At 43.4% G+C, this 288358-nt stretch overlaps 1 protein-coding gene and 2 pseudogenes across 1 annotated transcript; 2 read left to right on the forward strand and 1 right to left on the reverse strand.

The window, feature by feature from the left end:
- Nucleotides 1-8887: 8887 nt before the first annotated feature.
- LOC137217831 (anosmin-1) lies at nucleotides 8888-199329 on the reverse strand. The gene is made up of 14 exons (XM_067724790.1): nucleotides 199039-199329; nucleotides 162196-162243; nucleotides 88757-88819; nucleotides 64549-64771; nucleotides 55364-55548; nucleotides 52744-52873; nucleotides 40505-40710; nucleotides 38326-38470; nucleotides 29102-29248; nucleotides 17805-17899; nucleotides 16381-16552; nucleotides 15419-15639; nucleotides 14194-14335; nucleotides 8888-13051 (listed from the first exon to the last, which is right to left on the reverse strand). Exons 1-14 carry the CDS (start codon nucleotides 199234-199236, stop codon nucleotides 12993-12995), a joined length of 2034 nt encoding a protein of 677 aa, XP_067580891.1. The 5' UTR covers nucleotides 199237-199329; the 3' UTR covers nucleotides 8888-12992.
- Nucleotides 23439-23529, forward strand: LOC137217926 (U5 spliceosomal RNA; annotated as a pseudogene).
- Nucleotides 174382-183732, forward strand: LOC137217878 (histone deacetylase complex subunit SAP25 pseudogene; annotated as a pseudogene).
- Nucleotides 199330-288358: the final 89029 nt, after the last annotated feature.

Below are 288358 nucleotides of genomic sequence, written 5' to 3' on the forward strand. Positions count from 1 at the left end.
ATTGGGGGAAACCGGATGAAATTCTAGGGTAATCATTTCCCTTTACTTCTTTTTTGTTGTTGTTGAAGTATAGTTGATTTGCAATATTGTGTTAGTTTCAGGTGTACATCAAAATGCGTCAGTTATATATTTATATATAGTTTTTCAGGTTAATTTTCATTGCAGTTATTACAGGAAATGAAATACAGTTCCCTGTGCTATACAGTAAATCTGTGCTACTTATCTATTTTATGTATAGTAGTGTGTATCTGTTAATCCCATACTCCTAATTTATCCCCCTGTTCCCTTCCCCCTTTAGTAACCATAAGTTTATTTTCTGTGTCTGTGAGTCTGTTTCTGTTTTGTATATAGATTCATTTGTATTACTTTTTGGATTTCACATGTAAATGATATGATATAACATGTCTTTCTCTGTCTGACTGACTTCACTTAGTATGATAATCTCTAGGTCCATCCATGTTGCTGTAAGTGGCAATATTTCATTCTTGTTTACAGCTGAGTAATATCCCTCTGTGTGCATGTGTGCCCGCGTGCACGTGTGTGTGTATGACACATTTTCTTAAATCTGTTGTCTGCTGATGGGCACTTGGGTTTTTCCATGTCTTGGCTGTTGTAAATAGTGCTGCTATGAACATTGGGGTACATGTATCTTTTTGCACTTGATCTTAGCCAAAAGGCCGAGAAGCGATACATGTATCTTTTTGAAGTAGAGATTTTATTTTTTCCAGATAAATGCCCAGGAGTGGGATTGCTGGATCATATGGTAGCTCTATTTTTAGTTTTTTAAGGAACTCGATACTTTTCTCCATAGTGGCAGCACCAATTTACATTGCCACCAGCAGTGTAGAAGGGTTCCCTTTTTTCTACAACCTCTCCAGCGATTATTAACTGTAGACCTTTTGATGATGGCCATTCTGACGTGTATGAGGTGATACCTCATTGTAGCTTTTATTTGCGTTTCTCTAATAATTAACTATGCTGAGTGTCTTTTCTTGTGCCTGTTGATTATCTGTATGTCTTCTTTGGAGAAATGTCTATTTAGGTCCTCCGCCCATTTTTTTTTTTTAATTATAAATAATTTTATGCCATGTTCCTTTTTTAACTGAAATTTAAGAGGCAAATGTTAACAACAAGCTTGATATTTTGGATTTCTAGGTTTTTTGTTTTTTTAATTAGTTAAAAAATTTTTGGCTGTGTTGGGTCTTCGTTTCTGTGCAAGGGCTTTCTCTAGTTGGTGGCAAGTGGGGTCACTCTTCATCGCAGTGCACGGGCCTCTCACTGTCGCGGCCTCTATTGCTGCGGAGCACAAGCTCCAGACGCGCAGGCTCAGTAGTTGTGGCACATGGGCCTAGTTGCTCCGTGGCATGTGGGATCTTCCCAGACCAGGACTTGAACCCATGTCCCCTGCCTTGGCAGGCAGATTCTCAACCACTGTGCCACCAGGGAAGCCCCCTCTGCCCATTTTTTGATTGGGTTTTTTGGGTTTTTTGTCATTGAGTTGTATAAGCTGTTTGTATATTTTGGCTATTAATCCCTTGTCAGTCACGTTATTTGCAAATATTTTCTCCCATTCATTAAGTTGTCTTTTCATTTTGTTGATAGTTTCCTTTGCTGTTAAAAGCTTTTAAGTTTGATTAGGTCCCATTTGTTTATTTTACTTTTATTTGTTTTGCCTTGGGAGACAGATCTAAGAAAATATTGCTATGATTTATGTCTGAGAATGTTTTGCCTATGTTGTCTTCTAGGAGTTTTATGGTGTCGTGTCTTACATTTAGGTTTTTAAGCCATTTTGAGTTTATTTTCGTGTATGGTGTGAGGGAGTATTCTAACTTCATTGATTTACATGCTGCTGTCCAACTTTCCCAACGCCACTCGCTCAAGAGATTGTCTTTTCTCCATTATATATTCTTGCCTCCTTTGTTGTAGGTTAATTTACTATAGGTGTGTGGGTTAATTTCTGGGCTCTCTATTCTGTTCCATTGATCTATATGTCTGGGTTTTTTTTGTTGTTGTTTTTTGCTAGTACCATACTGTTTTGATTATTGTAGCTTTGTAGGATAGTCTGAAGTCTGCAAGGGTTATGCCTCCAGCTTTGTTCTCTTTCCTCAGGATTGCTTTGGCAATTCTGGGTCTTTGGTGGTTCCATACAAATTTTAGGATTATTCTAGTTCTGTGAAAAAAATATGGGTATTTTAATAGGGATCACATTAAATCTATAGATTCCTTCGAGTAGTATGGCCATTTTGACAATATTAATTCTTCCAATCCAAGAGCATGGGATATCTTTCCATTTCTTTGAATCATCTTCATTTTCCTTTATCAGTGTTTTATAGTTCTCAGCGTATAGGTCTTTCACCTCTTTGATTAACTTTATTCCTAGGTATTTTTTTTAATGAAATTTTAGACAGGATTGGCTTGTTGATTTTTTTTTTTTTGATATTTCATTGTTAGTGTAAAGATATACAACAGATTTCTATATGTTGATTTTCTATCTTACTACCTTGCTGACTTCATTTATTGGTTCTAATAGTTTTTGTATGGAGTCTTTGGGGTTCTCTATATAGATTATCATGTCATCTGCAAATAGTGACCATTTTACCTCTTTCTTTCCAATTTGGATACCTTTTATTTCTTTTTCTTGTCTGCTGTGACTAAGATTTCCAATACTGTGTTCAGTAGAAGTGGCAAGAGTGGGTATCCTTGTCTTGTTCCTGAATTTAGTGGGATGCCTTTCAGCTTTTCATTGTTGAGAATTATGTTGGCTGTGGGTTTATCATAAATAGCTTTTATTATATTAAGATATGTTCCCTCTATACCCACTTTGGTGAGAGGTTTTTTTTTTTATCATGAACAGACAATGAATTTTATCAAATGATTTTCTGTTGAAATATCATGTGGTTTTTGTCTTTTCTTTTGTTAATGTGGTGTATCACATTGATTGATATGTGTATATTGAACCATCCTTGTGAACCTGGAATTAATCCAACTTGATCATGGTGTATGGTCCTTTTGATGTATTGTTGGATTTGGTTTGCTAATATTTTGTTAAGGATTTTTGCATCTATATTTATCAGAGATATTGGCCTGTACTTTTACTTTCTTGTAGTGTCTTTGTCTGGTTTTAGTATCAGGGTGATGGTGGCTTCATAGAATTTGGGTGTGTTCCCTCCTCTTCAATCTTTTGGAATAGTTTGAGAACAATAGGTATAAGTTTTTCTTTGTATGTTTGGTATAATTACCCAGTGAAGATGTCCAGTCCTGCACTTTTGTTTGCTGGGAGGTTTTTTGTTTTGTTTTGTTTTTGTTTTTGTTTTATAGATTCTATTTCACTTCTTGCGATCAGTCTATTACAGTTATGTATTTCTTCTTGACTCAGTTTTGGCAGGCTGTGTGTTTCCAGAAACTTGCCCATTTCTTCTAGGCTGTCCAGTTTGTTGGCATGTAACTATTGGCACGTAACTAACTACAGAAAACTATAGTTTTCTCTTATGATTTTTTGTATTTCTGCAGTACCAGTTGTTATTTCTCCTCTTTCATTTCTTATTTTGTTTATTTGGGTCCTCTCTCCTTTATTCTTCATGAGCCTGTCTAGAGTTTTGTCAGTTTTGTTTATCTTTTCAAAAAACCAGTTCTTGGTTTTATTGATCTTTTTGGTTTTGTGATCTCTGTTTATTTCCTGTCTGATTTTTATTATTTCCTTCCTTCTTCTGACTTTGGGTTTTGTTTGTTCTTTCTCTAATTCTTTGAAGTGGTAGGTTAGGTTGTTTGAGATTTTTCTTGTTTCTTGAGGAAGGCAGGTATTGCTAAGAACTTCCCTCTTAAAACTGCTTTTGCTGCATCCCATAGATTTTTGTAAAGTTGTATTTTCATTGTCATTTGTCTCAAGGTATTTTCTGATTTCCTCTTAAACTTGACCATTGACCCATTTTTTTCAGGTTGCAGGAAAATATCTTTATTTTTTAACTTACGATCTTTATTTTTAATTAAAATTTTTATATAATTTTTAAAGATTACACTCCATTTTCTGTCATTACGAAATATTGGCTATATTCTCCGTGTTGTACAATACATCCTTGTCTTACACCCAATAATTTGTATATCCCAGTCTCCAACCCCTATATTGTCCTTCCACACACCCACTGGTAACCAGTAGTTTGTTCTCTATATCTGTGAGTCTGCTTCTTTTTTGTTATATTCACTGGGTTGTCTTATTTTTTAGATTCCACACATAAGTTTTGCCATACAGTATTTGTCTTTCTCTATCGGACGTATTTCACTTAGTATAATGCCCTCCAAGTCATCCATGTTGCTGCAAATGGCATAATTTCATTTTTTATGGCTGAGTAGTATTCCTCTGTGTGTGTGTGTGTGTGTGTGTGTGTGTGTGTGTGTGTGTGTACACATCTTCTTTATCCATTCCTCTGTTGATGGACACTTAGGTTGCGTCCATATATTGGCAGTTGTAAATAATGCTGCTGTGAACATTGGGGTACATGTATCTTTTTGAATTCGTGGTTTTTTTTTTTTTTGGATATATACACAGGAGTGGAATTGCTGGGTCATATGGTAGTTCTATTTTTGGTTTTTTGAGAAACCTCCATATGGTTTTCCACAGTGGCTGCACCAATTTACAGTCCCACCAACAGTGCACAGGGGTTCCCTTTTCTCCACATCCTCACCAACATTTGTTATTTGTGTTCTTTTTGATGATAGCCATTCTGATAGGTATTCCATCCCCTCACTTTCAGTCTGTATATGTCTTTCACCCTAAAGTGTGTCTCTTGTAGGCAGCATATTGTAGGTTCTTGTTTTATTATCCAGTCTTCCACTCTGTGTCCTTTGATTGGAGCATTTTGTCCATTGATATTTAGAGTAATTATTGATAGGTGTGTCCTTATTGCCATTTTAAACTTGGTTTCGCAGTTTGTTTTGTAGTTCTTCTCTGTTCATTTCTTCTTTTTTGTTTTTCCTTTAGTGATGTGATGGGGTTTTTTTTATAATGTGCTTGAGTTTCTTTCTTTTTGGCTTTTGTGAATCTCTTCTATGTTTTTGATTTGTGGTTACCCTGGGTATGTTAACCCATAACTACACCTACGTGCTTTTGACTGATAGTAATATAAGTTCAAACACATTCTAAAAGATCTACATTTTTTTACTTCCCTCTCCTACATTTTGTGATTTTAATGTCCTATTTTACATCTTAATGTTGTTTATCCTTTTGCTGTTAATTGTAGTTATAATCACTTATACAGAATTGTTTTGATTCTTTTTTAATCTGTGTACCGGCTTACTTAGATGATCTTCAATCCTTTTAGGTATGTGCTTTTCCTATTGTGATTTTCCCTTTCCTATAGATCCTTGCTTCTTTTCTATGTAGAGAAAGCCTTTCCATTTGTCTTTTAGGATAGATTTAGTATTGCTGTATTCTTTCAGTTTTTGCTTCACTGAGAAATTCTTTCTCTCCTTCTGTTCTAAATGATAATCTTGCTGGGTGCAGTATCCTAGGTTGCAGGTTTTTCCCTTTCAGGACTTTGACTATATCTTGCCACTGCATTCTGGCCTGCAACGTTTCTGCAGAGAAATCAGCTGGTAGCCTTGTCGGGGTTCACTTGTAATTGACTATTTTTCTCTTGCTGCTTTTAGAATCCTCTCATTAAGTTTTGCCATTTTAATTATGGTATGTCTTGGTGTGGGTCTGTTTGGTTCATCTTGTTTGGGACCCTCTGTGCTTCCTGTACCTGGATATCTGTTTCCTTCTTTAGGTTTGGGATGTTTTCAGCCAGAATTTCTTGACATACATTTTCGATCCTCTTTTCTCTTCCTTCTCCCTCTGAGATCCCTGTTATGTGTAGGTTGGCATGCTTTATATTATCCAATAGATCTCGTTATGCTGCCTTCACTTTTTTCATTTGTCTTCTGTCTGCTGTTCTGCCCTTGTTCTTTTAATTGGGTGTGTTTGTCTGCTTTTTCATTTTACTTTCTTTGTCTCTGTGAATTTAGGAGAAACAGTTATCTCCTGTGGTCCGAAGGGGTATTTGTATGTGGGAGTGTTTCCATGTAAACCGTGAGTCCAGTATTTTGGGCGTGAGAACTTTTTTTGGTCTGGATGCCAGCCACATCTTTCTTCGGTGTGCTGGCCGTTATCCCCTTGACAGGGGGTGCAGTGGGCATTGTGACCAGAGCCTGCACTGGATATTGGGCGGGGCCTCCTCTTTGCTCCACGGCTGTCACAGCCCTATCAGGGGGCAGGGTCTGCTCCCTAGGCGTTGGAGTAGAAGCCTTGAAGGTCAGGTTTGATAAGGCTCCATTGCCCGTAAGTGTGTGCTCCGGCCCCAGGGAGGTAAGGGGTGGGGCAATGAGGCCCGCGTAGTCACAGCACCCTACCCACTGCCTGTGCAGGCATCCGCGGTCCTGCCCCGAGGCAGGCCAAGGTCACGTCCCCTTGTCCGTTGTGTTTGTTGCAGACCTAGTGCGTGGCTGCAGTGTGGAGTTGGCTGGCGCTGGGGCGCAGTGGCTGCAGGAGTTGAATTGTTGGTGCTGTCGCCCAGGGCCTGGGTCTCCCGGGACCTGTCGGCCCCCGATCTGGCTGCAAACTGCAGTGGTGGTGGTCGGGGGGTAGAACGGTACCATCACACTCCATGTGTCATAGCACAAGAGGGGGCCCAGTTCCTACTCTTTTAAAAATTCTCCCTGTCACCCACAGCTACCTCGCTGAGCATGACATTTTCCGTAAGCGGCTGTTGTATGTAGACATGTTCTCCGATTTATAACAAAGTCACGTTCCTGAGACACACCTGCATGAAAGCCTCTCCCCAAAGGAAACCATACTGAAAACGTTCATTGGTTTCGAGTCTCTGCCACGGCCCTCCACCAGCCCTCCACTGCTGTGGGCCCCATAGTCTAGCTCAGGGGGTCAAGAATGTGTGCAAGTCGAGTTTCTCTTGTAAGTCGCAAGCCTGGGCTCTGGGCCGGGAGCCCACAGTCCTTCCGCTCTTGGCAGGGGTGGCTGGAAGCAGGGAGGGTGGACACCAGTCGGAGGGGCAACGGCCCTGCAGCTGCGGGGAGGTGACGCCTCAGACCCCGCCTTGGACAAGGGCAGCATCCCAGGTGGGAGGACACTGGGGGGACGGGGTCGGTGGGACCTCGGTGCTGAAGCCTCGGTGGTGACGGGGGCTCAGCCAGCTGGCACTGGGGCTCAGCAGCAGGAGGGGCACCACCTCCGACAGGATGCCCGGGAGGAGTGGGACTGAAACCCAGACACTCCCTAGTCAAGATCAAGACCAGGAACGTTCCGTCTGTGGCGTCACTTCTGCTTGCTTTTCATTTGAAAATCAGAGGGATAAGTTATCCTGCAAATAGGTTTCACTTACTACTGAAACTGAATATGATATATACGTGTGTTTGTGTTCGGAAATTAGGTGGTATTGCCAGTATTTGTTTCTATTGAAGTTAAGACTCGCATGACATAAACTGGGCCAGTTTAAGTGTATAATTCAGTGGCCTTTAGTTCACGTTCGAAGTGCGCAGCCATCCCCTCTATCCAGTTCCAAAACAGTCTCACTAACTCCAAAAGCAAATCCCGTCCCCCATGAAGTAGTCACTTCCCATCCCGTCCCCCCAGCCCCAGGCAACTGCCCATCTGTTTTCTGCCTCCATGGACTTTCCTGTTCTAGAAAGTTCACAAAAATGCAGTCACGCCATAGGGGACCGTTTGTGTCCAGATTCTTAGGTGTTGCTAATAATGTTTACAAAGTATCTATCACCATTGTTCGTTCTGGTGAGCGCCCAGTAATTTTCAGTCTCTGTGCATGTAACGGCTTCTGATTACAAAGAAAGAAAACAAACGATGACGTGATTTTTGTCAGGCAAATCCCATCACTTTGAAGTAGCGACGAGGAAAGACCAAAGGAAGGACAAGCGACTCAAAGACCCTCAGCAGTGACCCTAGACGCACAGCTGAGAGGCTCGCGCCCCAGGGCCGTGCCCCCGTCTCAGTGTGGGTCCCCCCCCGCCCGGCTTCTTCCCATCCCTTGGGGCTTAGCTGAACTGTGAGCCCACAGTGCGTCCTGCCTGAAACTCCATCCTCAGCGCCCCACGGCCGCTCCCTAACCCGGCGCTGCGCGTCCTTTCCAGCCCCTGGCTGTTCACACGTACGACGCCCTTACTTATCGCCAGTCTCTTTCTCCTAGAGGAAGACCCCTGAAAACCTGGCACTTGCCATGCTTAGTCAGTATCCCACCTGGAGGGCAGGACCAGGCAACGGCAGAGACTAAGGACATTTCTGCTGAGTGAGTGTCTAATAAATAAACGAATAGGTGATTTTATGGAGAGAAAAATAATCCCAGCTTCCCTACGTTAACACCTTCCTAGTCGTGTTTTATGGGACAGCGCTCTTCTGAGTCCCCCGTGGAGATGCTGTGGGCAGAGCACCTGCCAGCGTGGCGGCCCCAGGAACCTCTCTAGACGCTGCATGGGGAGTGGAGACCGCAGCCGTCAGTGGCCTTTGGTGTTGAAAACACCGGAGTGTGGGTGAAAGCTTATCTGCACTGCACATACCTAGCCTTTCATGGGTGCATCCTGGGGGCGGGGAGCGATGTAAACTTGTAGACTATTGATAGGAAGTATCACCAATCCAACAGGAGTCAGGGTTGTAAACGTGGTGAAAGAACTCTGAAGCCTGACCGTCCAAGGCCAGGACGCCTTCTTCAGGATGACGTGCTGCCCTGTTGCACTTACCGGACCTCCAATTCCCTCCATGCTGACAGGAGAGTGAGGCTTTCTGAATCTCTCTGGGGTCGTAGGAAACTTGTTAATTTTTCTTTCTAAATGGAAAGAGAATGTGTGTGCGTGTGCGTGTGTGTTCAGGAAAGGAGTCTAGTCCACTGCGCGGGTTTAAAAATCCTTTATTATGGAATCAGTATGTACAAACTCTAACATGAAAATCATGAGTCACGGGGTATCAGCCTATTTACAGTGCTTTTTTGTTTTTTACAAGTTTTTTTTTTACAAGATTACTTCTCCCTAAATAACATAATAGACACACACAGAAATCAAACATTTTTTATTACATACATAAATAAATATTGACTTTAAATGACCTCTCTAAGGGACATGATTTCTACAGGCCATTTGGATGAGAAGGTAGCCGTTGTGTTATCTGCACACTATAATTAAGTCGAGAAAAAGTCGTAACAGCTTTACATACAGACCTCTGTTGATCACCCTGTGAATGGTATAACTTGCTAAAATGTTCAGTAGAGGTAAGCAGCTCAGTCTGGCCATGCAAAACCGTAGATAAGAGTCGCCATCTTTATGCATTTATATTTTAAATGAATCTTAAAGTACATGCAACAGATGTTTAGCCTTTGTGTTCTGGTCACGAGTCAAAGTTTGCGTAACAAGATTGAGATATTTGCAATCGTAGGAATGAGTAAGCTTGAGGAACTCCACAGCACACGGTGTAAGAAAGGGCATTAAGTAGATAAGCCGTTATCACAAATGACACTGACCGATTCGTAGGACAAAATGAATATTTGTACTCACGTGATACAGACACAAGTCCGAATTCAGCCTTTTAATCGGATTTTTCAGTGTTGATAAAAGATACAATCAAGGGCTTTGTAGTCCAGTGTAATCACTTCTCAGCCATTCCTACCCCTGCGAATTACTGGGTTCCTCATACAGAGCAAATTCTCATCTGTTCAGTAAACATTACGAAGCAGTGATTCTCAGCTGGGGGTGACCTTACCCCCCAGAGGGCGCGGGCCATGACTAGAGAGCTTGTGGCTGTCACCCCCTGGGGGAGGTGCTCGTGACAACTGCTGGGTGGAGACCTGCGTTGAGCGCCCAGGGGGTGGCCCCTCGAACAGGGAAACGTGCAGCCCCAAATCTCAACAGCGCTGCGGTGGAGAAACCCTGCTCTATAGATGGGGTATAGGTTCTTTCAGCTTTCTAGGACATAGATCTGTTTTTCAACTTTGAATTTTGTTTAGTAAACATTTCAGAAAATTACCTGTCATAAATATATCATATTAAAACACTAGATGACGTGAAGGGCACACATTCGTTTATAAAAATTGCTCCATAGAGGCCACTTAGAATAAGGGGTAGCACAGATAAATCCATGACTGAGGACTGAATGTTCTAAGTAAAAAGAGCGCGTGTAGCCTCGATATACATGGAATTAGCCACCTGTCTTTGATGACATCATGTTTGACGAGCTCAGTTTTTTAAAGAGTAAATACTATCAGTTAATATACTTTTTCTCACGTGAGAGAAATGCATCTAATTTCCATAAAACGTATCAGCGAGTCAGCCACTAAAACTGTGTTTTAAAATAAGAAACAGATCTTTTTAGCCCTTTATTAGGGCACTCAAATGTTAAAAATTCAGAAAGTAGTAATTATATTTTTGTTCATTTGACTATTATTGAAGATTACTGAAATTCGTAAAAGAAACTCAGGTTTCTCTCATTGCCTAATTAATAGAATTTTCTTCCAATAACACTAATAAAATTTAAATTATTGAATATTATAGCAGAATGAAATGCTCGTAAGAGCTGCTTCAGATTATTTTAAGCGAGGTGTAAGCTACAGAACCTTTATCTGAACTGAAAATATATTTGCTCAATGTCTCTTACCCAGACAAAAGAAACATAATTAAATTTTATAAAATTAAGCTTATTTAATAATTTAATAATATCGTGTATCTATGTATATACGCCTGCATTTTAAACTATACAACAGTACAGAAACTTGCTGGCACGAATACTTGGTGGATTTCTTCATGACAAATTAAGGTAAAAGATAACCTTGTAGCCAATCACATGAAGTTTTCATTTTTGAAGTTTTAAGAATTTGAAATTCAGAGGCTGGGAATGGCACTAGAATAGATCATAGTTTCGGAGAAGGTCTCTGTGTGTGCTCAAGCTCAAGGGCGTTTGAAAGGAAGGCTGTTCCTGTTCTCTCCATTCAAAATTTGGAACTCTTGGAACCAGGTGACTTCAGGACAGCCTGTGGTAAAGTCCATCCCAGGCCACGTTAGGAGCTGCAGAAAAACAGCCGGAAGCGCCGTGAACTTCCGTTCTGAGATTTCCCACGGAGCCGCGTGTCCAAAGTTGCAGAACACTGTCTGCCTTATCGACTTTTAAACAATTTTAATGCACGGGAAGCAGTTTTCAGTATCCTCTTTCAGGGATCCATGCCTACAGACTGTGTTCCCTAAGGCTAGGCATCGATTTGGTAACAGAGTCTGTCTGCGTTCTGCATGGCTTCCGCTCTTAGAGTGGGAAGCCTCACAAAAGCCAACACGTTCTCTCTCCTCTTCACCCCACCAGGAGCAGTCAGGGCGCCCGCAGGCTCTCAGGAAATGTAACAAAACGACCAGTTCCAAGTCCCACCGTGTAAACCCAAGGAAAGTGTACTGAAAATTTCCTTGTTTTACTTGTGTAGGTCATGAAACGAGGAGGCCTAGCCTTTAAAATGTTCAGTTTTTTAAGTTGCTCTTTTCTCATAGTGTCAATACTGACGGGGAAAATAGATGACCCTAATGATCTGTAGGAGAACTGTGTCTTTATCCACCATTGCTGAGCTGGAAAAACAGTTTCTTCAGAGATGCGTCCTCAAGGTGTACGTGTGTGTACGTGTGAGTCTATGAGTGTGTGTATGTGTGCTTGCGCCTATGTGTATATGTATACACACGGAAGCACACAGATGCACATACATACGTGCCTGTTTCAAAACGTACATATGGGTATTCCCTCGAGGAAAAAACTATATTAAACTAAACATTTCTGGTTTAAGGCTGCCGCGACATACCCTGCATACTGTATACTGACAACGTGTTTGACTTGCGTTCATGCTCTGAGGGCTTAGCGTGGAACCTGGGAAATTTTTCAAATAAGGTATAATAATACATCTGTAGGAGTAAAGGAAGGTTAGTCAAAGGCAAGTAGCTGTCCTTCTCCACCAACCAAAGCCCTTCCGCCTTTTCTACATTACGGACAGTATTCTACCACGTCAAGAGCTTGCTTTCGTTAAGAAAAGGCAAATCTCAGTGAAGATTTGAAAATATTCAATCGTTGGGATTCTTTCATTTCAAGCAAGAGGTTTTGCAAAGTCTTAGGTACATGAAAGCTGCAAAGCAAAGCACGTCAGCAGCCGTTTCCCACATTAAGGAAAAGCATAAATAGCGTATCAGGGAAATCTCTCACAGTACAGGATGAAATGTTAAAAAGCATCCCCAGAAAAGACTTTTAGTTTCTCCAAGGCAGACTCTGGATAGCAGCGTAAGGCACTGACTCCTTTCTGCTGTGGATGTCTTCCCTAAACCCTCATTGACAGGCTGCGCTCTTCTTTGCCTTTGTAGGAAATGAAGCTTAGGTGCTGGAAGTGGGAACATTTTAAGTCTAAATTAATTGGCATATTTCAGGTCACAAGTTTTCAGCTAAAAAATCACGTGATTGATAAAAAATCATCTTAAGAAGTATTTGAATAAATAGGGCCAAAAAACCGTATAGTCTTCAGTCGATTTTGCAAACCAAACCAATAATTTAATTTTAAAATGTTTATTGAGTACCGTGACGCTTACTATGTGTACGCTTAGCATGCTTATTACGTGTATAAACTGTGTATTTGTTACGCCGGTGTCTCTTGAGAATTTGCCGCTCTAAATTCAGGGAAGTCTCAGGTCTGCAGTAATTCACTTGAGATCATAGCTAAACCATGTATGGAAACAGATTTTGCAGTGAAACAGGCCTGGCCTTCGTGTTCTCTCCATGCTCACAGGAAACTGTGTCCACGTCCACCGTCTCACCACTTGTCCCTGGTGTCCAGGCGCGTCCGAGACAGACAGAAGCGTTTAGTGCAGTAAAGTTAGATGGGGCGGGAGGTCCTATGGGAAAGGCCTGGTGCCCCCGTAAGCGGGCGCGGCCGGTCCTCGAAGCTCTGCGAGCTTACACGCTCGCTCGGGGTTCAGACATCTCCGGGAACAGGTCAGTATCTTTCTGGAGGAGGCCTGTAATGGTGTGAGTGACGGTGTTTCAGGTGGGGTCCTAGGGAGACAGAACAGACACATCAGTCGGTCGTGGTGCTTTCCCCGGCTGGCTGAACGGACAGTAGGAACGCGCTGACTGCGGTGAACGCCTTGGCCCCGGGCCCGCGCTCCCTCCCGTCCAGGTCCCTCCTCTCCCGGCTCTGAACGTGCAGAGAGACAGACATTCACTCTCCCTCTCTTCTCTCTGCCTTCCCCCCGCGCTTTGGTTCCCTCCCTAACGCTAAACAATCACCAGAGAAAGAAGACAAGCCCCTTTCTTTAGGCTCACAATTATATAAGCCAGAATCCTTCGCATTTCCTCAAGAAAGTTGAAAACTTAACCCCTGCTCTCACTACACAGAATGTCAGTGGAGGCACATGGGGACCACATTCACCCTCATAAGCGTAAGGGGCCATCGAGCTCTTCCACGTGATGGTTTTTTCCTTTAAATTCCAAGTGCAGAAAGCTATTGGGGGGCAAATTTGATCCATCATTTTTTAAAAAACAAGTAAAACTAGAACGACTTCTCAGTTTTCTTAACACATAAACTTAAAAAGCCATGTCAAAGGTTTAAGCTAGAAAAGCAAGGTGCGTAATTTAAAAACCAACAAGAGGCTCACTGTTTTGAAACAATACATGACAATTATTTTTAACGTAGCAGTAAGTCAAGTAGATTGATTTGGGTCATGTTATGAAGAAAATTCATGTAATAGATTATAGTAACAACATACGTAATAAGAAAAGCTCCGTAGCCAAATACTATTTGCTATTTTGTCATATTTGAACATCTTAGTTTAAAAAACAAAAATTCAGATTGATATGAGATGATAGATTTTTTTCCCTCCCATGTGTATCTTGGTTAAAAGACAAGGAGAAAGCACGCATCATGTAGGGAAAAAAATGGAAGTATGGAAAAGGAAGTAACAGAAAGGAAGGCAGGGAGGGAGGGGGGAGGAAGGAGGGAGCAGGGCCAGGAAACGTGTAAGGTGGGCTGCGGGCAGCAGGCGTGGCCGCCAGGAAAAGCACATACAAAGGCCTGGAAGAAGTTCAGGTTCAGAGAATTCCCTATCCGTAGGAATCTGCAGTGATCTGTTGATTTTCGTTTTTTCAGCAAGACTTTCTCTGTGTCCCCAAAGCTGGCGGGGGCCCCCGGCACTCACTGTGCACAGCCGAGGGTGGGAGGTCGGGGGTCCGGAAGGTCCTGATGGTGGCGGGTCCCTCCCCGCCCGCGGTCAGCACCTGCACCTCCAGACGGTAGAGGGTGGCCGGCCGCAGACCTGGCACCGTGAGCACGGAGCGATCCTGAGGGGGGACAGGAGAGGACGCGCCCGTTAGGCACCTCTTGACCACAAAGCCACACGACGGACTCTCATTCTCTGCCCATTTCCTCCCGCCCGCACGCCCGCGATCACCGTGTAAACGCAGGTGCAGTTGCTTTGACACCCCAGTGTGGTCGGTCGAACGTCTGTCCCTGTTTGCTAGAGTCCTGCCCTGCCGGGCAGCCTCGGCAGTGAGAGCCCAGCTCTTGGCAGCCGGGGCCAGTCTCAGGGCTCACCCCTGGGACCGCATTTTGTATTCCTCAACCCAAGACTTTCCCATGGTTTAAAGTTTTCATCTGCACATCTTGTGGTGGGAATTCTTCATAATCCACATTTCCGTAAGCGAGCCAACTGTGTTCCTTAAGATGCAGTATCTATCTATCTATCTGTCAATGCCCATAGCCAACAGTGTTTATTTTTATGCCAACACATTTTTCTCAAAACTCAATAAAACCTAATATATGCACACATAGAAAAATTACTTTCCAATTCCATGGAATTTTTCCTTCCAGGATTTCAGGGTTTTTTTGTTTGCTTTTTCTTTTTCTTTTTGGAGCAGGAGTTGGATATTCTAAGGGCATTTTTAGAGCTGGTAGAAGCCTGTACATGGGTTTTTTTTTCAAGCCAAGGAATTAGTGGCCTGGAAGACAGGCCAACTCATTACGGGCTCTGGCCAGATTTGAAGTGGGGAAACCGAGAGAAAGAAGAAGGTTCTCTTAGCCATTTTTCCCCAAATTTAACCCTTCAAATAGGGCTTGTCCACTTGGGCCAGAAGGACACAGGCTTCACAAAGGAGAATAAAGTGGTTACACCGCGGGCATCCCGTGTCGACAGGAGACGTGGGTTGAAGAGGGGCTCCAGTAATCACAGTTCATCTAGACGACTGTTCACGGCAACAGTTGTGTGGTGTCTTTCAGTACCTGCGAAATAATACGCTCGGGAGAAGACAACGCACACACGCAGCTCAACAACTGGCCCCAGCGTGATGGGACGTGGGCGCCGACAGTGAGTAAGCCCCCTGCGGGGCGGGTACCGGCCCGAGGGCCCGGGAGGGAGGGGCACCCACCGCCGGGAGGATCTGGGACTGCAGGATGAGGCTGTTGGGAAGGCCATTCTGCCTGCTCTCGGTCGTGACCTCGGCCCACGTCACATGGAAGCCAGTCACGGGCCGCTGGACGGTGGCCTTGCTCAGCTGCCAGGAGAAGCGCCCCGTGACGTTCGTGTCCTGGACCACAAAGGAGGCCGACAGGTTCTCGGGTTTGGCTTGCACTTTGGAATGAACGTGACCTGGAGCAGCGGGAAGAGGAAGGCCGGGTCAAGGGAGGGAGAGCGCGAGAGGGGCCCTAGGCGGCAGGTACGTCCCGTGGGGTTCGGCCGGCCGCCTCGGGAGCGCGGGGTCAGAGAGTCGCCCCGGCGAGCTGTGCAGAGGCAGCCTCAGCCCTGCCCCTTCGTGCCACGTGCTTCTGCTCCCTTGGGCACTACGTGGAGAGTCCTGCTTTGGGGGTGGAAGACAGAGGAAGAATGTTGGGATCTGGCGGGACCTGGCCACTTAGAGAACAGGAGAGACTGCAGTGAGACGGGTGAATATTCAAGGTACTACAAGAGTCGTCGGAAGTTACTAGAAGGCGCCCAGGGGTCTGCGTCTGAGAATAGCTGCCCCCGTTTTAGGAGAGGCTTGGGAAGGTAAAGACGGGGCGTTGGGAAAGCGTGTCGAGGTGACGCCCACGGCAGAGGGCCGGGGTAAAAGTGAGATCATTTCCATAAAGTGCGCCAAAGCAGAAGCAGTACACAGACCCTCGGCTTCACTTCTAAAGGGCTGACACGCCGGCAAAGGCTGTCCGCCAGAGCTGCTGCAATGAGGATGTAATGCGTGCCTTCACACGTATGTCACCTCCCAACCGGGCCGGCACGCTGCCTTTTAGAAAGGGGGTACTTTGGGTTTGTACGCTCTTGTGAAATGCGGTCTGGAAATGTGTACAGAGTTGCCGACATCACAGCCGCAACCTTGGACGTTCGCGTGAACCGTACCTGCGTCGCGGGGGCAGCTGACGTGCTTGTGGCTTTTGCCCTTCAGAGCAGAGCACGGTGGGGTCGTAAAGAAAACGGTTTCTGCTTTCAGGCGGCCCTTTGGCCGTGTGGGTTGGACGGTCACCTTGTATTTGCAGGAAAATGCCAGATCTTGAAGAATCATGTAATTTTCCTAGAGAGAGAGAGAGAATACGCTAACGGTAAATCTCACGAGGGTACGAAATGGGCAGGAGAGGAAATCCTGCCTCCACCAAGGCTGTCTCCCTACATATGGGACGTGTGCACCACGGCTTCCATAAAAATTGCAAAGGAGACAGGGGCCCTGCTTTCATTTATTACAACTGTGAGAGGCTCCCATGGGGTGGGACACAGGCTCCAGAACCCGACAGGACGGCAGCGCTTCCACGTCAAAGCAGCCGGCTTGCAGCCCTCACGAGCAGCCTTGGGGAGCTGGCAGCAGCGGGGCGAGGTGGGAGGCCGCGCGGTGGGTAACGCTGTAGACAGACACCTAAGTTGTCAATACAAAAAAAGCCAACTCGGGCTTCTCTGAGACATAGGCGTGCTTTAGCTGCGAGTGCTTCCTTACGGAAAGGAAGACATTCTCGAGCTGTGTATTGCCTCCCCTGCTGGGAGGGCTGTGATTGCCGCCGGCCGGAACTTTGCGATGAAACAGGATTACGAAAACCAGACTCAGCTGCGGGCGGAGAGGCTGAGGGTATAACCTTACGCTATCGGGAGAGCTGACACTGACGGGCCTAACGAGCTTGTGCGAGGATTCTTCGCCTTTGGGTGTTGGGTGTGCGTGCCCATTCTAGGGTGTGCGTGCCCTTTGGGTGTTGGGTGTGCGTGCCCATTCTAGGGTATAGTTGTCAGGGCTTCGTGTACATGCACGAGAGCTGCAGCAGGAGCATCTCTGGGACCCTTAAAGGCAGAACATCACAGGACGGGCCGTATCCTTCATTACCTGGACGAGTTGGTGGAAGTTAGGGATGCAGCAAAGGAGATGCTGAATGATAGTGTCGTATAGAAATTCCCTGGGGGAAATGAGGCCTTTTAGGTCATTGTGCCCAGTCAAAATCCAGAAAACAATTCAGAGCTTTCGTGCCATTAAGATGAGACGCCCAGAGGCTGGCAGCGTTTCCCCTGTGTCCTGGGAGCTCCCCGCAAGCTGTGTCCTGAATGTCTGCATCTCAGGGCCCGCCCTGTGCTGACCGATGACGTGTGAGGTGGTGAAGGGCCGAGAGATGAGTGAACAGGTGACCCTGTGTCTCCCGCTCCCACCTGGTCATGGGTCCCTTAGGGAGCCCCGTGAGGATGAGTTACCCACTGGACACACGGCCTGCACCTCTCTCTGTCCAGCTTTGTCCCCCGATCAGGTGAGTCTAGAAGCCGTTCAGAATCCGGCATTTCGGCCACCTCCTCACCTGGGTCACGCCCGAGGATGCCTCCGCCCCGGCGGATTCGTTGTGGGCACAGACTTCCGGAAACCACTGCACATGATACCGAGTGACTCCGGGATCTGTAAGGTCAACACCAATCAGCAAAAGAGAACAGTCTGCAAGTCACAGTGCACGCAGCCCCAAGTCCTGAAAGCACGACAGACCAGGAAGGAAGGACAGAGTCCTGCAGGTGATCCAGAATTGCGTACACCAGCCAGAGGAGGTGGGTCTCCCAAAATTCTGACTAGAGTCAGGGGGAAAAGGTAATAAGCCATCAAAGGAAAAGGGAATTGCAATACGAGAACCACACAGAAAAAAATAATTAGAAAAGTCATAGCAAAACGACTCCACAGAGGTCTTGAGAATAACCTCGCCACGGTGTCCACAGTCATAAATCCCCCAACGAAGGGTAGCACTCAGCAGCCGTTCTCCTATTTCCTAGGCTCTAAGAGAGACTCGTCTCAAGTCTCTGAATCCTACATTTTTCTGACGAGGCTGATGGAGAGGCTGTCAAGCCCAGGCAGGAACAAAAGCCTTTCCCTCAACTCGAAGACCTGGCCCTTCAGAGGTGCTCCATCTCGAGCCTTGCTGTGACAGGGCCCCCTCATCAGAGGATACAGGGTGAACAGCCTCCCGGTGCCTTAACAGTAAGTGCATCCTTGCAGTGAGTGTGTGCGATCGCTACGGAAACGAGGCCTGCTCTCAAAGCCAGCCCAGCATACGGGCTCCTTAATCGTTTCCACTTCCAGCTGGAGCAGCGCGTTTTCTGCACGTGTCTTTACTTTGGCCGACCGAGTGGAAAAAAAGACACCGTGATGAGAAGCCGGTCACTGAGTGTGGGAAAGGAGGTCCGGGCCATCCTGGGCTTAATAATCACCCCAGTGTGTCCCCGGGTGTGAAAGGCACCGCTTCCCTGGGTGATTAGCATCTCGTCCGAATGCTCACGCCAAGTGTTTGATGGAGGTTTTCCGAGGGGAAAACTCTTGGATGAAATCGGGTGGTTCTGGTGGGAACTTGCTCTGAGCACTTTGGAACGAGAAAAGAACTTTCAATCTGAGAAAATAAACAGCAAGTGGGCACCAATGGTGTTTAGCTAAAAGGGGAACCCTCTGACTAGAGGTTTTTAACTCTTTACATGGCAGACATCAGGGGCTTTTTTTTTTTTTTTTTTTTTTTTTTTTGCTGTACGCGGGCCTCTCACTATTGTGGCCTCTCCCGTCGCGGAGCACAGGCTCCAGAAGCGCAGGCTCAGGGGCCATGGCTCACGGGCCCAGCCGCTCCGCGGCACGTGGGATCTTCCCGGACCGGGGCACGAACCCGTGTCCCCTGCATCGGCAGGCGGACTCTCAACCACTGCGCCACCAGGGAAGCCCAGGGGCTTTTTTTTAAGAAAAGAATTGCACGTTATACATTAAGGCTGAAGTCAGTCATTGAGTGAATTCAAATCCTTTCTTTCAACAAGTGGTGCTGCTCTAGGCATCGCAGTGAAATAACATCCCAGGAGCAGCTGCTCTCACGCCTCTTAACTCCTAAGGGGGCTGGACAAGTAATAAAGTACATGAGTCAGGTCTCAGGTCGGAGGGAGATGAGCCTACAGCTGAACACGGAGGGCGAGAGAGGTACAGCGTCCCGACGGAGGGTTGCGACTGTCACTGAAACGCTGGCGCAGCTCACAGAGGAGCTGACCTCGCAGGGGAACCTGGAAGGAGGTTGGCACTGGGCCTGCTCGGTGTGGATAACGGGGCAGGGCACCGTCCCACACAACTGTCTGCCACAACGAAAGCTTCTGTATGTGGTGACCCCTCGTCACCACATTGCTGCTGCAGCTGAGGAATCAAATTCTTAAGTCACTGAAATCAATTTAAAATTCAGCGGCTCCACGGGGCTCGTGGCTCCCACATCGGACGGAGTAGCAAGTTCCAAAGTCGGGCACACGGCAGGGCTGACATTCCCTGGTCCGGAGCAGCCGGGGCTGGACTCCAGTTTGCTGCACTCCAGTGCTAGGACGTGTGATTGATACCCGTGGCTCCAGGTCTCCTAAGAACCCCACACACATCTGACAGCATAACTGTGTTTCCATAAGAGGACGCGCCGAGCGACACGTCGGAGCCCTCAGCTCTCAGCTCCGCCCTGCCCGAGTCCACGCCTACTCTGGATCTGCCACCTCCGTGAAGAATTTCACCCAAGCCCAAGGCTTTCCAAGACGGCTCTGCGTTTCTACCGCCACCTGAGCTGTTCCCTGGAGGAGCTGGTGTTCCCAGCTTCCTGTCCCATGTAGATGCTTTTCAAACTCAGCGCTTCTAAAACCACACCCTTGATCCCTGCCCTCAATTGCCCTTGCGTTCAGCTTGCCTCTTATTTAATCACGCCTTTTTGTTTTCTGGATCTGTGACATCTTGCAGCCTTGCAGACCCTGCCGGGACCGCCCTCGCAGGGTGGCCGCTGCCCCGTGCAGACCAGCTGACCCAGAGCCCCTCCCCAGCACCTCCTCTGTGGGGCCCTCACACTCTGGGCCACCACCCTCGTCACCCCAGGGTCAGGTAGGTGGGGACAGCCCCTGAGCCAGAGCCAATCCTGACTAGCCAATCCTGAGACCATCTTGCCTTTCCTACTCGCCAGAGGAAAGGCTTCTGAGCACAGTTTCCTGCTTCCTGACCGACCCTGGTGCCTCCCCACGTGGCCCGAGTGGTGGGAGGGTCCACCTCCTGGGAGCCGTGAGTAACAAACTACCTTCTCAGTGGCCGTTGTCTCTGTTGCCTTCACCAGACCCGAATAAAACCCACTCCTTTAAGACATGATTAAAATGAACAGGCTGTCTTTTAAGCAGTCCTTCATGGCACTTTTTCAGACACATACACAGCAGTCCACACTCTTCCAAGCTTAATCAAAAACTGGCATGCGTTTCTCATGCAGGTCTACACAATCGGTTCTCGTTATTCACACAAGTGAGGGTTTAGAAAATCACTGTGAATGCAGAATTAGCAAAGCCGGGATGGCTGTTTCTTGGAGAAATACAGTGTTAGTTTCCCCGTGAGCTTCTGGTCACCACATTTTTGCCAGCCAGTCAATACATAATCTTATTTTATGTGTGTTTTTCTTTTTTAAAAACTTATTTAATAAAGTCATAATTAACTGTAATATTTCTTTACTTAAAAAACTCTAGTTGAAATTATTTTCATGATCCTGGGTAGCAGGACAGTAAACTTCTTTTGCTTTCAGCCTCACAATAACGCCTCCACTGTACTTTTTTTTTAATCCATCACCATCTCAAAAACGACAAATTTAGACACTTCTTTTACCTTTTCGGAACTTCATCACACACTACCAAGGTGACTAGCACCTCCCAGGCAGCCTCATGCATCAATCAGCAAAGGCAGCACTCCACCACTATGCTCGGCGCCACTTTAACCAGGACAAATCTCCAACAAAAAGCAAGGAAATGCAACACAACAGACCAGAAACCCACGGCGCTAGACAGACCGGGCAGAGGATGTGTCGCCAGCGTGAGAGTGGAAACGAGAGGGCGGCGTCCCCTCAGCTTCAGGTGGGAACGTGTACGTGGGACGACTCAAGCCCATAGCCACTCCCTGCACGAGCACCCCCACAAAGGACCACACAAGCGCCCCCCGGGACTGGTTAGGGGTTACAAATAAACCTTAGTGACCACACGAGTCTTCAAATACACACTCTGTGAGCATCCACTGTGTCTCCTTTCATTTTAAAATCAGTAGCATAAGGTAGCGTTTTTTTTTTTTTTTTTTGCGGTACGCGGGCCTCTCACTGTTGGGGCCCCTCCCGTTGCGGAGCACAGGCTCCGGACGCGCAGGCTCAGCGGCCATGGCTCACGGGCCCAGCCGCTCCGCGGCATGTGGGATCTTCCCGGACCGGGGCACGAACCCGCGTCCCCTGCATCGGCAGGCGGACTCTCAACCACTGCGCCACCAGGGAAGCCCCCTCCCTCTTCCTAAACCCCTTGCCCGCCTCGGCTTCTGTCTCAAATCTCCCCGTGTTCTCCAGCTCCTCTGGGCACTCACTTGCACCGTCCTCTGCTGCATCGCCCCTCTTTGTGCTGAAACTGGAGTTCCTTCACGCCGCCCCTGGTCCCGCTTCTCTCTAGGGGACCCCACCCTCCTTTAAGGACTTGTTCTGAAAGTCTGCGTCATTCTGGTCCAAGTGCTACGTTACAACTGTACGGTGTTTTACCATAATAGTTGCTTCCAGACACCTGCTTGCAGTGACTTTGCTTAGTTGTAAGCAATACTGTTAGCTTGTTTCCATATACATATTCCGGCGAATTACTAGTAAATAAGCAAGCAAGTAACAAAGAAGCCAGGGAGAAAAGTGCTTCTGACTCATCCTTATTGTGAATAAACAGAGACTAAAAAAATAATAGAAAAGATCAAAGAAACTAAAAAGCTGGTTCTTTGAAAAGATAAACAAAGTTGATAAACCTTTAGCCAGGCTCATCAAGAAGAAAAAGGGAGAAGGCTCAAATCAATAAAATTAGAAATGAAAAAGGAGAAGTTATAACCAACACCAGAGAAATAGAATCCTAAGAGACTACTACAAGCAACTATCTGCCAATAAAACAGACAACCTAGAAGAAATGGACAAACTCTTAGAGAGGTACAATCTCCCGAGACTGAACCAGGAAGAAATAGGAAATATGAACAGACCAATTACCAGTACTGAAATTGAAACTGTGATTAAAAAACTCCCAACGACCAGAGTCCAGGACCAGATGGCTTCACAGGCAAATTCTGTCAAACATTTAGAGAAGAGTTAATACCTGTGCTTCTGAAACCGTTCCAAAAAACTACAGAGGAAGGAACAGATCCGAATTAATTCTGTGAGGCCACCATCACCCTGATACCAAAACCGGCCAAAGATACCACAAAAAAAGAAAATTATAGGCCAGTACCTTTGATGAACATAGATGCAAAAATCCTCAACAAAATACGAGCGAACCAAATCCAACAGTATATTAAATGGATCATACACCATGATCAAGTGGGATTTATCCCAGGGATGCAAGGATTTTTCAATATCCTCAAATCAATCAGTGTGATACACCATATTAACAAACTGAAGAGTAAAAACCATATGATCATCTCAATAGATGCAGAAAAAGCTTTTGATAAAATTCAACATCAATTCCTGATGAAAACTCTCCAGAAAGTGGGCATAGAGGGAACCTACCTCAACATAATGAAGACCATATATGACAAAACCACAGCTAACATCATACTCAACGGTGAAAAGCTGAAAGCATTTCCTCCAAGGTCAGGAACAGGACAAGGATGGCCACTCTTGCCACTTTTATTCAACATAGTTTTGGAAGTCCTAGCAACGACAATCAGAGAAGAAAGGGAATCCAGATTGGAAAGGAAGATGTAAAACTGTCACTGCTTGCATATGACATGATACCATACATAAAAAAAGCCCTTAAGATACTACCAGAATACTACTAGAGCTCATCGGTGAGTTCAGTAAAGTTGCAGGATACAAACAATATACAGAAATCTGTTGCATTTCTACACACTACAACAAACTATCAGAAAGAGAAATTAAGGAAACAATCCCATTTACCACTGCATCAAAAAGAATAAAATACCATTCATACTCTGGTTTCTCTTCAGATCATATAAATCTTTTGCCTTTTACTAAAGATTTCTTGGAGAGGGGGAAAGAAAAATAAGAATAAGATACCTAGGAATAAACCTACCTGAAGAGGCAAAAGACCTGTACTCCAAAAGCTATAGGATGCTGATGAAAGAAACTGAAGCTGACAGAGATGGACAGTTATATCATATTGTTGGACTGGAATAATCAATATTGTTATAATAACCATACTACCCAAGGCAATCTACAGATTCAATGCAATCCCTATCAAATTACCAATGGAATTTTTCAAAGAACTAGACCAAAACATTTTAAAATGTCTGTGAAACACAAAAGACCTCAAAATAGCCACAACAATCTTGAGAAAGAAGAACAGAGCTGGAGAAGTCACAGCTCCCTGACTTCAGATTATACTACAAAGCTACAGTAAATACTAAGGTACTGGCAGAAAAACAGAAATATAGATCAATGGAACAGGATAGAAAGTCCAGAAATAAACCCACACGCTTATGGTCAATTAATCTATGACAAAGGAGGCAAGAATATACACTGGAGAAAAGACAGCCTCTTCAATAAGTGGTGCTGGGAAAACTGAGCGGCTACATGTAAAAGAAGGAAATTAGAACATTCTCTAACACGATACACAAAAATAAACTCAAAATGGCTTAAAGACTAAAATATAAGTCATGACACCATAAAACTCCTAGGATAGAGTATTGGCAAAATATTCCCTTACATAAATCGTACAAACGTTTTCTTACGTCAGTCTCCCAAGGCAATAGAAATAAAAGCAAAAATAAACAAATGGGACCTATTCAAAATTACAAGCTTTTGCACAGAAAGGAAACCATAAACAAAATAAAAAGATACCCTATGCAATGGGAGAAAATATTTGCAAATGATGCAATCAACAAGGTTTTAATTTCCAAAATATACAAACAGCTCGTAGAGTTTAATAACAAGAAAACAATCCAATCCAAAAATGGGCAGAAGACCTAAATAGACATTTCTCCAAAGAAGACATACAGATGGTCAATAGGCACATGAAAAGATGCTCATTATCGCTAATTATTAGAGAAACGCAAATCAAAACTACAGTGACGTACCACCTCACACCAGTCAGAATGGCGATCATTAAAAAGTCTACAAATAATAAATGCTGGAGAGGATGTGAAGAAAAGTGAATCCTCCTACACTGTTGGTGGGAATGTAAACTGGTGCAGCCACTATGGAGAACAGTATGGAGTTTCCTCAAAAAACTAAAAATAGCACTACCATATGATCCAGCAATCCCAGTCCTGGGCATATATCCAGACAAAACTATAATTTAAAAAGATACATGCACCCCTGTGTTCGTAGCAGCACTACTTACACTAGCCAAGACATGACAGCAACCTAAGTGTCCATCAACAGATGAATGGATAAAGAAGATGTGGTACAAATAAACAATGGAATATTACTCAGCCATAAAAAAGAATGAAGTAATGCCATTTGCAGCAACATGGATGGACCTAGAGATTGTCATACTAAGTGAAGTAGGTCAGACAGAGAAAGACAAATATCATGATGTCACTTATATGTGAATGTAAAAAAAATTATAAAAATAAAATTACTTACAAAAAGAAACAGACTCCCAGACTTAGAAAAGAAACTTATGATTACCAGAGGGCAAAGGGGGTGGGGGAGGGATAAATTAGGAGTTTGGGATTAGCAGATACAAATGACTATATATAAAGTAGATAAACAACAACGTCCTACTGTATGGCACAGGGAACTATATTCAATATATTCTAATAACCTATAATGGAAAAGGATGTGAAAAAGAATAGACATACATATATGTAATACTGAATCACTTTGCTGTATACCTGAAACTAACACAACATTGTAAATCAACTAATACTTCAATAAAAAGTTCTTTTTTTGGGGGGAAAAAAGAGGGAAAGAAAAATGAAAGGACATTGATGCCCTACACTAGCTGCTTACAACAATAACCAAATCTGGGTAAAAGGTAGAGAAAGATGAAACAGTATAACTCCTAGGAGATAAGGAGAGTATCTTTGTGACCCTGGCATAAGCAAAGATTTCTTAAACAAAGAGCGGTAAGCCTCAAGGAAACAAAATGATGAACTGATAATCTCTAAAAGTAAGAACTATTAAGAATGTGAAAAAAATAAAAGTAGAAAATACTAAGATGAAACCAGCAGATGACTCATATACTCCACCTATAAAGGACTCTTGCAGGACAGGCTGGCTAAACAGTTGAAAAGTGCTTTGAAAAACAGGAGCTCCATTGCCAGTTAACTTATGAAAAGGTGTTCAACGCCTGGATGACCAGAAGAATGCACATTCAAACGGCACTGAGCCATCACGTCACACGTACCAGAAAGGCTCAACTGAGAAAGACAGAACATGCCTCATGGGGGAAAGCATGTGGGGCAGTGGGGACCATCTTACCCTCCTGGTGGGAATGTGCATTGGTCCAGCCACTTTGGAAATTCTCAGCATCTTCTAAATGTCATCATCCTTATGACCTAAGAATCCCACCCTCTGTGGGGGAATAGGTACACATGTACATCAACAGACATGTATTCATAGGCTCTTCACAGCAGGGCCATTCTGAATAGCCCATCCCTGGAACAAACCAAATCTCCATCAACTGCTGTACCAGGGATGACTATGCAGTGATATAAATGGATGAATCACGGCTTCCTGCAACAGGATGGACGGGTTTCCCACATGCAGTGTTCACTGTGAGAAGACTGATGCAAACTGTATGATTCCATCTGTATACATTCAAATACACGTAAAACAAATCTTCAATTTTAGAAGTCAGGAAATGGTGGTTACTATTCTGTGCTTAAGCTGTTTGCACCTCCCGTGTGTGTACATTTTCATTTCCTTACATGAGATGTGTACATTTTCAGTATTACATTAATATGTTGTTTTATTAATACGTCACATGGACATACAATTCTAATTTGAAATTGATAAATACAGTCATCCTTTGGTACCCACTGGAAAGTGGGGATTGGATCCACACCCTGGATACCAAATTCCAGGCTGCTCGAGTCCCACAGTTAGCCCTTCGTATCTGGGGGTTCTGCACACTTGGATTCAACCAACTGCCAATCTTAAACATTGCACAAAATCCACAGTTGGTTGAATTCGCAGATACAGAACCCACTGATGTGGAGGGCGTGACTGTACAACAGATCAAATAACCCACTGATGTGGAGGGCTTGACTGTACAATAGATCAAATAAATTTTATAATTTAATATTAACTTAAAACTATCATTAAATGTCATAATATGGATATATTAGCATATAATTTTATAATTAATATTCAATAAATAAAATTTAAATTAACATATGATAGTAATAAAACATTAACATGATTGGTAATGTTATTTTAGCTAGAGAATGAATTTCAGCAGCTTGGAAGAAAATTCTGGAACAAGAAGAGCTCCAACACCAATATCCCCAATGGCTCGTGAGCCGATACTCTGAGTAAAATAGCATTTCAGAAAAATAAGAATTTTAAAAACTGAATTCTTGAAACAATCTATTGTTTTTTGCTTAAAATAGAGTTTATGTCTTAAAATGCACAGAAGTGATAAATATAAAAACGTATGTCAAGTAACTCTAAAAATACTATTCTAAGAGTACAGAAAACAAGGAAACCAAAGGAATTTATCCCAAAGATAAAGAGAAAAAAGAATCTATTCTAAGGGTGACTGTTCATTGCAGTATTGACTATAAGACGGAAATTCTGAAGGCAGCTAAATGTGTGGCGATAGTGGAACCATTATGGCACAATATCTATCAAGGCAGCCATTTAAAAATGTTATTAAAAACACCAGCAATACAGGATGCAAATTAGTATTTTATGAAAATGTGCTTTACAAACACACACATGTACATATAAAACAACTGAGTGAGAAACAGGTATAGGAGACTGCTGAAAGAAAATCCAGTAAAATGCTATTTCTATGAAATGATACTGAGAAGAGAATCGGCTCTTTTATTCTATTTTCCAAATTATTTGCATTATAGGTCTTCTAATTTAGAACAAGAATTTACACTGCAAGATAATGACTGCCTCAAGTGTTTGGGACACAAGATCAACCTTCTTAGGAAAGACATGAAGACAGGTTAATATCCCTGAAATGATCAAATGTAAGCAGCAGATTTCAGTATGGGATACAGATTCCTGGGAATCAGAGGCAACCCGTTCAGACTTCAGAAGAGCAAGGCATTTAATAATAATTTTTTAAAAAGCATGTGTTTTGTTCAGCTACCGTTTCCTTAATATCAATAGTGTGGCTCGACGGTGACGTTTGCACAAGCACCCTTACATCACAGCGCTCTTCAATGCAAACAACAAATATAAAACTCTTAGAGGAAAACATAGGCAGAACACTCTCTGACATAAATCCCAGCAAAATCATTTTGATCCACCTCCTAGATTAATGAAAATAAAAACAAAAATAAACAAATGGGACCTAATGAAACTTAAAAGATTTTGCACAGTAAAGGAAACCATAAACAAAACGAAAAGACAACCTACGGAATGGAAGAAAATATTTGCAAACGATGTGACTGACAAGGCATTAATCTCTAAAATATACAGACAATTCACACAGCTCAATATCATGAAAACAAACAACCCAGTGAAAAAAATGGGCAGAAAACCTAAATAGACAGTTCTCCAAAGACATACAGATGGCCAAGAGGCACATGAAAAGATGCTCAACATTGCTAATTATCAGAGAAATGCAAATCAAAACTACAATGAGGTATCACCGCACCCCAGTCAGAATGGCCATCATCAAAAAGTCTACAAACAATAAATGCTGGAGAGGATGTGGAGAAAAGGGAACCCTCTTGCACTGCTGGTGGGAATGTAAATTGATACAGCCACTATGGAGAACAGTGTGGAGGTTCCTTAAAAAACTAAAAATAGAACTACCATACGACCCAGCAATCCCACTCCTGGGCATATACCCTGAGAAAACCATAATTCAAAAAGAGTCATGTACCACAATGTTCACTGCAGCTCTATTTACAATAGCCAGAACATGGAAGCAACCTAACTGTCCACCAACAGATGAATGGCTATAGAAGATGTGGTACATATATACAATGGAATATTACTCAGTGATAAAAAAGAATGAAATAATGCCATTTGCAGCAACGTGAATGGACCTGGAGATGATCATACTAAGTGAAGTCAGACAGAGAAAGACAAATATCATATGACGTCACTTATGTGCAGAATCTTAAAAAAAATGACACAAATGAACTTATTTACAAGGCAAAAACAGACTCACAGACTCAGAAAACAAACTTATGGTTACCAAAGGGGAAGGGTGGCCGGGAGGGATACATTGGGAGATTGGGATTGACATATACACACTACTGTATATAAAATCGATAACTAATAAGGACCTACTGTGTAGCACAGGGAACTCTGCTCAGTATTCTGTAATAACCTAAATGGGAAAAGAACTTGAAAAAGAATACACGAGTGTATGTGTAAAACTGAATCACTTTGCTGTACACCTGAAACTAACAGAACACTGTTAATCAACTCGACTCCAATAGAAACTAAAACTTAGCAAGAACAACAACAAGTAAACAGAAGCATCTGCCCACCTTCGGTCTTCTTCCAGTACACCTTCACTTGCAGCTGGCTGTCTTGATAGAACGGAGCTCCGATTTCCAGGAGGCGAGTGGGCCGTCGTCTTTGAAACGGAGGCTGTATTTGCATCACACTTTTCCTAGTTTTCCCAAGTTGTTCTTCTACAACAAAGCACAACATTCTGATTTACTTGTTAAAAATAAATCTGTAACCTGATAGTAATCCCAGTGTATTTCATTTCACTCTGCTAGTCATCCATATTTATTGCCTGATTTCTAAAGGAAGATGTAACGTGACTACACGTTCCTTCCAGCTCAAGTTGACGACACCTCCCCCTTCATCACACGCTGGAATGCATACCTAAAAGGAGACTGTGTACATTACACGGGATCCCCCGAACTTAAATTGGGAATCAACATACATTCACCAGCCCGGAAAGATGCTCTGATGTCAGTAACAGGTGGAAGTAGTATTTCTCACAATAGATAGACTTTTGTGCGGTTATGAAGTAAATGAAGTCGTATTAAAATACCATTTCATGAAAACAGTATAGGTAGCTTTTCACAGAAGTACCAGCATGTCATGTTCCTCCATCTTTAGAGAGCCAGGTGAGAATTTATACGGCTTAGCAGGACGTATACCAAAAATCCCTGCCCTCAGATCTCTCCTTTACCAGTTCACTGATTTCAGAAGTTGTACGTTTAGAAATGCCGTCCTTGGAGGCAAGACTTTTCTGCTTTCAGAATTCCAAGCAGCCCTTTGAGAGAGAACAGCTTAAGCTGTATTGATTATAAAGCAGTCAGAAATGTGTTATCAAAACTTTTCCAATAGAGCTGTGAGGTCTGCATTCTTGAGAAGGTGGGAGGAAGAGGGAGAGATGAGGATGAATGCAGAGAAATGCTGACCTGCGGTGAATCAGGAGAAGGAAAGGAAAACTGAGGACCCAGAAGAAAAAGTACATCGACTGTGTACTTCTCCTTACCGGGGTGTGCCTGTCAAACCATCCATGCAATGGATCTGATTAAAAGGAATGGGATAGTTACATTAGTTGGTACTTACATTTTAGTTTAAATAATTCAAATGAATGTTTGGATAACTCTGACATTTATTAGGTTAAGGATTCTGCACCCAATAGCACTGTGTGTATGAGGGGTTCCCCAAACCACCGATTCTCAGACCCCAGCGGGGTGTCCTACAGTTCAACTCAGTTGTGACAGTTTCTACCTGCAGACAGCATCAGATCCCACAGGGTAAGGGCTCAGTGCTGCAAGACTGCGCCCCCCGCCCGCTTCAGATGCGAGTCACGAGTCCAGGTTGGCAGCAGTGCTTCTGATGACCTGCTGTAGATGGGGGGGTTCCAGAGACCCCTTCCTCAGATTCAAATAACTTGCAAGAGCAATTCACAGAACTCAGAAAAAAATTTTACTTGATAGATTACCCGTTTATAATAAAAGGATATAACTCAGCAACCTAAGTGTCCGTCGACAGAGGAATGGATAAAGATGCAGTACATATATACAGTGGAATACTACTCAGCCATCAAAAAGAATGAAATAATGCCATTTACAGCCACATGGATGCCCCTAGAGATGATCATACTGAGTGAAGTAAGTCAGACGGAGAAAGATAAATATCATATGGTATCACTTAGATGTGGCATCTAAAATACGACAGAAATGAACTTATCTACAAAACAGAAACATACTCACAGACATAGAGAACAAACTTATGGTTACCACAGGGGAAAGGGGGGAAGCAGAAGGATAAATTAGGAGTTTGAGATTAAAATATACACACTACTCTATATAGAAGAGATAACCAACAAGCACCTGCTGTATAGCAGAGGGAAATATACTCAATATTTTGTAATAACCTATAATGGAAAATAATCTGAACAAGAATAGGTGCATGTGTATAACTGAATCCCTGTGCTGTATACCTGAAACTAACACAACACTGTAAATCAACTATACTTTAATTTAAAAAAAGAAACAACACAAAACCACAGACAACAGTAACAAAAAAGACTGTTCTAGGGATGAGGATCTATAACGTAGAAAAACTTGTATAGAAATGTTCACATCAGTATTGCTTGTCATGTAAGCCCATATTTAGCTCACGTAAACAAGAACATCTGTCTTCAAAGTTTATCATGCCTAAGCATAAAATTTGATTTGGATATATGAAAAGTGAGTGGGAAAAGAAGGATCTAAGTCAGGAGGAGGCAGATGGAAGCGATGCACACGGCAGGGTGTGGGGAAAGGGGGCGGAGCTTCCACGTCTGAGGGTCTAAGGGAGCCCCTCCCCCAGCATGCGTTCACCACCGCGGAAGCTCTCTGAACCCCGTCTTTCTGGATTTTTACAGAGGCGTCATCACACAGGCGTGCTGATTAAATTACTAGCCGCTGATGGCAAACCTCCGTCCTCAGCTCGCAGGTGGAGGTGGGCGTTCTGGGGGCCAGGAATGTGCCGAGACCGGATAGCAGGAGGCGCTGCTTCCCAGCCTGCAGACGCCAGCGCAGCGAGCCTGGAGCCCAGAGGAGGGCCTGGGACGCGGAGCCCTCAGAAGGCTCCGCCCCCAAACGCATCCCTTTCTTGACACCACCCGGCGGTTAAAGAATCCTGCTGCTTACACCTAAAGCATGTTTCTTTTAAAGAATTAAAGGCTTCAGATTTTCACAAGCCCGTTTATGCTTCTAATTCCTTGAAGAACCTGTGATGGGAAGAAGTCGCCAGCAGACTACCAAGACAGTTTAGAAAACCGTGTTTAATCTCTCTGTAAATTGTCTTCCTGCTGTCTTTTATATGCCATGGAAACATTCATTTCTCATTACAGACGTAAGGACGTGTGAATATATATATATATATATATATATATATATACACACACACACACACACACACACACACACATATATGTATATATCTCAAGATTGAATCTTTCCTGCTTTATTGAATATTTCCAGCACAGACACGCATGGACATGCCCCATCCCCCATGTAGGGACAGACGTGACAGTTCAGTCCTGGGAGGACGTCCTTGACTCGGAGTGTGTCCTCCACTTTCAGCAGGAAACAAAAATGGAATAAAATTCATTCCTTCACATTCTGAAGAGGTATGAGGTCTGATTTATTTATACTCTTTAATACTCCTGAAAGTTAAAAGAATTGAGTGACTATGCTATTTCTCCAGATGTCAAAACTCTGATTACCTTTTCAGATTGAGAGATTCAGAGTATTTTCTCTCCACTCCATTTTTATTTTGGAGAGCTGGAAGCATATTCCAGTTGCATGAGGCAACTATAAAAAACATTTGGAATCTGTCAACCCTGGAAATACTCCTCCTACCTCCAAAAAAGCAAGTTACATTTCCATTAAAGATAGTATTATGTCTTTCCTCCTTCAAGGGACCCTTTTATAAAACTATGAACATTCAGGCTTTGCTTGCATCGAAATATTTATCATTAATACACCTGGCACCCCGCAGACCTGGAAAAATATAATTCAAAAAATAATTTATATGCTGACATTTACTACACTCATTCCTATAAAATATAATTTCCCTTGTTTATACTATAAAGTTGTAGTTATTCCTTACTTCTAGTTGCTTCATGATGAAATATAGTGTTCTTGTAAAAGTCATATACTAGTGTTTACGAGATTATAGATCAACATTGGGTTATAAAGAACATCCTGACACGTATTCAGCTATATCCTGCCTCATCCTTTGTAAAACAGTCTCTTCTGTCGGCTACGCTGACACCCAAATAACATGTATCATGACAGGTACTTTGCACTATCACTTCTTATTTTATTTTTCTGAATCCGCAGGACAGGCATCAGTTAATCCTAGCATAAAGTGGCCTTTGGTAGGTTAACTGTCACGTCTCTTTATTGGTCAGGTAAAACGTTACCTCATTGTACAAGATGATTAGAAAGTGACCGTAACACTCGGCACCAGCGTCTTGCGGGAACAGGAGTTGGTTGCGTGCGCAGGTAAGAGCGGGAACAACTGACTGGTTTGCTTTCACAGGAGTTCCTGAAGCAGTGCTACAGGCCACGCCTAGGCTTCTGGAGCACTTGGGCTCTGACGGCTGCCGTGGGCACACAGGCGGACAGTCCCTGTTCTCTGACCTAGATGAGACCTTAGTTGAGCGGATGTACTTTCCAAGGGATAGGTCTAGACCCCACAGACTGGAATCTGTCGTGTGCAAAAGGAAGGACGCTTCCACCGGAGATTCCAGAGGACAGGGGAAGACACTCAGGGGTGAAGGACAGATGTGTTTGTATCTGGGGGGATCTGAGTGGCTCACTGAGAGGGAAGAATTCAGTCTATGTGATGCCTAATGGCTTAAAGTGAGAGAGAAGGGTTTGTAATCATACCCGAGAGGAAGGGAGAGGGAGCTAATTAAAGAGGATCTCACCAGGTGTGTGTGGGGAGATGCCCCAGGAAGAAGGAGAAAGCCCTAGATGTGCTCTGGAGACCCAGAGTCTGTAACAGTTGTGTCTGTGGGCTGGACCATGAAGAGATTCTCGATGACATGACTTCAACAATGGCAAGCCAAGGCTGGGTTTTCCTCTCCTTGTTCTTGGTTGTGGGCAGAAACACATATTAAATTATGGGAGTTTGCAATCCCATACCAGTCTCCAATGGGGAAGGAATGTTGTTTACTGGAAAAGCCAGGAGACTAAAAGGCAAACTTATTTTACACAGTAGAGGAAATCCCCACCACCAATAGAAAAAAAAAAAAAATGGGTCTTAGGAGAAGCAGAGGTTTAAAGGGTTTTGGTTTGAGAAGACATTTGGGGAGGAAAACATGGGAAAGCAATAAAGGATGAGATCTGTGGAGACTTGCAAAGAGAAGATGTAGGTGACAGTCTTGAGAGTGGAACTCAGGAGAGTAACCTGTGATATGGTTAATATTTTCTAAAGAATATTTTGCCAGCTGTCTACAAAATGGATATTTAAGAAAGAGTGGAGACAAATATTAATTAGGAGATTACTTTATAAGAAAGGTGACAATGGGCTGAACAAGGGCAAGACTTGGACAGATCCCACACAGAATCTGAAATTAGAGTCAAAAGGACTTTCTAATGAACTGGATTTCTGAAGAGAAAGCAAAGCGAAGCATGACGAATGACCTCTATGGATGGCTTGAACAAAAGGGGGAACGGTGGGAACTTTGGGGGCAGGAGAGCCTGGGAGAGGAACGGGTGTGAGAGGGAAGTGAAGAGCTTGGTTTGGGGGTGTTGCATTCGAAGTACCTGTTGGCCATCCCAGGGGAGGTGCTGAGCACATACCTCTGCTTTCAGGGAGCATCAGCTGGGAGACACAGGGTGGCCTTCGCACGTGGACGGTTATGACACCCACGGGAGTCACTGACGTCTCCCAGGGAGGGAACTGACCCCCCCTCCACTCCCCACCCCCAAGCTGATTCTCTGCACAAATGATGCTCTCTTCCAACTCTGCGCTTGTGTGGGGTGACACGCTGTGTCCCACGGAGCACCCATTCTTCAGGACCCAGGAGGAGCGCTGTGCTCTTGGTTCCCACCGCCATGTCTGTCCGTCTGCGCCATGCTTCCCTGCAGCTGTGTGTGCAACAGACTGGTCTCTGTGTAATCATGTTGACATGTTTCTCTCCCAAATTCAACAGTAGGCGCTTTGAAGGCAGAGATGGAAATGTGTCCAGTGCTGCAGTAATGTGTGTATGAGTGTGTCTGCACATGTATATGTACGCATGTGCGTATACACAGAACATATATACACATATAAATACATGGTACACGTACACTATATAACGTACAGTCTATGTAGTATATCTCCTACAGTGTACGTATCTTTATACTATAATACAGTGTACAGTGATATAAGGTAGTAATTATCCCCATCATTAGACACAGTTTGCTGAATGAACGGAGGACTGCATTAAAGAAATCAATGAATGGTGCAAATGTAAGTTGCAGCCACTATGGAAAACAGTATGGAGGTTCCTCGGGAAACTAAAACTAGAGTTGCCATGTTATCCAGCAATCCCACTCCTGGGCATATATCCGGACAGAACTGTAATTCAAAAAGATACCTGCACCCCTATATTCACAGCAGCACTATTTACAATAGATAAGACATGGAAGCAACCTAAGTGTCCATCAACAGATGAATGGATAAAGAAGATGTGGTGCATATATACAGTGGAATACTACTCAGCCATAAAAAGGAATGAAATAATGCTACTTGCAGCAACATGGAGGGACCTAGAGATGATCATACTAAGTGAAGTCAGAAAGAGAAATACCAAGTGATATCACCTGTATGCAGAATCTAAAATATGACTCACATGAACCTATCTAGGAAACAAAAACAGACTCGCAGACATAGAGAATAGACTTGCGGTGGCCAAGGGGGAGCAGAGGTGGGGGAGGGGTGGATTGGGAGTTTGGGATTAGCAGATGCAACCTATTATATATAGGATGGATAGAAAACAAGGTCCTACCCTATAGTACAGGGAACTATATTCAATATCCTGTGATAAACCATAATGGGAAAGGACATGAAAAAATAGATATGTATAACTGAGTCACTCTGCTGTGCACCAGAAATGAAACACAATATTGTAACCCAACTATACTTCAGTAGAATTAAAAAAGAAAGAAAAGAAAAGAAAAAGAAATTGAGAGGCATCTTCCCCCAACCCTCCCACCACCATTGAATTATAATCTCTGGGCATGGTGCCCTACCACTACCATTTTTACAGACAACTCTCTAGTTGACCATAATGTGCAGCCAGGCTAAAGAAAAAATGACTTCGAGCAACTAAGCTATTGAGACCCTACACGTGTGGTATACATTGTCCAGTGAACATAAGGATTTTCTGGCCCTGTTTCGTCACACCTATAACACTAGTATTGACTTACGCCTCATTCTTCCTCTCAGCTGGAAGCTGTCTCTAACGCATGACATCTTGCCTTTAACATGTCACGTGCTCCATAAGTGCTGTCACAGATATTACTAAATCTGACTCTAAAATTACTCTTGAAACCGATTCATAATCATATAACGGACATATTGGGCCTCTTTACAAAGTGTAAGATTGGACCTCCCTAAGAACAGTCAGGCTGAAATTAGGCACACAAATTAATGCTGTTAAAACTGAATTGTGTAACGCTGGTTTTAACCAACAAGGACCTACTGTATAGTGCAGGGAACTCTGCTCAGTAGTCTGTAATAACCTAAATGGGAAAAGAATTTGAAAAAGAATAGATACGGGTATATATATATATATAACTAAATCACTTTGCTGTACACCTGAAACTAACACAACATTGTTAATCAACTATACTCCAATATAAAATAAAAATTTTAAAGATCAAAAAAAGGGCTTCCCTGGTGGCACAGTGGTTGAGAGTCCACCTCCCAATGCAGGGGACACAGGTTCGTGCCCCGGTCCGGGAAGATCCCACATGGCACGGAGCGGCTGGGCCCGTGAGCCATGGCCGCTGAGCCTGCACGTCCGGAGCCTGTGCTCTGCAACGGGAGAGGCCACGACAGTGAGAGGCCCGCGTACCGCAAAAAAAAAAAAAAAAAAAAGATCCAAAAAAGATACATGCGCCCCTATGTTCATAGCAGCACAGTCACAGCACAGCACAGCCAAGACATGGAAACAACCTAAATGCCCATCGACGGAGGAATGGATAAAAAGAAGACGTGGTACATATGTACAATGGAATGCTACTCAGCCATCAAAAAGAATGAAATCATGCCGTTTGCAGCAACATGGATGGACCTAGAGAGGATCATACTAAGCGAAGTCAGTCAGAAAGAGAAAGACAAATATCTTATGATATCACTTACATGTGGAACCTAAAATATGACACAGATGAACCTATCTATGAAACAGAAACAGACTCACGGACATAGAGAACACAGTTGTGGTTGCCAAGGGGGAGGGCATTGGGGGAGGGATGGAGTGGGAGTCTGGGGTTAGTAGATGCAAACTATTACATAGAGAATGGATAAACAACAAGGTCCTCCTGCAGAGCACAGGGCACTATATTCAATCTCCTGGGATAAACCATAATGGAAAAGAATATATATATATATATATATGTGTGTGTGTGTGTGTGTGTATATGTGTGTGTGCATAACTGAGTCACTTTGCTGTACAGCAGAAATTAACACTAAATCAACTCTGCTTCAATAAAAAATATTGATAAAAAAATCAGTGAAGTTACTAAACACATAGAAATGTTTCCATGAGAATTTTTATGTAAAAGTTGTACTGTATGCAAACTTATACATAGAAACAGTAGACTTTTCAAATCCATTTCATCTCCAAGAGGACTACTTCTCAAATAGGTAGGAAGCTCTGTTTCTAGAACTATTTTGAAAGCATCATTTCAAATGGACCTGCTCGTTTGGATCCTATTGTTTCCCAGGTGGTAGAAGATAATTATGGGCAATCCCTGCGTCTGACAGTGCAGAGCCAGCCTTGCCTTTCCTAAATTCAACAAGCTTGTCACACCTTCCGTGTCTGACCAGGCCCCGTCCCGGGATGAAAGGCAGATCCCACGGGACCCTGCGAGCCTGGGGAAGCAGGACCCGCGGAGACCCCTGGCGGCCTCTCTTGGGCTCGCCTTCTATCTGCCCGTCCCCAGATCCCTGGCCAGGAGCTTCCCCACAGCTCTTCTCACCAGTCCCCACCTCTGAGCAAAGCCGGAAACTCCACGTAAGGCATTTTCCAGCTCAGAGGTGAGTGTCTCATAAGACTCTCCCCTTGCTTTGCTCAGTTCATGGCAAACGGACTAGTTTAGAACCACTGGCAACAAGGAAGCGGGTATGGGAATGATTTAGTCACTGCCCCCAGTGGAGAAGTAGGTAGCCTTTTGCAGTAATTGTGACCACTGTGTAAAACCAGGAGAAAAGAAAAAAGGGCATGTCGCATTTTTAGGAGGGAAGCAACAGTTTCTAACAGTTAACTGTGCGGACCCTCCTTAAAAACAAGTATGCATACGCACAAGGACCCCAAATCATGGAAGTATAAACATTTGTTCGAGTGAGACACCCTTTCTTCTTAAACTTCCATTATAACGCCAAAATACTGCACATAAAACTTAGGATAAAAATCCTAAGAAAAACTCAAAGGTAAAATTTGTACACATCCTAGTTCAAAGGACATATTTACATGTATGAAGACTCTCCATGTAAAGACTGCAAATAGGAAAAAGGAACTCGAAGCACTTACTGCTGTGGACGGCGTGTGCGGACGTGAACTGGAGGGAGACCTTGGCGCTCTTGAGGCGCGTCTGGCCCCAGTAGGTGACAGCCTGCAGCTCTACTGTGTAGTCGCAGTCGGGCTGCAGTGGCTCCAGGGTCACAGAATTCTGAGACTGCAGGTGGAGGGAACACACACAGATTCTGTTACAAGCCGCCCTGCCTCTGAGCTTCCCTGCACAGCTGCTGTGTCCTTGTGAAGCACACCAGCTCCTCTCTGATGTCTGCCCGGACTATCTGAGATCACAGATCGTTCTACATCTTTAGCATATGAAAATCCGCTTTTACCGTGGATCAAAATCAATGTCATACAAAAAGCACAAACACGTTGTTTTTGAAATTGTATTCCTAATCCCATTATTGGATGCTTTCCGGTAGCAGGAAAATGAATAATTCTGTCCCCTCACTCCTTACTAGATACCACCTTACAGAGAGAAGAAAGCTATAAAGATGAAGAATTCGCATTCCCTGTATTTCTCTGATTTTATCCTAAATCTTCTATGAGTAAATTTCCACCAAAAGTTGTAAGGAAAAATCAACCTGACAAAATGCTTAAAGCACTTTTTTATGGCTTGTAGGTATAATAATAAAGCCCCTTACAAGTGCTTGGAATTAAGAGAAATAAGGTTGTTGTCTTAGAATTCAAACATTCATCAAAATATAGTACCTGTGATATCACATGGCCCTACATGGTCTAACTGGTGGTATTAACATCTATGAAGGGAAGAATGTGTCCATCACTAATGCGGCACCAGACGTCAGGCAGTCAGTAAGTAGCACGTGCCTTCCCACAGAGAGTAGGCCAGTTGCATGCGTGCATCGGGCTACAGGAAGGTATCGTCATCTGAAATTGTCAAATACGGAATCACATAGGCCCGTCCCTTGTTTAAATACCTCAATGACCTGTCGGAATTCTCCGCGCCATTTTGGGTCACGTGAGATCTCTTTTCAGGGAGAGAACACGATTTCCATGGGCGTTTCTGAACCATGAGCACAACGCTCCCTGTAAATTCATAGTTTGGCACCTTTACATGATTCAGGCTTTTGAGGGGTCAGTTATCAGAGCTCGGCCACCTTCCAGCAGGATGGCTCTGGACGGCTGAAAGGACTGCGCTTCCAGAAGTGGGGGCCGAGAGGCAGGCTCTGGGCCGTGGTCCCTGTTCCCAGGTGAGGCTGGGCCGCCTCTCAGCCACACCCACCGTGGTACTAACCGTGCCTCTTCGTGCCCTTTCTGCCTTTTACCTACAGGATGTCTATGAACTACCAACTCCCAATTCTTTTTAGTTAGGGTTTCTTGTTATGTTCTGTGTCACTCTTCCTAAACTATTATCTTCAAACAAGGAAAACAGAATTCACTTTTGAAAGAGCATTTCCTTGAAAATCCCCACTCCTCTTAGTTTTCACGGATATTAGGATGGACTCTTAGGAAATGAAAAGACATTGATCCCCAAGAAGAAAATTTCACAATTTCTCATGTTTTTCAACATGTTTCCAGTTCCTGATCGTAATTCTCAGTTGGTCAAATTTTAATACTGAGAACTTTAATGAGTCCCAAGCTTGCCTCTTGTGGATCCAGAAAAACACGTCACTCGTAAGATAGTGACCTATGACTAAGGCTCTCTAGGCCTGTTCACAATTATAATTAAATTCACAGTTCATTTTTTTTTTTTTTTTTTGCGGTGTGCGGGCTTTTCACTGTTGTGGCCTCTCCAGTTGCAGAGCACAGGCTCTGGACGCGCAGGCTCAGCGGCCACGGCTCACGGGCCCAGCCGCTCCACGGCATGTGGGATCTTCCCGGACTGGGGCACGAACCCGCGTCCCCTGCACCGGCAGGCGGACTCTCAACCACTGCGCCACCAGGGAAGCCCAAGATGGAGACATTTTTGTTCCTCTGATTTCCGGTGTGGTACCAGCCATTTGGATCTGAGTAAGTCAACAGACTGAACTCAACTGTTGTCACCTAAAGTGTGCACGGCTGAACGGCTGGCCTGGTCCTCTGTTTTCTGAACTTCCTCGTTCAAAGGGGAGGGATGGGAACCTGTCCCTCATCCGTCCCTCTTGTGGCTCAGCAGAGGCCACTCTCAGACCAGGTGCCTGAGTTCAAACACCACTGCGAGGAGATGGGCCTCTTCCCCCTGGTTCTCACTCACCCCACCCGTGGTCTTTCTCCTCTTCTTCTTCGTTGGCACAAGTGACTTGCCGCTGACCGTCCAGCTCCAGAAGACTTTGTAGTGATGCACTGGGATGTCTGGTTCCTCGGGGAGATCCCAAACGATCGTCACAGTCACGCTTCCGTCACTGTTGATGGTGGAGTTTGCAAGCCGGAGGTTGGCTGGGGCCGGTGGTGCAGATGGATCTGAAATCCCAGGAGAAAGACACAAGGGCCCAGGATGACCACAAAAGCATCGCCTCTGTACATGTAATGACTACAGGGTCGATGCAGGAAGACTGCCCTTGATGTGGAGAATAGCTGAAGATAAGCACTAAGGAAGATCCCCTTCTTAAGCCTCAAACTGAAAAACAACCTATAGAACAGTAAGAGCAATGTGTTTGGGCCATATTTGTAATCTAGGCATTTCCATACCGCTACAACACAGCCAAATTTTCACTGTACCGAAATGGATAGAGTTCTGTAAAACATGGTCAAATTCCATGTCGGTTGGTTGGCATTAAATAGGTCAGCAAGGTTGAAATGCCTTTGAAAATTCTGAAAAGAAAAGGCAGAAATCTAGGACCAGCTCATTCGAATAACTGTTTTCACCCGAGCGGTCCTGGAGCTTTAGATCCTTCAATCAAAAGTTAAGGGTGACGTGAAAACATCAGCAAAAACAAACCATTCATTTTTTCGCCACATTACAAAGTGGATGACAGACGGGTAACATTTTTATAGTTTCACCATTTCTAGTTTGTCGCATAAGCTAAAACCGTCTCAGCTGTCAGGAGAGAGATTAGGTTCTGGAATGATTTCTCTACAAACCTCCATTTGAAATCTATATACGAAGATGACTAAGTACGTGTAAAGCTGAGGGTCTTTCCTTCATTTTTTTGCCACAAATGGAGCCAGCCGCTCACCACAAATGATTTACAGATGGTTTTGTTTTAAGACGCCTGCCAGGAAAAATGCTGTCAATAATTCTAATTCTAATACCATCTGCATCAGTGGGGCAAAGAAGCGCTATCTAACTCCATATAAACAAAGAAGACTGGCGGAAAATAGCCATGGTTTTACCCTTGGGATGGTTTGTGTTTCAGGGATGATGGAAGCATGAATTATTTTTTAAAACTCTGTTGCTCTTCTGTAAGATAGATAAGTTTTGGAGGTGTGGTGGGCTGTGTCATTTTTTAAAGCTTTGTAGTTGCTTTCCTAGGCTAATGGCTCATCCAATGCACATTACCTGACATGCCTGACCAAAGTGGTTCTCAAATGGTCACCGTGAGGAACCTTCTGGGAGCGCCCAAGACTTATACTGAGGTATGCTGATTCAGCGAGTGCAGGTGTGGCCCATGGATATATCCACGTTCAATATATGTTCATGTTTTATGTAAAATACACACTTGTATGTAACGCACACACGCGACTCTGAAGTAGATCAGAAGCTGGACAGTCCTGCACCTGGTGGCGGCCAGGCAAAGGTGTAAACAGCCCCTGGCTCCCGCGAGGAGGGAAGTGCTGGGTCCTGTTATCACGGGCTCAGGAAGCACGGCCCTCCTCGCTCTGCTGGTTCTGCGGAGCCCCTGGGAGCCCCACTCTGGTCATCCCCACGGAGGCGCGACACGCCTCACTGCTTTCACCCTGCATCGTGGTCTCCGCCTGCCTCCGCTCCCCACTGGCTGTCCCTCTGGTCCCTTGACCCTCCTCAGCCTCCCCCCTCCTGGCCTCCCCATCCCACCGCCGCTAAGCGGGGGAGCATCTGGCCTCTGAACTCGGGGGCCTCTTGGCATCTGTACCCAATCTCTAGAGATCTCACCAGTCACAGCTTTAAAACCCCTGAACTTCAAGTACTCAAGGGTCTTTGCATCAGCTACACCTGGAGGTCTCAGAGGCGGCTTGAAAGGAATGTGCCCAAGACCGAAGTCCCCGTCCCTCCCAGCCCCTGCTGCCCCCCACAGACGCCCCCTCTCAGGAAACACGAATCCCTCCTTCCCGCTGCTCCCGCGCCAAACCTCGAGGTCGTATGCCTCTTCTGCTTTCATTCCTTGGGCTAGCAGTGCCTTCAGAAATCTATCTGGGATCTTACTGTTTCCACCAGCATAACACCGTGTGCCAAGCCTTTGCCTTTGCTCCCTGATGACGGCAAAGGCCTCCGGGCCGTTCTCAGTGCGGCAGCTGGTGGTTTTTACGACACAAGCTGAGGCTCTTCAGCTTGGAAGCTCTCGATGGCCTCCAGTCTCACTTAGAGTCAACGTGCTGGCAGCCTCCCCAAAGTCCTGTGCATTCTCACCACACATAACCTCCCAAACCTCCTTTCCTGTCCCCACCTGAGCCTGCTGCTCTGACCACACTGGTTCCCATCTGATTACGTGGAGATGAAAACCAAGAGCTACTGAAGCTTTTCCACCGGTTTAGCCTAAACGCCTCCCTCCCTCCCTGCCCCCGCCACCGAGAGGCTGTACCTACTGTAGGTTGACCAGATGTCACCCTACTCAAAACAGTTACATGTGCTTTCCTCCGCGCACCAGCAGAATTTCACCGTGATTTTCTCCTACTTTGGTATTCTCCAAGGCCCTTAAGATCAACCTCTGCGGCATGAGTCAGTCCTTAACCTATGACAGGTTACTGCAGACCTTTCTTACAGAAGGCTGGCTGGCAAGCTCAGCATGACTTCAGAGCAAGAGAAAAATTACAACGTGTAAAGGTGATTACAGCCATTCACGTTTTCAGTGATGCACCTGGATGTCTATATGCTGGAAATAAGTAGTTATGTGAATCTTCCAGAGAGTCTAGGTTCGCAGGACAAGCTCAAAGTCACCTCCTTTTCTAAAGAAATTCCAGGTTTAAGGAAGGCAACTGGTATTCAGTATTTCATCATTTCCCTAATCTACTTCATTCATGATATCATTTCTTACTGCCCTGGAAAAATTCCTCATACCTTAGATGTGATCATAATTCAGAAAAACATCATCTAGTTTATGAAACATGATAAAATATGAAACAACGTAATTTATGACAATGGCATTAGGAAGTAGTACTTTCAAATAAATGAATTAGTAATATTTGCTTCACATTTTCTTAAAAGTAAGGCCCATTTGAGTACTCACAATACCCAGGTGGCGTACTTCCATTACCAACGTGAGACACCCCCAATCTCTTTCTCCCCCCAAATAACTACTTTTTAAAATTTTAAAGTCAAAGGGGAATAGCAGAGGTTATCGCCCCAATTATCCTCTGTAAACGAGCTACTCATTTATCTGTCTAGTCACTGAAGACTTCAGATGAGAGAGTCTGTCCTGTTTGTCTCATCTGAAGGATTTCATTCAGTCCCAACAAATTCCCAGATTGCTGTCATTCACTGCCTTGTGAAATGGTTCCCTGCAGTGTGAAATCAAGTATATTCACTTTGTTGAAATATACAAAATCTTTTCTTTCAGTTTACATAATGTTTTAATTCTGTTAAAACATTGAAATGCAGTTGGAAGCTTGTGGAAAAAATTATATGCATATAGAAACTCCACATTATGATAAAGCTCTAAGGGATTTTATAATTTATTTATGAACTTTAAAAAAAAAAAAAACTGGTAAGGATCTTAAGGGTTGGATAGGTAGAGTGACCTGCCCGAGGTCATTCACATAACTGGTGGCAGAGCCAGGTGTGAGAATGACAATGAGGGGAGAAAGAGGGGTTTCAGGCCACATCTCTACATCTGTTATCAACATCAACATCATCATCATCATCACGATGGGCCACTGTCTCTACAGAAAGTCAACATGTGAAGCCCTTTGCTGGGGAAAGTGCCCATTACAGTCTGGCACAGGGATTGAAAGCCTTTTTCTGTAAAGGGGCAGACAGTGAATATCAAGGCTTTGCAGACCAGACAGTCTCTGTTGCAACTAATCCACTCTGCTGTCGTAGCTTGAAAGGAGCTGCAGATAATATGGAAACAAATGAGCACGGCTCTGTGCTAGTGAAACGCTATCTGTAGAAACAGGCGGCAGGCCAAATATGGACCACAGGCCATGGACTGTCAACCCCGGAGCTAGAGTCTTTCCAAAGCAATGACACCATTTAGTCTCTTGGAACTGGACATAAGCACAGCTTATTTCCAATTTTATATGCATATGGTTGTGCTTTGTTTTTTTAATGTTGGCCTTTTGTTCCCATTTTGCAGATGAGGAAACTGAGGATCAGAGAGTTTAATTCACTAGTTCAAGAGTGTAGGGGGAGAAGGTCAGAGGCACATCACAAGACCAGAGCTCCCCTGACCCCTCCCTCTGAAGCTTAAGTGAGAGCATTTCTCTCCCATCTCACTTCTCTTTCTGCTTCATCCACTCCCTCTTTGCAACCTTCCCAATTATCTGCAGAAACACAACTCACAAAGCAGGCAGCAAGTACACTTTCAAAGATAAATGTAATAGGAAGCCCGTATTAGCTCCTTTTACAGTTTGCATGATTTCCAGGGCAAAGGTATCTTCGATGTTTAGCAGGAATAACCAACTTCAGCCTTGGAGAAAAAATAGTTCCTTTTATTAACGATCCTATGTAGTGCTTTTGGCAAAGGAAGATGGAAGCTTTGGGTTTCAGCGGATAGATTTACGGTTGCATCTCTGACCCTTTTGTGACAAAGTAACACGCACGGTAGAACAGCTTTACGCCCTACGATGGGTAAAGCGCCAAATGAAATCACTTGTCACCCCTGCAGAAAGGCAGGCTATTATCACACTGATGTGAACTCTCATGGGAAAGGAGCCCTTCCTGCCGTCCCAGGAGAAAGCCCATCACTTATTGTGAGGCAGGCGCGCCTCCACGTGTCCAGACGATCCTGTTGGTTAAACACGGAGACCCAGCCGCGCGTTAGTGCAACAGCAGAGTGGGGTGCAAACGGCAGTAAAGAGAGAGACCTTTAGATGGTCGTACTCAGTGAAGGAAGTCAGACAGAGGAAGGCAAGCATCATAGGATACCACTTGCACGTGGAATCGAAAATGTGGCACAAATGAGTCCATCGACAAAACAGAGGCAGACTCACAGACAGAAAACAAACTTACGGGTACCAAAGGGGAAAGGCGGGGAGGGGTCAATCAGGAGTTAGGGACTGGCAGATACACATACTATATATAAAATAAACAGCAGGACCTACTGTGCAGCACGGGGAGCTAAACTCAGTATCTTGTAATGACCTACAAGAGACAATAATCTGAAAACATATATACTTATAACTGAATCACTTTGCTCTACCCCTGAAACTAACACAATATTGTAAATCAACTCTACTTCCGTAAAAAAAGAGAGACCTTTATAAATACACAATCATGAAGAAATGTACATATACAGAGACACAGAGAGAGGAACGAGATATGCTTTAAGAGCATGAATGTTAATTTTATTACTTATGTGAGTTCCTCAAACGATGTCCAGGGAACAGACTTCCCATTTGAAATGCATCAGAGCACTGCCTCTTAGGTGTGGGGCGGTGATCAAGGGCAGTTAGAGTTTTAAAGCAATGATATAACCAGTCACACGTTCTCCAGCTAATTCGTAGGTTAGTTCTGATATTTAAACTGGTTTTTCTTTCCAGACACAGCGGCTGGAATAATTTTACTTCCCTCATTAACAAAAAAAAAGAAAAAGAAAAGAAAGACAGAAAGACAGGAAAGAAAGGAAGGAAGAAAGAAAGAGAAGGGAAGGGAAGGGAAGGAGGAAGGGAAGGGAAGGGAAGGGAAGGGAAGGGAAGGGAAGGGGGGAAGGGAGGGGAGGGGAGGGGAGGGGAGGGAAGGGGAGGGGAGGGAAAGGGAAAGGGGAAGGGAAGAGAAGGGAAGGGAAGGGAAGGGAAGGAGAAGAAAGAAATCCCCCTGCAGTATCTAGACACACAACAACTTAGGGGAGCTGCAGAAGCTGCACGGCAGGCAAATTTCCAGCTATTACATAGTTTCAGGACATGTGCTCAGCACAGTGTCGTCCAGTGGAAATGGCACACAGAGCAGCTGCATAGCAAGTCATGGGTCCCCGTGGAGCGACAGGGACCTTTATGACCACAGTGGAGTCTGTTCCCGCTTTCCAACACTCCGTAATGTATGCGTGGAATAACATCCCGTGTGATGCTCGTATGCTGTGAAAACAACGTCTGCTTTTCTTCTGCTTTTTAATGTATCCTGTACACATGGGGAAATAAGGGGGGAAAGATGGATGGAAAACTCTGAACTTGGAAGGAGGTGAATATAATAACTGTATTATGTACATTAGAAGACGTATTAGGTTAATGACAACGGAAGGTGGATTTTTTAATTTGTCTTCGTAAGATCTCCTAAAAGCACATTATTCAGTGTTACATGGATACGGACTAGCCTCAAACATCCAGACCAACGTCTGTGTGCTTTTGGCAACACGCAAGAAAATGAAGCTGGGCTTTGCTTACCATAATGCACAAAACCGTCCGTCTTCCTGCTTCCACTGCTGATGTCGACACACAGAAGTCTCTGTAGCCCTTTATTTCCCCAATTCAGTCAACTTGTAAGCAGTCACTTGCAACAGGAAGTGATACTAGTAACGTATATTTGCAATACCAAGCATGCAGTATGTGCACATTTTTTGCCCTGTCCGTAAATATCAACATGATCGAGAGAATGTTCAAGACCAGTGTATACCAAAGTATGTTATCTGCTGGCAAGAGCGTCACTCTAAATTGATGCCCGCCACTTTGGGGCGCTCTGTGGGTCAGCAGTCAGGGGCTGCTTCGCCAAAGAAGCGGACGACAGTGTGAAACGGATCTGATGTTGGGAAGGGCGATGGCAGATTCGGGAGGGAAGAAAGCAAGCCTGGAAAGGCCTGTCTGTCTCCACTTACTATTACGTCTGTCCCACATTCGGGAACACGGGGGCTCCTTTCATGATCTCGCCAAATTGCGTCCATCAAACTATTCATATCTTTGTTTTAAACCATAATTCAAAACACATTAGACACGTCTGTAACGGGAATCTTGTAGATATTGAGTAAACCAAGAGGTAGACAGCAGACGCTCTCGGGGTGCCACCCCTGTCCCCTGTCCTGTGCTATTTCAGGGCACGTCCGCTCAGCTTGTAAACGACCACACCTCTGTCTGCACCCAGAGCAGGCTCTGTGCGTGTGCAGGACACAGACGCCCAGAAGCAGCCCGCCTGCAACGCCCCAGTTCCCCAGAGGGCGAAGGGCTGCCCACAGTGGCAACTAGCGTGAGAACGCGCCTTTGTGTTCCGCCTTCCCTTCCCAGTCACCTTCCCCTCTCACCCCCGCCCCTGCCCACCCGGTGTCCTGGATCCTTGCCTCTGTAAACTGCTTCCATGTGGAGCCTTAACTTGCATGGGCGTCTGGGGATCACGTCCCTGGCAGGTCATCTCCCGCATCAGGAGTCCCACGTGCAAACGCCCCTGTGATTCCACACATATCTACACCTGTCTCCCATTGCTTCCTAGGGTTCACTCCCCACGCCACGGGATGGAAAAGTTTCCAAGACCCTAGGGTCTGGCAGGCTTGGTGCCCAGAAAAGCGAGCGCTTCATCCTAGGAGTAGCCTAGGAAGGCAATTCACCATGTGGAAGGGTTACCGTTTCCATTTTCTCCATTAAGAGACAAAAAGTAGAAAGGGACATTATACATTAGTCTATTAAATTATCTGTAATTTTAGTTTTTAAGGTTGTAGCCAACTTTCCTTCTCAAGTACCAGGGAGAAAGACAGTATAGAGCATTTAAATAAGTAAATACAGAAAAATCACCTCAACCTTGGGGAGGGGCGTTGGCAGGGGTTAGCAATAAAAATATCCAGAAACGGTATTCACCTGGAAAGAAAAAGCCTGAAACTGACTTACCAATCTATGAACAACTCAGAATTTTCGTATAGAAAATAGGTATTCTAAGGGGTTAGGATTAAGTTATAGGGAGATATAAGAGTTAAAGGGAGGGCTTCCCTGGTGGCGCAGTGGTTGAGAGTCCGCCTGCCGATGCAGGGGACACGGGTTCATGACCCGGTCCGGGAAGGTCCCACATGCCGCGGAGCGGCTGGGCCCGTGAGCCATGGCCGCTGCGCCTGCGCGTCCGGAGCCTGTGCTCCGCAACGGGAGAGGCCACGGTGGTGAGAGGCCCGCGTACCGCAAAAAAAAAAAAAAAAAAAAAAAGAGTTACAGGGAAATTAACTGAGTAACCAATCTATTCGGGCAAACCACAGACTAGTAATTTTGTATTTGAAAGTAACCCTAAAGAAGAGAAAGACAGGAATTTTGGCTTTTCTGTGAGAATCAGGATGAATACCAGGCAGCAGGCCTAACTAAACTAAATGACGCCCACTTTACCAAGTTTTTTTATCGTCCTATTTAATTTTGCTTTTATTTTCAGAGGTGTTCGTGGAAGATGGAAAAGATCCTTGCCCCTTCCCTTGAGCCAGCCTTAAATGATCAAGTCTGGTCCCATATGCAAGTTCAAATGCACTAGAAAATGGCCTACCCTTTGCACAGACAACTATTTTGGAAGCACTATTTCTTTCTTAAAGTAATTTTAAACCACTAGAAGACGTACAACTGGTACAGTGCCAGTTGGTTCTGGAGCAGGGCGGGCATAAGTGGGCTTTTAATTAAATGAAAATGCACCGCTTTTGGAAGCGCTGCAGTGACCGTTAAAATGTGGTGCTATTTGCTTTTACAAACCACACCGCACATGCATCCTTCCATACGTCTCAAGGCAAGGCGCATTCCGGACTTCAGTCCCTGTGCTCTGCAAACCAAACGCGTGTGTGCGCTGGTCATCACAGATCCTCTGGTGGTCTCCGGGAAGCTGCATCACAGAACGGGGCTGGGGGCGAGGGGATGACAGGCCTGCCTGACGGCTGAAGACATTGCCAGAACGGTCCACCTCGTCTCTCCCCATCTTACTCCACTGCATTTACAAATATACAAAAGTGCTTGCTAGGGGAAGAAAATGTAACAGTCTTACTGAACTAGAATTTATATCCCATACAGTTCACTCAAGCGTGCAAGCAGTGATTTCTAGTGTTTCCTACGGGTGTGACCACCACCACTACCCATGTTAGAAGGATTCCTCTACCCCGTTAAGATCCTCCGTGCCCTGTCGGGAAAATTTTAAGGTAGAAACAAAGTTATTTTTGTGTCTTCAGCTGCTCCTTTGATTACTCGTGTTTCCATCACGTCCAGGGTCCTTCACCGGGGTACGTCCACCCCTCAGAAAAGCCCCGTGTGCAGGAAAGGCCCTAAAACACAGCAGTCGTACTGGCTGGGCAACGATTACTCTTCTGGAAATATGTGCCTCCCCAAAGGAAGAAAAGAGTCTTCCCCTGAAACACCCTCTTGTCTCAGTCATCTCTGTTTTAGTCACACCAATCGCCCAGCAGTTCCTGACCAAAGACCCTGGAGTCATTTCCTACAGGCCACGGGTAAGTCCCCAAAGCCTGTCAGAGTCACCTTTCCACATGAGCTCCCCGGACAGCTGACTTCTGCCTCTGTCCACGTTACTGTCGCCTTTCATTACTGCTGCTGCGTCACTGGTTTGCTGTGCTTTTTAGATCCACATATAAACGGCAACGTAGAGCGCTCGTCTTCCTCTGTCGGGCTCTCCTCACTCAGCGCAGGGCCCTCTGAGCGGGAACACTGCACTGGCGCTCCGTGCCGTGACCCTGGACACCCAGCGCGCCCAGCCCCTCCTTCCTTCCAGTCTGCACCCTTCTCTGCTCCACCCTCAGGCTCCACCCCCTGGAACCGGAAGGCTCTTCCTTCGGACGGTGCAAGGCCAGCCCTTCACTCCTTTATACAGCATCTCTTCTGTGGCCGCCCTCCCTGAAATAGGAAAAAACAAAAGCACCCCCTTCCCCACAGCTCCCGTGTCTGTTCTTTATTTTTCGCACTGTCAGTTATCACTCTCTACCCTAGTATACGAGAGTGTTTTATGTATTAATCTTGTTTACTGTTTCCTCTCACCCCCAATGAGAGTGAATCCGTGTGTGTGTGTGTGTGTGTGTTTTCCACAACGGCAGACATTTTTGTCTTTTACTTGTTACCTCAGTGCCTAGCACAGTGCCTGACACAGAGCAGGTGCTCAACAGACATGTGTTGAATAAAAAAAGGGAATGAAACGTGAGTGATAGAACAAGACCCCAAAACACTTTATTTCTACCCTAAAATTCTCCCAGTAAGCCAGGGAGGCTCCTGGAGGATTCTAAAACTGTATAAAGGACACTTGCACGACTTTATGGTAAATACTAAAAATCACTGGCTAACACACTTAAGATGAGTGAATTTTATGGTATGTAAATTATATTTCAATAAGGCTGTTAAAAATTATTTTCCCAGTAAGACACAGTTCTACGCTTCGTGAGAACTGACTAAGGTGAGGGAAGACAGGGTACCACCTTGTAAACGGTGATGTATCCTTAGCCACATCCTGCAGAAAATGCTTTCAACTGTTTCGTGGGTCTATTATATTCCCATCATTCTGTGGCGCATCTCCAGTGGAAACAGTAGAATCTTCCATAAATTCTAGGCATAATAGTTTTGGTTTCAGAAGTGCAAGAGCTGAAGTCTGGAATGCTGAATGTTGGGCATATTTGTAAAACCAAGAAATAGAACAATTTAATGGTGACTGCAAGGTTTCCCCCAAATGGTGCACTTCCCTTCAACAAAAGCCTGTTTAAATGTGAGGGATGCTGCTCTAATTCTAGACATACACGGTCCTCAGACATGTAGGAAGGGCTGGGACAGCACGGCCTTGTTCCTTCCCCAGAACGGTTGGCAGCCACCGGGCCGGCCCCGGGGACTGTCACAGGGCCTCTGCCCAGACCCCGTCTGACTCTGAAAGGGATTCCACCCCTGTCTGCAGAGGCTGGGAGCTGCTCTGCCTCATGTCTGGACATGCAGCCACGATCTGAGAGCGCCAGACCCCAATCCTGCCGGCAAGGGAGGAGATGGGAACGCACTGTGACCGCAGCACGCCTGGACCGCATGTGAACTGCCAAGGTCAACGTGAACGCTTCTCGAGCCCTGTACCGAGCCCTGCCTCTGAACCCACTGTTAATTATTTATTCCCACGGCCTCTCTCAGTCCTCGGACCACTTGGACACAGTCCTCAGACAAGGAAGGTCTGACGTCTGTATTTCTTATTTCATTTTTGGACCTGCTCAGTGTATCTGCCTCGGGGTTGGCGGGGGTGTGTGCGCTGCACCTTTTTTTTCTTAAAAGGACTTTTTAAAAGAAAGACTTAAAAATCTACAACGTACGCCGTAACAGAATTCAAATACTAAGTTGGTCTGCTTGCAGGGTCCCCACTTGAGACCTATGATTGTGCAGAGAAAGGTGTGGCAATACTATCTGGTGAGAAACGGACAGACTGACGGAAGCATACATTTTACCCAAAAGGGGCGGAAGCTGCAATTTACAGCAGCCGGTTCGGACCTTCCCGTTTTGAAAGACATGACTGATGTTACCAGTCTCACATTCTTCATTAATATCATAATGTATTCTTAAAATAAACTTAAACGAGCTCCCTAAGAGGATAACTGCTGGTTAGTAAGGGAATCAGTGGACGAACCTCTATCCATGAAGCTGGCCCTCGCTATGAGCCAGGCAGATGTATCATTAATTCAGAGCGCACACAGCCATCTCAACACAACTGGAGAAATAAACACGGAGCTATTATTAATACCCAGTCAAATGATGTCCTCCCACTATCACAGACTAAACTAACCACACATGTAATATAGTTAGTATTCAGCGGATCCCACAGAGGTTTTAAAATAGCACTGAAGTAGGAACTGAACAAAACGATAGCCATGATAAAGTGACTCGGGAGGGATTTAAATTCTGCCTCTTATGAAACAAAAGAGATTAATTCACACTCAGTATAGCAACGGTTTCAAGAAACCTGCATAGTCTGATGTAGCAGAAAGTAAACCTTTCTCTCCAAAAACTAATTGAATGGTGCTTGACTCAGAATATATTGAGAGAGCCAACGGAAGTTGATCATGGAAAACCATGACTTCAGAGTTGAGAAAACCCCATCACATTATCTTCTGCAGTCTCTCAGAGGTAAAAGCCCAGGGATGGTCCTAATCACAAATTCGCCGGCACCTTCAGACCCATCTGGTCCCGTTTGCTAAGCACAGCACAGCCACCTGTTGGCCAACCACACGTAAGAACCTGGAGATGAGGTGGATGCGCCCCCATGGCGAGTTGGACATAGAGGGACAGGCAAGCGATACTGACCTTTGGAGGAGCGGAAGTGTTTGCTGGGGGCGGTGAAGCCTCGGGTCCCGTGCACGTTCACGGCTGCCACGCGGAACTGGTACCACCTGCTGGGCCGTATGTCGGTCAGTTGGACCCGCTCATCCGTGGTCTGAGGGGAAAGTCACAGAGCACAGAGATCCCCTTTATCCTGACGTGCCCGTCAGGTCTGTTTTAGAAACACACGCACTTATCAGCCCATGCAACACAGCCTCGCCGTGCCCTGCCCTCCTGGATGAGAGCAACCCGTCCTGCTCCGGTAGGGGAGGGGCTGTCGGGGACCAAGGAATTCCTAGGGAAGGTTCCAACTGCTTGATTCCATTCATAGGTATTTCACCTCGAAGAGTCAAAGCTCTCTGGAAGTCAAAATCTCGTGACAAATGCTTGGGCTGTTTTAAAATCTGGTGACTAAATACAGCATTGGAGAGATTTCATCAATAAATTATACTTACGAATGAATAAATACATGAAGGAATCATTACAGTATAGAGAAAATGAAATCGACTTTAGTTTATAGAAGGGAAATGCCTCCTACTTGCTCGCCAAATATAATTTTGGAAGTATGGACGTGAACCCACACGCTTAAATTCTGGAAGTACATTGCAACCCAAGACTTTTTTGTTTAATTTGAGTAAATCATGTAAGATCTGCAAAGAGTCGTGTTCCTGAAGGGTGAGGGATGTTTCGTCCAAGAAAAGGGTGAGGGATGTTCCTGAAGGGTGAGGGATGTTTCGTCCAAGAAAAAGATCTGCAAAGAGTCGTGTTCCTGAAGGGTGAGGGATGTTTCGTCCAAGAGAAGAAAACTGGACAATGGGACAGCTCCACAGGTCTTGCTGTCCCTACAGCTACGTCCCAAGATATCAAACAACTTGAGCATCTCCCCACTGCCCTCCCCTTCATCAAACTCAGGGCAATAGGCCTGCTTCCAGCAACGTCCTAGGGTAGACGTGAAACCTTGGCCTTGACTCCGAGGGATAGACGCCCGAGTTCTACGCCTCACGTGTGCCAAGTGCTGAGCTCAGCTTGGCGCTCGGTGGATAAAACTGGAAAACAGAACTGAACTGAAACCCTCCTAAAGCTGAGTTTATAATAACTTACTGAAAAGGATCGTCATGTGTATTTTAACATTCAAAAGAAGGTAAGCATTTCCGAGATGAAAGGAAGAAGATGACTTCAAGTGTGGCTTTCTACCTCGTTTGGCAGAATTTGAGATAACATTTTCACTGACTTGTTTGTCTAGTTTTAGCTTTCAATTTAAGGAACTAAAGCCAGCATGCTAGCCACAGCATTCAGCAGACAGAGAAAGGAAGCATTACATGTGGTATTAACTAGTGAAAATAGTAATAATAACAGAAATGATAGTGCAAGGTCTTTCCTCTCTCCGAATAAGAGGATATGAAAGAGAAGGGCTTATCATCAGTTACTTTCATAAATCTTCAAATTTATAATTTGGAAATATTTGGAAATTGCATAATTTGGAAAAGTTACAAATGATACTGTAGCAATTGTTTAAGGGAGAATGCCGTGTAAACCAAATATAATTTCAGGCTGTATTCTGAACATCTTTATGTTTTGTTAAAACACAATTTTTTAACAAAATAGGTGTGGAATAGACTTGCTAAATTTATCTGACCATTTTTCGTCCCCCCTAATTTAAGATGTTTCTCTTAACATCACATTTCTCATTGATTTGGGTGGTATTTAAATTATTTTAGTGTCTATCCTTTCTGAGATGCTACTGTTGCGAAAGGGACCAAATTCTTCTCCTAAACACCTGAACGCTGACATTTATTTTATATTTACTGAAAAAAAATCATGGGAATCTTGTCCTTGGAGGAAAAAATGACCTGATCAACTTCAGGACAGAATTTCCCCCTATAGACCTACATGTAGAGAAGGCATTTCAGTTGCTGAAAAGCATGAAGCAGTTGTGTATTGAGAATTTATTCTTTCCTCCATCCGTGGAGTCTGCCTGCAGCTGGTAGTCCATTTAACAGCTCTTAAAAAGAAAGAAAATATTTTGCTTTTCACATTCACAAGACAGAGGAGGTAAAGCACTGGGAAGATAAACTCCATCCAGGTGGCCTCCCAGTTGGTAAGCTGACCGAGAAGAAGAAAGCACTAAGGGGAGATTGATGAGCTGCTGGCCGCTTCCCACTAAGTAGTTGTGTGATATGAATCTTCCTCCCGCCACGAGAGTCCCATGCGGAATAAAGGCTTAAATGTAGGAGAAATAGAGGAGAAGGCGTTGAGATGATCAACTAGCACATTGGCGAGTCCTACGGGTGTTGCATTTCCCTCACTCTAGTCGGTTTTAAGTTTATCTCAAGGAAGCGTACTTCTCGGAATAAATGTGAACACTCATTAGAAAACCGTCTCCCTTCCACGTGCGCTGTGAACACATGAAGCCAAGTTTCTCGTGGTACCCGGTTACGCCTACAGAGCCCATCCCGTCTTCCGCCCACACGCAGGGCACGTCCACCTTGCGTTACGTGATTTCGGCGCTCGGGTTGTTCTGACCGCGGCACAGCAAGCTCAGTTTCTCTCTGTAGGCGAAGGAGACACCGCCTCAAGGGGAAAGCAATGCCTATGAAGCACTAACCTGGGCTACCGTCTGCCAATGCGTGGAGTCGTCTTCACTGGGATGGATTCCATAATTCCATCTTCTCTGTACCACGTAGATCACAGGCTCAATTGAAATGTTGAATTTTGAGGACCACTTAATCTCCAGCTGCCCGGACTGCAGTTCTGTGAATCGTAACTCCTTCCTGGGCTTCAGGGGGACACCTGAAACAGAACCGCGCCAGTTAAAACAGCCCGTGTGTGACTCGGAGCGCGGCGAAAGTTGAGAAAGAAAATCTACGGAAGAGACAAATCTCATCTCGTGACAACGGATCCTCTATTTCCTTTCTTAAAGGCAGCTCCTCCCTATCAGGGGTTCACATTTGAAATCTCCTGACACGAAGTTCAGTTTCGCTCTCCCAGTTTTTTAGAGGGTCTAAACGGAGTCCTGATTCTGAAAAAGGTCACCTCTAGAGCAATGCCTTTATGCGTGTTCTTCCAAGTAAATCCTGTTACCAAGCTGCACCACTGGAGGCTAACCCGGAATCCACACGGGGCGACAGTCAGGAGGAGGCTTGAGCCCTCTTTCCCACGTAACACGCTCCGTCTCTGCCGACAGATCCCAGGGTCCCTAAAGCACGGTTCTCAAGTTTGCTCTCCTCTCTATCTGAGCGAGTTTTCCTCTTAAGGAAAACATCATAAAGCCCAATCGTCTCACGTGGTCCAATCTTACAAGAATGGTTTCCGAAGCATGAGTCTTGTGGATTCCCCAACTGACTGCTGGACCTCTGCCCTACTGACTTACCGTCTAAAATTGGAAAAAGGTGAATTGCTAATGTTTGGTTTGGGCATGAGTGAGTGCCTGGCTTCAGAAGTCCCTCGCAGGTGCCTCACTGGGAAGTAGTTCATCATTTTGATCCCTTTTTCCCCCTACAGTGCATGCAAGTTGCCTGGTAACTGAAAGATTTAAGAACCACGGTTCGAAATAGCAGCCGTCATGGAAAGGGAGTTTTAAAACCAATTTATAATACTAACAGGACATATGAAACTAACTGAATTAGGTCGAGTCTATGGCATCACGATTTTCAATGCCATCCAAACCCAGAACACCAGCTGCATTAAAATCATTCTCTGCTGAGAACGAGTATTTGCCTAAAGCACTGACAGCTGAGCATTGGAAATGGTTAGCTCAGAACGCTGCATTCATTTTTCCGTTTCTTGAGTTTAAACTGAGAAAACTAGAAAATGCGCAAATACAAAACATAAGCTCTGATGCATGTTAGTGATGCGGCTGAATTCAACTCATTTCATTCTGATCTTGATCCAAGACAAATCTTGTGCTGGGAACTTTTAAAGGCATTGAACACTGAGGTGGACAGAGGTGGATAATTTTAAAATGGCATATGTATATCTGCTCAAAAGCTCACTGACTCTTAAAAACTATTTTCTAGGGCTTCCCTGGTGGTGCAGAGGTTAAGAATCCGCCTGCCAATGCAGGGGACATGGGTTCGAGCCCTGGTCCGGGAAGATCCCACATGCCACAGAGCAACTAAGCCCGTGCGCCACAACTACTGAGCCTGCGCTCTAGAGCCCGCGAGCCACAACTACTGAGCCCACGAGCCACAACTACTGAAGCCTGCGCGCCTAGAGCCCGTGCTCCACAACAAGAGAAGCCAGTGCAATGAGAAGCTTGCGCACCGCAACGAAGAGTAGCCCCCGCTCGCCGCAACTAGAGAAAGCCCGCGTGCAGCGACGAAGACCCAATTCAGCCAAAAATAAATAAAATAAAAATAAAATAAATACAATTTTAAAAAACCCAAAAAACTATTTTCTAAACAACCACAGTCACCGCCCCTATTGCATTCTCCATGTTGATGTGCCGGCGGGTTGTATCTGTACGTTGCCCTTCACTTTACCATAAAGTTGTCTCATGTGATCCTTGCTGTGACCTCATCAACTGGGTGAAGGGTGAAGTAGCTATATTCTGAGCCCCAGGGAATTGAGTCTGAGGAAGATTAAATAAATCGCCTGGAGCCATGACCCATCTCCGGTTTCTCCCTGAATTTTCTGCCACATTTTGGATTAGGAAAAGCCACTTAGAAAGGTAGAGAAACAAAGGCGTTTCCGTAGCTCTGCAAGTCCCCTGGACATTCTGATTCTAACGTCCTTGAAGTTCCTGGTTGCTGTGGGACTCTTCCGTCCTAGTCTTTGCTCCTGCTGTGCCCCCGCAAGAGCCTTTTTCAAGCTCATCTCAGAAACTTCCCGGTGCATAACGTTACACTGACGCTTCCATGCCCAGAATGCTTCTGCAGAGCGAGTGATTCTCACATCTACCCCCAGTCCCTCTCTGGGCTGCAGGACCTCATCCACCTGCATAAGTCCCCTCTCAAATGCCTGTCCCCAGATACGCCCCTCCTCCTGAGACGTAGGTCTTCCTGACATCTCTAGGCTGTTGGACATCGAAGGGTTCCCAGAACCTTCTGTCTTGTGCTTGCACCTACCAACATCCTCTGGTTTTACTGCAGAGTATAACTTCAGGAACCCCTCAGTCATCCTGTCTCCATGGTGACCACCTCTTTTAGGCACTTTCCTCTCCTGTCTGGACCGTCACCATAGCCTCTAACCCATCTCCCTGCAAGCCAATCTCTTTCCTCTAATTCCCTCTTCACCGTATTTGTGGTTATTTTCTTCAAGTGGAGGAGAGAGGCTCTCCTTCTCCTTCTCAGAATGTTCGAGCGCATCTGTTTGCTACAGAAGGGAGGGAAACGTCTCTGCATCTCACTCGAGGCATCCACCTTCACCACCACCTACCAGTTATCTTTCAGTTGATCTCGTGGTACATTTTACGTGTCTGTCGCACACCTGCCTTTACACCCACAAACACACTGCCAGGCACTCCCTACTACCACGGCCTGTTCATGGTGTCTTCTTCACTCTGAAATCTCTTTCCTTCTATTTTCGGACCACAGACCCTGGAATACTTCCAGGCTCAGTCCAAATGCCACCCTTCGGAGCCACTTTCCCTAAGGCTCCCAATTGGAAAGAAAGGCTCCATTCTTCTGCTAGCTCTTCAGCATTTAACCTGTCAGTGTCGAAATGCAGTTAACTGCCTCCCTCCACAGCCAGCTTGTGTAATGATGTCTGCCTTCGCCACAAAGCTAAAACCCCAGAGGTCAAGAACCACATCTCCTCAATTTCCACGTCACCATGTCCTCGTAGAGGGCGCTCTGCAAGAACGAATGGCCCGGAACTGTTCGTTGAAGAAACAGCCCAACCCGCTCTTATTCTTCTCTCAAGAATACACCTGGGGACGTAAGAGGACTCGGAACATTTACACACATCTCTGGGACAACGGTAAACCCCTCTCTGCTTGAGAGTCACGGAGGGGAAGGAGAAGACTTATCGCAGGCGTTCGGTGCCACCTTCTCTGGCGTGTGTATCCTTTCAAGGAGCTCACATCTCCTCTTCTGTCAAGGTCCTATGGCTCAAACATTCCTTTACTTACTATTTAAAGAGACGATGGCTGGCTAGTTCCTGAACCTCACAGAGCACTTTCTCTGAGAGCACTTTCTTGGCTCTCCATGTATAATCCTCTAGCGTAAACGCAGCTACAGTAAATCCTCGAGTCGCTGAAGCACCCTGAACTCGTCGGCAGCAGAGCTGCCGCTGCTGAGTTGCATCTACACCCCCGTGCTCTGAGGCTTCAGTCTTGAATATCATTCAACTACCAGGAGCCTTCATGGCGCACGATGACTGTCAGGGCACTGTCAGTTCAAATTCCTTCATCTGAGAATCTCTTTAATTATGATGTGCAATGGTCTTGCAATTTGCATTTTAAGAAACGGTCCATCTGGTTTGCATTAGGGTCAGCTGGCTCCCCTGATTGGGAGTCACTGCATAATTGTGTGCAGATGGGGCTCAGGCCTGGACCCTCAGCCCTCACGTCAGTCCTTTCATAGTCCTTGCGAGCTCACCCAGCATCCCGGCTGCATAACCAGATGCAGAGGATGGATCTGTCCTCAGTGTGGTTTTTATTATGTAAATGACTCGGATCTTTCTTTTTTAGTATTTTTGAACGTATTAGTCATCTGAAATCTAAACTATTCTGTTAAAAACTTCAAAAATGCTATCATATAACATCCCACAATATATGACAATACCGGTGCATTTTTTTTTCTTCAAAACATAACAAGTATTTTGGTGAAATCAAAGGAACAGAAACCCAGTGCTTCAAAAAATGTTGAAACTATGCTGACAGAAAACTCAATAAAGACAGACCATCAGCAGTTGCAAATCATCACAAGATCTGACTGTTCATATAAATATACCTGTCACAAGTCTAGGTACGAAAATGCAGCAAGATATTGTGTTCCGGGCTTTCCTGGTGGCACGGTGATTAAGAATCCGACTGCCAATGCAAGGGACACGGGTGCAAGCCCTGGTCCGGGAACATCCCACATGCCGCGGAGCAGCTAAGCCCGTGAGCCGCGACTACTGAAGTCCAAGCACCACAACCACTGAAGCCCGCATGCCTAGAGCCTGTGCTCCGCAACGAGAAGCCACCGCAATGAGAAGCCCATGCACTGCAACGAAGAGTAGCCCCCACTCGCCACAACTAGAGAAAGCCCACGCACAGCAACAAAGGCCCAACGCAGCCAAAAATAAATTAAATTAAATTAAATTAAAATTAAAAAGATATTGTGGGGCTGCTTTCCTGGGGGCGCAGTGGTTAAGAATCCACCTGCCAATGCAGGGGACATGGGTTCGAGCCCTGGTCTAGGAAGATCCCACATGCCGCGGAGCAACTAAGCCCGTGCGCCACAACTACTGAGTCTGTGCTCCAGAGCCTGTGAGCCACAACTACTGAGCCCGCTTGCCACAACTACTGAAGCCCGCACGCACTGGAGCCCGTGCTCCGCAACAAGAGAAGCCACCGCAATGAGAAGCCCGTGCACCGCAACGAAGACTAGCCCCTGCTCGCCACAACTAGAGAAAGCCCGCGCACAGCAATAAAGACCCAACGCAGCCAAAAATAAATAAAATAAATTTTTTTAAAAAAAGATATTGTGTTCCAGGGATAATATCTCTCCTAAGGACAACTGTACTCAAGGAATTTGTGCTTACATCACATTAAGGCACTCAGTCACTATATTCAAAGTGTGAAAAGTTAATTTGTGAAAAGCGGCCCATCTCCAAAATCCTGAGGTTGATGTATTTCAAATACTAAGAGATTCATGGAAATAGTAAGTCAACTCCATCATCACATCAGATCTTTCTGGGAAGAAGCAAACTGATACAGGATTAATTCCTGGTTAGCACCTGGTAAAGAAAAATGACTGCTGTCTCACGGCCACCTGCCTAACTGAAGGCCACAAACTACTCTGAACGTTTACATTTGGAAAAGAAGTTCAGCTCCTCTCTTTCCCTCCCCAAACCAAATGTCCCAGTTGGGAGTGAGGAGAGGCAGTAAGATACTAAAGCATCGCCTCTAGACAGAGGACAGTCCAACTAGGCTGTGAACCAGACCTAAAATAGGGGAGGATCAAAGGAAAACCAGTGCCCCAACGAACCGGAGCTTGTGTTTCACCCATAGAAGACCAGCTTGGGAATTTCCCACAGTCTCACGAAGGTGTGCGTGTCAGAGACTAGCACCTTCGGGCCTGGTTTACCCACGGTAACATGGTCAAGTCTTCCAGGGGGCTGCTTCTAATAGTTTTACTTGAAGGGTGAAGGAAAAGCTCTCTTTTGTTTTCCTTTGTTTCAAACCCTAACACCAGTCTGTAAAGTTAACTCAGGCATCAGGCAAGGACACTTCTCACAGCATAATCCAAATTAGATGCACAAATGTAACACGGGACATTCTGTTATCATTTTTTCAAAACACACAGTGTTTTGAAAAACTCAAGTTTCCAGCATATATAAAGCCTCCTAAGGTACGAAATCAGCCTACACCCCATCTTCCTTTCTACAAAAGTGGACCAGACAGAAAGGATATATGTGTTTCCATGTATTTAAAAAATTTTTCATTAACTCAATAAGCGATAAAAGGAAAAACAGGACAGCGGATGGCACATAGCAATTTATGGCAAAAGTTAAGAAAGTGATTGGTCCACTTCAGTGAGTGTGTGCGTATGACCACCTTGACGAGGAACTGCCGGGCCGGGTGGAGGTTGGTGTCCTTTGATTTTGCACTCCGGTGCTCACCCAGTACAGGTCGTAAGCAACGTCAGGCACTGCCCATAACTCCTAACACATAGTCAGTAATTACTAACTGAGCTGAAATGTGTCAGTACTTGGAGATCCAGGTGACATCAGTCCCTTTTAAACTCAAAATGGGGAAGACATTAAGAAAATGCCCTCTGGGATTTCCTATGAGAGGACACTTCAACAAGTAAATAATGAATGAATGAAACGGACGTGAGGAACTTACAGGTTTGCCCAACAGAATTTGGTTCTTCACGAGGTATACTTTGTATCTAATTTAAATATTACAACTCCACAAACTAGTTGGAAATAAAGTTCAAAGAAAAAAAGCTCCATGTTATTTATGAGCCTAAAAACTACTGACAAATCACTGGTTGTATTAGATTTAATCTATTTGATCTTGATCTGTCTTTTACTTGAGCTATAATATAATAATACAGGGGTGCCCAAAGAGGGCTTGAAGTTTAGGGTCCTATTACAGTAGCTGGAGAGAGTCAAAATAAAAATGACAGGAGAGCTGGCCCAGGTGGGAACAGGCATTAGATGCATCGCTGCTGCCAACCCCTGGATCCCCTCGGAGGCGGCGTGCGACCTCAGCCTCAGCACTTGTGAACTGACAGCGGGACTGGTCCAGCTCAACCAGCGGTGGAGCTCCCCCTTCCTAAGGAAAACGCCTGCACAGACCTGGCACGAGCAGAGACAGGCAGGCAAGCTCGTTTCCTACCGGCTGTTTTGGGGCAGTAAGGGTGCACTTATGAAGGTGAGAAGGACAGTGACAGCTGGGCCTCCAAAGGTTGTCAGGCTGATTTGCATGCATGTCGACGGCCGGATACATGTTTTTCTCCTCACAAAGCCAAGCGCTGGGTCAGGAAGGACCCTTTCTCAGAGAGGCTGGGACCACCAGCACCAGAAGCCTCTTTTTTTCTTTTTTGCGGTACGCGGGCCTCTCACTGTTGTGGCCTCTCCCGTTGCGGAGCACAGGCTCCGGACGCGCAGGCTCAGCGGCCATGGCTCATGGGCCCAGCCACTCCGCGGCATGTGGGATCTTCCCGGTCGCGTCCCCTGCATCGGCAGGCGGACTCTCAACCACTGCGCCACCAGGGAAGCCCAGAACCCTCTTTTGATGACTGTCAGATGCTCCCAGGACATGGAAGCCAGCCTTCATTCAGAGAGCAAGGAAAAAATCTCTATGTAGTGTGTGTGTATATATATATTTTTTTTTTTTTCAAAATAATACTATTTTATCCTTGTGCTCATTATGCAAAAGTCACTGTCAGGTCAACAGAGTCTTTTTATTCTATATGCGGTTAGCCCTCCATGAATTGCCTCTGTCCACAAACACCCAGGTCAAGTCTTACTTGTAGTAGAAAGGCGACTTCGGCACTTGAGAAAAGCCCACCGTATTACGTTTAAATTGCAGCTATCTTTTAATCATTAATCATTTATGCTGGCCCTTTATAGACTATTTCCCTTATTCTCGGTGAACCAGGCATACTTGAAATTCACACTGACTCTTCACTGCTTTCACGTGAAAAGCACATTTTAATTTATATTGAGTCCTTCAACCGCCTCACTTTTAAAACAAAAAGGGTTTTACAAATGGGTTTTCAACAATCACTCTAAAAGCATCCTATTTTTATGGTAAATGCTGATAAATAGCAAATGTTCTATAATAGAACAGGTTTCATAATAGTAGACTTTTAAAAAATTAAATGGTGTTAGATTGGGCAGAAGTGATTTTATGTAGTTTATAACAAAAGGCATGGAAACAATAAAACTTTAAATCCATTAAGGAAACGTCAGTCTCTTAAGAAAGGGAAAGCAGCAATTATTTTGAATCTGAGACAGTATTTGTGCCAGGTTTCCAAGGATCTTAGGGGAAAAAAAAATGGAAAACTGCATGGATTCCACAGATTTCGGGTAAGAGTATTTCCGAGTGGCAGCTGGAGGAAGATGGCGCAGGTATGTGTCTTCTGGGAGACCTGAATTGTGATAAGCCTAAGAACGGACTTCTGAAAATAGTCAACAAGCCCATAATGCAGAACCGGCATTGCAACAACATACACTTGATGCGTGAGAGGGAAAGTGCGAGAGAGCAAGAGAGATCTCTTTCTACTTATAATGAATAATGCCTAGTGACCGATTCTCTTTTTCTCTTCAAATGAGACCCAAAAAAGTAACGAACTGTTATGTCTCCCATAGTATGCTTTCTGGCATGCCAAACTATACATGATACAACAGCATGGGTTTAACATACAAGAACCTTGTCACACTCACAGAAAGAGGCATGCAACAGCAGAAAGGAGTTAAGTGCTCTAGCAGCTGCCTGTGGATGTAAACCGTTACATCGGCTAAATTGTTTGGTAACTTGCATCCCTATCTTTTGGAAGAGGGCAATTCCTCCATCTGGGAACTGAAGATACCAATCAAAATATTGAAAGTTCCCTGCAAGCACACTTCTGTTCTTGGATCGTGCCAACAGAAACCCACAACACTCATGCGTCTATTATGCGTTTTTCAGCTGGGCCCCATCGCCAGCCTGTTTTCCAAGGATGTGAATACGGTTACTCCAAGGTAGCGAGCGGAGCTCTGTTCATTTACTCATGTTGGAGAAAAACACACAAAAAGTTCCTGAGTTGATGGTGGCCTTCCTACATGTTAACTTCTGAACGAACTCATATGATATAGCTATTATTTTGTAATAAGTTTAAATGGAGTGTAATCTATAAAAATACGGAGCCACGATATTGTACACCTGAAACTAATACTGTAAGTCAACCATACTTCAATAAAAAAATACGAAGAATTCCCATGAAGGATTTACTCCACCCCAATAGGAGTTCACTGGGGCTGATTTCTATGGTCCAGTAAGTATTTTCAGATGTTTGTATGTGGCACAAGGTACATTTCCTTACAGTTCTCGCTTTCCTTCCAAGTCACATCTTTGACATCTTTCCTCACACGCACACAACCCCCCCGTGACCCTGGAGGTCCCCTCGCCTACTCCGCTCTGCTCCTTACCTTTGTACAGAGTCTTGGGCACCTGGCAGGTGTGTCCACATCCATTGGAACAACACTTCTTAACCCCAGAGCATTCACTGTCCACTTCACAGCTTTCGACACAGGCGGCGGCAAAGCCACTGGCCTTCTCGGGAGCTGGGCAATCCCCCTGCTTTACCGACAGGATGTACTTGAGGAACTCACAGCTGGTCAGGCATTCATAGTTCTTCTTGGGGAACAGAGGCTGGGAGAGAATAGAAAAAAAAATTCTCCCATTAAAGACACATGGAGTCTGATTTCCAAGGCGTCAGAAAGGCAGGTCAAAATTCTTACTCCATCAAAGTCTCCCCTGAATTGTTCACAAAGTAAATGTACTTGCTTTCTTTCCCCCTAAAGAAGTGATCTTTTATGCTAATTTTTTAAAGGACTACGACCCATGACTTAGAACTTTATTTTACATGCAACAGATACACGTCAATTACACATACGCGCATTCACAGATTATTGTTACATTCTAAGTTCTGATATTGTAAATTTAATGTACATCGAGACATCAATACTCTGACAATTAAATACCAGGGAAAAATTTCACACTCTTAATTACCAAAGGTGGAAAACTAGAAACACTAGCTAGGAAAAGTATCATTTCAAGGTTTGAATTAGAATTGTAGAAGAGAATAAAATTGATTGTTAATAATCATATATAGGGCTTCCCTGGTGGTGCAGTGGTTAGGAATCCGCCTGTCAGTGCGGGGGACATGGGTTCGAGCCCTGGTCCGGGAAGATCCCACATGCCGCGGAGCACCTAAACCTCTGCACCACTACTGAGCCTGCGCTCTAGAGCCCACAAGCCACAACTGCTGAGGCCCACGTGCCACAACTACTAAAGCCCGTGCGCCTAGAGCCCGTGCTCCACAACAAGAGAAGCCACGGCAACAAAAAGCCTGCACACCGCGACGAAGACCCAACACAGCCAAAAAAAATTAATTCATTTTTTTTAAAAAAACAAAGTTAAAAAGAATTTTTTTTAATTAATGATACATAAAATTTGAAAATAACATGAATTGACTGGATCAAAACTGTGTCTCAATTCAAGAACTTTCCAGGTAAAACAGAAGAAAGGTCATGCTTTCAATACTGAAGTACCACAAGTCTGTAGCTAGTTAATTTAAATTAAAAAAAAAACTTTATAAACATTTAAAGCATCATCAGTTCTTAAGGCTCTTCTGTCTTATGCACTTTCACAGCTCATTTTTCTGTTAGCTACTAGATGTTTTACTTCATTAGTTTTTTTTTTTTTTTTAAGGATACTGAGTTGGTATGGTGTGGGGTTTTTTAATATAAATTTATTTATTTTATTTATTTTTGGCTGTTCATTGCTGCGTGTGGGCTTTCTCTAGTTGTGGGAGAGCGGGGGCTACTCTTCGTTGCAGTGCGTGGGCTTCTCGTTGTAGTGGCTTCTCTCGTTGTGGAGCACGGGCTGTAGGCACGTGGACTTCCATAGTTGTAGCACATGGGCTCAGTAGTTGTGGCTCACGGGCTTAGTTGCTCCATGGCATGTGGGATCTTCCCAGACCAGGGCTCGAACAAGTGTCCCCTGCATTGGCAGGCGGATTCTCAACCACTGCGCCACCAAGGAAGCCCTTCATTGGTTTTTGAAGTTCTCAATTCAGGTCCAAATCTAAGTTAGGAATCAAAGAAGCATGTGAAAGGATCTGGAACAATTATAGAGCTTTGGCCAGCTTTCCTCTTTCAACAAAACGTATACATTACATGCACTGACGAAAATAGTTAAGTTACTAAAGTCATTGGCCTCTGCCACACCGGCTGAGATTTGCAAGTAGACATAATTTTATTAAATCTGGCAAGCGTTTACTGCTTGCTAAGTTAGCAATCACAGGGACTTAGTTTGCACTATGTATATCAAATCAACTCACGGCAAACATCTTCACACATGAAAACGGAGTATAACTTGGGAGTCAGATAACGAAGTAAGGGCTGTCTGTTCATATGACTCTAATCATCTTCATGCCAACTGCCACGCCCTTGAACTGGGAGGGACAGGAAAGCAGGAGCTGCTATCTCCTCCCCTTACTGATTTACGCACCGAGCTAATTACTCACCGGACCAGAATTAAAAACAAATAAAAAAAAAAACACTGGTGGAGACAGATCTGCAGCATTTGTTCCCACTGAGCGTAAAAGAAGAATGATCACAATTAGCACAATCCTTTGGATCTTCCAGTTGACGTAGGGTTGTTCTGTACAATTCTTTTCCTTTTTGCTATGGATTCAAAACTGTGATTTTTGTTGTTGTGGGGGGGTGGGTATTTTGAGGTCCATGGAAACAAATCAGGAATCAAAGGAAGTTCCTCTCTGCACTGGAGCTTTCTAGACGGGTCCCCGAGCTTGCAGTGTTCCAGATGCCATAATGAATATTCTATTAGATTGTGTACACGGAGAACTAGGCAGGGCTGTACCGAGTTAGCTCCCAACAGCTACTCAGCAGGACTGGACCCACGGAGGCATCTTTCCTTTTCCCACCGCCACACATTTCCTGTGTAACATTTCCAAGTTCTTCTGTTATTCTGATCATAACGTTACAAGAGCCAAAGACAGAGAGGCGGCTTTGCTTCTCCGACAGCGTGACCATCCACAGGTCTCCAATATGCCCCCACCAGGCCCAGCACTGAAATCTGCAGGGAGGGAAATGGGCCCCCTTGGAATTTATAAGAAAGAAATAGTCTTCAGTCCTTGAACTTAAATGAAGATCATCTGACAAATACGTGAATTGGTACAGTAATCTCACAGAGGCGTTCTACTTCACTCTTCTATTTGTTCAGCTCTACTGAAGGCAAATTTTGATGTTCTCTATCAATTACCTTAGATAATCCTCTTGGATTAGGTTGAAAAATATTAATGGTCTGAATATAAATTAGAGAACATATGGTATCTGTACACAAGGTCTCTCCCCATGTCTTTAATCATTGCTTAATGAGAATTTACCACTGAATGGAATAAGGACAAAAATGCTCATAGGTGATAGAAAACGATGTGTGAACATTAGGACTCTAGATGTAAAGAAATGTGTAAATTGGTCCCCTGATCACCAGTTGGAAATCCTGAGAGCAAAAGATCATTTGGGTGCAGGAAAAGAAACTTCTGACCTTTAAGCGTGTCATATTTCTTGTGCCATTACAACTTAATCACTCGTAGACTCGTCAGGAGGGATGTGAACATTTTAGCAAAGGTGCGGGTTACCCAAATCACAAGGAGTGTCATGCCCCTCAACTTCACAGAAATGAAAACACGCATGGCAACAACAGATGCACCTACTGAATGCTGCATTTCTTGTTTATACAACTGCATCCAGTCTGTTAAGGCAAATTATGAATTGTAAAACTATGTAACTACAATTCCTTTATAAAACTACCCATATGAATAATCTCACACAAATAACCATTTCGCCAGGTCACTGGCTCGAGTTTAAAATTTGGAGAAAACGTAGTTACTATGCTGATTAATTTTTGTTTGTTTTTTGTTTTTTTCTGCCCTGTCCATATACAAAAATAAGAGCGGAATAGTCTTCAAAGAGCATGTATTTTTCTCGAGTAGTTAGGGCCTAAAGGATGTCATTATGCATCCAAAGACGGGCTCAAAAAAGCAAAGAGGTGAAGGAAAATGCCCTTGGGTGCACTGCATTAAGGGGAAACTCCCCCGTATTTTAATTAACATTCTACACAATACTAATAAATTCTTATAAATCTGCTACATCCCATCTCTTACCCCAAAACTCAAATGTGTTTTCAGTGCCTCACCTAGGCAACACACGACGCTCACCTTTCTTGTGGCAAATCAAAATGAAATACTAACCATAGTAACTAACTGTTCTTGGATGCTCTTAAAAGATACTCTTATCTTCATTTTGTTTGGTGTAAACTGCAAGGTACTTCACAATAAAATAATTTGTGCGGCAACCATGGGATGATGAACACAAACGCATCAAATTCAGTAACATATACTAATACGTTAGAAATCCTATCAATAGGAAGCCTCAGGTATGGAGAAAACTCTGCATTTGGTGTCTGGTTCAATTCACCAGAACTGCACATGTGCCCAATCTCAGTACAGAGCCTTGGCAAAGAGCCAGGGCCTGGGGGCTCTCTCCTGGCTCCAGCCAACACACAGGCATGCAGCCTTCAGTGTGGACCCCTGAAATGAGCTCTCCACCATCATCACCACCATCCCCGCCACGCTCACCAGTGACGACCCGAGGAACCAGCCGTGGTAGGTCATCGCTAACAGCTGCTGACGGTCTCCCACCCCGTCACCTCTACCAGCTGCTTCCCTAGCTCACCCCACGTACTCCTCCCCAGGCCCTACAGCCAGGATTACTTCCATTTCACAAATGAGCAGACAGAAGCTCAGGGAGGTCGTAATTTATCCAAAACCACAAACAAGTAAGAGTGTGGGCCAATGTTTATCTAAGGGCTGCCCTGTATCTCAGGGTAGAATTAGAAGACGGCTAAGCCAATGGCTCTCAACTTGCTTCCCTACTAGGATAACCTGGGGACTTCCAGCACTCCGGAAATATCCAGGACTAGAGCAGAGGGGAAAAATGCACGCGGGTGCACAAACACACACACTTATATACCTGTATATATGTAAATCATATATATATATAAATCAAAAGGGCAGTTATACTCCACGAATACTGATAAGAATGGGCAACGCTGAGATATAGCTTGCACTACTGAACTCCGAGGATAAAGATATAATTTTTCAGGCATTCAGGTAGAAAAGGCAAGTTCATTATGATGGAGAAAATAAGGTTTCTCCCAGGTTAATTTGTCTCCATAAAATTTAATGTGTGACGGCAATACAGCAATGGCTATATAATACTAAAGAATATATATATATAAAATCAGCTAAGTTGTTATTCAAATAAACATGTGACAGAAATATTCTCAAAGACATAAAGACTCAGAGAATAAAACACTCATGAGCCTTTCTTGCAAAACTATGCAATGGTAAAATTCAGCTGTTCCACAAGTTCACAGAAATAAAGAGTAGATGGGCTAGCACAGCACCCCCTGAAAAAAATATAAAGTGTATACTTATACATTATGTGAGAAAAAAAGTGTGTGCAAACCCATTTGGACATCAGGTATAACAGTAGGCAGAGGCTGTCGTGAATAATCTCAAAGAAAATGGTATCTTTTAAAAGACATTGAGACATGATCTAATTTAGAAAGCCAAAAATAAAGAAATTAGCATAAAAGAATTACTAATCATTTTGTCATCCACATAAATATAAAACTAAAATTGAAAAAAGTAGGAGTTACAATTTAAAAAGATAATATGATATAATAAAATTAAAAGAATATGTCTTAAAAAACCGGTAGGTTAGAAGGAATGGAGCAAGAAATCCTGAACTTAATTTTAGGATATCCGTATTCAGGGCTATGATGTACTGCATGCAGCAAAACGAGCAGAAGGGAAAGGCCTATGGGGAGAAGTCCAGAGGAAACCAGGTGCAAACTTTCCCAGTGGAGTCACACAGGATGCCTTAAATTCCTCCAGCCATGAGTTGTAACAACACGTGTGAAATGCTGTCAACCAGAGAAGTCCAGGGGAGACATGAAGCCCAGAGCTTTTATGGGGGGCTGGTCACATAGGCACCTCCTGCGTAGCATGTACCAAAACCCAGACTCCCAGAAGGAAACAGGTGTCAACAGTTTAGGAACAGTGCTATGGGTCTGTACTTTTCTTTTTGTGTGACATCCTTGTCTGGTTTTGGTATCAGGGTGATGGTGGCCTTGCAGAATGAGTTTGGGAGTGTTCCTCCCACTGCTATATTTTGGAAGAGTTTGAGAAGGATGGGTGTTAGCTCTTCTCTAAATGTTTGATGGAATCTGCCTGTGAAGCCATCTGGTCCTGGGCTTTTGTTTGTTGGAAGATTTTTAATCACAGTTTCCATTTCAGTGCTTGTGATTCACCTGTTTATATTTTCTATTTCTTCCTGGTTCAGTCTCGGGAGGTTGTGCTTTTCTAAGAATTTGTCCATTTCTTCCAGGTTGTCCATTTTATTGGCATAGAGCTGCCTGTAGTAATCTGTCATGATCCTTTGTATTTCTGCAGCATCAGTTGTTCCTTCTCCTTCTTCATTTCTAATTCTACTGATTTAAGTCTTCTCCCTTTTTTTCTTGACACAGACCAATATCACTGATGAACACAGATGCAAAAATCCTCAACAAAATACTAGTAAACAGAATCCAAGAACACATTAAAAGGATCATACACATACACATACACATAATCAAGTGGGGTTTATCCCAGGAATGCAAGGCTTCTTCAATATATGCAAATCAACCAATGTGATAAACCATATGAACAAATTGAAGGAGAAAAACCATATGATCATCTCAATAGATGCAAAGAAAGCTTTTGACAGAATTCAACACCCATTTATGATAAAAACCCTGCAGAAAGTAGGCATAGAGGGAACTTTCCTCAACATAATAAAGGCCATATATGACAAACCGACAGCCAACATCATCCTCAATGGTGAAAAACTGAAACCATTTCCACTAAAATCAGGAACAAGACAAGGTCGCCCACTCTCACCACTCTTATTCAACATAGTTTTGGAAGTTTTAGCCACAGCAATCAGAGAAGAAAAGGAAATAAAAGGAATCCAAATCAGAAAAGAAGAAGTAAAACTGTCACCGTTTGCAGATGACATGATGCTATACACAGGGAATCCTAAAGATGCCACCAGAAAACTACTAGAGCAATCAATGAATTTGGTACAGTAGCAGGATACAAAATTAATGCACAGAAATCTCTGGCATTACTATACACTAATGATGAAAAGTCTGAAAGAAAAATTAAGGAAACACTCCCATTTACCACTACAAAAAAAAAGAATAAAATACCTAGGAATAAACCTACCTACGGAGACAAAAGACCTGTATGCAGAAAACTATAAGACACTGATGAAAGAAATTAAACATGATACAAACAGATGGAGAGATATACCATGTTCTTGGATCAGACGAATCAACATTGTGAAAATGGCTATACTACCCAATGCAATCTACAGATTCAATGCAATCCCTAGCAAATGGCACTTTTCACAGAACTAGAACAAAAAATTTCACAATTTGTATGGAAACACAAAAGACCTCGAATAGCCAAAGGAATCTTGAGAAAGAAAAACAGAGCTGGAGGAATCAGGCTCCCGGACTTCAGACTATACTACAAAGCTACAGTAATCAAGACAGTATAGTACTGGCACAAAAACAGAAGTATACATCAATGCAACAGGATAGAAAGCCAAGAGATAAACCCACACACTTATGGTCACCTTATCTTTGATAAAGGAGGCAAGAATATACAATGGACAAAAGACAGCCTCTTCAATAAGTGGTGCTGGGAAAACTGGACAGCTACATGTAAAAGAATGAAATTAGAACACTCCCTAACACCATACACAAAAATAAACTCAAAATGGATTAAAGACCTAAATGTAAGGCCAGACACTATACAACTCTTAGAGGGAAACATAGGCAGAACACTCTATGACATAAATCACAGCAAGATCCTTTTTGACCCACCTCCTAGAGTAATGGAAATAAAAACAAAAATAAACAAATGGGACCTAATGAAACTTCAAAGCTTTTGCACAGCAAAGGAAACCATAAACGAGACGAAAAGACAACCCTCAGAATGGGAGAAAATATTTGCAAATGAAGCAACTGACAAAGGATTAATCTCCAAAATATACAGGCAGCTCATGCAGCTCAATATCAAAAAAAAGAAAACAACCCAATCCAAAAATGGGCAGAAAGGACCTAAGTAAACATTTCTCCAAAGCAGACATACAGATTGACAACAAACACATGAAAGGATGCTCAACATCATTAAACATTAGAGAAATGCAAATCAAAACTACAATGAGGTGTCACCTCACACCGGTCAGAATGGCCATCATCAAAAAATCTACAGACCAGAAATGCTGGAGAGGGTGTGGAGAAAAGGGAACCCTCTTGCACTGTTTGTGGGAATGTAAATTGATACAGCCACTATGGAGAACAGTATGGAGGTTCCTTAAAAAACTACAAATAGAACTACCATATGACCCAGCAATCCCACTACTGGGCATATACCCTGAGAAAACCATAATTCAGAAAGAGTCATGTACCAAAATGTTCATTGCAGCACTATTTACAATAGCCAGGACATGGAAGCAACCTAAGTGTCCATCGACAGATGAATGGATAAAGAAGATGTGGCACATATATACAATGGAATATTACTCAGCCATAAAAAGAAACGAAACTGAGGTATTTGTAGTGAGGTGGATGGACCTAGAGACTGTCATACAGAGTGAAATAAGTCAGAAAGAGAAAAACAAATACTGTATGCTAACACATATATATGGAATATAAAAAAAAAATGGTTCTGAAGAACCTAGGGGCAGGACAGGAATAAAGATGCAGACGTAGAGAATGGACTTGAGGATATGGGGAGGGGGAAGGGTAAGCTGTGACAAAGTGGCATGGACACATATACACTACCAAATGTAAAATGGACAGCTAGTGGGAAGCAGCCGCATAGCACAGGGAGATCAGCTCGGTGCTTTGTGACCACCTAGAGGGGTGGGAGAGGGAGGGTGGGAGGGAGGGAGACACAAGAGGGAGGGGATATGGAGATATATATATATATGTATAGCTGATTCACTTTGTTATACAGCAGAAACTAACACACCATTGTAAAGCAACTATATTCCGATAAAGATGTTAAAAGATAAATAAATAAAATACAGGGAAGAGAAAAAAATAGTTTAGAACAGTGAGCCCCCTCCTCTCAGTTAGGGATTGGTGGGAAAATCTCCCCCAGCCCAAGTTTCCAGAAGCCAGCCAAGGGCCAACCTTTTAGGCAGGAATTTCTAAGGAGAGGTTTGCTATGATAACTCCTCTGCACAGGTAACCATGGCTATTTCCAGATGGTAGACTTTGGAGTAAAGGTTAAGTTTTAGTCTCCTGTGCAGCTTGTTATATCAATGTTTCAATGGGCATATATAATTTCTATAAAAAATAAAGACATTATACTGTTTAAAAAAACAACCCAAACTACCAGATGTATCTTTCAAGGAAGGCATCTAAATGCTAAGTATGCATGAAATAGGAAAAAGCATCCTCAGTTCAAATGTTTCTAATTTATGCTTGGAAATGAAATTATAATTTGCTTGGAAACTCAGTTACACATCCTAATTTATTAAATGTGATTACAGTTAATTTGGTTCCCAGGCAAACTGTAGACCTTGGCCATGAATACTGTAAAATTAGGAGAAAATCAGAAACATGTATTCAAAAATAGTCACTTTCCTATGAGTACACGTCCCTTTTGCTAAATTAGAGTCATCTTTACATACGTTTATCTCGGCTTCCTCCTCCTTGGCTTTTCTATTTATTTTGAAGGCAAATGTGACACACGGTATGAGGTTATCAAAGGTCAAATTCTCCACTGGGAGCGTCACTCCAGAATCATGCTGGAAGATCTCTGGAAGATCGCCAGGCACAAAAATAATTCCAAAACTTCAAAATTTTCTGGAGAATCAGGGACAGTTAGGACACTTGGTAGACCACCATTTCCCTCTCTCCCCCTCGTCCTGCGTTTTGTTACTAGGAGCTACCAGGCATGTCTGTGAAGCCCCGTGAAGCCTTTATATACTGACTCAGAAGCCAAACTGGCATTCCAGGTACTAGGAAGCTACTGATGAACAGAAGAAGAGCAGGACAGTTACGCCGCACCATGCTTCCAGTTTATGTCTCTACTAACAAACAGGTGACATCGTTAAGCAGTTTCCTTTGTATTCAAACAGAGGTAGACACAGGAGGTAATGCAGGTACACACACGTGAGGTCAAAAGAGGATGAGACAAGGAGAAAGCTTTTAAGATAGGCCGTCAACACTTAGCATGAGTTGACTGGGTAAGCGTGGTGTGGAAGGGCAGAGGGCTATTCTAGAAGGAAAGAATGACAAACACGAGGGCAGAAGCAAATACAGGGTACTCCATTCACGGCACGGCAAATACATCAGTAAGGCAGGAGCTGCACGCTGTGGTGACAACATCAGTGCCGCAAGTCTTGGTTTCTCCAAATGTACAAGGGGAATAACGATAATACTTCCTGTGTACTATTACCCTAAGCGTTGACGTATGTTGAACACTTGGCACAGGTTCTGCCACATAATCATGCTGAAATTAGTGCTAGCCCCGAAAAGAAGTATTACAGTTTTAAAACATCATTCTAGAAATTCTACAAAAACGAAAAAAAATGAGAAACACAAGAGGTTAATTACAGATTACCTAAAATACTCGTATGAAAAATTTCTTTTGAGGAGGAATAAATTGTCAAGTTGTTAAATGTACATATTTACTCTGATTTTTTCTAACGTTTCCATCTCAGAGAATTTTGCAAATCCTGTCCCATCCAAGTTACAAGCAAAATCATACTTCAGAAAAGAGATACACTTTCACAGTCCTAGAAATTATAAAAGGTCTGTACCCCCAATTCCAACGTCATTGGGGGGGGCATTCCCCGCACAAACACCAAGCAATTCTCAGACCCTCGCGGGGTGTTTACACAACTCAACTCAATCGTGACACTATCTTCCTGGAGACGGCATCAGACCCCACAGGTCGCGGGCTCAGTCCTACAGGACGACATCCCCTACTGCCTCTGCACAGGCCAGTTCCAAGTTCAGGCTGTCGCCTGTGCTTCTGACCAAAGGGCTACAGATTGGAGGTTCCGACAAGCCCCATTCAGGTTCAATTAGTTTGCCAGAGTGCCTCAGAGAAATCAGAGAAACATCTCACCTACTGTATTACCAGTTTCTTACAAAAGGATGTAAGGCGGGAACGGCCAAACGGAAGCCGTGCACAGGGCACGGTACGGGGAAAGGACACCAGATACTCTTCCCAAATCTCCGCATGTTCACCAACCAGGAAGCTCTCTGAACCCGGTCCTCCGGGGGTTTGATGGAGGCCTCATTACTCGGGCATGACTGATCAGCTCATGGGCCGCTGAGGACTGAAGTCAATCTCCGGCTCTTCCCCCCTTCCCTTAAGTCAGAGGGTGGGAGGAAAGTTCCAACCCCTAACTACAGGGTTGCTCCCCTGGCAACCAGCCCCCTGTGAGCAGGGGCTTTGCCAAGGTCACCTCATTAAAGTAACAAAAGACACCTGGTGAGAGCTCTCACCACTTAGGACATTCCCGAGGACCTCTGTGCCAAGAAGGGGGTCGAAGACCAAATGCATATATTTCTTCTTATAAATCGCAGGACCCCAGAAATCTTCCTTGAAATTTCTCTTCCTTTGTTTATACACTACTATATGGATAGCACACTTTTAGACTGATGGTACCATCGCAAAGTGAACTAGAAATGAATGTGAATAGAATGTTATTTCCTCATTATAATGTACAAGGGAAAGTACAAATACCATAGGTTAGCAAAAGGGTTCTCGGCAGAAGTGACTTTTGCCCCACAGAGAGTATGATAAGGCAAGGCCTGGAGACATCTTTTGGTCCTTACAACTGGGAGGGGAGTGCTCCTGGCATCTAGTGAGTGGGCAGAGCTCAGGGATGCCGCTACAGACCCCACAGTGCACAGGACAGCCTCATGGCAAAGAAGTATTGAACCAAAAATGTCAAGAGTGTCGGACTTCAAAGACTCTGGATGAGAGCAATATACTGATTCATTAGCCAGAAAAGCACAAATGTGAAAGGGAGATAAGCTTCCATCACTCTCTGGAGAAGTCCAGAATCCTCTGTAGGAGACAGACATTGAAACAACAAAACCACGATGTCATAAGCACTGTCACAGACATGTACAAACCCCGCGAGAACAACGGGTAGCGCATATTCAAAACACGTCTCGACAGTGTCCAGCAGTGTGTCATATGACAGGGACAAGGAGAAGGCAGTCACGGCTCTGCTGCCACTCTGCCCGCCTTTCAGGAGCGCTAAAACGTAAATAACCGTATCAGTTACTAAACACAGGAGAGACACGAGCTCACGTGAAGTTGTCAAAGGAGGCGCTCAGAAGATGTGACAGCTGTCTTAAATGAAGAAAGGCAGGAGTGCAGAGGACCGTCTGAATGTCAGTGTCTTTTCAGCCATAAAGAACCAACTGTGCAAAACCAGAGTCGTCAGGGCACAGGCTGGAGAGCCTCAATTCATTTGGTTTATTTGCCCAAAACCCTCTACGTATGCCTGTTGAGGAACGCGGGGACTGACCTTCTGGAAACAACCATAAAACTGGACAGAATACATGGAACAGCAGACAACGGCCGACAGCTAGCACGGCGCTGTACGCCCTGAGAGAGCACACAAATGAGGTGAGCCCGGAGACGGCCGACGATGCATGGCTGCGGGTAGGTTCAAGTCCACAGCGTGAGGAGGGGTGACCCAAAGGTCGTCCTGCAGCTTTTCTGAGTCGAGGAGAAAGAGATCAAAGTTTGAGGAGGCTGAAACGAGTAGGTCTTGTGGGCAGAAAACCAGGAAGGATGGAACTAGGCAAAGAGAAACCCAGAGAGCTGTGAGGGACCCCTCAAGTTTTGGGCTGAATACTGCTTTCTTTTAACATTCTTTTTTTTTTTTTTTCATTTTCTTTTCCATTATGGTTTATCCCAGGACGCTGAACAGAGTTCCCTGTGCTCTACAGTAGGACCTTGTTGTTTATCCATCCTACATGTAAGAGCTCACATCTGCTAACCCCAAACTCCCACTCCACCCCTCTCCCAACCCCCTCCCCCTTGGCAGCCACAAGTCTGTTCTCCATGCCCATTAAGTCTGTTTCTTGAACATGCATGAGGTGAAAGCACACGAGACCGTGGAAGGAACAGACAGAAAGCACTAGAGCAAGCAATTCCTGGAGTTCTAAGCAGGCTACTACCTCACATTCTAACCGTCAGAGCAGAAAGGATACACAATACACAGGGCATCGGATAGAGTCCTCAGAAAAATATCACTATAGTAATGGGGACAAATTAGCCCTAGACTAAAGTCTGCTCTGAATCTGCCCTCAGAAAGTTTAAACGCAAGTCTCTACAAAAGCAAACTGATCGCAAGTAACTACATGCCAGAACGATCGAATGCTTTTTACAAAATACAGCAAAATTCAGAACACGAAAATCTGACATCCAATCAGATATCATCAGGCATGCTGGACTTCCCTGGTGGCTCCGTGGTTAAGAATCCGCCTGCCAAGGCAGGGGACATGGATTCGAGCCCTGGTCCGGGAAGATCCCACATGCCGCGGAGCAACTAAGCCCATGCACCACGACCACTGAAACCGCGTGCCACAATTACTGAAGCCCACATGGCGAGAGCCCGTGGTCCGCAATAAGAGAAGCCACGGCAATGAGAAGCCCGCGCACAGCAACGAAGAGTAGCCCCTGCTCGCCGCAACTACAGAAAGCTTGTGCGCAGCAATGAAGACCCAAGGCAGCCAAAAATTAATTATTTTTTAAAAAGTACTTAAAAAAAAATCATCAGGCATGCAGAGAAGCAGGAAACTATGACGCACAACCAAAAGGGAAATAGAGAATCTAAAGAAACAGAGCCAGAAACAACACAGGTGATGTAACTAGCAGGAAAGGACAGTTATCGATGAAAGGTTACTATAAATATGCCCAGGAATGTAGAAGAAAACATGGACACAGAGAGGAGAGGAACAGAAGATGCAGGAAAGACCTGCACGGAACTTCCAGAAGTAAAAATGAAGGAACAGAAACATGACGAGAGGACTGAAAAAGTGTCAGACACTGTAGAAGAAAACATGGACACAGAGAGGAGAGGAACAGAAGATGCAGGAAAGACCTGCACGGAACTTCCAGAAGTAAAAATGAAGGAACAGAAACATGACGAGAGGACTGAAAAAGTGTCAGACACTGTAGAAGAAAAGACCACTTGTTGGGAACCTGAAGACACAATGACAAACACGATCAAAATGAAGCAGACATTGGGGGAAAAATGCGCAAAAAACATGATCAGAGACTGACTGACCCAGGAGACCATATAAAGTCTGTCATGTATATTTAGGGCCCCAGAAGACAGGACACAGAGGATGGGGCAGAAAAAAAATTGGCCCATGTGTTTAAAATTTGATTAAAATTATAAGCCCACAATTAGAAGAAACTTAGTGACCCCCAACAGAAGACACATAAAGGCCACCCCATCAAGGTAGCCATAATCATATTAAAACTGGACACAGAAAGAAACACTTAAAAGCAGACAGAGATATAAACAGATTCTTTATAAACAGCTGGAAAAAAAAGAATGTCGGAGATTTTTCAGAAAATATACAAGACCAAAGAAAATGAAAAGATTTTTAAACAACTCATTTTTTAAAAATTGCTAACTGGAAATTCTGTACCCAGTGAAATACCTTCCGTCTGGGGACAGAGACAAACCGACAATTATAATTCTGCGTTTTGAATGATAAAAGTGTGAGGGTTTGATTTCTTTATTTATGTGTGTATGTATGTATGGCTGCGTTGGGTCTTCGTTGCTGCGTGCGGGCTCTCTCTAGTTGCAGCGAGCGGGGGCTACTCTCCGTTGCGGTGCGTGGGCTTCTCACTGCCATGGCTTCTCTTGTTGCGGAGCATGGGCTCCAGGCACGTGGACTCAGTAGTTGTGGCACATGGACTCAGTAGCTGTGGCTCGTGGGCTTAGTTGCTCCACGGCATGTGGGATCTGCCTAAGCACTGCACCACCAGGGAAGCCCTTCCACTTTTAAAAAACCATTTTCATCTGTTTATTTTCCATCATGATCAGCCCTTGCACATTTTCTCTCTATAGAACAGCACAGAAGAAATCACAAGACTTCATCAGTAGGCACCTCAAAGTGAAAGCTTATAGGGAACCCCAGTATCAAAGAAGGGGAATCCACACACTTACTAGTCCTTCACCCAGCAGCATCTGCACTGCTGGGGAAACGGAGACTCTCGTGCCGAGAGCCCATGCCCGTTAAGACAGAATCTGCACTTCAGCAAGATTCCAGGTGATGTGTGTGAAGGACCAAGCCTGGGAAGCGCTGCTCTGGCCCCGGGGAGCTGCAGCTGGCATCTGCAGAAGCTGAGTCTCTCCATCGCTGCACTGAAACTTGATTCAAGCCTAGTTTCTGACTCCAGAAATCTGGGCTATTCTCCCAACGAATCTCTCACTTTACACTCCCGATGACGGTCATTTCCCCTCGGCTTATAAACGTATTCAAAGTCTTCTCAAGGTAAAGACACAAAAACCATTTCCCCAAAATCAAAGCCCCTGACCCAGCCACTTGTCTCTCCTCTTTCCCACCCAGGTGGTCTTAGGAAGGAACTTCAACTTGTGGACAGAGCTGTGTGCATCTGTTGTACATTTCCTCCTGTACATTTACTATTCGAGTGGGACCTTTTAAGGCTGTCTTCTACTGACCCGTCGTAGAATTCCAAAGTGGCGACCTGGCCCTCCGCCATCATAATAAAAAGAGCTACTATTTATCCAATGTCTGTTATGTTCAGACACTGTTTAAGTGCTTTACATGCATCTTTGATTTTTTTACTTAAATTAGATGCTTTTGTAATTTCTATGATATTCCCCTAACTCCTTGTGTAGCTACCTGGCTAGTCCCTCTTTTGAGACAGGATAGGTCTTTAAATCATTCAAAATAGCCTCCGGTCTCAGCCTCTTATAAATTTTCAAAACTCATCAATTCTCCTCAATAGAGTCTCATGGTATACTCCCCAGCAACACATAAAAATTCAATGAAAATTGAGCCTCACTGTTTAAAAAAATGAGAAGAAAAAAAAGGCTGCATTCCATGGAGAACACGTTCCACCCAATGAATAAGTTACTGAACGACCATAAAACGTCATTCAATATTCTTGATATGCTCATTTTCCAGGACTGTGAAATTTGATTTAATGAGGACAGCTTCCTTTATGAGATGATGGTAAAGGGAATCTCATAACGATTATAAAAATCTTCAGCATTCCTTGAAACGTTTCGATCCCATTACTCCCACCCTCACTAAGTGGAAAAGAAAACTTGGACCAAATCTGCACCTTGACCAAGGACCACAACCCAGACTATATCATTAATACTTTTCTTTACTATAAAAATATAAAAGGTAAATGTTTATCATTTGTAAAAAATAAAAGTTTACTCATTACAGTGATAAAAGCTAACGCTTTCGGGAAAATGTGCTACGTGCTGGTCACCCCAGGCTCCATCACTCTCAGCAAACCAGCCCATTTCACGGAGAAAAGTGAAGCATTGAGAGGGACACTTCCACGAATCCCCTTTCACACCCGCCTATACACCGGAAGCCGGCCCGTGTGTTCTCATTTGCTACCTCGTCCTGCGACAAGGAGGCACGGTCCTTTACTGCCACGTCAAACCTTCCTCACATGGTGCAGTGGACGCCACTGCTGTTTCAGGTCACGTGCTTCTGCTGGTCTCCTCTCTCCTCCAGCATCACACACCCTCTCTCTTCAGGACAGTTCCCATCTGCTTAGACTACGGGATGATTTCTTCACCCCAAACGTGATGTAATGTGGGGTTACCCTGCTCAGCCCTTCACCCACAACCTTCCACAGCGATCCGTGCTCTCTGAAATGTTCTCATACCCCCTCCTCTCTCCGTCTCTCCCTACCACTCCTCTGGAACACATCAATCAGGCTTTCTCTGCAGCCACCCGCTAACTCTGCTCCTGTTAAGGTCGACCGTGACCTGTGCATCACGGTATCCAGTGACCAATTTTCAGACCTCCACCGTCCTGCAGATGCAACTGATCACCTCTTCCTTCTTGAGAAGCTGTTGCCATGTGTCCTTTAGAACTCCACCCTCGCGTGGACCTTCTCCCATCTTAACAGCCCCCGCTTAGTCCACCAGCAGGACTGATTTAGGACGTAACCCATGAAGCTCTTGTCCCTCTACCACTTCATCCAGCTTCATGACTTTAAATACCATCTATCCACCATGACATTTGTATGTCCAGCCTGACCTCTCAACTCCAGACTCATGTATCTATGTACCCATGACACATCTCGAGAGGAGGTCTAATTTACGTCTCAGACACAGCATGCTCGACACCAAGCCTCTGGTCATCCTTTCTCCACCCCCTCCCCCGCCCACAAAACCTGTGCCTCTCACACACCCCACTTGTCAGTATCCGCTCAAGGTCATGCCAGCTCCCTCCCCCAGCTGTTCATGACAAAGACCCCGCCATCACCATCAACGCTTCATTCCCCCGATTCGTCTCATGCAACGTGTCATCAGATTCTGTCGGCTCTGCCTTCAGAATATGTGCTGCCCACTTCTGCCCACCTCCACCACTGCCACCCTGGACTAACCCACCAACATCTCTCTTCTGCTCAAGCACTCATCCTGTACAAGTAAGAAGAACCTGTGCTTCTTACCCACCAGTCATACACCTCAAGAGCCATCCTGGTGCCGCCCCCCTCAAATATGAACAACTCCCCTAAAGGGAGGACTCAGGAGCCGTACTATAACTTTCTCAGGGAAGATATTCCAACAGAGCAAACCTTTTTAATAAAAATTGAGTCCCTCTTGTACACTGGACCTTAATTTAATGGACTCTGAACGATTCACTAGTTGACTCTTCAAAAGACTAGAGGTGACTGTATCATGAACCCCATGGTGTGGCACCCAAAGCCAGCTTTATTCTATTACGTTCTGGTATATCCCCACCCCCCAGGAAAGAAAAGACATGACTACATTCAAAAAACAGCACCAAGGTCCATCTCCACTTGTCCCTTGACAAGGATACTGTCATCAGGTCAGCTGTCGTTCTGGGACACTGAAGCAAAAGATGGTATTAAATTCTACGTGCTTGTCCTTCCCCCGGCATGCAAACGTCGGGGCAGGTTACATCCTTTTCCTGTTTAGCTCTCATCAGCTTCTTTCAGTACCTTTAACTCTGGCAGAGACATTCCCAGACAGGTGGCGGCTCTGCCCGAGCTCCTGAAGCGATGCGTTCACTTAATACCTGAGATTTGAAGACGTGACACTGGGTTGTGGAGCGGCGGAGGCAGGACAAGTTTTGACAGCAAGAAGAGCAGTGTGATACATCTGACGCCTTCGTTTCGAGGTGTCTTTCCAGTCACGTTGGAACATCCCACGGCCAAAGAGACCCTGTAGTAAGTAGTAAGGAGCCGTGTTCTTCCTTCAACTCCTTGAAGTACCTTTAACTAACTATGATTCTGCCTCATCAAAGCTTCCTTCTCATTTGAGAGTAAGCCTGTTCACACACAAATGGTTGGACCAACAATTTTACAAAAGAGATAGGCTCATTCATGGAGCAGGGGTAGACAGAGGTGTCTGGGATGGAGGACAGTGGGAAAGAAACGTTAACTAGAAGGCACACCCGCTCGATTTTAGATCTTACTCCTCTGCCTCTGAACCATGTCGTCTTGGGCCAATAAAACATTTTCTGCTTGTGTGCTGATTTCACTGCCCATAAAGTTCGCCTAGTAAAATTCAGACCTAACTTCTAAGAATTGCTATGAAATCAAATGGAGTCATATGGGAAAATATTTTGAAAAGCAAAAAGCACAAAGAAATGGATCAATAATGCCATCTGTGGCAGAGTGAAAACCTCTTTTTTATTCCTAATTTCACCCTGACCAGGACTGGATCGATGAGAATCCAGGCTGATCGAATGACAAGCTCAGTATCAACAATGGATGCTTCCCTCACTGACTGACCCCTGACGCACGTGAGGTCTCAGCTTTCCATGACCCTTAGTGCACATTTCATACGGCCAAGGTTGACATCTCAGCTGACATCCTACTAGGGTGGGGATATTATGAAGTCAAACACATCAGAATTAAAGATGGGAGGTGTTTCATCAGCAAGAAGGCCATTCCTAAACGAAGATGTATCAGGTGTCATCAAAACTAAGACAACAGGAGCCTTCTCTGATGGCACAGTGGTTAAGAATCCGCCTGCCAGTGCAGGGGACACAGGTTCGAGCCCTGGTCCGGGAAGATTCCACCTGCCGCGGAGCAACTAAGCCCGTGCGCCACAACTACTGAGCCTGTGCTCTAGAGCTCGTGAGCCACAACTACTGAGCCTACGTTCTAGAGCCTGTGAGCCACAATTACTGAAGCCCGCGCGCCTAGAGCCTGTGCTCCACAACAAGAGAAGCCACCGCAATGAGAAGCCCGCGCACCGCAACAAACAGTAGCCCCCACTCGCTGCAACTAGAGAAAGCCCACGCACAGCAACGAAGACCCAACACAGACAAAAATAAATAAATAAATTTATCTTTTAAAAAAAGAACGAAACTAAGACAACAACAGCTGTAACACACGTGACTATTTTATATACCGTTAACAAGGAGAAAGGACATGTTCGTTTATAATTCAAGATTACATCAGTTGTAAGAAAAACACATTTAAACATGGGAAAACATGCATTTTATGATTAGTACGAAAAACTGTAATAGTTTATCATGTTTCTTAAGGTTTTATAAAAGTAAGAGGAAGGGGCTAATGGCTAGTTAATAAACTAAAGCAATGAAGCGCAATCTATCTATGTCTCTATCACGGAAAATAACACGTTTCGTAAAAGGCCACATGAGAAATCATCCCTTGTGAATCAGAGAAATCATCCCTTATGATTCAGATCTAGGCTTGAGAGACACCCATAACCTTGGGCTGTCATTTATCCCAAACATGAAAAGGTGAACAGAGTGTCCTGATACTCTGTGTACCAGAACTGCCTCTTTTTTCTGTAAGCTACATCAGGATCCCAGAGGGTTCTTGAGACAAGATGTTTATCTTAATTTGCCCCCAAAGATTCATACTGGAGACTTTCCCAATGAATGCTGATGGTGACTTTTGTCAGAGTTCATACGTTATCCGAAGGCAGAAAACATATTCTGGAGTGAACCCCTATGACGAGTTAATAAATGTGAAAAATTAAAAGAAAAAGATTCCTGTTCTAATATACTTAACTATGTCATTAAAAAAAATAACACTGTTAACTCTGCCATCAGCCTGAAAAAGTAGCAAAAGTAGAACTGTATAGATAGTCATATGAGAAGTTAAAGAGATCAATACATGAGGAGGCCATGAATGGATTCTAGGTATGTTATGATTAACATGCCCCTGAAAATCTTTTCCACATAGCAGAACTTCATGACTAAAATTACCTAGAAAATACTTTCTGTCTAGAAATTGGTGCTGGTAATACAGACTAAGGAATCATGACAGTCTGAATGGTTAGGTAGGTTGTGTGATATCATTATGACTGTGGTTCTTCTTAGAGCAGGAGTTGGAACACGCTTTCTGTAAAGGGCCAGACTTCCTGTAAAGTTTCCACTTTGTGGACCATATGATATATCACAACTACCCAACTCCGCTGTTGTAACACAAAAGCAGCCGTACATGATATATAAAAAAAAAACTGGTTTGGCCAAGTTCCAATAAAACTTTACTTACAAAAACAAGAGGCGGACCAGGTTTGCTGTGTGGGGTGTTGTTTGCAAGCTCATGCCTTAGAAGATAAAGCTCAGACCATCTTGCAAATATACACATGGGGCCAAAGATATCTAACAGTCTAGTTGTTTCTGTTGGAGCAGAATAAAACCTGGAGTCCTTCTGGGTCCGAACTCTTACCAAGGGAAAGCTTAGGTTCCTGACAATGTGAAACTTGTATGCATTCTTAATACATAATGTGGTAACCAGGGGCATGGACGGGTCTGTCTCAATGAATGACTAGCCTGAAAAATACTGAAACAGGGATGAGTCCTTTCAGGATTCAGTCTGTTTAAGCATAATAATCAGACATTTACTGCAAAATAAAACAGAAGCAAAAAAATGTAGAGCGAGATAAGAACACTCGAAGCAGCTAAAATTGCACATTAAGGCTTTGAGTTATTGGACCAGCGGGCTGAGGTCTCTCCACAAAGTCCCTCACATTAACTGGCCTCTGTTTTCCCCACCTTTCAAGTTCCAATTAACCTTTCTGCCAACAGCAGATCACAATTTGTACACACGAGTCCCATTTTAATAAACCGATGTGGTTCAGATGTCCTCACGGTTATTTCAGAGAGAACGGCAATTACAGAAGCCCACTATCACATCTGGAATTTCAGGGAGAAACGTTTCAATTATATCTCCCTTCTCAGGGGTCAGATGTAAAACTATCAACACAGAGTCAGTGATATTAAGGGATAATGTGTTTACCAAGCGAACAGCAGGGCACATCTTGTTCCTCTAGATCCTACAGCAGCATATATATGTACAGTTTGTGTACAGAACAGAATACAAAATAAAGTAGGAGTGCACTTTATAGAATGCAGGAGACACAGGGATGGCCTTATTGCCCTTGCCTTTGCACAGATTCATCAGTTTTGTTTATTGCTTGTTTGTTTCCATTTCTGATCAAACTTCTCTGTTCTATCTCTCAAGGGACCTGAATCCCTCCACAGCCTAGAATGAGCCCCACCGAGTCATGACCTGCGCTGGTGTAATCACCTCCGTGTGTGTGTGTGTGTGTGTGTGTGTGTGTGTGTCTGCTTCTAACCAATAGAATATGGCCAAGGTGAAGAACTGTCACTCCTGAGATTACGCTGTGTTATATAAAATTCCGTCTCAGCAGACTGGAAATCAGGATTCTGGCCTTAAAGAAGTACATAGCTGTTCTGTGACCTGCCAATGAAGGGGGCCACATGGGGAGGGACCACAGCAACTTCTAGGAGCTAAGAGTGTACTCCAGCCAAGAGTCATCAAGGAAACAGGACCGCAGTCCTACAACTGCAAGGAAGTGAATTCTGCTGACAATTGCAATGAGCTTACAAGCAGATTCTCCTACAGTCGAGCCCCCAGATGAGAATGCAGCCCGGCCAACACCTTGATTACAGACTTGACAGATGCTGGGCAGAGAATGCAGTTAAGCTGTGCCCAAACTCCTGACCCAAAGAAACTGTGTGCTGTGTTCAGCCACTAAGTTTGGGGGTCATTTTTTATGCAGGAAGAGGTAAGTAATATAAAGAAACATTCATGTGAATGGCAGGTAAGCATGTTTCCTGGGAAAGTTTGGATTGGATCCCTAAAGAAGCCTGAAGATGTTCTGGAAAACCTGAAGTGTAATAGGTCAGCTCCCTTGAGGGAGGGCAGAAGCCATGATTTATGCTCCTCTGCATCATCTCCAACGTCCAGAAAAGGGCAAGATACAAAAAGACATAGGAGAGCTCTTCTATCTGATTTGACACTAAGTCATTAGCTTAGCTGTGCGTGTCAGTAGCAGAGCAATTGGCTATGTAACTTCAAATACCTGCCAGTCCTACGTATTATCGCATTTTGAAGTTCACGACTACAAAGTGCTTCCAAAGACTTCCCTTATGGTAAAATCCTCAGCCCCCAGGTACTTCTGGCAACAGATGTCATTATGTAAGAGTCTGCAAATCACCCATATTCCAGCCAGTCACAAAATGCTGAGTAGAATCTTTTGGAGCAAATTAAAACTGAGATTAGGAAGATCACGTATTGATTACGTTAGCAGTTGAGAAACACTTCCATTCTAGCTTTCCAAAACAACACTAAACACTTTTCTAAAATAACCCTGTAACACAGTGAGCCCCTGTAACCGTCCAAGGGGAATCCAGCCACAGCAGCACATGGACATGGGGAGAGGGGTCAGAGATGGAGCTGAGAGGCAGTCTTGCCACCTGCAGTGGGTGAGCCATGTGACTTGATAATTTCCAGCTTCCCAGGCTTCCACGCTTCCACACACAGCTCTGTGGACTTACAGTGTGCCCTGCTTATCTCCATGCTTGTCGGGAAGGTCAGACGGTATCAGGACTGAGGATGTATTTCACACACCTTAAAAATGATGGAGCTGGGGCTTCCTTGGTGGCTCAGTGGTTAAGAATCTGCCTGCCAATGCAGGGGACACAGGTTCGATCCCTGGTCCAGGAGGATCCCACATGCTGTGGAGCAACTAAGCCTGTGCGCCACAACTACTGAGCCCACGAGCCACAACTACTGAGCCCATGTGCCACAACTACTGAAGCCCACGCACCTAGAGCCCGTGCTTCACCACAAGAGGAGCCACGGCAGTGAGAAGCCCACACACCGCAACGAAGAGCAGCCCCCGCTCGCCGCAACTAGAGAAAGCCCGCGCACAGCAACAAAGACCCAACACGGCCAAAAATAAATTAATTAATTAAAAACAAACAAACAAACAAAAAAACTGATGGCGCTGTTATGACCCCAGGCCCACAGGCATGTTTGCAGAATGGAATCTGTGTGCCCTCCAAGGTGAAACGCAGGCAACAGGACCCCCTTGGCAACTCCCGCACGGGGGTGGGACCAGACCACTGTGTCTGTTTGGAGAAGCTCGGTAGTGCCCTACCAGCCCCCCATTCCACTCACAGAAGCCCTGCAGCGTCGTTTCCCTCTGATGCCGCACGGGCATGTCTGCTGGCGTTCCCTCGCCACCACCCTCCACGGTGTGGCTTTGGTCCCCAGAGTGGACTCTTCCAACTCTTGTGCTCACGGCCCTTGCGGGCTTTCCGACCACTCTTACTCTGAGCGGCCACCGTGCCGTCAGCCTGGCTGCTTCACGGCAGGTCCCTGGGTCCCTGGTTTGCCCTGGAAGAGACAGTGCAGCAAAGCAGCCCTCCCCCTCTTCAGCACAACTGATGATTTTAGACAGTGGTGGTCTGGGACAGCAACGCTCTATCATCTACCCGAGAGCACGGGGAAAGTACGGTGCCTTCCATACGGGAAAACGTGGGCAAGCCTCAGCCCAGAGTATGGGCTGCCCAGAGGGTGAACAGCCAGGGGAAAATCTCTGAGAAACCCCACCACTAATAAGAGGGCGGCTTCCTCCAAAAGCATGAGAATCATCATGCCGAGAATCGCCCACAGAAGAGCCATAATGTGAGGTGGGAGGAGGGCAACGGCTGGAACCCTTCTTCACTGGTGATTAGCTAATAATGGAAGCAGCGGGTGGCTAGGTTTTAAGAAGTCTCGAGAATTTTTTTAATGTGAATTTACACACACATGCACACACACACACACACCTGAAGGAAAGTGAACTTCCCCAGCCCCAGAACATGATGCCCTCCCATGCCAAGGACCCACTGGCACGTGGTCAGCCTGCAATTGCGTCCCGAGTGTCCGTGGCTGTGTACGGGGCCTCTTACCTCACAGAAGCTCTGGCACTGCTGCTTCCGCAGGTCCCAGGACACCTTGCAGGGCTCCAGGCACTAGGAGAGATGAACAGTGAAAACCAATCAGTAAACACGGGAAAAAAACAAAGCCCAAAAGGAAAGAACCCGCCTGTGCACACTCCTGACTTCTCAGGGCCTACTTTTCCTAGTGACTTTAGGAAATCCAATTAATCAGCAGCTCATCGTAACTGTGTGTATCCTAGGAATCCGAGACAAGAGCATCATGACCGAGCAGGGACAGAAAGACATACGTTTCCACACAATCGAAAAAGGAAAGCTGCAGAGTCTGGAGGCGACATGCAGGAGAAGCAGGTGTATTCCCTGTCAGGCACAGCAGTTTGGATATTTAGTTTTATTCAGTAAAAAATAGTTTCTAAAGGTGGTTGTTACAGATGAATTTTTTCCTCATCAACCTTAACGATAACTTGCTTTTAAATTGACAACATAGGGTTTTTTTGAATATTCTTCTGTAAGTGACTGAAGTATTGCATTAAATATATGTATATGCATATATATATATATATATATATATATCACACCCATTATTGTTAACTTATGTGTTTATCTCAGTGAATCCAGCGGCTTTCACATTTACCCAGTTTAATTACTCTATTAAAATGTATGGAGTAGCCTGAATATGAGACTCTCCCATAAGAGCTTCAGAATACAGTTTGAATACATATATGTAATTTACATATAGGATTTAATAAATCAAAGGTAATAGCCAGGATCCACTGTTCAGTAACAACTGTAATAATAAATAATATATTATTGAATGAACAAAGTATATATACGTGTAAATGTAGGTTTTATATACATACTACTATATATAACGTATAATTATAACACTTAAGATATAGTACTATATATACTATCTATATAATATATTGTAATAAATAAGAGATAACAGCCAGGCCTCATGATTGAAATTAAAATCTTACATTCATATGAATGGATATTTGATTCTCCAAATTATATTTTAATGCAAATTTTAATTAGTACAAATTAATCATCTCGTAGAGTTAAATGACAGTTATCTAAATACTGGCATACCCTGGTTCCCATAAGCTCATGATTATTCTATGTATCTGACTTTCATTATTGATAAATTTTCCAGTTGATATCAAAATTCTCAGTTAAATTTCAGACATATATAATGTAGAATTCAGAACATACACCTGTACTATATTTTCACTTTACTTTCTAGCAACATCCCTGTTGTAAAATAAAGATACAGTTTAAAGATGAACTGGAAGACTCTATGGTGAAATTTACTTTGCAAATGTCCACTGCTATTTTTTTCAATCAAAAATGCATATATGAAAACAAACTACTGACTGTATCAACTGTCAGTCTGTCACAGCACTGCTCTCAAAGTGTGATAAATGACCAGTAATATGAGCATCACCTTGGAGTTCACGGGAAAGGCACTAGGTGTACAGAGTCTAGCAAGTTCTCCTGAAAATCTTGGTGCTTTTACGCTAAACTTTAAAAAGAACTGCCTTACTGTGGTAAACATTTCCCAATATATGTGTGTATCAAACCATCAGACTGTACACTTTAAACTTACACAACGTTACATATGTCACTTATATCTCAATAAAGCTGGGGGAGAAAAAGAACTGCTATAGAATTTGATGAAAACAGGGTCTGTAATGGCTCTTTCTTGGTTCATGTAAGTATCATTTAAGAATCAGTCTACTGCTTGTGAGAATATTCTAGATTTTATATGCTTTAATGTTGCATATGAACAATTCATTTTTAGTTATTTTAATTAAAAAAACTTGAGCTCGTCAATGATGCTTTTCCAAGACCTATATAAGCTTGTCCCAAGTCTATTAGTGTTCACCTCTTCCAAGCATGTTCTAAAACAAATGTACAAATTTTCACCAATATAACGATTCTAAAAGAATACCATTTTTCTAATAGCAATGGAACAGTTTAAAACTTGTCTACCTTACATAGTTCATGAGCTCCCTAAAGAGTGAGTTTTGTTCCCTAAAGGTACATCCAATGCCTTACCCCACAGAGTTACCCTTATTTGTTGCAAGACATTGGCTCCCAGCCTAAAAACTTTACTGGTCATTTAATAAATACGCTTAGACCTAACTCCTTCTCAAGACTACTTGAAATGAATAAGTGGCACTCTTTAAAATACTTTGCAATTTTTTCATTTGAAGAAGTGGCCTACAACGGAGCAGGACCGCACCACAAGACCTGGGGAGTTTTCACGGACAGAGGCTCAGCTACTTACAAGTTAAGTATCTGTCATTTCACTCGGGAAACATCCAACAAGCATTTATTCCATATAAAAACTGTTCAGTGCCATGTGGCTAAAAATGTCTCAGAATAATTATGTGATTCTTGCTTTCTGTCGTTGCTGAAAATGTAAACTATGAAAGCAAGATATTACATGTATACAGTTGCATTTTCATAACTAGAGACACGCATGAGTGCATTAAAAAAGTCAGTCCTCTGTGATGTCCATGATTCCAAATAACCATATTCCTGACAACTTGTGGAATAAATGCCTTATAAAAACTAGGTACCATTTACAAAAGTGGGCATATTTCTGAAATGCTAACAGCAGCAATACGTAATGCACTTGTCTTCTTGTTAATCCAGAATCGCCATCTGTCAAGTCTAGCATTGGTATATACAATTCATTTAAAGTTCTATTTTAATTGCACGCTTGCCTCATTTCTAGTCACCACTAATCAGTAGCAGCTGAAGATACATCTCAAAATGCTACTAATGACAGCCAACATTTTCTTTTAGTAATCCTCGGTGAAAACTACCTGACAAGAGCAGCCTAGATGTAAACATTTATGTAAATCTCGGCACGATAAATTTTCCAAAGCTTTATTTCTTTACGGTGCTACTGGCCAGGTAAAATGATTTCAACAAAAGCCAAAGAGGAAAAAAATGACAGCCATTTCTCTCACACTTTGAACAGGAAGAAAACACTTTCTATTTCTCCAAGTAATAATAATAATAAAGTACTGCCAAAAAAAGGTAGTCGTAAAACTCGCTTCCATGTGTGAAGGGAGTAGAAGAGAAGTAATACTACAAGCAACAACTGCAACTCTAAGGGCCGTGATCACACACTGCGTCAAACTACAAAAACAAACAGACAAAAACAGTAATCAAAGTTAGTATTTTAGCAAGTGCTTTAGCCTTTCAAGTTTTAGGCTGATCAACTGTTTGAAATCATTTCCTCCTAGGCTACTGCTTCAAGCCCAATGAAGAAAAACTTCACATTTCAGAGAAACTTAAAAAAAAAAAAAAAAAAAAAAGGTTGAGCTATCAATTTTTCTTTACTTAATCTAGAAAGATACATTCACAATATCACTTGCTCAGATGATAATTGTATATTAAATTTATATTTTTTAAATGTTCAGTAATAGAGATTGGTTCAAGATGGTGGAGTAAAAGGACAAGTACTCCCTCCCTCTTGCAAGAGCAACAGAAACACAACTAACTGCTGAATAATCATCGACAGGAAGACACTAGAACTCACCAAAAAAGATACCCCACATCCAAACACACAGGAGAAGCTGCAGTGAAACAGTAGAAGGGGCGCAATCACAATAAAATCAAATCCCGTAACCGCTGGGTGGGTGATTCACAGACTGGAGAATAATTATACCACAGAAGTCCACCACCAGAGGGAAGTTCTAAGCTACATGTCAGGCTTCCCAACCTGGGGGTCAGGAAATGGGAGGAGGACTTCCCAGAGAATCAGACTTTGAAGGCTACTGGGATCTGACTGCAGGACTTTAAAGGTCTGGGGGAAACGGAGACACTCTTGCAGGTCACACACAAAGTAGTGTGCACATCGGGACCCAGGGGAAGGAGCAGTGACCCCACAGGAGACTGAACCAGACCTACCTGCTAGTGTTGCAGTGTCTGCTGCAGAGGCAGGGGGTGGCTGTGTCTCATCATGAGGACAAGGACACTGGCAGCAGAAGTTCTGGGAAGTACTCCTTGGTGTGAGCCCTCCTAGAGTCCTCCATTAGCCCCACCAAAGAGCCCAGGTAGGCTCCAGTGTTGGGTCACCTCAGGCCAAACCCAGCCCCACCCATCAGCAGACAAGTGGATTAAAGTGTTACTGAGTTCTGCCCACCAGAGCAACAGCCAGCTCTACCCACCATTAGGGACTGGCTCTACCCACCACCAGTCCCTCCCATCCGGAAACTTCCACAAGCCTCTTAGGTAGCCTCATCCACCAGAGGGCAGACAGCAGAAGCAAGAAGAACTACAATCCTGCAGCCTGTGGAACGAAAACCACATCCACAGAAGGATAGACAGGCTGAAAAGGCAGAGGGCGGCTCTGTACCAGATGAAGGAACAAGATAAAACCCCAGAAAAACAACTAAATGAAGTGGAGATAGGCAACCTTCCAGAAAAAGAATTCAGAATAATGACAGTGAAGATGATCCAGGACCTCGGAAAAACAATGGAGGCAAAGATCAAGACGATGCAAGAAATGTTTCACAAAGACCTAGAAGAATTAAAGAACAAACACCTAGAAGAATTAAAGAACAAACACCTAAAAGAATTAAAGAACAAACAAACAGAGATGAACAATACAATAACTGAAATGAAAAACACACTAGAAGGAATCAATAGCAGAATAACTTAGGCAGAAGAACGGATAAGTGACCTGGAAGACAGGATGGTGAAATTCACTGCCATGGAACAGAATAAAGAAAAAAGAATGGAAAGAAATGAAGAGAGGCTAAAAGACCTCTGGGACAACATTAAACACACCAACATTCACATTAAAGGGGTCCCAGAAGGAGAAGAGAGAGAGAAAGGACCCGAGAAAATATTTGAAGAGATTATAATCAAAAACTTCCCTAACATGGGAAATGAAATAGCCACCCAAGTCCAGGAAGTGCAGACAGTCCCAGGCAGGATAAACCCAAGGAGAAACATGCCGAGACACATAGTAATCAAATTGACAGAAATTAAAGACAAAGAAAAATTATTAAAAGCAACAAGGGAAAAACAACAAATAACATACAAGGGAACTCCCATAAGGTTAACAGCTGATTTCTCAGCAGAAACTCTACAAGCCAGAAGGGAGTGGCATGATATATTTAAAGTGATGAAAGGGAAGAACCTACAACCAAGATTACTCTACCAGGCAAGGATCTCATTCAGATTCAATGGAGAAATCAAGAACTCTACACACAAGGAAAAGCTAAGAGAATTCAGCACCACCAAACAAGCTCTACAACAAATGCTACAGAAACTCCTCTAAGTAGGAAACACAAGACAAGAAAAGGACCTACAAAAACAAGCCCAAAACAATTAACAAAATGGTAATAGGAGGATACATATGGACAATTACCTTAAATGTGAATGGTTTAAATGCTCCAACCAAAAGACACAGGCTCACTGAATGGATACAAAAACAAGACCCATATATATGCTGTCTACAAGAGACCCACTTCAGACCTAGGGACACATACAGACTGAAAGTGAGGGGACGGAAAAAGATATTCCATGCAAATGGAAATCAAAAGAAACCTGGAGTAGCAATACTCACATCAGATAAAATAAACTTTAAAATAAAGAATGTTATAAGAGACAAGAAAGGATACTACATAATGATCAAGGGATCAATCCAAGAAGAAGATATAACAATTACAAATATATATGCACCCAACATAGCAGCACCTCAATACATAAGGCAAATGCTAACAGCTATAAAAGAGGAAACTGACAGGAACACAATAATAGTGGAGGACTTTAACACCTCACTTGTTAAATGGACAGGTCATACAGACAGAAAATTCATAAGGAGACACAAGCTTTAAATGACACAATAGACGAGATAGATTTAATTGATATTTATAGGACATTCCATCCAAAAACAGCAGATTACACTTTTGTGTCAAGTGAACACGGAACATTCTCCAGGATAGATCACATCTTTGGTCACTAATCAAGCCTTGGTAAATTTAAGAAAACTGAAATTGTATCAAGCATCTTTTCCTACCACAATGCTGTGAGATTAGAAATAAATTACATGGGAAAGAATGTAAAAAACACAAACACAAACACATGGAGGCTAAACAATACATTACTAAATAACCAAGAGATCAATGAAGAAATCAAAGAGGAAATCAAAAAATACCTAGAGACAAATGACAATGAAAACGCAATGATCCAAAACCTATGGGATGCAGCAAAAGCAATTCTAAGAGGGAAGTTTATAGCAATACAATCCTACCTCAAAAAACAACAAAACTCTCAAACAATCTAACTTTACCCCTAAGGGAGCTACAGGAAGAAGAACAAACAAAACCCAAAGTTAACAGAAGGGAAGGAATCATAAAGTTCAGAGCAGAAGTAAATGAAATAGAAACAAAGAAAACAATAGCAAAGGTCAATAAAACTAAAAGCTGGTTCTTTGAGAAGATAAACAAAATTGATAAACCTTTAGCCAGACTCATCAGAAAAAGAGGGAGAAGACTCAAATAAAATTAGAAGTGAAAAAGGAGAAGTTACAACAGACACCGCGGAAATACAAAGCATCACAGTAGACTAACAAAAGCAACTCTGCTAATAAAATGGACAACCTGGAAAAAATGGACAAATTTTTAGAAAGGTATAACCTTTGAAGGCTGTACCAGGAAGAAAAAGAAAACATGAACAGACAAATCACAAGTAAAGAAACTGAAACTGTGATTAAAAATCTTCCAACAAACAAAAGTCCAGGACCAGATGCCTTCACAGGTGAATTCTATCAAACATTTAGAGAAGACCTAACACTTCTCAAACTCTTCCAAAAATTTGCAGAGGAAGGAACACTCCCATACTCATTCTATGAGACCACCATCACCCTGATACCAAAACCAGACAAAGAAACTGCAAAAAAAGAAAATTACAGACTAATATCACTGATGAATATAGATGCAAAAATCCTCAACAAAATACTACCAAACAGAATCCAGCAACACATTAAAAGGATCATACACCATGATCAAGTGGGATTTATCCCAGGGATGCAAGGATTCTTCAGTATATGCAAATCAATCAATGTGATACACCATATTAACAAATTGAAGAATAAAAACCATATGATCATCTCAATAGATGCAGAAAAAGCTTTTCACAAAATTCAACACCCATTTATGATAAAAACTCTCCAGAAAGTGGGCATAGAGGGAACCTACCTCAACATAATACAGGCCTATATATGACAAACCCACAGCAAACATCATTCTCAATGGTGAAAAACTGAAAGCATTTCCTCTAAGATCAGGAACAAGACAAGGATGTCTACTCTCACCACTCTTACTCAACATAGTTTTGGAAGGCCTAGCCACGGCAATCAGAGAAGAAAAAGAAATAAAAGGAATACAAATAAGAAAATAAGAAGTAAAACGGCCACTGTTTGCAGATGACATGATACTATACATAGAGAATCCTAAAGATGCCACCAGAAAACTATTAGAGCTAATCAATGAATTTGGTAAAGCTGCAGGATACAAAATTAATGCACAGTAATCTCTTGCATTCCTGTACACTAACAGCAAAAGATAAGAAAGAGAAATTAAGGAAACAATCCCATTCACCATTGCAAAAAAAGAATAAAATACCTAGGAATAAACCTACCTAAGGAGGTAAAAGACCTGTACTCAGAAAACTTTAAGACACTGATGAAAGAAATCAAAGGTGACACAAACAGATGGAGAGATATACCATGTTTTCGGATTGGAAGAATCAATGTTGTGAAAATGACTATACTACCGAAAGCAATCTAGAGATTCAGGGCAATCCCTATAAAATTACCAGTGGCGTTTTTTACAGAACTAGAACAAAAAATCTTAAAATCTGTATGGAGACACAAAAGACCCGAATAACCAAAGCAATCTTGAGGGAAAATAATGGAGCTGGAGGAAGCAGACTCCCTGACTTCAGAATATACTACAAAGCTACAGTAATCAAGAGAGTATGGTACTGGCACAAAAACAGAAATATAGATCAATGGAACAGGATAGAAAGCCCAGAGATAAACCCATGCACTTACAGTCAACTAATCTATGACAAAGGAGGCAAGGCTACACAATGGAGAAAAGGCAGCCTCTTCAATAAGCGGTGCTGGGAAAACTGGACAGTTAACATCTAAAAGAAAGAAATTAGAACACTCCCTAACACCATACACAAAAGTAAACTCACAATGGACTAAAGACCTAAATGTAAGACCGGACACTATAAAACTCTTAGAGGAAAACACAGGAAGAACACTCTTTGACATAACTCACAGCAAGATCTTTTTTGACCCACCTCCTAAAGTAATGGAAATAAAAACAGTGGGACCTAATGAAATTTCAAAGCTTTTGCACAGCAAAGGAAACTATAAACAAGACGAAAAGTCATCCCTCAGAATGGGAGAAAATATTTGCAAACAAATCAACGGAGAAAGGATTAATCTCCAAAATATATATAAACAACTCATGCAGCTCAATATTAAAAAAACAAACAACCCAATCCAAAAATGGGTAGAAGACCTAAACAGACATTTCTCCAAAGAAGACATACAGATGGCCAAGAAACACATGAAAAGCTGCTCAACATCACTAATTATTAGAGAAACGCAAATCAAAAGTACAATCAGGAATCACCTCACACCGGTTAGAATGGGCATCATCAGAAAAGCTACGAACAACAAATGCTGGAGTGGGTGTGGAGAAAAGGGAACCCTCTTGCACTGTTGGTGGGAATGTAAATTGATACAGCCACTGTGGAGAACAGTATGGAGGTTCCTTAAACAACTAAAATAGAATTACCATATAACCCAGCAATCCCACTACTGGGTATATACCCAGAGAAAACCATAATTCAAAAAGACACATGCGCCCCAATGTTCATTGCAGCACTATTTACAATAGCCAGGTCGTGGAAGCAACCTAAATGCCCATCAACAGACGAATGGATAAAGAAGATGTGGTACATATACACAATGGAATATTACTCAGCCATAAAAAGGAACGAAATTGGGTCATTTGTAGAGACGTGGTTGGACCTAGAGACTGTCATACAGAGTGAAGTAAGTCAGAAAGAGAAGAACAAATAACATATATTAATGTATATATGTGGAATCTAGAAAAATGGTACATATGAACCCGTTTGCAAGGCAGAAATAGAGACACAGATGTAGAGAACAAATGTATGGACACCAAGGGAGGCAAGATGGGGGTGGGTGGTGGTGCTGGGATGAATTGGGAGATTGGGATTGACATGTATACACTAATACATATAAAATAGATAACTAATAAGAACCAGCTGTATAAGAAAAATAAATAAATTCCAAAAAAATTCAAAATAAATTCAAAAAAAATAAATACAAAAAAAATCAAAATAAATCTGATTAAAAAATGTCCAGACCTATATGCTGAAAACCCAAAATACTTCTAGGTGAACTTAAAAAAGAAATAAAGTGAGAGATATGTTGTGTTTAAAATAAATAAATAAAAAATAAAATGTACCGTAATATAAAACATGTTCCTACAGCATTCCACTCGTGGCATAGTGAGCGATGAGACTTTGTGACATTTACTATGTTGACTACAATATTCTTATCATTCGTTTGCAGCTCAATAAACACCTGCTGAATAAATTTATTGATAAATTGAAATGTTTTCCTAACCAGTACTTAGGACTGGGATACCTAAGTACTTCCAGAGACGAAGCAAATAATGAGGAAGAGTGAAGGGGGTAAATTTTGGATAACTGGGGTGACCAAAAGAATGGGAAACTGGAGAGGTCAGCCAATATCCAGGGAACAACTGCTCTTTACTGCCTTCTGGTTGTCTTCCAGAATTGCCCAACACTCAAACTTTACAGAGAAGCCAATGATGCAGAATTTATATAAACCCTTCCAACTTTTAAATATATTGTACAACACTGTACAGGTCTTTTTTTATTGTAATTAATTTATATCATGATATACTAGAGGGAATCCCCTGGTGGTCCTGTGGTTAGGACTCCACGCCTCCACTGCAGGGAGCCCAGGCTTGATCCTGTAAGCTGCGTGGCGTGGCTAAAAAAAAAAGACAGTAGGTAAATTTTTTAAATTGCTCTACGTAAGTGGTTCCGAAATGGGAGTGATTTTGTATTCCCAGGGGACATCTGGCAATGTGTGGAATCATTTTGTTGTGATTAAGGGGAGAGGTACTGGCTTCTTGGGGGTGAGGCCAGGGCTGCTGCTTAAACATCCTCCAGAGAGCACTCACATGATAAAAAATGATCTGACTCCAGATGTTAACAGTGCCAAGGTTGAGAATTTTTGAACAACATGCAAAGGAACCACAGTAACAGAGCTGGTCCTGAGAAACAACTTCCCCAGGATGGAGGAGTAAATGCTACTCAGGACGATGACCTGCAATCATGGAACAATGCTATAGATTTTGGCCACATTCATCCTTCTAAAACACGGTTTTGAAGATGTGAGGTCACTGATACAATTAGTCAATAATTATCGAATTTAACCTAAAGTACATGGTTTTATATTCGAAACGTCTGGTCAACCAGCAAATCCTGTCCAACCAGCTCCTTCAACCTCCTGTGAATTGCTTCCAGCGAAGCTGGTTGCTTTTCTGTTCCCCCAAAACAAGATCCTTTCTAATTCCACTCCGTTATGATATGTCTTCCTTACAGACAAGCTATTCCGTCCTTCTCCACTCAGATCAGTAGCTGCTTGAAAGCATCTATTTTTGGCCATTGCTGTCCCCACAGCGCACACTGATCTGCCCTCCCTCCAACCATGTAGCATTTAGAGTTCCCCCCAAGAATTCTCACATTTTTGACTGATTTGTGGAGCCTATGACTTGTATTAAAGTTACACTACCTCCAGATCCTCCTGAGGAGGGAATATGTCTGCTAACCCTTTTATAATCCCTCACAAGGCATATGGAACTGAGCCTGCAAACAAGAGAACAGATTATAAAAAACAAGCCATGTGCACCATGGAATGGAAAGCCTTGGTTTCAGCCCTAACTTGGCCATGTGTCTAAATCTACAAGTGAGAAAATCACACTAACTATCTAGCCTCAGCTCGATCGTTCAAATATGAGAACGCAGTCATTCATGTTAACTTATTAAACTATTACTGAATGTGAGAGAATCTTTACACATTTATGGAGCACGTTTAAAATGATTTGTTCCCTGAAGCCTCACAACAACAAAACTACGGAAGTGTGTAAAATTAGGTACTATTATTCTCACATTTTAGAGAGAGGAAATTGCAGTTTAGAGAGGCTGAGGAAACAAAGCAAGCGACTGTCGGGGAGGCTATGGGAATCGGAATTTGGAGCCATGCGTTGGCACACTCCAAGGAATGTTATTTCCATTATAAAGCACTGCCCCATTTACGCCACATGCTACAAGAGCTTACAGAGATGAGATATGTGACAGGAATTTGGAACCTGAAGAGCGGTTTGCAAATCTATGAGATTACTAAATTACTATGACCCCAAGGAGGATTCAGCTCCAGAAGGCCCTAGGTGCTACAAATGCCAAGGTATTTATGTATCCCACAGACAAAGAGATCGCGCTCTTCCGAGCCAAAGTACCGACAAAGAGGAAAATTACTGATATTGCTTTGGTGAACTACCATCTGGACAGTTCAGCACAAAGTTCCACACCTTACACTTAACCCAAAACTTTCACGCCAAAGTACAGAAAAGGAAATTATATTACCTAAGTGGCGATCGTAAAAAATTCCGAGGCAAAGAAGTTTCCTATAAAATTCAAATGTTCACACATGCCCAATCCTCACGGAAACAGAACCCGTAATTACATTATGCTAAATAGACAGAAGCCACGTTAAAACACAGCAGCCAGCGTGCCATACTTTCCAACCTGTTCAAATGAACTTCTGCTAAATCAATGAGTGTGGATTCGTATTTCCTATGTGCTAAGCACTCGTCGACTCACCAAGGTGGGGGAAATCTGGTCGAAATTTGTTCCGCCTTGAGGTTGTCTATAATCTCCATGGGAGAAAAGCAGGCAAATAAATCAGTCTACAGCAACAAAGTATAAAATAAGTGACAGAAGAATAAAGTCCTATAAGAAAGCGAAGAAGTGGTATGTTGTTCCACGTGGGATAACCGGAGAGGGTCTCACAGAACTGAGGGCTCATGGATTAGCTTAGAAGAATGAAGAGGACCTGATCAATGGTAAATAGACTTGGGGCCTGGACAATGTCGTAGATATGTGGAGTGTGAGAGCTAAACAAGAAGACGCAATAAAACACAAGGCTGGGAAGATGGCCCTTGGAATTCAATGAGAGCCACTGACAGTCTTAGAAAGGAGTTGCTCGCCCCATCTGTGCTTAAAATGACTTGAGTGTTAGAATAGGAGATGGATCACGGAGGCAAAACACGCAGCAAATGAAACCAGAGCAAAAGCTTTTACAATTTCTTCCAAACCTTCTCTCCAGCACTTCTAGCGCCAATACGCCATTTGGATGGAAGAGGACATTGGGTGAAAGGAAAAGAAAAATCAACAACCTATGAAAGGCAATGTGGGAGAAGTGAGAATGGGAAAGGCACCCAACTTTCTAAGCCCAATCGGAAAGGAGCCGACTGTGTCAGTATGACGGAGGGTGCAGGCGAAACAAACACGGGGCAAGAGGAGGAATTAAGCGTTTAACATGATGAGTTTGAGCTGTCAAGTGGATATACAGGGAAGGATGCCCACCAAGCTATTGGAATTATGGACACACAGTTCTGGAGAAAGGGTGAAGCTAATCACGAGCATTTACAGGTTTCTTTTCTCTTTCTTTCTACATCATTCATTCCTTTCTTTCATAAACATGTGCTGAACTCCATCACCACAGCGTCATGCTAAGTGATGGGTCTGTTAAACTTATGAATTACACACACACACACACACACACCTGCCTTCAAGTTCTTCACAGTCTAGAAAGGTAAACAAGGCATGTTCACTTTTAAGCGAAAGTCCAAGATACATGTCAAGAGGAAGCAGAGAAAATATGAAGTTGGCATGTGAAGTATTTGGGGAGCTGGGATATATGAGAGCTAGAATGGCAACACTGAGGCAATCTCACAGTTCAGCAAAATGTTTTTGTGTGACCTATCTTGCCCCCTCTTCTGTATTTGTGCCCGGGGAGACTGAAAAAGAAGGGAATGGAACATATTGGTAGGCAGAAAAAAAGGATCAGGTGGAGGGGGTCTGACTGAAGACGTAGGAGAAATGGGAAATAATCAATAGATCCAGGTCCCAGAGGATGTGCCGGGGTTACAACATGGAAACACAGAATTTTAGAAAGGCAAGCATCTTTGATGGCATCTAACCCTACATCTTCCAGATTTGGGAACTAAAACATCTTTACAGGAGCAATGGCTGGGTAGCAGGATTCAAGTCCAGGGCTCCATTTGTGATTGGACACAGACCATTCAATTCACTGTTGAGCTTAGAGGATGTAAGAATCTGGAGGCAGAGACACACAACAATGGTCATGAGAAGCACATTCTGTCCATAGTTTTCCAGTGTGGTGAGAAAGTGCTGATGGCTAGATGTGTGTGCCCTTCTAGGGGCAATTCTGGTGACTGAACCTGAGAGGTCCTGAGTTGATAGACAACACAGGTGAGGGACACAGAAACTGACGATTCCAGCCAGGTCTGAGGTTTCTGATAGATGAAAGAGTAACATTTGCCCAAGAGGATTCTTGCAGAATAAAAACTTTAATGACCACATTTTTAAATGCCCGTATGTAGTAGGTACTCAGTGAATGAGATTCCCTTCCATTTCTAGAAGACCAATAAGGAGAATTAATTTTAGTTCTTTCATATTTCCCTGATATCTACCTTTGTTTCTTTTAATTAAAGAAGGAAATAAATCTTCTTTTAATTCTAGTCTCTCAAGCATGTTCCAATAATTGTTTCAAAAGTGCCAGTTTTTTGCCCAAATTCCAACAGCTATGGATGGGTGGGGTGGCATGTTCTTGCGTATGTGGCCGGAAGGTGGAATCAGAAGGAAAATTCTGAGACTAGAGCACCGTATGTTTTATAGGACATACGGTATGCTCTCACACAAAAAAATTTTCTGTTGACTAAAAAAAAGTTAAATAGTGATTTATATATATTTTTTGCATGACGTGGGCCTCTCACTGTTGCGGCCTCTCCCGTTGCGGAGCACAGGCTCCGGAAGTGCAGGCCCAGCGGCCATGGCTCACGGGCCCAGCCGCTCCGCGGCATGTGGGATCTTCCCGGACAGGGGCACGCACCCGCGTCCCCTGCATCGGCAGGCGGACCCCCAACCACTGCGCCACCAGGGAACCCCAGTGATTTATATTTAATTTTTGTCTAGATGGTTGCCTGGACGTAAAGAATAAATTTGGGGTTCCGCAAAAAAAAAAAAAAAATCCACTTTTCATTTCATACAGGTATACACTCATAGCATATAATAATGCCAGCAACAGAAGTTTCCAAAGACCTCTTCTGTTTTCTGAATTAATGGCAGCAAGTTTCTCTAGGAAACTGTAGATCTGTTTTTTAGATGGAAGTGGTTTTTCCCCCAATATATTTCCTGAAATATGTGCAAATATGTGTCAAAAAGTGTACCGTGTCTTGCCAAAATAATGAAATCTTTTGGCAGTCAGCCCACGGAAGTACAGCTGAACGATAAGCAGAGCCTACACCCGAGAGGAATCGGCGTGCCAGCCCAGCACAGGGATGTCACACCTCAGACATCTCACATCACAAGTCGACTTTCTCTGAAACACTCAAAGGGTATTTACTCTCCTGCCACGATGCTTATCAAGGAATCTGGGCCTCATTTTTATCACAACTACTGTTCACAATAAAGGGAATTCTAACATCAAGAGCTCTTTTAATTTCAGCGAAAGTATGTAGAAACAAACAAACAAAGAACAATTAAAATGGAAAAAAGAAACGAATCGAGGTAGTAGTTATCAGAAAATCATCCTGTCACTGTCATTCTTTCTCATACCGTTATGCCCATCATTCAGTCTCCTGAAATAGATCCGTCAGGGGATTCTGTTTCATTAAAGACCAAACAGACTTTCTTAGCAACCAGATTTTCCACCTGATCATCTGCTATGGCATTTTGGCATAGTACTGAAGTTCCAAATAATAGCCCACGGTTACTTCTCAAATGAAAAAGATACTATGTATACCTGTATACATGCCTGTAACTTATATAATATTGTGCATCAAATATAGTTCCATTAAAACTTTTTGTAATAAAAAGCTTTTAAAAATGAAGGTAAAAAATATTAATAATGAAGAGAAAGTGACAACTTTACCGTGGAGAAACCTGGAGATAATACCTTAACTAAGTGATGAAGGATACATCTCCAGGAACAGCGAAACCCGCCTGGTGTGCCCCTGATGTGATACACTAGTAAGAACAAAGCACCACCATCACGGAGGCAGTGTCCTGCCCAAAGGGCACAACCTGAATTGAACCGTGAGGACGTATCGGACAAATCCAGAATGAGGCACCTTGTATGAAGCAACAAGCCTCTAGTCTTAAAAAATACCAACATCGGGAACTTGTTGGCGAGACGACGGAATAGAAGGACGCGAGCTCACCCCTTCTTAGGAAAACACCAAAATCAGAAAAACAAAAACAAACAAACAAAACCACTGGAACCTACCAAAAAAGACCTACATCCAAAGACAGAGAAGCCACGACGAGACGATTCCTTTCTAAGAACTGGTCTCTCATCTTCGTATCTGTGTGGTCAGTATTGGCAGGACTTCGAATTTACCCACATTAAAATGCATATTATTAGTTTCAAAAAAAAAAATACCCATATCATGAGAGGCAAAGAAGGGCTGAGGACTGCTTCCAGATGAAAGGAGAGTAAAGACACGTGACAATTAAACGCAAAGCATGCTGATGGGCTAGATGCTGAATCTGAGAAAACAACGCCAGACAGGACAGTATTCACACAATTAGTGAAATTGAAAATTCAGACCAAAGGTGAGACCTTAAGATTACATCAATGTGAAATTCTCTGAATTTGATTATTCCACGGCAGTTATGCAAGAGATGCACGCTGAAACATTTAGGCGTAAAGAGTCATGATGTCTGCAACTTACTTTTAAACGGTTGGGAAAAAAAATAACAATGGTAAATGCACACCTACACCTATATCGATCCATCTAGAGAGAGAGAACGTGATAAAGCAAATAAAACTTAACTGGTCAATCTAGATTGGGGTCAGAAACTAGAAACCAGGGACCAAATCTGACCCACCATCTGTTTTTGTAAATAAAATTTATTGGAACACAGACACACCCATTCATTTATGTATTGTCACTGGTTGCTTTTGTGCTACAATAGCCGAGGTGAATAGTTGCAACAGTTTGTATGGCCAAGAAAGGCAAAAATATTTATGTCTTTGTCAGAATGTTTGCTGTACCCTGATCTAGATGAAAGATATATGGAAGTTCTCTGTCGTATTCTCGTAACTTTTCTGAAGTGTTCTAAATGAAGTTAAAAATGAATAGATCAAAACAACAAGGTCCTACTGTACAGCACAGGGAACTATATTCAATATCCTGAGATAAACCACAATGGAAAAGAATATAAAAAAGAATGTATATATGTGTATAACTGAGTCACTTTGCTGTAGAGCAGAAATTAACACAACGTTGTAAATCAACTATACTTCAAATTTTAAAAAGTGAACACATCAAGTAATCTTAAAATTACTCAAAATCACAAATTTTCTTCAGCAGGCATCACTGAAATCTATTATGGACATAGACCTATGGGCAAAAGGTGATTTTAAAATTAGTAAAGCAGTTATAAACAAGTTGTGGGAAGAAATGGAGACTTGGAGACAAAGGCTTGAGACCCAAAACCTCATAGTGACTGAGGGGCACATCTTCCCACAGAACGGTTAACAAAAACCGACTAGGCTCTGCAAAGTTGTATCTAACAGGTTCTATAAACAGGTGGTTTAAGGACAGCCTCAGGAACCCTGATGGCGCTGAGACTGGAGCAGCCCCGTCATCCTGGAGTCCCAAGGTAATTCCACGGGGGGGGGGGGGGGGGGGGTGCGACGACCCCAATCATCCCAACCCCTTGTCTCGGTTTCTGATTATAAACACAGGAAATGAGTTCACTCAGCCCTGCGGTCCAATTTGCCTCTGAAAATGTCCCTCCCTCCTTTGTACTAAAGGAACCATTCTTACAACATCAAAGCAAAACGTTTCTCACAATGCAAGTAGGAAATGAGTATAACCTACTTATTTTGCCGTTGCAAACCATTCAATGAGACGTCCTGCATAATTATCAGCTTCCAGTAGTGTTTGCACATGCTGCCTAAATTCATACCTAAATTCTAAAATCAGCAGAATCGGCCCACCCCTATTACACATCTAACGAGGAAAAACCGACCCTGGTGTTTGGCCAAGGCAGGGATGTAACAGAAGGGTGTGTTCCATTTCCTCATCCTAACTTGAACATTTCCCTAAAGACACTTGAGAATGGGCCCTCAGGGGATATGGACTGCAGAAGCAGACAGCCCAACCAAATGAGGTACACGACAAGACAGCCTTTCCTCTGGGAAAATTAAAAATGTATATTTCATCAGGGCGCTCAGCAAATCAACAATGGCTGGAGAATATTATCTCTACGTCATTTCAAAGCCAGATATCTCCCTCTCTCTCTCTCACGCATGCACGCACACGCACGTGCGCGCACACACACACACACACACACACACACACCCCGTTTTTTATTATAGTTTGATTACAGGCATCTGTGTCCTTTGCAAGCTATCAAATCAACGACTCATCTTTCTCCAATACTGACCCCCAGGTAATCAGAATAAGTTGGGAAGCCTGTCTCCACCATAAGTCAGACTTTAGAGACTGAATTAAGAACCGTCTTGCGCTTTCATTCGGTCAGATGCTGCACAGCTCAAGAGGAGTCCCTGGTCAGAGCGTCCTGCGGGTTTAACCAGCCAGGTCCCGCTCCCTCGTGAAAGCCAGAATGTAATCTGCACAGCATGCTTCTGCCAGCATGAGGCCCGGGTTAAGGAACCGCTCCCGACATGCCACACAGTGAATGGAGATTACGAACTCCCTGCCTTCATGCTACATTGAAAAGCTTAGGCAAGTCTAGCGTTGATCCTCATCTCTGTATATATTTTCTTCTCCACATCTTCTTAACAATACACAATTCCTAAGAAATCATGTAATCGGTGGTGTCAGAGAACCGTGTCAATCGTATCCCCAAGCTGGGTGGCCTGCTGTCCTTTTGCCCTGAGCTACCGGCCTTATGAAATCTCGCCTACGTCACAGGAGTAATTGAGTTTTCAATTTGGCCCCATATTAAAGCTCACGGAGGTACTTTTGAACTTGTTTATAATACGTGCTCTGGGTTAATAAGATTATTTGTATCAGCAATATATAAGAATGGCTTAGGCAGATGTACACCGTGGCTAATTATTTCCAAGAAGTCGAGTCTATTTGTCTGAGAGGTGAGTGATTGTAGCAGCTACTCAGCAAGGACCCAGGGATGAAGCAAGTCCTTTACAGTTAGACAAATCATCAGGAGTGTCAACGCTAATCCTTTTCAGATAGAAGCAGCTTGTTAAACTGACAGCTTAATATGTATCTGTGTGGTTCGGCTGTCTGACACGTCAAGCTCCAGGAAGGCACGGCGTGCTCCTGAAAGGATGGGGGGGGGGGGCGCTGAATCTCATAAGGACTTTCATGCTTCCTGTCTCCCGAGCCAGATCAAATCAGCCCGGCTTTGTTGACAGTAAAGGGCCTCTAGCACATTAGGGCATCCCTGAACAAACCCATTCAAGTGGGCCTTATGCGGTAGGTCTGCTCAAAATTAACAAGTGAGTCGTAATATTCGTAACTTTCCGGAAGCTGAAAACACTGGGAGGAGGATATACGTTAGTTATGGGTGGGAGACCCTATTTCTATAGACCCTGTTTGCCCTTTAAACCAAACTCGGAACTTGCACAGTCTCACGTGGATATTTAATTTTGTTCTCCCTTTAAAGAGTGACCTTGAGGTTCTTGTGTCCAGTGGAATCCATTATAAAGTAGCAATTAAACCTACTGGTGAGCCCAGTCAAAACCAGCAGCAAGAGCAAACTTAGTAACTCTGGACCAGAATGAAGATTTGTTTAATGATTCAGATTTTGCACAAGGTCTAGAATGGACTTCTTTACACTGTGGGCAACGCAGATGTGGGTTTCTTTGCTAATTTCCCCGTGTACCTCTTTTGACCTGAAACACACAATGAAGGACCCAACCAAAGAAGTCCCCTCTTGCTGTTTTGCATGTCCCAACTCAGCTAATTCAATCCCGTTCGATGAACTCTATGCTGACGCTCTCGACCACCTTACCCGCGCATTCATCAGTGGCTCTGCTGGACCAAAAAGGGCAGAAAAAGAAGGCATTTGCAGCATCCTGACCAGGGCTACCCAACGTAAGACCACAGTGGGAATGCTCTATGTATGCATGGTCCAATATGGGGGCCATCAGCCACAGGAGGCAATTGAGAGCCTGAAATGTGGCCAGTGTAAATGAAAAAGTAAACACTTAATTTTAAATCATTTAAATTTGCAGAGCCATATGTGGCTAGTGGCAACCACCCTGGAGAGTGTTAAAAGAAAGTACAAGGGCGCACATTCAATACCCACTATACATACTCCTTCTAGTGGGAAAGCAAATAAAAACTACATTTCCCAGATGACGCTATCACTAAGATTCAGAATGCAATTTGGCCATGGTAATGAATGCTCCAGGGCAAACTTTGAAGGTGAAAGCGAAGCAGAAGGTATTTTCTTGCTCGTCCCCTCTTCACTCGTTCAGAACACTGTGGATGTGTGCAGGTTTTCTTCTGTCTGAAGAGACTTCCCTGGGGGAGACTCCTAGCCCTGAGGTCACTGTCCTAGAGAGACCTCAGCACGAGCAAGGGGGTCGGCTCTGTACCGTTCTGGAGTCACCTCTGGAGGGTTAGTGCAGAGCCCGTTCCCTCAACACTTCCAAATCATTTTAGAAGCATTTAGTTCCCTGTATTCAATTCCTTCTAGTTTATGTACCTAGAGTGGTTTGTTTTCTTCACTGACACTGGCTGACGCAAGCAACTAGGAAGACAGATGTGCATTCACATTTAACCCCTATGCCACCAAAAACGCAAAGAATGTACCCATGGCTTCTCCCATTGTCTACTGTGTCACCCACGTTAGTTTATAAACTCTGCCTTCACTTTGTTACCTCCCTACCCCCTGCAAACGTATCTGCTGGGCCACATCTGCGGGTCCGACACCCTGAGAGACACGGGAAGTTCGTGGGCACATAAGACAGACGGTCTGCCTGCTTCAATCTTAAGTGGGATGGAGGGCAAAATTAATCAAGCCGGTGCAACACGTGGGATCAATACCATGGAAGAGGGATGGAGGGAAGCACAGGCGGGGACAACCTAACCCTAGCACAGAGCTGACCAGAGCTCTCTGCAGGAAGGGATGTCTAGGCTGTAAAAAGAATAATGAGTAGGAAGAATGCATAGCAAAAGCCAGTGGGATCTTCTTGTCAAATTTGACCTTCAGAAGCATGAAACTAAAACTGTAAATTTCAGCGATGGAGATCCACTCCAACAGTTTCTGCCGGGTTGTGAGATGGGAAACATACATGATTTATAGCACCCAGGCTACTCAGAGTAAACTTTAGCTGCTGGGCAAATGGAAGCTGAGATCTCAGCAGTCCTTAGAGTAATTGCTGAATGTGTTTCCAAAAGCATAGCAGACATGATGTCAAAGTGTAGGACAGAGGAAAGAAAATGACTCTTATTAAAGAAATTTATGTTCTCTTTATCAGAGACAAATGATCTAGCTTCCGTTTCTCCAAATATCCAGCACCGTTTATAGAACCAATTCTTCAATTACCTAATAAATACAGCATGGAGAGAGCTGCCTTATGAAATGGTAAAATTCCTAAGTAAGATTCCATGCACTTGAAAACAGCGTATATTAGGACACTCCTATATTACAACAGACACATGGTATTTATGACATAGCTGGTATACTAAGACGGCTTTCTTCCATTTTAGGGGAGCTTAAAAATAGTCTCACCCACACAGGAGATTGTTTTGGAAATTTTAGATAAGGTGTACAAACGCCATAAATCTGAGTTGGCATCTCAGTATAACTGAGGGCCACTAAATTTGGTAGGTTAACTGGCCAAGGACACGCAAGAGGAAAAGTAAAGGGTATTTCTTCCACAGGTTCTATTATTTTCTGCCCAGTTCATTCGGTGTGTTGTGCACTTGTTACTTCCTGAGAGGGACCTAAAGCACCTTGAATCTGCAGAGTAGAGTAGAAGTGCAGTGAGCCAAGACACTGCTAACTGGTGGTGATGCAGCCACGTCACGGACGGCCAGCCGCTCCGCTTTACTCCTTGCGGCACCTAACGCACCTTTACACCGAGGAATGCTTTTCTCCCACTTCTTTAACACGCTCGCAACGTCTCTATGTGTTGATACAAAACATTAGAAACGTGTACCCCGTTATTAACTTGAAGTAGGAAATGCGACTGACTCGTACACAGACTTCATTGCAAAGAGCGTTCCAGCGCCTGCAGGAAATAAGAGTTTGCTAAACACTTTGCGAGACTCCAGGCTTGTCCGATAAGGTAGGTCCTTCCCATGAAGTGAGGAGTTTCTCCCTCTTCTAGCTTTCAGTTTTTGGACACGAAGCTGCCCTTGCTGTTTGTTAAGGAGGAGAAGCCAGGGGCCTTCCTGTGCAGAGAAGACTCCAGTCTTCCTCTCCAGCCCTCTCCCGCCCCCGCCCCCCCCCCCCTGCCCAGAGTGACCCAGTGACAACAAAATGCTCTTGGGCCGGGTGGATGGCTCCTCAGGAGTCTCACAGACCACCTAGCAATCAAAGAAGGGGGGGCAGAGGCCGCCTTTGTGCGGGGGTATTTTGTCCATCCCCCCCCCCCCCCTCCCGGACACCCTCACCACTGCCCCGCATGGCTAGGCAACCAGAGGCAAGGGCTTTTCACTCCGAATTTCACGGCCTGATAAAATGCAGGGGCTGTTTCCCGGGGGACCTGAAAGCCCTCCTTTGTGCGCCGTGGAGGGTCAGGTTAAGTCCCGCGTTTTGGCATCAGGCATCCGTTTGTCTTCAGCGAGGTCTCCTAATGGGAGGAGGGGGGAGGGAGGGGGGAAGGGAACCCGCTGCAGAAAGGGGGTTTCGTCTTCGCAGGGGCAAATCCCCGCCTGCCACTCGACAGAAATCAGGCACATGTAAATCGGCCGCCCACCGCACTGAGAGCCCTACCGAATCAATGCGATTAAGCCGTGAGACACGGAGCCTTCTCTGTCTTGCAGACTCGGCTCTCACGTGTTGCTCTAAAGAGGAAAAAAAAGCAAAGCATAGCCTTTTGCTCACACTTTTTTAATTAGCAAAAAAAGAACCTGCAAAAAATAGTACTGGAAATATTGAAGATCTGTTTCTTGGGCTATTTTTTCTTCTGCTTGCAGTAACATCATACGTAGGACTTTGAAATTAATTCTTCTCCATTCAGGAACCCTGTTGGACTGTTAAGAGATATTTGCTCTTCGAGGCTAATAAAGAGCTCATTCTATCTAAAGAACAGCCTCTATGAGAAGCGCTTTACAGGACACGATTCATATCGATTATTTCTATAAGTTACAGCTACAATTTCCACTCCGGAAAGAAACCAATGGGTAGAGATGGCCCCATCACTGACCATGACCCAAGTCAGTAGTTAAAAAACAGAGTTTTCTAATGTCGTTATAATCAACAGAGCAATGCTTTCTCACTGTAACAGGACTATACTTCCTTCTCCGATGTTCTTTAAGACTATACTTCAATAGCTCAGCTTATATGAAGAAAAATAAACATTTTTAAAGTATGAGGAAACTATCGGAAATAAGTGGGTCAGTCAGACATATGGAAGGCCCAAAGAGTAAGGCATTTTATAGGGGCGAAAGCAATAAAATCTATTTTATGACTCTGAAGAGTCATAAACATAACCAGGCACACACACACACACACACAGAGCAAAGAAATGAAAGCGACACATTGCCAACTATCTAATTCATCGTTGCTAAACGAGAGAATACTCAGATGTGTGCAAAGAGAAAAAGAGAGGCTTCAGGACAGTGGTCAGTGAAATAAACTAGTGATCCTTATATGTAACTTCTCATTAAACTATTACTTCTTGTGATCCTTTTTCCCCACTGTCACTTAGGCAGATGCAATTATTCCCACCAATCTTCTTAAAAGAAAGACAGTATCACTGGAAAATCAATCCATCTCCTTAACAACTCTCATCCTTCTTTGATCCATTAGAATATTATAAAGAGAAAGTACAAGACCTGAAAATCAGAAGACTGAAAAGCAAATAACACACACAGGCATACACACACCAATACACATGCTATTTTATTGGAAGTCATCATGGATTTCTTAAAGCCCACAAGATATCACCTCAAATACCAAGTGTAGACCCGTTACGCCCGTGTGCTCGAGGGAATGTCACTCCGAGGGAATGTGGGTGTGTGCACGCACCCTCCTTGTCTTTTCTCAACAGTACTAAGCAAATTTCCCCACAAGCTGATTTAAGGTTAGTGTTTAGAGTTCCAGAAAGGCATCCACTCTGGTTTTGTTTTGTGTTGTTATTGTTTTAATGTCAGGCGTGAGTTTTATTATGTCAGGAACTTACAGTGGGGACAAACAATGAAAAGAGTTTATCTTAATATTGAAACAGACAACTCTAGAATAAAGTTAATCCAAAAATTTCAGGATAAAATATGTCCAATAGGTTTAATAATTCCATCCGTGCCACCCCAAATTTGTACACAAATGTTCCTAACAGCACTCCTCCTGACAGTCCAAAAGTGGAAACAACCCTAATGTACATTAACTGATGAATGAATAAACAAAATGAAAATGTACAATGGAATATTATGTGGCAATGAAAAGGAATGAAACACTGATGTGATACATGCTACAGCATAAATGAACCTTAAAAACATGATACTTGGTGAGAGAAGCCAGATAGAGAAAACTAGGTAGCATACGATTCCATTTATATGAAATGACCAGAAGGACCCAATCTACACAGGGACAGAAAATAGATGAGTGGTTCTCTGGGACTGGGGAAATGAGAGGGAAATGTGAGTGACTGCTAATGCCTACGGTGTTTGCTGAGGATGGTGTTGAACATATCCTGTAATGGTGCTGACGGCTGCACAACTCTGTGAGTACACGAAAAACCAATGCGTTATTTAAATAGGTAAATTGTATGGCGTGTGAATTATATCTCAATAATGTTACTATTTTTTAGAATTATGTTTATAAATCCACCGATATATAATTTTATTGAACGGTAATTGAAAATGAAAGTCATGTGGGTTAAAAATTTAGTGATCTCTGTCCCATTTTGAATAGATTCATGTTGTCCGACGCATCCATCCCATTCAGTGGGCGGAGCACACAGATCAGAGTGTGAGCTTGGCCCCCTCCCCAGCACCTCACCACGACTGGGATTCGGTCTGAAGGAGCACCCAGGAAGATGTGTCCACAGGGGCTCCAGGCGATGCTCACGCAGGCTGAACTGGAGGACCACCATCCAAATGGCAGCAATTACTTCAAATCACTCTGAGACCGGAAGAAGACCTGGCCACATTGAAGAACAGGACTCTTCCTGAAGAACTTTAAATGTTTCTACTTGCATGTTAATTTTGGAATAATTATTTTCCACACAACATATTTAACCACCCACACGCAATAAATCTAGAAGATGCTAGAAAACAATGACATTATCTTAAGTTTTATAGGGCAGTCAAAACACTTTTTTTCTATGTGTCTGTCACCTGGGGAAAAAAAAGGCCTCTTGAAAATGAAATGACCTCTTGAAAAATAAATTCTAGACATACCAGTGCAAGAACTGGCACTCCTTTATGGATTCCTGACATTGCATACGTTATCCAGCAAAGGTCTTTATAATGAAAAAAACTAGGAGGTGTGTTTGCAACTTGTAATCATTGGACTCTCTTCCAATCAATGTAGCAAAATGACGTGTCATCCTGAGATACTGGCGACTACAATTCTAAGCTAAAATCCCTCCACTGCACTCACGAACCCTCAGTTATATTAGTGTTCTGTTCTGCTTCTTTTGAAGATCTAGGGTGAAAGGAATGGCTGATGTGGTGTGCCTTTTGGCCTCAACACGGTACTGGATGGGCTTCCCGTATGTAATTTTGAAGTGACATGCTTTTACCATAGAAGCACCCAATTTCAAATGCACGCTCCTCAACATGCAATTCAAGGCTCCTTGGGGGAGAAGTGCAATGAGGCAGAGGTACCCTGGCGCTGTGTGCAACCTCCCATCGACGGAGGGAGGTCAACGTGTCCAGCTATCCAGCAGGAGAAGAAACGTCCACGCCCGCCAGACCCAGAAGGGTGACCCAAAGGGCTCTCTGCAGACGCTGGCAAAGCACGAACTGACTGAGATTTCCACCTGCTGGCCTCCCCGAAGGAAGACTTCTTGTGCGGACCCTCAGATTCTACATTCAATAACCCTGCCGACCTAATGCAGCGGTAGACGTAGACCAGTGCACTTTGTGTTTCTACTATTGCTTCCTCTTATTACATCTCTCCACTCACCTTTAATGTGCTATCGTTACGCTCTTTTGTTTTTTTCAAGTTATTTTGGAATTCATCCTATCTTTCTCTCCTCAGAGAAGAAACATGAACTCAAACATTGCCTGGAAGTTGGGTCTGCCTGACGTAGTTTCGTATGTCTTTTCTTCTTACACAAAAAGATCTGGGGAGGGAGGGTGGCTATATACAGATTCCCTCTGATTCTGGAAAAAGCCTGTTTTAAAATTCCCCATAATTTACTTTTTCAAAAGAGGCAAGAATATCCTTAGCTGTATCTAGGCATTTAGCCTTATGGGAGTCTTTACCTGGGGGAGAAGAGCCGTAGCATGAAGTATGTCTATCATAGACTCTACTCTTCAAAATGGTAACAAAGAGCAAAGGAAAAGCTGCACAGTTCAAGAACAAGAGTAATAAATGCGGGACCATCAAGGAAGACGTGTTCAGGCAGGTGAAGTTCGAATTCTGTGGGCCTAATGATTTTGGAAACTGCCACCAGGATACTGAAGGGCTTTAAGAGTGGCTACAATGAAATGACATCATATGTCTCCGCACGAACATAAATGTACAACATAACACCCATCTTGCATCCTTACTTGCCTATGATAACAGCTTTATATCTGTTGTAGATTGCAAATATTAGTAAAGGCTATCCCTCCTCACCGCCCCCCCACCACAAAAAGGGAAAGTCGTGAAGACAGAACCCTATTTTAAGAGAATACGTCAAGCGGCATTTGCGGCTACTAATGAAACCGAGGTTGAGGGCTTGACCCCCAAGTGGCACAATTTGTCACATGCAAAGCAAACTCTCTTCTACCTTCTGAGCAGGCGTCTGCTAAGTAATGTACTGTTCACCCTGTGGAAACAGGCAGGGCTTCTCATCCTTAGCACGCTGGACACTTGGGACCTTATATCCTTGCCGGGGACCGCTGAGCCATGTGCATTGTAGGATGTTAGCAACATCCTTGACCTCTACCCACTAAAGGCCGGCAGCACCTCCAGCCCCACGTAGGAAAACCCAAAATACTCAAAATACTGCCGAGTCTCCAACAGAGAACCAATGGGATGCGGTAAGAGCATATGAATAAATAAGAGCCATCAGCACCAAGGGAAAAACCATTCAGAGCACGCCCTACTGATTCTGAACAGGAACGCTCACCTCCACAACAGGGCTTTCTCAGCAATATAATCCAGATCGTTAAAGCCAGTGGGTTAGAATAGAAGTAATTCACTGTAACAACTCAAAGGGTGAAAGAAAAGAACAAGGAAAATGAAGAACAATTATAACTAACACTTGAAAATAACTTCAGAGTTTAAAAGTATTTCCGCAGATCAACATTGTTTTGAATAATATTTCTGGGGTACTTTGGACTATTTATGTAAAGAAGTCAAGTCTGTTAGCTTTTCAGTGAACAGAATGTTTCTTGCTAGAGGCTCTTTTCGAGATATTTTCCCTCTTAGCTGTAAGCAGTAAGCAAAGAGAGTTACTATGTTCAACCCTGAGAATAGACCTAAGATTTCCAGGAAGATGAGGGACAGAGAGAAAAAGTGAATCGTTACATTATTGAACTTCCCTCATTATACTCTCTTCAGCCAAACCAGCACCTTAAACTCACACATTTTAGTTGTACCTCATTTAGTCGCTCTGCTCTGTTCCACTCAGCCGCCTACTTGAGGCCAACAAACATCAGCAAAACCTCCCATTTCCACTAAGCATTCAAGACCTGGCGAAGTTAATTAAACTGTAATCATGTTATAAACTGTTAGATGAGCCAATTAAAATCATGCTTCTCTTGGGCTTCCCCGGTGGCACAGTACTTGAGAGTCCGCCTGCCGATGCAGGGGACACGGGTTCGTGCCCCGGTCCGGGAAGATCCCACATGCCGCGGAGCGGCTGGGCCCGTGAGCCATGGCCGCTGAGGCTGCGCGTCCGGAGCCTGTGCTCCCCAACGGGAGAGGCCACAACAGTGAGAGGCCCGCGTACCGCAAAAAAAAAAAAATAATAATAATAATAATAATGCTTCTCGCGTTAATCTTCATAGTATAAAATAATTTATATGTTTCTTATAAAGTGGACCAATACGATATATTAAAACCGAATAATTATATAAAGATAATTTCATTGCAAAGGGAACAAATTTAATGAGGTCAAGTAAATGCTAAAAGAAAGCACCAATAAGCATTCACACTCAGCTACTATTGGCCATAATTCTGGAGCCTAAAAGAAGCAAAGTGATTCAAAAGGGGGCCCATGTTTTCTCATTTTGTTATACCTAATCCAGGTTGAAGAACAACAATTCTTTAACACATGTTAACTTTATATCCTTTATACTTTCAGTATATATTGTCACTTCATAAAATTAAAGAAGCATAGAAATTTGTGACTCATATTAAGCAACAATACTGTATTTAAAATGCTCCTAGGAATCTCTAAGAGAACCAGTTACTAAACTGTCAGTTTTAACACACATGCTTATTTACTTATTAATTTACTTTCCAGATGTGTTACTAAATAGCCAATGTTAACACATACGCTCATTTAATTAAATTTTTAAAAATTAATAGCCCGTTTTAATATATACTTATAGGCATATGGACATATGGTATTCTAAAGGACGCTACACAGAACCAGGTGCACTCTAGATGTTTAATGAATAAACACTGAACCCATGACTGAACATTGCCTTAAATCTCCTTTCTTTAATATAAAGAACCAAGCAGGGAATGGCAGTGTGCCAAGCCAGCAATTCCTTTCTCACCAGACCGTCCATTAAAGTGGTTCCAATAGAGAAAGGTTTAAGGATGTGAAAAATCCACTAGAAAAACGCTACACTGCTCTAGCCTAGGTCTCTCCCAGGAATGACACCTGAATTCCCTGAGTACCCCAGGTATCTGTAAAGGGGTTCATCCTTAACTCCAAGACACCTCATGAAATGCAAAATCAAAACGATCCCAACATCTCTGATGGTAAGAGGTATACAGGGATGGAATTGTTGAGACCAGACGTGAGATGGAGAAAACAAAATGTAAGACTCCACAAATCCTGAGACTGATCCAGAAGCGGCTAAAGGGAGTGCCACTCTTCTGCTGAGAACGTTATGGCCCAGGGAGTTGACATATGTGACTAACATCGTCTCAGGACAAAACCACGACTTGAAGACCCATCTCCTCACCTCCCCGCCAGCCCCCCATCATGCCCCCGGCACTCACTCACCCAGTGGTCACAGCATCTTCCTGAGCCACGGAGAATGGCTACCACCACATCCTTCACTATATTTTCTGCCATAGCCCCATCACCATCTTTTCTTATGCTCACGAGGATGAGATTTTTGTCTCTGTCCTCAGGGATACTCTGCATGGGCAGGAGGTACACTCCACGAATGAAGACAGCAATCAAATTCCAGCGCCCCCAATCTCCACAGGACCAAGTCCTATAATTTAAAATTTCTCACGAACAGGAACTGTCATCTCACGTTTCACCAGCACCAAGTGGAGCTCCCACGAGTACCAGCTACTTCCGAGGTACACCTTCCGGGGGCAGCAGGTGGCCGAGCCCTCCCTGCCTGGGTGCTGAAGTGAATTTCACAGGATGTTCCCCAAGTTGAAAGCTCATGGTTCCTCACTCCATATGAGCCCCCTCCAAGGCGCTGGAAGAAGTCTTTGCTATGTGTCCACATATAAAATCTGCAAAATTAACATATCTTCATTCGTTTTTCTTAACTATGTAAGCTTCCATTCCACACACCTCCACTGTGTGATGGGGACATGCTTCATTTTTGGCAAAGGGTTGGCTGGTATTAGTTTGATCTGCTGCCCGTGATAGCTGCCTGGGGGACCTGCCACCATGCCCTTGTGGGGACTGCAGTGTTTTCCAGAGTTCTCCAGGGTCTCTCCTGGGTGTGAAATTGTTGCCTCAGAATATGCCTATGACCCTGTCTGCTGATGCACTTTCCATCTGCCCTTTGCGAGAACATCCCCAAGGGTTCCTGGACCATCAGGAAAAGGCATGTGGGAATCAGAGTGTCAAGTCAGTGCTACTTGTAAAAAGAGAAGAGCACTGTTACAATTCAGAGAGAACCAGAAGATGGGGTAAACAGAACGACTGTGGGAATTACCAAAAAGGAGACAGCCAACAAGAGAGGATGGAAGATACCCTCCTATGAGATACAGTCTGAAAAAGAGGTGCAGGCTGATGATGAAGACTGTCACCCTCACAGGAGGCTGTCCTTTTAACCACACTGCCGAATCCAAGTAACAGGAGAGGTGTAGACGGGGGGGGGGGGGGGGGGGGGGGGGGGGGGAATCCAATCTGTAGTCACAGAGGGAGGACTGAGTGGAAACTATGTGAAAAGGAGTCAAGGCTTAACAGAACTAGTTTATCAATGAGAGACATTTCAAAGCCTTAAAAGGAAAATTACTAATGACCATTGCTAATTAACCATTCCACAGATTCTCATGCAAATGTCCTCTGGGTGGCTTTGATCCACACTGACACCTGAAAGAAAGCACACAGCGTCTCCAGACTGGACAGATGATTGGGAAGAAATGGCCTGGCCCGGACACAGAGCCCTGTGCCGCGTACCCTGGAAACGCCGGGGCTGCTGGCTCGGGGCGGCCAGGCACGCAGGTCCCTCCCAGCCTACCGGAGGGACTCAGAGATGCTCCAAGGTGGCCCGCCACCTCTCAAACCGCAAAACACGCGGCCTGCTCAAAAGCAGGTGGCCTTCTCATGCCCTCTGTCTTCAAGCCAATGCAAATCGCCTCCCAGAGCCCTCCAATACTACCCTTTGCGTGAAAAGGAGCACAGAATACGTTAAGGCCTTGAACAACAGGGGAGAAAATGTTAAATAAAATTAGCCAGAGATTAGCAAAGTCACGGAACTGTAGGGGGAAGAGAAGATGACTCGGGAGGGATTAAAGAGAAAACCTTTCTCAGAACGATATTCTCATCTAATAGGTGACCAAGTGTCATCACTTTTATGTGATTTAGAACAGGAGTGTCTGAGGGACGGGCCTCTGATTTGTGGAATACTAAAGCGGGTGCACTAGAAACGATTTAAAATGATGTTAAATCAAGAAACAATTTCCCCAATTGAGATTTCTGCACTGGCTTCCACAAGGTCACACGATAAAACACTTCAGAGTGGAAAACGGCACATACAAAACGCGACAGATTGCTGCCACGTTTTTACCTATGTGAAATCAACTCCTGTCAAACCAGTAGTTTAGCTGAAATTGCATTTACGGTCCTAAAGCTCCCATCGTAATTAGTGAGCAAAGGGATCAGAGGTCCTGGGTCAGGTTGAAACTTCCCCGGGGGACACTTCAGACAGCAGCCACAGAGAATGCGGAGGTCACCAGCAACGACTAGGGGTACATTGAGGCCTTGGGTTTTGTTCTTAGAAATAATTTTAAATGAGATACATATTCATAAAAATAGAAAAATGACCTAAATTGGAAGCTAATGAGAAGAAATGAGGTCATGAAGTGGAATCAATAATCTGATACCAAATGACACCCTCCAAAGGCCTTAACACTCACTGAACAGAGGCCACAAATACTGGGCTCAGCTTTCGATGACCCAACAGGGAAAGGAGACCTTGACCAGTCCACATATGCATGGTTCACATATGGTTCACATATGTAGAAGGCAGAAGTAAGGAAGTAGGCTGCGGGAACAATTACTGCCGATACAAATACTAAGAAGGTTCTGCTGAGGTTCAGGAATAGCGCCTTCTGGTAACAGAACATATGCCAGAACATATGCCACTAGGAGCGACGCTGGGGGTGTCCTAGAGCCCTTGCTCACAGCCTGTGTCACCGCAGGGTAGCATCTCTCCAGAGCAAAGTCAGGATCCTCCATTCCACAGGGTCCGGCCAACTGTGTGAGCACAGCCAGTCCTCTGTCCGAGTGAACAAAGCCCGTCTTCATTCCATTTAACTCATATCACTCACCCTAACATTTGTTGCTTTCATGCTCACTTTTGTCACGTGCTCACCTCTTCACTGGACGTGTTCTGGGTTTGGTGATTTTGAGGAACAGAGAAGAAGCAAAGCTCGTCGTATAGCTGTGCCTGAACAAGCCTGTGTGAACCCACCATCCCTCGGCTGGGCTGCTCTCCCGGGTGGAAAGGAAGTGCCCAGAGGGTGAATGCGTGGTGTCCACCCCAGCAGGGGAAGTCGCCCCTCCATCCCTGGAGTCGTCCTGGACATCTCGTTCTCTCATCTCCCAACTGCAATCCATCCACCATCTCAGGTCTTGGCGGCTCCACCTTCACAATTCTTCCCCAACACCTACGTTCTCTCTCACTTCCTCCAGATGTGCAGATACGAAAGGCCTTTAGCAGGAACCTTCTGCACAATAAACACACCTTCCCCAAACTCCACCTTCCCCTAATCTGCCTTCAGTTTTCTCCCTTGCTCTCCTTGCCAACCACGGTATTTAGATTTGCTTCTTGTGTTTCTTGTTTCTCTTCTGCACTAGAAGGTCCCCCATGAGGACGTGGAACGTGTCCACCCTTTCATTCTAGAATCACTAGAGTTCCTCACAGTCTTTGGCATTCAATAAACATTCCATGTACGAGTGAAGAATAAACCAGACTGACACGCAGCTCCAGATACGAAGCAACGTCTTTGTTTTCCAGCTGAACTGCAGTGAGTACCAAGCATGGTGCCAGGCGCTGAGGATTCAGTGGTGACGAAAACAGACATGGCTGTAGCTTCCAGGGAACTTCTCAGCTAAACCCCTTGGCACTGGCCCTGAGTGGGATGAAATTAATGGCTCTGCATTTCAGCTTCAGCCTCAGACACTGTCCCTGCTCTAACTTCCAAGGCCAAGCCGTCCAGCGCCAGAGCTGACACCTCTTTTGCCAGCCATGCCCCCTTGAAACTGGACCTGGTGTTTTCTCCCCATCGGTCTGCATCAGGAGGGCAGAGTCTATCGGTACAGGACGTCAGTATTAGCATTTGGATATTTACGAAGAGCATTCAATAAAATTGAATACAAACCCCCTGCCCCCCCAAAAAAGAAACCTGTGCTCTGCTAGTAGGAAATATAACACCATAAAAGAAACAATAAACTGTGGTCTTGGTGAAGGTCTGTCTCTACTCCATCTGCCCAAGAGCAACAAAATATATTTCTGGTCTTTTGCTAAAAATTCACCATGCTGTGGCCTAAAAAAAGAAGTCTGGGGCTTCCCTGGTGGCACAGTGGTTAAGAGTCCACCTGCCAATGCAGGGGACACGGTTCGAGCCCGGTCCGGGAAGATCCCACATGCCGCGAAGCAACTAGGCCCATGTGCCACAACTACTGAGCCTGCGTTCTAGAGCCCGTGAGCTACAACTACTGAGCCCACGTGCCACAACTACTGAGGCTGTGCTCTAGAGCCCACGAGCCACAACTACTGAGCCCACATGCCATGAATACTGAACCCGGCACGCCTAGAGCCCGTGCTCAGCAACGAGAAGCCACTGCAATGAGGAACCCGCGCACCACAACCAAGAGTGGCCCCTGCTCGCCCCAGCCAGAGAAAGCCCTGCTCAGCAGTGAAGACCCAACGCGGTGAAAAATTAATTAATTAATTAATTTTAAAAAGTCCATGTTCAGCAAACAAGATTTTACATTCCTTGATTCTTGCTTTTTATATCCATTTAATTCATCCAATATAGGAACTGTAGCAGATTTTTAAGAACTGAACATGAAAAGCCTTTAACTTATGTCCAACAGCAAAACTTAGCCCAGGGCCTGCTCCGGGATCTCTGTCCCATGACTACAGTGCTCACTACATGGTGCTGACATGATCTACCTCTCTGTTTACCTCCCTAGAATCGTCGATAAGCTCCTTAAATCAGGGGCTGTGTGTGTCATCCAGGGTTTGGCCAGGTAAGGCCAAACCAGCCTGACTCCTGTTTCTGTACAGCCCACAATCTAACCATGATTTTTAAATTTTTAAATGGTGGAAACAAATCAAAAGAAGAATAAGAGTTTCATAGTATGTGACAATTACATGAAAATCAAATGTCAATGTCCAAAACCAAGGTCTGGTTGGCACACACGCCCATTCACTGATCTACTTGTCCACAGCTGCTTCCAGGCAGGCAGGTTGAGCAGCTGGAACAGGGCACTCAGCCCCACAAAGTCCCACATCCTTGTGATCTGGCCCTTTAAAGAAAACTTGCCAAGGCCTGTTCTATCAATAGTTTATCAGTCCCCCCCACAATACAGCAGGGCCCCGGAACACAGAGGGGCCTCCGCAAACCTGTATCAAATTCAAATCAGCAGAATTCTGACCTTTGGAAAGAATCTGAGACCTCAAAATTGTTTTCTTTTATCTCGTAAAGTACCTTAAATAGCATCAGCAGGTACTCTGGCGGGTACAAAGCAAGCTTATCGCTTGTAGGAAGCTCCCCAGCCAGGATGAAGGAGAGAAGGTGGTTTTAGCCGAGGCGGCAGCTCAGTCCAGCAACACCAGCGGAGTCAGAACTGGAAAGCAGGCCCCTCGCTCCCCAGAATCTGAGACCCAAGGCTCCTGCCTTAGGTTCCCCCAGCTTCACGCTGAGGGAGCGGCGTGGTAAGGAAGGTGGCCTCCCTCAGAGAGGTGCGGCCTTGGTCCTCTAGCTCCCGGGAGGTGACCTGCCCTCTAAGCCCCTGGAATTTCCTGAGTGGTGGGAGTCCCATTCTTATTCATGGAGAGTTTAACTGATGAGATGACTGACTGGTGGCAGGCCGCCTGGTACACGCCCAACCTCCGGGGAGGTCAGCGGGGCACCTGGAGATGGAGGTACGTGGGCAGTGACTCAATCAACCATGCCCACTGCTGAAGCCCTGAGAAAACACTCTGGGCACCGAAGCGCAGGTGAGCTTCAGGCTTGGCCATGTTCGGTGCGTACGTAGTGCCACACGGGGACGCCGGGAGGGAAAAGCTGTTTGGAACCCTCCCAGACGCTGCCCTGTGCGTCTCTTCCTCTGACTGGTTCACAATTGCATCCTCTCCCTGGAATAAACATGAACCATCGAATTCTGCATCTTTTCAGTGAATTTTCCAACCTAAGGGTGGTCTGCGGAAGCTTTGAACTTATAGTCGGTGTCAGATAAGCAGGACATACGTGACAGTCAGGAGGACTGTGTCTGTCACCTCCCGGTCTGGAGAAGTCCTGGTCAGCGCACTCCTGGTGGGGGGGAGGGCAGGGGAGTGAGGCAGGCGAGGGCGGGACCCAGAATGCACTCACACAGAGCTTCTGCTCCGAGCACCTGGGGCTCCGCGGCCCTGGGGACCACTGTGGGCTGTTCTCCCACCCCAGTGACAGGGAAGCCCAGGTACTTATCGTCCACCACCTCCCGGCGTCAGGGCTTGGGGGCTGCTCTCAGGGCGGCAACTCCCAGCCCTCCTGGCCGTCCCTCAGGTGGCTGAGGCCAGGGTCCCCCCTGTGTCCAGGCTCCCAGGCAGAGTGACATACACATGCACAAGCAGCCGTGGGTGTGAGAGGATCAGCCAGCGCCACAGAGGGGACACAGGAGACCCCATCTGCATCTGGCTTGGTCGGCTCTATTTCCTCCAGTGAGCCTGGTCCACCTGGCTTTCTTTTTTTTTGTTTGTTTGTTTTTTTCAGTACGGGGCCTCTCACTGCTGTGGCCTCTCCCGTTGCGGAGCACAGGCTCTGGATGCGCAGGCTCAGTGGCCATGGCTCACGGGCCCAGCCGCTCTGCGGCACGTGACATCTTCCCGGACCGGGGCACGAATCTGTGTCCCCTGCATCGGCAGGCGGACTCTCAACCACTGCACCACTCAGGGAAGCCCCCACCTGGCTCTCTTGTAGCGGCCGTTCACCTCCCAGGAACACAGACACGCCCGCCACCTCCCACCCTCCCAGTTGGCCGGCTCATCCTCCGGAGTCAGCTCAGCTCCAGTGTCGTCCCAGGGCCTGGGGGCCTTGTCTTATTTGCCCTATCCACTCACAGCACTTCTCAAGTTCTGTTACCATTTCCTCTTTATCGTCTGTTTTCCCCCCATAAGATCTGACTTGTCCGCTTTATCCCCAGAGACTAAGATATTTAGTCATTGTTCAATGGATATCTGCTGATATTATGAATGAAGGAATTTGTTCTGGGAATAATGGTATGAACTGATTTAAAACTTGGTCTCAGGAGCACTGCCATTTTAGAAGGGATCCCAAGAAACTCTAGTGGAAGAACTGCAGGCAGGATGCAATCTCCTTGAAGGAGGGCAGTTTGGAAAATATCTTCACAGGCCCTCAGCTTACACGCCCTGGATGTCCACCTCTTCTGCTCCTGATTTGCAGGTAAAAGGCACGCACCAGAACACCGTGGAAAACAAGGAGGTGTGTCTACCTTAACCCACAGCGTGTCACAGTCTTGTTGCATATACGCACTGTGCTCCACACTTCGGATGCATGGACACGCTAGAGGAGATGGGGAGCCCTGTCCACAGTAGGGCCTCACTGTACATTTAGCAAAACAGAAAGCACTTCAACGGCCCAGACAGGGATGCATGCCGGGGCAGACCAGGAAGGTGAACAGCAGGCAGAGGAGACAAGAGGAGTCCAGCAGTACCTACTAAAGGCAGCTCTCAGTAATACGCTAAAGGTTGCAGCAAGAGACGGATCAACCAGGTAAGAAAGTGTAAGGATCTAAGTAGATGTGTCGTTTGCTAGGGCTCTCATGATACAGTACCAGAGACCGGGGGCTTAACCACAGAAATTCACTGCCTCACAGTTCCAGAGGCTGGAAGTTTGACATCAAGGTGTCACCAGGGTGGGATTCTCCTGAGGCCTCTCTCCCGGGCGTGCAGACGGCCGTCTTCTCCCTGTGTCCTCAGGTGGTCGTCCCTCTCTGTGTCTGTGCCCTGATCACCTCTTCCCATAAGGTCACCAGTCCTACCGGACTAGGACCCACCCTAATGACCTCACTCTACCTCAGTTCCCTCTCTAAAGGCTCCATCTCCAAATACTCACATTCTGAGGTTCTGGGGCTCAGGGCTTCAACATATAAAGCGGGAGAGAGGAGACACGGTTCAGCCCAGAATGGTAGACTTGCGGGAATTCGACTGCTTGTTTGATTTTTATAAAGTATTGGCTCTGACCACAATTCAAAAAGCTGATGCTAACCAGGAGTGCCTGCTGCCACAGTAAAAATAATAAAGACCGCCGCTCCCGGGCTCCCGGTGTGGCCAGCGGTCCTGACGGTGTGGGACTGTCCCATCGCACACACGACTGGCATTCATCACCATTAGCAGTTCTCCTCCCAGAGCTCGAGAAGCAGCATGTCCACACCTCAGCCGGCCCTTCTGCAGTGCTCACGCTCTGGTTTTCTTTCACAAGGTAAATAAAAATTCACGAGTCCACACTGAGAACACAAACACAAATACTAAAAGTAAATTCTTCCTTAAAACAGGATGCAAATTAATAAACGCAGGAGGAAAGAGGAACCCGGTGGTTCCCAGAGCTGTCCCAGACAGAGGCTGTGCTTGAGACGTGAGCTAGTCCCAGCCCCAGGCGCCAGAATCACCAGCAAAAAGGTTCCACTGGTACCAAAGGGCTTCCTAGTCCTAGAAAAAACTACAGGAAGCAAATGCTCAGATGTGAGTCGTGGAACCAGGGGCGACGTTTGTTCCTCCCCATTCGCATTCTCTACGTGTTTTTGAAGGGGTGTATGTTGCCTTGAACATGGAAGCAGCATTTTTATACTAGGCACTCACTAAGACAACTGTTGAAGTCTAAAATATCAAATTTTTTCCTTCTTAAAACTACTCGATAAGGATGTAGATGCTTCAGGTGCTGACATGTTGGGGATCCAGATGATGTAAACATTTAAAAAAATTCTCCTCTTGGATAAGTGACTATTGAGAAATAAAGCGGTCACTTAATTTGACCTTCAAAATATTACAGCAGGTAACTGTGGCAGTATTTACCATGCTCACTCTGGCGAAGTGAACAACTTTTTTTTTTTTTTTGCGGTATGCGGGCCTCTCACTGCTGTGGCCTCTCCCGTTGCGGAGCACAGGCTCCGGACGCGCAGGCTCAGTGGCCATGGCTCACGGGCCCAGCCGCTCCGCGGCATGTGGGATCTTCCCGGACCGCGGCACGAACCCGTGTCCCCTGCCTCGGCAGGCGGACTCCCAACCACTGTGCCACCAGGGAAGCCCGTGAACAACTTTTGATGATATTCTTTGAAATTAAAAATACTGACATTTCTTCAGTCTAACTCATAAACACTCCACAAAGAAAAGAAAAGAAAAAGAAGAGGGAAGGGAAGGGAAGGGGTCTCATATCTCCAGCTTATTGTGTAATCTCTGTCACACATGCACCAGTATGAAGAATCTCCTCGTTCACACTTCACAAATTTGAAAGATTAACATGCTGATACAGGGAATCGAAGGAAACAGGAAACAGTGCTCAGTGTTCACTACTAGCAATTCAGGGATTCCCAAAGCAGTAACAGGTTATCTTTTCCTATATCATAGGTGTTGTAACAAGAAATTAAATAATGTTGCTACTGTGAGCTGAAGGGAAATTTACACACACACACACACACACACAAAATGGAGTCAGAAAATGTGCAAAATTGTGATGTTTTCAAGTGTTAACTTTTAACGTGTTGACGCATCATTATAGCTGGTTACAGAGGAACTTAATTTAGAATTCAGGAGCGCATGGGCTGGTGTCTATGACACGGTGAGAACCTCGAGAGGAAGTGCTCTGCATCCTGCAGTGGCCGAGAAGTAAAAACGGACAAACTGGTTTTGTACTAAATGAAACGGTGGCATCTCTCCAAAACGTGGAGATTTACATCGCTTGTGATAAGTGCCCTTTAATTCCATATTTCCTCCCAGCCTCCAGACTTCTTGATAACTGGAAAATTCGACTCTCCTTGTGAGCCCTGGGATGAGGGCCAGGGATGCCCAAGAGCTGACAGCATCACCCACGCCAGCAATCCACCCTCCTGCTACCCACCCCGAACAAGCACATCAAGTGCCCACGGCGGAACCACCTGGGAGAAAATACATCCCGATCCAGGCCAATCAGACTCGTGAAGAGAACGGAAACCCCAGCCATCACCCACAGCCTTGGGCTGAATAGTACAGAACTGTATGGGAATTATAAACTCTGTCCATATTCTTTCACCCAGCCCTACCCCATCGGACGCTCAGAGTTGCTGACACTTTTCCTCAAAATTCTAGGACATATCTAAGAAAATTCAAGTCTAAAATGAAGAGAAAAATGAGTTTACATTTGCTTTTTATAAGAGATTCAAGCCTTCCTGATATTGCACAAATGAAATTCTTCCCTAATTTCATGCAAGTTTTAGAACTTAATCTTAGAGGTCAAACCCAGGAGAGCATCTCATGAAAACCCTTCAGTTCTCAAGCAGAAGATCCGAGTTCCAGAGAATAAACACTACCGTGGGACCTGGCTTACCCAGCAGGCAGGGGACCCAGGGGATCATGGGTCACTATCATTGTCCACTTAACTCCACTGTGAAGTTTATCTGATATCACACATCAGCAGGGAGATGGAGGGTTTCTTTTGGGGAGGGGGGAGCAATTTAAGGAATTTAGTTGCCAAAGACCAGAAAGGACCACTCTCTTTCAGGTAGGCTCTCCCCCAAATCCCGCCTGGGTCAGGAGGGCGAGACTGCAGCTGTGCAGAAGCAGCAGCGGGTGGAAGCTCAGAGCATGGACTGTGGAGCCAGGTGTCGCGGGTTCGAAACCTGTCTCCTCCAGATGCTCCACGTGTAGAATCAGGGAAGGAAGAGAAGCTACTTCACGGGCCTGCAATGGGTTCCGCGTGAGTTAATACCTGCAAAGTGCTTCCAACTGCCTGGAGCACATAAGGTCCATTCAATTACAACAGCAGCTATGAAAACCTCTATGTCCACAGCAGCAGGGTCAGTATTACAGTATAAACCAAAGTGCGTGGAGCCAGTTTCCAAAACAACGCTGACCCAGGAAAGCCAGGTCAACTTTGTGGGAGCCGTAACCTTCCCCTGTCCTACCCATAACGCAATGGCTGGAATCAACAACTATGGTCCGAAAGCTTTGGGTTGAGTAGGAGGGTCTCAGCATCAAAGGTGTAACAGCAAATCCTTTCCTTGTGGCCGCAATGAAAACTAACAGAAAAGCGAAGTGAGAGTAAAACTCCAAAGCCTCTTAAGAAGACAGTTAAAGGTCGGTGGTCCCGGGAGAGGAGGGAGGGAGGGAGGGAGGCATGAACAGGTGGAGCACAGGGGACTTTCAGGGCAGTGAGACTACTCCGCATGACACTGTACTTCTGCATACATGGCATTACATGTTTGTCAAAACCCACAGAATGCACACCATTAATGAAACGGAGCAGGACCCTATGGTCCTTCCCCCCAATGTCCTCCCCCTGCCTTCTTCCTGTGAAAAAACTTTAGCCAAAGAATAAGTTTAAGGAGAGAAGTAAGAAAACGCAGAAGCAAAGGAAAACAGTCAAAGGAGACCAAGTAACAATAGTTTAGTCATTAGGCAAAGTCAAGGACCTTTAGTTCCTCCTCAGGGGCTAGAGATCATATTCTGAGCCGTATCTTGTGAGCTGTCTTGTAAATACTGAAACCCCCAGCAGGTGGAAGAAGTGAACTCCATGATGACCAGACTGTAGCCACGACATATAAGCTGCCACAATTCCGAGAACTGGCCTAAGGAAATGGGAACAAACCGACCTTGGAACTGAAGACTAACTGTACCTAAAACAGTCAAGATGGGCTTCCCTGGTGGCGCAGTGGTTGAGAGTCCGCCTGCCGATGCAGGGGACACAGGTTCATGGCCCAGTCCGGGAAGATCCCACATGCCACAGAGCGGCTAGGCCCGTGAGCCATGGCCACTGAGCCTGCCGGTCCGGAGCCTGTGCTCCGCAAAGGGAGAGGCCACAACAGTGAGAGGCCCGCGTGCCGCCAAAAAATAAAATAAAATATAAAACAGTCAAGATGACGCTGGTCAGACCACCAATGACCAATTTCAAGATGACGGTCAGAGCTGACTGTGCTGTTTCTACATGCAGTCCCTTCCCTCCGCCTATAAAAGCTCTTGCCCACTGACTGTCAGTTTTGGCGGGGTGGGGAGAGTCAGCCTTTGGACAGGCGTCCACCCTCCCACCCCGGTTGCCAGCCTCCAAAATAAAGTAAGCTTTCCTTTCCACCAACCTGGCCTCTTTATTGGCTTTTGAGGGGTGAGCAGCCGGACCCCACTCTTGGTTACATTAAGTGTGAACCCTGGAACTTCCGTGGTGGTGCAGGGGGTGAGACTCTGGGCTCCCGATGCAGGGGGCCTGGGCTCGATCCCTGCGTAGGGAACTAGATCCCGCACACCACAACTAGGAGTCCACATGCCGCAACTAAGAGCCTGCGAGCCGCAACTAAAGATCCCGCGTGCCACAACTAAGACCCGGCGCAGCCAAAATAAATAAATAAATAAATAAATATTTTTTAAAAAAGTGAACCCTAATGTAACGTATGGACTTTAGTTAATAATAATATATCAATACTGGCTCATCGATTGTGACAAAGGTACCACACTAAAGCAAGATGCTAATGGTAGGGAAAACCATGCAGAGGGAAAGGAATATATGGGAACTCCATGTATTTTCCACTCAATTTTTGGGTGGAAGTGCTAAAAAAAAAAAACCCAATGGAAGTCTATTCATTAAAAAGTCCACGATCTCTTAATGTTCTCAGACATAAGGCAAACATGCAAACATTCCATCAAAGACGATATCTCTAGTAAAAAATCTATCACACAAGTACCAAAACTCTGTTGAAATTAATGCCACTCCAAGTAGGTGGATGGACTGAGTTGACATGTTAGATTAAAAAAAAAACCCAATTTAGAACTCTACGTAGAAATTTAAGAAAAAACACAAGAAACTATTGTTTGGATTATTTTACCAGCATCTGTAAATGGTAAAAATGCTAGCTTGCACATATCATTAAGTATCTTTCATCAACATGCAGGTGACATGAAGGTAGTATGTCAAATAGGAAATCAATGAAAGAAGAGAGTAAACACCTGCCATTTTTTGTGGATTCAGAAATGCCCTCTAAAATAGGTATTGCAACTATGTCATTACTTCCATTAAAAGTAGGATATTCACCCTGTGTGTACATTGTGGAGTGACGCTGCCTGTGAAATGGATCCGCTTCAGCAGTGGTCCACCGGCCACCCGCATTCGGGCTTATCACTTCCTTCTCCCCATGCGTTTATAAAGCATCTATCAGCACAGCACCCGTGACAAGCCAGAAAACTGACATAAACCCAGATTTCCCTATGTGGTTGAGACTACGTGAACCTGCAAGGTAAAACTTAACTTCCATTATTCTCATTTTGGGGAAGAAAAAGGCAAGGAGGTGAAGGTACCGGGTGTGGCCACACAGCAGGTGCGAGAGGAGGGGGACGTAGACTTCACGCTGGCCCGGCCTCTGGTCCCGCCCATTGATGAACCACCCTAACTGTCCGCCAAGGTTGAGTCCCCGCCCATCCTCACCAACATACTGGGCTTATTAAATTACCACGGAGGGAAGCAGTGACAAACACTCCCCACGGGCACAGGGAGTGGAATTACCCAAGGGGCTCTCCTAGGAAGCTGTAAACGTCACACAACCACTGACAACTCAACTTCACGTCTCTCGTCCCCACTGCTCCTGAGCCAGAGACCTGAGAGACGTTCGTCTAAGAGCTGCCTTTCCTTATCTCACAGGCTTCAACGTATCATGTTCGAAAGAAGTTTCAACACGGCCCTCCCCTCCCCAAGAGGAAGAGCCCAGCCCCTCCTCCAGTCTCTGCCATCTCAGTAACTGGCCCACGCTTCTCCCCAGTTTCCCAAGAAACCCAGGCATCTCTCTCCCTCAGACGTCATATCCAAGCCTGGCCAATTCTGAGTGGAAGCTCCCCACATCCATCCTCTTCACCCTGCCTGCACCACAGTCTCTCTTTTCTGCCTGAATCAGTTCATGTGCTTAGAACAGGTCCCCAATTCCCTGTCTCTGTCTTAAGAACTTCCCCAAATATACCTTGTATCTCATCACACACACACCCCCAAGTTATGACTCCTCATTGGCTTCTATCTTTGAACTTTCAGACAGGATATAAAGTACTTGATCCTCCAAAGCCCTGTAGAGCGCAGGCCCCGACCTTCTTCTCCAGGACTCCTGTGGCCATGTAACAGTTTCTTAAACTCCCCCAAAGACAGTGAGTTCTTTCCTGCCCCAGTGCCTTGGTACGTGCCATTGACTCTGCCTGCTCTTCAAAATTTCCAAGAAATTTCATCATCAGAGAACTTTTTCAATATGTCCCGTCTCCTATCTTTCTTATCTTAGTACCCTATTTTTTCCAAAACCCTTGATAAAATGTCTATCTGTTTCTGAAATGGCTGCTTTCCTCACTTCCTTCTTTGCTAATAATACCGATTTTACTCCATAAAGGCAGAGTCTGTACCTATATGCGGAGCACCCTGCAGGGAAAAGGCTTATTAGCACACTATTAGGTGCTAAAATGAGTGTTTTTTAAATGAATGGATGAATGAATACATGAATGAATAAGCACGCTATGATGTGCCAAAAGGACTGTTTTTTTAAGCGGATGGATGAATGAATACATGAATGAATGAATACATGAATGAATTATTTTAAAGTAAACATGAGAAATACGTTAGGTATCAGAATTCATTCATTCATTTAGTAACTATTTACCGTCCTCCCCCTCATTCTGTCGTAGGAAGGGGAAAAGCCCTTTGCATAGTATTTAATATTTGTCATTCATTACATGATATCAAGGTACCTGTCGTGGAGGACAGAACCTTACTTCCAGAAGAGAGACGTTAAATACTAGCTTCTTACTAATATTTCCATTTTTCATCGGAGGTATTCATAAAAGGTCAAATCATTCACTTTAGGGAAAGATGTTTTCGTCTCTATGAAGGGAAATGGCTTAGTTTAAATATTTAACATTCAAATATATTTTTTTCCAGAAAAGGGGGTCAAGGCATGTACAAATCAGATAAGACGATGTTTGTAGAAAGGTGCAAATTACATTTCCCTTCTGTTGTTACCGGAGGGTACAGTGCTCCATTACTCTTCTGAATAGCAATTTTCTGCTGGCTTCGAAAGAGAAAAAAAGAACATGTTTGTGAAGCCTCTGTGCTGAGCCAGGATGTAACCTGATCAAATGCCCAGACGCATCGGTAGTCACGCGTGTTCCTCTGACTTAGGAAATGCCTCGGCATGCTTATAAAAACCCACCTTCTCTCAAATAAAGCACCAGTTATACATGCTTTATATGACGGTGGCACATATCATATGTACCTATACTATGTGTGTACAGAAGACCATTCAAAAAATCCAATGATCGAAACCCGTTTTCTGGACTGGATCAAAAAAATCACTTCCCCAGAGAAATCAGACCACACACACACACACACACACACACACACACACACACAGCCCTGTGTGTACCACACGGCTCCCCTGACATTAAAGAGAATTAAAACTTGGACCCACCCCGTCATGCCAATGAGCGTTTAGAAACCTACTTTTACAGCAGGAAAGCGTCAGGTTCTCGGTGGTGGCTGCGTGAGCACTGCCTGAGGGCATCAGTGTACATGGAATCGATCTGCTGCTCAGGCCCTAACCTGTGCATATAAACTCCAAATCTATGAGCCCAGGTCCCATGAACGGCCTGTTTAGGCTTGGCCGGAAGCAGTGGGAACGACCCACGGCAGAGCGTTCCCCGTCAAGTGACGGGGGTCAGTTTATAATCTCCGCCAGGGCCGGGGGTGCCCTTGCTCCCAGCATGTGAGTCACTCGTTGCTACCCAGCTTTGCTGCAGCTAAGCAGCCGGGATCACTGGGCACAGGGGCTGATCTCTTGTCCCCTGGATGAGAATTCAGAGCCAGACACCCTCGCCCTTAACCGGCCCGTGACAGGGCTAACCAATCTGTTAATTCATCAGCTTGGGGTCTTCCTCTTGAACCCCAGTCATATCCTGATTGTAACAGGAAAACTCATCGCCCAGAGGGTGGCTGATCTCACAGAGCAGGAGAGCATGATGGACCTCAACAGGATGAGGCTTCCTCCAGGAAGTGAAAAACAAGAGGGAAAGGACATTTTCTTAATTGTTCCAGGGACATAAAAACAAATAAAATCATAGAACCGACAAAGAAGTTAGAACTTTATCTCGGTAGCACGTAACTAAATAAATATTACTTAAAATGGAGTATCGATGCAGTATTCAACTTTATTATGCACGTTACGGAATAAGACAGCGATTTTTTTTACACCGAAATCATTTGTTACTTTAGATGTCCTTTAACATAAAAATATGAAGGTGATGTAACATGATTTTCAGGTAAAACCCATATTTAAAAATTGTTACTGTGCCACCCACATCCGTTCACCTTTCGGCATTAGTATGGTAAACGCTACTTAATGCTTCGTGCACGACTGACTACCTACCGCTGATTTAATGTATTTTTAAAACTGGCGAGTCACACTGCATCTGGCTCTTTTCTCTGTTCATCCATGCCCCCAGGAATGACTTTTTTTTGTTCTTTTTCGGAAACTGACAAGAGATTTCACAGGACAGGACGGTGCTTCAAAAACGTTCGGAACCATGGAACTTGGCAGTCGTACGCGTTTCTGCTCACCATTACTACAATCTCCATGGAAAAGGAAAGTCTCTGTCTGACAGAGCTGGGGAGTTTTTCCAAACGCTCTCAAAAACAGAACCCTGCAGCCTGCAGACACATCAGCCCTCTGGATCCAGGATGGCATAGGCAGTGATGTCACCTTAAAGGTGGGCCTGAGGGTCTCCCCTACGGCACACACATCAACTCCTACCTCCAGACGGTCTAACTCCATGTCCGTGTTCTGCGAGTGTCAAGAAATGGACAGTGAACTCTGTTCTGCCTTGAAACGTCAGGTAAAGTTAACTCATGTTTTTGAAATGATTGTGTTGGGTCCTTTCCCCAAATCACCACAGAGACGACGCTTAATTCAGTGTCCAGGTTGGGTGCAGTCAACATTTAAGTGAGATTGAAGGGCCAAAGGTGCACATGCTTGGAGAACGCGACCAGCAAGGGCAAAGGGCAAGTGGAGTAGACTGTGATGACCTTGACGCTGCAGGCAGGCCGGCCTCAGCAAGGGGCCACCCCCACCACCCAAAGCTCTGCACTGCAAGGGTGCCTATTGTCTCTCTCTGCCCAAGGTGTCAACCAGCCTGTCACCGCGTTCCAAATGCCAACAGTAAAGGAAACTTCACAAGCTCCCGAGAAGGGCCACAGAAACCAAATGTAAGGACCTTTTGGCTTATTTCTTGACTTCCCACCAAGAAACTCATGGTCTGGATTTATTTATTTTTTTAACGTGGGAAGACTCTACAAAGCCCCTTCACTTTTATGTGATAGAAAAGGGAGGAGCAGAATCCACGTGCGTATCTGTTGCAAAAGCACAGAAAGCATTTCCTCAAGGTCTCGGCTAATTTCGGTTTCAAAAATACTACTCTTGTTTATTCTTTTCAGAAACGGAAAAAATGCCCACTTTGTCTGTTTGGTTGTTTGTGTTAACATTTCTGTGATCCCCTTAAGTCAGAGTTATAAAATCAACAAGCCTCACAAAGAAAGTAACACTTGTTACTAATTGAGGGATGGGATTGCTTTACCCACTTTCTAAGGTCTTAAAGATACAGATGACTCAAATGACCAGCATAAAACTCCAGGCCTGAGGAGTTCCTAATAAAATGCATGTGCCTCGTCCATGTGAAATGCGTAATTCACACACAGAAATCCCTGAATTGCCTCTAAAACGTGGGTGATCCCAGGAGCAACAGAGGAATCCCAAACAGATTTTCTCAGGCAAACTGTGGTATCTGTGCATTTGACCTCCCGACTTGGCCGTCTCTGCCCCGTCTCCGTGCAATCAGCTCTGGGTAACATGATAGCAAGCTCCCACTTCCTCAGCCCCTTTCTGATTGCAGCGTTATCCTTACCAAATACGATCTGAAAGGCGTATGTGGGCCATGGAAGGAAGTCTAGACATTGAGTCTTCCACGCATGGACTACCACACATCCTATACAAGAAAGGAATGTCTCAAGACCCCAAAGCTGTGAGTTCAGCACCTCAACTAGCACACATTTCCTTTCAGAAGTTGGCACCCCTGAACTGGCACAAAACTTAACAGAGAGAATCTCCCAAGTATGTTGTAACATAATGTATTCCATATTTTCCTAGGCATCGTTTTTGGGCCAAAACATGTGGTAACACATAGATACGTAAACTGATCATAGGCTGGCCTCAACCTTCAAAGCAGAGCAGCAGGATCTCAAAGGATCTCCTCAAAGAAAAGCAAGGTAACCACGCCACCAGAAATCCTGTCCTCTCTGGCGGTATTCAGAGAGAGTCCACCCAGATGCCAGGCAAAGTCTCGAGAAATTAATGACAACGGCAGTCTCTATCTGAACGTGGAGCTGAAAACAGCCATGGATGGGTCTTAACGTTTGGGAGAACGCAATCATCAAGATATCCAAATGTAAGAAGCCCATGTCTTGGGTCTCTAAAATTAAGCATATCTACGTCAACAATTTTGTCTAGAAATGGTTAAGAGGAGTTTCCCCTTGGGTGTCCTGGTTTATATTTCTTGCTGTTTTGACTGATTTGTTTTTCATTTAACTCAAGTGGCAAACCAGCCGAAGTTGGCAATTGGGTTCCCTTATGTATGGTTTGATATCATATACTTCGATTTCCTCTCCAAAATCGCTCATTTTGTTGAAATAGCATAACTATAACTGTTTTTCCTTTGGAAAGAAACTAAGACAACTAAGGCACGTGCATATGTTATCTTTATTTGCATAAGCTAATCTGGGGAAAATCTTTCCAAATATGAAAAATAAAATGACTTGATACTTTTTGTAAAATGTTGTGTCATTCGTCCATAAGTTCCACTGAACTTAGGCGGTGGGGGGTGGGGTATGTCTTCTCTTCTTAAATTGAGATGTTCCAGTAAAAATGTATTTATGAAAACATGGTCTATAAATTTAGGAAGATCCATAACTGTCTCATAAATGTTCAGTGAGGGGGAAAGAACGACATTTTCTTTATAACTTTCTTTCCCTTCCAAGACTGACCATGGAAAATTGAGATGCAAAAATGATTGGGGGTTTTGAGAGCTGGCCTATTTCTAAACATTATAACATTGACTAGTGCAGTCTTTAAAAACTTTCTCAAAGGACACATCAGTGACAAAGTGGAAAGGGCACCGGCTCCCAAACCAGAAGACCTGCGCTCCACCCCTGTGACGTGGGCATGACCAACCCAGTTTTCTGTTTAAAATATATTAGTTATGGCATTAGTATGAAGACAGTCAAATAAATCGCTCTCTCATTTTTATAAATCTGTAAAATGGAAAGCTTATCTGTTTTAGACTTCTGCAAAAATTAAATGAGGCAGTTGATGGTAACGTAATGGTCAGTCACGGATTTCTACACAAGAGGACGAGTACTAACGTTACTCATAGGGTGACTTCAATGAGAACTGTCATCTCCAACACTTAAGACAGAGACTGGAAAAGGAACACAGAAACTGCACTACCTTGTCCAGAGAACTCTATTTTATAAGTATATTACTTCCCTGCCCTGTCTCTTCCTCACCTCAGTTTTATTCCCATCTTCCCTCTCACCTTAGATGGTGCTGCCCAGTAGGACCGTCCGCAGCGAGGGCTGCAAATGTTCTGTACCTGGGCTGCCCCACACTGCAGCCTCTAGCGGTAAGTGGACACCAAGCCCTTGCAGTGTGGCTAATGTGGAGTTTCTCTACCTGAGCGCCACTGACATTTGGGGTCAAACACTTCTCTGTGGTGGGATCTGTCCTGGGCACTGTAGGATGTCTAGAGCAGCAACCCTGGGCTCCACCCGCCAGACGCCAGCAGCACCTCCTCCTGCTAGCTGTGACAACCGAGGATGTCCCCAGACACTGCCAAATGTCCCCTGGGGGCAGCACAGTTATCTCTGGTTGAGAACCATGGGGCTCCTGGAATTGAATTTTTAATTGCACTCAATTTAAATTAATTTAAATAGCAAATGTGTCAAGCAGCTACTATCCAAGTGCTATTTTGGATAGCACTGTCTTAAAACTCCTGAATTTAGTATAAAAAGCTGGACTGGGCTTCCCTGGTGGCACCGTGGTTAAGAATCCACCTGCCAGTGCAGGGGACACGGGTTCGAGCCCTGGTCCGGGAAGATCCCACATGCCGCGGAGCAACTAAACCCGTGCGCTGCAATTACTGAGCCCACGAGCCACAACTACTGAGTCCACGTGCCACAACTACTGAAGCCCACACGCCTAGAGCCCGAGCTCCGCAACAAGAGAAGCCACCGCAATGAGAAGCCCACGCACCGCAACGAAGAGTAGCCCCCGCTCGCTGCAACTAGAGAAAGCCCGCACGCAGCAACGAAGACCCAACACAGCCAAAAATAAATAAATAAATAAAATTTATTTTTAGAAAAAAGCAAGACTGACAGTCAACAAATATGATGGGACATTCAGATTTTTTTTTTCCTGAAACGGCTAAGGATTAAAACAATGTCAGCTTTCACTTTATTTGCATAATAATTATTTATTTGCTGTCTTCACCTCAGAGCAGTGACAGCAATCCTAACCCAGCAATGTGTAAAAAGGTACAAAAGCAATAGGGAAAGGAGATTTTTTAAAAACCACCACAAGTTTTTTTTTTTTTTTTTAATCCATACCCGCCACCCAGGGAGGGAATAATGAGATGAACAGAGATCCATCAGTAGCAGGGGCTGAAACCAAAGAGGGAGTTAACAGCCGTGACCACCCCAAGCTGTGCCTGCTGGCCCTCAGTCCCCTCTCTGCGAACACCTCCACCACGCGGGACCAGGTGCGACTGCTCTGGGGCAGCAGGAGTGACCTGACCCGGCGAGCTGTCCCTCAGTCCGCTGCGGTCACCTCATTTCCGTCACTGGACCCTGGGCTGACGCTGGGGCCTTTCAAGTGGGGTTACACAGTTTCATAGGATACGTGGGAAGTTCAGTGACGAAGGAGGAGGGAAGACAGTCCCCCAGGGACATGAGATAACTGTGTCAGGTGAGAGAATCCATAAACAACCATGGGCCCCAGAATGAGTCCAAGTTCAAAGGGAGGGGCGCATGAAGCAATCCGCCTCTCTGGAATGTCAAAGGCAACTGAACGGCAAGAGCCCGGAGGCTGAAACGTCTCGCTTCCCAGTTCCACATCCCAAGAAATATACGGGTACTTCTGGAAAGAAACAATATTCAGTGTGGTGAAATACACTAACGTTTTATATTTCCTCCCAAATACTTGGAGGGGGAATCTACTCAACGTTTCTGATGCCAGGAACAGTTAAAGTACAAAGAAAGAACATGGGCTGTAGAGACAAACAGTCCTGCCACGTAGCCCACAACTGGCCAATGTCGGGAACCTTGGACAACTCGTTATTCCAAGCAAAGCCCAGCTTTCTGAACTGTAAAGCGAGAAAAATAATAGCCCCTTCCTGGGGTCACTGCAAAAACTGAAAAGAGCAACTTTCAGAATGTGCCAACCCGTACATTTCACCCATTTCACGTGCTCTAACTTTCAATTTCCCTTTACCGAGGGTATTTTGGTGCTAGTGGTGCTAGAAGATACAGAAAAGAAGAAAGACTGCCCTGCCCAGCAAGGAGCTCACGGAGCCCCAGAGGCTGTCAGCACCGTCTCTCCGCTCCAGGGACGCCCATCTAAGGAGACAGGCACATAAACACGGCAGTAGATGAAAGAGGTCCACAGTGGGAACACACCACTTACTGTGGGAGCAACCCGGATGCCACAGCTCATATAATCTGGAGAGGAAATGCCCCCTAAGTGAACAGCTACCAAAAGAGAGCAAAATAAACAACGTTCTCTAATTGTAAAACAAAAGGGGTCAAGCATCTGTTAGTTTCAAGAACTCTTCCAAAGGACAAACAGTTCAAAACCATTGATTCATGAGTACTTATTCAACTCAAGAGTCCTAGAGATTAAATGATGACCCACCCTGTCCCACCAACCTTTGTTTCGACAATGTAGCATTAAAAATAACAGTAATGGTCAAGGAAGTCACAACTTGGCTTTAAGAGAAGTGCATGATGTAAGTGAAAGGAGCCAGACACGAAATGACAAACACTGCACGATTCCACTAACATGAGGCTCTTACAGGAGCCATGTTCACAAAGGCAGAAAGTGGGAGGGTGGGTGCCGGGAGCTGGGGAGGGAGAAACGGGGAGTCAGGTGTTTAGTGAGTACAAATTTTGGGTTTGGGATGATGGAAAAGTTCTCTAGATGTGGACAGTACTGATGGTGGCCCAACAATGGGAATGTGCTTAACGCCACTTAAAAGTGATTACCATGGTAACATTTTAATCTTATGTGTATCTTCTCCCAATAAAAAAAAATATGAACAGCCTGGTTATGCAGTACTCCTAGCTATGAGGCAGACACATGCACGCGCACGCACGCACACACACACACACCCCCTGCACCTATGGGCCCCCTGGCATTGAGATGGGAGAGAACGTCAGAGAAACCTCTTGGCTACCCCTCACAGCAAACTCCACTCACAGGAAACAAACAGTCCAGAAAGTCTGCCCTGTGGCACGCATCTCTACTGTGGCTGAACTGCAGAATCAGTGCTAAGGAGAAAATATTAACTGACACTCCTCGCTGCGGGTACGATGCTTAAAGTGCCCCTGTCTCCTGCCGGGTGCCCACGTCCCGTGGTGTAACATGACCCATTTGTCTTGCAGCCACATCAAAGAAGCTTTTCTGGTTGACGACCAAGCAGACTGCTGCCAAGGAGAAAAACACTTTAACGATTCGTAGTTTAGGCACATATCCCTTTTTTTACATAATGACAATAAAAGTTCCTGGGACTCAACTTGTCTGGATTAAGTTTAGTTTGTGGTGAAATAAAATAAATTCATGCCTTGGGAAACATTTCCATTAGGAGAAGAAAGGAAGGAAGAAAGGAAGGGAGGGAGGGAGGGAGGAAAACGGAAGGGAAGGGAAGGGAAGGGAAGGAAAAGGAAACCCAGTTACACATAGTAAAATGGAAAGTTCACTCAACTACATGTCATAACCTTTGCACCGAAAGAGCACTGTTATTCTGGACATGACGCCACCCCTGAAGGGCTGCAGTATTTCCAGTTAATTGGTTAGACCCTTGCTACTCAAAGTGTGGTCCATGGACCACCAGCAGCACCAGCAGCACCTGAGAGCTTGCTGGAAATGCAGACCCCTGTGCCCCACCGGACCCGCTGAATCTGAATCTACCTGTGAACAACATCTCCAAGTGATGCGCGCTCAAGCTTGAGGAATCTGGTCTATGTAAGCAGGCCCCCAAACGGGGTCTTGACACACTGGTGCACTGCACTATGTTGTGTGACATGGCACTAGTAATTTGTGGTCTGTAATAGCAAAAACAGTTAAAAACGTCAAATAAATACATGTGGGCAAATCCATGATTTTTCATCTAAAATGAGAATCTTAGCTGTTTGCGTCTCTATAAGTTCCTTGACTGGGAACCAGAGTGGGGAGAAGAGAAAAGACACAGCGAAAGCCGGACCCGAAGGTCTGCACCCCGGGATCACAAAGCACTATTAAGACAACAAGATGTTACGCAGAATAACACGTAAAATAATTCAAAATTTCAGCTGATAGAAGAATTATTTGTAGCAGAGTATTATGCATATAGTGCATATTAAATAAACACTGCCTGAAATCTCACACATTAAAGAAATCACACCATTTCAACCAGGTGAGTCGCATGAACCAGTCCCGTCTCACAGGAGTTTCATGCCCATGTTAGGGCAAGAGAACACTGCTTCCAACACAGCTAAATAAACAATGGCTTAGGTGTGATATTTTAGTAGGAGTGAGTTTAATTATCTCCAGTTACTGTCATTATTTGCAGACCTGCAACAATGTTTAACGATTAAAACCAATAATTCATCATTCTGAGCGATCTTCCCAGTAAGGCAGATTGTACGCTGATCCCAAATGTTTTCTGCCCCACCTAGAAGTGGAGGGTCCATGGCTACATACACTTCTCTGTCCGTGGGTGCTGTGTCTTGCTTGGCCAATGGGCTGTGAGGAGTGCCAAGTACCACATCGGAGCAGAACTTCTAAGAGCCATCCCGAGATTCTGCCATTTTTCTTTACCCCCTGCCTCAAAACTAGCATACGTGTCAAGTTTAGCCAAGAGACCAAGCTGGGGAACCTAAGAGGGTAGGGGAAAGTGTTTTCCCTCTACACTAGTCTAGGAAACCCGCAATTATAGAGCAGGCAATGAAAATCAGTATTCACACAAACTAGTAACATGTGAGGAGGAATATTAATTGATGCATATTCAAGAAAATACAGCTGAATCTATTGTTTGAGAGACCGTCCTGCCTCTCAAAACGCTGATTTCCGTTTTTATTCTCTTTTCCTTATGGCCACGCTATCAAAAGGAGGAGGCACTATAACATGAAATAAATCTCTCTTTCCTCAACTCACATGCAGTCAGGCTCCTGCCGTCCAGGCTCTCCTACCCTCTCCTTCAAAGTCACCAAGGCCACTGGGGTACATTCCACTGTCCTCACACCCTATTAGCCACAAGACACGGAGAAGGCTATTCACTACACCGTATCCTGCACAACCAAGAAAGTTAATATTTTCCCTTCTCTTTTCAGAAAGATGCTTGGAAAAGCAAATGGTATTAATTTCTGTGAAGACTTTTGCAGACTGTAAATTTTAACCAAGCGAGAAGATATTAACAACAGGACTGAAGACCAAGCCAAAGTTGCTGTCAACACATTTCGGAAGAATCTAGAGTAATAAAAATGTCAAATTACCACTAATGTACATTTAGGACGTGAAAGAATTATACTGATCAGAAGGTAATTCTGAGAACAGAAAACTGAAAAATTCTGATCAGATGACGAAATGTATATCCAACCCACACCCCATCCCCTCGTCCTACTTATCCCTCCACAAGCTGGACCAGGCACACAGATATAATGTAATTAAAGCTGGACCAATATAAAGCCAGCGAAGAAGGATAAACTAACTATAATAAAGAGGCGTGAGGAGAACGAGGTTCCCAGCCTCGAGAATCTTGGGTTCCACGCGCTAACACACAGAAGCAAAAACCTCCAAGACAATGAACGTGAACGCAGCATCGTGTCAGCGCACGGGAGGGACTGAGTCATCGGTCCCGGAGCTGAGGAACTATAAAGGTCAGGAAAGGCTGCACAAAAGAAGGGAATTAAATCTGGCCATTGGAGGAAAAGGAGAATTTCACAACAAAAACATCAGAAACGGGCACATCCGGTTTTCAGGTCCACGTGTAAGGAACATGGAAGTTGCCACTCCATCTTCACAACAAAGAAAAAGCTGAAAAATCAACAACTGCTCTTGGACCCATAAGGCAAGGGAGGACAGAACAAACCAGTGCTCCGAAGACTGGAGAGCCACACAGGCGGATACAGGCAGTCACAGCTCCCCAGAGCAGAGATCCACAGGTGGAAGCCACCGTGGGAACCAGTGCTGGGGTAGGGAACCTCAAATCTAACTGACCAACTGCTGGAGGCCCCAGGTGACAAGTCTGAGGGTTACAACTCCACAGGGACTCCAAAAGGAACCCTTTGGAAATATGCTGGAGCAGTGTGTTCTTCCCAAGAGGGCCAGCTTCAGGGAATCGAGTTCACCAGACCTTAACTGGCCAGGGTATTATCAGAGCCTGCCTGACCTGGGGACAAGGGATACCCAATGCCAGCTGGCTTCAGCCATTCCGTCCCACCTAAGGGAGGAGAAAAAACTTCAGAAACACGTGTGAAGGTCACAGTCCAGAGGCACAGGCTCACGAAAAGACTGACATCTAATGGTAAGACTAAGGATGCTTCCCCTCCCCCACACACCTCACCACCACGTAACTAAAGGCCTATTTAACAGCCGTTCCTTTTACCTGGTAGATCACATCCAGCTTTCAAGAGATAATTACAAGCCATATCAAAGGGCAAAAAACACAATTTGAAGAGAAAAAGCGAGCATCAGAAGCAGACATGGCAGGGATGTTAGAAATATCAGACCAGAAATTTAAAACAACTATGACTAATATGCTAAGGACGCTGATGGATAAGGGAGACAGTATGCCAGGACAGATGGGCAACGTAAGCAGAGAGGTGGAAATCCTAAGAAAGAACCAAAAAGAACTGCTAGCTATCAAAAACTGTAACAGAAATGAAGAACGCCTTTGATGGAATTAGGAGTAGATAAGTGCACAGCTCAGGGAAAAAACCATCAGACACCAAATTTCAGACCCACAGGCTCAATAAACAAGGAAATAAATGCCAAAAACCTGCACCTCAGCATATCGCTTTCAAATTACAGAAAATCAAAGATAAAAAAAAAAGAAAGCCTGAAAAAAGCCAAAGGAGAAAAATATACTTTACCTATAGAGGAGCAGAGGATTGCATCCAACTTTTCCTCAGAAACCATGCAAGCAAGGAGAGTGGACAGAAATATTTAAAATGTTGAGATGAAAAAAAAACCACCAACTAGAATTCTTTAACCTGTAAAATTATCCTTCAAAAGTGAAAGAGATATAAAGACTCTCTGACAAACCAAAACTGAGAAAATTTTTTGCCAGTACACCTGCCTTGCATGAAATGTTAAGTTCTTTAGAGAAAAAAATAACATCAGACACTCAGATCTACCTAAAGCAAGAAAGAATATTAAAGAAGGAATAAGTGAAGATAAAATTTAAAATTTTATTTATCTTATTCTTAATTGATAACAGTTTGTTCAAAATAATAATAGCATCAAGTTATTCACTTGGGTGTGCTTATATATACATTATGCACTATAAATATATATTTATATGTGCATTTTTATTTTATAATGTATACATCTATTATATAACATATAAAATATATATGTATATAAAATGTATATATTTATACCTAAATATATTTATGTATTATATAAATATATTTATATAATTGTAGATATATATATTTCTGTATACTTATATATAAGTAAAATGAATGACAGTAAAGATAGTGGGGCCAAGAGAAAGGCATTAGGATTAGTTTGTTATTGTGAAGTACTCACACAACCAGTGAAGAAGTATGGGACTATTTGAGAGTGGACTTGGATTCGTTGTAAATGTATACTGTAAACTCTAACACAACTACTAAATAAAGTAGAAAAAAAAAGTATAACTAATATACTAAAAAAGGAGACAAACTAGAATCATAAAATGCTTTAGCCAGACTCATCAAGAAAACAAGGGAGAGGGCCCAAATCAATAAAATCAGAAATGAAAAAGAAGTTACAACTGACACCTCAAAAACACAAGGGATCACCAGACTAGTATGAGCAACTCTATGCCAATAAAATGGATAAGCTAGAAGAAATGGACAAAATTCTTAGAAAGGTACAATCTCTCAAGACTAAACCAGGAAGAAATAGAAAATATGAACAGACCAATTACCAGTACTGAAATTCAATCAGTAATTTAAAAACTCCCAACAAAAAAAAGTCCAGGACCACATGCCTTCACAGGCAAATTCTACCAAACATTTAGAAAAGAGGTAACAACAGTACTTCTCAAAGAATTCCAAAAAATTGCAAAGGAAGGAATGTTTCTGAACTCACTTTACGAGGCCACTATCACTCTGATACCACAACCAGAAAAAGATACCACAAAAAGAAAACTACAGGCCAATATCACTGATGAGCATAGATGCAAAATTCCTCAACAAAATACTTGTAAATTGAATCCAACAATACATTAAAAGGATCATACACCTTGATCAAGTGGGATTTATCCCAGGGATGCAAGGATTTTTCAATATCCACAAATAAATCAATTTGATACACTACATTAACCAATTGAAGAATAAAAACCATATGATTATCTCAATAGATGCAGAAAAAGCATTTGATAAAATTCCCCATTCATTTATGATAAAAACTCTCCAGAAAGTGGGCATAGAGGGAACACACCTCAACATAATAAAGGCCATATATGACAAACCCACAGTTAACATCATACTCAATACTGAAAAACTGAAAGAATTCCTCTAAGATCAGGAACAAGACAAGGATGCCCACTCTCAGCACTTTTATTCAACATAGATTTGAAAGTCTTAGTCACAGCAATCAGAGAAGAAAAAGAAATAAAAGGAATCCAAACTGGAAAGAAAGAAATAAAACTGTCACAGTTTGCAGATGACATGATACTTTACATAGAAAATCCTAAAGACGCCACCAGAAAACTACTAGAGCTCATCAATGAATTTGGTAAAGCTGCAGGATACAAAATTAATGTACAGAAATCTGTTGCATTTCTGAACATTAACAATGAACTATCAGAAAGAGAAATTAAGGAAACAATCCCACTTACCATTGCATCAAAAAGAATAAAGTACCTAGGAATAACCCTACCTAAGGAGGCAAAAGACCTATACTCCAAAAACTATAATTGACACAAACAAACGGAAAGATACACCATGTTCTTGGATTGGAAGAATCAATATTATTTAAATGACCATACTACCCAAGGCAATCTACAGATTCAGTGCAATTCCTATCAAATTACCAATGGCATTTTTCACAGAACGAGAACAAAATATTTGAAAATTTGTGTGAAAACATAAAAGACCCCGAAGAGCCAAAATAATCTTGAGAAAGAAGAACTAAGCTGGAGGAATCACACTCCCTGACTTCAGAATATACTACAAAGCTACAGTCATCAAAACAGTACGGTACTGGCACAAAAACAGACGCATAGATCAATGGAACAGGATAGACAGCTCAGAAATAAACCCACGCATCTGTGGTCAATTAATCTATGACAAAGGAGGCAAGAACATACAACAGAGAAAAGACAGTCTCTTCGATAAGTGGTGCTGGGAAAACTGGACAGCTACATGTAAAAGAATGAAATTAGAATGTTCTCTAACACCATATACAAAAATAAACTCAAAATGGATTAAAGGCCTAAATGTAAGATTGGATATTATAAAACTCCTAGAGGAAAACATAGGCAGAACACTCTGACATAAATCGCAGCAATATTTTTTTGGATCCTTCTCCTAGAGTAATGGAAGCAAAAGCAAAAATAAACAAGTGAGACCTAATGAAACTTAAAAGCTTTTGCCCAGCAAAGGAAACTATAAACAAAATGAAAAGACAACCCACAGAATGGGAGAAAATATTTGCAAACAATGTGACAGACAAGGGCTTAATTTCCAAAATATACAAACAGCTTACACAGCTCAATAAAAATAAAAAAATAAAAAAAAACCCAATCAAAAAATGGGCAGAAGACTTAAATAGACATTTCTCCAAAGAAGACATACACATGGCCAACAGGCACATGAAAAGATGCTCAACATCCCTGATTATTAAAGAAATGCAAATCAAAACCACAATTAGGTACCACCTCACACTGGTCAGAATGGCTATCATCAAAAAATCTACAAACACCAAATGCTGGAGAGGGTGTGGGGAAAAAGGAACCCTCCTACACTGTTGGTGGGAATGTAAATTGATACAGCCACTATGGAGAACAGTATGGAAGTCCCTCAAAAAACTAAAAACAGAATTACCATAGGACCCAGCAATCCCACTCCTGGGCATACACCTGGAAAAAAACATAATTCGAAAAGATACATGCACCCCAATGTTCATTTCAGCACTATTCACAATAGCCAGGACATGGAAGCAACCTAAGTGCCCACTGACAGATAAATGGATAAAGAAGATGTGGTACATATACACAGTGGAATATCAGTCATAAAAGAATAACGAAATAATGCTTTGCAGCAACATGGATGGACCTAGAGATTCTCATACTAAGTGAAGTCAGAGTATACAAATATCAAGATACCACTTAACTGTAGAATCTAAAAAAAATAATACAAATTTACAAAACTGAAATAAACTCATAGACATAGAAAACAAACTTATGGTTACCAAAGGGGAAGGGGTGGGAAGGATAAATTAGGAGTTGGGGATTAAGAGATACATGCTAGTACATGTAAAACGGGTAAACAACAAGGACCTAAGTATAGCACAGGGAGCTATATTCAATATCTTGTAATAACCCACAACAGGAAAAATCTGAAAAAGAATATCTCTATCTATCTACAAAACTGAACGACTTTGCTATACACCTGAATCACTGTAAATCATCTAGACTTCAATTTTAAAAAAACACAAAAAGTAGGAACAAAGAACAGCAACAAACAAAATAGTATCAAATGATAGATATTAACCCAACTAAATCAATAATCACTTTGAATGTCAATAGTCTAAATGTACCAATTAAAAGACATTGATTGTCAGAATGAATCAAAAAACCAGACCCAACTATATGTTGTCTATAAGAAGTGTGCCTTAAATATACAGTCACATATAGATTAAACGTATGCTAATACTAATCATAAGAAAGCATGAGTAGCTATATTAATTTCAGACAGAGCAGACTTCAAAGCAAAGAAAATTATCAGGGATAAAAAAAGAACATTACATAATGATAAAGGGATCAATTCTCCAAGAAGACGTAACGGTTCTTAACAAACTCCATGAGACAAGCCCAAACAGAACCACAAGGAGAAATAGGTGCAATCACTATCATAGCTGGAGACTTCAACACCCCTCTCTCAGCAATGTACAGATCCAGCAGGCAGAAAATCAGTGAAGATATGGTTGAACTCAACAGTACCAACAGTCAACTGTGTATCATTGACATCTATAGACTACTTCATCCAACAACAGCACAATACACATTTTTCTCAAGCTCACATGGAATACTCATGAAGACAGGCCACATTCTGGGCCATAAAATACACTATAACAAATTTAAAAGAAGAGATGTCATACAATGTCTGCTCCCAGATCACAATGGAATGAAAACTAGAAATTAATAACAGAAAGATCACTGGAAAACCCCCAAACATATGGAGATTAAACAACACATTTCTAAATAACACATGGGTCAAAGAAGAAATCTCAAAAGTAATTCAAAATTATTTTCAACTAAATGAACATAAAAACACAACTTTTCAAAATCTGTGGCATGTAGGGGAATCAGTACTTAAAGAAAAACATATAGCATTGACTGTTATATTAGAAAAGAAAGATCTGAAATCAATACTCTAAGTTTCCGATTTACAAAACTAGAAAAGAAGGAACAAATTAAATCCAAAGTGAGGAGAAGAAAAAAGAATTAGAACAGAAATAAATGAAATTAAAAACAGGAAATCCATAAAGAAAATCAACAAAACCAAAAGCTGTTTCTTTAAAAAGATCAATAAAATCATTAAGCCTCCAGTCAGGCTAACAAAGAAAAAGAGAGAGGACACAAATTATTAATATCAGAAATGAAAGAGGGGACATCACTATGGATCACATGGAAATTTAGAGTATAATAAAGGAATACTACGAACAACTCTATGCCCCAAAATTCAATAACCTAGACGAAATCGACTAATTCCTTAAAAGATACAACGTGCCAAAACTCACACATGAAGCAATGATCTGAATATGCTTGTATCTATGTTAAGACATTGAAGCAATAATTAATAACCTTCAAAAACAGAAAGCACCAGGCCCACACGGGATCACTGGTGAATTCTACCAAACATTTAAGGAAGGAATTATACTAATTCTCTACCGTCTCTTTCAGAGGATAGCAGCAGAGGGATTAATTCCTCACTCATTCTATGAGGCCAACGTGACCCTAATACCCACACCAAGACAAAGACATTACAAGAAAGCTGTAGAAAATTATCTCTCATGAACACAGATGCAGAAATCCTCAAGAAAATATTAGCAAACCAAATCCAAAACTGTATAAAAAGAATTCACAACATTTGACCAACAGGGATTTATTCCAGCATTGAATGCAATGCTGGTTCAACATTCAAACATCAATTAATGTAATCCATAACGATAAGACGCTAAAAGAGAAAAATCACATGATTATATTAATAGATGCAGGAAAACCATTTAACAAAATCTGACGCTCATTCATGATAAAGACTTTCAGTAAATTAGGAACAGAGGGAAACTTTCTCAACTTGATACAGACTATCTACAAAAGTACCTACAGCTATCACCAGACTTAATGGTGAGAAACTTGCAGCTACCCTGGACCAGCAACGCCAGAATCCACTGGAAGTCTCTTAGAAACACAGACTCTCAAACCCCAACCCAGACCTACTGAATCAGAGTCTTTGGAGGTGGGACCCAGGAATCTGTACTCGAGTAAGCTCACCAGGAGACGCTTAAGCATGCTAATGTTTGAGAAGCATTGCTCTAAGAAGTTGGGAGGCATAAAATAGTAGAAAGACAGAGAAAATAGAGGCCATGAGACAAGTATATTTCAAGGACAATACATGTGTGAGTTACAGCAGAGAGGAGGGCAAATTAGCTTGAGGCATGAAACTGGAGAACTTTGCGGGAAGGATGGGTATAAAGGTAAAGGAGAGGCTGGCACTAAGGAGAATTGTGAGTTTTTAGGTTGAGTGGTTGAGTGAATATCCATGTTTTTAATTACTATAGAGAATCCAGGGTGAGGGACAGGTTTGGAGAAGGCAAAGAGGCAACTTGGTCCAGGTCACAGAGCTTGTAAGTCACACCCTCAGCCCTGGAGCCCAAAGACCAGACTCTCCACGTGATGCTCACCACCTCTCATGCAAAGGGCAGAAGAAATGTGTCTCAATGAGGACACGGCAACTTAAAGGGTTTTTAAAGGACCGTAAATCAGAAATGATCGGTATGGAGCTGAATCCACATCTCAGGATAGGAATAATGGCAGTGGTCTGTGCACGTATAGACGGAGGAATATCGGGAAGAATGAGGCAGGTAAAGAAGGGACATTTCATTGGCCAAAAATGAAGTTCTCATTCTGCCTTCCAAAAGAGAGCAAATGCCACTGTCCCATTTCCATTCGATTCCAGTGATTCAGAAAGACAGCCTTCACCTCTATACATTAAGTGTCTTAAGGCTTGCTTTATGTTACTATAAATGCATTGTTGATACTATCTTAGGTCCAAGGAGAATGCAGGCGACCTAGCTTTGCGTTCGTCCTGAGCAAGACACAACCTCTCAGCAGAATGACAGCTACTGTGATGACACGGGGGACTGCAGCACGGTGGCTCACAGAGGCCTGCAGATGTGACTCTCCCAACCTAGGTTATTTTTTTCCTCCCCAATATTGTCCCCTGACTGAGCAGAAAATGACTTAGAAGTCATCTAGAAAAGCCTCCGAGCGTTTGTAATTCAACGTTCCATCAGAGTTCACTTCTCCTTATAATATTCTCCATTACCAGTTGGAAAACAAAAGTTCTAAGGAGTTTCATTGTCTTTTTGTCTCCAAACGACAAAGAAAGGAAATAAACACACACAGGATGCAAACAACAAAGGCGGAGGATGGCTGCAGAAAGGAGCCGCATTCCAGAGTTTTAAAACACAGCACATCAACATGTTTGCTGCAAATTTGCCCTAGGTCCTGAAATTAGGCTTCCTGGTGATCGGAACACTTTGCGATGCAACTTCATGCAATACTTTGGGGATGGCCAAGATTTACAGTTGATTAGCCCGCATAGTTCAGTTCCTTTCTCAAAAGCTTCTAGGAAGGGATTATTTCTGCGCCCAAAGAGCCCCAGAGAATAGGGAGGGCGGCTCGCGGCCATAATGTGAATTCCCCGGACTCGGTACACTGTGCTCACTGAAGCAGATAAAGCAAAGTTAAAGAAGCATTTAGTTCTTCAGAATGCCAGCCTTAATAAGTATCTTTTTGTGGCAGGATTTAGGAGGAGGGGAGGGTTTACCCTTAGTGCAGGCATTATTTCCTCATACAAAAAGGGAAAATGTGCATACAGTTGGATGTAAAAAGCCAAAAACGCACATGCCCCCCTCGCTCCCCCAGGAAAAGATGCGGAACACACACTCCCAAACGCCAGCGCACGAATCTTCACAGCTTAATAGTCCCGAAGCCATTATGCAGCTTCTCTTGGGAAAGGCGGCTCATTCATCTGCAACCGCCCAAGTTCAACCTTGCAGCTGTGAGAACCCAGAGGCGCCCAGCCCTCCAGAGCCCCACCTTCATCAGCAGATGGACTCCAAAAGAGCTGCATCCCGTCCGGAGGAAGAGCGGGCAGCTCCCCGGCCCCTCTCCACAAAGCTGCCACCAAGGCACGTGAGAAACGTCTACGAAAGGCTGAACCGGCCACATCTGCAGGCGGCCGAACACCCGGTGACCTCCGCTTGCACAGCGCAAGGCCCGTCCTGGCCCAGGCAGCTTCCACGGTTCTCATTCCCCATGCGGAATCTGACGCAGCATCCGTCACTTGTAATTACTTAAAACGCCCAGTGTTTAATAAGGCAATGCCACGTGATCCCAGTTTTCTGACCACCAGCACACGTCTCCCCTTCAGCTCTGCCTTACCGCGACCCGTCTTCCAACACGAATATACATCAACATCCATGTGAACTGAGCTACTGGCGTAAGGAAAAGCACATGGAGATGCACAGGCTGTAGCCCGAGTGGGATTTCTGCTGTAGCTCAAGAAGGTGAAATGCCCAGTTCATCCACTTCTGTTACTCTATGCCTAAAATTTTCAAGAGGAACTCGCATAACCTAAGGCAGATTGGGAAGGTTCTTCCTAGACATCAACATTTGCTACTCTAATAGATACTATAATAGAGAGAAAGAAGGAAAGAAGGAAAGAAAAGAGGAAGGGAGGGAGGGAGGGAGGGCCATCTTTACAAAGTGCACACTTTAAGTCGCTGCCTCCCCCATGCGAATGGAAAATGAACTCACCCACATTGGTAGCTCTGCTCTGAAAAGACCCAGTTGAGAGAAGTTCTTTCTTTATTGTGTGGTTTTAAAGACTATTCTTTGACCTCTGCTATTTATGACTTAAGATCTGTGAAGACAGGGCCAAACCCCTTTGGCTCGAAAGGCGCTCACAAACAAAAGCTTTTCACCTTTGTTCCACTTACCTCATTCCCCCTCAGAACACGTCCATACGCACCCCCCGGTTTCACAACTTAAACTGCATTTCCTTCTCTCTTTTGCCCAGGCACAGCCATTACCTAACTGACAAGTGGCCACCTTCGCTCCTTTCCAAGGCATGAAGCCCTAGTTGTCAGCACCGGCTGAAAGAGCTCTGCTAGGAATATAGATGTCTTGTCATCTCACCTCAGTGAACCATGAAACTGTGGATAAAATGGTTCAGGAAACTAAACAACGTACCAGGCAAGTGTCAGCCACGATGGGGCATTTCTCTAGTTATTTGTTATTTCAGGGATTTATGGATTTATCTATTGCCTTTCTCACTCCTAAAAGGATTCAAGATAATTTACAGAGATCCACAGGATACAGCTAGAAAACAAATCTTACGTGTGTGATAAAAACAAGATAAAGGAGAAGAAAAACTGGTGTCAGGATAAAGCTAGTTCCCACATACACGGGATAAATTTCAGTAACCTTGTTAAAGGAGGTGATTTTATTTACCATTCAGCTTTCTAACAGTCAGTTCTAAGGGGAAAACACAGTGTCCACAGGCTAAAATATCTACCAGTTTCTAAGGGACGCATAATCAGTACTGATAAAGTGGACACGATGAATGCTTTCCTAAGTTTTCTCCTAAAGATGGCATGGAATGACAGACCGCTGTCCTTGGCGAGTTCCTCAGAGTGGCCTCGGTGACTGGGTTTGTGAGACAGTTCCTGAGAATATTACACGGGCTGCATTGCAGCAACATGGGATTCAGTAAATGGCATTTGTCAAAGGACCATTTTGAGATTGTGAAAGGACATAGTCAGTCCTGTCACGGAAGCATGGATTGTACAGCATCTGGAAACTATATATCTATCAGGCATGTATAAATACTGTTTCTCTCTGGTGCCTTTTGGTACTGCAAGGATACCAAAGGTTTGATATTCTAGTTCTTGGCAAGTACCAGGAGAGCAGCGGCCTGTTGCTACGTCACTGTCATTTCACAGCCAGCAGAACTGCTGTTAGCTCTGACATCCACAGCAAAAATGACAGGTCCTAATGAGGATGACTGAATAAAAACGTCATCCTAACTCTGCCTAGACACTCATCAAAGAAGATGAAGGGAGTACTTGATAAAGATCCTCCTTAGGAAAAACTTTCTCTTCCAACCCAGAAGAAAACAAAAGGTACAAACTCAATGGTCGATCCCATGCACAGCTATGGTAATTTTAGGCTGAAAAAGAGTTTAGAACAAATGCCCAGCTTAGCCATTAAACACACACACACACACACACACACACACACACACACACACACACTTCATATAACCAAGCAGCACCCTATGGGACCTTCCCAGGACAGACCATCCCCCCATGTCCTCTGCATTCCTCTCGTTTGTAGAAAAACTTTAGCCTCCTAGGCTTTCCCTGAGTTCCAAAAAACAAATTTAATCTGAGAAGTGAAAAATGCAGAAACAAAGGAAAACAGTCAGGCAAGACAAAATAATAGTTTAGCCATTAAACAAAAGCAAGGACGTTTGTTTCCTTCTCAAGGGCTATAGATAATATTCTGAGCCATGTCCTTGGGCTGTTTTGGAGATACTGAAACCCCCACCAGGTGGAAGAAGTTAACTTCATGTTGATCACAAGCACGTAGACCCCAGACCAGCTGGAACCAGAAGGTTGATGACGTTGACTCCCAAAATACCACCAGGTTACCTCACCACCAACCAATCAAAATTATGTCCACAAGCTGATCGTACACCTGCAGCCCTTCTCCTCACAGAGCCATTAAAAACGTTTCCCTGAAAGCCATCAGGGAGTTTGGGTCTTTTGAGCACGAGCCGCCCATACTCCTCTCTTGGCCTTGCAATCAACACTACACTTCCCTTCCCCACAACCCAGCGTCAGTAGATTGGGTTTAGTGCACGGGCAATCAGACCCAAGTCTGGTTCAGTAACAACATCACCCAAAGAACATCATACTTTGAGCAATGAATCTTACAGAAAGTCCTATGACCCCAAAGATTAGAAAACAAATATACTAAGGTAACTGAATGTGATTATTTATAGGATGAAGGAAGTTCCTCCACATCAAATAGATCAAAAGAGAGAAATCTTCAGAAAGGAAAATTAATTTTTCAAATAATTAGCCTATATTCCTTCTTTAGGCAAATTAGACACAAGAGCATCTCCTAGTAAAGAGAGTGTCAGCTAGTAAAAACAGAGTTGAAATTAATACCTAGATTTATTTCCCTATAACAACTGTTCTTTTACAAACATTGAGCAATAGTGTTTCCAAGACAGACCATGTACCAACACATATTAGGCTTCTAAGAGGAACTCCCGTGTATGATTAGGTAGAACAACTTGACCCCCATGTCAAGGACTACCTACAGGATGGGGTTACAATCATGAACACAGAAAAGCAAATGCTGACCCTCTACCCCTAAATTCAAGTGAGAGTTTTCACCTCAGGGGAGACTACTTCTTGGAGAAGGCAGGGCAACTCAGCACAATGACGTATTCAGTGCCCACAAATCCTGCCCTCCCCAGCTTACTGAGGTCCAAGTCTATCTTCTTTCTGAAACATAACCATGCCCATCCTTCAATCGACACTGGTCCTCTTTGCCAGTTGCCAGCTCAAACCCAGCATCTTCAAGCAATCGGAGCTCATCCCGGCTCCTCTGTGTGCCTTCTGATGAATACATTACAACTTCAAAACGTTTGTCAGACCATTATCACCATGTGAGGGATCCTGACGTATATGTGTTTCATATGTTCAAAATGCATTCCCTTTCTAAAGCCAGCTTTCAGGGAACCCCTCCTCAGTCATGAACCAAATAAGAGATTTCGTTTGCATCTTCTTTCATCAGATGGAAGGAGAAACTGATAGGAAGAGCTGAGGAAGGGGTGAGGATAGAGACTTAGACAGAGGTCCTTTTCCCCTCCACATGTCTTTGCTTTGAAGTTTACAGCAGGTGGAAGTCTTTCACATCCATAAAAACCGATATGGAAAATCAGAAACACGCTGGGCTATTAACATGTCACATGTTGGATTTAAATCCAAATAAGAACCTGTTCTTTTCCTTAAATATTGATGGTGCTATGAGCCTGGCCAAGTTTTGCAAGTTACTGCAGCACACAGGCTAGTTTCCAGGCTAAAAAACACCCTGGAATGTTCCAGCTACTGATGGCTAATGATCGCCCCAAAGCACACTAATATGTTTGATAAAAGTTCCCAGCATGGGGGCAGAAAACACTTACCATAAGAATGACGGTGTGAGGGAAAGCAAGTCAGTGACACCAGCTCAGGCTGCCTTCCATGCTGAAGGCTCCAATTAGGGCTGTGAGCTTGCATTCCAGGAGGCGGTGACAGATGGCAAATCTCTCATTGTTAAAACCATCAACTCACCGATCCACCTGCCTGAGCCCTAGCAGGGACGCTGCTGGGAGCCTTCGCTGATTCTCAGAAACCCCAGCACTCAGCACTCCAGAAAGGAAGTTCTGAAACTAGGGACTCGTTTAGCTCCCCCATTTGTACGTTCTTTTTGTTTTTATCTGTTGTTCCACATTCTCTCACTTTGTTCTCTCTTTTTTTCTCCATTTCTGCCTTCACCTCAGAGATGATACCGACTTGAATGTTCCCCTACAGTGACACTGGATGGAGTACTTGAGAATGTAGTTACACATGGACCCCTAACTCAAGGCTGCTGAGGATGTGACTTTCCAGCTGCATGGAGACCCGGAAATCCAAGAGCTCAGGTGTCCCGGAGGAGAGACTTCATCTCTTGGTTAGCACAGAAGCACATCATGGTCTTTGGGGTACTTAAAATTATGCCATTTACTGGCATGATGTTATAGGATAGTCTAACAAATGTGCCTTTGACAATTTTTATTCATCATGCTAGTACAATAATGCATGTACAGACTGGTATTTCAAAAGAACAGTAGCCAAACTTTCACACGCCTCACCATTTCTTTTCATACGCATTCCATACACATTTTCATTCCACTGGTTTAAGGAAAGAGAATATTTCTCTCTTCCTAGATTATCACATCCCATTTACTTAGAAATAACATCATGATCGTTACTTATGGACATAATAACATTGGTATCCAAAATAAAGGGAATTAATTTTAACACTGGAGAAGTCTTCTACTCCTCCAGTGGCACAATCCTACAACTTCTCTTGACAATCAATGTCAATGGTGGCTTTGCCTATGGAATAACTGGTACCTCCCAAAAGACATCAATATGTTGGACAAGAGACGCTCAGTATACGTCAACTTTGTCCTTGAAGTCGATTACACAAAGTCAGGGAAAACTGTATGAATGTCAGTAAGTATTACAATAGGCTTTAAATGTTTGAAAGGATATAAAACAACTGAACTTTCAAACTGTTGTACACTAGAATATTACAAAAAATTAACTGTTCAACTTTGGTTCTTTGCGTGTTTGGACATAGCGCATTTCCATGGGTGCCTGAGTTTTCATTTTCCTCCTTAAGATGTATTTTCCTGGGGCTCTATGGATTTAAAGTCATTACCACATAAATCACAGAAGGCATCTAACACAACCCAAAAACCTTCAACAGTCACATTCAGTTATGTTTCTGGGGTTTGACCTTTATCCGATAAGTTTCAGAGATGTCAAATGAAACTGCCCAGATGTTCATACAAGCAAAACCAATCTTCCTCACCTCGAAACCTGGCTCTGAATAAACCTGCAAAATCACTAAGAATCTGGAGTTAGAGCCCTTATAAGAACCGAACTCCCACTGAGATCAAAGCAACACGCCACCGCACCAAGATTGAGCCCTAAATTACTGCTTTTCAACTCAAATCCTCACAACCAAATGGGAAACAAAAGTCGGGTGAGTGAGTTACAACACCCAAAAGGAGAAGGATGAGCATGCCTGCTCCCAGACAGGGGTGCGTGTCAACAAGAACGTCATTCTTGGATGCAATGCTTAGAAAGGTAACTGAGCAGCATAAGGTCAAAGGATGCTTATTTTATAAAGTAAATGCATGACTCGCATGCAAACATAAAATGAACAAGTGTCCACGATTTAACTCATGAAATACTGCAAGAACCAGGAGTATGTTACTGGTTCAAAGGAGAAATCCAAGAAATATAAATATATTCACCCAAAAACAAATGCTAGAATGGATATACAACTAGATGCAAAATGGTCTATTGATGCGGGAAGCATCAACGCACTACACTGCACACAACCATTTGCATTTCCGTGGACAAGAATCACCTGCATTATTACCAGCTTTCTACGTTTACAGAGTAACAAAATAGCTCAAAGACGATGAGCAACGCAGATAGCCTGCAAGGGTGCAAGAGGGGACATCCAGCCATATTTTGCCCATCTTGAAGCGCTCCACAATTTTTACTGGCTCTAATAATTGCGTTTTAACACTGAATTTTCAAAAATTAATTGTGATTTGATGTTTTCTTACTGTTGTTTACCATTCATTCATTCAACGAATCCTCTCAAGCTGACCAAAAATGTTCCACACAGGAGGCTAGAAACTGTCCATTTTTTAGTTTGAATACACCAAGATATGTCTTTGTACTGAGAGACAAATGCAACTGTACTGTTTTGTTTTTGACTGATTTTGCATATGTGAATGCAACGGCAAACTCTGGCAAATGGGCAAGTCCAGCCGGGCACTTGTTTGTGTACAGCCAGCAGGCAAAGAATGGTTCTTACATTTTTTAATGGTTGGGAAAGATAATAAAATTTCATGACATGAACATTACATGAAATTCAGATTCCAGTGTCCACACATAAAGCTTTACTGGAACACAGCCACTGTCCTTTGTTTAGGGACTATCTATCACTGATTTCAGGCTACAGTGGCCACATGAGTAGTTGTCACAGAGACTTTATGGGCTACAAAGATGGAAATATTTACTATCTGGCCTTTAACAGAAATTGTATATGACGTGGACTTCCCTGGTGGCGCAGTGGTTAAGAATCCGCCTGCCAATGCAGGGGACATGGGTTTGAGCCCTGGTCCGGAAGATCCCACATGCCGCGGAGCAACTAAGTCCATGCGCCACAACTACTGAGCCTGTGCTCTAGAGCCCGCGAGCCACAACTACTGAGCCTGCGTGCCTAGAGCCCGTGCTCCACAACAAGAGAAGCCACCACAATGAGAAGTCCGCGCACTGCAACGAAGAGTAGTCCCCGCTCGCCGCAACTAGAGAAAGCCCGTGCACAGCAACGAAGACCCAACGCAGCCAAAAATAAATAAATAAATAAAAATAAAGAAATTGTATATGATGAGCATTAGAATTCCTAACATATAATGAGCCCCTGAAAAGGTGCTTGGCGCATACCACATGCTCGGTAAATTATATGTTTATTTTCCTTCATATAATAAAGTAAAACTGCTGAGAATAGGAGTGTGTTCTTCAATTCCTTTATAACTCGCAAAATGCACAGACCAGGGTTCTTCAACCTCCCTCGGCACCACTGAGCTTGGAGCTTCTTCACTGTGAGGGCGTCCTGTAGTTTGTCAGCATTCCTGACCTCCACCCACTAGATGCCAGTAGTGACGACCAAAAACGTCTCCCGCCATTGCCAAATGTCCCCTTGGGAGCAGAATCGCTCCAGCTTGAGAACCACTGGCCTCAAACCATGCAGGACAGTAAGTCACTGCTCTACATCATCTAGGAGCTAAATGATGCCAAAGACCCCTGACTTCATAGTACTGGCTTCATTATAGGAGGAAGATTTTCCTAATTAATAATAAATAATCATGCTAAGTTACATGGATACAAAATGGATTATAACCTTTTTCCTGAAGGTAATACAGTAATGACGTACTTTGGGGGAGGAAGAAAATGTACTGTATGGACTTCATTCATGGATTCATTCACAAATATTTGGTGAGCAACTACTCTGTGCCAAACTCCATTCTAGGCTTGAAAATACCACAATGAACAAAGACAACTCAGTCGATGCCCCTCGGAGCTTACTTCCTGGTGAAGGAGACAGACTCTCAGAGATAAAGGAACAACTGTATAATGTCGTGCGGGTATAATAAGGCCGAGGAAGTGTGTAAATGGGTGGGAGGTGACCTGGGAAGGCAAGGCTGAGAAGGTGGCATTTGTGCTGAGACGTGAATGGGGTGCGGTGAGCTGGGTGACTGCGGAAGGAGCCTTCTGGTGGAGGGAAAAGCAGGCTTGATGGGGGTAAAGCAGAGGAGAAAGTTGGAGAGAGAGCACAGGCAGACAAGACAGGGCCGATGTTTTAGACTGAGTGAGGTAGGAAGATATTAAAAGGTGTGAGGCACACAGCAGCAAGATTCAGCTGATATGTTTAAAGGGTCTTTCCAGCAGCTACGTGGGTCGAGTAGAAGCTGGGAGACCCAAGAGGATGCTCCTGGATGGGTCCAGGCAAGAGATGATGGCAGATTGGACAAGGCAGGCAGTTAGATGGGAAGAAGAACTCACCTTCTGGAGGGATCCTGAAGGTGATGGGCTTTGCAGACACAACGAGAACTAATTAGAAAGTGTGTACTTTCTATAAAATATTATGTAAACTTTATCTTTTAATATATATTCAGAAAATTATATCATCAGCATTATTTCTTGATTTGATGAGGTGTTTTTACTCTTCTGTCCGAATATTTGCTCAAAACGTTTTTTCAAGTTGTTGCTCTCTATACAACACAGCCTAGGAGATGGCATTCCAAACTTTAGTTTACCTCTACTGATTTGCTGAGTGATTCCAGGACATTATGCAATACGTATGTGCCTGAATTTCCCCATGTGTAAAATGGAGTTACCACTGCTCACCCTTCACCTCATTAAGCTGAAAAGCAAAGGAAAAGCCTACACAATGCTTCATGAATCTCAGAAGAAGTGCAAACTGTAATTATCTGCAAATGTATCCCATGGTGATAATATCCAAAAGACATAAACTTTGATTAACATGTAAGATTCATCCCCAAGTATTCGGACTAAAGACAACCCTTAAATTTATGTTGGCTTTGTAATATATTTCAAAGTTTCTGTTGAAGTTATCTATGACTTACTGATTCATTTCTGCTTTCAGGCAAAAGGAATTGATTTCTTTTCTTGTCAAGTTCAGTCGCTCAGGTCAGCCTTGATCATTCAATTACAAAACATGGTTTAACAATCTGTATTCCCTAGGGCTGCAATGTTCTTTAATTAGGATATTTTAAAAGCAGTTTAAATGAACGTGTCCCATTCAAATTTCAAGTGTAAAAAAAAATTAATTTCTTGATGGCATAAGGAGAAAAGAGGTGCTTGTGAGAAATAATACTGATACAACAAATTATCATTCAAGTAATACCCAACTAACAAAACTGGACAAAAATACTACTTATGAAATTTAGTCAGCCTCATAGCCATACATTCATACACACACACACACACATATATATCCTCCCCTGCAGTGATGACATAAACAAATTACCCAAAACACCAATTGAAGAACAATGAATATAATAGATAACCAGAAAATATCTTATCAGAGCAAATATGTATGATATTATATAAAAAGAGTTAAAGGATCATAAACCAGACATTTCATTTCTGCCCAGGATCCAGAGAGTCAGAACTAAGCAAAGTTTGTTTTCACCAAATAATTTCACATTCACATAAATAATTCTGTTCTGTTTTTAATAACGCTCATGCGGAGTAAATGACACAACGCATGAGTGAATGTCAGAATGTATCATTATAGTGAAGTTTTAGGTTTAGGAACATTATTCTACAACCGTTTACTTTGAGATAATTTGTTTGAAAGACCTTTCAAACTAATAATGTGCTTCATAAATATGCTGTTTCATATTATTGTGCATTTGCTCAGATGAAATTTTGGTTGTAAAATCAAGGAATGCTTCAATTTTCGGTCTAATAGTCGTAACCATGAAAGAAATCTCATCAAATGCTATTACAATCCCAAAGTGCTGCAGTATTGATAGCAAGTTTAAACTTTATTCACTTATATAATCTGAATAAAACCGACTTTGAGACTGGAGCTGAAGCATATACGTACATATATACTCTCTCTATAAACATATAAATATATTTAAAGATGGTGATGTTTGGGGACTGAGGTAAGAAATCTATGCTATGAAACCTATGAATGAGTATAATGATAACTTGAGAGCATGTGTGTGCAACAAGAAGTACTCAAAGATAGAAAAGAGACTGCTTCAAGAATCCGATTAGCGAATGAGCAATTCCCACACACAAACACAATAAACGCATACAAAACAACTTAGGTGTAAGGAGAATGCATGAAATCTTCTCGTGTAGTCAGAAGATGTTTTCTCCTTAAAAATACTTTTGATTGAAATAATTAGAGAATAAAGAGAGAAATAAGGTAGTATCAGTAATGTCGATATATGTATCTTGATTGCAGTGGTGGCTACACTAACTAAGTCCACACATGTGATAAAATCTCACAGAACTATATACATACGTTGTACCGAGGCGATTTTCTGCTTGTGGTATTGTTCTACATATACGTAAAGGGTAACCGCTGGTGGGAAATGAGTGAAGAGTACATGCGATCTCTCTGTACTAGCCTGGCAACGTCCTGTGACTCTAACAGTTGTTACAAAACGAAACGTTCTTTAAAATACTGATACGGTTGTAGGGAGCGTACCTTAGAACACTGCTTGTGATTCTGGCACCACACCAGGGAACCGTTGTTCTGCAAAAAGAAAAAGAAATATTGACTCATTAAATAATTTTCTATTTGAAATCTGCATACACCTGTGTGTATTAATATAATTTTAAAATACTTGCATTAATGAAAGACCAATTTTGCCACCCTGATATATGTCCCTCTTCCTAAAACAGGATATCATTTTTTGCCCTTGACTTTATGATACAAATACATATAAAATAATGAAGATTTCAAGGTGTTTCAAAAGGAAAAGTGTCTGAGCCGTCTCTCGGGTGTGCTGAGCAACAGAATACAGACCAACAGGAAAATGACCGCTAGACGGTTCTTCTATAGTAAGTAGCTGTGGTAAATTTACAAGTTGGCATCCTGGAGGCTTTCAATTTTAACCAATTCAGTAATAAGTGTTTGAGCCTGGACGTCAAATCCCATGGGAAAAACCTCCTCTTTCCCTTTCACTGGGATGTGTGACTCTGGACAAGGGAATTACTATGTCTGTCCCTCAGTCTGTATCTGTCTGTAAAGCATAAGGACAATATCTCCTGCATGAGGTCAGTGGGATAACTAAGTGAGACACAATCTACTTCGCACAGCTTGACAGTTACTCAACATGTACCAAATACTAGGACTAGGATTTATTTGTTTATTAAAATTTATTTTATTGAACTATAGTTGATTTACAATGTGTTAATTTCTGCTGTCCAGCAAAGTGATTCAGTTATACAAATATATACATTCTTTTTCATATTCTTTTCCAGTATGGTTTATCACAGGATATTGAATATAGTTCCCTGTGCTCTACAGTAAGACCTTGCTGTTTATCCATTCTCTATATACAATAGTTTGCATCTCCTAACCCCAAACTCCCAATCCTTCCCGTCCCCAACACCCCTCCCCCTTGGCAACGACAAGTGTGTTCTCTATGTCAGTGAGTCTGTTTCTGTCTTGTAGATAAGTTCATTTGTGTCACATTTTAGGTTCTACATATAAGTGATATCCTGTGGTATTTGCCTTTGACTTACTTCACTTAGTATGTCAATCTCTAGGTCCACCCACGTTGCTGCAAATGGCATTGTTTCCTTCTTTTTTATGGCCGAGTAGTATTCCATTGTATACATGTACCACATCTTCCGTATCCATTCATCTGTTGATGGACACTTAGGTTGCTTCCATGTCTTGGCTATTGTAAATAGTGCTGCTATGAAGATAGGGGTGCGTGTATCTTTTTGACTATAGCTTTGTAGGACTATGATTTATTCCCTAGTATTTGAATTCCTGCTTGAAACTTGTCATTCCACATGACTAAAATTTTGGTGATGGTTGGACTGTGATATTTACATCAGATTGTTCTAGGCTGGCGTGGTTGTAACAGATAACAGAAACAGTCATCCAAAAATTAAGATGCTGTGGCCTCCTGTTCTTTGAAGTTCAAGGTTGGGTATGAGATAAAGTAGTCCATTTCCTGTATATGAATGCCTAAGCTTTTAAGAACATCGGTATGAATAGAATAGTATCACCTTTGTTTGCAGTTAAAAGAACACTGAACCAATAATATATCTTTTGAAAAATACTCTTATTACACGTTTATTGATATATAATTCACAAACACAAAAGTTACTTATATAACTCAATGGTTCTCAGAAGAAAGGTTGTGCGACCATCACCACTAATTTCTGAACTTTCTCATCACCCCTGACAGAAAGCAGTACCCATTAGCAGTCCTTCCACCCAGGTCCTGGCCACCACGAACGTACTTTCTTTCTCTATAAATTTACCTACTCTGGACACTTGTTATAAACGGAATCATACAATATGTAGTCTTCTGTGTCCGACTTCTTTCATTTCATCATGTTTTACATTGTGTTAAATGATATACTATTTTTGCTTCATCCACATTGCCATATAGGTCAATACTTCATTCTTTTTCGTTGTCACATTCCATTGTACGGGTATTTGCTCTTCCATTCACAGTAATGTATCTTAATAATACAGGATTCCCCAAACCACTGGGTAGATCCCAACTGTTTAGGATTAGAAATTTTCCTCTCCTATCTAAAACTCACTCAGCTGTAGATCTCAGTCCCACAGTAAGGCTTTAGCTATGAAATCTCTGCACCATACGGCCCTAACTTTCCCCTTTACAGTCTTAACTCCCCCAAACTGCTGAATCGCTGCAATTTTAGATAATGCGGTATCAACCTACTCATCCCCTTATTAAGGTCCACACATCTTCAGGGGGCCCTCATCTCTCTCTACATATCAATGTTCATCAGTCCGACAAACAAGGGCTGAAGCTGGAGCAGTATATGAACAGCCTGGGCTGAGGTTAAGTATGATCTTTGGCAGGGTTGACATCAGAGAAATAATTAGATTGGGCAGAGGCCAAAGCTGGACCAACAGTGGACATGGTTTAATTACTGGAAATGACGTGTGAGTAAAAAGGGTGCAAGAAAGAGGGCATTATGGGCAAATTGGTGTTTCAGAAAAGGAGCCCTTGGCCTGGTGACAAACTCAAAGTTCACAGTGGGGGTTAGGCAGACTGAGCTGTCGGTCATAAACAGGGTGACAACTGCAACAAAAAGCAGGGGCCAAACGTTGAGGAGTATATTTTCACAGGAAAGCTGACAACAGGGTCCAGGGCAGCTTTGGAGAACGTCACCCTCATTGTCTTTTCCCGGAAGGCTCTTTGGTCCATGCGGGGTTGGGTCCCGCTGGGACTTCTGAGGACCACGTCTGTCAGAGAACATCCTGGCCCCAACTTGAGTGCTCTGTGCTCATAGCCCAGAGATGGGAACCAGTGGGGTTCCTTCTAAAGAGACTCAGGGCTGAAGTGAAAGGACGCCAATCTAAGAGACTAGGTCAGGGCCAGATCCTGACAAGCTCCTGCACCAGGTCTGAGGACCTTCTGCCTCCTCGTGTCAGGTCAGAGGGTCCGGCCCCTTGCTCTGGGAACCTTGACCTCGGACCAGCTTCCACCTCCTTCCCCTCCAGGTCTGCCTTTTCCTGGACAGATGGGCAGGACCTCTGGATGCCTGCCTCTGCTGCATGTGCCGCACAGCTCTTGAGAGATGTATCACACCCTCTCCTGCTGTAGCATCTGTTTTCTTTGATCTAAGCCTTAGCTCCTCAACTAGAGTGTGTGGTCCAGCAGACCGGCCTTCCTGTTTGCTCTCTGCTTCAAAGTTTCACAGTAGCAACTGGACCAGCTCCTGATTCTCACAGAGGTGGCTTCCATCAAAGGCCATGCAAAGGTGACTGGGCCTGCAAAAGCAGGCGTGGTAACTGCTGCTTGCCCCCCATTAGTGGCTGACAAAATGTTACCCGTGGGGTAATATGCCACTGACCTGATTATTACCTATAACTATTACCATGATGACATGACTGGCCACATCTATATAGCAGGCACTCGCTCTGGTGTTGGACATATTCAGCCCCACATAACCATCCCGTATACGACACAAGTTTCATTTACCCATTTTCTACTTAAGAAACTGGGAGTCAAAGACGGCAACTAAAATACGGACATCCTGAAGCCAGTGGTTAAACTCAACCGTGAGTACCCCAGTGAGGAAAGCTGAGTGAGACACAGGGTGAGATTTACAGTGGGCTGTGAAGGAATCTCCAGGTTTATAATCTCGGAAGGAGAGCAGAATTGGTCCAGACAGTCCTGAACGCCGTAAGCTCAGGGAACAACAGATTGGATGGATGGGCTGGAACAGACAATAGGAGAGGAGGTTGGCTGAGTAGGTAGAAAGCAGATTACAGTGGATTTTGACTTACTGGAAATAAAATATTTTATTTAGTAAATGTCAGGGGGTTTAAAAAAGAAAATAGAGGATTCGATCTGTGAGACGCTCTGTTCATGGCACACCTTGGTTAGAATCCTTTTGCTCCCTTTGTAGAGGAAATGGTCCAACCTCAACAATAAAAGAATCCGGCAAAGACTGTCTTCAGCCGCCCAGCAAATGCAAACTCTGCGCCCCCTCCCATGCTGAAACACAGTGTTCCCTGTCCTATTGGCTCGAATACCCCAATAGCCACAAAGCCCATCTGTTGTCTACATTTTATTGGGAGTTAATATCAACGCATCTCCTCGACCAAAGCATTTTCATTTTAAGCACAATTTCCCATTAATCATCAAATGAAAAGCTGTCATTAGAAAGAAATATTCGGGGCAACAGCGAGCAGGCATGGAAGATTATTGTGATTATAATCATTTCTTTTTTCATTACTGAAGATAGTATGTCACAGTTTGCTTGGGAAGATTAAAAAGGTAATCCATGCAAAGTATTTAGCAAAATATTTGGCACAGAGTTAGATATAAAAAAAATTTTTTTTTAAAGGCCATTGTGATTATTGACGTTACTTCCTTTGTTTGCCGTTACGTTTGTTCTGAGGAGTGCAGGAGTAATCCTGGACTTACAGTCTCCCAGCTCCTGTGTGTAACACTCATCCTAGGCTAACCGGTTCCATCTTATTAGTGAGGCTTGGGGGGTGCGAGGGGGGCGGGGGGAATTATCATGGATTTTTCCCTGGGTGGTAGCAATTTGCCAATGTTTGCCAATGTGATGCGACGGCAATTGCTCTAACTGCCTTTAACTGGCCATTTGTATTTCCTTTACGGTGAACCGTCTGTGCGTTTTACCATTTCTATTTTGGATGGTTTACCCTTTTCTTAGCAACTGCAGCAGCTATTAGTACCAATTAGACTTAATAATAACTTGTCTGTAATAGGTGTTGTAAAATGTTTCCAGTGCATCACTTGTCTTTTGAATTTATTCATGGAGTTTTCTCTCTGCAGAAATTTTCTACACACACACACATTTCCACCCTATTTCCTTAAAACAATCCCCCCCCCATGTCAAGGTATTGCAGCTGCCCTATGCCTTTGCCTTTACCAATCACCATCGGCCATACATACAATTTATCCCTACAAAGAACTTCTACGAACCCTGCCTAATGGCATCAAGGATGTCTATAAGCCCCTGAGTAACTCCAGCCACTGTGTTTGGGCCAGGTGTGCACGTACACTGCACCATCCACCTACGCTGCTTACCTGCTCTTACCTCTCTTTGAGCAGGAAAGCAATGGAAAAAGACAAGAATCCGGTACATTTCAACATCCCGCCCGGGGGAAGTTTTTAGTTGCATTACAATAGCCTTCACCACTAAAGCCAATTGACAACAACAATAAAAAAGTCTCGCTCTGGCTAAAAGCCAGCAAAATAAAGAGACAAAGTACATTAGGCATGAAAGACATTTGCCTCTAGAATCATCATTGTAACCTCCAGGTAGGATCAGACAGCAGGACTTTTGTAATTATCTCAAGATTATATCCTGTATTTTATTGGTTTAACTAGATCAAACATGAATGCCACTCAATCCAACTTTCAAAGAGTCTATATAAAGTTCAATCAACTGCACCCAGACACTATTTCAATGATATTTTCAAAGTCCCTCCATTTCTAGGCTTTTGATTTTTTCCTTTAAGAAAAATAATTCTTCAAAAGCTTCAAGTAAACACTTCACTCAAAGACGGCCCTCAAGGGAAGGATAAAGAGAGATGAAAACTAGTTATCTAGATACAACCATCTGCAAAGAAAACAGAGAATTAGGACAGATCCCACTTGTTTTTTTAGCATAAGCGGGGAACGGTGTGGAAGAGCCCCAAGGCCTGAGCACTGGGCAGTTTCGGAAACTCAGCCCTGAGTGACTGCCCAACAGCAGGACAGAACATTTGAGTTGAAACCGTTCCAGAAAACCCACAATAGACCTAAACTTTACAAATCAACCCTATGAAACCACAAGTAACTAGCTGTGACTCCATCGATGATTTTCATTTCATGTTAAATGTAAAGTTTCTAAAATGAAGGCATAGATTAAAATTTAGCAGCTCATTTTCATCCAGAATATTTTCCTATTACTTTGGAATTAAGAAATAAAATAGGTGATTTCGTTTGTTGTTATAAGGATATTCCTTTCTATCGTCGATACACTCACAAAGTTTCTCACGCATTCCACAGCAGCTAACAGAGGGGTCCAGGACACTTAAATTGACACTCAGCATTTCCATGGCTCAAAATATTTTTTAAAATGAATCTTTGCTAGTGGTCATCACAACGATACATTCATTCAAAATATTTCTCAGGAAACTTAAATGCATATTGCTAAGCGAAAGAAGTCAGTCTGAAAAGGCTACAGTATTGTATGATTCCAACTCTATGCCATTCTGGAAAAGGCAAAACTATGGAGACAGTGAACAGATCAGTGGTTGTCAGAGGCTGAGGGGAGGGAGGGATGAACAGACAGAGCACAGAGGAGTTTTAGGGCACTGAACCCACTCTGTATGATACTGTAATGGTGGATACATTATACATTTGTCCAAACCCATAAAATGTACAAGAGCGAACCCTGATGTAAACTACGGACTTGGGGTGATGATGACATGTGGATGAAGGGTCGTCAAGGTAGCAAATGTACCACTGTGGGGGAGGGTGATAACAGGAGAGGCTGTGCACGTATAGGGCCAGAGGGTATATAGGAACTCTTTGTATTTTCTGCTCAATTTTGCTGTGAACCTAAAACAGTGTCTACTTAAAAGGTAAAAAAAGCTCTGTGTTTACATCTGTTGTTTAGAGGAGGAGTTCTTTCACATGTTATGGACCATCCTCAGTAAATAAACAGCCTTTTCATTAACCAGTCCCCCTAAAAAATTTCCCTCTGAATTCTACCAATCTCTCAGAGTGAACTGAATTCTACAGGAAAACAGTATCTGACCGTACAAATACACCTCTCCAGACACCCAGCCCTCCCCTCTGGCCCCCACCACTGGAATGCAGGGCCCCGCCAGGTTCTTTGCTTCACTTCCTCACACCTGGCAAGCTTGTCCAGGAAGGAGAACCTCTGTAAGTGCTGTCCTCCCACCCAGAACTTGTCTCCTCCCCAAGTCGACTCCCATGCACCCTTCAGGTCACTGCAAGTGCCACTTCTTTCAGGAAGCCTTCCCTGACTACAACAGCTCCCCTGTTGCACATGCTCTGCGCCTCCCTGTACTTCTCTTCCGACGCATTCTACACAGTTGCCAAGTATAAACATATTCGTGTTCTCTTTCCTTAGTGATCATCACGACCACTCCCCACCTCGGCCCCGCCCATGACCTCCTTAAAGACAGAATGTGTCTATATCTCCCCCTCACCACTGGCTCCCTCATGATCTTAATGAATATTGACTGAATAAATACATGAATGGAATAGGGAGTCATACAAGTAAATTTAAACTTAATCATTAGATCATGAGGAACTGAAAAGAAGGAAATAAATAGATGGAGCTGAACAAATTTTTCATCTTCTCTGGGTGGAGCTTTTAGGAAATGGCCTCATTATTTTGTTTCCTGTAGAGTGTCCAAGAGATTGGGCCTGAGAATATGAAAATCTGAACAAAAACTTGTATTCAGAAGCAAGTACAAATTACTTAAGAAACAGTCATGCTAATTATCTTTTTATAGATGTAAATAAAGTCATCTAAAGAAAAATTTATAGAACAGCAAGGGCTCGACGATGCCATATGGGAAAACATTACTTTCATTAACACTTTACTATGAATTTTAATAAGGAATATGCTTACAAATTCTGTCTGTGGGAGAACACTAAATGAGGACGCAACTTTTACTACTTACTGTCTCTGACAGAATGCTGGGACCCACCACAGAATCGGAGATGCTAGCTTCTGTTAGCACACCTCAGGCAGTAGTCTTCCAACTGTAATCTCCTCCAAGAGGATGTGCTAGGTCTGAATTCATTCTTGCCACAGCTATGATTTGGGGTATGTATTCACTGAACCATGTTTGGTCATAAAATTTATATTTTCAGGAGAAAATTCTGGTAAATTGTGCATTCTCCACAAAATCACATAAAGCCCTGGAAGATTTCAAGACTGAATAAATGACTTGTGCCAAGAGAAATCCAACCTTAGGTAGGTTTAGAGGGAGCATGAAATGTAATAACTAAAATTTAGTAAATGACTCGTATTACAAAGTAAGGGAAGCACGAGCAATAGAGTACCTATATAAATTAAACAACTCCAGCACTGTTCCTGGGAAACCGAGAAAACAAAGAAACGTCGGTATAAACTTCATTCTCTTCCCAGCTCCTCCTTCACAGCAGGGACAAGAAACGGTGTCGATGAAGATGAATGCAGATTATAAAGGCAGGCGTATGCTCAGACATCACTCTCAAGTGTTTACTTCGCTGGTAAATTGTGTGGATTCTCCCAATTCCAGGAACCTCTCCCCAGGCGCCATACCTGCTTGTCTGGAAAGTAAACGCCTATGGAATAAAGGGCCCAGGCTGGCAGGACAGAGGTACAAGGGTTCAGCAGGTAGGAATGACCATCTGCTTCGAAGTGCTGGAAGGGTTATCTCCAAGGTGGGTGGCTTGTGTCGGCCACACCCACTTCTGTTTCCAACCCTTACTTTGAAGGGTCCCTGACTTTAGTGTTGATCATTTGTTTGGGTCTCAGTGATGGTGAGAAAGACAAGACCGGGAAGAAGAGAAGGAGCCGTAGGGAAGGAAGTGGATGAAATAGGCAAGAAAGATAGAAAAGGTCCCGAAAGTCTGGGTTAAGTGGCATATTAAGTCCTTGGGCGTAAACACGAGATGCTAAAACCTCTCTAAAATTTAATATAAAAGCACATTTTGCTTTTGTCATCAAGAGGCGAAGGCAAATCTTCTGCATTCTTTAAGATGATTATAACCCAGCCACACTAAAGCCATTGGCATGAGGACTGCCTCTCAGCGGCCCCTTTGGTGGGCGCCTGAATGAAGAGGTGGTACTTTCTGACACTAGGAGGCTAGGCTCAGTTATGTAGCTTCAGCTCGGTCTCCATGGCAACCACCGGGCCGGCCCGTCCAACTTTGGATATGCAGTCCCCACTAAAATCTGAGTATCCCAGCTACACCTGCAGTCCACAGGAGTTAGAGACAAAGCACAGAAAGAAAGTCTGGTAGACACGAGGAGGCAATGAGCTCTGGAAACATGATTAATGACCAGGATGCACTTGTTTGGACCTAGAACATCCCCTTTCAACAACCTCAGGAAAAGTCCTGAGATAACACACCATGAAGACATAAAATCTGATTGTTTCTGAAGTCGGGGTGCTTCTTACCCCAACTGCGATGAATGTGCACCATCATTGCTGGCCAGGTGGCAGTCATGACATAGAGGTCAACACTTTACACATGTGAACTTGGTGGTCACAGTTGTGCACGCTATCACCATTTACACTGAGTTGTGTACCTTGTTGGTTCTATACATGTTGGGTTTAATTACTACTTAAAGTGTGACTTGAAAGATCAGAAAGAGAAATTAAACAATCCCATTTACCATCGCATCAAAAAGAATAAAACACCTAGGAATAAACCTACCTAAGGAGGCAAAAGACCTGTACTCAGAAAACTATAAGATACTGATGAAACAAAGCTGACACAAACAGATGAAGAGATATACCATGTTCTTGGATTGGAAGAATCAATACTGTCACAAGGACTATACTACACAAAGCAATCTACAGATTCAATGCAATACCTATTGAATTACCAAAGGCATTTTTCACAGAATTAGAACAAAAAATTGTACAATTTGTATGGAAACACAAAAGGCCCTGAATAGCCATAGAAATCTTGAGAAAGAAAAACAGAGCTGGAGGAATCAGGCTCTCTCACTTCAGACTATACTACAAAGCTACAGTGATCAACACAGTATGGTACTGGCACAAAAACAGAAATATAGATCAATGGAACAGGATAGAAAGCCCAGAGATAAACCCATGCACATATGGTCACTTTATTTTTGATAAAGGAGGCAAGAATATACAATGGAGAAAAGACAGCCTCTTCAATAAGTGGTGCTGGGAAAACTGGACAGCTACATGAAAAAGAATGAAATTAGAACATTCTCTAACACCATACACAAAAATAAACTCAAAATGGATTAAAGACCTAAATGTAAGACCAGATACTATAAAACTCTTAGAGGAAAACATAGGTACAACACTCCTGACATAAATTGCAACAAGATCTGTTTTGATCCTCCTCCTAGAGTAATGGAAATAAAAACAAAAATAAACAAATGGTACCTCATTAAACTTAAAAGCTTTGCACAGCAAAGAACCATAAACAAAATGAAAAGACAACCTCCAGAATGGGAGAAAATATTTGCAAATGAAGCAACTGACAAGGGACTAATCTCCAAAATACACAAACAGCTCATGCAGCTCAATAGCAGTAAAACAAATAACCCAATCCAAAAATGGGCAGAAGACCTAAATAGACATTTCTCCAAAGAAGACATACAGATGGCTAAAAAGCACGTGAAAATATGCTCATTGCCACAAGTTATTAGAGAAATGCAAATCAAAACTACAGTGAGGTATCACCTCATACCAGTCATCAAAAAATCTACAAATAGTAAATGCTGGAGAGGGTGTGGAGAAAAGGGAACCCTTCTACACTGTTGGCGGGAATGTAAATTGGTGCAGCCACTAAGGAGAAGAGTATGAAGGTTCCTTAAGAACCTAAAAATAGAGCTACCATAAGATCCAGCAATCCCACTCCTGAGCATATATCCAGAGAAAACCATAATTTGAAAAGATGCATGCACCCCAATGTTCACTGCAGCACTATTTAAATAGCCAAGACATGGAAGCAACCTAAACGTCCATCGACAGATGAATGGATAAAGAAGGTGTGGTACATGTGTACAATGGAATATTACTCAGCCATAACAAAGAACTAAATAATGCCATCTGCAGTGACATGGATGGACCGAGAGATTGTCATACTGAGTGAAGTCCGACAGAGAAAGACAAATTACCATATGATATCGCTTATACATGGAATCTAAAATAATGGTACAAATGAACTTATTTACAAAACAGAAATAGAGTCACAGATGTAGAAAACAAACTTACGGTTACCAAGGTGGAAAGAAGGGGAGAGGGATAAATTGGGAGATTAGGATTGACATATACACACAGCTATATGTAAAATAGGTAACTACTAAGAACCTACCGTATAACACAGGGAACTCTCCTCAATACTCTGTAATGATCTATATGGGAAAAGAATCTAAAAAAGAGTGGATATATGCATATGTATAACTGATTCACTTTGCTGTACAGCAGAAACTAACACAACACTGTAAATCAACTATGCTCCAATAAAAATTAATTTTAAAAAATGTGATTAAAATAATTAGACTAAGATTTGACATTGAAAGGAAAAATTATTCTGTGCTCAGAAATGCAAAGACTAAAGAGGTGCAGCAAATATTCATTGGTGGAAAGACTGAACTTGCACATTTTCATATTTCCTTGTAACTAATAACTAATACTTTATAGGTTTAAGGACGGAGTATGTCACAGGTAGATGAATCTGTACTACACGTTCTTACTAATATATGAACAAAAGGATTCACAATCTCATGCAAAAATGCAAATGAAGGCGGAAGAAATCTCCAAATCTCCTGGACCAGATGAAAGCTGTTAACAAAGCAACAAGGTATTAGTGAGACCCAATGATGCTTCATAAATGACCATCATTAAACCATCTGTCATTATTCACAATCATTTTTTTAAAATCTTCGGGTTATGTAAAAATGGATGTTCTGCCCATGGCTTCTTAGATCCCGTGAAACCTTGTATACAGATGTATGTCAGCTCTCCACAAATCCCTTTCTCCTCCATACTGACATATCTTCATAGTTACTCTTCTGGGGACTATTCCCCCTTTCCCTAATCTGCAGCCAGGAAATAAGTAGTGAGCGATTTATTAAACTGGTAACTATTTTCCAGAGAGTCGGCCGGTGATGATAAGGAGCAGGGGATGGTCAGCGGATGTAGGAAGGTCTGCCCATACCACAAACACCGAAGGTAAACCCGACGTCAGCTCCTACGATGTCTACATGCGATGTGAGTACAGAATTTGTCCTGACGGGAAGTTGGGAGGAAGGGGCTTCCTGTGCCCTTCGTTCTTCCCAATGAGACCAGAACAGAGGACACTTCCCACAAGAAGTGAGTGTAATGGGGGAGGGAATTTAAGGAGGAAGTGAAAAGCGCACTAGTTGCTGAAGGAAGACGAGAGTTGAAGTTGACCCGAGGCACGCTCGGAGGATGGATGGACAGTTCAGACGTTTACCTGCGGCTGAGACGGTGGATTTACAGTCACACCGCTCCCTACAGGTGTGTGATCTTCCTGGCAGTACCCAACACTGAGCTGACATCCAAGCAGGCAGCTACTAGAGCCTGGCAGATTTAGAGTTAGAATTTTATAGCTAGAGAGTAGCCAAAGGGCAAGAAAATGAAACTACTGGGGGGAAAAAAAAAAGATTAAAATGATGCATCACGGGTCCTAGACAGGACTCAGCAGGAAGTTACAGGAAGGGTCAATGTAACAGTACTTTCAAACTTGCCTGGTTCAAGAATCACCTGGGAAATGTGTTAAACACAAAGGTTCTCAGGGACTGACTCGGCAGACCTAGACGCGACCCTGGAACCTGTAGCTTAACAGATGCCCCGAACGTTCCTTACAATGTGGCACATGTAGTAAACACTAGGCCAATAGGCTATCTCAACTTTGAGGGATTCCGGAATGAAGGTCTTGTGCTGAACGAGACAGAGCGCTTGTGCAAAGGAAATGAAAGCACTAAAATGGTAGGTGCTTGTGCTCAGCATGGAAAAGTGGAGTTTAAAAAGCGTAAGACAGAAGCGTTCTGGTGGGTGAGAGCGCCAAGGTGTGCCAATGGTTGGAACTGTGGGAGAATTCTGTTCTACAAAATAAGAGTAATTGTCTGTGGGAAATACTGCCATGGACCACCCAGATGGCCCCACATCCCAACCACGTGACTGAAGTGAACACGTTCCTGGCTCCTGAGAGTGTTGAGAGCTGGCAGCTCACGGCTAAACGCCCTCTCTCCCCGCCCAGAAGTGGCACTTGGTTGAAGAGAGCCGACCCGAGGCCACGTTCCTTCAGGGAGAAGCCCGAATCCAATGCCTGGTTGATGCTGGGGAACAAAGGCCCAACCTCGTCCCATTCAGGGTAACTTTCAAGGCACCCTAAGCTCCAGGGCGTGCGACGGGACCCGCGGTGGCTGCAGTTGCTCCGGCCCGCAGCCCGCCTCCACCTCCCGCTCCAGGCTCCGTCCACTTCCCCTGCAGGGCTGATCCTAAGAACACCACCCAGGAAGGTTCTGAGCTCAGATCTCAAAACCCCAGAATATGCTGCACGCATAACACCACCCCAGGAAAGCATGCATCTTGCCGTAGACATCGAGTGTGAGGGAATGCGCTTTCTCCAATGGAAGGGCTTCTGGGAGAAGCTAAGTCTCGACAAAGGCAAGCAGATATGAGGCGTATTTCTCGAAAACGATGAGGGGGGTGAAGAAAGGAACCCCATGGTGGGAAGGTGTTAAGAGCAGCACGGAAGTGTAGTCCCTCCAGTGCAGCAGAGGAAAGTGGGTTTATAGGAAAAGGCTGGTAGGGGGGTCAGCATTACAGCCCAAGGACACATCTGTTCATTTCAAGTCCCAACAAGATGCTCCTCGATCCACCAGGCTAGCTTAGGAGCCACCACAATTCCACTGCAGGTTAATACATCTTTCCTGAAACTAAGAGAATTGTGGTCTCTTGAGCACGTTCACCGAAGAACATACTGTTTTTCCAATACGTTTCCACTTGTTATAGGCAGCTGTGTTAATCTGCCCTTTTGAAAGCAACTTTCGTGTGAGGCTGTGTACCAAACAACTGAAAGGAACAGTGGAAATATTGTTTAAAAGACACATCAAAGTTCCTGTGAAGAGTTCAAACCATTATCAAAGGAGGAAAAAATGCAAGAGCAATGTGGAACAGCAATTTAGAAACGTAACTTTACGCAACTCTTCATTACATCTCTTACTATCATTCTCTGGAAAGACAGGGATGAGGTACATATTTACAACTCACTAAAGTATACTTAGGCAACGTTAAATGACTAGGAATATTTAGGAGTCTTCTTAGGCCTTTTCTTTCCTTAATTGTTGTTGCTCTTGTTGCTGTTGTGTTTTTATCGTGGGATGTTTTAGACGTGAACAAAACAGAAAATTAGGAGAAATATTAACAGAATCTAAAGGGATGTAGTCAGCTATTAAAACAATGACTTCACAAGATCTCTGAGCTACAGAGGGATTCAATCTTGTCCTACCTGGGAAGGGTAGTATACAAAAGCCGCTCTTATTCATAAGCAATTGAAAACCAATTTATTATAGCAAAACTTATTGAGGGCTCTCCACCGTTCATCACATGAGCCACGTGGGATCCCAGAGCTCTCTGAGACCTCCTTCAACATTACTGACAGTCACGTTCTGTGCAAAGCATTTGCATCAGTGGGCATTTCTGTCAATCCCTCTCTGTGAAAGTATAAGATCTATTCGACTAGGACCAAGCCTGCTGTCTACGTACAACCAGGACGAGGAAAGGGACCCAAAACATGACTGCAAATAGGCACTCAAAATGTTTGTAAACTGTAGAATTCTGACTCAGACGCTACCCTATAATTACAAAACAGAGAAGACCTTTGAGGGTCATTTAATCCATCTTCTTGCTGAAAACAAGACACATGTAAGTCGTTAATGACATGCCACTGTCTTACAATACCAGGAACTTTCCAAAGGAAGGAGGTTACAGTGTCGCAGTAACACGTTACCCTGTCTCATCGACTCTTCCGTCCCTGAATTCCTATCTAAACCTCTCAAAACCATTACAGAGCAAAGGGGTAAGAAGTATTAACTTTTAGACCTTCTGCCTGCCAATATTTTATCCTCTAATTAACTTAACACCACTAATAACTCCAAAACATTTACAACACCTACAAAGAAAGGCCCAAACCACATGAGAAAGACGCAACACAGGGTCCATTCAGTCTGAGTCCTGAGAGGGAAGGCCACAGAGATGTTTCTCAACCCCACGAAACTCAACGGCGGGACCAAGACAATGATGCAGACAGCCCGCATCTTGGAAGTGAACGTGAAATGGGGAACTTTTTGAGAAATGCCCACCAGTGTCTGAGGAGAAGGGAAAGTGCAGAATGGGTGGGGAGGGAGGATGTAAGTGTCCAGTGATGGCACTAAACCTCGGAATGACCATGCCTAGGACTGTCTCGCCACTTGGGTCACTCATTATCACAGATTTGAGTAACACATGAAAGCCATCAGCAATACTGGCAACGCCAGGATCTGAGGAAAATTCTAGATCATGAGAATTGGGAGAGTTAAGGGAGATTCAAGACCGATGCCCTCTCTTTAGAGACGCAGATAGTGGAGTCCAGGAAGTCTAAAAATATGTAACACATTGTTGATTCAAATCAAACTATTTTAATACAACGCATACCTCATGTGGAGTCAGAAGACCCTACTGAGCATCCCAGGTCACTTCTCCATCGTAAACTGTGAGCTCTCGGAAAAATTAATTTCTTCTTTACTAAAATGCGAAGAAGAGTGTTTTTAGAAAGATCGTCACAGAGACGTTTATGAAGACCCCTGGGATCATTTAAAGTCAAGACGACTGTCTAGCTGGCAAGATGCAAATCCATTGACAGGAGCGCTTTTCGCACGAGGAGCGACTCTTAATAACTTAGAAGAAGTTCACAGAGGGTTCTGGAGTCCTGCCTGGCTCACGGGATTGATTAACCGTGGAGAAGTCAGAATTCTAAGAGCGTTCAATAAGTTTTGATTTAATGATAAAGAAAACGACTTTCAACTGTTTAGGAATAAGGTCAGTCGTGAACTTCTATATCATTTGGTTGCTTGGAATCTTCGCAAACGCACGAGGTCCACGCAAAGCATAGATCAGACCAGCACTTCAATGCAGAGCTGCACTAAATTAAAGTCATAACTCATAACCCCATTTGGGGGAACATTAAAAATCTAATAACAACAAATACTATTTCTTTGGGGGTCCTGGACCCAATTCCAACATGTGTGTTGCAGGGGGGAGGGTGGTTTCTCCCACTGAGCAATTCTTGCACATCAACAGGGTGATTCAATTCGGACACTATCTACCCTGACACAGCGCCAGATGCCACGGGATAAGGGCTCAGTCCCACTAGACTGCCCCCCGCCTTCAGATGCCAACAGCAAGCCCAGGCTATCACCTGAGCTTCTGACCAACAAACTACAGACTGGCGGTTCCAACAATCCCTCCTTGGCTTTAAACGCCAGTTGCAAGTCCAAGTTGTTACCTGTACTTGGGACCAACTGGCTATAAATAGTGGTTCCCATGACCCCTTCTTGGGTTTAATCTGCTAGAGTGGCCCACAGAATCCACAGGAACATTTTACTGCCTAGATGACTCGTTTATTATAAAAGGATATAACTCAGGAACAGCCGGATGGAAATGAAGCACAGGGCACGGCATGGGGAAGGGGCACGGAGCTTCCGCGCTCTCTCCAACCTCAACCCCCTCCCAGCACCTCCACGTGGGCACCGACCCCAAACCTCTCTGAACCCCATCCTTTTGAGTTCTTACAGAAGGCTTATTATTATTACATAGGTGTGATTAAATCCTGGGCCACTGGTGACTGATCCAACCTCCAGCCCACCTCCCCTCCCAGGATGTCTGAAGGGGGCGGCAACCAACCCCCTTCTTTAGATTACCCAGGAGCTTTTCAAAAGTCACCCCGTTCTCGTTAACGTAACAAAAGATACCTTCATCGCTCTTATTACAGGAAATTGCAAGGATTTTAAGAGTTGTGAGTCAGGAACCAATGGGTGAAGACCAAATACATAATATGAGAAATACTCTGGTCACCTGAACAACCAAATACATCTTCTTATAAATCACAGTATCACGCTATTCCTAACAGCATTTAAAACTCAAAATGAAACCCAGTGACAAGAAGCTTCCTAGTGCTGCTGTAATAAACTACCACAAACTAGACGGTTTAAACAACAGAAACACATTCTCTCACCCTCTGGAGGCTGGAGGTCTGAGATCAAAGTGTCAGCAGAGCCAAACCCTCTCCGAAGGCCCTAGGGGAGAATCTGGTCCATGCCCTTCTCTGAACTCTTAGCCGTTCCTTGCTTTATGGTCAAACTGAGTCCCCCTAAAACCGAGTTCCCCTGCCAGGTATAAAATTAACCTCTCTATCCAAGACTTTATTCCCTTTCTTGTCCTGTCCCTGTTCCCATCAGGGCCGAGGAGTAGCAAAGAAAAGGGGGGACTGAAACTGAGCAGGACCCTGCAGGGTCCCCCCTGGCACAAAAGCCCCTCCGTGTACCCTGTTTCTTGTTTACAGAAAAAGGCTTTAGTCTTCTAGGCCTTCCCTAGGTTCTAAAGAGCAGACTTAAGTAGTTACTAATTAGGGAAGTGAGGGAATGCAGAAACATAGGAAAAGCAGTTAAGCAAAAAAAGTAATGATAGCTTAAACAATAGTTCAGCATAAAACAGAGTCCGAGTTGCTCCCCAAGGAACATACATAACCATCTGACACACATCTTTGAGCTGTTCTTCAGAAACTAAGGCTCCCACCCGGGTGGAAGATAGTGATTACATACAGAGCACAAGACCCAGTCTGGTTGGAACCACCACCAACCAATCAGAAGAAAGTCATGTACCCTGCAACCCTCACCCCAAATGATGCCTTTAAACCGCCCCCCCCTCCGAAAGCCACCAGGGAGCGCGGGTCCTTTAAGCATTAGCTGCCCGTTCTCCTTGCAAATCCAATCGTCACACAGTTTTCTACCTGTGTCCTCACATCTATGCGTGTCTGTGTCCAAATTTGCCCTTTTTATAAGGACACCAGTCATATCGAATTAGGGGCTAATCCTACTCAAGTATGACCTCATCTTAACCAATTCTATCTCCAACAACTCTATTTCCACGTAAGCTCATTTTCTGAGGTACTGGGGGGTGAGGACATCAGCATATGGATTTGGGGGGTGGGGGACACAGTTCATCCCATAACAGTGACTAAAACTAAATCAAAGCCATGGAAGGAATGCTATGTTGTTTCAACCAAACCCCAACCTCCACCCCAACTGAGAATCTGCCTTAATATTTTCATGCAGTTTTTCCACTTACTTCAAAAAATCACTGTCAGGGTTTATTCCCTCACTTTGACCTCCCTGCCACCTCCCGGCATCGGTCAGAGCGCAGTGTCTCTGTACGTCCCATCTTCTCTCCATCTCGCCGCCAACGATGACCGGTCCCTCGTGTTTTACATAAAGTACTTAAGGCATACGCTTGCATCATAAGGAGACAACTGTTAACCATAGAGTAGACTCTTTAGGATCAAGCCGTCCAGTCTGGGGTGAAAACAGCCCTCTTAAAGAAGCAACCACACAGTCACAAGGAGATGATGTGGGCATGCCCCGCATCTGCCCTCCCCCAAGGGGAACCAGTCCGTTCTATGGTGCTCTTTCTACCCTGTCCAGACCCCCCAACGTCATGTTCTCGAATTCATTTCATAACAAACCTTGCCTGCGAATGATTTTTGCTCTCTGAGGTCTTTGCTAAGGCGTCTTCCCCCTATACCTAGATCTCCTGAACACATATGGTCAGAGGAAGCAGTGATGGGTTTCTTCCCCCATCAACAGATTGGAGCCGTGACCCATGTTTCAAAAGAGATGACGGCCAGCGGAGACTCCAACCCTCTCCCTAGACAAGTGACTGTTTTGAAACTGTGCCCTCAGTGACATTCCTGCTGAGGAAGCCACCACCGACTCCTACTTAATCAGCTAAATCTTAATAAATGTTATGTAACTTGGAACGAAGCAGGAAGGTTGGTCAGAAGAGGAATGTTGCGGTCAGGGGGCAGAGAACGTAAAGTTTCCATGCTAGAACGTGGCACAACTTACCAAGCAGAGAAGGACCCTAGAGAGAAGCCCCAGAGCATAAATAACCCTACATCAGTGGTTCTCAAAGTGGGGTCCCGGGACCAACAGTGTCCGCCTCAGCTGGAAGCTTGTCAGACATGCACATCTCGAGTCTGACCCGAGACCCACAGAATCAAAAGCTCTGAGGGTGGGGTGCAGTGAGCTGTGTTTTAACAAGGCTACCCACTGATTCTGAGGCTTGCTGAAGCTAGAGAACCTGGCTGCAGAGGGAGGAGGACTGTTGGTCGTACTTTGCTACACAGGACTTCATGGAATCCCACTCCAAGTGTTGCTTCCTTCTCTCTCTCCACGTTACCACGTAGAGTCCTGAGTACTTCATCCAGCTCTTCAGGTATCTCATAGCATTCTGGGTACTGAGACATACTATCCTCTTTATCAAATAATAAATTGATCTGTGGATGTCTGTGTGTGCGTGTGTGTGTGCGCGCGCGCCTGAGTTTCCACCAACTCCAAGTCCGTTTCTGCTTCTGAGCCTGAGGGCCGACACTACCTCGGGGAGCACGAATCACCCAGGGCAATGATCCCCAGCAGGTCCAGGCCACGCTGGCCTCCACTGTGTCTCAGCCTCACCTCAGTCTCTGGGTATCTTCATAAAATAAACAACCCGAGGAAGATGCTATGCACTGACTGGGACGACGGTGAGGAGGAAAATCACAGCAGTCTTTAAAGACACTCTCAAGTCCCCTATTATTTTTCAAAATAGATGCTTGGCAGCTGTGAAACTTGACAGGGGTGATCCTGCTTCATAATAAGCAGTTCCCGAGAGACTCATTACGGCCTGGTTTCTGGTGTGTTGACCAGCAGAGGCTAAGGATTAATTTTAAATTATCGAGCTAATTACTCAGAAGCATTAATAGTAACCAGAGACAATGTGTTGCCAGATAACATGAACTGGATACATGAACTGGATTCTATTGCTATTATCACTACAACCATTTAAAAAATGTTACTTGAAAAAACACACAATGCCCCATAAATGAAAACTATTTGCATTCCTACACAAGAGCTTAGTAACGCGTTTTGGAACACACTCGACAAATCCTAGAAGGACTTATTTTAATACTAAAGCAAAGTCTACCACCTTGATACACACATATTGGCTGCAAGGCTCAGGATGTAGTTTAGTTGACTTTCATTTGTAGTGGAGAAAACATAAGCAGGAAAAAAGAATTACTAGAGATACATGGTTTTCCCATTCTAATCGCCTTTACTAAGTCAGATTTTTGTCACATGGTTTTCTTGTGATATATGCTTCTTCACTGCGCTAATTTATGCTATTCACTAGACAGTACAGAATAATTAATCAAACTAATACAGAACACCTCATAGTACATTATCCCCTGACTTATATGATATTCTAGCCCATTCATCATGATTCTGGGTTATTTTAATATGAACTTCAAAAAAAATAGCATGTTTTAATGAGAGATCACTTGAGAAAACATGATGAATTAAATGGGATACAAGAGAAAGCTCGATAACCCCAAGGAAAGACCTCGCTTTGCAAAAATAAAAACAGTCAATTTCAAGAAAAATATGTTATCTGCAGAATTATAAGCACCCAGCATCTGGGAAGCCAGCTATGTTTTCCTAATAGAATAGATGACCTAGAATTCAACGGCCTTTTCTACTTACACAATACCTATCCTGGATTTCAAATTTCAATTTAAAAATCTACTTAAGCTATTCCCATGCATCATACGGGAAGAGAAAATCTTTAAGTGACAAGAGCATATAAGAGATCTGAATTTCATTCACTACCTAGAACTAAGAACTTTCGAAGAAACTTCAAAGAGTTTTTTAAATTAAAAACTTAAATTTTAAAACATTTATTTTAAAAAAGTTTTAATTTTTTAGAGCAGTTTAGGTTCATAGCAAAACTAAAAGGCACAGAGATTCCCATCCACCCCCTGTTCCCCCATACACATAGCCTCCCCCATTATCAACATCCCAATCAGTGGCACATTTGTTACAATTGATGAAGCTACACTGAAACATCATTATCACCCAGAATCTATAGTTTACATTAGAGTTCACCCTTGGCTGTATAGTCTATGGGTCTGGACAAATGCATAATGACATATCCATAACTATAGTATCATACCTTGTGCCATCCCTCATTCTGGCCTCTGTATGAAGTAGCCTCAGGCAGAGGCCTCAGGGCCAGTCTAGCAGGACATTAGAGTGGAGAACAGCCACCCAGGGATGCAGGGTTCCCAGTCATGTGCTGTGAAGATGTCTTTCTTTCTGACCCTCTGCTGCCCTGTGGGCAGTGTGTTCCCCTGCACCTGTCTCAGGCCCCTCAGCAGGTGATGGGCTCTCTGAAGCTGGTGGTCTCACCCCCAGTCATGTCCCCCTGGGTCCTCCCCACTCCATCCTCTGGCTGCCTGGCTCAGTGGGCGTGAGCTGATCGCCCTCACTGGCCTCCTGCAGATAAGCCAGGGGAAACCAAGACCCAGGTCCCCGGAGGGCTCCCATGCCCCCTGCTGGCCCCCCAGACCCTGCCTCTGACCACCCAGGTGCCAGTGGTGGCCAGAGCTGTTCTCACTGGGTGGACCCATCTCTCCCACGGGCCCCAGACCACCAAGGTCCATAGCCCCCCTTGGGGCAGAGTGGGCCCCCTACTTCCCCAGGCAGGTTCTGTTGACAAGAAAACAATGTTGGTTCCCCAACAACAACAAAAAATCCTGAAAAAATCCTCTGTGCCCCACCTATTCATTCCTACCCAGCCCCCAGCCCCAACCCCTGGCAACCACTGATCTTTTCACTGTCTCCATAGTTTTGCTTTTCAGAATGACATACGGTTGGAATCATACAGTGTGCAGCCTCTTCAGATGGGCCTCTTTCACATAGTGGTATGCATTTCAGGTTCCTCCGTGTCTTTTCACGGCTTGATAGCTCATTTCTGTTCAGTGCTGAGCAGTATTCCATAATCCGGACGTACCTCTGTTTATTCATCCATTCACTTACTGAGTGACATCTTGGTTGCTTCCAAGTTCTGGCCATTATGGATAAAGCTGCTCTACACATCTAAGTGCGAGTTTCATCGTCTACATAAGTTTTCGTCTCATCTGAAGAAACACCATGGGGTAGGGGTACGTTTCGTTTTGTAAGAAACTGCTCACCTCCCGAAGTGAGTGTCCCATTCTGCGCTCCCAGCAGCAAGGAAGGAGAGTTCCCGTGGCTGCCCATCCCCGGCATCATCTGGTGCTGTCAGTGTCGTGGATTACGGCCATTCTAATGGGTATGTGGTGCTATCTTGTTGTTTTAATTTGCATTTCCCTGATGACATGTGATGTGGGGCATCTTTTCATATGCTATTTGCCATCTATATATTTTCTTTGGTGTGGTGTCAGTTGAGGTCTTTGGCCCACTTTAAAATCAGGTTGTTGAAATTCCCTTTTACTGCTCTTAGACCAGCCTGTGAAGGATCGAGGGGTGCACGCTACTCAATTTTCTGTCCCAACATCTTCAGCACAGCACTCACTCTGTGCCTCGCTCACCTGAACCACAGCAGCCAATACTTCTGTAGAGCTAAGTACACGTGAGCTTCTGCTCCGCGTGAACTGTGTGGCGTATCATAGCACGATCCAGGGAAGCCGTGTTACCATCGCCACCACTTTCTAGGCGAGGCACTTGAGGTAAAGAGCACGTTAAGCGGTCTGCAAGAACGCTCAGAGACACAAGTTTCTTAAAAGGAAAAGACAGTTTACTTGCAAAGAAGTTCCGAGGGAATCAGACTTTCGGACCAGCTCACCAAATTTTAAAAACATAACAGGTATTTAAAGGAAAAGATGCAATGTGACCAACTTTACACATTAGACTGGGCATGGCTGGAAAACCCCGATTTTCTTAGAGGCTATCACATCCCCAGATGCCATGACATGTCTTCAGAATCATCACTGCTAAAGACAGAGATACTGTTGTTTTCATTCAGGAGAATGTTTGCTATAGAATGGAAGACAAGCATTTTTTCCGAAATAAGTGCCTTATTCTTTCCTAGATTCTCAAACGGAGACATAAACGAGCACCTTTCCAAACTCCCATGTTATAAGTGAAAAAGAACACTGTTACTGCAATCAATGTATTGACTCATGTATCTGAGTTTATTCTTTCAAAGAGGGTAACTGAATCTGTAATAAGAGAGTCATACGTACACGTATACATTTAGATATGGATACACATATCTGAATACAGATATTGAACTAGAGACACATCAACCAAGACAGATGTCAAGTAAAAAGAGAGAGAACTAGACCAGTGGCTTTCAACAAGGGTGATTTTGTCCTACGGCACATACTGTAATGTCTGGAGATATTTTTTGTGTCATGACTGGGGGTAGGAGGGATGCTACTGGTACCTAGTGGGTAAAGACCAGGGATGCTGCTAAACATCCCACAATGCACAGCACAGACCCCAGAACAAAGGATAATCTGGCCCCAAAGGTCAGTGGTGCCAAGGCTGAGAAACCATGAACTAGACACTCTTGAATCATACACATACAGACATATATACAGAAGAAAACATTTTGGCCCTAACTTCATACGGCTGTTCAAAAAAGAAGAAACTTCCTCCTTTTTTGTCAAAATTGTGGAGTAATAAATGCGACTAGAGTATGCCAATCTTGCCCAATAAAAAACAGGTTTAAAGTATTATACAAGTCCATGGCCCCTGTATAACAGAAACATCAAAATACAAATGGATGTCTGTTCTCATGGAGTCTCACCTCTAAATAGGTTTTTCTCTGGTGATACTTAACAAGTGAATATATCCTGTCCAGAAGCGTTTTTTTTATTTCTTTGCAGCTGTGAGGACATTATCTCATAATTCCGGATACAAAAATGTGGAAACAACAAAAGATGTTCCGTACTTTCTTTCAGATTCTGGCCCAATGGGAAAATAACTTCCCAGATGTAGGCCATTTCTGGAATGAGCAGCAAATGGGTTTGGCTGTGCTGCTTTCAAAATGGTACAGCCAAGTGTCAAAATAAAGGAAGGAGAGGGAGAGAGGAGGGGGTGACAGAAAGGGAGAGAAAGTGCATTTCTAGTCAAAGATGCGCCAGGGATATTTGCCAAACCTCTACCGAGGGCCTACCTATGTCTAAAAGAGGAAGAAAGGAACTGGGGTACATATTTTAGGTTTTAAAGGCAAAGTTCTAGTTCTGAATGGCTGTAACAGCCCAAAACGTGAACGAGCAAATGAGAAGCCAAGAAAGTCTTCAACCAATGACTCTCTTTAATCGTGGACAGCATCTTGGGTGATTTCTCTGCACTTCCTTGCCACAGAAGAATGCAAAGGAATCGCAGTTACCAAAATGTTTTAACGGCGGCCGGTCTCCTACTTTCTGCTCACCGTTCCTGAAAGTAGTAACTTCTGCATAAGCTTGGCATCCTTATCGCTAACACGCTTCCACTCCAGACAGCAAGCTCCAAGGTATGCTGTGTTGCAGCTCGTAACTTTACCTATATTTGAATCATCCATATGGCACAACTGCTGGGCAAGAATGGGCCACCCTGATGCCTCGGGGGTCTTCTGATCCTTGTTTCACACGAGGTTTCTCCTCCATGGTGAGCCAAACCCTCTTTGTGGGGGAATGGCCATCAAGGGAAGGACAGACATCAGTAAGCAGGGGCAAAAATAACTAGCCTGCCATGATGGACAGGCATGGAAATCTGAGTATCTCAACAGAATTGTTTGTACAGAGATTGCTCAGGGAGCAGTGTCATATTTTCAAATGCTTTGATGATGATGGTGATGGTGGTGATGCTGATAATGATGATAATCATGATGATGATGATGATGGTGATAGTGGTGATGATGATGATGGTGATGGTGATGATGATAATGGTGATGGTGATGATGGTGATGATGGTGATGATGATGATGATGGTGGTGGTGGTGGTGGTGATGATGGTGATGACAATGATGGTGGTGATAGTGGTGATGATGATGGTGATGATGATAATGGTGATGGTGGTGGTGATGGTGATGGTGGTGGTGATGGTGGTGGTGATGATGGTGATGATGACGGTGAAGATAATGGTGATGGTGGGGATGATGGTGGTGGTGGTGATGGTGATGATGGTGGTGATGATGTTAATGGTGATGATGATGATAATGGTGATGATGATGGTGATGGTGGTGGTGATGATGGTTATGATAATGATGGTGATGGTGGTGGTGGTGATGACGATGGTGATGGTGGTGGTGATGATGATGGTGATGGTAGTGATGGTAATAATGATGATAATGGTGATGATGGTGGTGGTGGTGGTGATGATTCCCTCATGATTGGAAATGGTCTTGGTATTTGCATTCTGAACGGGTCTGCTCATCCGTTGGAAAGCAAACTAATGATCCTGAGATGCCAGGATCCTTGCCATATTTGGGTTGCTATAACAGCACTTGGAAACCTGTCCAGCGGCTCGGGTGACATAGCACTACAAGACATGCATCCTCTTCAAAATCTCTCTCACTATTGCAAGCCTTTGTCAATTTTGTTTCCAGTCCACAAAGTATAACAAACAGTATAAATTTCAAAAGAGTGCTACTCATTCCAGTAGTGTAGGCATTTAAAGACAGGAATAGAGGCATTTATTTAAGTCTAGAAAGTGCTGTCTCTCTCAATTACGCATTATCAGAGAATTAAACAAGAGTTGATCAACGTACATCAGATGAACCATTTATATGAACTCAATTGAGACACAGTGAGTAACAGGTAAAATCACCTTTAACCTGAAAGCGTTATATTTGTTTTCATTTAGAATTTCTCAACTGTTTCAGTCTTTCTTTCAGAGAAGCTGTCAGTAATCTCCCAAGAATGTGATCCACCTGGTTTGTCCTCAGACAAGACCATCATTTGCATTGGAGGGAGACAGGAAGAACAAAGACACTGTGATGCGTTTCACACATAAGAATTATTAATGCGTTAGAATATTAAAGTGGGTTTAAAAAGGTGTAAACTACAAACAGAATGTGGAGAAAAGAGCTCTAAGTCGCTTAAGTGAATGAATTCCCATCATTTTTCTTGTCCCCAGCACCCGCAGGATTAACGACATTTTCGTAAGGTGATGGATTACTGTGCAAAATTAATGTTTCTTGTTTCATTAAAAGGACGCTCTGTTTTGTGTTTTCACTTACAGACTTATAAAATTGTCACTTCTTTGGATATAACCAGAAATTAGCTATGAAATTTAAAAAGTCATCCATGATAATTAGATACTGAATTGAGGGGAAACATCCATTTTTGTTCTCTGAAGGTTATTTGAGATCCTATGCACGCCAGTAAGAACCCGCACTTCCCTAAAATGAAGATGCGGTCACCAGACATTACTCGACTGTTTTCAGTGGTGACGGCATATCTGCCTTATCTTTCAAAGTAGGAAGGTAATATGAAATACAAAATTATATATTTTGAGGTCACTCTAACAGAATGTTATTTTCTCAAGTTGGCAGGGTATTAATCACTTGGAGACCGAAAAGCTTATTAAATGACGAACGTTATAATTTAAAACAAAAGGATAAATAGTATGTGAATTAAGAGCTTTTCTTCCCTCTTGAAGAGCCATTGTTTCTCAGATTCCCCTGAGGATAGATTTTTGCACTCTGGGGGATTAAAGAACCCCAATTCATCACCATTTTCTTCTCATGTGCAGCCTTGAGAATTTTCTAAATTCTTTTCTCAGAATTCCTTATTGTCCAACTTTTATATCTTACAGAGATGATGGAAAGAATGATAAAATGTAAACACACACACACACACACACACTCTCCCAAAACCAAAACAAAAGCAAGCAAACTTATAAGACACACTGAGTTCTTAAAAGTAGCAGTCACATACCTACAAGCCATGAACACCACTTGCAAATATTCCAAATGTGTCCCTCCACTGTACAAAGCAGCAATGGTAGCCAAGAATGCAGGTCAAGGGTGAAGCCCTGAGACCTCTGTCATTCCCAGACAACAAACTCACCCTCCATGGCATCAAGGAGCTCAGCTGTTCGTGAAACATTCCCGCAAGGATCACAATACTACTCTGCTATGTTGCTAGACGAGTGGGATTTTGGGTGGACCTAAACAAAATCTACTTATAAGGGAAAAAAAATCTTCATCTAAGAAATTATGATAATGTGTTAAACAATTCTCTATAAAGATTTAAAAGATGATTCATGATTATAACACTCTCTTCACTTTAACAACTCTTTGCAACTATTTGTGTAAATGTCTGCCTCTCTCTCTCTCTGAAAATAATTCTTTTGTAGGCAGGAAGCACGTGTCACTTATGCTGGGTCCCCAGCATCTAAGCTACCTGAAAATCAACTGTGTGTGACAGATCCCTATTGGTTGGAGGAAGGACTGGGATAGACAGATGCACAGTGGATGTCGTTGATGGACTGGTATTTTTAATGGTTTTTTTCTATCACACCAGCAACCTTTCAATCGTCCACAACTGTGCCACTTCGTGGTGCAGTGGTACCTCCAAGAGGCAAGGAGAGACTGAGAAATGGAGGTCCGTTTCCCCCCAAAACTCCATGATTGTCGATGATATTACAGCTGATATTTTCACCCTGTCTTCTCTCACTGTCAACATGCTGAGAAGCAGATCATTTAGTATAAATATTTGGGAACATGACAATTAGGGCTTGAGTTTCTGCTATGAAGACTTGGTTATCTCACTTCCCAATAGCTCACAACCTTCAGTTGTCTTATCTGTAAACATAAAATAACACTCCTGACCTCAAAGAGTTGCTGTGAAGGTCAAATAGGTATTTTATGTGAAACTACTCTCTCAGCACCAAGACAGAAAAAAATGTGATGAATGCTCAATACCTTCTAACCTGTGGCTCAGTGATTCAGGAGAGTTTCTTACTTAGGATCCAGCCCGACCACTCGGAACTGCGGTCCTTCCGTAAGCCAAAGCATGACGGCAGGGAGATGGGAGAGGCAGCCCCCTTCTCTCCTTTTTATGCTCATCGGGGGCTCTTTCTTAGGGGTGCTGGTGAGGATCTCCACAGAGATCAACTCAGTAACGTGAGGGCAGCTGGTAGCGTGGCCTGATGTCCAACCAGATCAGCAAGAAGCAGGAAGACACCTCTAAGTGGGATGACCTGCTCTCAACCCGTCCTGCAGAACAGAGCACTCGAGCTTTGTCCCAGCTCTTACCAACAAGTTCCCATGGCCTGGCTGCTGGCTGGGCGGGCTGACGCTGCATCCCGTCCATTAGGGGCCACCGAGAGCCCCCAAGAGACAGACCAAACTCCTGCAAGACTCTGCATTTACTCACGTTGGCTGCTCTACGGTTGGAAGAGCCCAGCTTTCGAGGCTCAGCTCAAGTGTCCTCTCCCCTAGAGCACGTCCCCTACAGCAACAGGCCTGAGATCTCACACAGGTAACTCCCCGAGCCCTCCCCGTGGACGGCAGTGGTCTGTTTACAGGGCTTAGCCCCTCCCAGACTACAAACCCCTCAGGAGTAGGGATTCTGCCAGCTCATCTCTGAAACTGCAGCAATCCATCGATGTTAGCTGAAATAAGCAGAAGCGATTAAAGGGACGGTTTTTGCGGGTTTGTTTTTTAAGGGAGAAACAGACCCAGCATCTACCGTCTGAGATTTACACTAAAATGAGCCATAAACACTGCTTCCATAAATCTTTCCTTACTTATCGGCTATCAGGGGTAACCACTTTTATCCAACCTTCTCCATCACCATCAGGGAAAATGCCTCCGCTCGCTATCTTGAAACCATGTGCATAATCTTTTAAAGATATGGAGGGGACTCTAGGTCCTGGGGGACGTGGCAGCCTGGTCACTTGCTGAGTAAACGCAAAGGTGGTTAATATCTGAACTAACTGGTCCTCTCTGCCTTCCTCTTAGACCTGCCAGGGGTACTGAGGTTAATGACGTCCCCTCACCCCACCTACTGTCCACCTACCAGACAACTGTTGCAAGCTGGCTTTAACAGCACCGTCCTCCCTTGAGATCTGTGGGGGATTGGTTCCAGGACCCCTGTGGACACCAAATCCGCGGATGCTCAAGTCCGTTATGTAATACGGACAGCTGGTCCGTATTATAATAAGCGTATAGCCGGTCCTCTGTATCCACGGGTTCCTCACTGGCAGATTCAACCAACTGCGGATAGGCAGAACCAGAGCACACGGAGCGCCGACTATATACATTTTTTCACAGAGGCAATGAAGGTGCATGAGGTGCTTATGTCTTAGGATCAAGATTTGAGACTCTTTACTGAAATCATCAGGAGAGATAAACTAAATTCAAATAACAGAAAACGTACCGACTCAACGTGCTTCCTCGTCTAGAAGGATTCTTTTTTTAATTTGTATAAACTCTTTTTTTTTTTTAAAGGGAATGGTGGATTACAAAACAGAAACAGACTCACAGACTTAGAAAACAAACTTATGGTTACCAAAGGGGAAAGGAGGGGGAGGGATAAATTAGGAGTTGGGGATTAACATGTACACACTACCATACAGTATATGAAATACATCATCACCAAGGACCTGCTGTGTAGCACAGGGAACTCTACTCAATGTTCTGTAATAACCTATATGGAAAAAGAATCAGAAAAAGAATGGATATATGTATAACTGATTCACTTTGCTGTACGCCTGAAACTACACAACACTGTATATCAACTATACTCCAGTGTAAAATAAAAATTAAAACAATAAATAATAAGAAGCCCAGCAAAGGGGGTAGTGGGGAAAGTCTGAGCTGAGAGTTGTGAACGCTGGGTTATACCTTTACTTCTACTATCTATCATGTGTATGTGCTTGAATGAATCATTCCTATAAGCATCGAGCTATATAATCTGCAAAACAAAAGGGCTGAATTCGATGACATATCTGAAGGTAGGTGTCTGAGGTTGGGCTTCCTGGAAGCTGAGGCTGAAAGGGGGCTTTCTGTGAATGTGATGTATCAGGGGGGAAGCTCTCAGTGGAAGGGGAGGGAAGGATGCAGGAAGACCTGAGTAGGGATGTGGTCTCGGCTAGAGACCTGATAAGCCTGGCCCTGTGCAATGCTTTGGAGCATAAATTGTACCAGAGTTGATCCCAGCAGAGGGATGGCCTCCTGTATCCCCCAGCGGTGAGCCAATGGCCATGACCTGCCCTCATCAGGGAAGGAGGGTACACTGCCCTGCTGGCAAGATGGTGCCCAGGGGCTAAAGGTTAGTCTCTCAGGGGGAGCAGCTGTAAGCTATTAGCTGCCGAGCCAGGAGCCAGGGGCTGGCGGGGTGAGCGACAGAAAGTCACCAGCAGCGTCTCCCGAGAAGGAATAGGTGTCTATGACCCATTTCCAATATTCAGAGACTCCGAAACAAATTACACGTTCTCCTAAGATAGGTGGTACAAAAATAACTAAAATGTCAAGAATGTCAGCTTTATCAGTCTACTGTGGTAATGTGGGCGACCTCACGCTGATCTCAAGTTTGAAGGAGTTATGGATATCTTTGATTAATGTGAAGAGGAAAAACTAGGTCATACTTAATAAAGGCCATATGTTGATAGACAACATACTTTCAAAATATGGAGTGCAGGGTGAGTGGAAATGTTGAAAGGTGGCTGGCTTCAGCACTCGAAAGGACTTGGAGCTCAGACACTGCACCAACAGTATGAGTTATGGGGTAATTTGACAAAGCATTCCAACAGGGCGTTTGCTATTTTCACCAGTACTGTTGCGCATATAAAAAATGCCTCTCAATAATACAGATACGCTTCACTGTTTATTGTCCCAAGCCCAACTCTCAAAACCGTGGAAGAGTCAGATTTCCGGAAGGCAATAGCAACTCACACGTAGGAACTTCTCCATTTCTGCGCGAATACAATCAATGCCCACTGACACTTTGATACGTTTCTTTACGTAGCCTGCAAGTTTTATGCCCATTTGCCGTAACATACCCAGGTAGGATATACAGTGAAATCTGATGAATCTGTTTCATAAAAACATTAAAAAATTATAAGTTAGGAGGATATTAGGGTGGGAATGCTTAAACCAACAACATTAACTTTTAAATGTAGGTCTCTAAACATACATGCATGTATGTATTTTATTAATGTAATATATTGAAATATATATAAATATATACTATACTCAATACATAAACATATAGATATATAAATATATTTCTCCGCTAATAGTACAGTGCACAAAGAAATAAGTCGGCATTTTCTAACGTGTTTTCTCCATGTTCTGTAATAGTCACAATAAGATACACTTGTGAATCACGGTTCAAGGAGAAATGCTGTATTAAAAACATGAAAATTTGCCATGAATAACCTAATGTTTCGTTTGGGTCAAATTCAGAAATTCTTAGAAACACAGCCAGAGATCCAGTGACCCAGACCAGGAAATACAAAGGTCAAACTTGAGGATGGCCTCTCTTCCCAGAGACTTTCTAGCGTATAACTTCAACCTCACGGCAGGCCAAACGGACACACCACAGCTGAGTATATCCACCAAAGAATCGCTCCTCCAAAAATCTGCGAGCCTGGGGCAGAGTCCTGGCTGCTGAAGGTTTCTGATGCGCTAATTGTTTGTTTACCTTCTCTGAGAGGAGAGGCTAGTCCTCTAAGCAGAAGGAGCTAATCGCCAGCTTAGTTCTCTCTTTTGCCAAAACAAACAGCTTCCAATTACTGCTAGAAAAAAGCCTCTGATCTCTAATCAGCTACCTAAACGAGTCTATCAGCAGTAGTTTGGAGAGTGAATAATGTCCCATTAAGCTGGAATCTCTTAACGCTAATAAAATTCTAGAGCCCTAGGACCAAGGCTGCCAGCAACCTGCTACTTATCTTCCAACAAGATTCCACCCACTTTTCCCCTCCGGTCCCAAAATCTGGCAAAGAAATAGACGCACTCTTCCTATTTTATTACACATGGGCTACTCTTTTTCCTCAAGCCCAATTCTACTGAGCCTCCTTTGAGAAGACTCAGGCAGAGAAAGAGCAGGTTGCAGGTCTGCTAATATTTAGTGGAAGGACTCTATCTGCAAGGCTCTGAGACTCAGATCCATCACTGCCATGATGAGCAGAACCTAGCGAGACAGGCAGGGTCTCCGCCCTGAATGTCCCAACAAGCACAGAAGAGGAGGCCACTCTCAACTTAAATGAGAGTCACCCAAAAAGAGACAGCTAATTTCAGGCACATTTTCACTGTTTTCCCTCTTCTTTAATCTTCTAGGGAGGTTGAGAAAACAAGTGCACGGCAGGTTATTCCCAAGTGAGCACGTCAGCATTGTACCCTTGAACACGATGGACAGACTATGAAGAACCACCAGGACAAGTGGGCTTAACCTACCCTCTTCCAAGGGTTAAAAAACCCAAACCGGGGCCAGCTTCAGGGACAAATGACCAGTGCACGTGGCCCTCGCTCAGAAGGGGCCCTGCACCTGAGGGTTAATGTGCCGAGATCGCCATGTTGAAATCCTCAAAGATCTTATCTTCGAGTTTCCGTTTCGTGTGTGCAGTCTGAGGGGATATGGGAGCATGTTCTAGAGCCTCCGGCATGCATGATGCCACCTCTCCCCACCCCTCTCCTCCCCAGGGAAGATTCTCGGCGGCCCACTCCCTGGCCCACTGGCACCCCAACCCTCCCAGCCTCCCCCACCTCACCCCCAAATCACTGTCACCCTCTCTCCTCTGCAGGGGCCTGAGAGTGGGCACGAGGAGGGTCAGGGTGGCGCGTGTATGCGTTGATGTGTCCCAGAATTTAGTGGTGGCTGTCCCCGGCCCAGGCTGGGACCATCATACTGTGTTCGGTGGATGGCCAGCCACAGCCCAAGACTCCACGGGAACAAGCCTATTGCCCGTCCCTAATGCAGGTAGCTAATTGCATCTGGCAAGCAGATCTAAGCACACCTGGGGGCTGACCATCTACTATGGGTTGAGCGTCGGAGGGGGAGAGCCCTGGTTCAGCTTCCTGAGGATGCGGCTAGAACAAAGTGCAGCGCGCTGGTCCAGCAGCTAGTAGAACAGGGCACTGGGCAAGGGCCGTGCCTGAGCAAGCGTATGCGCTCGCCAGACCCCGGGTGCCCGTGACGGTCTACACATGTCCTGCGAGATCCCCTTGTGGGGCACCCATTGGGCACAACCTACACAGGGCACTTTGGGGGTCCTCATGTCCTCCTTCCCACCTTCCTGAGTCTGGTCCCCACTTTTTCCTCCAGGGATGAACCAGGACGTCAAAACTGTGTACTGCTGGTGATTTTCCACATACAAGTGAAATGCTCTGATGTTTGCGTGTAACACTGACAGTGCACAAGAGAAAGATGAACAGTGAGCTCCACGCGAATGACTTCATGTTTAAATTATGCTTTACCGAGAACAGCACTGGATAGCAAATTCCAAAAGAGAAGGGTCACAGAAGAAAGAACAAGTTTTATATTTTAGTTCCATCGACAACACTTCTCGCTCTCTGAATAATGGACGACATGTTTCCATTTGGCGCTGCGGCCTAAGAAATAGGCAGCCAGTTCTGAAGTTAAACCACTAACCAATAAAATCCTAAAAATAAGAACAAATCCCAAACCTGTAGCTGTCCTTGCTGGGAACCCAGGTCCCCCATCTATTAGCGTCTCAGCATCTCCGGTCCTCATCAGCTCTTAGGAGGACACCAACGGTACCTTCTTTGTATGACGGTTGTGGGGATGAAATGAGACAGACTTGTAAGACCCCCAGAACGGTGACCCCTTTATTACCATCGCTTTCATTATTCCCAACAGGTTTTATGATCTCCACCTGGCTGGGCAGGTGTCCTACTGGACACACGAGAGGCTGTAAGTTCAGGAAGGTGATCCTCCCCAAGCTACGTATCTGTCAAGTGGCTAAGCCTGACGCAGAGCGCCATCTGCCCGGCTCCAGAGCCCGCCTCCCTGCTCCTTACCCCACAGCTCTGACCTCAGCTGCATTCACTGAGGAAAGGCCCTTCCCAGCCGCCTCCGTTGCCAGGCTTTCAGCCACGTGCACGCATGATACGTGTGAACTTGAAATGGCAACGTGCCAAATGCCCTGCGCACGGCATCGTGGAGCCGGGTACTGACAACCTGTGAGGTGCTACCTGTTACTGCTTTTCACAAATGAGAGGCAGCCCTCAGTGGTGAAATCAATGATTCAGTTCAGAATCCATCTCCCTTGCAGTATGAAATCCTAAGCTCCTTCAGGTCGGGGACCGTGGGCAGATCGTTCAGGATACAGACACTCCTGTATCCCCATCACCACACCCACTTCCAAGCATCAGTATTGAGTTCCCCGTGCCATCAGGCAAGGTTGACAGCCACACGACTGACAAGTGAAGCCGATCTAGCCCCACCCACGTGGAGGCACGCGTGCGCTCCATCCACCTCCAGCCTCGAGCTGCAAGGCTGGGAGGCACTGGCGAGTGTGCAGAACCGGGGCGGAGACGTTTGGACCCCAGCCTTCTCTGCAGGCCTGCTACCCCAGGTCACTGGCCCTGGCAGCTCCTTTAAAGGAGGCCGGGAACTGTGCAGGAGAAGTTGGGAACCCGCACCTGCTCCAGAAACAGCCTTCTGCTCCGGTTTACTTGCACAGGTGGGTGGGGTGACCCTGATAGAAGGGGCTCTTCCGAACCCTTCCGCCAGCCCAGCTTCTCCCGCCCATTAATAAATCCCACGTGCAGCGTAATGAGTTGCCCCCAGGCTGATCCCTCCGCATCCTTCCAATTATTTAAAAAGGGGGAGGGGCAGGGAAGCTTGCAGCTTTCTAAGGAGTGTGTGCTTCTGTCTTCTCAAATCTTAAGAACGCTTAATCCCTGCAATTTAGATAAATCAGATAGGCATTACCAGGTTAGGGTTAAACCTCCAAGAATGGCTTTGCAATTGATTGCAAAAACAGCAGTTATTAAGTCCTGAGTAATTTGCGGCTTATTTCACCCAGCTAATTAAAATGTAATCAGGATTGTCTGGCAATGTGTATTCTGTCAGCAGTTTTTCTTCCGAAGAGAAATCATGCCAAGAGACCACAAGAAAAGCCTTTCACGGGAATTGGCTCGATCTAAACTGCTTCTTTAGCCGCTGAAACTGTAAAACAAATAAATTACAGCAACTGACAATTCAATTTAAAAAAAGAAAGAAGAAAGAAAGGAAGAAAAGAAGAAAAAGAAAAGATACTCTTTCTCCCTGGGAACAGGCTGCCGGTTCGTTTTGTTTTCTGTTGTCGTTTACACAAGAGTGTGGCGTCTCCTCGGGAGAGTGGCTGCGAGCGCAGGGCCGGCGGTTTGGAAACCAGGGGGCTGGGGAGGGGCCCTCTCCAGGATGTCCGCGTAATTTCAGCGCACGAGACCACACTCCCTTTTCCCTTTCCCTGAAGACCCACGAGGACAGCAGAGCGCGCCGAGTTCTCTGACACCCACCGGATGTCGCTTCTTTGAGAACACAGAGAAACACGCACTCAGGCGCATGCAAACTTCGCCAGCTGGTTCACTCTCTGAAGATCCCAACTTTTAGTTCTCCTTGTGCCACTCGGCGCGAGGTTTCATGAGTTCTCACGCCAGAATGAACATCGCTTCAGACTTCGGAGATTCGTCCCCAACTCCACGGTCATTACGATGGCCTCCTGTCGCAGCTCAGTTCCCAGGGCCTCTGGGAAGGCCCATGTATCCCGCCCGAGTGGAAGAGACGCCCAGTTTATTTCTCAAGGGCAGAGGGCTCGGCTTAGAACCCCACCCAGGAGCCCCGGTCTCCTTCTGGCCTCTGCAGTTTTCCCTGCGGCGAGAAGCTGGGACTTTGGAGCAGGTGAGCAACTAAGGATAGAGACGAAAAGGCGAGGGCGAGAACCAGGGCAGACAAGAGGAATTCGGTTATCTGCGTGAATGGTTTCAGAGTGCGCGCACTCGGGTCAGCTGGGGAAGGCAGCTGTGGGGCGCGCCTCGGTCGGGGCCTGGAGCGGTTCCCGTGCGCCCACCCTCGGCCAGTGTCCCTGAGCAAGTCCCGCGGGGGTCCTCCCCTCTGTGGCGCCCTCCATCACCCCCCCCCCGCCCGAGGATCCCGGCCATCCACAGCACCAAGCGTGCCGTTCTCTGAACCTTCTACACACCCAACACCCACACTCCCACAAGCTCTCCTACCCTCAAGCCGACAGAACCTACGAGGACTGGGGGAGATACTGACCCCCGGGAGCCCGCTCAGAGCATCCAAACACGGCGCCTCCAAGTCCCGTATCCCCTGCATCCCTTCCCTTACTCTCCACGCCATTCGTTGGCGAGACCTGGAAGTTCTGGGGCTCCGAACTGGGGCGCGCACAGCTACCATCACCACCGCCTCCCCGGGCCCCAACACAAACGCGCTGGAACGCACGACTTGGCCCAAGTGCCCCGCCCGGGGCTCGAAGGGTGGGCCGCGAGCTCTCGGCCCGCCGAGGGCGAAAGCAAAGCTCGAAAGAGACAAAAGTGTCCTCCCGCGGGCACCTGCGGGGCCGGGGCTCGTCGCGCGGGTCCCCGGGCGCAGCGGTGCGCGCCTCCCGGCCTCGCTCGCTGTGCCCGCCGCGCCGAGGGCCCGGAGCGCCCCGCAGTTTGCGGGACTCGCCACCAGCCCGCAGTCCCGCGCGGAAGTCCCGGGCAACTAACAAACCCACACTCCCACCCTTGGAAGCCACACAACTGCTCTCCCTTCCCAGAGAAACCGCCTTTCGTTTCCCCCTCGGAAGAAGGGAAGTTAGGTAAAGATGCCGCAGGCTTCTTTTTCCTTTCGGGAGCAGGGACGGTGCTGGAAAAGAGGGTTCGCGCACCCAGACTGTAAAATCCACGCGGAGGGAAAGACGGATCTGCCGGCTGAGCTGGGCGAGAAGTTTGGGCGGCGAGGCTGGGAGGCGCGCGCCCCGTGCGCACCCGCCGCGGCCCGCAGCGCCGGGGAGGACCCGGGCGGGCGGCGGTTCATACCTGGAAGTGCTGGAAGAAGGCGGAGATGCGCGTGATCTGCAGGCTGAGGCACCTGGAGGCGCAGCGGGCGCGCTGGACGCTCCCGGCCGACAGCGACTCGTCCAGCCGCCGGGCGGCCGTCGCGCCGGAACCGGCCGCCAGGCATCCCCCGGAGGCCGCCAGCCAGAGGCAGAGGGTCAGGGGCGCCCCGGGCACCATGGCTGCGGGTTGGGGGCGCGGGCGCCGGGCGCTGGCCGAGGCTCCCAGCTCCGCGCCGGGGCCGCACTGCCGGGAACCTCGCGGCCGCCGCAACTCCGCTGGAAAGTTCAATCATTCAACTCCGGCCCCGCGCCCTCCCTGCCAAGGCCCTCCCCGCTCTGCCTCCAGGGGTGGGGTGAGGGTGACAGGCGGCCGCGCCATTGGCTGGAAGGGAAGTGAGTGACGGGGGGCGGGCGGAGGGCCGTGGGCAGGTCTGAGGGGCAGCGAGCCGGGAGCTCTAGCGCAGGGGGATGCCGGCCGAGCGCCGCCGTGCGCCCCTCTCCAGGTGGTCCGCTCCCACGCAGGTTCCCCCACGGTCCGCTTGCGCTCCTTCCAGCCCCCCTCCCCCACGCCATCCAGTGAACGTCAGGTGCGAGCAAGCCCGGGCCTGGATGTGAGGCGCTGTCTCGGGCAGCAGGGCCTCGGCACCCATAAGGGCATGGGAACAGGCTAAGGAAGGGCGGAGCGCCCCTAAGCTGTGGGCTTTCTCCCCGGTTCCTACCCCGGGCTCAGCTCCGCTCATGCTTTCGCTTATCTGAATTTCCCTTTTCCCGAGGAGTGGGAAAGAGCTAAGTGACAGGACTGTGGTGGGTGTAATAAGGCGAGACAGAGGCCAGGCAGGGACGTTTGACTGACACGTCCCTCATCCTCCCTCCCTCGTTCCTTCTTTCTTTCCTTCATTCCCTTCCTCTCTTCCTCCCTTCCTTCCTACTTCCCTCTCTTTTTCCTCCCTCCATTCAGACCTTCCTCCAATCCTTTCCTTCCCTCCTTCCTGTTGTCCCGTGGAAACCGATCTGAGCTGGCAGCTCATAGACCACCCCCCAGTTTCCTCAGGTGTGTGTTGTTCTCGTAAGCACTACCCGCCCCCTGGTTTCCTCAGGTGTGTGTTGTTCTAGTAAGCACTACCCGCCCCCTGGTTTCCTCAGGTGTGTGTTGTTCTAGTAAGCACTACCCGCCCAGCCTGAGTGACTTATTCAAGACAAACCTTTCCTACACTCTTCTCCTTGTCTTTGGCCCAAGTCTTTTGATTTGGCCTTTTCAGCAGCAAAATTGCTGCCCCGTCCCCTCTTGTACTCTCTTCCAATGCTCTTTCACCACACGCGTTCTCCATCCCCAGCTAGGGCCCCACCAGAGGAAGAGACGCAGCAGCATCTATGCTACACCACCCCTAACAAAGCTCTGTACTGCCCTGAGCTCCACTGGGAAGTGACTGTGCTCCAGCCCCCTGCCAGTAGGAGAGCCTACAGAGGGCTGGGATGTGAGGAAGGCTGTGCTCCAAACTTGGGGATACTTATGTAACGCAACAGAGTCCAAAAGACTCACGCACACTCGTTCGGATGCGGGGCAACTGACGGATACTCCCGTGAACTGGCACTGCCACGTTCTCGTACAGAATTGCACTCGCACATTCCAAGACGCGGTATCTCCCTAAATGCACCACTAAGCGTAGCTAGAGCGTCTAGATGCACACAACCTGCTCAAAGATACCGCGCAAAGCTGGGGTCTTCTTCCCACAGAGCCCGTGGCTTTTCCCAACCTCCAATCCTGTCCCCCTAAAATTCTGCAGATTTTCCACTCTGAGATTTTGAGATCTTCCTGTTCAACGGTAACAACCACCATCTGCAGTTATCCTATTATACCCATGTTTCCTTTACATCAGCTTACATGTATATTTCTTCATAGAGTTTACATCAGCAAGGCCAATAAAATTAATTGCTTAGCGTGTTTCCCAATGAGTTGTAAAAACCGGCGTTGTTTTGTTCAAAAGGTTCTGTAGGCAGAGCTGGCCTGGCGGGTGTGTGACCTTGGAAGGATCCATACCTTGTTTAATGCTCTTGCGTCACACAACGCTGATGTTAATTTTCAACACCATCGCCCGAATTTGCATCTCGCCCTAGGTCCCACGAATTACATAGCCGGCGGCACCTGTAGCTTTTAGCGTGACGATGCTGCACGTGAGCCGGAAACATAAAAAATGTAGACATGGGCTCACGTGAACTCATAAGTTTGTTTCAAAGATGCTCAAAACTGTGGATGGAAATCTTTTTAAAGAATGTTAAACATACTCAGTATTGACTAAGAGCAAAGAAGCTAACCGTGGTGACCCCAAGCAGGAAGGCGCACTGAGCCTCAGGTCAACCAACGGAGGAGAGACAGCTAAACACAGGGACTGTCTTCTGAATGTTATCGCTTTCATTCAGGAACGACTAAAAACACTTCCAAGAGCTGCAGCGCCTCCTTCCCACAGGGTCTGAGTTTTGAAGTTAAGCAAATACCTGGTCTTGATGAAGGTAAGGGTATTATGATGCCTATATTTTCTGATGGTATCTTTCATTTATAACTCTGCACGTTATATCATGAAATTTATATTCTAGAAGGTGAGATCACAGGGACAAGCGTGCTGGGCTTTCACAGCAGCTTCTCAATGTCCAAAGGGATCGCTGCATTTTTTTAAAAAGCGACGTGTGTTCTGCTTATAGGGGTTACATAACATTCATTTCCATGAATAAATGCATTTTATGATAAACCACAAAAGAACATCTAGTGAGCTGCACAAAAAGCTTAGGATTAAACATACAGGCCTGCTTTATTATGCATATGTTAAAATAATACTTGCGGTTATATTGCTTTCTTCTTTTAGAATTATCACAGACATCTTCTGTGATTATGCTGGCTTTTTTTCATGTTATTTATTTTAATTGCAGTTTAAAGTAACTTTGAAAAGGGAAGCATTTTGGTAAAGTCAGAAGAACAGTCAAAATCTACTCTTGTATTCTGCTCACATATGCGCAACTATTATGCAGCTCACCCCTTGAACTGGCACAGAGACTCCCTAACTTTTGACATGACTGGGTAAGCCATACCCTACGTTCCTGAAGACCAACCACATGAGAGGGGAACCAGAAGTACGTAGGGAAGGAATGACAGGTAAATGGGTGGGTGGGACTCGTCCAGGTGCCTTAGTAAGAAAGTTAGTATGTCTTTCCTCAAAGCCACGTTGGACCTCACGGTCTGAATTTGGAGAGGAAATGAACCTCATATTGACTTCAGTGGGACTTAAACAGACAAAACACCCATCTATTAAAGAGAGTAGAAAAGGGCCTTAATTGACTCTTGTCTCTACATATATGAACACAGTTGGACCAGGACGTGTGGTCCATCTCAGTCAGGTTACAGAAGAAACACAAAACCAGGCCCCCATTCCCAGTTTCCAAAAATTTAGCTATGCTCTTCCTTGCAATTGATTTAGATTATCAGTTTCTTCTCCTTTTTATACTTTTTTCTTTTTTCTTTCTTAAGCAGAGAATAAGAGGCCCCTGAGAGGTTTGTTAAAGGTGCACTCCAAGACTCCACGTGCAGAGATTCTAAGTAAGCACATCTGAGGGGAGGCAGCCCTGGAATCTCAGCTTCGAAACAACACCTCCTGATCCCAGAGCACGTGAGCCACGGACAGGTTTGAGAGAGAACTGATTTAGAGAACATGTGCCCCATTTAAAATGAGTGGAAGCTTTGATTTCAGTAGCATCTATGACTCCATTTTGTTTAAAGTACCTTTTTTAGGTGTGTGTGTTGATATAGATTGCACACACCTATCTACTTCTTAATAATCATATTGATATATTTTTTCCAAAACGTTTAGCCAAGACACTCTTAGACTCATTTTTGGGGGCCGGCGGCTTGTCTCTTTAAAGGCTTTTCAGCTGCATTCGATAAGGATAAACTGTGAAGGAAGCAAACACAATCTTTCTCTGACATTCCCCTCTTGGAAAAGCAAATTGAGAGCTTACTCTAAAACTGGAGAAGGCCAATACTTCAGTTCGATGGCATTTATGAGTTTTAAACCTAGTGTGGTCCGTGGTCACTGGTTATGGGTTATAGGGGACAGTGACATGAGGGCAGGGAACTCGCATATGGTGCCCAGTTTCCTTTTACTTGCTTTCACTGGATGATGCAATAACATGCATCTTCTCTCAGAAACTGCAGTTAACATCCAGAGAAATTAAAATTAATTTTTAAAAATTAACATTTTGAGAAAAACCAAGAAGCGAGCCATGCTAGAGCCTTGGCCTGTACTCACCTCTACACCTGCCTGCGGAGTTGTCAGAATTTGGTAGCCGGACTCTTCCAGATCTCTTCCTCAACTTGGCTTTCCCCCTCCTCCAGACTTAACTCTCGTCGGCTCAGCTTTGAACTGCATGATCCAGGGAACATAGAGAGAGCTCTTAAAAAAAGGAAAAAAAACAAAGTGAAATGGGGAGCTCGGATGCAGTTAAGAACTGCATGTCTAAATATCAGATTTGCATCCTTTGTAATATGATTTCAGGTAAGGATGGGGTGAACCTCTATGGCGCTGTACCAATCTGTTCCCTGATGGCAAATGTAATCACTTACAAATGAAAATTATAGGTTTTTGCATTGGGTCACTGAATATACACTCAGCTTTTTGGAGAAGGACGTGCATATCCATTTGCAATTATCTGCTTGCTTTTTTCGTCTTGCAATGTAAATATCCTATTTGGAGATCATTTTAGTTTACAAGACGTTTCTCTTCAGCAACATTATAAAAATTCAGTTGCAGTATACACAGGTTTAAAGGTATTATTTTTAATTACCTCGATGTTTACTAAGATATTACTAAGAAGTATCAGAAATGTGTTTGGATTACTTTTGTGTGCTGAAGAATATTTTAATGAAAAATTTAAACTTTTTTCTGCAAAATATACAAAGAATTGTCAAATATCACAATTTCAAGCTACTACCACGCTTCAAGAATTTGTCTCCTTGCCCTTTTTCCCTTCCCTCCCCCAAAGTCACCATCAATCCATCAATTAGTGTTAAATTTGTTTGGTACCTGTTCTGCAGTCATGCTAAGAGCCTGTTCTAGATTAAGTCATCACTAAAGTTTTATTCTGTCCCTGCAATAATTACTAAAATTTAAATACTAAAAAAATGTATAGGAGCGTGTGCACGTTTATGTTTCAGGGACCAATTGTATGGTGACGGTGATGTTCAACTGTAAATGCATTACCCTCTCAGCCCCAGGAAATTTTAACTGTAGCTTATTTGAGGGCTTTTGTTGATTTTAGTGTCTTATTGAGCATAACAGCTGCTGCCCATGCAAGGAACACTGGGTTTTTAAAACCCAGTGGTTTCAAAGAATGCTCAATGTCAGTAGAATTGAACACTTGTCCCAAAGACCAGGCAATTAACTAATTTTACACAAATTTTAATGTTAGCAACACTACAGTGAGCAACCAGAAAGAGTGAGGGTTCTCACATTTGATTTTATATATAAGCTGTAGATACTGAAAAACATATAAATAGCTGGAAAAGAAATACTACGTAACGGCCAAATGGTGGACACTAAAATATAAAAAGTAACTTGTGTATTTCAGGTTCTTGACATGACCAAAATATTACCACTTTGCCCCCAAACATACATTTTGAGAAGCATAAGCAAGTTACAAGAAATGTAAATTATATAATTTTATCCCAAATCTTAAATGAGATAACTTTAACTAAAAACCTCATTTCTCACTGCTGAAGGGCCTGCTTTTCATGGCAAATGAATGATAAATGGTGCAGTAAAATTCATATTTAAAATTTTGTAAAAATGAGACTTTTTTTTGCTTTTTAAAATGAAGCTCAAATAATCATACTTTTATTCTGAGTTTCATTCCTAAACATGAAAAGAAGCCTACACAGGTGCTCCTCAGAAAACTGAAGCTCTATTCTGTGGAGAGACTGAAGTGGGGTTGTTCTTCTTTGATGTTGTTCAGCCCATGGAAATTTCCACTGAGCCAAGTAAATACCATAGATTCGGAGAACTTTCTGAAAAGGAAAAAGGCAACTTTTAGCAGGAAACAGCGCCACATGCTGGCCATCTACATAAAACATGACGGCAGTCGACAGGATCCTCTGTTTGATAACCTCATTTGAGGACGTCAACTTTAAGGCATCAATCTGACTGGGATAATCATGCAACGTTCTCAGTGAATAGCAACTAGACTAATTCCACGGTGGACTTCAACACAGGAAAGCTTTCCTCCTTAACTACAGTCACGCTGAACTAAACTAGGGAAACGAGCACAGCTGTCTTCAAGTGAATTTTTTCCCAGCTTTGAAGCACTTCTCAAGCTATTCACTACAGAACTCAATGACAAAGGCAGCCTGTGCGTGAATTCTATTTGAAGTAGCTCCTTTTCCACACACCTTTGCAGCTCACGCATTGCTTGCTTGTTAAGATTTCCTAGAATATGAGACTTAGGTGAATAAAACTCAACACCAGGGGAAACTAAAGCAAATAAAGTTGACAGCCTTTATCTTCAGTGTTAGCAGAACAGAAAGAAGACCCAGAAACTGCCTTTCATCGCTCACTGGCCACCTTACACAAGATGGACCAAGAGTCAAGAGATGAAGATAAACATATTGAAGAATTTGAGGGAAGCACTGTGATACCCTGGGACCGAGGGAAATAGATTGATGAATGTAACTAAGGTCGGAATTAATGTTCTTCTCTTCTGGATCTGCAGGGGCTAAAAAAAAAAAGTGTCCCCTAGCACCAAAACAAAACAAAACACAAAAACGTTTCCGTTTACTTCCAGGATGTTCTACAGTGGCTAACAGGAACCAGCTGGACGATATTCTGCCCTTGATTGCCTTTGGGTGCTTCCAGGAATCCGAAATCAAAGGTCGTTCCCTTCCCTCCTCTCTCCGTACAGTTGCTTCTCCTGCCCACCCCTCTTCACAGGCTCACACTCCCTCTCACACAAAAGGTTGACTTCGAGCTCCAGACGAGGAATGCCGAGCCTACTTTGCTCTGTGTGCTCCGTTTTCTTAGCAATCTGTGCTTCTCTGGGACACAGAGGGACAAGAACTGGATATCAAAGATGGTACACGGGGTTCCCCTAGTGTTTAAGCGGGATTCCTAGTGGGAACATTTTTCTTACAGTCCTGGATGTTGCATCATGTAGAGAAGGTCCTTGGTGACCATGCAACAACTTCTCAGCTCAAAAAGAACTTTCAATGCGTTTCTTTTTCTTCTCGTGCAAATAATTAGTAGCTACCCTTTTGGATGATCACAGACCACAGTCATCCCGGAGAAATTTATGTTCGACATAATGATACTCATACTGTTCATATGTGAGGACCGTGCTAGGGCAAGTGTTCAGTTGAGAGAACATAGCGGCAGACGTGTTCCTGGGTCACTGATACATAGTAAGAGGAGTTGAGAGGAGTCTGGGATCACTGAGATCTGGCTGACTCTGTCACATTAGCAGGATCTCACTAAGTGAATTACTGCCTCCTGGCATTACGAACAATGAAAGAAATGAAAGTGATCTAAGCCCCTTTCTGTTTTCAGAGAATTAGATGCACATGTTCAATGTTAATCAATGTTAATTTAATACCAAAGACTTTTGACCCTAGATAGAGATTTTTCCCTCCCTGCCAAATAATTAACTGAAATTATAGCTGTAACTGTAAAAATTATACAGTTATGACTTCAGACTTGCCTCTTCAGATGCTAAGGGACTGTGAGAAATGATGTAGTTTGAAGACTAGAAGAGGTGAAAAATACCAGTTCGGAATCAACCTGGTGTTAAAATCTCAACAGGGGCAACGAGGGATGTGCTACCTAGGCAAATTCCTTCCCTTCCCTGCGTTCCCGTATCTTCCCATTGCAAAACAGATATCGCAACAGAAACCACCTCCCAGGATTATTCTGAATACTTCGGAAAGACCTTCAGTTAATAATAAGTGCCCAAACTAGGCAAGGTACATATAGCATTCACAGTATTAACCAATGGATTTATAACGTACGTTTTGTTTTTGTTTTTAACTACTCCTTTAGTATAAATTTTATACCAGGGTTTCCAACCTCAGCGCTATTGACATTTGGGGATAATTTGCCGCGGGGAGCTTCCTCTACCATGGGAAGCTGATCTGGCTTCCACCCACTAGATGTCAGTAGCATCCACACCCCATCCCCACACAATCGTATCTAACAAAATTGTCTCCCGACAGCACCGTGCGTCCCCTCCATGACTCCCAGCTGAGAACCACTGTGTTAGAGCAATACATCTTTAGTTTGGAGGAGTCAGTTCCCACTAATGGAAAGGTAAAGATGATTTTCAAATGACTTCTGAAAGGACCATGAGCTTCTGAATATGAAAACGAAGTCCACTTTCTAAAAGGATTTCTCAAAACAGCTTATTTGACAATATATAAATGATGACAGACTAAAGAGAAAAGCAAATACCCAGGTACAACGACCATCTGCCTCTCCAGAGTGACCAAGACGAGCGGTCAAACCTCCGATGTTATCCAAAAGGAACTCGCACAGCAGAGGTGAACACCAGAGCCGTTTTTCTACACCTGCTCAAACACTCTACCTGATCTTAAACACACCTCTTTAGGTGCCTGCTGCATAAAACTTGATCGTTGGGGAGTTAAATGATACATTTTTTCCTCAGTTAACTCTACTTTTTCGTCATCTTTATGGAGGTAAATCTACTAAAAACAGAATTAACTTATATAAAATACAATTTGTACATTTTAAATGAGCAATTTGATTGTTAAGACGTAATTTGAATTAAAAAAGGATGCAGTTGTGTGACCACCAATATGACTGTGATATAGAATATTCCCAGCACCACGAATAGTTCTCTTAGGCCCTGTTGTATCCATTTCCTGCCCTCACTCCCAGTCTCTGGCAACCAGTGATCTGATTTCTGTCCTTCCATTTTTCTCTTTTCCAGAACGTCATATAAACGACAGTATGAAGTGTTGTTTCTTTCTTTTTTTCACGGAGCATGTTGTTTCTGAATTCAACATGTTTGATGCAGGAAGTTTATTCCTGTAACTATGTGAGGTTCTGAAAGTATGAGGTGGGGATTCAGGAACCACATAAGAATTATCTGAAATTATTGAGACCTGAAACAAATGGAAATTCATCAGGCCACACCCTTCTCTCTGCTTCCCAGCATGCAATTTGGCTGATTTAATGCAGCAACCCTGGTTACAGCTGCCTGCAGGGGGCGGCAAAGGGCTGGGATGCAGCACCAACATTTGCCCCCAGAGTCAGAGATGTGGAACGGCGGCCGGAAGCTCAGTCCCAGGCGAGAGAGCTTCCAGCTCAAAGCTTCAGCTAAACCTGAATTAGGCCCGGGAAGTAAGGAAGTCCTCAAACCATCATCTGACATGAAAGAACAAATCAGAGGTTAGACCAAAGGTAAATCCAGGATTATAGAGAAGCATTTCTTAAATAAAACACACAATGCATTCACTTTTTTAAAAAAAGATATATTCAGTTATATTAAAAATTAAGACATCGTGTTCATCAAAAACATCTTAAAGAAAGAAAAGAGACTCATTACAAAGTGGAAGAAAAATATTTTCACCACTGACAAAATATTAGAGTGAAGACCAGGGAGTGAATTCCTACAAATCAATAAAAATAGCATAAACAGACCAAAAGAAAACTAAGCAACAGTTATCAACAAGCACAGGCAGACGAGGAAACACGTTTCTAAAAGGCAGATGAAGGGATGTTTGGCATCACTGATGATCAGGAAAAAAATAATCTAAAATAAGACCAGAGCACATGTGACTTTACACCCTTTCTCTCAGCTACCTCTCAGAGAGTACGGGGCTCCACAGAAGCTTTTATTCATTGCTGGTGGGGCTGTAAATTGATGCAATGAGTCGGGAAAAGGGCCAGACATCACCTGTAAACAACCAAACCACTCACACAGCTGCTGATCCCTCAATTACACTCCTGGGCAACCCAAGAGAAGCTGTTGCATGTGTATTGCAAAAACCACAGGCAAGCAAGTTTTATAATAGCACAGCTCAAATCAGCAAGACCTTGAAACCAACAAAATGTCTATCAGTGGAAGAGCAGATGCATACACATTAGGAAGTCCTATACAGCTATCAAAATAAATTAATTACTGAGATGTACATGTTAAAGATCAACCTTAAAAACTGAAAACAACTTGGCAGCGAAAGGAACTGCCAAGAGATTAGTGTGGCAAGATATCCTTTTCATAAAGTTAAAGATGAGTAGAATAAAATAATTAGTAAGCATACATATGCAATAAATCTACATTAAAAAGGAAGAAAAAGGGATAGTTGACCTAGATTGCAGGGTTATAGTGAAGAAAGCAAGAGGGTTGGTTGATTGTAAAAGACCTGGCTTGTGTTGTTGTTAATGGGATTTTCTCGTGTCCATTACACTCTTAACAATATCTAATTAAACAGCTAGTTGAATACGTAAAAGGTACCATATCTGGAAAATGGTGAAAATGTCTGGACCACGAATTATAATTCATCCAACTCCATGTTCCTGAAATTTAATTTAAAAATATAATGGGGGAACTTCCCTGGTGGCGCAGTGGTTGAGAATCTCCCTGCCGATGCAGGGGACACAGGTCCGAGCTCTGATCCGGGAAGATCCCACATGCCGCAGAGCAACTAAGCCCATGTGCCACAGCTACTGAGCCTGTGCTCTAGAGCTCGCAAGCCACAACTACTGAGCCCACGTGCCACAACTACTGAAGCCTGCGTGCCTAGAGCCTGTGCTCCACAGCAAGAGAAGCCACTACAGTGAGAAGCCCGCGCACCGCAACGAAGAGTAGCCCCCCGCTTGCACGCACAGCAATGAAAATCCAATGCAGCCATAAATAAAAAAAAAAAAATATATATATATATATAAATATATATAATGAAGTAAAATTCACAGTACCAGATACTACATGTTTATTTAAGCAGCAATTCAGGGCCCAGGTCTTCTAGAGCAATATTAAATGTATTCTTGTTGAAAGAATGAGTCAAAAAGCAATTCTTTTTTTTTCTGAGTACAAAGCCAGAGAAGAAAAAGTCTTAGTAGTCGAAAGTTATTCTTGGGAAAAATAAGGAACAAAAAGGTAGCGTTCAAATGACTGAAGAACGTTGACCTTGAGAATGCAATAGCTCCAGACTTTGTAGAACTGTTTCGTGTCCCTAGGAAGACAATATGTGACTGTGAGAAAAATGAGAAGGTAAAAAGTGCAAGACAGGGAACTGACTCACTGGGAGACTATGAGAACTGCAGGGCTTAAACAACCACCGCCCATGGCATGGTCTCCTGTGCACCTCCTGCCTGCCCACTGATAGGGGACGCCTTGTTTCTCACCTCTTCACTCTCCTAACAGAAAACTTTAAGGCTCATCATCATACAGATGATATTCAAAACCACGGGTTGAATGAGGTCACGTGGGGACCAAGTATGGATATATGTAAAAGGGAAGAGCTACAAGGATTAAAGACCATCACGAGCCAGGAAAATACTTCCTACTATAATAAAGCCTTCCCTAGACTCATGGATTGGTGATGTCTGGAAAACCCAGACCTGTCATCTGGGGAAGGTCTCAAGTAATGTAATATTAGGAAAAGATATGTTCCGAATTGTATCTATATCAGATATATCCTAACCTAACCTAAATCCTTCTATCAGCCATTTGAGGGTTTTCTGTTACTATGATATTACTGAATTGTTTTCTCCGTGTTTGTTAGACTTATCTTTTGGATTACTTGAGTGAGTTTTAGGAAAGACTCTCTTCAAACATGATCTTTTTCATGTTAGTGGGAAACCATTTATTAATATGATAAAGGAACTGTGATGGTTAATTTCACGTGTCGATTTGACTAGGCTAAGCGATGCCTGGATGGCTGGCAAAATGTTATTTCTGGGTGTGTCTGAGAGGGTGTCTTTGGAAGATATTAGCGTATGAATCAGTAGACTGAATAAAGGTGGCCCTCACCAATGCAGGTGGCCACCATCCAATACACTGAGGGCCTGATCAGAACAAAAGGGCAGGGGAAGGGCATTTTCTCTCTCTTTGCTTCTTCTGCTTCTGCTCACACACAGTCACATTCCTGGTTCTTGGGCTTTCAGATTCAAACCAGGACCTACGCCATCTGCCCCAGAATTCTCAGGTCTTGGTACTGAGACCTAATTGCACCACTGAGCTTCCTGGTTTTCCAGATAGCAGATGACAGATGGTGGGACTTCTTGGACTCCATAACCACATGAGCCAATTCCTATAATAAATCTCTATCTCTTCTATCTATCTATCTACTTACCTATCTATCTGCCTAGCTAGCTATCTCTATCTATCTAGCATATTTGTCTATCTATCTACAATATCATCTAGTTATCTGCTATCCATGTATCTAATCTATTTATCTATCGTCTGTTTGTCTATCTATTTATCTACCTACCTACCTATCTTCTATCGGTTCTGTTTCTCTGGAGAATCCTAATACATGAAAGTCTGCTTCTATTTCTAACCTCATAAGTAACTCTGGAAAAGTCTTGGGCATTGAAGAGAAAGGAAAACAAAAACACAACACTTGCACACTAGCATAAACTTAGTTAAAAGGAAAGTATATAAACTAATAATCCAACCCAAAACTAAAATGTTTAAATCCAAACCACAATTATTCTAAAAGTTATTTTAAAGTTATCAATCCATAGGTATTTTATGTTCCAGTTTTTATTTATAGAGAAATTATAATGGTCTTATATTTGGACTTGCAGCCTAGCACACTAATAGCATAAAATACTTTATAACTTTTATTATTATTACCATTATTTTGCATCTCCAATAAGTCACTGAAATGTTCACTAAAAAAAAAAAAGGACTTAGAAGTTAAGCATTGCTACCAACATGTCAAGACAAAGAAGTAAATATTTTTATCCTATTCCAGATCTATCTTTACAAGACAGGAAACATTTTTAATGCACATTTTTCCATATCTAAGTGAAAGAAAATCCTTTTACAAAACATAAGCAAGCACGTAGGAAGCCATGGAGTAATGGTAGCTATTATATTCTCATTTAAGCTGGAGAGTTGTATCATTTTATTTGTAGATATTTTAAACACAGATAAGGTAAATCAACTCTGGTGGTTTTAATTTCCTGTGTTGCATCATTTAAATCCGTGTCACTCAATGCTTGTGACCACGAGTGATTTAAAAATGCAGATGCCCAGCTCAAGGGCCCAACTCAAGACATCTTCATTTAATGGTCTGGGGTGGCTTAGGTATCAGTAATTTTTAAAGCATTTAGGTGATTTTGATGTCACCAGAGTTGAGAATCAACGAGAATTTCTGTCCCTGAATTCAAATGATAGATTTGAGAAAAATTATGAGAATTGGATGAAAATGGTAGGAAACTCATGATTTCTCAACATCAGCACCATTAACATTTTGAACAGGATCCTTCTTTGTTGCGAGGTCTGTCCTGTGCACTGTAGGACGGTGAGTGGCATCTCTGGCCTCCACCCACTGGATGCCGGTAGCACCCTCTCCCCAGTGTGACAACCGAAGATGTCTCCAGACGCTGCCACGTGCCCCTGGGGGACAATCTTTGCTACCTTTCCTAGGTTGAGAACCACCAATGTGACTAATTCCTACATCGAGGATATCCAAGCAGTACTTCTAGGAAAAACGAAACAAATAAACAAATGTGTCCTTCAATTAAAACAAAAATATATAACCATGCCAAAAAAAAAACCAAAGGAGACACAATATTTCAAAATGAAGTTCTGCGTGTTTTGAATTAGAAGTGAACCATATAAAAGCTTTCCGTTTCTTGTATTGTTTCATTTCTGGATTCCCTCCCCTACCCCGCCTTCACTCCACTCCCTCTTCAAGTTGCCTCAGTGGAACTTCTTGTGAAGATAAAAGCCTCTCCCCCTCTCTCTCCCTCTCCGGAACTACTGGAAGGTTGTAACTAGCTCCCCCTTCCACAGCCTCACTTCAGCTAAGGGCTCCACAGCTCCACCCCCACAGGCTGCACCTGACTGGCCTCTTCCCCTGAATCGGCGACCAGAAGTAGCCCCCGGGAGGGAAGACCATGCATTCACCTGCTCTCCCTCTCCTTTCCTCCGCCTGGCAGGAGAGGGGTACAGTTAAATGAGTTTCTGTTTCTCATTTGCTCTCCTCCCTCCGCCTCATGATTTTCACATGATTTTCTATTTTACTTGTCCAGCAACAAGTTAAAGAATATCCATTCATTCAGTGACTCTCTGAGCCTCTCACTATGTCTCAAGCACTGTTCCAGACACTGTGTCGCAATCACAGACAAAATAAAGTCTCCACCCTCTGGAGGTTACTTATTCATAGGTGGAGATGTTTACATCACTCTAGACAATGATATTCAGTCCTACAGTTTGCATTTCCTTATTGCATGAGCTTCTCTTTCCAACAAATAGTCAACCAATGAACTTTGCTAGTTCCAAAGAATGCTAAGAATGAGGTTTTTTTTAAATGTTGAACTTGCCTACCCAGCTACTTGACACTGTGTTGAGTAAGTTCAAAAGCAATGACCGCTTTGACAGCAAGCAGGGGAGGGCACCTTGAGGAGCCCGGATGGGGGGGCTGCAGGGCCAAGGTCACCCATCACCAGGTAGCACTGGGGACCACCTGGGTGGTGTAGCTTTACTGCAGAGAAGGGGCCCTGCTTGGAGCCACGGGGTTGAATCACAGCTGTCAAGTCTGGAGTGTCTAAGTGGCAAACCCTGAGGATCCGTAAGATAAAACAGGGTTCATCACGTCGACTGCTGCTCAGAGCCGTGAGAATGGCCTTGCGTGCTGTCCACCTCTGGACCTGCCTCGCTGGTGCTGAGGGTGGGCAGCCGCTGCAGCCCGCTGGACACTGCTGCGTTTCATCTCAGCCAAGCCTTGGTGAACCAGACCCCGGCACTTAGGGGAAACTCTGGGAACCAAGGGCTTTGCTTCAGGTGATGAGAGTGGGGGCGAGAGGTTCCCGCCAAGGGGTAGCAGCCCCTGTGGGAGGCCGAGGTGCCTCCCCGAATGCCTCGTTCACACTGGGCAAGCGAGGCGGCTTGCTGGGCCCTTGCCACGTCCTTAGTCACTGAGTCAGAGGTGACCCACCCTGAAACGGGGCTATCAGGTGGGAGACTCACAAAACGTCTGAGCATCCCGTGTTCAGCGCTGACAGGAGCCCAGCAGCACGCTGACAGCCGCTCCTCAAAGGGGAGAGCTGGCGACTTCTCCCACCGTTAGTGTCATCTGCTGGGCACGGAGAACCAGCGTGTGTAGCACCAATAGTTCACAAAACCCAGCAGAAGTGAACGATGGCCATGACAATGTTCAGGTGAAGATGACCGTCTCCCACCTGCCGTCTGGCCACCGGTGACCGTGAGACGCTGTGATTGTGCTGGGAGCCCCACCTCAATTTCAGAGAGGTTAATACGTGTAAAAATAGATGTTCTTGAGTCTGTGAACTAGGGGGCAGAGTCCTGCTCATAGCTTGGTTGTGAGGCTGAAATGCACTAATCTTTATTCCGTGCACACAAGCATGGGACGTCATAGGACACACTCAGTGTCATTCTCATTTAAGCCATGCACTGGTTTCTTCTCTGGGCCAGCTGAATTTGTCTGCACCCTGGTACCTTCCACGAAGACAGAAGAGAATATAAGAAAGGAACCCACATTTGTCCTATGATGTTAAAATCCTTTATAGGATGAAAAATGGAATGAATATCTCTATAAAATAAAGCTATAAAAATGAGTTAAGAGGGTAATTCTCTTCAAAAACCTTACCCCGATGCCGTGATTTCTAATATGGTACTCAAACACACCTCAACTCTACTTGTAGTCAGTAGGACTACAACTGCCACCCTGGTTACGACTCGGCTGCGTTTTCTCTCTCTATTCTAAATGCATGTGGCCATTATTTATTTCCAATCTCACAAGATTTCTAGAAGGTAGTTTAAAAGCAATTATGGAACCATCATCCCAGACTTTGCAATTACATTGACTGACTGTATTGATTTTTATTTTTCATGGTAAATGACTAGTCTAGTAACTGTGAAATTTAAGTGAAAAAGAAATTGTTGGTTCAAAATAATGTAATGAAACTTGGGACATAAAGATGCTGGTAGATGATTATTAGCTGGGTTTCCAAGCCTAGCACGAACATTAAGTTGATCTACGAGGAATGAATAAAAGAAAATGTGTGGCGCTTTTTATGATGCTATTATAATGTCGATGCTTATAGCTGGATTTATATCTACTTATGAAGCACTGGTAAATGGCTTAAAACATTTTGAGTTTTGTGAGTGTCACCTATCTCACTACATTAAAAATGTCTGCCCTTATAGAGCTATTCACTATTTCTGTCACTGTATATTGGTAGGACATTTTAACAAAAATTTAGAAAATGTGGTTTTCCTGCTCTACATCTTGTATTCCCTAAGAATAACCAATTAGTTGAATATCTCTTCTAAATATATACTTAGAGTTTATTGCTTTATTTGAATAATATTCATAAATAGTCAAATTAAGAGGTCACTGGAACTTTATGAAAATATTAGAAAACAGTAAAGTATTAATTGGAGGTTTCACAAATCTTAGCATTTTCTAGTGGGTTCAGCGCCTTCTATTTGACTTGATATGTGTTAAGAAAGAAATCCTACCCAAAGTAATCTACAGATTCAATGCAATCCCTATCAAATTATCAATAGCATTTTTCACAGAATTAGAACAAAAAAATTTATAATTTGTATGGAAACACAAAAAACCCCAAATAGCCAAAGCAATCTTGAGAAAGAAAATCAGAGCTGGAGGTATCAGGCTCAGACTATACTACAAAGCTACAGTCATCAAAACAGTATGGTACTGGCACAAAAACAGAAATATAGATCAATGGAACAGGATAGAAAGTCCAGAGATAAACCCATGCACCTATGGTCACCTAATCTATGACAAAGGAGGCAAGAATATACAATGGAGAAAAGACAGTCTCTTTAATAAGTGATGCTTGGAAAACTGGACAGCTACATGTAAAAGAATGAAATTAGAACATTCTCTAACATCATACACAAAAATAAACTCAAAATGGATTAAAGACCTAAATGTAAGACTGGATACTATTAAACTCCTAGAGGAAAGCATAGGCAGGACACTCTCTGACATAAATCGCGTCAAGATCTTTTTTGATCCACCTCCTAGAGTAATGAAAATAAAAACAAAAATAAACAAATGGGACCTCATTAAACGCTTTTGTACAGCAAAGGAAAGCATAAACAAAATGAAAAGACAACCAACAGAATGGGAGAAAATACCTGCAAACAAAGCAGCCAACAAGGGATTAATCTCCAAAATATACAAACAGTTCATGCAGCTCAATATCCAAAAAAACAACCCAATCAAAAAATAGGCAGAAGATCTAAATAGACATTTCTCCAAAGCATACAGACAGCCCAAAAGCACGTGAAAAGATGCTCAATATCCCTAATTATTAGAGAAATGCAAATCAAAACTACAGTTAGGTACCACCTCACACTGGTCAGAATGGCTATCGTCAAAAAATCTACAAACAATAAATGCTGGAGAGGGTGTGGAGAAAAGGGAACCCTCCTGCACTGTTGGTGGGAATGTAAATTGGTACAGCCACTATGGAGAACGGTATGGAGATTCCTTAAAAAACTAAAAATAGAGCTACCATATGACCCAGCAATCCCACTCCTGGGCATATATCTGGAGAAAACCATAATTCAGAAAGATACATGTACTATGATGTTCATTGCAGCACTATTTACAATAACCAGGACATGGAAGCAACCTAAATGTCCATCGACAGAGGAATGGATAAAGAAGATGTGGTACATATATACAATGGAATGTTACTCAGCCATAAAAAAGAATGAAATAATACCATTTGCAGTGACATGGATGGACCTAGAGATTGTCATACTGAGTGAAGTAAGTCAGACAAAGACAAATATCATATGATATCACTTATATGTGGCATCTATAAAAATGGTACAAATGAACCTATTTACAAAACAGAAATAGAGTCACAGATGTAGAAAACAAACTTATGGTTACCAAGTGAGAAGTGGGGGAAGGATAAACTGGGAGATTGGGATTGACATATACACACTACTATATATAAAATAGATAACTGATAAGGACCTATTGTATAGCACAGGGAACTCTACTCAGTACTCTGTAATGACCTATATGGGAATATAATCTAAAAAAGGGTGGATATATGTATGTGTATAACTTATTCACTTTGCTGTATAACTGATTCATTTTGCTGTGCAGAAACTAACAAAACATTGTAAATCAACTATACTCCATTAAAAATTAATTAAAACAATAAGAAAGAAATCCTAGTTGTTTCAATGTCTGGTACTTTGGTACTTCAGCGTTATCGTTTAATATTAACTAGGCTGCAAATATTATTTGAGTATTCAGATGAGGAAATGAAGGTTCACAGAAGCTAAGCCCAATCCCAGTGGGTAAGTGTGGAACTGTTATCCCAACCCAGGTCCAGGTACTCCAAATTCCATGCGTTTTGCATTAGACCATCCCTCCAGACACCAAAAATGCAGAAAAGGATTTAGTAGAAGGAAGAAAGTAATTGGGAGGCAGAATAAATGCACCCATGGCTTCATCTGTAATAACCTGAAGTTAAAGGCTAGCATTAAAATCTTACACAGAAGTGAAAGATTTGTAAGTAAACACCAAGAAGAATGATATTATTTCAGTGAACTGCTCAAAAGACTCATTGTAGTTCAGAGATTAAGTGAACCTACAGGTCAGAAGTTGGGGATGGTGGTGGCGGGTACTGAACGGCTCAAAATGTCCAGAAGCATGGGTCCTTGGACACACGGACGGCCAGAGTACATGGCCACAATCTCTTACACGGAGCAGAGGTCAGGGAATTTTACGGGTGGTCCAAGATTCTAAAACAAGGCCAGCTAATTAGAGCCCAGGAACCAAATACAGCTTGCCTTCTGTTTCTATAAATAAAGTTTTATTGGAACAAAAAATAAGCCACTTCCACTCATTTGCATACCATCTATGGATGCTTTCACACTACGCGGACCGAGGTGAGTAGTTGTAACAGAAACCTTATGATGTACCAAGCTTAGAAGATGGACTGCCTGACCTCTAAGGAAGAAGTCTGCCCACCCCTAGTATAAAGCAGAGACCAAGTGTTGGGCAAATGGCATTCTCAATGTGATGGAACCCCGTGGCTTGCCTCCTGCCTGTGCACTCTCGCCCGAGTCTTGCCAACGATATCGTGTTACACAGCCCTGACACCTATTTCACATGTGACCTCTGTCAGCACCTCCTCTGACACTGCTCTTTTCTGTTCACTACTTCGATAGCTGTCGAGGGGGTCTTCGCCTTCACACCTGCCCTTCCCGCTACTGACCAATGTCAGCAGACTGAGCCCTCACAGCACAAAGTAGGGGATGTAGCTCTCCTCCTACACACACACCCATGGCTCCCCGTCACTTGTAGATGAAACCCAATCTCTTCCTGTCCTCCAGCCCTTCCTCGTTTGCCCGGGCTCCCTCTTGGGTCCTCTCCTTGTTCTGTCCACTCCAGCCCCAGTGTATATCTTGCTGTACTTCAAGCTTGTTCCTTCCTCAGAAGATGATCAAATGTTTCCCAGAGCCAAAGCCATTTTTACACCCAATCAGCCCTTCATCCTCCAGCATCCGTGCAAGTGTCACCACCGCATTCTTTGCCACAAGGAAAATAATTCCACACATTCCAGCAGAAATACCCCTAGTCTGTATGAGAACTGCATTTTGAATGTCATTAAACAAGAAATGACAAATTTCCTCAAAATTCTCAATACATAAAAGATGGTACATAAGTTGATTTTTATTTCCCTATCATCACTTTAACCAAAAAAATTTGTAAAATGGCTTGTAATAAGCCAAGAAAAATATGTTTTTGTCAAGTTCTGATTTCTCCATCTCTAGTCACGTATATACTCTCAACCCCCAGTCACTCACTGGACCCGTATTCATTTTTCTTCCTAACGCTTATCTCTGCCTGAAATTGTACTCTGTATTTGAACATTTATTTATTTTATTGTTTCCTCTTTATCTCTAATTAGAATTGAATCTCCATGAAAGAACTTTTTTTTTTCCTATCAAATTTGCCACTCTTGACACACAACAAGAACTCAATATTTATAGAATATTGGGTGAGTTGTCCATGTTTACAGATAAAACATTACTTGGTAATACACAGATCCTGTTGTTATGTTGACATAATTTACATCCTTTGGACCAAATTGAAGGGATGATTCTACCGTACAGTTGCTCATACCTCTCCCCATGCTGTGTGATCTGGGGCCCCCTTCCCTTTCTGACGTCTTCTGAAACTGCCCTTTCCTCCCTCCCTCCCTCTCTGCCCCCTTCCTTCCCTCTTTCCTTCCTTCCTTCCTTCTTCCCTTGCTCCCTTCCTCCCTCCCTCTCTTTCTTTCGTTCTTTCTTTCTTTGTGATTCTGGAACATTTCTGTCCTGCTTTCTTTTGAGGTCTCTGTCCTTGCAGTGTCCTCTGCCTGAAATACACCGGGGGAAAGAAGTTCACATAAGCGACACTTGCCTCTGTCCAGTTTTTGCTCAGAGGCAAGTTTGTCAGGTCAGCACACCCTGCCCTTCACGTCTAAGGCTGGGAACTGCCTCCACCCCAGTCCTCTTGACCCCCTTCCTCTGCTGAACTTGTTTTCCCCTGTGACACTCACCACCCTTTTAAAGCCTAAACAATGCAGCAGAAAACTATCATTATGTAAACTATAATAACGTGCAGTGTAATTACGAATGATATAAAATGCTTATTGTTTATCATGTCTCCCTAAAAGGTAAGCTTCAATAAGGCTCAAGTCTTTGTCAATTTGCTCCCGTTTCTTGTACCTGTCTGTGTGGGCTGCTATGTAAACATACGCTAGCCTGGGAGTAAACAACAAGCATTTGTTTCTCACAGTCTGGAGACTAGAAGTCCAAGATCAAGTGCAGGCAGATTCAGTGTCTGGTGAGGGCCCACGTCTTGGTTCATGGCCAGCTGCGTTCTCAGTATAACTTCACGTGGCGGAGGGGTGCGGGAGCTCTCTGGGTCTCTTTCACGAGGGAGCTAATCCATTCATGAGGGCTCCGCCCTATGACCTCATCACTCCCAAAGGCTCCACCTCCTAATGCCACCACGTTGGGCAATAGCATTGCAACAGAGGCATTTGGCAGCGGGAGGGGACACAAACATTCTGTGTATTGCACTGTCGTCCCCTCCTGGTACTGGGGCTGGTCACGCCAGGCTGGTCCCCAGGCTCTCCAAGGAGCAGGCTTCCAGCTGGGATTGCCCAATGGGTGGTGCGTCTGGGCTGCTGTGTCTTTTAACAGATCCCAGCGCCTCCAGTTTCCAGCAGGCGGTGCTGGCCCTGGGTTTGGAAATCATTGCTTTCGTCCTGCATTCCATCCCGAGGGGGCTTACTGTTTTTGGAGGTTGTGCTCTGCTCTGCCTTCCCAGCCCAGGTTGGCTGTTTAGTTCTTCCATCCCCTGCCATCACCTTCATGAATTAAGTGCCCTCTGTTTTAAATACTCAGAGTAGTGTCCGATTTCCTGGTAGACCTTGAAATACACATTTATCTTCCTTGTGTTTAACGCCTTCTTGGAAGTCAGGTAGGAGAAAGTGAAGCAAGGCCAGTGATACACTCATGACTCACCACGGACTAAAACCAAGTGACTTAGCCTCTCAGTAGGTTTAGCAGATAAGCTCTGGTTTAATGTTTCCTCCACTACCACAGAGAGATGCTCTATAAATCACCATTGTAGACAAGAGCTATAATCCGATGTACAGTCGAATCACAGTCATATATGGCCAAGGCATTCATCACGAGGCCTTAATTACATGAAGAGACGCATTAAATTTATCTCCGCTGCGCTTTCCACATTACAGTATAAGATAGCACAAGAATTCCGACAACCCGTGAGCGTCTGAATGAAGAAAAATCCCTCGAGTCTGCAGCAGGAAATTGCTGAGGGCAAACGTTTGTACGGATGCATGGGAATCACGAGAGCAAGGCCTTTCTGGTGGCTCTCGGGGCACCTGGCAGGCCAAACCCCCAGTAACCACAGCTGTGGTCATTGCCTCCTCCTCAGTCTCTGGACATCTTGGAACAGGCCACAGTGATTGACTGGTATTCAGGATGGAGAGAGAAATACTGAGAACTCAGACCTGTATGGGGGAGGTCATCCCCATGGGCTTCCACGCACGGTTCAGGGCAATGACGTGTCATGGACAAATACTGAAACAGATGCAGGACGCAGAACAGGAGATTTGGTGGTGGGGGGAGGACAGAAGACAGAGGAATTATTTTACCCTGTCGTCCAGGGTGTTATCGCCAGGCCAAAAAGATACGGAAGATTCACTGAGTTCCGGTCCCAGTTTCGCCAGCACATGGCCCCGCACAATCGTAAACACCCCCGTAGCCAAGCCTGGCTCCAGACATTCCTTGGAGAGTTACTACTGCAAAGCTTCTGATAGATTCGAGGTGACCGGGCTGTGGACCGTGGAGGCACAGATGCCCCCCTACCGACACTGAGCAATTCTCTGTAGGAAACGCCTCCACGGTGGTGTCCTGGCACCTCGTGTGTGCTCCACAGGCCGCCCGTGCAAAGGCTGACCACACCCCGACCCACGTCTTGGTGAAAGACCCTGCAATTCCTTTAGGAGCTGATGGAGTGAAGCCTGGGGAGGAGCTGCTATGAGGCACGTTCCCAGCCCTTCCCCCACCGAGGGTCACCGCTGTATGTCCCTAGTTCCAGCCACCCACAGCTCAAGGCCTCTGCCATCTGCGTGCTTGAGTTCTTTGCTGTCGTGCGAGACTAGAGTCCTGGGGAGCCAATGCCATGCTGACCTTGCTCCCTGCCTGCATCCATCCGGGCTCCTTGTGTCCCCACTGGCCACGTCCATGGAGGAGTGGCCAGCCCGACCGGCAGACAGCAGACAGCAGACGCTGCAGGCTGTGCTTAGCGATGGCAGGACCACATGGTGGTTTCATCTGGGCTTGCACCCTCTGTTAATGGACTCCGGTGCCCCATGCTGGGGTCCTGATGCTCCGTAGCACAGGCTGTCGTGGCTTGCCACAATTAGGTAGGATGTCCTCTCAGTGACACAGCCACAAGTACCTCGTGCTGTTTCTCGATGGTTTGCAAACTTTTCCCACGGGTCTGCAGGTCAGGATTCTCCTTGTGCAGCCCCAGAACTTGTATGCACCATTCACTAGGCAATTATGGGGTAAAACAGTGGATGCCGCGAGATCCTCCTATGGCCCCAAGTGTATGAGGTGACTCTACTAACTGTCCTCAATTATATCAAATTCAAAGATAGTTCCTAAGAGCAAAGAGTGAGTTCATGAAATCTAGAGACCAAGAATACATTGTATTTCGTCATAGAGTGCATAACGTACACATGTACTGAATAGAAACTTCTCCTCGACTCCAAGTATGTATAAAGCCCTCTGAACAGCCCCAGAAGCAGGAACAGCGTCAGGGAGAGTATTTGGATCGAGCTGCAGAGTATCTTACTTTTGCCACGTAAGCCCTTTTCTTACGATAGCTTTACAGTAAATAAATACAAGCGTTAGCTTTTTCAGCGGTCACTGACATGTGTTTTCAATCATGGCTCTTGTTAGTTTTGAATTCTATAAGAACTCAAATTCATTTTTAATTATAACATGGCTGTCCTCTGGCTAAGTACAACCCAGATGTGATATATTTGGAATAAGAAGCAGATTTCGCCACCATAGCCTAAATGTGCTCCTATCATAAACATATCTGATCCCGAATGTCTCAGGCACTTCAGTGACTGACTGTAGCCGGGCTTTGCACGCCCTGCCAAAGCGAAGACAAGAAGCACAAGTACGGGTGCCACCCGGTGTCCCCACAGAACAAGGGGGACCCGCCTCCGTCTCCAGGGACATCTTCTCCAGTCACGCTATGTCAAGGAGGTTTAGTGCAAGCGCGGTCTGAATTTCCTGGTTCCTCTTTTCAGAATCACAAGTTCCGAAAGGAAGATAGAAAGAGAGAGAAGGAAAGAAAGAAAGGAAGGAAGGGAGAGAGGAAGGGAACGCATACTTTTATCCAATCCGTTAACGGCATGATAGTCAGAAAAGAATAGAAACTAAGATTTCCTGTAGAACCAAACGAGACTATGAGTAAAATGGCGTTTTCACCTTTTGACTTTAGGATTTTCCTTTAAGCCACAGACGCAGCAGGGCGTGTTTATGTGCAGTCAACATTTAGGGGTTATTCAGATGGAGAGTGAGGGCCATGAGATCAATGTGAGATCTAAAGACGGTGCCTCATAGGGAGGGTGGGAGGGAGACGCAAGAGGGAGGGAATATGGGGATATAGGTATACGTATAGCTGATTCACTTTGTTATACAGCAGAAACTAACACACCGTTGTAAAGCAATTATACTCCAATAAAGATGTTAAAAAATAAATAAATAAGGACAGTGTCTCGTCAGTTCTTTGTACTCAGAACATGAGCGTAACAGTACCTCCAGTTGCTGCGCCTTCCTTGCCCTCAGGAAAGGCCTGCTTGTGTCTGTGAGCTGGGACACAGAAACGGAATCCCCAAGTTCAAGGGAGCCTTAAATAGCAACCAGTCCCCAATCCACAGAGACAGAAGAAGACTAGTGGCTGCCGATCGCTGGGACGAGGCGTGAAGGAGGATGAGCTGCTAGTGGCTGTGGGATTTCTTTCCGGGGTGTTGAAAATACTCTGGAATTAGACAGTGGTGGTGGTCGTACCCCTTTGCCGATACACAAAAAACCACCAAAATGTATGCTTCGCAATGGTGATGTTACGGTATGTAAACTACGTCTCAACTAAAACAAACAAATAACACTTAGCAGTATGCGAAGGTCTTTGCGCACGCACGCACAAGCACACACATGCACGCGCGCACACACAGGTACACGCGTGCCCACACACAGATACACGCGCACCCACCCACACACACACACACACACACACACACACTGCATGGGGCATACTTATACTTAAAAGGTCTTGTTATCCGAAATTCACATTTAATTGGGTTCCCTGCATTTTGGAGGCAGACTTTTCCTTTTAGAATTGTTTTTGGTTAACAACTGAGGGGAAAGTAGAGAGTTTCCATACGCATAGATCCCTCCCCGACACATGCACAGCTCCCTCTCTATCAAAATCCCACACCAGATGGCGCACTTGTTACCAGCAGTGAACCAACACCGACACGTCATCATCATCCCCCGAAGTCCATAGTTTACACGAGGGTTCACTCTGGGTGTTGTGTTCTGTGGGTTTGGACGAGTGTACAGTGACGTGTACCCACCATTACAGTACCATATAAAGTAGTCTCACCGCCCTAAAAATCCACTGTGCTCTGCCTGTTCATTCCTCCCCACACTTAACCCCCGGCAACCACTGATCTTTTTACTGTCTCCATAGTTTTGCCTTTTTGAGAATGTTACAGAGTTGGAATCACGTAGTATATAACTTTCTCAGATTGCCTTCTTTCACGTAGCCATATACATTTTAGGTTCTTCCACGTCTTTTCACGGCACCATAGCTCACTTCTGGTCATTGCTGAATAATGTTCCATTGTCTGGAGGGACCACAGCTTGCTTATCCATTGACCCACTGAAGGACATCCTGCTTGCTTCCAAGTTCTGGCTATTATGAGTAAAGCTGCTTACACATTTGCATGAAGGTTTTCAAGTGAACAGAACTTGGCAATTCATTTAGGTAAATCCCAAGGCGTACAACTACTGGATCGTATGGGAAGACTTCGTTTAGTTTTGCTACATCCGGCAACCCTCTGCTCAGGGAATTTGCACAGAACAAGGACGGATTTCAATGAGAAAAGGCAATAAGGGACATCTTATCTTTATTCACTCCCTCATTACCTCACTCGTGCATTTCTATTTATTGAACAAAACTATGTACTGGACCCTGGGAATGCCAACAACACATGTCACGGAAGGAGCAAATACTGTAAAACACAGCAACGCAGTGTAACGAGGGCATTAGTAAAGGTTTCCAACATGCAAACTGTAGAACAAAGAAAAAAAGATGGAGAAGGTTCCCCCAGGTAGGCTGCAAGGGAGGCTCAGAAAATGTCCCCCAGAAAAAGAAAGTCTTCCCCTTGAACGATGCAGATAATCTGTGCTGGGGTATTGATGAGAGACAGGTGCAGGAAAGGATGACCTCGACAGAGGTGCAAAGGTAGGAACTAGCAGTGACATACATTTATTCAATAATATTTAATACTCTTCTAGTATGCTGGGCCTGCGGACACAGCTCTCACAAAACAGGCAGCCTCGACAAGTACCCACTACAGGAGAACAAGGAACACAGGATAGCGCAGCTCAGAAATGGGAGCCTTTCCCATGGTTGGGAAAAGAGGTGCCTTGAAAAAGTGCTCCCTTTTCCGGGGCATTTCTCCCCTTCCATTACTGGGGAATTCCCCCTCCTACCCTAAAAAGGAAACACCAGTACCCACTTCCCCGTCAGTTTCCCAAATACGAAGACTAACGTAAATGTGTATAAATAGTGGTTACCGTCTCTTAGAATTTCAAGACTTGGTTCGGGGATTTTTCCTCCCTAACTATCGACATCTCCTAAGTCCAGCGAACCTTCCGAAATTTACTTACTATTGTCCTCTGTGAGATTTTTGTATCTCGTGTCCAAGGTGCTTGTTAGACATTTCTTTATAGGCATTTCAAGATTTACAGGTGCATTTGATCAAATAGCTGGAAAGATGGAGATGTTTTTCATTGTATAATTTATTCCATATGCGCCCAACAGCCAAGCATTTGGCAAGAGACCAACAGAGATGATTCAGAAAGCCTGAATAGCTCAGGCAGGAAGTAAGTAGCTGACAGATAAAGGAAAATGGCAACTTTATGCTTTAATGGCAACATAAACTAGAAGGGACATTTGTCAGTTCAACAGGGATCGATTTTCTTCACTCTCAGCCCCGAGAACAAATCTTCTCTTTCGAAAAGGTAGGAGCGTCCGGTCTGGTAATTTATTTGTTTATGTATAACTAGCCCATTTCGAGAATCTCTATAAGACATCTTTCTCTGGCACATATTTTATCTTGTTCCTGGGTGGAAGATAATAATAACCAAGGGACCTGTTGAATAAGGCACACTTGGAGGCCAGGTAAGGAGATGTGATTTAATGTGCATTAACAGACATCCGGGCAAGTGTTGGCTGAGCACTGAGACAGGGGAGCAGACGGCTGGGCGACCTTTGCTCCTTAAAGAGACGTGGACTATCTGAACTGTCGGATTTTGTCCCACTTGATATTTTCAAATGATGTAATTCAAAAGAGATTTAACTCGTTAACTAGTGAAAATCTAAAGACAGAGGGTTTCTGGTTAATTCATAGAAAATGGGAAGTCTGAATAAATTTCAAGACAACGTTTTAACTAGGTGAAGTTAATTCTAATATGTATGTAAACACAGAGAATGGAGAATTAACGTTTGTTCAACATCATCCAATTTACTCCTTCAATGATCAATCATTCATTCAGCAAATGTTTATCGAGCACCTCTATATGCCTGGGAGTATGCCAGGTTCCAGGAATAAAACTATGAATGCAATAAAACTTGTGGGTACCAGTTAAGTAACTAACAGTCATAATATGTGGTTTGAGAGCTATGGAACCACTACAGAGAGCAGAGTAAGGAAAATCACAATTTTGTTTGAGAACCAACAGATGATGCATTCTAGAAAAGGTGAAGTGTAAAGTGATTTTTGACCCAAGTCTTGAATGAATCAGCAGATGAAAGAAAGTGTGGTATAGGCAGAGAATAGACCAGTTACGATGATTAAACATCAAGTACATCCATCTTTACCAAATACTCACAATTCATTCCCAGGCAAAATATTGACACTCAGCTCTCTATCCTGTTTTCACATCTGTAAAATAGAGATACTAATAATACCTAATTTACAGGCTCTTAAAAGGATCAATTTGAGATAATAAGCCTGAACCGCTTAGCGCATGGCCATGAAAGACTGATCCTGTGGAACATTCCAGTTAGTTAGGTTACTGCCCCTTCCTCCACCACCAATGGTGGGTGAATGGTTTTCTGTTCTCTCTTCCTCTCCCCTAAGAAGGATGCAAGTAACTTCGTAAACAGCACAGAGCAGGAAATGAAAGTTCTGTTCTTGTTATTCACATGAAGCAATCCAACGCTATGTGCAATGGCTCCCTAGACTGTATTCTATGGCATACCTCGAGTTTTCTCTTCTAGAATTTCTTGTCGTTTTAGTATCGTTTTTTACATTGTCTTTTATTGGCAAAAGGTTTCACGGGAGGCAGCACTGTGGTCTAGTCCCCTCCCTAAAATGTTCATTGATGCTGTGATTCAGATTTCTCTTGAAGTATTTCCAGTTCCCAAGTAGTTCACATTTTCTGGTATTTTGTCATTGATTTATCATTTTATGGGATTACAAGTAACAAAGGTGGACTATATACAATTGCTAGGTTTGGGCAATTTTTTTTTTTTTTTTGCGGTACACGGGCCTCTCACTGCTGTGGCCTCTTCCACTGCGGAGCACAGGCTCCGGACGCACAGGCTCAGCGGCCATGGCTCACGGGCCTAGCCGCTCCGCGGCATGTGGGATCTTCCCGGACCGGGGCACGAACCCGCGTCCCCTGCATCGGCAGGCGGACTCCCAACCACTGCGCCACCAGGGAAGCCCGGTTTTGGCAATTTTTACTCCTGGCACCTGTGCATGACTTCACTTCTGGGTTCATTCCAGGTTCAAGGGAAGCTGCTGGACCTTTGAGCTGTAGAAAGAAAGTAAGGGCAAGTCCGTGTTCATCTGCTTCAGGGATGTGGGACACGCCCACTGCCCACTGGAGGCCCCTCTGGTGCACTGGCAGATTGAAAGCCGCTTCGCGTGCTTACTCATTCTCCTAGTCCCTGAGTCTCACAGATGGTGCCTACTTTGTAATAGCGCTTAAGTAAGTGAATAAATATTTATTCTTACTTTCCTGTAAAGGAGCATGACTAATTTTATAACATCTTAATCAAAACAGAAACCAAAAACAAAGGATCTTTTAAAAACTGTCATCATTTTTGGACATTTAATCTATTCCACTAGTCCTCTGATCACAGAGTGAAGGTATTCCAACTGCCCCCTGTTATCAGTGAAGTAGTTTGTTGCAATTTTAGCTTATCACATAGCACAGCACAAAGGTAAAATTATCTTAGGCATAAGTTGCAAGTAAAAAAATAAAGCACCAACACTGAAAAAATGTGAAAGTATGATTACATTCCTCCAAGTAGCGAAAAACACTGAGAAACTACCTCATGGTCCAACAAAACCATCAGACTTGAAAAGCCGGAAACAGGAAACGCAATATTAACTGTGGCATTGCTTAAACTAATTCCTCTTCTTGACCAATTGTTCTTAGCGCAGACACAAGCTACCAAAGCTAGCAAGGGTGAAACACCTAACAGCGCTTCAGTGGAGCTGTAAGGAGAGAGAAAGACATGAGCTTTACGTAGACATCATCAGACACATTTTCTACCTTTACTGGTGATGGAGCGGTAGGAGAAATTGAGGTTTTCCAAACGCCCTCAATATGTCTTTCCCCACACTATTTACGCATCTGTGAAAAAATCTGCAATACCTCAAAACTTTGGAAGCAGAGCGAGGATTGACATGAAGAAAGCGCTTTACTTTAACAGGATCACTAGCTGTACATGATTATGCATTATTAGGTGTGACTGGGGACTCTCGGACAAAGTAAACACCGATTGCTGAATTACCCGATTCTTCAAAAAACTGTCGTGGAATTAAGTAGTACTGACCTTGCTTCTCAGTTCTCATTTCTCTTTAAACTTCCGTTAGATCCTCTGTTGTAAAATTCTTTCAGAGAAACTTACAATATTATTTTCTTTACCTTCAGATGGAAATTCATGATGTTTTTATTGAGATGTAGCGTACCTACCATAAAATCCACCATTCTAAAGGGCACAATTCAGGGATTTTACTATATGCACAGGTTGTGTAGCCATCACTTCCCTTGAATTCCAGAATATCGTCATGACTCCAAAAAGGAAGCCCATGCCAGTTAGCCGTTACTCCCTATTTCCCCCTCCTCTCGACCCCTGGCAACCACAAATCTGCTTTCTGTCTCTATGGATTTGCCAATTCTGGGTATATAATATAAACTGAGGGATGCAATAGGTGGCCTTTCACGGCTGCTTCTTTCACTTAGCATCTTGTTTTCTAGGGTCATTCATGTCGCAGTGTGAATCGGTGTTCCATTCCTTTTTATGGCTGAATACTATTCCATTGTAGTAGCCCACATCCTGCTTTTCTACTCATCAGTTGATGGGCACTTGGGTCGTTTCCACATTTTCTCTTGCATGAATATGCTGCTACAGACATTCACTTTCAAGTCTCTTCGGGAACATATGCTTTCAGTTCTCTTGGGTATCTATCTAGGAGTGAAATTTCTGAGTCACGTGGAAATTCTACGTTTAACTTTCTGAGAAACTGCCAGTGTTTTGCAGAGTGACGGCTCCACTTCACATTCCTGCCAGCAGCGTTTGAGGCGTCTCAACCTCCCACATCATCTCCAACACCTGTTACTCTGTTACACTTCGAAATTCAGCACTGAGGAGAAATGACGAATATTCCATAGATAGACAGGAGTGACTGTGAGAAAAATAACCTAATGTTTGATTTTCACATTATAAGGGGGAAGAAACTAAAGAGTGTGGCAATTCAGGAAGGGCAAATCTCCTTAATTAATCAGAAAAAAATATAACATTAATATTTGTTAGCAATAATTGGTTATTATATAACTACATTTCAACTCATCCTTTTAAAAGCATGATCAGAGGAAAATGAAACAAATTTTAAGACAAGCTTCAGAATGAAATCTTAATGGCATCATCTATAAAATGAAGTAATAGTGAAATCTGTATAAAAACATACCTGTTTCAAAATATAATGCAAAACATTCATGTTCAAAAACATCAATGGACCAAACATTAATGTTCAAAAACATAGGCCTTTTGTTCCATCAGCCCATGTTTGTGTGTCTAGAGTGACTGCACTGTATTTTAGCTTAGCTTACCAAGGTGTACGTCATCACCACTACATCACAGGCAGAAGAAGGAGTAAGAGGCAGGGAAGAGGGGGGACTGCGGGGAATGCAGGCAGTTCCCGCAGATGGAGTACAAGAGTCAATGAGACGCAGGATGGGGGATGGACCTGGAGGTCTGCGTACGCAGGGCCAGACATGAGGGACGTGATGATGGTGCAGAAGAGTCTCACACAGCAGACCTGAGAGGGCCCTCCGAGGAAATCCCACTTGCAAGGTCAGCCCTTGGCTGGCAGCTGGGAACGTGGAGCTCAGAAATGTTGTTGCCATTCCTGAGAAGAATGTCTCACTGCTCTAAATTGTTTGTACAAACGATGTGGTTTATGATAAATACCTGCTCCCCTGACAACCTGGAATTTTGGTACAAGCTACGCAGGGGGTGCCTACGTGCCCAGCCCCAATTAAAACCCTGGGTGATGATTCTTTAATGAGCTTCCCTGGTAGAAGACATTTCACACATGTTGTCACAAATAAATAATGCACTCTCTCTCTCCCTCTCTCTCTCTCTCTCTCTCTCTCTCTCTCTCACACACACACACACACACACACACACACACACACACACCAAATAAGCAAACAAAAACTCAACCCCTTTCATTTATGAAGGACTGAGGCAGTTGCATCTTTAGAAGTGATGGAGAATCACTACTGAATTCTGAATTAATCAAAAGCTTAAAATACAGTTTAAATAGGTGAGAAAAAAGACATCTAGTCTACCTGATGACAAGGAAGAAGTTTTAAAACTACAGTATGGTCCAAAACGCTCGAACAATCAAAATACTTGTCCCTTACAGCATAGACAGTTTTTTTTTAATCTGAATTTCATTTCACATGTAAGGAATACTTCCAAAAACCCCAATCATAAAGAAAGTGGCAACTTCAGCAGCCAGCAGGTTAAAATTAAGAAATGTTTTTAACCTAGTCTATTGACCTTAGCATAAGCTGATTACCTTGATACTAGGAAACCAAAGCTCAGTGCATTGAGAGAATGACTTGTGAGAACAAAAATCACCACCTTATTATTCACTGACATTAAAAAATAATGTTCTCTTGTTTTCTCCATTACTCTTCCAAACTGGGGGATAATTTTTAGGCAGTAGGGATTACTCGTTCCTTTGTTTGATTTAATTATACAGGAAAATTAATGTTATGTTGTCTTCTGGCCGAAGGGAAAAGATGACCTTCCCCAAAACTGTAAATGTCAACTTCTCGCAAGACCAAAGCGTCCCTGAAAGCCTCTTAATTACTTTTGACATTAGCCTTCAGACCAGCAGTGACAATCTCTCTTATTTTAGGAAAAAAATTTTAAGAACAAAAATAAATCCATTTCCCACCCCACCCCCATTTTACCATATTATTAACATACTGAATTTTTTTGTTTAAAATCAGTTTTAAATATTTTCCCTCCTCTGTACATAGGTAGTGGCCCCACAAACGCTTTCTAAATGAAGAGAGAATATATTTTAAATTTTATTTTTTAAAAGATACATGATACCCATATTAACAAATTGAAGGAGAAAAACCATATGATCATCTCAATAGATGCAGTACAAGCTTTGGACAAAATTCAACACCCATTTATGATAAAAAAACCTCCAGAAAGTAGGCAGAGAGGAAACTTACCTCAACATAATAAAGGCCATATATGACAAACCCACAGCCAACATCATTCTCAGTGGTGAAAAAGTGAAACCATTTCCACTAAGATCAGGAACAAGACAAGGTTGCCCACTCTCAACCCTATTATTCAACATAGTTTTGGAAGTTTTAGCCACGGCAATCAGAGAAGAAAAAGAAATAAAAGGAATCCAAGAAAAGGAGAAGTAAAACTGTGACTGTTTGCAGATGCCATGATACTATACATAGAGAATCCTAAAGATGCTACCAGAAAACTATTAGAGCTACTCAGTGAATTTGGTAAAGTAGCAGGATACAAAATTAATGCACAGAAATCTCTGGCATCCCTATACACTAATGATGAAAAATCTGAAAGTGAAATAAAGAAAACACTCCCATTTACCATTGCAGCAAAACGAATAAAATATCTAGGAATAAACCTACCTACGGAGACAAAAGACCTGTATGCAGAAAACTGTAAGACGCTGATGAAAGAAATTAAAGACGATACAGATGGAGAGATATACCATGTTCTTGGATTGGAAGAATCAACATTGTGAAAATGACAGTACTACCCAAAGCAATCAACAGATTCAATGCAATCCCTATCAAACTACCAATGGCATTTTTCACGGAACTAGAATAAAAAACTGCACAATTTGTATGGAAACACAAAACCCCGAATAGCCAAAGCAATCTTCAGAAAGAAAAACCGACCTGGAGGAATCAGGCTCCCTGACTTCAGACTATACTACAAAGCTACAGTAATCAAGACAGTATGGTACTGGCACAAAAACAGAAATATAGATCAATGGAACAGAATAAAAAGCCCAGAGATAAACCCACGCACATACGGTCACCTTATCTTTGACAAAGGAGGCAAGAATATACCATGGAGAAAAGACAGCCTCTTCAATAGGTGGTGCTGGGACAACTGGACAGCTACATGTAAAAGAATGAAATTAGAACACTCCCTAACACCATACACAAAAATAAACTCAAAATGGATTAAAGACCTAAATGTAAGGCCAGACACTATAAAACTCTTAGAGGAAAACATAGGCAGAACATTCTATGACATAAATCACGGCAACATCCTTTTTGACCCACCTCCTAGAAAAATGGAAATAAAACCAAAAATAAACAAATGGGGCCTAATGACACTTAAAAGCTTTTGCACAGCAAAGGAAACCATAAACAAGACGAAAAGACAACCCTCAGAATGGGAGAAAATATTTGCAAATGAAGCAACTGACAAAGGATTAATCTCCAAAATTTACAAGCAGCTCATGCAGCTCAATATCAAAAAAAACAAACCCAATCCAAAAATGGGCAGAAGACCTAAATAGACATTTCCCCAAAGAAGATATACAGATTGCCAACAAACACAAGAAAGGATGCTCAACATCATTAAATATTAGAGAAATGCAACTCAAAATCGCAATGAGGTGTCACCTCACACTGGTCAGAATGGCCATCATCAAAAAATCTACAAACAATAAATGCTGGAGACGGTGTGGAGAAAAGGGAACCCTCTTGCACTGTTGGTGGGTTTGTAAACTGATACAGCCACTATGGAGAACAGTACGGAGGTCCCTTAAAAAACTAAAAATAGAACTACCATATGACCCAGCAATCCCACTCCTGGGCACATACCCTGAGAAAACCATAATTCAAAAAGAGTCATGTACTACAATGTTCACTGCAGGTCTATTTACAATAGGCAGGACATGGAAGCAACCTAAGTGTCCATCGACAGATGAATGGATAAAGAAGATGTGGCACATATATACAATGGAATATTACTCAGGCATAAAAAGAAATGAAATTGAGATATTTGTAGTGAGGTGGATGGACCTAGAGTCTGTCATACAGAGTGAAGTAAGTCAGAAAGAGAAAAACAAATACCGTATGCTAACACATATATGTGGAATCTAAAAAAAAAAAAAAATGGTTCTGAAGAACCTAGGGGCAAGAGATGGGAATAAAGACACAGACCTACTAGAGAATGGACTTGAGGGCATGGGGAGGGGGGAAGGGTAATCTGTGACAAAGTGAGAGAGTGGCATGGACATATATACACTACCAAACGTAACATAGATAGCTAGTGGGAAGCAGCCACATAGCACAGGGAGATCAGCCCGGTGCTCTGTGACCACCTAGAGGGGTGGGATAGGGAGGGTGGGAGGGAGGGAGACGCAAGAGGGAAGAGATATGGGGATATATGTATATGTATAGTTGATTCACTTTGTTATAAAGCATAAACTAACACAACATTGTAAAGCAATTATACTCCAATCAAGATGTTAAAAAATTTTTTTAAGGTACATGATAAAATAGGACCTATGTCTTTAGGGTCAGTCTTTCTCCTGAAGCTTCATGAGACCTCACCATTCTTGCTAAAGCCTGAATGTCTATAGACGGCCAATTCAACACTTGCTTATGCACTAAACCTTCAAAAACCATTCACAAACGTAGAAAATATAAACTCAGGAGACAACGGTAGCATGGAAAAAAAAAAACACTTTGGCCTAACACATGAAATCAAAATGCATACGAAAAATCTAAAACGCAAATGAACCCAAGATAGTGTTTTCTAATGTCCAACGGGATAAGCACAGGGGTTAGAAGTCAGTCTCGGTACCTGGCATCAGAGCTGCAATAGTTTTCAGTTTCCCACCACTGGATGTGATGTCCTGAGTGGCTCCCACAGTGATGTTGGTATCTTTTATTCCTGGCTGGCAAAAAGAAACGTGGATTGCAGCAAAAGCCCCCAAAAAGCCAGTGATCCATTTCCAGTGTTTCAGAGGTATGAAGAAGGCAAAAGACAAGACAACCCACTGGATGGCTACCGAGACTGTCATCAGAGGTCCTAGAGAGAGCCGGTTCGCGGCACAGAGCACAGGAAAAGAACAAGCTTAGGTTAGAGCGGGATGAGAAGATCACGGAAAGTGAACTCGTGGATGCTGGTAGCTTTTATCATCTTTGCAAGAACTATGGCTGTGAATGTATACAAAACACCCAGAATCAGAAAATCCATAGAGACAGAGAGCGGACTGGTGGTTGCTAGGGGTTGGCGGGGGGAGAGAGTGACTACTAATGATTACAGGGCTACGTTCCTTCCTTGGGGAGTGTTGAAAATGTTCTGGAGCCTGACAGAGGCGATGGCTGCTAAACACTGTGCATGTACTAAATGCCATAGAATCGTACACTTTAAAACGGTTGAAGATTGGGATTGACATATACACACTACTATACATAAAACAGAGAACACACGGCACAGGGAACTCTACTCAATACTCTGTAATGGCCTATATGGGAAAAGAATCTGAAGAAGAGTGGATGACACGTATACGTATAACTGATGCACTTTGCTGTACGCCTGAAATTAATACAACATTGTAAATCAATTATACTCCAATAAAAAGTTTTTTAAAAGAGCTTAGATTTTAATACTGAAATGTCTAAAACAACCCGATAAAGATAAAATTTAAACGAATTAAAAAAAGCAGAAATAAATCATGCCAAAAAGAATAATTAAAAGGAGAACCTTCCACTTTAAAAAAAAAAAAGGTTGAATGCCATTTTCAAATGGTTAAAATGGTTATTTTATGTTGTGTGTGTTTGACCACACACTAAAAATATGGCTATGAAAGGAAAGGATAATGAGACAGGTAGAGACAGGTGTGAGGTGATAGGAACACTTTTTCCCTAGGAAAGAGATAATTGTACATTTTTATAGGTTTCCACGAGTTGAAGCAAAGGGGCAAATAGAAACGCTGAAGCTGGAGAACCCGGGAGAGACAGAACTCAGAGGAGACGCTGAGGAGAGGGCTCTGCGCTCGAGCAGGAGATGACCTTGACAGGCAAGAAAGAGAAGAGGCTAAGGAAGCAGGTACTTTCAGGTAGCTCTGCCTTGATCTTTTTTTTTTTTTTTTTTTTTTCCCTCTAGAATAAAAGGGAAACTTGTTACCTGAGAATCCAGGGAAGCAAGAATAGGAAAGGATGCTTACATGAGCAGTAGAAATGTGGCATAACCATCTCGGATAAGATGTTGGAGGAAGCTGTGAGGGGAAAGTGGAAGCATCTCTAAGTGGTACCAAGGGCCTAGGTGGAACTGGAATCCACAGCAGTGCCCCATCGGCACCCACTGGGGTCCTCTGGTTGGTTACTTCCTTTTTTCCCAGCAGGGCATGGTTGTCTGATGCTGGATCAGAAAGAGCAGATGGTTGTCTCAGTCTAGGGTTGGGCTTGGCAAAATGGGGAGAACAGGAAGCCAATGTGAGATCTCGACTTTTTGGTGGGAGAACTATTGGGGAAATGCTTTGCGGGATCTTGTACGTCCTTTGGCTGGATTTTAGAGACCTGACATGTTACTTTTGACAAAATCTCTTCCAGTTTTATCAAGGCTTTAGGGGGAGAGGGTTTGCTGAGCTCCTCACCCAAACATTCTGGAAGTTTCTTCCCTCAGCCTAGGAGGTCTTGGCCACTTAATGCCACTGCACCCAACTGTTAGTAAACATCATTCAAAATAGGTTTCAGACCTATATCCCTTTAAGAAATGCTGAATGACCAATAATTAAGAATAGAACTACCAAATGACCCAGCTATCCCACTTCCGGGTATTTATGCAAAGAATATGAAAGCACTAACCCAAAAGACATATGCATCCCTACGTTCATATGACATTATCTACCAACAGCTGAGATATGGAAACAACCTAAATGCCCATCCATGGATGAATGGATAAGGAAGATGTGGTGTGTACGCACACACACACAATGGAATACTCCTCAGCCATAAAGAAAGATGAAATCTTGCCATTTGCAGCAACAGGGATGGACCCAGGTGGTACTCTGTTAAATGAAATAAGTCAGACAGAGAAAGACAAATACCATATAATTGTACTCACATGGGGAATATAAGATACTAATAAACAAACAAACAGAATAAATGAGCAAACCACATCAAACAGAAACAAGTATGTAGATACAAAGAACAGAGTGGTGTTTATCAGAAGGGAGGCGTGGGGGGAGAGTTAAATGGGTAAACGGGGTCAAGTGTATGGTGATGGATGGAAACTAAATTTGGGTGGTAAGCATGCCGTAGGGTACACAGAAGTAGAAATATAATGCTGTACACATGAAACATATAATGTTATATATCCATGTTTCCTCAGTAAAAACAAGTTTTAAAGGCAGAAATGCCTAGTGAAAAAAATTAGCAGAATTTTTTCCTGTTCGATTTCAGATTAATATGATAATGTCAAGCATAAACCCGTGAGAGGAGATCACGGCATCCAGCAGCAGCCACCTTTGCTTGACCTAAGAACTCAAGGATATGGTGGGCCACGGAGGAGTACCTCGAGTGCCTCAGACCACACCGAAATGTACAGGGCTGGGCGGTAAGCAGGTGGGTGTTTCACGGGATCCTGGATTGGCAGTCATGGGTCAGGAACACCCTGAGGACAGAGTTTCGTGTGTACTGGATATTTTCTGTGGCAAAAGTCCATAGCTTCCACCGGATTCTCCGAGGACACCATGATTCCCAAACACTGTTGATTGCCACTGCAGAGGGAAAGGACTGACTGGGAAACGGGCAGAGAGAATGAGCTGAGGTTAGATGGCAAGTGGCCTAGCTATCGTTTATAGGGCAAAATTCCCTCAGGTGCCAAAAGGAGGTTTTCCAAACATCTATTACACAACCTATCGGGACGTGAGGGCTGAAGGTGCAAAGGAAGATAATCCCAGTGAACACAATTTTCACAACTTGGAGGAAGAGGCAAGATGCACACAAGTGAAATTAACTAGACCTAAAATAATGACAGAGATGGGTAAGGTCATACCTCCAGCTCACTACAGGTTCAACGTGACACCCCCCTCTCATCATGTTGGCTCCTGGAAGGCCCGGAGGTGAGAGAGAAATGGACAAAGACAGGAGGCTACTTATCCGTGATGCGCTGTCTTCAACAAAACGTCCTCCTGGTCCTAAGCTAAATACCGTGGTTTAAGCAGTATGTCATCTTTATGAATCCAAGCCCAGAAGTGCGAACATCTTACTCATAAAATATACGATGATTCCATCTTGGTAGTTGCTGAAGTAGTTCTACTACTTCCTTCTCCCCTTAAGAGTGGGCTGTGTTGCCTTTCCCAGCAGGTTTTGATTTTCAAGGAGACATTCTTCACTAGATCTGGTCTCCTGAACTTTGTATAAGGTTAGAATCGCTGATCCTGGAGCCCTGTTAGTGATCACCCCTCTTAACCTGTCTGGCCTGTGCCAACGGATTACCCCTGCTGAGACTTCTGTCCAGAACCAGATGGTCTGTCTAGTTAACCAGGAGAGGCTGATCTCATTAGCTTTTAGGACATCAAAAGAGTGCTCAAGTGGAGTATTTGTCACCTTTTTATGGTTTAAAAGACATCAAATACCATCTTCCTGGTTTCAATGGCCTTCCCTAAACAAGAACAATACTTTCATCTCTGTAGGTCTTCCGTGGCTGCCACAGCCCTCATCAAATGTGAAATTAAAAAAAGGAATAAATAATTACATCTATTTGATCTACCTGAAGGCTTCGGTTAAAATCAATCCAGATAATAAAGATGAAACTTACAAGGATTTCTATAATGTTTGACAAGACAATTACAAAGACAAGCAATGTAACAACAGTTCCTAAATCTTGCTTATGTATATTCCCTGGCTCAACTATCTGAGGGCTTAAATATGTGCATTTTATGCCATCAGTATAATTACCCCAACTGTTTAGCCTTTATATGAAAATAAAAGGAAAATCTTTGCTTACTTTATGGTTTTTGGCTCAAAGTATGTACATAACATTGTGGCTGGATTTAATTTTACCTTTGTGCATAGAAATCTACAGACAATTGCAATGAAGGGATCATTTATTATCATAACCCAACCACTGACATCTTGTCTAGGTGAATCATGAATTTTGCCCACACTCGGTCCGGTCAATTTTCTCAGAGCTGAGGGATATTCAAGCAAAGACACACATGGGGCTCAACTAGACAGGGTCAGGGGGACATTTGCGTGGGGACTGGTCATGTAGGAAATGCACAGGAGACTGAGATCTACTTTTATGATCTTCAGTGTCAGTAACAGAGAACAAAATGCTTCGAACAGCCTCACCACCCACTGCCTCAGAAAATCTCTAAAAGCAATGCTCTGATATTTATATGGGTTGCATCAGGAGTTGCAATCTTAGGGGCAAAATGAGAACTCCTTTCTCTGCATATGCTCCAGAGTTTCTGTAACTTCTCTCCTCTCAGAAACATCCCAAACCACCCGTCCTGCTTACTGTTCCCATCACACCTAGGACTACTCAGTATAAGGGGTCGATTGGTTAAAGAAAATGCAACTAGAAAGAGAATCAAAGAAAATGACCCTCAAAAGGGAACTTGGGACACCTTCAGGAATCCAACTATAACATTTTTAGGTAGATCAATACAAATCTTTGGAAACCTTCATATTAAAATGTAAATATTCTGCTATTACAGTAAAATCAATCGGGTGTAGAACAAATAGACCAGTTTTTAGTCTGCTTCTAACTAGCTGTGCAACTTTGGGTGAGATAATAAAGCATCTGGAGTTTCTGTGAAATGGAGGGGCCTGGACTGACTAATTTCACCTTGAAGTCCCATGAAGTAATGAGGTCATGGACTGCAGTCTTCTGGTCTTTATTAGGGAACCATATATTATTTTGCAGGATTCCTGTACTAGGTTAACGGATTTCTCTTTCCTCTACCACATAGTTTTTCAAACCATTGTCATGACTTATCTCTACTTCTATTTTGTATTTGAATAAGACTCAATTCACCCAGATTTTTCAGAGAGCATTGCTAAACTCCGTAGATTAGGCTGGTGTGCATCATTTATAAAATATTTACAGCATCTAGTAGAGAGCTCTATATAATAAACGGCTTCTATTTAAATGATGATAGACTGTTTCACATTTTCAACTTGGCTTTTTCAGTAGATGTATTCTCAGCCTCATTGGATTTCCGATTTTACTTTAAAATAGCTCTAATCAGGGCTTCCCTGGTGGCACAGTGGTTAAGAATCCGCCTGCCTATGCAGGGGACACGGGTTCGAGCCCTGGTCCGGGAAGATTCCACATGCCGCGGAGCAACTAAGCCTGCGGACCACAACTACTGAAGCCTGCGCACGTAGAGCCCGTGCTCCACAACAAGAGAAGCCACTGCAATGAGAAGCCCGCACACCACGACGAAGAGTAGCCCCCGCTTGCCGCAACTAGAGAGAGCCCGCGCACAGCAACGAAGACCCAACGCAGCCAAAAATAAATAAGTAAATTTATTTTAAAAAAGCTCTAATCAAATATGCAATTTAACAATCTTACTCATAGATAATTTTTATCTATATTTTTCGTTTTGCTTTTTGTTGCATAACAATAATAGGGAAGGATCTCCAACAAAAACAATTTTCTAGATTAAAGTTGGAAGCCTCTGGTTTTATTTTTGAAAAGCCACAGTTAGTCTGAAATGCATTATTAAGTTGTCTGTAATGATACTTAAAAGCTGGAGGAGTTTAATTCCATAATAGCTGTTTCATTTTTAAATCTGACACATCTTCAGTTTATGTAACGTGTCTGAGATTGCACAGCTGTTTTTATTTATAGTCTAATGGGGGAATTTCACTTGTCAAAGACGCTATGACACATAAATGTCCTTGTGTGCGTTGCATTCTGGAACACAGTCCACTTACAAGCCAAGAAAATGTCGAGGAATATGATTAAAATCCTTTTAGCTGCAAAGAGACTGAAATATTCTTCTCAAGTTCCTACTCTTCAAGGGCTATTACAAGAGAAGTCCACATGCAAAAGAAGCCACCAATTTACATAACATGCTTACTATTTTTAATTAAGAAAAGACAGTCAAAATCATCTTCAGACCTCAATACTGGCAACATTCATCAGTAGTAATAGGAGGGCGATGTACTGCGATGATGCAAAGACTCCGATAAACTGGAAGGCAGTGAGGAGGGTTTTTCAGGGGTTTCACTGAGGAGGGATGGGTTTGCATAGAAGAGAGACATCCAGCCATCTGCCTGCCTCTGTCTGATTTGGGTTACTTACCGGGCTTCTATCGAAATGCTGCCCAACACAAAGACAATACAGATTCTAGGGACCGGCATTGCCACTTGTTAATTGCCTGGCTCTCTTATAAAGTACACACTAGATTTATTTTCCTACATGCAAGCACATGATCTATCTTTGTTTCCAAGCAATGATGACTGAAAGGTACCAAGTGGAAGACCTTTGCCATTTCTTCTTCAATAAACGTCAGCTAGTTCCCTTCTCATCCTTCCCATTTAAGTTGACCATAGGAACCCCAACGTGACCTGGGTTTTCCTTCTCTTGCCTCACAGTCGGCTTGCTGATGGTCAAGGGACACACCCAACTCAAGGTTATTTCAGGAGCAACTGCGTCCATATGCCATGGAGCGATGGTCTTTTCAAGTAAGGCTATTTGAAGAGGTCATAAAATATTCATGTATTCTTATGTATTTCTTCTCTGTGCTTGCTTGTTTTAAAATGCAATTCTCCTCGTAAATATTTTGTTGCCAAAATTTATTGGAATAAACAAGGAGTGTTACCTGATTATACAACTTTTACATCTGTATCTGTGGGAGCTCTGCTGCAGTGTTTTCAGACTGATAGTAGTAGAACTAGTTTTGATAGTTTTTGATAGTAAAACCCCATGCAATATCCCATCAGTACTGGGAGGACTTTTAAAAAATGGATTGCCTTTGACAACATGAATAATGGGTTTCCTATTCACGTTAGAAAACAAAAATTTATTACAAAGATAAGTCAGAAATGCCCGTGAGCAGAAAGTTCTATTCAGCTACTCATTTTCATAAGACCTGCAAAACATTTTTCTGTGCAACATATTCAGATATTTTGAATTCAGCAAGGGAGTCAGATGTTCTATTATTAAAAAATATGTGTTTATATGTGGAGATCACCTGAATTATTTCCTACCTTCTTCTTTAATTTTCACTTCACATTTATTTTGCATGTGTTTCTGAGTTGTGTTTTTACAATAAAGGCTCCCTTTTCTATAGATTCGGTGTTCTCTTCTTATGAAATTACTCAAAATTACTTTTCTAATTCTACAAAATGTAGACAATCAACACTGTTACTTTAAATTTAAGCTGAATTATTCATTTCTCCCCAACAGCATTACAGTTTTCCAGCAGTTGGGAAACTGAAACAAATGATGGGATTGCAAGCAACGGTGAGGCACCTGTCAGACAGGTACAGGGCTGATTAACAGACATCCCCTGAAAGCCCTTTCTGTCAGTTCACTGCGAAAAAGCAGACTGCTCACCCCACCTGATCCCAGATATACGTCTGTTTCTGATTCTTCAGCAGTGAAGTTGCTGGGTCAGAGACCAAGTCTTTCTATTAAAAATTTCTAGGCTCCAAAGTTCCTCTAATGCAAGCAATATCAACATTTTCTTTCTCTCTCTAATCTCAAATAAAAATAGCATTTTATTCAGCAGTTTTAAAATAGAAATTTTCAATCTCCAGTAGGAGATGGACTTGCCTGAATTTATTTGAAAATATCTTTTGGTCTATTTTCAAAACTTGCTTCATTTTCACTGAGTGGAAATCATCTCAGTGAGTTAAGCCTTCATTTTAGTCATTACCAGGACTACCTAATGTAGGCTCTTTTGATCAAAACACACTACGACATTTTTGAAGAGACATTTTGAGTTCTGAAAAAGAAAGCTTCACCCATAGTCTTTGAGAGTTAAAAAAGGTGGCAAAGTATGGATTGGTATAAGCCTAAATAGATATTGGTGTAAGATCAAGTAAGTATTATCATTATTACAAAGCTTCTCATAAGGACTCACTGGAGCATTGTTTAAACTTTATCGTTCAAAGAAATTGAAATGATACAGATAAAGATAAAGAAAACATGGAAGTCAAATCCTGAAACTAAGCTGTGAGAACCCAGTTTCACAAACGTGAAGCTGAAAAGAATGGAGAACACCCTCTGAACAGCTCGGAAACTCCCATGACAATACGTTTTGCGGGGCGCCAGCCAGAGCTCACTCGCTAGATCGTCCTTGGCTTCTGCAGGATGAATCCACATTTTCCAGATCCTGGATATTCTGATACCATGGTATGTCTTGCCCACATTTCTTAGGGAGTAAATGATGTGGAAACTTCCTTCAACAATCAGCCACAACACGCAATTCTCCCAATTATTCAGTGTTTTGTTCGGAATCAAAGGCCCTTTTTCTAATTCATTGGTAGCACTGGGATATAACTTTCGCACACTTGTACTTAATCCAGCACACGCTCATTCCCTTGGCGGGACGACAGGAGAAGCAGAGCTCTGCATGGCACACATGCCTCCAGCCCTTTGCCCACAAGGCCTTGTTAACTGTGAGCGAGCAGCAAAGGATGGGGGAAAACAATAGGAATATTTTAAAGCTGTGGTTTTCTGGATGAAAACATACCATACAGCCTAATTATTTCCTTACTCTGTGTGTATTAGCGTACATAACCCAAACTTCCGAGCTGTCAAAGCAAACCTCAGAGACGGGGAAGGTTGACAGGGAAAAAGCCAAACAACAAAACAGCGCGTTTTTCAAGGATGGGGATTTTCAGTTCAATTAGATTTCCTTGCTATCGAAATAACGGGGCTCAGGGACCCACAGAGCCAGAGGAGAAAGTATGTCAACGTAACGTAACAATGTCCAAAACGGAGTAGAAAATATGTCAACGTAACATAACAATGTCCAAAGTATTTCTCCTTTTTCTATCTGCTTTACTTCAGCCATTCTGCTTGAATTTCTATCATTGGAATTTATGGTAAATATATTGAATGTCATGCGGTAAAAGTAACAACCTCTTTAGAGGATACCGAGTTTCACAGGCAACAAACACCAAATCACTTTTTAAAAACTCAGTGCCAACCAGTTCACTGAGGTCAGACACTCGCCATCATCCACCCTTGGTTTAAAACCCTTAAATCTTTGAAGGCTAGTGTCCTTGGGGTCTCTCCAGAATGACACGTGAGGGAGAAAATCAGAATCATCAGTAGGACAGGTCCAGACAATGGGGCATTGTATTGCCTGAAACAAGGACTGCATTAACTCTCCTGAGTATAAAGTAGAGAAAGAAGATATTTTTCAGAACTATTTAAATAAATGTCATTCTGTTTATCAAAACAGAGAAATCTGGCAGGCGTTTCGCACCATATGGGGCTTTTGAAAATATATGAGAAACATCTGATTATGTGTTTAGTTGAATATTATTAAAACTGTATGCAAACCCTTGGGAGAGCTTTTAGCCAAAGTTCCCTAAAATCACCCTCTGGAGCATCCTATATGACATATTATTGTGTGCATAAAATTATTCTGATATAAATAAAACAGAGCATCAGTGAAACCCACACCGTCCTCCATCACTGAGCTGATTCCATGTATAACTGTAATTATAAATATCCATAATCATTTATTTTGACTCGAAGGGTCATTTAGTAAAGCCAGAACCTATAATTTGTGACGGTAGTAAGATCAGTATAATAGCGAGGGTCTCACGCTACTTAGGAAAGACAAATATACCCCACAAGCCGGAAGAGCAGGTAGCTGGGAGACTGAGTGTGGAAGGAGGGAGAATGAGCGATGGTCAGCTATTGCTCCTCTGAGGCATGTAAACACCATCAGAGCCTCTGTCACAACCTCACATCCACTACTTAAAAACCAAAGTTTGCTCTCAAGGAATGCAAGTTCAAAACCAGGTACCATCTAAGGCTGGGGAGGTCAAGAACACTCTTATTTCCTTTGTACTTGCAAGGTTAACTAGATGTTTACCAAAGGAATCGACTTAGATGTAAACGTCACGTCAAGTTGCTAAGAAGAGCCCATGCAAAATATTTCAGAGTCGGAGTTATGGAATGTAAGATTATGTTTATGAGTGGGACGTTACAGATGCTGCCATTAATGAACGAAAAATTAAATATATTCAAACCCAGCGCTCACTAACATCCATTTGAAACCTATAGTCTCAGTATATCAGGTTCCGGTAAGGACAGCAACCAGGTGCTCTTCTCAGAGCAGGATTCCCCCTTGACGTGAAGTCCCCAACACACCCTTCGCGAGCAACAGGCAGCATGTGTCGACGCTACACGCATTCACCCGTTCCTTTACTATCTCTATTTTCTAAAATACTTTCATGGTAAAATTTGAGGGTGTTTTCCCTTACTATTTCTTGGAGAGTGAGCGATAAGAAAACAGTGTAGAACACAGATTTAGGAAGGAGATAAAAAAACATCGGTGAGATACGGAATGGAGCTGTGCTGGCAGAAGCGTGCATGAAAATCATTGTAGCTGCGACCCAGCAAGTTGTTTTTACTTTCTGGCAATTTCGGCGCACTCCCCAATCTCTCCTTTTTGCTTCCACTTGTACCTACCATCCAGAGACGATTCGCCACGAATTTATGAAGTGCCCGACTCCATGTTAATTTCCTACCTGTGGAACACGGGTTTTTCCCTTGTGTTTCCTAAGTGTGTATAACATTTAATCAATCTCGGTTACAGCATAATTCCTTTCCAACAAGGACTCAACGACTGTCTGCATCAATCTGTTTCTTCAATGGCTGGCATCAGGCACCACAATGGCATGCATTTGTAAAAGTGGACTTTTCAGGTCTTTATTTCAAGTCTATTTGCCATCGTTGGGGTAACTCCTTAGAGCTCTACCACCCTAGAAAACACACACACTATAAATTTAAATCATAAATAGAGTTACTAGATATGACCCAAGATGCCGTATTAAGTTTGAATTACATTTTCTTGGGACATCTAAAAAATGATCTGATGAATTTTATATGAAATTCAGCTTCAGGCATCTTGTATTTTTATTTGCTAAATGTGGCAAAGCTAGCCATAAATGCAAATTGTGCACGTCCATAAAACAGCATTAGAGGAGAGTGAATTAATATTTGTTTCCATTCATGAATAATATAAATAACATAAATAACAAAATACAAGCAGGTTACAAGTCAGTACTCCTATTGGTTGTAACAAGGAAGACTTGGATAGAAAATCCCTTGATCAAAGCAAACCTTTGATCAGCTGCAAAGTGAAAGACTTGCTCACGTGTGCCCGACATATGTTAATGTGCTTGGCGAGAATAAAGCATGGTACGTATATTAGAGTCAGAAAGATACTCCGAAGACGTAACTGCAGCATCTGAAATCTCCTACAAAGAATTAACACAGCTTGGCACAGACCAAGCCAACACCAGCAAGTGGGATAACATGTCCTGTGGAGAAATCTGCAGTGTCTATCCCAACTACGCAACTCCATCACTGTAGCTCAGATGCAGCTACAGACAGTAGAGAAAGGAAGGCGTGTAACTGTGTCCCAATAAAACTTTATTTATAAAAACATGGGGCTGCGTGGATTTGACCCGCTGGCTCTAGTTTGCCATCCCCTGACCCAGGACAAACAAAGAGTTTGTTAGGAGCTCCTTACACCAGTGATAAGCTTTTTCCTCAGAGGAAGAAACAGCAATTGCAAGAAGTATTCAATGCTGTCAATGCTCTAATACAATAACAAGGGATTTGGTTTGGTGATATTATAAAAACTCAAACTCGCCATTATAGTTAGGAAGAGGAGTTAGTTATCTTGTTCATGAAATCAACTACATCGTTAAATAAGGTCTAAATTTGGAGTTTTGGAAAAATTAAGAGGTCTACATACCCATGGTGGATTAACAATACATGTTCTCTCTCTCCTTTTCAAAGCTCACAATAATGGTATGTCAATCAATGTAGTGATTCATAATGACAGACAGAATGCGGGAGGAGACAGTAGCAGAGGAGATTTTAACACATTTTGGAAACTGGGAAGTGAATGTAAGATGCTCATTGAGTAGGAAAGCAAGTAGAATTACAATCCGAGCTCTGCTCACACACTCTGTTTCCGTTTGAGGAGACAGGCCAGGCCTGAGACATGCTGCAGAGGCTGGGCAGTGTGACACTGATGCCAGCTTTCCTTAACCAACCTCAATCTCACCTATCGCATTATCTCAGGCTGTCTTTCAAGAGACATCCTTTGCTACTAACAAAGCGAAAAGAACATTATTTTAAAATGCTGAACAAGAAAAGGTGTTTTTCCCGTGTAGCTCACTGCAAACAAGCCTTTGCAGAGTCTCCACACACAGTCCGGTGCGAGTGGTGTGTCATGAGTTAGAAGGAAACTTCTCTCAGCAGGTGAATCGCTGCAGGCTAGTAACCTTGATTTTATTAAATGCCACTGACGGGAGTCAGCCTCTACCCAATCTTCACATTACTTTGGATTTAAACCTTCAGAAGAAAAAAATCCGATGCGCTTTCTTTGGGATTTGGTGTGTTATCCAATAACAATGGAAACCTACTTTACCAAAAAAAGCAATGCTGTATTTACTTAAATTACAGTCAATCGCACCTCATTTCATCATATAAAATGTTTAACATTTTATTTCTCATTAATAAGACATAAAACATACAGGCTCCTGGGATAATTAATTCTTAGTTTTTTTATCTTTTCTTTTTCATTAAACAAAGAGGAAAAGTAAGATCATGATGTCTCACAGAATTAATAGAGTTATGTCTGAATGTTTATAGATGATTCTTAATGATTCCCAAAAGCCTATCGACAGCACACATATTTACCAAAAGAATACCATGTCATTTATCACAACCCTTGCTTAATAAAAACTTGCAATTTTATACAACACATCACATTACATTTACTGCAAATTAAATAATGAGTAACAGGATATAGGTTTATTCTTGTTTATATAAACCTACAATAAAAATGGATAAATTCATTAGCTCTTTACTGCTTTTGATAATTAGTCTTACAAATGTCTACTGTAATTTATTCCCCGGTAGGTCTCAAGATGTTCTTTGAAACATAAATTAACTCATGCATTTCACTTGAACTATTTTGTCTGAATGTTTTTTTTTGTTTTGTTTTGTTTTGTTTTTGCGGTACGTGGGCCTCTCACTGCTGTGGCCTCTCCCGCGGCGGAGCACAGGCTCCGGACTTGCAGGCTCAGCGGCCATGGCTCACGGGCCCAGCCGCTCCGCGGCACGTGGGATCTTCCCGGACCGGGGCACAAACCCGTGTCCCCTGCATTGGCAGGCGGACTCCCAAACACTGCGCCACCAGGGAAGCCCTTGTCTGAATGTTTTGACGGAAAGGAAGTCTGATATGGTTGATTACTTTGAAAAAGACACTGATTTGCTTATTAGTTTCATGGTAGAAATTTCTCATTTACTGAGAAAGGCTTATACATAGATCCAAGGTTTTGACAAAAGCGCATGTAGGGCACATCTTTATCAAAAAATGCAGTGTTGGGAAAGGTTTATTGTACTTCAACAATATTTAGATTGTTCTCAACTCTGTTCATTGGGTTAAAAGAGTACCTCTAAGGGAAAAAAAATGTAAAATTAATCATCATTTTACAAGTCCTCATAACTATTTTTGGTTTAAGTATGAGAATTTGAGAAAAATTAACTTGGTGATGGGTAATAAATCCTTTGGAAGATCGTTATTTCCAAGTGTTTGTTTTCGCAAAACTGAAGGATGACCCGATGGAATAGCCAGCAGCTACATTTTGGAGGGGAGGGGAAGTTTGCTCCCCAGGGGAGATTTGGCAGTGTCTGTAGGCATTTTTGGATGACACAACTGAGCAGATACCACTGACATCTAGTGGAAGAGGCCAGAGATGCTGCTAGAAATCCCGCAATGCATAGGACACTTCCTTAGCCTCCAAGTAATTACCGGATCCCAAATGTTAACTGTGTCCAAGTTGAGAAACCCTTATATACGGATTTCTAAATAAATTTAAAATGGGGAAAAAACCTCTACTTATCTCATTAAAAGATTCACTTAAAGAAATTTTATTTAATAATTATGAATGTGTATGCTTTAATTAAACAATGTCTGTTTATGTTGCTTTGATTAACTATGTAATAATAATAAATGTAATGATAACACAAACTAGAAAAATATTTTAAACTCTTCAGGCTTATGGTTACACGACATTTTTTAAAAGTAACGTTTAAAATAACTTATAGTATTGTTTCAGGTAAGTGTCTTAGTCTGTTCAGGCTTCTATAACAAAATACCAGAAACTGGGTGTCTTAGAAAGAACAGAAATTTGTTTCCCACAGTTCTGGAGGCTGCAAGTCCAAGCTCGAAGCACCACAATGGTCAGGCGAGGGCCCTCTTCCTGGCTCATAGCTGAGTCCTCACATGGGAGGGGGGGGGCAGTGAGGGTGCTCTCTGGGGTCTCATCTATAAGGGCTCCACCCACATGACCTGATCACCCCCCCAAAGTTCTATCTCTAAATACCATCATATTGGAGGTTAACATTTCAACACATGAACTGTGGCAGGCTAGGGCACAAACATTCAGACCAAACAGTAAGTAAAACAAGTTATCAATAAAAGTTTTTCGAGCATCATATAATATTACTTTAGGATAAAATTCTCTGCAGAAATCAGAATGGAAACTAAAATTCAAGGAAGAAAAGAAATGACGTAAAATTTCATCCTGTTAGGACAGTGCTTCTTCAGGGTCTTTAATTGCTTATAATAGGTATCGACTTGCTGCAGTGATCAGATTACACTGAGCATGTTTAAAAGAGTGATCTTACAGTTCTGTGTTAAGCTGTCTATAGGGACAGTACGCTGGAAATTTTATTTTTTCTGTCTAGTTAAGACGATGATGTATAATTCTGGATGTAACCAAAGTGTGCTAAAAGTTGCGCAGGGTGGCAAGATCCTTTCAGAGAGTATTTAAGCGAGAATGTTTGAAGACCATGGCTGTACAGATGGCCAGTGCAATTCACAAAAAGCACAGGGGGCTCCAGACAGATGAGCAGGATAAACCCCTTCCCAGTCAAAGTCCTCATGCCTTTTCTACTCTTGTAGCCCAAAAGCATTTTGAACAGCAAATTTTCAAATCCAAATATACAGGTATATCTTGGAGATATTGCAGGTTTGGTTCCAGACCATCACAATAAAGCTAATATTGCAATAAAGCGAGTCAAACTAATTTTTTGGTTTCCCAGTGTATTATAAAAGTTATGTTTATGGGGCAGAGTCAAGATGGTGGTGTGGGGGGGCTTCCCTGGTGGCGCATGGTTGAGACTCCGCCTGCCGATGCAGGGGACACGGGTTCGTGCCCCGGTCCGGGAGGATCCCACATGCCGCGGAGCGGCTGGGCCCGTGAGCCATGGCCGCTGAGCCTGCGCGTCCGGAGCCTGTGCTCCGCCACGGGAGAGGCCACATCAGTGAGAGGCCCGCGTACCGCAAAAAAAAAAAAAAAAAAAAAAAAAAGATGGTGATGTGGGAAGATGCCGAGTTAGCGTCTCCCCACAACTAGGGCGCCTGCTGGCCGCAGGTGGGGGAACCTGATGCCCAAGGAGACGGGAGGAACCCCCAAGTGACCGGTAGGACATGGTGGGGGGTACTGAGGGGGGAGGAGAAGTGGAGGCCAGGTAGGATCAGCGCCCCTGAGGCCAGGGAGAACAGGAAAGGCAGGCGGGAGGGGCCCTGCGGGAGGGGCCCTGCGGGAGGGGCAGGAGAGGAGCGGAGGGTGACTGCCCTGCCCACTTGGCTGGGGACCCTGCTGAGTTTCCAGGCCAGTCCCCTGCCCTCCAGCTCCCTCCATTCCCCCAGCCACATTGGTCCTGGGGGCATAGGAAGGAGGCCAAGGGGAGAACAGGAGAGGAAGGTGGGAGGGGCCCTCTGGGAAGAGAGGAGCGGAGGGCGTTTGCCCCACCCACTGGAGCCCAGGAAGCCTGCCAGGCTCCCAGGTGAGGTCCCCTGCCCTCTGAGACCAGGGGTGGAGGGCATGCCTGGGCCCCTTCTGTTCCTTGAGCCTAAGCCCCACCCCCAACAGTCCCCAGGGCCTTTTCCAGCCCTGTGGGTCCTGAGCATAGGCCCCACCCACTGCCCAAACCTCCTACTTGCTTAGGCCCCGCCCTCCACAGCCAAGGCCTTCCCCCCACCCCTTTTTTTTTCTCTCTTTTCCCTCCTACTCTTTTATTTTTACTATTGTGGTACTGATGTACCTTCCGGTTGTTGATTCATCTATATTTTTATTTTCATATTCTTTCTAATGTATCTGTTAGTTTCCTAGTCTAATTTTATTTTTTACTTTGTTATTGCTTTCTCTCTCTCTCTCTCTCTTTTTTTTTTTTGCCACCCCACACAGCTTGTGGGATCTTGGTTCATGAGCTGGGGGTCGGGCCGAAGCTCCTGCAGTGGGACCTCCGTGTCAGAACCACTGGACTAACAGAGAACCTCAGACCCCAGGGAATATTCATCAGAGGGAAGTCTCCCGGAGGTCCTCATCTCAGCATCAAGACCCAGCTCTACCCAACAGCCTACAAACTCCAGTGTTGGAAGCCTCAGGTCAAACAACCAATAAGACAGGAACACAATCCCACTCATAAAAAAAAAAAAAAAAAGAGAGACAGCAAAAAAATATGTCACAGATGAAGGAACAAGGTAAAAACCTACGAGACCAAATAAATGAAGAGGAAATACACAATCTACCTGAAAAAGAATTCAGAGTAATGAGAGTAAAGATGATCCAGAATCTCAGAAACAGAATGGAGGCACAGACTGAGAAAATACACGAAAGGTTTGACAAAGATCTAGAAGAACTAAAGAACAAACAAACACAGATGAACAACACAATAACTGAAATGAAAAATACACTAGAAAGAATCAATAACAGAAAGAGGCAGAAGAACGAATAAATGAGCTGGAAGACAAAATGGTGGAAATAACTGTCGAGGGGCAGAATAAAGAAAAAAGAATGAAAAGAAATGAAGACAATCTCAGAGACCTCTGGGACAACACTAAATGCACTAAAATTCAAATTATAGGGGTCCCAGAAGAAGAAGAGGAAAAGAAAGGGTCTGAAAAAATATTTGAAGAGATTATAGTTGAAAACTTCCCTAACATGGGAAATAGTGACCCAAGTCCAGGAAGCACAGAGAGTCACATACAGAATAAACCCTAGGAAAAACACACCAAGACACATATTAGTCAAACTATCAAAAATTAAATTCAAAGAAAAAAAATTAAAAGCAGCAAGGGAAAAACAAAAAAATAACATACAAAGGAATCCTCATAAGGTTATCAGCTGAGTTTTCAGCAGAAACTCTGCAGGCCAGAAGGGAGTGGCAGGACATACTTAAAGTGATGAAAGAGAAAAACCTACAACCAAGATTACTCTACCCAGCAAGGATCTCATTCAGATTCAACAGAGAAATCAAAAGCTTTTCAGACAAGCAAAAGCTAAGAGAATTCAGCACCACCAAACCAGCTCTACAACAAATGCTGAAGAAACTTCTCTAGGCAGGAAACACAAGAGAAGAAAAAGACACACAAAAACAAACCCAAAACAATTAAGAAAATGGTAATAGGAACAAACATATTGATAATAACCTTCAATGTAAATGGATTAAATGTCCTAACCAAAAGACACAGACTGGCTGAATGGATACAAAAACAAGATCCCTATATATGCTGTCTACAAGAGACCCACTTCAGACCTAGGGACACATACAGACTGAAGGTGAGGGGATGGAAAAAGATATCCCATGCAAATGGAAATCAAAAGAAAGCTGGAGTAGCAATTCTCATATTAGACAAAATAGACTTTAAAATAAAGACTATTAAAAGAGACAAAGGACACTACATAATGATCAAAGGATCACACAAGGAAGAAGATATAACGATTATAAATGTTTATGCACCCAACATAGGAGCACCTCGATACATAAAGCAAATGCTATAACAACCATGAAAGGAGAACTCGACAGTAACACAATAATAGTGGGGGACTTTAACACCCCACTTACACCAATGGACAGATCACCCAAACAGAAAAGAAATAAGGAAACACAAACTTTAAATGGCACAATAGACCAGATAGATTTAATTGATATTTATAAAACATTCCACCCAGAAGAGGCAGAATACACTTTCTTCTCAAGTGCACATGGAACATTCTCCAGGATAGATCACAGCTTGGGTCACAAATCAAGTCTCGGAAAATTTAAGAAAACTGAAATCGTATCAAGCATCTTTTCTGACCCCAACACTATGAGATTGGAAATCAATTACAGGAAAAAAACTATAAAAAACACAAATACATGGAGGCTAAACAGTGTACTACTAAATAACCAAGAGATCACTGAAGAAATCAAAGAAGAAATTTAAAAAATACATAGAAACAAATGACAACAAAAACACGATGAGCCAAAATCTATGGGATGCAGCAAAAGCAGTTCTAAGAGAGAAGCTTAGAGCAATTCAACCTCACCTCAAGAAACAATAAAATCTCAAATAAACAATCTAACCCTATACTTAAAACAACTAGAGAAAGAAGAACAAAGAAAACCCAAAGTCAGAAGAAGGAAAGAAATCATAAAAACCAGAGCAGAAATAAATGAAATAGAAATGAAGAAAACAACAGCAAAGATCAATAAAACTAAAAGTGGTTCTTTGAGAAGATAAACAAAACTGATAAATCCTTAGCCAGACTCATCAAGAAAAATAGGAAGAGGACACAAATCAATAAAATTAGAAATGAAAAAGGGGAAATCACAACTGACATCGCAGAAATACAAAGGATTATAAGAGACTGCTACAAAAAACTATATGCCAATAAAATGGACAACCACGAAGAAATGGACAAATTCTTGGAAAGGTACAACTTTCCAAGACTGAACCAGGAAGTATTAGAAAATATATACAGACCTATCACAAGTAATGAAATTGAAACCATAACTACAAATCTTCCAACAAGCAGAAGTCCAGGACCAGATGGCTTCACGGGCAAATTCTATCAAACATTTAGAGAAGAGCTAACACTGATCCTTCTCAAACTCTTCCAAAAAATTGCAGAGGGAGAAACACTCACAAATTCATTCTACAAAGCCACCATCACCCTGATACCAAAACCAGACAGAGATGTCACAAAGAAAGAAAACTACAGGCCAATATCACTGATGAAAATAGATGCAAAAATCCTGAACAAAATACTAGCAAACAGAATCCAACAACACATTAAAAGGATCATACACCACGATCAAGTGGGACTTATCCCAGGGATGCAAGGATTCTTCATATATGCAACTTAATCAATGTGATACGCCACATTAAGGGATAAAACCATATGATCATCTCAATAGATGCAGAAAAAGCTTTCAACAAAATTCAACACCCGTTTATGACAAAAAAAAAAAACTCTCCATAAAGTGGGCACAGAGGGAACCTACCTCAACATAATAAAGGCCATATCCAACATACCCACAGCAAACATCATTCTCAATGGTGAAAAACTGAAAGCATTTTCTCTAAGATCAGGAACAAGACAAGGATGTCCACTCTTGCCACTCTTATTCAACATAATTATGGAAGTCCTAGCCATGGCAATCAGAGGAGAAAAAGAAATAAAAGAAATCAAATTAGAAAAGAAGCAGTAAAACTGTCACTGTTTGCAGATGACATAATTCTATAAATAGAAAATCCTAAAGATGCCACCAGAAAAGTACTACAGGGCTTCCCTGGTGGCGCAGTGGTTGAGAGTCCGCCTGCCGATGCAGGGGACATGGGTTCGTGCCCCGGTCCGGGAGGATTCCACATGCCGCGGAGCGGCTGGGCCCGTAAGCCATGGCCACTGAGCCTGCGCGTCCGGAGCCTGTGCTCCGCCATGGGAGAGGCCACAACAGTGAGAGGCCCGTGTACTGCAAAAAAACAAAACAAAAAACAAAAAAACAAAAAAAAAAAGAAAAAAAAAGAAAAGTACTACAGCTAATCAATGAATTTGTTAAGGTTTCAGGATACAAAATTAATGCACAGAAATCTCTTGCATTCCTATATACTAACAACGAAAAATCAGAAAGAGAAGTTAAGGAAACAGCCCCATTTACCACTGCAACAAAAAGAAGTAAATACCTAGGAATAAACCTGCCTAAGGAGGCAAAAGACTTGTACTCAGAAAACTATAGAACACTGATGAAAGAAATCAGAGATGACATAAACAGATGGAGAGATATACCATGTTCTTAGATTGGAAGAGTCAATATTGTGAAAATGACTACACTACCCAAGGCAATCTACAGATTCAATGCAATCCCTATCAAATTACCAATGGCATTTTTTACAGAACTAGAACAAAAAAATCTTAAAATCTGTATGGAGACACAGAAGACCCCAAATAGCCAAAGCAATCTTGAGAGAAACACGGAGTTGGGGGAATCACGCTCCGTGACTTCAAACTATCCCACAAAGATACAGTAATCAAGACAGTAAGGTACTGGCACAAAAACAGAAATATAGATCAATGGTACAGAGATAAACGCACACACATATGGTCACCTAATTTATGATAAAGGAGGCAAGAACATACAATGGAGAAAAGAGAGCCTCTTCAATAAGTGGTTCTGGGAAAACTGGACAGCTACATGTATGTAAAAGAATAAGATTATAACACAACCTAACACCATACACAAAAATAAACTCAGAATGGATTAAAGACCTAAATGTAAGACCAGATAATATAAAACTCTTAGAGGAAAACATAGGAAAAACGTTCTTTGATGTAAGCCACAGCAAGATCTTTTTTGACCCACCACCTAGAGTAATGGAAATAAAAACAAAAATACACAAATGGGACTTAATTAAACTTAAAAGCTTTTGCACAGCAAAGGAAACCATAAACAAGACAAAAAGACAACCCTCAGAATGGGAGAAAATATTTGCAAATGAAACAACAGACAAAGGATTAATCTCCAAAATATACAAACAGCTCATGGAGCTCAATATCAAAAGAAAAACAATCCAATTAAAAAATGGGCAGAAGACCTAAATAGACATTTCACCAAGGAAGACATACAGATGGCCAAGAGGCACATGAAAAGATGCTCAACATCACTAACTATTAGAGAAATGCAAAGGAAAACTACAATGAGGTATCACCTCACACTGGTCAGAATGGCCATTATCAAAAAATCTAGAAACCATAAATGCTGGAAAGGGTGTGGTGAAAAGGGAACCCTCCTGCACTGTTGGTGGGAATGTAAATTGATGCAACCGCTATGGAAAACAGTATGGAGGTTCCTTAAAAAACTAAAAATAAAACTACCATATGACCCAGCAATCTCACTACTGGGCACATACCCTGAGAAAACCATAATTCAAAAAGAGTCATGTACTACAATGTTCACTGCAGCTCTATTTACAATAGCCAGGACATGGAACCAACCTTAACGTCTACCAACAGATGAATGGATAAAAAAGATGTGGCACGTATATACAATGGAATATTACTCAGCCATAAAAAGAAACGAAATTGAGTTATTTGTAGTGAGATGGATGGACCTAGAGTTTGTCATACAGAGTGAAGTAAGTTAGAAAGAAAAACAAATACCATATGCTAACACATATACATGGAATCTAAAAAAAAAAACCAAAAATGGTACTGATGAACCTAGTTGCAAGGCAGGGATAAAGAGGTAGACATAGAGAACGGACTTGAGGATACGGGGAGGGGGAAGGGTGAGCTGTGACAAAGCGAGAGAGAGGCATGGACATATATACACTACCAAACGTAAGGTAGATAGCTAGTGGGAAGCAGCCGCATAGCACAGGGAGATCAGCTCCGTGCTTTGCGATGACCTAGAGGGGTGGGATGGGGAGGGTGGGAGGGAGGCTCCAGAGGGAGGGGATGTGGGGACATATGTATGCATATGGCTGATGCACTTTGGTGTGCAAGAGAAACTAACACAGTATTGTGAAACAATTATACTCCAATAAAGATCTATTTTTAAAAAGTTATGTTTGCACTATATTGTAGTCTATCAAGTGTACAATAGCATTATGTTTAAAAAAACAAACAAAAAACCCCCGAGAAACAATGTACATACCTTAAAGTGCTTTATTGCTAAAAAGTGCTAACCATCAATTTACAACACAGGGTTGACCCAAATTTTCAATTTGTAAAATTCAGAGTAACTAGCAGTGCAATAAAGCAATGTAAACTGCAATAAAATGAGGTACGCCTGTACTAGTCATTCACCCCAACAGGTTTTAAATAATACAGGTAACTTTATCACTTAAATAAAGTTATTGAGATAACTAAGTAATATTTTGATGTAATGAGATCAAGGTAAAAAAACAAAAAAGTCTGCCTTGTCAGACTTAAAGAGTGATTCTCCCGTACGAAGAGAAATGATCACGCAGGTGCTTTGTTGGATTTTAAATTTAAATATTCATTAAGTGAACTTAAATATATATTTATAATCCTCATCCTCTGATGAAGAAGAGCTTTCCCTACTTAGTGAAACCCGGGGGCTGGAAAGGTGGAGATTTATTTCCATTTTTCTCTAAGGCGGTTGAATAACATTTAACAAACGCGACACAAGATGGCAGTGATTTCATCCTTTAATTCCCATCCATACTCTAGAAAAAGAGGCGGTGTTCCTCCGGTGACAAAAGTGAGGTGGGGAGACTTTAAAATCAGTATTGCCATTAAGTACAGCTGTTTAAATCAGGGAATTCTCTTTATACTTTAGATATGTGACACATTTTCCCCCAGAGTTCACTTAAAAAGTATTTCACAATTACCAATCTTTTTTTTTTTTAAATTTATGAAGGCAACGCCGTATAGGTAGGTTACCTATATTAATACTGACAGAGAGTAAAAAGGAAAAATAAAGAAAAAAGTAGAAATCGAAATTGCCAAACTAGCACATGATATCAGCAAATTATCGCTTAATTTAAAGTTTGTTTTTCTTTAAGTAACAAACCATGTAACTTTACCCAAGTCTAATATAATTACACAGATGACTAATACATAGGCGACTATTTGTAGTCATTTGTATATTACATGAAAATTAGACACACACTTAAGAAAGGGTCACAGTGGTTTAATACATATTCCATAATGCTGTATCTACTCTTTTGATGTCAGAATTCACCTGAAAAAGTTTCTATCTGTAAAGCCAGGCAGACCTCACGGCCTGCTCCTTCCAAGTTGAACGAACTTTACAGCAATAAGAAAAAAATCTCTTGGTGCCTCATTCAACTACTTCCTCTCTAAAAAGAGGTATAGTTTCACCCACCTGGTTCTCAAGAGTGAAAGAGACAGTCAGTGGGAAATTGCTGAATGGAGCACACATGACATAGCAGGTGCTCATTAAAATCATCATAATAATCATTGATTAGTTATTGCTTGTCATTAGGATCCTCTCTAAAATGCACATGCAGTGTATGAATTCTTCAATAAAAAGGCCAACCCAGGGGAAATCAGGGACTTCTAGCTTCTGAGCCTCTTCTTTCTACACTTTGCTGTCCCAACAAATGCAATATCAAGCCAATTACGCCCTTTTTAGGACCAATTTGCACCCAGGATCTCTCCCCGTCAAGACTGGATTTTATACATTATTATTAACTATTTAATAAACGAGACTATTTCAGCACATTTATGTTGGTGCTTTTTGTATCTCATTTACTCTGCGAAACAAACTTGCAAATTTTATCCCATCGTGCTCATTCGACAACACAAACACAGAGCAAGTGTTGTGACTTCGGTCACAGGGCAAATAAAGGGTGAATCCCCGAGATTTCGGCAAACCTCTATCTTTTGGCAATTCCCACAATACTGGCTAACCCTCCACGCTGCCCTTGGACATTTTTTTCTCCTCCTTAGCAGAAACACAGAGGCCAGCGGAGCAGACAAGTCTTGGAGAAGACTGCTGGGAGTTGGGGCTTATCATTGGCAAGTGAGGCTTACTCTGGAACTCGGGCAAAGCCCAGCGCAGCCCAGCCGTCGCGGAGGAAGCGCCCCATCCATCGCCCGCTTCCACCCGTTGCCTCTTCTGGGCTTCTCCCCCGTACCCTGGCTCCAAACCTGCATCCTTTAACTCTGCTCAGAGCATATGCTGTTAGTTCTCTCGAGCGAAGCTCCTTAGACTGGGGACTCCCTATTTATTTGCAGCTCTGGCATGGAGCCTGCAGACACTGATCTCTCCTGGTCCTACTGATGATGATGATGATGATGACGACGACGACGACGACGACGACGATGATGATGATGATGATGACGACGACGATGATGATGATGATGATGATGATGATGATGATAGGTTAGGCGTTTCCTCCCTACAGGGTTCCTCCCAACTGCAGGCACTAGCTCTGGGGATCATGCATGTCCCACATTGCCCTGGTGATGGCGCTGTGTACATGTGAACCCCCAAACCAGCCTTTCCGGAAGGCACAGCCTGCTTCCCGAGCCTTTGAAACAAATGATATTTTCTATTACTGCAGAGCTCCCAGGAGCCGAATCCCAGCTGCTCTCACCTGAACGCCATCACAGACAAAAGGTCATATTTCATCCCAGTCGTCAGACTTTCAAGGATCTGTAGTCAGTAAAACAAAGCAAAGCTGGCTGTTTCCAATACTGGAATCCCAGTACTTCCTCCCACAGGGTGCTGACGGCAGCTTCAAACAAAAAACTAGTCACTTCTCTCCCCGGCCGCCTTGCTCTGATTTTTGTGTGTGTGTGTGTGGATTCCTGCCCCAGATACGGATGTGGTGTCCTAGTTCACGTCTAGGTTTGGGGATGGACACATGCACATCTGTGACGTGCACGTGACCACACACAGCCATCCTGCGAGGTAGAACGACCCGGTTCCAAGAAGCTTGGTCTGCAGAGACCAGGGGCCTGGCCAGTCGCTTCCACTCGTGCAGTCGGGCACTTCCGCGCACGAGCACACTGGCCGGGCGCAGGGCTCAGCACAAGCACGTGAGCACACGCGTGTGGACGGTATCCCACGCGGTGCCCACGGAAGCGCGGAGGCCGGGGCGCGTGGCGGGTCTCCTCCAGGCCTGCTCCGCCCGACACTGCCGTTTTCAGCCGCCTTGGCTTTCCTCACATTCTCTTTATTGACGTAAGCCGAAAGGGTTTTTAGAAATAAGCGTCAACTTGTACGCAACTAGAAAGCGCAAATATTTGGGGCTGACTGTAATGTCCTGACACCGTTTTATTTTATCTCTTTAACACTATACAGGTACCCTGGCATTTGGCTGCCTCTTTCACGTTGAATAATGGGAACACCGTCAAACACTGACCTGAAAGTTGTCAAAACTTTTGTGCAAAACTTGTCAAATATTAGATTACGTGACAGGGGTCTCTGTTTCCTTCACGAGTTTTTCCTTATGCCATTAAACTGCCATTTGGACTCAAAAGATTCAATTCAATTTCGCAGAAATATCTGTTTCCTGTCGACCTCACACTCAGCACCACAGAATTAACTTTCTGTTGATAGCACTCCTTGGAGAAAGATGCTATATGAGTATATTGGCCCTGTATTTCCAACAAGACCTCACACCCAGTCTCCGATATAAATAATGCTCTTTGTCAATAAATTATTTCCTGAGTTTGCCATTGTCTAGCCGGCAAATAAATCATTGGCGTGGCGTGTCCAGTGGAAATACTCATGGTCCAAATAGAAGGAAATCTCCCCAGCTTTGCATCTTTGCCAAAAGTTCTCCCTATAACACGCACTTTGAGTGGCCTTCACCATATCCACAGATTCCCTGAGATTCCTTCTTATTTTGACTCCTTGATTCCCCAGATGATGACAAAATGGAGAAAAGATACCCTTATCATTCAGAAACACTATTAAAAGTAGAGATCATTTTATTATTATCTTTATTATCTTATTTTTTATTATAACAGAAATTCTCAAACCTAGTCCCAAATAGACAGAATGGAGTCATAAACCTCTAGGTATCCATTGCTCAATTTCACCATCAACATTCTTCTAAAGCGCTCTCTATTTTTCCTTTAATGGAGCTTTTTAAAGCAAACCTCAGATGGAAAGACCCACTGTCCATATTTGTCCTGGACCATCCCATAGCACTGAAAGTCCCGTGTCTCAGGAATCCACCTGGTCCTAGGTAAACCAGAATGGTTGACTACCCTCTGAGTCAAAATATCATCATTTACCTAAAACTTCTTCACCCGATATCTCTAATCCGGGCTTTTAAAAACTCAACCACAATGCCACATCAAAGAAGATTAACAAGTATTCCTAAGTATCATTTAATACCAGCCATCATCATTTGTTTTTTGACTTTTTGCAGAAAGATAAAATTTCAGCAGTTAATCTGTTTGCGTCAGGCTTCTTATGATTGATACGTCACCTCAACTTCTTTCAGCTCCCCAGCACTCTCCTCCTATGTCACTTGTACCGCTCAGGACCTGAGTCCATATTCCTATAAGATGTCCCACAATCTAGAACGTTACACGTTGTGTTCTTGTGGTGATTTTTTACACGCTCCTTTATCACGTGTATTTTTACACAAAGTGCTGTTTATCTCCAGAGACTTGATTAGATTGAGGATTGATTTTTTTTGTCGGGGTGGGGGGGTGGGAGGCAAGAATACTTCCCTGGTGGAGTTTATTGCATCCCAGCAGGAGACACTGCTAATAAGGATAAGACTGACATGGGGTTCCGGAGGGGTCACCCTGATGGAACCATTTGAAAGCTCCCATCAACCTTTCACCTAAAGATTTTAGCAGCCACCGATGATCACTACCTTGATGTATGACATCATTAGGGGTAGCAAAGCGTGATGTTCTAATTCTATTATCCCTCCTTTGTCTATTAATGTGCTTCTCTACAAAGAATGGCTTTCCATCATAGACTATCTGAAGTAAAATCCAGATAATCTTGAAGTAAAATTACCTTGAATTAAAATCCTTGAAGTAAAATCCATTCAGAAAAGACAGAATATATGTGTGATATTTTCCTCCCATTTATGAAATTTCAGAATAAACAGTTGGAGTCCTAAAGATGATCAATAAGGCTTTTGGGGGAGAGTAGAATAGGGAGAGAAGTGGTATTTTGAATTCTCTGGAGCCTGTACTTTGATTCGTGTTCATAACTTCCTTAGCTGCTGAACACATGCAAATGTATCTGCTGCTCTACCATAATTTCCTGAACAGCTGTGCACCGGCAATTCTGCAAAAACCTGTAAACATACGGCACAGTACCTCCCTTCTGCTGTCTTCACCAGGAAACCTTCGCCCATTTCAGGGGCAATCATAAGATGACGACGGAAAGCACAAGGCAACATCGCTAGATCAGTAAAAGATGCCTGCATACTCCTGTCTCCCAGTTGTTCTCATTCCTGATCTGTGCACATCAACTTCTCGGGTGACCGATTCTCTGTCCACTGCATCTAGCCTAGCAATCACCTAGCCACACTAGGCTTCACAAGTGTCCTCCCCTCTGCGTCCTGTCTCTCTGCTCCTTTAAATCCCACTTCTCACAATCACCTAAGATCTGGCCCGCAGGAGAAGACCATGAACCAGTCTGCACGGAGACCAGCATCTCTGGCTGCTCAGTACCAACGGACTCTCTTTTCCTAACCCACTCTTCAACTCCGGAATTCAGATTTTCAAAGAAGTCAATCCTTGGGTCCAAAGATTTAATTGCACTTTTCCAAAATGTTTTGAATTATTTAGCCACAAAAAAGAAGGAAATTCTACCATTTGAGCCAACGTGGATGAATCTAGAGTTACGCTACGTGAAATAAGCCAGACAGAGAAGACAAATATGGCATCATCTCACTTATATGTGGAAGCTTAAAAAAAAAAAAAATCAAACTCCTAGAAACAGAAGGTTGGGGTTGGGGACACAGGGAAATGTTGGTCAAAGGGTCCAAACTTTCAGTTATAAGATGAATAAGATCTGAGGATCCAATGTATAAAATGGTGACTATAGTTAATAACCCTGTATTATATCACTGAAGTTTCCTAAAAGAGTAGAACTCAATTGTTCTCACAAAAAAAGAAAGGAAGGAAGGAAGGAAAGGAGGGAGGATAGGTGATGGATGTGTTTAATTTGATGGGGGAAATTCTTTCACAATGTGTGTGTGTGTGTATAAAATCACACTGTACACCTTTATTATCGTAGAATTTTGTCAATTATACCCCAGTAAAGCTGAAAAAAATGCCTTGAGTTTTCCTCTTTGGGGATTTTGTTCACACTTTTCAGAACTCCTTGAAGGCCTCCCCCACTTGGAATAACCCAGGGACTTGCAGTCCCTCCTTCCCTGAAAATCTGTCCAATTCACCTTCTTTGCTGTAACAGCCACCTATCTTTGAAACGCCTGTGATTATTATCATCAAATGCCTCATGAAAATGCTTCTACTGTTGTCCTGAACTCTTATTTCCTATAATGTTGTTTAACTCTTTGATGGACTTTAAGTAAGGTTTCCCTACTACATTGTACACAGGGCAAGGATGGTGTGCTGTTTTTAAAAATAATACCCAGCAGGCACAGCATGAATATTTGTATCGATAATAAAATGCTGGTAAATGTTTTATATGAGAATGGAGGCACAGGAGACAGTTCTAGAACATTCTACATATCACTAGTCTGATAAACATTTACACTGCCTATAGATCAGCATATTTCTTTTGAACGATTCTGGTATTTTCTAAACTTCCACTTTCATCTCTACTACAAGAAACTGATGCATTTCTGTGTCAACGACCTGGCTGTTGAATTTTAGGACACACACAGTATTCCAGTATGACCAAATTGCCAAAGAATTTTCATTAGACCACCAGCATGAGCTGAGGTGTGGAGAAACGGTGATTCATACATTCCACACACTGCTAAGACGAGACACAAACTGACATACCCTTGTATGGTCAGGGTGGAAATATATACCAAACCTTAAGACTGATAATACCCTTACTCCCAGCAATTCCACCTCTAGGAAGTAATTCTAAGAAAACAGAGATATATACCCACAAAGACGGATGCACGTTGACCCACAACATTGGTATTTTAAAACAGTGAAAATTAGAAATGACCTATAAGTCCAAAAACTGGAAAATAAACCATGACAGACACGTAGCATAGAATAACTATTCAACCACTAAAAATATTTTGTAAAGGAATAGCTATAAAACAAAATTCACGATTGAGTAAAAATAAATGGTTTAAAAGTAGTCCGTGAAATGCACACATAAAAGGTTAGCTAGGACACCTTGACTCACTAAGAGTGGCTGTCTCTGGATGTGAGCATTATGCGTGATTTTTATTCTTTTCTTCGTGACCTTTTGAACTGCCCAAATTGTCTGCAATGAACCATACTATTTTAAAACCCAAACAGTGTTAGCCTGTAAAATATCAATGTCTAAGCTACATGGCAGTTTCGTGATCGTTATCTTTATTTATTTTTAAAATTTTCTTAACATCTTTATTGGAGTGTAATTGCTTTACAATGGTGTGTTAGTTTCTGATTTATAACAAAGTGAATCAGTTATAAGTATCCACATATCCCCATATCTCCTCCCTCATGATTGTTATTTTTAAATACATATTGGGTTGGCCAAAAAGTTCGTTTGGGTTTTCCATAGCATCATATGGAAAAACCTGAACGAACTTTTTGGCCAACCCAAATATATAGCTGTGACCCAGAAATTATACTCAGTGTGTACATACACAACAGAATGCGTGTACACATCCACCGAAAACGCACACAAGGAAGGATACTTAGAGCATTTGCAGGTGATGAAACTTGTACAGACCTTGACAGAGGGAATGGTTGCACACTGTTGTGAATGTACAAATAATAAATAAATAAATAACTACTCAGAGCTGTGCCATTTGTAATAGAGAAAAAAAGGGAAATGTGTACCAACAGCAGAATGGATAAATAAACGGTGGTAAAGTTACAAGAGACTGCAAGACAGTAATAAGAATCAAGGGACTATTGCTCCATGGAGGTACATGGAAGAATCCCACACACTTAGCACTGAGTGAAAGAAGACAGGCACAAAGAGAACACACAGTATGATGTGTGATGTAGGTGAAGTTCAAAACAGACAAAAGTTATTTACAATGTCAAGTCGATTGTACGGTTAGCTGTGGAGAGCGAGATGCTTAGTGACCAGGAGTGAGCATGAGAAAGGGTCTGTGTGGCTGGGAATATTCTGCTCGCTTATCTGAGTGGTGGCTGCCTACGTTCACAGTAGTGAAAATTCACCAAGCTGTAACCTTACAATATGTGCAGTATCAAAAATACCCTGTTGGGGCTTCCCTGGTGGCGCAGTGGTTGAGAATCTGCCTGTCAATGCAGGGGACACGGGTTCGAGCCCTGGTCTGGGAAGATCCCACATGCCGCGGAGCAACTGGGCCCGTGAGCCACAACTGCTGAGCCTGCGCGTCTGGAGCCTGTGCTCCGCAACAAGAGAGGCCGCGACAGTGAGAGGCCCGCGCACCGCGATGAAGAGTGGGCCCCGCTCGCCGCAACTGGAGAAAGCCCTCGCCAGAAACGAAGACCCAACACAGCCAAAAATAAATAAATAGATAAATAAATAAATTTATATTGAAAAAAGCTATTAAGAAAAAATACCCTGTTGCTTTTATTTTTTTATCTGGTTCCCTGTAAATTCTCCGGCCCCTAGTGACCCTCCCTGTCGCTAAATCCGTCCCTCAGTTAATAAGTTAATTCTCCCCCATCAGCTACGCGTTTGCGCTCTTTCTACAACTTCCAGTGTTAGACATTCGTCCGCAATTCAACAACAGCGTCACTGAATGCTAGCGTGTTCTGAACACAGCACTAGGTGATGGGAGGGCAGAGCCAGAAGGAAAACACATACTGAAGAAAGTCTTTAACGTCCATCTAGGTGTGGACCTTGCTCTAAAACACGCACACAAAATTTTTATATAATTGAAAGGGGTCAAAACCCCCCCGAAGATGCTTGTTCAGCCCAGACTAAGAGACTTGCTTTACAGACAATGCTTCAGAAGGGGGAGGTAAGACTTCTCTCATGTTTTTATTAGGTAATAACTTCGCTTTTCTAAAAATTAAATTTGCACCTTATAAAGTGGTTTTTTAAGTCAATTTATGTGGCTATCAAGTTGTATGATTTCTCCCGCAATTTGTATGACATTTTCAAACTTTTTGAAATTCAGTGTTTCTTCTGAAAGGGTGTCTGTCCTATGAAGTATCCCAAATCTCCTTAAGCATATGTGAAGAAGTTCTAAGAACCACATTTCACTGCACTTAGCACATGAATTGTAACTGCTCAAGATACAACTGATATTGCAATTTAATTTCTCCAAAAATACTTTGGCATATATGTTTTTCATTGGAATAAGATAACATAATAATGATGCTTTTCCACAGCTAAATTAGATAGGCTATTAGAATTTTAAAGTCAGTTTCTAAATTCTTAATACCATGCAGTCAAATATTCTGCTACACAGAAAACAGTCCCTGGTGCTCACACCCTGGTAACCCATGAAGACTTCAAGAATAAAACTTATCATTAATGTGACAAAAGAACAAAACCATGTGTTAATTTGCAGTGCTAATTAAACCATATAAGTTTATACCAATTTCCTTTTTAAAGAAATATAAGGAAACATGTCCTACGTAAATAAAAGACGACATTCTATTCTTATTGTTATTTAAAATTCCAAAAACCAAACCAAAGACATTACAGCGCTAGCATATGTATTTACTAATTACATATACAAAAATATCTATGACACACACACACAGACGTGTGTACCTATATCTCCCTTTTCAAGAAATCTGACGTGCTTCCTCAGACGGCTGACACACCAGCCATCCCTCACCCTGTGAGAAACACCTTTATGATCTTATCTGAAGTCTACCATTTTCTAGATTTTACTAACTAAATGTTTTATGTTTTATTTTCTTACAGTTTTCTTGTGTCTTAGTATGGCCTTCATGTTACTGAAAACTTTGGAACTTTTTATTTGTTATATTTTCTGCTGCTGCATGGGTACCCCAAATTGCACCCTATCACACATCTTCTAGGCTCCCTAGCAAGAACCACATCTAATCTTATATTCTTTACAACAGCTGAGATCTTGTTTCTTTTTAGAATTAAATAAATTGCATGTCGTTTGATACAGCAATAATGTATCCATCTTCTAGAGGAAAAGGTGCCTTGACTGTCAGTAATTATCTAGGGCTTCTATAATTAATTCTGTAATAAAAATGTGAACTCTTTTTTGCTCTATTTCATGCAAGACCCCTTCTCCAGCCCATTAAAAAACCTCCCATTCATTCGTGGGACAATATTGCATTGGGCTAAGATTTTGGCAAAACTGTAAACAGTATTTTCTCAAAACACTCAAAAAGCAGGAATACAAACATTGGCTGTTCTTCTCACCATAATTAACCTGGGTTTCTGGGGGTGGTATAGATATAGAGGTATTCGAAAGGCAAAAAGATTCTGGAGTAAGAGAGAAACTTCTGTCAGCTTGCACCCCTCCCTCTGCCCCACACCATCAACCACAGGTTACATGGTGTGGCCCTTTCTTTCTTTTTTTAAATTATTATTTATTTATTTATTTTTGGCTGTGTTGGGTCTTCGTTGCTATGCGCAGGTTTTCTCTAGTTGCAGTGAGCAGGGGCTACTCTTTGTTGCGGTGCACGGGCTTCTCACTGCGGTGGCTTCTCTTGTTGCGGAGCACAGGCTTCAGTGGTTGTGGCGAGCGGCCTCAGGAATTGCGGCTTGAGGGCTCTAGAGCTCAGACTCAGTAGGTGTGGTGCATGGGCTTAGCTGCATGTGGGATCTTCCCGGACCAGGGCTCAAACCCGTGTCCCCTGCACTGGCCGGCGATTCTTAACCACTGCACCACCAGGGAAGTCCCTGGTTGTGGTCCTTTCTATCTCCAACATGCTTATCCACACAACGTCTTTGTCCCCCAAAGAGTCCCCACACTCTACTACAGACACTAGTCCTGTCTTGTTTGAATGACATCTGCAGTCTCTAACGGGCTCACTAAATCTAGGCTCTCCCGTCATGTGATATAAGGGCTTCCTACTCAACAAAAAGGATGAAGCCCTAGGAAACTTTAAATCTGATCATATCCTACAGTTTTCTTCCATATTGAGCCATGCCCCTTTGCAAATCTTAGGCTTGGGCTATGTCAGACACCTCATGGATCCCCGGACAAGCCACGCACACTCAGGCGTCCACACCCTTGCTCTTCCTGGAAAGCCACGTCCTTCCTCTCCTCTCGTTGACAGACCTCTCTTCATCTTTCAAACGCATTCCTAACTGGGCATCACGGGCCTCCCTGATCCCCTGTCCAAAGGCAGAATTAATGCCTCCCTCCTCCCTATTTCTGTTGTTTGTCATTTATAAACCATAATCTTCTATAGTACAGATACGATACTAGTAGGAAGTTAGTTATCCCTCCACACCGGGAGTTCCTCGAGAATAGCATTCATTTGTTTGTTTTTGTGTCAGATACATAACAAGAACACGTTATTCACTCAACCAACCATCCCCTGATGAACATATGCAATCTTGTGCCCTGATGCAGGGCGTACCAGGGGTACACTGTGAACAAGACACAATCCTTGCTTTTAAAGAGCTTCTGGTCCAGTGATTTAGTGGTCCATAAACGTTTACTGAATCATTTAACTAACATTTATATCCTTTTTGCCCAATGGCATGCAGCTAGTTTGAATGATTACAGACAGCCTAGTTCAACTCAATCTTCATCTGAAACATAAGCAGGGTTAAAATTGCTTGGGCACATTTTATACCAGGCTTTAAAACGTGGAGGAGAGGTTGCTTAAGTCGGTGTGATGAGTGAAAAAGGAAAAGTGATCATCAGCGCCAATTCCCCCCTTTTCTCTTTATCCACCTACGGTCAGAGGTGAGGAGATCGCCACCGTCTACCCGTCTTCCCTTGGGTGCACGTGGATGACAGCTGGGCACCCTGTGATGCCCCGTCTTGAACAATGATGGCACTGCAGACAGGTGCCGGTTTTGTGAAGTGTGACTCATCTCGTTCTTCTACTGAGACCCATGCACTCGAGCTTCTGACAGCACCTGCCCACCATGAGCAGCTGACACTAGGCTCTGCTCTCTACTGGTCTCTCAGAGGCTGGCACGCTCCAGCCAGCTCCCAGCACCTAAGTCCCATTACGTTGTAACCCCAGTACTATTCCCCAGGAAGAGCGCAGGAGAATTCCATCCAGGTTCCTTTCCGTCACTCCTATCTGTCTGATGTTGTCAAAGACAGGGGCCTTGGAAATCTCTTTTCTTCACGAAAGGGTCATAGTTTAATTGCTTCACAAGCCCTATTTGACCAGATTCTGATGACCCAAGTTTAGTCTTCCTTTATGAATGAACAAGTATCATTTTCATTGTCCGTGATGCTATTCTTCCCGAACCGGGTTGATTCCAACTGGTACTGCTAATAAGAGACATCATTGCCTCACTTACGGTCCTCCAGACAATGTTTCATTTTGGGAGAAGAGTTCCAGGTAGCATCAAATGCCCACAGAAATAAATTCTCTCCTCTCCCCTATACACCTCCCTTTAGGGTACAGATGCCTTTATGAAATTTTCAAGGCTTTTCTAAAAACCAGTCCATACTCTGAAAGCATAAGGAGTACAGACTCTACAAGGTAGTCATTTTTGAAGGTCTGTAAGATGTGTACACACTGTCCATCATAACTCACTTCTGTAATGTAAAGTTTCCCCTTTGGGGATTATATTGATATATCCCTATACTCACATCTTACTAATTTCCACAAAGAGTAACCCTGCACACACTATCAGAAGGCCGAGAAATACTTAGTAGGCTTTTTGGTCCTTAAAAGAAGAGGCTATTCTTTGGCAAAGGGTGAATAAACTCTCGTCTCTAGAGGCCTGAATTTAATTCACATTCAATCGCTCTGATTAACTACTAAACCCAGCAAATTCAGCTCCGCATTTGAGGCAACCCCCTGAGGCACTACTGGGAAGAAGGACAGAGGTTAGGGGAAGAAGAATGATATTTAAAGTCATAATTGAGATTTGACGCAATACCTAGTCACATTCAATCGCAATAATAAAAAGTTTTAAATCAGCCAAGGGTGCAAGAGGGTGAAAAGAGTTTTGGAATATTAGACCTTTTCCTATTCAAACTAACAGATAGGAGAATGTTGACAGCTGTCTACTCTACACAAAAGAATGGTTGTGATACGAGTCTGTTGATAAAAAGATGAAACTGACAGTGATGACAATAAGAAAAGAAATCTCAGAGTATTTCTGAGAACACAGAGAAATCAACCCCATGTTACTGCCTTGTTATATTAATCTCCTTGCTCCCCGGGGCAAGACAGCACAGCCAAATCTTCCCTTTGTAAATCTGCAATAAAAACACGTTGTCAGATAGGAGAAGAACACAGAAAATCCAGAACGGCATCATTAATATAAAACGCAAATTGTCTAAAGAATGAGATCCTGAAAGCAGAGAGAGAGATTTGTTTCAGTGAGGCCCCCTCCTTTGTCATGAGATTACTGCCCTTAGCTTTGAATCTGACCTCGGAACTCTGTCTCAGGTAAAAACAGTCAGATTATTCCACCTTTAAATACTGGGAATGGATTACAGACTTCTACGAAGTGAGCATTAAAAAAAAAAAAAAAATCTTATCTCCGCTTCTCTGTGAGATGCCGTCACACTATTTGTGAAGACAGGAGTGGCTGAAGATAACAGGGTGATGCCTGGCTCTCCTGCTGTGCCAGATGAGGTTAAGGAGGTCTTCTGGCTGTACACTTGCTCCGCGATGGAGGACACTGCTTATTTATAGTTTAGGACACATGATTTGCTGGGTGTCTTACTGTCCATAATTATGCTAGAATTTGGCAAAGAAATGGTTCTTCTACTAATGTATTTTTATACATGGAAGAATCTGATAGATGTCTAAATCAGAGATGATTCATTCTACCATGTATACCTGTAATACACACACACACACACACACACACACACACACACACTCACACACACACTAATTGACGGAGTCATTTCACCAGTCATTCTCTACTGGTAAAATAAACACAGTCCTTTAAGATGAGAAAAGATGTTATTTTCTCTCCTGGAAATGTTAGTGCTTTATGACACAGTGATTCAGTTATTTGTCCAAATGTCTATGGCGACAGAGAGGGAAACAAGACCCTAATTTTAGCATATCCTCAACCAAGGGCATTAAATAAAGTCAACCTTTACTTGCAAGAAATGAGTACCTGCCATAAATCACGTCAAGAAAGATCGCTGCTCTTCACAGAGAAGGAAAGTAGATTAGAGGTTATCAGGGGCTTGGAACAGCGGCTGTGGGCAGTTACTGCTTAATGGGTCAGAGTTTCCGTGTGGGGCGGTGGAAAAGTTTTAGAAGCAGTGGTGATGGGTTGCACAACTGTGTGAATACAATGAATGTCTTTGAATTGGACACTTAAAAATGGCTAAAATGGCCTATTTTATTTTACCACAATTAAAAAAAAAAAGAATGACTGTTGCTACACCTGGTCATAACCAAAGTGGACACCTACCCACGCGGGAAGAACAAGTGTTGAACGGTGGATGCATCTGATTCTAGAGGTTTCCTTTAATTTGACCAGTTTGTACGTCAATAGTTGACAACCAAAACTGGACAAAGGAAAATTCTCAGTCTGGAGCATGCCTGCTCTAGACACCAGGATAAAGTAAATTACTTTTCTTGCGGTGTTTCCACACGTCTGCCTTCCTACCTCACACCATGGACGTATCATTCCAGCAAACTGTTATATGGGGTATGTATGTCTTTATTTGTGGACTCTGAGTTGCAACGGATGCCCCCTCTCTCTGGTGTTGGGGGTAAAGCCTCATGCGCTAGATAGTAGTGCTAGGTCCTGGCACTACTGCCCTCTAGCCGTGTGATCCAGGGCAAGTATTTCCTTAGAAAATGCTCATGGAGAAAATGGAACCACTCATTCCAGTGTTCAGGGACATTCTGATCCTTCGAGCTTATGTACTTAAATCACTTGGCACAGGATAGCTACATACTTACTACTTTGCAGATAACATTCCAAGGCTTTAGAAAGGGTGGTGTCTCAAGAGGGCTAAGAAAAGCAAATGGGGTGGTTCTGACATCACCGTCCTAAGTTTTCCCCAGGAGGGAGAATAGGGAGGCTTCAGAAAGAAGACGACCATGGCTGAGGTTTCTCTATAATGAGCTCAGCTGGCCAAAGAAACTAGTCTAGAGCTCCTCCTTGCCTGTGGGGAGGTGGAATCTACATGACAAATCTTCATTTTTTTTCCCACTGCATTTTATATATTGAGGAATTATTTTCATGCAGTAAAACACAAACCTTAATTGTCTAGAGCTCCATCACTTTTACACTTGTAAATAACCATAAGCCCCCGCCCAGATCAAAACAAAGAACATTTTGATCCATCAGAAAGTTTCCTCCTGCCCCTCCCAGTTACTGCCCCATCCTCTCCACCCAGGGCTGGCCCTTGTTCTGACATCTATCACCCACAAGTCACTGCTGCCTCCTCTCCAACCCCCATGTACACGGGATCATACACTATGTAACTTCTGTGTCCGAATTCCTGCACTCCACAAAATGACTTTGAGATTCAGCCCTGTTGTTGAGTTTCTCTGAGGTTTGTTCTTATGCCTGAGTGGCTCTCCATTGTGTGAATATACCAGGTCTTTATAAGTTCTCTTGTTGAGGGACATTTGGGTCTTTTCCATTTTGAGGCTATTAGGAGTGAACTTCTGAACATCCTTCATAAGTCTGTTTTTTTTCCACTGAAGTTACATTTACTTTTTTCTTCTTAGTCATCAATTTTATACACACCAATGTATACATGTCAACCCCAATCGCCCAATTCATCACACCACCATCCCCACCCCCCCTCAGCTTTCCCCCCTTGGTGTCCATACGTTTATTCTCTACGTCTGTGTCTCAATTTCTGCCCTGAAAACCGGTTCATCTGTACCATTTTTCTAGGTTCCACATATATGCGTTAATATACGATATTTGTTTTTCTCTTTCTGACTTACTTCACTCTGTATGACAGTCTCTAGATCCATTCATGTCTCAGCAAATGACCCAATTTCGTTCCTTTTTTATGGCTGAGCAATATTCCATTATATATATGTGCCACATCTTCTTTATCCATTCATCTGTCGATGGGCATTTAGGTTGCTTCCATGACCTGGCTATTGGAAATAGTCCTGCAATGAACATTGGGGTGCATGTGTCTTTTTGAATTGTGGTTTTCTCTGGGTATATGCCCAGTAGTGGGATGGCTGGATCATATGGTAATTCTATTTTTAGTTATTTAAGAACCTCCATACTGTTCTCCATAGTGGCTGTATCAGTTTACATTCCCACCAACAGTGCAAGAGGGTTCCTTTTTCTCCACACCCTCTCCAGCATTTGTTGTTTGTAGATTTTCTGATGATGCCCATTCTAACTGGTGTGAGGTGACACCTCATTGTAGTTTTGATTTGCATTTCTCTAATAATTAGTGTTGAGCAGCTTTTCATGTGCTTCTTGGGCACCTGTATGTCTTCCTTGGAGAAATGTCTATTTAGGTCTTCTGCCCATTTTTGCATTGGGTTGTTTGCTTTTTTAATATCGAGCTGCATGAGCTGTTTATATATTCTGGAGATTAATCCTTAGTCCGTTGATTCGTTTGCAAATATTTGCTCCCATTCTGAGGGTTCTCTTTTCATCTTGTTTATGGTTTCCTTTGCTGTGCAAAAGCTTTGAAGTTTCATTAGGTCCCATTTGTTTATTTTTGTTTTTATTTCCATTACTCTAGGAGGTGGATCAAACAAGATCTTGCTGTGACTTATGTCAAACAGTGTTCTTCCTGTGTTTTCCTCTAAGAGTTTATAGTGTCCAGTCTTACATTTAGGTCTCTAATCCATTTTGACTTTATTTTTGTGTATGGTGTTAGGGAGTGTTCTAATTTCATTCTTTTACATGTAGCTGTCCAGTTTTCCCAGCACCACTTATTGAAGAGATTGTCTTTTCTCCGTTTTATATCCTTGCCTCCTTTGTCATAGATTAGTTGACCATAGGTGCGTGGGTTTACCTCCGGGCTTTCTCTCGTTCCATTGATCTATGTTTCTGTTTTTGTGCCAGTACCAAATTGTCTTCATTACTTTAGCTTTCTGGTATAGTCTGAAGTAAGGGAGTCTGATTCCTCCAGCTCCGTTTTTTTCCCTCAAGACTGCTTTGGCAATTCAGGGTCTTTTGTGTCTCCATACGAATTTAAAGATTTTTTGTTCTAGTTCTGTAAAAAATGCCATTGGTAATCTGATAGGGATTGCATTGAATCTGTAGATTGCTTTGGGTAGTATAGTCATTTTCACAATATTGATTCTTCCAATCCAAGAACATATATCTCTCCATCTGTTGGTATCATCTTTAATTACTTTCAAAAGTGTCTTATAGTTTTCTGCATACAGGTCTTTTGTCTACCTAGGTAAGTTTATTCCTAGGTATTTTATTCTTTTTGTTGCAGTGGGAAATGGGAGTGTTTCCTTGATTTCTCTTTCAGATATTTCATCATTAGTGTATAGGAATGCAAGAGATTTCTGTGCATTAATTTTGTATCCTGCAACTTTACCAAATTCATTCATTAGCTCTAGTAGTTTTCCGGTGTCACTTTTAGGATTCTCTATGTATAGTATCATGTCATCTGCAAACAGGGACAGTTTTACTTCTTCTTTTACAACTTGTATTCCTTGTATTTCTTTTTCTTCTCTGATTGCCGAGGCTAGGACTTCCAAAACTATGTTGAATAATAGTGGTAAGAGTGGACATCCTTGTCTTGCTCCTGATCTTAAAGGAAATGCTTTCAGTTTTCCACCATTGAGAATGATGTTTGCTGTGGGTTTGTCGTATATGGCCTTCATTATGTTGAGGTAGGTTCCCTCTATGCCCAGTTTCTGGAGAGTTTTTATCATAAATGGGTGTTGAATTTTGTCAAAAGCTTTTTCTGCATCTATTGAGATGATCATATGGTTTTTATTCTTCAGTTTGTTAATATGGTGTATCACATTGACTGATTTGCATACATTGAAGAATCCTCACATGCCTGGGATAAATCCCACTTGATCGTGGTGTATGATCCTTTTAATGTGTTGTTGGATTCTGTTTGCTAGTATTTTGTTGAGGATTTTTGCATCTATATTCATCAGTGATATTGATCTGTAGTTTTCTTTTTTTGTAGTATCTTTGTCTGGTTTTGGTATCAGGGTGATGGTGGTCTCATAGAATGAGTTTGGGAGTGTTCCTTCCTCCACAATTTTTTGGAAGAGTCTGAGAAGGATGGGTGTTAGCTCTTCTCTAAATGTTTGATAGAATTCACCTGTGAAGCCAGCCGCTCCTGGAATTTTGTTTGTTGGAAGATTTTTAATCACAGTTTCAATTTCATTACTTGTGATTGGTCTGTTCATATTTTCTGTTTCTTCCTTGTTCGGTCTTGGAAGGTTATACCTTTCTGAGAATTTGTCCATTTCTTCTAGGCTGTCCATTTTATTGGCATAGAGTTGCTTGTAGTAGTCTCTTAGGATGCTTTGTATTTCTGCAGTGTCTGTTGTAACTTCCCCTTTTTCATTTCTAATTTTATTGAGTCCTCTCCCTGTTTTTCTTGATAAGTCTGGCTAATGGTTTATCAATTTTGTTTACCTTATCAAAGAACCAGCTTTTAGTTCTACTGATCTTTGCTATTGTTTTCTTTGTTTCTATTTCATTTATTTCCACTCTGATCTTTATGATTTCTTTCCTTCTGCTAACGTTGGGCTTTGTTTGTTCTTCTTCCTCTAGTTCCTTTAGGTGTAAGGTTAGATCAGGTATTTGAGATTTTTCTTGTTTCTTGAGGTAGGCTTGTATAGCTATAAACTTTCCTCTTAGAACTGCTTTTGCTGCATCCCATAGATTTTGGATTGTCGTGTTTTTATTGTCATTTGTCACTAAGTATTTTTTGATTTCTTCAGTGATCTCTTGGTTATTTAGTAATGTAGTGTCTAGCCTCCATATGTTTGTGTTTTTTACATTTTTTCCCCTGTAATTCATTTCCAATCTCATAGCACTGTGGTCAGAAAAGATGCTTGATATGATTTCAATTTTCTTAAATTTACTGAGGCTTGATTTGTGTCCCAAGATGTGATCTATCCTGGAGAATGTTTCGTGTGCACTTGAGAAGAAAGTGTAATCTGCTGTCTTTGGATGGAATGTCCTATAAATATCAAGTAAATCTATCTGGTCTATTGTGTCATTTAAAGCTTGTGTTTCCTTATTAATTTTCTGTTTGGATGATCTGTCCATTGGTGTAAGTGAGGTGTTAAAGTCCCCCACTATTATTGTGTTACTGTCGATTTCCTCTTTTACAGCTGTTAGCAGTTGCCTTATGTATTGAGGTGCTCCTATATTGGGTGCATATATATTTATAATTGTTATATCTTCTTCTTGGATTGATCCCTTGATCATTATGTGGTGTCCTTCCTTGTCTCTTGTAATAGTCTTTATTTTAAAGTCTATTTTGTCTGATATGAGAATTGCTACTCCAGCTTTCTTTTGATTTCCATTTGCATGGAATATCTTTTTCCATCCCTTCACTTTCAGTCTGTATGTGTCCCTAGGTCTGAAGTGGGTCTCTTGTAGACAGCATATATATGGGTCTTGTTTTTGTATCTATTCAACAAGCTTGTGTGTTTTGGTTGGAGTATTTAATCCATTCACGTTTAAGGTAATTATCGATATGTATGTTCCTATGATCATTTTCTTAATTGTTTTGGGTTTGTTTTTGTAGGTCCTTTTCTTCTCTTGTGTTTCCCACTCAAAGAAGTTCCTTTAGCATTTGTTGTAGAGCTGGTTTGGTGGTGCTGAATTCTCTTAGGTTTTGCTTGTCTGTAAATTTTGGTTTCTCCATCGAATCTGAATGAGATCCTTGCTGGGTAGAGTAATCTTGGTTGTAGGTTCTTCTCTTTCATCACTTTAAGTATATCATGCCACTCCCTTCTGGCTTGCAGAGTTTCTGCTGAGAAATCGGCTCGTCACCTTATCGGAGTTCCCTTGTATGTTGTCGTTTTTCTCTTGCTGCTTTCAATAATTTTTCTTTGTCTTTAATTTTTGCCAATTTGATTACTATGTGTCTCGGCGTGTTTCTCCTTGGGTTTATCCTGCATGGGACTCACTGCGCTTCCTAGACTTGTATGGCTATTTCCGTTCCCATGTTAGGGAAGTTTTCAACTATAATCTCTGCAAATATTTTCTTGGGTCCTTTCTCTCTCTCTTCTCCTTCTGGGACCCCTATAATGCAAATGTTGTTGCGTTTAATGTTGTCCCAGAGGTCTCTTAGGCTGTCTCCGTTTCTTTTCATTCTTTTTTCTTTATTCTGTTCTGCAGCAATGAATTCCACCATTCTGTCTTCCAGGTCACTTATCCGTTCTTCTGCCTCAGTTATTCTGCTATTGATTCCTTCTACTGTAGATTTCATTTCAGTTACTGTATTGTTCATCTCTGTTTGTTTGTTAATTCTTCTAGGTCTTTGTGAAACATTTCTTGCATCTTCTTGCTCTTTGCCTCCATTCTTTTTCCGAGGTCCTGGATCATCTTCACTATCATTATTCTGAATTCTTTTCCTGGAAGGTTGCCTATCTCCACTTCATTTAGTTGTTTTTCTGGGGTTTTACCTTGTTCCTTCATCTGGTACATAGCCCTCTACATTTTCATCTTGTCTATCTTTCTGTGAATGTGGTTTTTGTTCCACAGGCTGCAGGACTGTAGTTCTTTTTGCTTCTGCTGTTTGTCCTCTGGCGGATGAGACTATCTAATAGGCTTGTGCTGGCTTCCTGGTGGTTGGGACTCAGTCTGCTAGTGTTGGAAGGTCTCCTGCAGAGGCTGGGGGAAGCTGTGGTTCACCACGGGGGGCAGGACACTCCATAATTCTTTTTGTAGACATGAACACTCATTTCTTTTTGCTATCTACCCACAAGTGGAATTTCTGTGTCACATGGAAATTCATTAACTTTATCAGAAACTAGAAGTTTTCCAAAGTGATTGTGCCACAGTACATTCCCACCAGCAATGAATAAAGGTAGACCTAACTGACCACATATTAAAGTAAATGTACTTTTAATATTACAAAAATGAAGTATGGAAAATAAAACATCATGGAACTGGCTCAAGAAATCCTTCTTTCTTTCCTTAAAAGTATCTGGAGTTCTTGTAAAGAACCACACACTGTTTTAGGTGTCAATGTTAAGTGGAGAATAAAAGAAGACAGAACAAAATCCCTGATATCAAAGGGCTTACATTCCATTGAGACAGAAGTATAAAGAAGGAGAAAATAATAATCCATTTTCAGGTATTGCTAAGTGTTAGGAAAATGTGGCAGGCTATCAGGACAAAAATAACCACTAAGGGGGCAGAATACAAGCTATCGAGTGTGTAACAAGGAGGCTGTGTCACAGGAGGAGATACTGAACTGTACTATCCTCAACCCTCGTATCCTATGCAGACTTCGTCCTAGCAGCTGGGAGAAAGGGTATTAAATACTTCCAGTACCATGAACCTGAAGACACCAGCAATTTTCTTGCTCTTTGGGATGGAAAGCAGAGATTTCTGATGGGCCTGGTGGGGTTATACACCCAGTCCTGACCTGTGGCCAGTGTGCCGGGCTCCACTAACTGCCAAGTCTCAGCCATATGCCTCCTGCAGGGAAATGGTCCAGACAACATGCGTTACAGCTCTTTCCATGTGGAGTGAGGGAGGATTCCAAAAGGAAGGAGGGATCCTATTATTAGAAGAAACTGGGCGAGGCAGAGAAGTTAGTACACCAAGAGTGAATCTGGCAATCTGCAGGGGAAATAAAATCAAGAAATGAAAAAAAAATCAGGATATACAGTCAGGTGTTAGCAACAAAAGCAGACGCTTATTGAGGGAGATCCATTTAGAATGAGATGGATGGGGCTGGGTCACAGTCCACAATGGACAGACTGAGAATCAAGGAAGCAGTTAGTGGTGGGCGAAATATGACAGAGAGTAGAGAGCTCCCCACTTACTCTCTGCCCCACTCTCTCACACAGACCCTCCCCACGAGGCCATACTATAATATGAAAGAGAAACTTTGTGCATCAGCGTTCTACCTCCTACAAAAAGAACAGTATCAAGCATGCAGCGGGTGCTCAATAAATACCTGTTGAATCATAAATAAATGAGAAGATGTGGTTTTATAAATTTTGTTAAAACAACGTGTTAAGAGCGCAAAGGTCCTGTGGTCATCTCTTAAGATTTGTAGATTAAGGAAGTTTTCTTTTCTCTGCTTGCTCTGCCTACTTAAACCTCAGAAAGAATTTCTGTTTCTAACCTAAATGGACTCTTCATCCTTTCTCACCTTCATGGTCAAGGAGAGTCCGTGACGCTTCCTTTGGGCATAACAAGCTGTGGGCAAGAGTTTGCAAATTGATAGGAATTCGACTAGTTTACCAATTCCTAGTCTCAACGGAGACTGAATCACAACAAGAAATAAAACCTCAAGATGAGGCTAATGTATGTATAAGATTTATAAGAATATGCCTTTGGACACTTCTTTTCAACCTATAAATGGCAAAAACTTCAGTTGTTGTATGTGAATTTTTGAATAATTGCTTTGGACAGTGTTTGGAGCGATTTGCCAAGTAAATGGTTCTGATTCCTTACGCATTTGCTGTATAGCCCAAGACGCAATGTATTATAGCTTTCTTAGGAAAATGAACATAGATTCACTACAATTAATGCCACTGGCAATGATTACAGCTAATTCCGTGAAAGCCATTACTGGTAACTTTACAGGTAATAATTCAATTAATTTGATCTATTATGTATAATGGTTTTACCTTACACGTCCAGAATAGAAAACGATCTTTTGACTTAAAATACGGCTCCATTATTCATGAAACATAGTACTGGAAAGGGGCGATCAATACACTTAATTGATTTGACAACCTTGTTTTGAGTAGAAGTGCCGAATGTTCTTTGACGGGAGGATACGAGAATGAGGTGATTACTTCCAGGATAGATTCAGCCTCGAGTTTTCTGATGCTTGTTCCTGCTTTTGTCATCGTAACAGATTCCAGGTCATTCATTTCGGATAAAAAGTTGCCATGCAGGAACGGTGACTTGTAAGCAGACTTTCTTTGTCGGGTTTTGCTTGCCTTGGAATCAGGCTCTCCTCGGCATTTCTCGCCTCATCTCCCTCCCTCGCTTTATTGAGGTGCAATGTCCCAGGTGTTTAAGGGGAGAAGAAGACATGACGGGGTTTGGGTTAGGCTTCTGACGATGGCTGCAAGTTTTAATACCTGGACAGGGAGAGAGCCGGCAGGTTTGTGAAACGGCAGCGAGCCTCCTGGGTGGGCGTGCAGGGCATGCACGCAAAGTGTAACACAGAGTCCTAACTCCTGTGGGGGGTGTGTGTGTGTGTGTGTGTGTCTGTGTGGAGCTCTGGTTACCTCTTCCTACAGGTGTCACCTCGCACTTCTTTATTCTATGTCTCCCTGAGAGCAAGGATGATGTCCCACTGATGCTGCATCTTCCACTCTAGCCCGGCATGCAATGGGCACACCATGGGCATTCTTAGACTGAATGAACGAAAGTGGAAACCACCCAGGAGGGGATAATGAAGGCTTGTTGTGGGACCTGGACTTGAATCCGATGCAGAGCGCACCCACAACTCTTCCTCTTTCCTACCTGCTTCTCTCTCCCACCTTCTGCAGCGGGATCTTCATCCCCTCCAGCCTACCAGCTACAGGACCTCCCCACTCACCTTCAGCAGATGACCTAAGGCCTGGCTTAGGAAAACCCAAGAGGCCGTCAGTTGCAATCACTTTATCCTCTTTTTTTTTTCACTTTATCTTCTTGCCTCTAAATTTACCTGCAACTGACACTTCACTTTTATTCTCTTTATAAATATGCTTATTCCCGTGAAACCCTGGTCGCCCAACAGCTGCATCTTCAGCGTCCTGGCTCTGAACATCGGCTGTCCCCTCTCTCCTGAGCTCCTCGCCTCCCCTCTCCACTGGCTTCTTGTCATCAGCTTTTCAATGTGAGGATGTCTCTCCTACCTTAAAACAAACATTTCCCTGGAGACTCTTCTTCCAATTAAAAGCCACCTTCGCTTTCCCCTTCATCAAAAGGCTGTCTAGGGCCACTATTTTCTGTTTTCATTTCCCTGGGCCTCTCCACCCACCATAGGCAGGCTTCTGCGCCCACCACTAAACCCAAACTTTTTGTTGCTATGGTCAATGGAGGAAGTGTGGTCCTAATTACTCTTGACTTCTTAGGGGTGCTGTACCCAGCCCCTTCCTCCAGGCTCCAAGAAGCTGCCCTCTCCCCTTCTTCTTTAGGCTCATTTCACTGTCCATCCCTTAAACTCAAGCTTGGATTTCTATTGCAAGTGAAACTTGTATGGGGTCTAGAAATCTCTGCCTTTGAAACAGCTCCCAGGAGATTCTTTCATACTTTTATACTTTCAGAGGCTCTGTTATAAGTACTTATATTCCTGAGACCTGTTCCATGTCTTCAATACACAATTTCTAGCAGAAGTTGGTAAACTGCAGCCAAAGGACCGACTCAGGCCCACCACTCATTTTTGTAAATAAAGTTTTATTGGAACACAGCCACACCCACTCTTTGGCATATGGCCTATGGCTGCTTTTGAGCAGCTGCAGCAGAGCTGAAGAGCTGCAACAGAGACCCTATGGTGCACAAAACTTAAAATATTTACTCTCCGGCCTTTTATAGAAAAAGCATGCTAACCCCCAGTTTACGCCAGTCTCCCCAGCTGCCCTCTCAACATTAACAGCCTTTTCATGGGACCTGTCTGCTACATTTCAGACTCATAAAGCCAACTACGTATTAGGAAGCTGCACGTGAATATGCCACAGACCCTTGAAGCCCGACTGCGTTTCCCATCTTCTTCCTGATTTGCTCCTCCCTCCAGGATGCTATAGCTCAGGAACAAGCGCCACCATCCACCCTATCACCCAACGCGTGAGCACCATTTCCCCCCGTCCTTCGCCTCTGTAAGCGTCAACCCTGTGCTCACTCAGCTCCACCATCCCAGGTCCCCAGCTTTGCGTGCAAGCTCATCGCTGAGGTTCACGCACATGAAGGACTCTGGCTGATGTGCCCAGGCTTTGCACTAAACTAGGGATTTCCCTGTGGTCCACAGGCTGGGTGGGGGCAGTTCAGCCCTGAGCTCTGCGTCTGCCCAAGGATGACTGAACCCAGCTTCCTGGGCCGCCTGGCCTCACTGCCCTGCAGCCCCCAGGCAGCGGGTGGCCCAGTCTGTGGCCCCTCGCTTCCCATGGGGTGTGCAGCCGGGGGGTGGTTTACACCTGGAGAAGCACCCAGAAGCACTAGCCTCCCCTTTGGGCCTCCTTTATATTCCTCCTTTTACTCTGAGCTGTGAGTATTTTTAACCCTGTACGTACGGCAGCTCTTCTGACACAGAGGCTATTCTATCAATTGTCAGTACCAGCCCTGTAGGATGATTCTCCATGGGTGTTTCTAGACTCAGGCTCTGATGGACCAAATAAAAATGTTTTGTTTTGTTAAAAAAAAAAAAAAGGGTCTTTTGGGGAGAATACTGGGGGGGACACACGGCAAAGCCACAGTGTCGTAGCCCATTCAGAATAATCACACTTGACACAGGTCTCATTACCCACATCTGTAGGACAGCAGTCAACACCAATGGCGAACCAAGAAGAGTAAAGGGCAGCGGGACCCAGGGCTTGAACCCAGTTTCCTGTATGGAAACGATGGTCCTGCCTGGGGAAGTGGGCAGGGAGCAAATCAGAAGAAACAACCATCCTGAGAAGTCAGGGCTTGAAAAGTGTTGAAAGGAAAGTGCATTTCTAACCGTCGACAGGGGGAAAGAACACACAGGACTGAGATGGTTTAAAGGCACAGAGATACACATCACGTATTCAGGTGCAATAAAGTGGGTGCCAGAATTGATCACCTTTCATCTGAAGAATTCAGGAGTCATAGTTCCCCAAAGCTGGGTATTTTTATCATTGCACCCCTGTTGGGTATGCAATTCTCTTACTGAATCAAAAGTCACGTTATCTACGGAAATATAATAGTCTCTGCTTAAAATTTCTTCATGTGGGAAAAATGGCCTATTGCACTTTTTAAGCTGCACAATGTAAATACTATCATTTTTGGTCCCATAAAATCCCTTTTTTTTTCTTTTTTTTGCGGTACGCGGGCCTCCCACCGTTGTGGCCTCTCCCGTTGCGGAGCACAGGCTCCGGACGCTCAGACCCAAGCAGCCATGGCTCACGGGCCCAGTCGCTCCGCGGCACGTGGGATCTTCCCGGACCAGGGCACGAACCTGTGTCCCCTGCATCGGCAGGCAGACTCGCAACCACTGCGCCACCAGGGAACCCCATAAAATCCCCTTTTACTGCCTCTCAAGATTGGGAAATTGTTGAACGGCAGAATATTCTTACTTTCGGCCACTTATCCAATCTTACTTCAGCTGGAAATTACAGCTTGTCTTCTGAAATAGCCATTTGCAGAACTGGAGACTCAGTATTCAATATTACTGAGCTTAAATGGTGAAATAGTGGGTTTAAACACGTCTAAACACAGATAAGTTTCCTATAAGTGTGGTAACCATTTATATGAAATCTTCTACTTAAGGAGGTGATATCTGACTCACTCATATTACTAATCTGCTCTGTGTAAGACAACGTATGCGGGCAATTTGGGGTTATAAAAGTGCTTTCCTCTTTCTAGCGCAGAGTCATGTAGCTAGGTACGAGGAAATTTACAAGCCGCGTTTCCCTATGGGTCAATTCCTGCCCTTATGGAACAGGCGTTGTATCTTCCATTTTCTGAGGTTCTTACGGAGTCATAGCATGGCCTTTAAATTCATTATGCCTCCCCATGAAGGGCCATCTGCAGCGCCAATACTGAAGGACAAACGAGACAGCTCATTCAAGGAGCGGTATTATCTACAAATGGAAATAATGGCACTCTTTCCAAAACAGCAGCAGAGAGTATTAGATTTTAGAACAGTATGACACACCACTGACCCCAAGAGGAGCTACATTTTTAGGCCAATTCTTTCCTGAAAAGGTAATAAAGGAGTGTTCAATTGTCTGGAAATACGGTCCCCTCTTCCCGAGAACATTATTATTTTCTTGCTACTCCACGAAATGAATGTTAGGAAGTAACCTGCCCAGGGGCTTTGCTGCCAGACACTTCCCCTGTAAACAGGAGGCAGACCTGTCAATGGCACCCCAGAAACACCAGAGGTAAGGTAACCCGAATTCCGCTCTTTTGTGTCATTGGCATGCATTCCCTCAGTATACAGAAAACTCTACAGACAGATACACGCAAGGTGTGTTCAGCGGTGTGCTTCAGAAAGGCTCAGCAGTGCTCTTTACCGTAGGACTGAAGGCCTCTCTCCAGCATCTCCTTGCGCTCACGCTGGCCCTGTCTCTGTTCTGCAGGGGCCTTCAGTCTGCCTTGGGGGGTCTAAGAAGACTTCCATTCACGCAGGACACAGTATGGTTTGTCACAGGCAGAATGATGGCCTCCAAAGGATTCCACGTCCTTCTAATCCTGGGAACCTAGGAATACGTTACGTTGCGTGGCAAAAGGGATCTTACAGATGTGTAAAGGACACTGACGGGGGAGGGCACCCTGGGTCATCCAGGTGGGCTCAAACGAATCACAGGAGCCTTCAAAGCAGAGCACCTCTCCCCGCTGGACTCAGAGAGCTGCAGCAGCAGAACTAAGTCAGAGAGATGAGGCATGAAAAGGACACAACCTGCCATTACTCGCCTGGGAGATGGAAGGGACCATGAGGCAGGGAAAGAGAGGGGCCTCTAGGAGCTGGGAACCTGACAGCCAACAGGGAATGGGGACCTCGGACCTCAGCATGGAACTCAGTTCTGCCAACAGCTTGAAAGCGGACAGCCCCCAGACCCTTCAGTTAAGAGCTCGGTCCTGCCAGTAACACAACATTGTTAAGTCAACCATACTCCAATAAAAATTTAAAAAAAAAGAAGAGTTCAGCCCAGCCATGACTTTGATTTTAGTGAGCCCATGTCAAACTTCTCACCTACAGGACTGTAAGACAATAAATGTGTGTGGTCTGCTAAGTTTGTGATAAATGTTTATGGCAGCAGTAGGCCACAAATGCCGAACTCTCAACAGTGCTTACAAATTCCTTGCACTCCTTTATTTCTAAGACACCATCAGTTGTATATCATAGCAAAAGTCTAATACTGAAGATTTTCAGACAGAAGAAACCTGCTACGTGAAACTGAAGGTAAGATGTGTCTTGGTTTCTGAAACAAAAAATGTAGATGGGGAAAGAAGATAAAATATTTCCTTATCTTTGAGCTGAAGAAATACAGTATTTATTTGTTGGTGTTATTTAGGAAGTATCCAACTTTAAAGAAGAACTTCAGGGACTTCCCTGGCAGTCCAGAGGCTGACTCCGCGCTTCCACTGCAGGGGGCGCGGGTTCCATCCCTGGTCGGGGAACTAAGATCCTGCGTGCCGCATGGCGCAGCCGTAAAAAAAAGAAAAGAAAAAAAAAAAAGAAAGGAAGGGAAAACCAGCTCTCCTGTTCCCCTTGAGGCATGTTTCAACACGCATTCACATGCGGGTCCCCAGAAATGTCTCCCCTTTGAAATGCAGATGTAATCAAGAAGGCGATGAACACTGGTCTCCTACCCTCTGTGTGCACGGCTGTTAAACGTTCAGGGCCCAGTTCGGTTTATGACTGCTCAGCTCACTCCATAGTAATTTCCTTACACACAGAAATAACGTGTGTGGCCTAAAACAGAGGTAACACATTCTAAAAAACTTCAAGTCTATTGAAAGTAATGACCTTTTTGGGATAAGAAGTAGTTCTCAAAATTAAAGTGTATAATTATCTGAGACTGGCACAATAGCTTTTTTTGTTTTTGGTATAAATACACTGGTTATGGTTCTGGTGTAAAATGAAGTATATAATTTATCTACTCATTCTAGCAATAGTTGCCAGGGACCACTTCTTTCTCAAAGCCAGATCTTCTTCAACTGGAGTTTGAAATATCAATTGTTACTATAAGCTGGTAAAGTTTTATTTTAGTTTGATTTTCTAAGAAATATAGAAACTTGGCTGAATTCTATACCCTCCACCGACATATGCCAAACATATACTAGGTCAAAATAAGCATAAGGTAAACAATTATTGCAACTTCTGAAGCCAGGAAACTCTTCTGAAGATAAACAAACAATTGCATTTTCTGAGACGATTAAGCAATACTGGTTGAGTTATTAAATTTCATCCTCCAAAGTCACATCTGATGACACAAAATCCATAAAGATTTCTGAGCTGGTCATTGCATGGATCCTGGCTTACAAGGTGTGTGCGTGTGTGTGTGTGTGTGTGTGTGTAATTGTTTAGTGCGTGTGCTTTACAGGAACCTGCATAAGTTGCATGGCGGAAAATGTGAGGAAAATGAAGGAAGGGCTTTACCTTCTATTGCAAGCAAAGCTTGAAGTGAGTCAGGTTTTAGATTATGCAATACGGTTTCAAGAACACATTCTGAAGGGCTCCTGTGAATAATGGGAGTTCAGATGGTGCTTCCATATATGCTTTTTTCCCCCCATAAATAAGAAAAACAAAGAGGAATAGGCTTTTCTGTCGGTTTCAGAAAGCAGCCCAATTTGAAGTCACCTCATTTATATTAAATAACCGAATGTGGGTCATTTAACAGAGTGTGGAGCAGTATAAATGACAGAGTTCTGGAAAATGTTTGCCCTCACCAATAATAGGTCTGGTCGTAGAGAATGGACTTGAGGACACGGGGAGGGGGAAGGGTAAGCCAGGACGAAGTGAGAGAGTGGCATGGACATATACACACCACCAAATGTGAAACAGATAGCTAGTGGGAAGCAGCCGCATAGCATAGCACAGGGAGATCAGCTCGGTGCTTTGTGACCACCCAGAGGGCTGGGATAGGGAGGGTGGGAGGGAGACGCAAGAGGGAGGAGATATGGGGATATATGTATGTGTATAGCTGATTCACTTTGTTATACAGCAGAAACTAACACACCATTGTAAGGCAAGTATACTCCAATAAAGATGTTAAAAAAAAACATATTTGATGACTGGAACAAAAATTGTAGCGCCGTCTGATTCCCAAGACAATAATATTTTTAAATAGGGAAGACAAAGAGACTTAAATAAGAGTGAGGTTTCCACACTTCACTTAAAGTGCTAAAACGCTATTACATTAGACTGTATAATTCGTAGATTGACAGATATATAGATAAGTAGATATAGCAGTACTCAGAACAAGCACTACCAAAAACATACAAAGAGATGCACTTAAAAGCACTAAATCCAGATGGAATCCTAAAATATGTTCAGAATCATGCAGGAAGGTAAGAAAAGAGAACCAGAGAAATGAGACTGGAGGAAACAAATAGAAAACAAATAATAAATGGCAACCTTAAATGTTAACATATCCATAATTATCGTAAATGTAATCGATCTAAATAGATCAGTAAAAAGTGGATTAAAAAATGTGACCCAACCATACGGTGCTTATAGGAAACCCACTTCCAATTCAATGACATATGGCTATTGAAAGTAAAAGAAAGAAAACAAGGAAGATTTCCCTCACCAATGGGCAGGCAGCACCCAGTTCATTTAACGTCCAAATGGAACAAAAAGGTGGAGGAAGGATGAATTCTCTCTCTGTGTTCTCGAGCTGGGACATCTATATTCTCCTGCTCCTGGACATTGGAGCTCCTGCCTCCAGGGCCTTTAGATTCAGATTTTGGGACTTACACCAGTGTCCCTCCCCAGTTCTTAGGCCTTTGGCCTTGGACTGGGAGCTACACCATGGCTTCCCCGGTTCTTAGGCCTTTGGATGTGGACAGAACTGTACTGCCAGCTTTCCTGGTTCTCAAGCTTGCATGTGGCATATCTCCAATTCTATAATTGTGTGAGCCAATTCCCATAATAATAAATCTCCTCTTATGTATCTCTATGTATCCTGTTAGTTCTGTTTCTCTGGAGAACCTTGACTAATTCCTTCTTAAGGATAAAGACAACTTTATCTCTAAACTACTGTGCCTAATACCTAGGAGATGCTCAACAGTTTTTTACGGAAGACAGCAAGAAGAAGAGAAGGGAAGAATGGTGACCGAATTTTGTATGAATGGGGACCCTGAACTTATGGGTCATTTGACGATGCTACCTTCCTGTGGTCTAGGCTAGAATCCAGGACTAGGGGTGTTGTGCCAGCTGGTTAATAGAGTAGATAGCTGGAGCTGAGAGGAAGTCCTGTGAGCTAATTTGCAATTCTGAAGTCCATGATGATCGGAGGTTCACTTGCAGATGAGAAGAGTACGTGTCTGACCCTGACAGTTCACCTAACATAAAGATGAAAATCCCCACCGGGAGAGTGAAGCCTCGGTCATTCACTGGGGCATGTGAGTGCGTGTTAGAGTTGAG

The sequence above is a fragment of the Pseudorca crassidens genome, chromosome Y, assembly GCF_039906515.1.
Source record: "Pseudorca crassidens isolate mPseCra1 chromosome Y, mPseCra1.hap1, whole genome shotgun sequence".
Taxonomy (NCBI): Eukaryota; Metazoa; Chordata; class Mammalia; order Artiodactyla; family Delphinidae; genus Pseudorca; species Pseudorca crassidens.

Excerpts from the sequence above, each read along its gene's own strand:
- LOC137217831 (XM_067724790.1), bottom strand. The coding sequence starts at position 199,236 with ATGGTGCCCGGGGCGCCCCTGACCCTCTGCCTCTGGCTGGCGGCCTCC. Across the intron at positions 162,244-199,038 it reads CCTTCTTCCAGCACTTCCAG|AACAACGGTTCCCTGGTGTG; the intron begins GTATGAACCGCC and ends TTCTTTTTGCAG. Across the intron at positions 38,471-40,504 it reads GGAGAAAGACCACGGGTGGG|TCTCAGAATTCTGTGACCCT; the intron begins GTGAGTGAGAAC and ends CTCCACCTGCAG.